At 37.5% G+C, this 253,074-nt stretch overlaps 8 protein-coding genes across 12 annotated transcripts; 2 read left to right on the top strand and 6 right to left on the bottom strand.

Moving 5' to 3' along the window:
• Positions 1-1,417: 1,417 nt before the first annotated feature.
• btg3 (B-cell translocation gene 3) lies at positions 1,418-8,307 on the bottom strand. Its single transcript, XM_030154908.1, has 5 exons — positions 8,237-8,307; positions 7,139-7,341; positions 6,367-6,504; positions 5,024-5,216; positions 1,418-1,969 (listed from the first exon to the last, which is right to left on the bottom strand). The coding sequence occupies exons 2-5, from the start codon at positions 7,309-7,311 to the stop codon at positions 1,769-1,771; spliced, it is 705 nt and encodes a 234-aa protein (XP_030010768.1). The 5' UTR covers positions 7,312-7,341; positions 8,237-8,307; the 3' UTR covers positions 1,418-1,768.
• A 9,348-nt stretch (positions 8,308-17,655) lies between these two features.
• Positions 17,656-51,466, bottom strand: c14h21orf91 (chromosome 14 C21orf91 homolog). 2 transcript variants are annotated; one of them, XM_030155038.1, is made up of 5 exons: positions 51,372-51,466; positions 44,061-44,197; positions 27,420-27,908; positions 22,414-22,476; positions 17,656-18,725 (listed from the first exon to the last, which is right to left on the bottom strand). In XM_030155038.1, the coding sequence occupies exons 2-5, from the start codon at positions 44,185-44,187 to the stop codon at positions 18,547-18,549; spliced, it is 858 nt and encodes a 285-aa protein (XP_030010898.1). In that variant the 5' UTR covers positions 44,188-44,197; positions 51,372-51,466; the 3' UTR covers positions 17,656-18,546. The 2 variants fall into 2 exon arrangements, with proteins under 2 accessions (XP_030010898.1, XP_030010900.1); XM_030155040.1 differs by having other exon boundaries at positions 44,061-44,203; positions 51,378-51,466.
• A 21,690-nt stretch (positions 51,467-73,156) lies between these two features.
• On the bottom strand, positions 73,157-106,159 carry ripk4 (receptor-interacting serine-threonine kinase 4). The gene is made up of 8 exons (XM_030154544.1): positions 105,885-106,159; positions 89,840-90,131; positions 84,305-84,453; positions 84,129-84,178; positions 78,196-78,354; positions 77,920-78,035; positions 75,449-75,689; positions 73,157-74,593 (listed from the first exon to the last, which is right to left on the bottom strand). The coding sequence occupies exons 1-8, from the start codon at positions 106,064-106,066 to the stop codon at positions 73,347-73,349; spliced, it is 2,436 nt and encodes an 811-aa protein (XP_030010404.1). The 5' UTR covers positions 106,067-106,159; the 3' UTR covers positions 73,157-73,346.
• A 10,609-nt stretch (positions 106,160-116,768) lies between these two features.
• Positions 116,769-149,484, bottom strand: prdm15 (PR domain containing 15). 3 transcript variants are annotated; one of them, XM_030154542.1, is made up of 24 exons: positions 149,377-149,484; positions 148,850-148,898; positions 148,650-148,743; positions 145,439-145,592; positions 142,545-142,697; positions 137,106-137,208; positions 136,946-137,020; positions 135,860-136,054; positions 134,796-135,005; positions 133,857-133,951; positions 133,678-133,765; positions 133,405-133,572; positions 129,659-129,753; positions 129,436-129,567; positions 125,744-125,884; positions 124,076-124,239; positions 122,999-123,078; positions 122,797-122,916; positions 121,110-121,241; positions 120,910-120,993; positions 119,714-119,889; positions 119,531-119,611; positions 118,781-119,002; positions 116,769-117,700 (listed from the first exon to the last, which is right to left on the bottom strand). In XM_030154542.1, the coding sequence occupies exons 2-24, from the start codon at positions 148,881-148,883 to the stop codon at positions 117,161-117,163; spliced, it is 3,336 nt and encodes a 1,111-aa protein (XP_030010402.1). In that variant the 5' UTR covers positions 148,884-148,898; positions 149,377-149,484; the 3' UTR covers positions 116,769-117,160. The 3 variants fall into 3 exon arrangements, with proteins under 3 accessions (XP_030010402.1, XP_030010401.1, XP_030010400.1); XM_030154541.1 differs by having other exon boundaries at positions 136,952-137,020; positions 149,377-149,437; XM_030154540.1 differs by having other exon boundaries at positions 148,850-149,447.
• An 8,072-nt stretch (positions 149,485-157,556) lies between these two features.
• c2cd2 (C2 calcium dependent domain containing 2) lies at positions 157,557-190,838 on the bottom strand. Of its 2 annotated transcripts, XM_030154696.1 has the most exons (14): positions 189,972-190,838; positions 188,855-188,950; positions 186,696-186,815; positions 177,522-177,623; positions 176,183-176,299; positions 174,763-174,871; positions 170,790-170,898; positions 169,440-169,504; positions 167,377-167,492; positions 167,110-167,278; positions 164,862-165,103; positions 161,994-162,261; positions 159,661-159,697; positions 157,557-158,067 (listed from the first exon to the last, which is right to left on the bottom strand). In XM_030154696.1, exons 1-14 carry the CDS (start codon positions 190,257-190,259, stop codon positions 157,899-157,901), a joined length of 2,007 nt encoding a protein of 668 aa, XP_030010556.1. In that variant the 5' UTR covers positions 190,260-190,838; the 3' UTR covers positions 157,557-157,898. The 2 variants fall into 2 exon arrangements, with proteins under 2 accessions (XP_030010556.1, XP_030010555.1); XM_030154695.1 differs by lacking the exon at positions 159,661-159,697.
• A 611-nt stretch (positions 190,839-191,449) lies between these two features.
• atg101 (autophagy related 101) lies at positions 191,450-193,644 on the top strand. The gene is made up of 2 exons (XM_030154942.1): positions 191,450-192,126; positions 192,893-193,644. The coding sequence occupies exons 1-2, from the start codon at positions 191,875-191,877 to the stop codon at positions 193,295-193,297; spliced, it is 657 nt and encodes a 218-aa protein (XP_030010802.1). The 5' UTR covers positions 191,450-191,874; the 3' UTR covers positions 193,298-193,644.
• Positions 193,645-194,442: 798 nt separating this feature from the next.
• On the bottom strand, positions 194,443-206,587 carry zbtb21 (zinc finger and BTB domain containing 21). Its single transcript, XM_030154432.1, has 2 exons — positions 206,453-206,587; positions 194,443-199,505 (listed from the first exon to the last, which is right to left on the bottom strand). Exon 2 carries the CDS (start codon positions 199,501-199,503, stop codon positions 196,417-196,419), a length of 3,087 nt encoding a protein of 1,028 aa, XP_030010292.1. The 5' UTR covers positions 199,504-199,505; positions 206,453-206,587; the 3' UTR covers positions 194,443-196,416.
• Positions 206,588-218,918: 12,331 nt separating this feature from the next.
• Positions 218,919-249,960, top strand: LOC115432669 (uromodulin-like 1). Its single transcript, XM_030153577.1, has 17 exons — positions 218,919-219,177; positions 221,779-221,925; positions 224,327-224,451; positions 226,671-226,854; positions 229,091-229,231; positions 233,579-233,674; positions 233,761-233,856; positions 234,879-235,136; positions 235,250-235,362; positions 236,326-236,545; positions 237,564-237,701; positions 239,421-240,817; positions 245,159-245,313; positions 246,414-246,650; positions 247,447-247,603; positions 248,115-248,199; positions 249,773-249,960. Exons 1-17 carry the CDS (start codon positions 218,919-218,921, stop codon positions 249,958-249,960), a joined length of 3,996 nt encoding a protein of 1,331 aa, XP_030009437.1.
• Positions 249,961-253,074: the final 3,114 nt, after the last annotated feature.

Raw genomic sequence — 253,074 nt, 5'->3', positions numbered from 1 at the left:
AAATAATAAAAATAATAAAATAAATAAAAATATGTAATAAAAATAAAAATTGCTCGAGGAATAAATAGAATTTATACAAACTGAATAAGATTATACATTTGACTTTTTTTTTGTTTTGCTTTAGAATTTATAGTGTTTCTCAAATTGTCTACGTAATTGGAAAAAAGGGCTTTGAAAACAGTGATGTTTGGACGTTGATGTGCAAATTTAGAGCAATGAATGTGAAATTTGGCAAAAATAATCAAAAGGTTGATAACACTGGGTTACAAAAAAATGTTTTTTGCAAGTTGTCTAGGTTTTTTCAACTGAATTAGGACCATTTTGCACCGCTAAATCCAAAAATGACATCTGTTTTTCTCAATCAGGTCAGGTTTTGTTGCTAATTTGATTTTGAAAAATTTGATCTTCTCACAAAATATAATACCAAAATCAGATTGGTAAGAACACTTTATGAAACTTGTGACTTGATTCCTGTTAGGTACAATGGTGTATTCAGCGCAGATGGAGCAGAATACGTCAGGCTTATTTTTGCCAGATCTTCTAGTCGAAGCCATTTCATTCACCTGTAATATTAAAAAAAACATTCATCATAAACTGGCGAAAGTAAAATCTTCAGAACTCGTTTATTGCAAGAAATATGAAAGAATTTTGTATCATATGATGTGAAAATGCCCATAAATGTAAGCAAAAATGTTCAAAAGCCAATATGTAGCATAGTTCAGAAAGTTGACCTGATTGAGCAAAATGAATGTGATTTTTGGATTCAGCACCAAAATGATCCTAAATCAGCTCAAAAAACTGAAACAATACATTTGTTGTTAACCAGTGTTATATACCTGCAGATCTGAAAAATCTACTATTGATGGGCAGTTTTCTGAATGGAAGAAAGCTTAGCCTTGCAATCCTCAAATTCTGTTTGACACGGAGTATAATAGTATAATGACAATGACTGGTGCATTGTGGGTTTTTTTTTCTTATTTGTCGGTATAAATCTAACTCTGGCATGTGCTGTCTGAGGGGTTGGGGTGGGGGGGTCTTGTTTCTGTGTTTTATGTCTAAAAACAATAAAATGTGTTTACAAAAAAAAAAATTGAGCCGTTTTCAATTATAGGAATAATATTCAGTACTGCAGATCTTATTATGCATAAATATTGTTTTATTTACTTAATGACAATAAAATGCACATAATCCTCCTCAGCTGAGGTTGGAAAGAAAAACACAACATAATTTACGTCTGATGTGATAAATGAGGGTTTATGTTGCTAGCTCAAAGTCGTACAATGATGATGTCACTTTAACTTCACTTCCAACTCTAGTTTTTTTAGTATGTAACTGAACCATCTGCCTTCAGTGCAATAGTAGACATGACCAGACTTTAATTAACTGCGAGTCGAGTAAAACACCACAAAACAAAGTGTTCAAGATGCCTGGAAACTGTGTTTAATAAAACCCCATAAATTTAAGCCTATACATCTACACACTGAATAAATAAAATCATCACAAAGGACACAAAGTGGTCAACGTTAACATCCCATAGTAGAAAATACAGTACTTGTCCATAACTACAGGTGTAGTACTCCAACTTTAATATCTAAATGAATACAAGTGGTTTATTTCAACTATAACAAATGGTCTAAAGTGCAAAAGTTGGTTTTTCTCTTTATCAAAAACAATATTTAAAGTATAAAAGTTCTGTTTAAAAACATGGTTCAGTCATGTTAAGTGTTTTCTCCAGCTTTAATGTCCAGTGTGCCCATAGCCATGATTCTTAACTGTAACAGTGAGCCAGGTTGGGGGGCGCGTCCCAGTATCCGGGTCCTCGGCGGTACCCGGGGGGGACCCACAGGTGCCGCAAAGCGTGGTGGGGTTTGTTCCGAGGTCTGAAGCCGAACTGAGGTCTGGGAGAGGGGTGACCTTTGCCCTGGACCGGCCTCTTCGGATGCCACGATGGAGCGGACGGATTCATCATCTTTTAAAAAAAAAAAAACAATAGGAGGGAAAGACGGGGTTAAACCGAGGCAGATTCACATTCAGACGCAGGATGTTCAGACATACAATGTGTTCTGTATTTAGGTCATAAAGTATTTATGCATCCGGCACTGAAAATAATCCAAAATGAGATTAAAAGGTTGGAATTATTTACTGACCTATGAGATATGTACACTATATGGACAAAAGTATGTGGACACGTTGATTTCAGCTGTTTGTTTTCTACCGGGTCTGGGATTCAAAACAATAATGACCAATGTTATAATATAGTTTTATATTGGGATAAATATCATTGCATTGGTTAATTTGGTTCCAATTGTTATCTTTGTTTCCAAAATACCTCAGAGATGTCAAAATATAGTTTTATATCATGTTAAATATAAATAATTTTCTACCACAACTAAACATCTACTTTCTTCACATCTCCCATTAACCTTTAACGAAATATTGACGTTTTTATCTCAAATCATCATGAACAGGACATGTTACAGCTGTAGACATGAGGTGTCCCAATATTTATGTCCATATAGTTTATAAACGTCAATATTTCCTTGAAGTTTAATGGGAGATTTTTCTTCCCAAGTGAGATGTGAAGAGTGTAGAAGGTTAGCTGTGGTAGAAAATTATTATTTATTAGAGCTGCAACTGATTAATCGATTAGGTGCTTGAAGCGAATGCAAAAATTCATGACTCGATTAATGGACTCGAATTGACTGAAGGGAAATATTCTATTGCAGTTTTCCTGAATTGACGCTTCTTTGTGCGTCACAATAAGCATCCGTGTGAAACACAACAGTGGAACCAATGTTTAATAGCAGAGAAATGAAGGAAACAAAGCTTTGATTCAGGAGAACTGTGGTTGAATGATTTTTTTGGATCACTTTGAGTCGATTAATAGATTGCAGCTCTATTATTTATAGTCAGAACATGAAAAATAGTTCAGAAATATAGAGGTAGAACATTTAAACTCAGCCATGGATAAAAAAACAACAAAAAAACAATCAGTGTTGAGAGAAATTAAGTCAAAACAATCTTTGAGGCATTTTTGAAGCAAAGATAACAATTTAAACCGAACTAACCAATACAATGATATTTATCCCATAATATAAAACTATATTCTGACATTAGTCCTTCTTGTTTTGCATCCCAGACCCCTGTTAGAAAAGAAACACCTGAATTCAGTGTGTCCACATATTTTTGTCCATATCTTGTATCTGACATGCAGGTTCTAAAGGCTGTAAACTCATTGTTTATCCGACAATCAGCAACAAAAACAACACACTGCTGCTTCCACTTATCAGGACAACGCACAGAAGTAACAAAAAAAAAAAAAAAAAAAAATCCGACAAATATTTCCTTTTAATCAGCTGTTTTCTGCCATTAAATCTGTACAGATTTCAACCATCGCTGCCTCCTGAGCTCCGTTTCAGAGTTGAAGACATGCAGAATGTATGGTGTGTTTAAGGGTGTATTCACACCTGAAAAGTCCTTTGGTCCGCTTATTTGATTCGGATCAAATGCGGACTTTATTTTTTTCATTTGGGTCGGATCGCATTCACATTGCACTTTTTGCAAGTGGACCAAAATGCGTGAACAGAAGCACGCATGTGACGAACTGCGCTAGCATTGGACAGAAAAGTCGGGGGCGGGGTGAACCACAGACGGCCGGTGTTGATGAAAATAATCGTGGTGCTCCTACATACAGTTATTATTTTCGGAATATAAATTGTATTTTTACAGACACAAATTTTCGAAAATGATGTTAACACTCAAGAAAAGCTCAGTCAGAGCCAGTTTCATAATACGAGCATCTGACCAAATGTCAATGGCAGACTCAGTTTCCTCGTTGCTCCACGTCTGTCCACAGCTCATAGCTGCTGCTGTTCGCTCTGACCACCCGTAAACCTCGACTACTTCCAACGGCTACGGTGGCTCGTCAAGCACAAAAAGGCGCAAGATTCCTTGGTTCGGTTCAGTTCAAGGTCAGTTCTATTCACACCAGAAGTCAACCGGCCCAGTGTCCATTTGGAAGCTTGTTTGGTTTGAATCAGAGTTCGCATGTTTGTTTTCACACCTAAAAAAAAAGTCCGGACTTTCTGGGGAAACGAACTCTGGTCTGTTTTAAACAGACCAAACGTGGTAGGTGTGAATACACCCTAAGTGTAGGTCGTAAATTCACCAATCTACACACAATCAGTCACAGAGGTTATGTTTTTTTAAATCCATAGAAACCCATAATATGTAGTCCTGCATCTGCCATTCCTCTTCCTTCCTTTTTTTGTTCTTATTAACTTTTAATAAGATGCTAAAAAGAAAACAATGATTCTCAGATTTTGGTAAAACTTTGACACTACTTTAAGCAAACTCACACTGAGTCTCTTATTATTTTCAGATTGTTTTACTACAGCTTTTCCAAACATATCAGTCCCTGCAGAATATATGCAGCTAGTCATTAACCCTGAATACTAATAACAGGCTAATTAGGTTTGTAACCGTCTGAGCCCTTGGACATGTGCAGTTGACAACACCTGATGCAGTATTTATCTGGACTTTCACACCTAAATAAAAAATCATCTGTTAAATAAAAGAAGAGAAAATGAACTGACAGAAGATGAAAACTGCCATGGCAGAGAAAATACTGCTTCAAACAGAAATATGGTCCGACTATGTGATAAACAGTCGCCCAGAAAAACAACTAAAAATGTATTCTGTGAGTGAAGAAGTGAAGAGCAACACCACCTGAAGATACAGAAACAAGTACCGACAAAACAAACCTGCTCATTTTTTAATCATTTAACACTGAAAAGGCCAAACCAAGAACACAACAACATCCCATTCACTGAAAACAAACCAAACAATGTCTAGAATATTAAGACGCCACCCAAATGCAGCAGAAAAATAAAACTGGCCTGAGTTTCCAGGTGTAAAACTTAAAGATTTTATACAGACTATAAGAAAAAACAGTTGAGAAAATAAAAATTAAAGCCGTCAGTTGGCTCAGGATTTACTAAGGTGGTGATGAATATTAAAATACCTGTGAAGTGCAGGGACTGTTGGGGACGGTAACAGGAGAACACTGTGAACTCTCCTCATCGGAAGAAGAACCCGAGTGGTAGTCGGACGTCACCCTCTCCAGGGCACTGGTCACCTTCCTCGCAACGTCTTTATCCTCCTCATCGTCGGTGGAAAAGGTGGCGACGGAAAAGCACGGATTGTGTTCGGCATATCTGCGAAAGAAGACAGAGTAAAAGAGAAAAAACAATTAACACGAAGAACGACAGGAAAGCAGCAGAAAATGCACAAGTAAAAAGAGTCTGAGGGTAGTTTATGGGATGGAAAGGGGACAGATGATTGAATAATGGAGCGTTCATGAATAATATAAACCAACAGGAGGCAGAATCCGGAAACACCACAGTTAAAAGTGAACAAAGACGAGAAACACAAAAGATCTGGAAATAATTGGACCACTGAGACAATGAAGTGAAAAAATTTGTCATAAATCCAACTGGTCGTGTATTTGAAGACTGGTTTATCATTAGTCTACGTTAATTATTCTGGTTTACATTTACTGTCATACCAGAGCTGTTTAATAACATTTTGACGCTATCGTACCTGTACTGTATTCTACCTGTTTTAACATATCTCATCATTTATATCCATTTATTTTTATTCATTTTATTATATTTTGTATTTTTACCTATATCCTTTTACAGTACTTTGGATACTTTGGGTTGTTGTAAATGTGCTACAGAAATAAACCTAACCTTGACCTATTGTAAAAACAATAAAGTTCTATCTCATCTCTAAATGTGCCTTGTAAAAAGAGCAGGGTTTTGTTGTTTGAAACAGACATAAATCTGAAAATTACACATGAAATGTTACACTTAAAAACTTAAATTTGCACCTTCCTGTTTGATCGTCCAGATTTTTTTCCCAGTCTGTTTTTATACCTTTAAATTATTATGTATAGTGTGTTTGCGTTCTTTTTTTTTTTTCCATACTTGTATTCTATTTTTACTGTGTCATGCTGCTGGTACACTACAATTTCCCAGTTTGGGATCAATTAAATCAATCAATCCATCTATACTGAGAAATAAACCTAATTTTTATGAGCGACAAAGACCCAACTATTTCTGACAAGTAACATAAATTTAAGATAATTTAGAAACAGAATACCTGATGGACATTTAAAGGACTGTATTCTATTATTTACACGTCTATATTATAATATTCTCAATCGTTTAATACATGTTTTACATTGATATGATAATTTCCTTTCTATTATTGTCAGATACAATTCCATCAGTCTGTCTAGTTGTTAAGTTTAGTTTTTAATGCATTAAATAGTCAAAACCCTGCATTTGTTTGAAGCCTCACCTGCAGCAGACCTCCCCTGGATCCACCCACAGACTGAACTCCCGTGGCAGCCCCAGGTCGTCGTATCGGACGCTGCTCTCTCGACAGGCCCGAAGCAGCTCTGGATCCTGCCGGCAGAACCTGTTCACACGGATACACCTGGAAACCACAAAACATACGACAGATTTAAAAACATCTGTAAAACACCAGCAGGAACATAGACCTGATATGACCAAAAAGTACATCTGGACTTTATTCAGTCTTACTAATGGGCTAGGTCAAGGGCATCACAGATGGACAGCCCACCACTTTTCTAAGTATCACAATCTCACTGATATTTGATAAGAAGGAATTTCTCTGAACTGCAATGAATTCAATTCCTATTCAACATCCTGTAGGGTGGAGTCAATTCAAATTCATCCAGTGAACTGAATTAAATTCTGAAACTCTGAATTTTGTACAACCCTGATTCTCACTGACTATATTTAATAAAACTGTCTAGACCTGCAACCGATAAATCGACTCAAAGTGATCCAAAAAAATCATTCAACCACAATTCTCCTGAATCAAAGTTTTGTTTCCTTCATTTCTCTGCTGTTAAACACTGGTTCCACTGTTGTGTTTCACACAGACACTTACTGTGATGCACAAAGAAGCTTCAGTTCAGGAAAACTGCAATGGAATATTTCCCTTCAATCAATTTGAGTCAATTAATCGAATTGTGAATTTTTGCATTCGCTTCAAGTACCTAATTGATTAACTGGTTACAGCTCTAAAACTGTCATGATCATACCTGTATGCCTGGCCTTTGCTGGGGTTGTCTGGATACCAATGCCCCTTAAACTTCTCCTGCAGAGCAACTGCCAACCTCTCCACAAAAAGATCCACCTTTTCCGAGTCCAACTTGTCCCCCTTTTTGACCAGCCTTTTCAGAAAAAATACCACAGCTGCAATTTCTTTCCTCATGTTTCACCTGAGTTTCATTGCATTGATAGACTCTGTAAACGAAAAAAAGAGAGATTTCCGTTAGATAGACAGTGGGTGGAAAAACACGATTAAGCCTTTGAGGGGGTGATCATTATTTTGGCAGTTAAACCGTCTTCACACCCAGATGGCAGCATTTACGAGGGGAGTATTAACACTAATCTCATCATTTATTAAATAGCAGATAAATACCTCTATATGAAAGAAAATACAGGTTTTTAGAAGCCTGCTCAGGTCTATGTACACGATTAAGAAAGTCTAATTTACTCTGTTTGACAAAGGAAATACCCTAAATAATAATAATAATAATAATAATAATAATAATAATAATAATAATAGTGCTCCTTGTTTTTCTCATTCCATTCATTTTGAATTCATGTGTAGCAGCTGGCTGTGGGTTTAGAGACTATTTTAATTCAAAGTACTCGGCGTATACGTGAGAAAGGGAGGCAAACAGAGCCAACTCTTGGTTTTGTGTCTTTTCTGTGCTGTGGGGAAACGGTCTCCGGGGATTATCATGTTCCAGAAAGGCGGGCTGTGACGCACTAGTTCCGGTTAGCCACGCTCCACCGCACTCCGTTAACCACAGCACGTAGCAATTTATCTTAGCAAGTTAGGCTAACTTAATCAACACACAAACGTTAAACCACCAAAACACAATTAAAAACCGATATCTAAGCCGAGAATGGCGCTTAAACCACTGGATTTATCGGCTTTATTTTTCTAAAATATGACACTTTTTTCGCATCAACATCTAAGCTAACATCTGTCACGTTGCTAGCTAACATTACGACTGTCCCATAAATATCACCACACGGCACCGAAATTATTAACCTGTCTTAAGAGATGATTCTACGTCTATTTTCAGTGTGTTAAATAAGCAAGTATAAATAATAAAATAACTTACCGAACTTTCTGGTCCCATCAACCGTGAGAGCAAATAATGAATGGCAGTGCAGAGATGTTAGCTAACGGAAAAAGAGCTGAAATCCCACCCACCGACGGCCGTGATTGGCTGTAAGCAAAAAATATAGCGCATTCATTGGACAGGAACCTGCTCGTCAATGAGTGACTCATGCTGTCGTCACGGGTATGAGTCACTGCTGAAACATGTGGTGTTTGTTTGTTGGATTGCATCTGTTTATGAAATCTGCAAAGGACAAAGAGATAAAGGGACAGCTTTTCTCCCCATAAATATTTCATTTGGAACAATCAGGATATTAAGGTTAAGAACAAGTCCTTACACATTCAGAAATGGGTTGACAGAAACATTTTACTTGTTAGTCAGTTGCTTAATGATAATGGCCAGTTTTTTTTTTTTTTCTTATGAAGAGTTTTTATCTGTTTAGGATTTCCCTGTCACTCCAAAAGAATATGCCGTAGTTTTTGATGCAATACCAGGTGGAGTTAGAAGGTTATTGATGTCTGCTCCTAAAGGTAGAAGTTGTATTTTCCCCAAACTAAATCCTATATATATATATATATATATATATATATATATATATATATATATATATATATATATATATATATATACATTTATTTATTTATTTATTTATTTATATATAGGTAACATCTGTCCTTTATTGAGTGATAAAGCCACTAACCAATGTATTAGAGAAATTATTCAAAGAGATATTGTTTCCAAACCTGCAGCTGTTTTTTATTGGAATAATATTTACTATGACAGACTGGAAAAACACTTGGATCCTGTCAAAGAAATGTATTATTACTAATGAGGTACGTGAAGTTACTTTTAAATTGATCCATAGATGATATGCGGTGAAGACCTATCTGGTAAAATATAAAAATAATATTGATACTCTTTGTTCTTTTTGCAGCAACGCAGCAGAAACAATATATCATTTATTTTGGGATTGCACCGACACACATATTTTGGATTGATTTAAATAATTTTACAAACACAAAAATTGATTCTTCATGTAAATTGAACTTTCAACACATTTTATTTGGCCAATCACAAATTGATAAAATAACTCCAGAAAAAAGATATATTATCAACCTTTTGAATTTTTTTTTTTTTTAACCAAATTTCACATTCATTGCTCCAAGTTTGCACATCAACGTCCAAACATTACTGTTTTCAAAGCCCTTTTTTCCAATTATGTAGACAATTTAAAGAACAGCATAAATTCTAAAGCAAATAAAACAAAAAAAAAGTCAAGTGTATAATCTTATTTAATTTGTATAATTTCTATTTATACCTCAAGCAATTTTTATTTTTTTTATTATTTATTTATTTATTTATTTTTTCCTTTTACTTACATGTATTTCTATATATTTGTAATGTAAAATATTCTGTGAATCATGAAACTTTCTACCCTTGTTTGATGTATACTGTTATGTATATATACTGTTCAATGCTCACTGTTCAAAAAAAAAAAGAGCGATAAAGTGACTTTATATTATTATATCCTACATTAAAAAAAAACACATTTTATCAATAGAAAAGACGTAAAGCTGCACATAAATGGAAAAACTGTCTAAAACTAATCATTGTATCTTCATGATAATTGGCAGTAAATGATGAAAGTAGTCACAACATCGACACATTTGCATCATTTAACAAAAGTCTGCAATCCAGTTTTTGTTATGCATTGCAGCTAGTTACTGTTTTTCTATAAACTGAGAGTTTGTTAAGTTTATTTCAGACAAACATAATACAAAACATATTATATTATAGGTAGATTCTTTTTTTTGCCATCTTTTGTTCAGAATAACCACATAACACTTAAATAACCTGTGTTCCTCCTTGAATGCATCAGGTTTTAAGAGTGTGTCTCAGAATAAAAACGCTCACAGTCTTGTGTGATCGTGTTTCTATGGTTACCTAATAACAGACTCCACTTCCCAGAAGTGACTGCTCCTGTCAGTCACAGTGCTGTGGTTGTCCACAGGGGGGCGACAGCCCCCCATCTATCAGACAGAACAACCTGCCACTGCCACTGTGTGTTTGTTCCCAGGAAAGCCTTTATTTGTGCTTTGAAAAGTGAAAGTATGAGTTATTTCAAAATATTTTGGACTGTGAAGTTATTAAATAAAAGTAAAAGTAAAAGTAACAGCACAGTCAATGAGCTTTCACTGATTCATCACATGATAAACGTAGTTGGTCTGTGTTGTCCTCTACCTTCTGCTGTTGTTCTGACCATCGCTGGGATGTGCTGCCTTCACCATTAGTGCTGTTGTAGTTTTTTTTGTTTTTGTTTTTCTTACCATTGTTGGTCTGTAGTTATTGCTGTTCTTTACCACTTGTGGTTTTGCAGTTTTTTGTTTTTACCATTGTTAGTATGTAGTTACTCTCATGTAAGTTGATGGTTAACTGTTACCATGGTAACGCCACCAGAAACGTACTTTGTTTCTATTTTTTACACACATTTTGGTTCTAAAATGTAAATACTGTCAAATGAGTTCATTCTAATTTGGTTTAGGCCTGTTTTGTTCTATTTTGTTCATTGTTCTGGTTTGAAGTCAAAGGACAGGAGTGAGTGTTTAAAAGTTATTATGTTCAGTTATTTGAAGATGAGAATGGGGGTGGGATTAAATAAGTTTTTCTTCTTCCCACTCCTTTTTGAGTATAGATGAATGATTTTTTTTTTTTTTGAATTTGCATGTATTTTGTAAATGCTCAAAATAAACAAATGAAACGAAACAAAAACACATAATATGTTTTATTTATTTATTAAATATGTGTATATACATTTCACTGTTTCAGCTTGGAAGATCTGTTTTCTTCTGTGGCTTTTACTGACATTTCTTCCATTTCTTCCTGTAATAGGTTTTTTTTGGGAGAGTTATTCCCATATTTGGACAGAAGTTGTTATATTGTACCAGAAATGTATAATCTTTGGTTTTGCATATAAAATGTGATTTCACTCTAATCATTATTTATTTATCTGAACCAGGGCGGTCAAACCTATTTCACTTGAGGCCACATACCGCCCAGTATGATCTCAAGTGGCCAGAACAGTCAAATAACCTGTAAATAATGTCAACTCCAAACTTTCCTCTGTGAAAAAAGTCAAATTACATGATGAAAATGTTTACATTAACCAACTACGCTTTTTTAAAAAAAAGTGAATAACCATGAAGAACCTGAAATTTTCTAGGAGAAAAAGAACAATTTTAATAATGTTACGCCTCAACCTACAATTTACACACATTCATTACAACTTACACATCACAGTAGATTATACACAAAACATTTAGTATCAGGCAGAATATTGATACAATTACATTTATTTCTTTTAAGACATTTCAGGTTATTCATATTTTTTGGGAAAGGATAGTTACCTCCGCCAAGGAGGTTCTGTTTTTGCCAGGGTTTGTTTGTCTGTTTGTTTGTCTGTCCGTTAGTGTGCAACATAACTCAAAAAGTTCTGGACAGATTTGGATGAAATTTTCAGGGTTTGTTGGAAATGGGATAAGGAAGAAATGATTAAATTTTGGTGGTGATCGGGGGGGGGGGCACTGATCAGCCTTGGCGGAGGTCTGCGCTCTCCGAGTGCTTCTAGTTTGTAAATGTAAACAGTTTCATGTAATTTTACTATTTTGCACTAAAATACAGAGAAGTTTGAAGTTGTCATTATTTATGAGCTATTATGTTATTATTTTACTGGTCCGGCCCACTTGAGATCATACTGGTCTGAATGTAGAACCTGAATTAACCCTTATGCCCTCCTCAAACTCTGGTTACCTCAGTGGCAAAAATGTAAACACACACGAAAACTACTATTAAACCATCATACGTCAACATTTTTTCAGGTCTGCAGGTCTGAATTTGTTTAAGAGATTTATGAAAAAAAAACATTTGTAGGCAGATGCATGAAATTCTTGAATTTCATGCATCTGCATACAATGGGGAAATGGTCAAAACTGGTGGAACACTAAAAATGTCAAATATCACTAGTTTTCTTCTAAATAAAATGCTGACATTAGAAAAAGTACGGTTATAGTTTAATGGCAGTGAGATTCAAAAACGTGTTCTGATGGAAGTCCACGAGGGAAACCAGACGGAGTATCTGATACGACAGAAAAAGTACGAATGCAGTCAAATACATTTTGTGTCTAACCTTTAACATATCCAAGGCTCTAATCATAACCACCGTTTCATCTACCTACTATTTATTATATGGAAAATATTAACATTTTTTGTGTTTGTTTTTTTTTTTTTTTGTAATAAATCACTCAGAATTCGAATAATTAAACTGGAACCTGGAACTGGAACCTTTAAGCACCAAAGTCGTAATATTGCGACAAGCAGCAGAACTGAATGAAACAGCTTTCTGAAACCTTGCTCTCAAAATTGAATATTAAACCAAAAAAATCGGACCAATGGCCCTGTAGCTTACCGGCCAAATTCAAAGCTTTGGGAAATGTATCCAGATCCATTTATTCTCCCCCAGTTCTGTGCATTTATTCTATTACAGAAATAGTCCATGTTTTGCTCATATTCCAATCAGATCTGTAAAAAATTCAAATTCACACTTGATATCATTGATACTGATCAATCCACTTCCTATCTGTTATAATGGGAACATTTTTCAAAGTGGCACCAAATCCAGAATCAGATCCAGATCCAAATAATTTCAATACCTTGTGTTGACATCATCATACAGAAGCTGTAGACCAAGTCTGAAGTCAATCAGAACTGGAGTTTAGGAGAAGAAGACGATGGAAATGTTTTCCCCATTGAGCCCATGTTAAATTTTGCGTCAGTTCCAGATCCAGAAGAAGATCCTGATCAGCATGTGGACATTATGTTTGGGTCATCTCCCCATCAGGGCTGGACTGGAGACATTTACACTGGAGATCATTTAGATTTACTGAGTTATTGCATCCATCCACTTCCTATCTCTGATAATGGGGACATTTTTCAAAGTGGCACCAAATCCAGAATCAGATCCAAATAATTTCACTAACTTTTGTTGACATCATCATACAGAAGCTGTATACCAAGTCTGAAGTCAATCAGAACTGTAGTTTCAGAGAAGACGACGATTGAAATTTTTGTAACGGATGACAGACGCTGCATGACGACAGTAGCTAACAGTCTATTGTCTGGTAAGCTAAAAAAACTGGCACTTCAAGGGTTAATATCGACAGTCTAATTTTTATAATTCATAAAATCCTCCCACGGGCCGGATCGGACCCTTTGATGGGCCAGTTTTGGCCCACGGGCCGCATGTTTGACAACCCTGATCGTGCTCAGGTACAAAACATAAATGCAGACACAACCTGAGAAGAATAAAAATCACTGGATATAAAAGTTAGAAAAGTTCCCGAAGTTAAGGCGCAGACATGGACAATAAAGTGACTGTTTAAGTGTGACCCCTCCCATCAAATCATAAGGAAAATAACACCATATGAGACCATGTAGTAAAAATAATTTCAATTTATTGAAATAACAAAAAACAATACAAACTGTCACTTAAACACAAGTCACACAGGCTGTGTAAGGTCCATAAACACACAATAAATAGAACTGAAAATACCACAACACAAAAGCAGCCTCCACCGACGCCACAGCAGCTGTTTGAAGAGCGCCGTCAAGGAGCGTAACAGGTTATTACATCTCCGGCAAAAGAGAGAGGACGATAAAATAAAAATGTTTTCGTCGTTTGTTTCCGCTGTAAATAAAAGCGACAGAATTCAGAAGTCCAACACAATCAAACACTGAGCTCAGACTAAATGAAGGTTTGCATGACGGACCGTTCATGGAAACACTCAAAGCACTCGAACGCACCCAAACACACGGGTATTCAGAAAGGAAAGGTTCAAATGGAGTCAAAAGCGTCAACCCTAAAGGGGTCAAATACATGGAATCTCTTACAAAGAGAGACTAACAACGCTGAGAGTCTGTACGAACATCTGCTGGATGAACCACCGGCTCGTTCCCAGTTCATCGGACTGGTGTGACTGTGAACTCGACTCGTTATAAGGCTTCTGTCTGGGTCTCGTTCTTGCATAGGGTTCCTGTGGAGTAATAATAATAATAATAATCAGCTCATATTCACACTGTTGTTTCCTGTGTCCTTCTGCTTCGGAGGCACAGGAAACCACATGACCGCGCTTGTATTGCTGTGACATCATCGCCGCTCTCACACAAACGGCGACGGGAGCGTTTGAAATGAATGAATACTGAACGAAAATGAACACAAATCCCAAACGTACGACCGATGATTGGTTTTCAAAACAGACGTGGGTCGGCAACCTTTACTATTTAAAAAGACATTTTAGGACAGAAATAGAAAAAAAAAAAACTGTCTGGAGTCCAAACACACTCTTATATGTTTTACCTCACAGTGGTGACTGTTTAAAACGCTCTTCAGGAGAAGTTGGTTCAGAATAAAGTTGAGAGTAAGTGTGGATGCTTTTACAAAACTACACCAAATCAAACAGAGACATTATTGTGTTGTGCATCCACAGCTGACTGGTTTGTGAAGGCCAACGTGGAGAGAACATTAGAAGACCTTCAGTGTCATAAATGCACTGTGCAGTATACTAACCAGCAGTTTGTGGAAAGTATTAATTAGTCCGACAGCCTGAAGGTCCGACAGACTACTGGTATCAGCTGGCGTCCGTCCGTCCATCAACGACTTTTCAAGAAACTTCTTCTCCAAAACCATCGGCCACAATCAGTTCAAATCCACAGCGATGGTTCTTTAGGGTAAGGTCTACCAAGTTTAGTCAAAGAACTGAGGAAATAATGATTTTGGAATTTTTTAGGATTTTTCTAATTTGGAAAAAATCCCCGTTGGTTTATAATGGGAGACATTTCAAACTGCTAGAACTTCAAAACAGCTGACGATATTGAAATAATTACTATTTGCAATAGATAGTAGAGCTGCAACCGATTAATGGACTCAAAGTGATCCAAAAAAATCATTCAGCCACAATTCTCCTGATTCAGATCTTTGTTTCCTTCATTTCTCTGCTGTTAAACATTGGTTCCACTGTTGTGTTTCACACGGACGCTTATTGTGACGCACAAAGAAGCTTCCATTCAGGAAAACTGCAACAGAATATTTCCCTTCCGTCAATTTGTGTCAGTTAATCGAATCGGGAACTTTTGCATTTGTTTCAAGCACCTAATCGATTAATCGGTTGCAGCTCTAATAGACAGGAAGTCATATATGGACTTTCATTTGGTGCCATGACCTTTGACCTTGAATGATCTTGAAAGGTCAAACCCCGGGTCATATATGTCCAGATTTCTAGAAACTTCTTCTCCAAAACCATCAGCCACAATCAGCTGAAATCCACAGCAGAGGTTCTTTGGGGTCAGGTCTACCAAGTTTGTTAAAGAACTGAGAAATATTGATTTTTGCATTTTTTATGAATTTTTGAAATTTAACCCTTTCATGCATACTGGTCACTACAGCGGACAGTTATTCGACAGCTGTTCTTTTGTATATCCATGTTTTATGTTGTTTTAGTTCCGTATCAGTTGACACAGTGGACACTTATGCACCATCCCATAATACACTGACATTCAGACCATTACTGTAACTTTGCTGTTCTAGATGAACCTGATCTGCACTGACACGTTTGAGTGGAAATCAACTGCTAATTGTTGTTAGACTGTAATTAACTATTTCCCTAATCAAAAAGTTGGGCTTTTTTTGCATATTATCTCCATGAAGTGGGTAAGAACTAATATTAGAGTACGGTAAAACGTGAGCTGCATGGAAAATGTTTTCATTTCATAGTTTTCAAACAGTACATCACTTTTCAATGATCGGTTTTAATCTCTGCTTCAAATATTAAACTCATGGCGTGGACATTTTTGTAACTCCATGAAAAATAGCTTCATAAAAAATTTCCATCACATTTTTTTTAATGCCTAAAGAGGAATAAAAACAGGAAAAAATTTTTACTAAGGTTCTCAAAATTCATCCATGAAAGGGTTAAAAATCACCACTGGTTTATAACTTCATAACAGTTCATATAATTACTATTGACAACAGATAGGAAGTCACGTGGGCTTTCATTTAGTGCCATGACCTTTGACCTTGAGTGACCAGTCAAACCAATGTCAATTAATACCTTTAAATGTACCGTTGGACGAACAGGACCCTGGATCCTACAGGATTCTGGCTGACGGCTTTAGAGAAGATTCTTGAAAAATTGTTTCGGGACGGACAAAAAACTGACACCAACAGTCCATCGCGCGTTTGGAGCCGTTAGACTAAAAAGTAGACGACTTTCAAAGCTACTTTGTCTAGTCTTTGATTCATTTGGAGTACGGTCTACATTTGGACAGACTTGTCAGAATGACATCATGGTTGAGACAATAATAGCAAAATGCATTTAAAAACATTGTTAAAAGTATTATTCATTTCCATATGTTTTTTTTTGTTTTTTGACAGAGCCACATGGAGCTGAACGTGGCCCCAGAGCCACAGGCTGCCCACCCCTGTCTGAAGAACACAAATGTTAAAAACAACTAAGCTACGTTTTCCATCTGTTTTGGTGCGAGTCAGGCAGCCAAACGCATGTGAAAAACAGAATACAGACTTTGGTTTGGCAGCTGGATTCACTTTCTCTCATTAATTAAGCCTTTTTTTTTCCTTAAAGCTTGTGCTCGACGGCTATAAAACTAATCATTTGTGCTAAACTTTATCAGCGACAGCAAATATTGAAATGAACAGATTGAAGAGGTAAAAATGAGGAAACCCAGAGGTGGGATCAGAGGGTGTGTCGTAGATGAAAAAGTCCTTTTGTTTCCACCCGCTCATTCACTGCTACAAACACAACCTGTGGGACTCGTACGGTCTTGCATTCATTTTCCCGTCCTGATATTCGTGTGTCGAGGTCATGCTTCAGGCTGTTCATGGGTGTGGCCATATTTTCGTGCGGCTGAGATTATTTCCACTGAAAACTGGTGACACTTTTTTTGCATTTTCTTTTACATGAAGATGAATTAAACTCTGGCTATGGTCAGACAGCTGGTCTTAACGCACAATTTGGATTTTTTGGTGAAATCCGATTTTTTTTGTGTGCTTGTTCCAATTACACATTAAATGCGACTTCTATCAGTTTTGAGTCTGAACTGAATGCGACCCTGAAGTGACCCGCATGTGCAAAAGAGGTCCTGATGTAACACGTGACCACGCAGGCATGCACTGTGTTTACAGAAATAAATATGTTTTTCCCGCCGTTCCTCCTCCTGGGACGCAGAATTGTCGCATTTCAATGACATGAAGGTCGGATAAATGCGACCTGGTAGTTCAGACTGAAGTCACATTGCAAAATATCAGACACGTATCAGATTTAGGACCACATATGAAAGTGGTCTGGGTCGGATTTGTGCTGTTCAAACTGTCTTTAACAGATCGGATACAGGTCTCGTATGGGCAAAAACATCGGATTTGGGCCACATTTGCCTGCGGTCTGAACGGAGCCTCAGACTGAACATTAAAACACAATTATTTACCTCATGATCGTGTCTGTTTACGTGCTTGTTTTCTGTGCGATCGCATCATCAATATGCAGCCGCGCAAAAGCTCATCTCGGTTTTAAAACTACTGCTGGCAGCGCCTGGCGGAATCACAATGACGGACAATTTCCAACTCATCCGCATCAAATATGCACAAATACCCGAGCCTCGCTGTAAAATAATAATCACGTCTGTGTTCGCTCCCCCCTCCTTACAGAGCACCAGTCAATTAAATATTTAGGACAATGAGCAGTTCTTCTCCCCTTATTTCAACACCCACATCTGATAAAACCAGCAGACAAAACAACTTGAAATGTAAAACTAAAAGTGAAAAAAATGAAAAATAAAAGAGGGAAACCCGTCAGTCGACGCTAATGTAAAACCTCTGGACTGTCTTTGTTTGTTTGCATGAAGCTGAACACAGGTGTTGAAGACGAAGATCCATCGACACCAGAGCAGAAAAACCAAAACATCCACAGTCCAGATCCACGTCCGCGGTGGAAACGCTGTGGCCCAATTCGCCGGTTATTAACATGCATCCCGGGTCGTCCGTCTGAAATCGAGTCACATCCCAGACCCACTGCAAACCGCCATTAAGTCTTGCATCATCACTGCAACCACAAGAACGGACGCCGTGTCAAACCGGCCCTTCATGCCGCTCTAATGCAAAGCCGACAGCTCAGTGCCGCCGCAGTCAAAGTCACTCCGTGTGTTCACCACCTTCCTTTGGGCCCAAAAATGAAGCGCCGTCCTCCGCCTCAGTCCACGGGGCCAACGCCGCCGCCGCTGTTCGCCTTCACGCCGGCCCTGCTGATGTGCAGCCACGGCAGCTTGGCACAGTTCTTAAACAGCTGCTCGATGGCGATGTGGCGAACGTGGAGCTCCGACGCCAGCGAGTCCTTTTCCTGCACGGCCTCGGTCAGCTCCTCGAACACCTCTGGAGAAAGAAGAAGAAAAAGAAAAACAGCGATCAGTGCTTGGAATCCACCAACGAGGTCAACGTACACGCAGACAAACAACTGGAGGAAACAAACAATATGTGGCGACTGAAAGAGCATCACCTGAGGATAACCACAAAAACAGGAGCAGTGTTCCTGTATGCCAGCAACATGTTCTGTCAAGAATCAGTACCAGCTGAATGTGTGAGGTTGTCAGGTTCTGTCTCTGTTCCAGTCCTGTGGTCCTGATGCAGGAGATCAAACTGACAATAGAAGTGGGCGGTACTTTCACTGGAGGAAAACTCAACTAATTCAAAGTCCATATATGACTTCTATCAGCGATCAACAGGAACTAGATTGATTTCAGTAACCATTTACATGTTATAAACCATCAAAATATAGACCATTATAATTAAAGGCAAATATTGAATATGTTGAATAATTTGTCAAAAATTTGAAAATCTAAATTTCTCAAAACTGTGAACAAAATTTGTACACATTGTCCCAAGGAGAATACATTAAACTTTAGAAATGAATCCAACCAGTAGTTTCAGAGAAGACTGTTGAAATGTAGACACTGGAGTTTGACCATTAAAGGTCACTCAAGGTCAAAGGTCATGGACCCAAATGTAAGTCCATATATAACTTCCTATTAGTGCTCAATAGTAACTGTATTGATATCTCTAACCATTTCCATGTTATAAGTTACATATAAAATCTGAAATGAATCTGACCAGTAGTTTCGTTACAAAAGCTGTTTGAAGAAATGAATAAAGACGACGAAGATGCTGCCGGACACAGCGTCTTAACTCATGGCCTATCGGCCGGTGAGATAAATAACCTCAACAGACCATTTATGGACAGGAAACATCCAATGGACCGAGTTGATTATAAAACCTTCTCCCTAAATAATTCATGATGAGTAATAACCGAACCCATCTGCCCTGTTGAACCGACGCGCCCTGAAGTGGAGGCTTTCACGGCTGTTAGACGCCACTTCACAGAACCAGACCTGACATTAACTGTCATTTCCCCCTTGAAACCGACCGAAGCATCAATTTGGATCATGAACACTAAAACGAAGATGAGGATATGAAGCACGTTCGATAAAATGAAGAGGGGTTTTAAAGGCACCGGGGCTGTGGGAGGAGTCACAATGTTATTGGAAAAAGGGCGTTTGTTCATTTCATTTCCAATAAAAAAATAAAAGTAATCACGAGTAATATTATGTCTGGAGCGTCTCTGAACCACATTTATGTTCCACAGTTATTCTTAATAGTTTCCTAAATTTGACAGCTGTCGTTTTAACAGTGTATGCCGTACATCGTCAGATTCTTTAATTCCACCTAATTTGTGTTAATTTTCCTCCTCTTCACCAAGTTCTAAAGCTTATACCTGAAAAACCACAAGGACAAAATTAATCAATGACACCTCATTTAAAGGTAATAACCTCTAGTTTCAGAACATTTCCTTTTTTAGTTTGTGGATAAAACACAACCTCCACTACATGAATAGAATTACTGATGGAATGGACCAGTCATGTGACCAGTCATGTGACCAGTCATGTGACCTCATGACACCAAACGGGTAAGAAGTCCCATTAGTTTTGATCACTATCCAGGTGATTCTTTCACTAATTATATCCCTGAAACCACCACTGCCGCTCGATCTCCTTGGTGTTTTGGTGATAACTAGGACAGATTTGGTTGGGTTTCTTCTCCCTTGATAACCAACATAGTGGACCCCTAGTGGAAGAACCTTAACGACTTCAGCTTCTCTATGAGTTTTATAAGTCATCCACATGGGGGCACTTTAGTTGAAAATCTGTTTTCTGGACATAAATCAAGCAATAATAGGCTGATTGAGATTCATTTTGGTACATACTGATCATCTTACAAATGTCCATGTTCTGTCTACCATCCAGAGTTCATATGAGGTCATTTTCATTCACTAGGTGGAGTTTTATGGAAAAAACTGGGTCTCTGAGTATTATTCTGCCACTATCATGTCGATGTAGCTAAAATTGAGTTCATATCGACTGTCTACAGCAGGGGTGGCAAACTCATTTTAGTTCAGTTCCACATTCAGCCTAATATGATCTGAAGTGGGCCGGACCAGTAAAACAATATAAATAATAGGAGAAGAACTTATAAATAATGTCAACTCCAAAGATTTTTTCTATGTTTTTGAGTGAAAAAAGTCAAATTCCGTAATGAAAATGTTTACATCTATGAACTGGACTTGAACATAACATGAACAAATGTGAACCTGAAAATTCTTTAGAAAAATAAGTGCAATTTGAACAATATTACGCCTTACTTTATCATTTATACATATGCATCACAACTTATAGGTCACAGTGGATTTACAAATACACAAAACATTTAATAAGAGGCAGAATATTGTTAAAATTTCACACACTTCTCTTAAGAAATTTCAGGTTATTCATATTCTTTTGTAAAAGGCTAGTCTGTAAATGTCAACATTTTTGTGTAATTTTATTTTTTTTTACACTTACAACAAAGAGAAACATTTGTAGTTTTCATTATTTATAGGTTATTATGATAGTATTTGACTGGTCTGACCCACTTGAGATTGAAGTGACCTAAAATGATTCTAACATCCTTGATTATTAATATCTTCAGTGTAATTTCTGCATTTCACAAACTCATCCCAAGGGCCAGATTGGACCCTTTGGTGGGCCGGTTTGGGCCCCCAGGCCGCATGTTTGACATCTGTGTTCTACAGGGATATACCCTTGGTGTCGGCCCCCAACAGCATAAGCCTCGTTATATTTTGACTTCAGGAATACTGTTAAATAAAACTAGAGACTCATTTGGGGAGAATCTAAGCTTTCTAATAAGGCACAACATGAATATATTGATAAATGTTTTATTGTAGTAAATGGTGACAAACTGACAACTGGACCTGGTTTGAATGGTTAAACGTGGGAATAAACAGTATTAAACCTATTTTAGGAGCATCTGAAGAAGGTTTTACTGCAGGTTGCACCAAACGAATGGAGTGGAAACAAAGATTCTCTCCAGTAGAGGTGGAATAGTTGAATTCAGGAATACTGTTTCTTTCCAAATTAGGGGAAAAACTTCACATTTAGAACAAGTGAACATGGTCACTGTTTATGTAATGGTATGTTTACCTCCTGCTGTCTGGATCACACTTGGCCATAATGTGATTTCAGTAACATTTTAACTGTTCAGTCTAAACATCCATGGCCATTGTATTCCACATAGTGCTGAAACTCATGTGGAATGCGTCATCCAGTGCATCGGTTGTCGACAGACAAGAATTCTCCGCTTAAATGAGCTCATGTTGTGTGCCTGGTTTTGCTGTTCGTACCCTCCAAACAACAGGCCTGAGTGATGAGACTGGAGCGAACAGACAGGCTGAGTATGCATGAGCGAACACTACACACAGCACTGGACTGAGCGGCGCTCGCAGGTCACATGGAAGGAGAATGTGTTGGCTGGAAGAGCCTTCCAGTCCGTGTTAGCCCCCGCTTTACTGAGCCTCATGTTGTGAATCAGTGTCTGGATCAGACTCGCTGGGTAAAGTCTAATGAGCAGCGCTTACGCAACCTTTTCCCCGCGGGAACAGAGTCGTATGCGTGGATTCATTTGTGAAGAAACGCTATTAAAACACAGTTTATGTGAAAGATAAACCACTTACTCTGAATCTGCATCAGCAGTTGGCTGTTCAGCTGATGAAGCTCATCCATGCTCATTTTGGCCACTGAGAAGAAAAAAAAAAACAACAGCTCTAATGAGAGGATGTGGCAGAATATGAGATAACAGACACAGCATCATTAGGCCCAAGTTCTGAATACTCTCATGTCATCAGTTTGGTTTCATGTTCCTCAGTTTTAGGGTTAAATATTCAGTTACATGAATCTGAAAGATAAAAAACTGTTGTTAAAGCTTTTGGCAGCAAGTAAAAAGACTATCAGTAGAAAATGGTTAAAGCCTGAAGCACCCACAACAGAAGAATGGATGGACATCAAACAGGACATTTACATTCTGGAGAAGCTGACATTTTGTTTTAAGGGTCAAAAAGAATCTTTTTCACTATTTGGTCAAAATGGACAAACTGTTAAATTTGTAATGGATGTGGAATGAATACATCGGTGATGTGAATACTTCTACAAGAGAAACATTTGTGTTTAGATTAACGTCAACATACACACCTTAAAGTGTCTTATCTTATTGATGAAGTAATGGAGAAAGCCCTCTCCTCCAGCCCACTTTTCTTTCTTTCTTTCTTTCTTTCAATTTATTTGTTTTATATATGACAAAAATCTTGGATTAGCAACATTTTTCCATTTGACATGTAGAAATTGAACTGTACCCATAAGGGATGTTTTGTAACAAGTGCTTTTCCGAATAAAGAATTAAAAAAATAAATAAATAAAAAAATCAGTTATATGAAAAGAAATGTGTTATTTGACTGAGGGGGAACTTTGAAGGGTTTATAAGTAGAGCCAAAAAAAAAGAAAGACTCCATCCATCCATTAATTGCATATTATTGGTTCTATTAATTATAAAGTTATAATCTGCTCATATTTCAGCTTCAATAAAAAAAAAAAAAGTCACAAGAACTTAACTTTAATTTGCAATTCGATCTGAATTCTTACAACTCTACTTTTTCGTAAATATATATATAGTTGTTAGAGCTTCATCAGTTATTTGTATTATTATCATTATTTTATACTGTTTGTCTTCTTGCACTTTAGTTCGTTGCTGCCTTGACCAGTGAATTTCCCTGTTGTGGGATCGATAAAGTCTCTAATCTCTAAATAATGCGTCTTGTCTTGATCTGATGATATGAGATTAACAGTGTTAATGTTAAAAGGCGGCGGCATCAAACATATGGCCTGTGACCCAAAACCGGCCCGCCAAAGGGTCCAATCCGGACCGTGGGATGAATTTGTGAAATGCAAAAAAAACACTGAACATTTTAACGGTCCAGAGTGTCAAACTCATTTAAGTTCAGGGGCCACATACAGACCAGTAAAATCCGAATATCATAATAACCTATAACTAATGAGAACTCCAAATTTTTCACTTTTAGTGTAAAAAAAGTAAAATTACATGAAAATTTTTACATGTATAAACTATCCTGAACAAATATGAACAACCTGAAATGTTCTGTGTATTTGTAGATCCACTGTGATCTGTAAGTTATAATGAACATGTGACAATGAGGCATAATATTATTAAAATTCTACTGGTTTTTCAGAGGAAATTTCAGGTTGTTCATGGAGGCTCAGGTTGTTCACGTGTTTTGTTTAAGAATAGGTTGTAAAAGTAAACATTTTCATGTAATTTTACTTTTCTGTACAAAACCAATGAGAAAAATTTGGAGTTGTCATTAATTATATGTTATTATTTTACTGGTCCGACTCACTTAAGGTCAAATTGGGCTGAATGTGGAACCTCAACTAAAATGAGTTCAACACCCTGCTGTACGTTTTAACATGTTATTCACATTTATTATGTAGATGTAAAAATTTTTATCATGTAATCTTACTTTTTTTTTTATTATTTTACTGGTCCGACCCACTTGAGATCATATTAGGTTGTATTCTGGCCCCTGAACTAAAATGACTAGAATGAATCTAACAGCCTTGGTGTCAGGTTTCATTCATTACCTGTAAAATATGTCCTATGTTTGAACGACTTGTTTTTGTTAAATCACACACATATTCAGTCCGTCTGTGTCCATCTGTCTGTCCATCTTCAGTGGTGTAAACCTATACCTGTGAAGTGTCTGTCATCTTCACTATAAGCGCCCGAGGCTTAAAATGTGCCGTTTTAAAGTCTCTCTCATATTCCGGCTGAATCTGTAGTCATAAGCAGCTTTAGCGGTGGATGTGAAAGAGCCAAGGACATATTTTGAGGTTAGAGGAAAATTAACTTCTCTCTGGAGAGATCCCAGGAAAGAGGAGTATGAAGGACAGAGCCGGTAAGAATGAATTACTGCTCTTGCATCACTGTTTTGTCTGCTGCCTTTTAATGAATAATTGCTTTGAGGTTAGAGGAACTCTCTAGACGCCAGAGATCTCAATGAACGAGGAAAGGGAGAGTAGAGAGGAGGCACGGAGAGGGCAGCGCTGCCTTCAGAGGACCAACCGTCTGCTACGATTTGGAAGAAATAATAAACATGATACTGCAGAATGTTTGGGTATTTTCCATGAAGTAACTAAATGTCCAGTTGGATGTCAGGCTACAAGTGATTAGGAGTTCCTTCCTGTTTTAACATGTAAACCTGTAAACCATGTAAAAGAAAAACAGCCTAAGATCAATCAAAACAGGCCGGCGGGGGGGTGGGGGGTGGTGGAGGGTATTGTCTCTGGTCATATGAGTTGCCGTTTGTGATTAAATAAATAGCAGCATTGACTAAACCTCCCTCGACTGACACACATTTTAAAAGATCATTTATTTACCAGTGAAGAGGAAATGTCCACGGGGTTGTTTGCAGTATTGATGTCACTGGGCTAAAGGTCTATTCACTTTATTTACAGATACTTCGGGGGAGGGGTGTCGAACTCATTCAACCCAATGTGGTCTCCAGTGGGTCAGACCAGTAAAATAAAAACAAAGCAGCCAACAAATAACGACAATTCGGAATAAAAATAGAACAGATTTTGGGTTTTAAATTACAACAACCCACTCTTCCACTTTTGTTAGGAGATCTTCCTGACGATTTGACAATAAATGACAAATACCTCCTAAAAATTTTTGGTGCTGCAGCAAAAAAACAAAAAAAAAAAACAATCAATCGAAAATGGCTTCAACTGGAGCCACCGGTGCTAGAGGACTGGACGAAAACAGTAGATGAAATTCGCAAAATGGAGAGATTAACATGTATGCTAAGGCTGCAAACTGAACTTTACATGAGAAGGTGGAACAAATGGATTAGTTTCTTTAAAGACAATTAATGTGTGGTTTACCTCATAGTCCTCAGAGTGTTGTGTGAATTGCTGCTCTAAAAATTTGATTGTGTAATTTCATTGCTGTTTTGTAACCGTAGCCATTATTATCCTTGCTGTTGGATTGTAACTAGTGTCTATTGCCGACTGTTGTTTGTTATGTTTTGTGTGACAAAATGATAAATAACCAATAACAACTAAGTGTAAAAAAAACAAAACAAAACAAAAAAAACAACAACTCCAAATTTTCTGTGTTGTAGTTGAAAAAAGGAAAATTAAATTATGAAAATGTTTCCATCTATGAAGTATCCTTTCATAAAAAATGTGAATATACCCTTAACAACCTGAAATTTCTTAAACAAGTGCAATTTTAACAATATTAGGCCTCAACTTATCATTTACACATGTGCATTACAACCTACAGATCACAGTGGATCTACAAATAAGAATAGTTTGGAGTTTGAAAGCTAAAATGAGTTTGACTGTTCATATCTTCAGTGTAATTTTTGCATTTCAAATATTCCCCCCATGGGGCGGACTGGACCCTTTGATGGGCCGATTTTTGCCCTATGTTTGACACCGTGAGGTAGACCACTTAAAGTAAAATTTAGAGTTTCTGCTGTAAGGTTTTGGTTCTTCTGCTTCAACCTGCAGGAGTTTGTCTACTGCACTTTTTCAGTCACTCAGACAAACATTGAATTAAATAACACTAAATCATCTGCATCGTATTGGGCCGCAATCCTGGTTTCACATAGATGCAACGGTGCAAAAACAATGGATATTATGAGATGAGTAAAAGCATTTTTGGGAAAGTAATGATGCATATCCTGCGCACTGTCTAATCAAAGAAACTGTTTAAGATGCACTATGTGGACAAAAGTATGTGGACAGTATGTGGTTGAATTCAGGTGTTTCTTTTCTAACAGGGGTCTAGGATAGAAAACAATAATGACTAATGACGTAATATAGTTTCATATTGGGATAAATATCATTGCATTGGTTAATTTGGTTCCAATTGTAATCTTTGTTTCCAAAATACCTCAGAGATGGTTTTTACTTAATTTCTCTCAACATTACCCCCCCGACTATGATTTTAAATGTTCTGTCTTTAAATTTCTAAACTATTTTTTGTGGTCTAACTGTACATAATTTTCTACCACAACTAACCATCTACTTTCTTCACATCTCACTGAGGAAGAAAAAGCTAACTTTAAGGAAATATTGATGTTTATAAACTATATGGACATAAATATTGGGACACATTATGTCTACAACTGTAAGATGTCCTGTTCATGATGATCTTACATAAACACCTGAATTTGACGTGTCCGAATACTTAGGTCCATATAGTGTACTTCTGACCCTATCGATATCAACAGTTCAATCTTATTTAAAAAAAACTAGAGCTGAAAAGATTGATCGATTAGGTGCTTGAAGCGAATGCAAAAATTCCCGATTCGATTAATCGACTTGAATTGATGGAAGGGAAATATTCCATTGGAGTTTTCCTGAACGAAAGCTTCTTTGTGCGTCACAATAAACGTCCATGTGAAACACAACAGTGGAACCAATGTTTAACAGCAGAGAAATGAAGGAAACAAAGCTTTGATTCAGGAGAATTGTGGTTGAATGATTTTTTTTTTTTGGATCACTGAGTCGATTAATCATTTCAGCTCTAGAAAAAACACAGTTTAAGTTCACTCTACAGTCTGGTCTCAGTAAAATTAAATGAAGTAAAGGTATGTACATTCGTCTCTGCTGTGTCCATGGCATCTGTGCGGCGTCAGTCCTCCTCCTCCACATGTTGCGTTGCGGTTGTGTAGACCTTTCCTGCCGCCGTCGGCCCACACGTCATCCGGCGCCGCCTGGAGTAGCCCCAGCTCCTCGGCGGTGTGGCGCTCCAGCATGCCCATGCCCTTGGCGGTATCCCAGCGGGGGGCGTAGCGGGGCACCTGGGCGTCCGACTGGGGCAGCAGCTTGCGGTCGCTCTGGGGGCCGTAGCAGAGCAGCTTGGCCCCCCGTCTGCCGGCGCCAGCCGAGGACACCGAGTCTTTGTTCTGGGCGTACTGGATGATGCGGTTCAGCTTCTGGCTGAGGGCCAGCTTCATGCCCTCGTAGGCACTTCGGGACACCTTGGAACGTGACAGCTTCTGGTTGGCGATGAGGTGGCATTTCTCAAAGCAGTCTCTGTGGCCCCGCAGGGACTTTGAGTGCAACAAGGTAGAAGGGGGGACGCCTGGAAGGACAGAACCAGGCTGTTACACTCAAATTCAACATCAAACAGATAATAATGATATAATACAAGCAGTAATGTCTGGTCATTTTACTGCAGAAATGTTACACATCAGAGTTTTCTTTATATTATAAAGCCTTGTTGAAGTCATTTTGGACACAACTTGAACTTTCACTGAATATATCTAAATTAAAATGAGGAGCGCATCAAAACAAACTAAAATAACTTTGGACAGATTTTTTGGATGCAGTCGTCCCCTGGTTGGTATTCTTCAGAAAGATTGTTTTTAAGCTTTTGGATGTTATTTGTTTACCGTCTGGTCCAGCTTCTCAAAATTTTGGACACAAATATGGTACTAACATTGTTAAAAAAATGAGCTTACATTATATAAAATATTTCTTTTTTACTAAAAAACAATTGTTGGCAAAAGGATTGTAAAACCTCCATGAAGTCTCCTACAAACCTATTAAAAATACTGTATTATTCCAACATTAAGTGAAAACAAATGTCTTGAGGAGGAAAACGTACAAACTCTCATTCCTCCCACTGTGTCCACAACACAAACACCCCAAAGAAACAGCAGGAAAAAACACTCTTTAAAGCACAACCAACAGGCTACAACCACAGAACTAAAACATTACTGGGTTTAAGTATAATATCCAGTATGTTCAGGGTTGACCGACTCCAAAAATAAGTAAGAGCCAAAAATAAAGCTATGATATCATCAGCTGGTGACTAAAGCAGTACTAACCCACTGAACCTTTAGGGACTAATTGTAAAACAGTATGAACGAAAGCTCAAACTGACAGATTGACCCGGTGTGATCTTTATGAAAGCTGCTTAGTGTGCAGTGGATTAGCCAGAAGAGCATTGAGAAAGCACGGATAATAGATGAGCACAGTCTCAATGCAAACACATAAAACAGGTTTGCAAAAATACAGGAAAAGTAATTCTATGATGTGAAGAATTAAATTTAGACTGACCTGTTTTCACATACAGGGGTCGGTGACTAGAACTGAAAAGCTGCAGTTTTAGAAAGTCAACCGACTAAAAACAGACCGAGGAAACAGACCGAGCCTTCACATATAAAAGGAAAAAAACTACTTTAATATGAGAGCAGTTGTGTAATGCTCTATAATTAACTCGACCACATTCCTTGGAAGTAGTTTTAAGGAAGGCTGCCTCCGGATCCAGTCGAAGCAGGTCACAGCTGAGCCAATTTAGCAAACAGGGAGGAAATTAACACTAAGTAAATGGACCAAAATTAAACAACCTTGACACAAAATGGGCCAGCGCCGTCTTTTTCTGCAGGGTTGGTAAACACATGAACGCTGAAGGTGACAGGAAGTAGAAACTAAAACCAGTTTGGGTGTTTGAGAGGACGAGGCGAGCATGCGGTCGACTTCTTCTTTTTCTTCCTACGTTTCTTTGCAGACTGATACGTGTCGGAGCCTGAGCAGAGGGGATTAGTCACGGTGGACCATATAGGCAGATTTAAGCGCTCGCTGAGGTTGGTTTACCTTGCGTGCCTGTGTTAGAGTCATTACCAGCAGACAGACACACAAAGGAAACCACAGGTCATCACAAACGCTGCGTGTACACGGCGTTTGTTCAAAATAGTGCTGGAAAGTCCTGAGTAACACATGAAATACTGATACTGAACTCTGTTTCCTGAACCGGGTCAGAGAAAACCTGTGCTAATTAAATTTAGGTCAAATATAATTAAAGTAATAAATGTGTCGACTGGAAAACAGGCATTTTCATTCAGTAGCAAGATGAGATAAAAAAGAAGAAAAGCTGTTTACGGGTAAGCCAACAGAACAGCAGTTTGGAGGGTAACAGCTCTGAGTACAGGCATTCCGTTCCCTTCCAGCATCAAAGACAGACCAGCACACACCAGTATTCACTGTCAAGTACATGAAGACGCCTACAGACTAAGACTTCAAACCTTACTGCAACGGTTTCATCTAGCGCTAGGGTGTCAAAGATACTGCCCATGGGCTGAAACCAGCCCGCCAAAGGGTCCACTGTGGCCCATAGGATGAATTTATGAAATGCAAAAGTAAAATTTCACTTAAGATATTAAGCGATTAAGGCACTCCAAATCATTTTAATTTAGGGGTCACAAACAGACCAATCTCAAGTGGGTCGGACCAGTAAAATACTCTCCAACTACTATTGTTACACAAGATCTAACAAATATATATGCTAATAATTCTTATTTTTAGCTGATTATACACTAATGACACACATAATTATGACTATGATATTCCTTATGTGCCACTAGAGCCTCCTAAAACTCCTTAAATCTTACACACTAGACCCGGGGTGTCAAACATAAGGCCCATGGGCCAAAACCGGCCTGCAAAAGGGTTCAATCTGGTCCATGGGATGAATTTGTGAAATGAAAAAATTACACTGAATTTTAACAATCAAGGATAGTTAGTTCAAGTTCCACATTCAGACCAGTTCAAGTGGGCCAGAGCAGTAAAATACTATCATAATAACCTATAAATAATGACAACTACAAATTCTTCTCTTTGTTGTAGAGCAAACAAGTTAAATTGCATGAAAAAGTTACATTTACAAACTACTGTTTCACAAAAAATGTGAATAACTTCAACAAATATGAAGAATCTGAAATGCCTTAAGAAAAGTAAGGGTAATTTTAACAATATTATACATGTTACTACATATTTTGTGCATTTGCAGATCGACTGTGATCTGTAAGTTGTAATACACGTGAAAATGATGTAAATGAGGCAGAATATTGTTAAAATTGCACTTATTTTTCTTAAGAAATGTAAGGTTGTAGTAGACCTGAACATTTTCAGAATGTTATTTTTTACTTTTTCCACTCTAAAACACTGTGAAATGTTTGGGGTTGTCATTATTTGTAGGTTATTATGATAGTATTTTACTGGTCCAGCCCATTTGAGACCATATTAGGCTAAATGTGAGCCCTGAGCTAAAATGAGTTTGAAATCCCTGATGTAGACTATGATAAAACCTACTGAACCCTGGTCTACAGTTCATCAGAATGCACCATCCATCTGCTCTGTTATGAGGGTAAACAATGAAGTGAAGCTCAGAATATGAGAATATGAACCTGGCTCAGAAAAACAAGACAGTCTTGGAATGCCAATTTTGCAAAGAAACCTCGAGGTTAGTGTTTTCAGTGAGTAATTTCAAGGTGCATTCCTGTTGGCTGTTAAGTAGACGTAGGTCATCCACCATGAATTTCAGACACTGTCAGAGTTTTGTCTCAGACCTTTTCTCTGGTACTACGTAGACCCTGATAATGGTCGTCTTTTAGCCTCTTGATACAGGACCGCCATTTTAGAAAAAAAACAAAAGATATGGCTACATATTCTGACCCTTCATCAGCCTTCATCAGTCTCTAAATGCGCAATAAGTCATGCAATAGTCTTCCTTGCAAAAACAATGCAACATTTATTCAATATTTAACATAAATGCACTATTTTTTAATACACTTGAGTTCATAGATGTACATACTGTTACACTGCAAAGATCAAAATCTTATCAAGTGTTTTTTTTCTTATTTCTAGTCAAAATATCTCATCACTCTTAAAATAAGACATAATCACCTAAAGAGTAACTTTTCAGAGAGATATAAGAACGGATTTTTAGACAATAGATCTTGAAAATCTTATTTCAAGAAATCTTACCAAGATAATTACCCCCACCAAGGAGGTTATGTTTTTGTTGGCGTTGGTTTGTCTGTCTGTCTGTGTGCAAGATAAGTCAAAAAGTTAAGGATGGATTTGGATGAAATTTTCAGGAAATGTTGATTCTGGTACAAGGAACAAATGATTAAATTTTGGTGGTGATGAGGGGGGACACTGATCTGCCTTGGCAGAGGTCTGCGCTCTCTTTTCTAGAAAAGCACTCATAGAGTGCAGACCTCCGTCAAGGTAGATCAGTCCCCCCCACCCCCAATCACCACCAAAATTTAATCATTTGTTCCTTGTACCAGTATCAACATTTCCTGAAATTTTCATCCAAATACATCCATAACTTTTTGAGTTATCTTGCACAGTTGTATTCTATTTTGCTTTTTATGTAATTCTATACTTTATTTTCTTATCTTGTTTTTAGTTTTTGTAATTTTATATTGGTTCTATTCTTATTTTCTGAAGTTTTTTTTTTTTTTTTATTAATACTGTTGCACTGACTGGAGTAGCACAAAATGACAATAACTATTCAATTCAATTCAATTCTATTCTATAGCACAACAGGCTGACTGAAAAAGAGCGGAAAAAGCCATTCCCTTTAATATCCAGGCCATTCACGTGATAGATTTACATGTGATATTTTAGTTATTTCCCTCCTGGAGTTTTGAGAAGCCGGTTTACGCCTGCAGGATAAAAGCAAACAGCCCATACCTAATGGACGAGGAAGCACTAATGGACCTAATATGCCTCAGTACATAGGACGCTTTAACACATTGAGCGACTGTGAGCTTGGAAATCTATTCTGGGGTTCTGCATATTTGTTCTGGCCAACGGTGTCCATGAAGGCAGACGTTTGGGTTGGATTAGTCAGAGTATTGGAGGTATGTGAGCTGCGTACTGCCTATTGAACGGCCTTTAAATATGCAGACGCTTTACTAATAGCTGCAGGAGCTTTCTGTCTATCAAACGTCCACGTTATAATCCGATCAGTCTCAGTCTTTAAACTACCACAAAAAACACACACTGACGACCACTTCACCAGCAGGAAAATCATTGGCCCGCAACCAGGGCAGCGCACGACCAGCCAAAGACCTCACTCCGGCTAAGCAGCTTAGCACTACTGTCTTTCATGGGTGAAAACATAAGCACAGACACACAGACTATTCATCAGAGGTGAATCAACGTTGTTCTGCTGTGACAGTCAGTGACATTAAGCAGAAAAAAAAAACACTGAAGAGGAAAAAGGCCTTTTCTGGTCTTCAGCGAATGAGTCAAGGTTATTTTCTGATTCAGAGAAACAACAAAGACAAAGCACAAAAACACAATGTAAAAGGAACTGTACTGAACAATAGTTGTACAAAAAATGACGCAAAGAAGAAGGTAATGGAGCACTAGCTTGACTGACAGTGGTATTGGTTTATTCTTTAGCTCTGGATCTGAAGCTCTGAAGGATTTACTGCAACATTATCAGTATGTTCCATAATGTGTTCAGCTCCAATCAGAGGTGAAAATACCAGAACTCATTTCACTACAAGTTTTCGTACCGTTTTACTGACTAGACAATGGGAATCTTTTGGACAGCGCCGATGTTTCTAAATTGTTTGCTGACTAAACACATTTTGCTGGTGACCTAAACTACAATGCACATCAAAATTTTTGTCAAACTTTTGTTATTACGGGGTGACACGGTGGTGCAGTGGTTAGCGCTGTTGCCACCACCCAAAGACATGCACTAGTAGGTTAACTGGTCAACCTAAAATTGTCCAAAGGTGTGAATGTGAGAGTGGTTGGTTGTTCGTCTCTATATGTCGGCCCTGCGATAAACTGGCGACTCTTCCAGGGTGAACCCCGCCTTCACCCATAGGTACCTGGGATAAACTCCAACACCCCCTAGTGAGGTTAAAGTGGGTTCAGAAGATGACTGACTGACTTTTGTTATTACTTTGTGTTATCCCTAAAATATTGCTTGTTTTTTATTTGTTGTTATCACTGATCTTTTAACCCGTTTTTCATCATGGTGGGTCCTGCTGACCTCTTGGCCCTTGCAAAAGAGATCTCAAAGGGATTTCATCTGGTTAAATAATGATTAAATAAAAATAAAAAAGTCATTTTCCGTTAGTGAAAGTAGTTTCTTCTCCTATTTTCACACTTGTAAAGCTGTAAACAGCCCTGACATTTAAGAAAAAACCGTGCATAAGCAGTCTGTTTAAAAGTAAGTTAATGAAAGGTTTTGTTATCTGATGGTTCCCAGTCCAACCCATGTCCCTCCCTGGTAACCGGAATTCAGAAGAAGAAAGGCTCCTGTTGAGATGATGACATCGACGTAACCGTGGAAACGACCCAAACATGACATTCACTGGTTTGATCGAACCCTGCTGTCTACTTGAACATAGCTTTGCGTGTTTTTGGTTGCTGTGATGAAAACAGAACTCAGTGTGAAGTTTCAGTATTTACTACGCTGTTTACGTCCTCTGTGCACGGCTGCAAACCTGAAGCCGACTGTGCAGAATGAGGACATCCAATCCTCGACACACTTGAGCAGAGCTGACGGGGACAAGTGGGACAGAGGTCACGGGCGCTGAGGTGTCAAACAGAGCTGCATGGCGCTGCCTAATATAATGTGCTGTCAGCTGCTGCTCGGGCCAACAGAGAGCTCAGATGAACGACTGTCGACTCCACTCTGTGAACTCACGCCACCTGTTAATCCCTACAGACGTTCTGCAGCGGCAGTGAGACAAGACGCCATTACACAGCTGCATGAAGCCACATCAAACTGAAACACTAGAGCAGATATTAACATCTGCATTAGTATGAAACTGAGTGGAAAGACGAAGGTTAAGAGTTGAACATGCAGAACATGGAATTTCAGCTGCAAAAACCAGAAGCAGACCTTCATTTACCAACTTCTGGGCCAGTTTGTACAGAAAAAGTCCAACTTGTGACATAATAATGATAATGATAAACTTAATTTGCCTCTATATGTCCAGGTCGTAATTGAAAATGACAATCAGTTCTCAACTAATTTACCTGGTTTAATAAAGGTTAAATTAAAAAAAAAAAAAAAAAGTTCAAAATAAAGTAAGAAGAAGCTGAGCTTATCTTGTCCTAACCCAAATTTACATGACTAATGAATACAGTCCATAAAAAGAATAGATTAGTTATTAAATTACTGAAAAAGAGAACAAATTGACATTCCATCAGTAACTATGACTGTTGTACTCCTGTTCATTAGTATGACATCTCTGGAAAACAAGGTTTTTATACATCTTCTAAAATTCTGTGATCTTTTCACACTGTTTGATATTTTTGATGTTTGAACATGAGATACAAATCTTTTTAAGATTTGTTCTTGTGAAACGTTGTTTCATATTTTTCATATATTTATCTGTGAATAATTTCTGTATGTTACTTAGAAGTCATTAACTTCTTGCTTTGTAGAATATTTGTGCGGTTTTAAATTCCACCAGATCCCTTAATTTGAATGTATGTATGTGAGAGTAAGAATAGTTTATTGGTATTGGTATAATGGAACATAACAGGATATTTTGGCACGTCTTTCTTCTCGGTCTGACATTACTACACCCAGTGTTTCAATACAACACGGTGGCTCTAGAGGGATATCACCATCTCCAGAACAGACATGTGCTTTCACCACAAACATGAGGTGAAAACTAATTAACTTGAGAGCTGCGGTCCACCAAGAGCTATAATTTGCATTGTTGGACTGATGTGGATCATAAACTAACAAAAAGAGCTTACTGTAAAAAAAACTGTGATGAACTGAAATAAAAGCAGCCTATTAAACTCGGCCTTAAATCATGACGGTACTAAAAGAGGTTCAGCAAAGTACACCACAGGGTCTCTTATCACAAACGCACAAACACGCAGCATTTAGAGGCCGTAACATACAGACGCCAGGCCTCTGTACACACTCCAGGGTGAAGAGTTCATACACAATGAATAGGCTGTTTATAGGAGCCTATAACAATAGCCCCCGTCGAGCAGTAACCAGAATCCGCCGCAACTGCATCATTCCAGCCTTCAGCTGCAAGAACTGTTTTTTTAGGGTATGTTAGAAAGAAACCCAGCTGGTTATATTACTGGGCATCAGCAGAAACACATTACGCATTATGTAAGCAGATTAAGACATGGTGCTGGGGTTTAGCACAACTTGGCAGCTCTGAAGGCATCTAGCCTGAAAGAGGCAATGACACCTAAAGACCTATACAGGAAACTGCATTATGTGGGCAGCATCGAGTCTGAAAAGCACAAGATGAATGTTACACTAGCCAATTTTACACTGAGATCCCAGAAAAAAGTTAACATATGTGATCCCACTTTTTTGCCACCATTGATTTCCACAGCCAAGCCAAAGGAGTAACAGAGGTGAGACAGGCTGGACTTTTACACAGCGGACGTGTGTTCCGGAATCAAAGGGGCAGTGACGCAGCGCAGTGTGATGTATAACTTGCGCATTGGATATAACCCGAGCATAGCAGTGTTTCTAACCTCTCCAGAGTCTTTATTTATTTTACAAATTTATTACAAACAGTTATTAAAATCAACAACTGATCAACAAAATCCATTTTGTAATAGGACAGCCTAGAACAGTGTTTTTCAACCTTGGGGTCGGGACCCCATGTGGGGTCGCTTGGAAGCACTGTGGTTCTGTTTATCTGTCAAATGTTCATTGTGGTCGGTTTAAGATGCTGCAGCTCTTCTATAATTCATAGTTTGAGTTCTTGTTTGTTCAGTATTAATTGTCAACCTTGTAAATCCAAGCTGGACTGACTGTACATATCCTGGCCAAGGAAAATCAAATTCTCACTTTGTGCAGTAATCTACACCTGGATTTACTGCCTCCGTCCATAATAATAGGCATTTTATAGACTAAATGTCATCTAAAATTATAACAAACTATTACATGATCAAAAACAAATTAATTTTAGCAAAAAAAAAGAAGTCTCCAGTTTGAATGTCTGGGGTCACCAGAAATTTGTCATGTTAAAATGGGATCATAATCCAAAAAGGTTGGGAACCACTGCCCTAGAACCAGTCCTCAGCTTAAAATGGGGGCTTTTTAACATGTAATAAGAGACACATTTTCTCCTCTTTCACCGTTCCACAAATGTTAGCATGGGTAGAGTCCTCCGCCCAAAGCGACAACAGCTGGCAGATCTTGACATCTCCCCAGTTTGACTTTTTTCTGGTTGTGTCGATATGTTTGTTTACTGTATACGGCCCACGCTCATTTTTAAATCCCCCCAGCGCAGGGGTCACATGTCATCAAAACGTCACACCTTGGTTGCAGAATGAAAGGTGTTCCTTTTTCATAGCGTTCCAGAATCATGACTGCTGTGGAAAAGGGGCTGGTGTTAGATCTGTGATGTGTTTGAGGTCTGTCATATTGGGTCGGTAAACTGTATGATACATGTCCAAACAGGCTGACAAATATACAAAACTTCTGCGGATACAAACAGTTTGTTACTGCAGGTGCACCACTGTAACACTACGTTCTGCAGGTCTTAATGCTCAATTCCAATTTTTGACTGAAATCTGTGTTTTTGTGGTTGTTCATATTATAATTCCAATGCAATGCCATCAGACTCAGGTGTGAACAGTCTAAGGTCCTGCCTTCTCCAGTACAGAATTATGACGTCTATGGCATTTCAATGAAAAAAGTCAGATGAAATGCGATATGACCATTCAGACTGAAGTCACACTGAGCCTGTTTACATACACAGGATAAACAGGATAATCAGATATGTTTTATCAGACAATGGCAGTAATCTGATTATGAGAAATCAGATTAACACACCTGGATTTCTCCCCAATACTTCGATGTCATCCTGCATGTATACAGGTTAATCTGATTTATTTCATTCTTTTATGTCTGTGAATGTGTAAAAACAATTAAAATCATAGAGAACAGAAGTTATGTAGTCAAACATGAGTGGAAAACAACAGGAAGTTTAAGTTTATGTACTCTGAGAGAAATCTGATAATGGACTAAACTAGGATTTGTCAGTTATCGCATTTCTTAAGAGGATGTAAATGTGTTAGATCTGATTATTACAATTATCTGATTACTCCCAGTCATCAGACTTTTATGGCCATGTAAATAGGCTTATTGTAAAACATCAGATATGCATCAGATTTAGGATCAGATCTGAAAGTAGCCTGGGTCTGATTTGAAAGAAATCAGATTTGTGCTGTTCAGACTGTCATAAATAAATCAGATATGGGTCAAAAATGGACAAAAAAATATTAGTACTGTTGTCATACTGAGGTACATATACAAATGTACATAAAGTGCCGATCGGGCCCACTATGGGTGGTTCTGGGTCAGACTGTGTTCACTCCCGTCTCTGTGATACTGTGTTGATGCTTGAGGCTGTGCAGTCATGTGTAGTACACAGCTCTGACAGAGCAGCAAGAAAAAAGAAAGGAAAACATCTGAAAGGACAAAACTTCCTCACACAGAGGCCGAGTACAAGTCTCTGATGGAACCAGTAAACACAGGCCAAAGCAGTTTCCTCAGGAAACAACCACTCGGACACAGAACAAAACCTGCACTTCCTAAACACTCAACCTTCTTCCGACTGTGTTTGGAGTTTGTTGGATCGGCAATCAAAGCCTAAACCTGCATCTGAAACTGAAACACGACTCTGTATACGTCAAACATAGACCTGTATCTCACAGCTGTGTAACTGGTGGAATGTGGAGGTCTGTAAAGTTCTTAACATCTGTAGTTTTCATCGTCTCTGTGTGGTATGTACTGACTTTCACTCTGAACACTGTGTTTCAACAGTAAATGTGGAAACAGACATGTCTTAACTTGAACATTTCGTGCAAACCTCCAGTCGCTGCAGTAGTTTTACAGTCAGCAGCATCTCTGAGATAAGTATCTGTCTGAACTGGAAACCAACTGTACCAATGGGTTTGAGTACTATGAACCTGAACATGTACATGATGCGAGTCAAATGTGGTCAAATGACTTGATTTTGTCAGATATTAATGCATGACAGTGCAAAAAAAAGTCATGTTTCTCAGTGAACTCTATTGTTGATTTGGATCCAGAGCAGCTAATTCAAAACCGGTTCTTAAACCTGTCACTGAGTGAATGAAACAGGATTTATATTATTACAGTTGGTCTGATTTACTGTAGGCATTTTCTATCAATGAGTAAGCTGTTTCTTAGACATCTGCGGGATATAGATATAGCTTATTTACACATGAAATAATATCAAGAAACACAAAGCTGTATCTATTCTGTGTTTGAAGAAAAGAGCAAAAAGCCTCTGGTTCTGTTTCTTCTGATATGTAAACTCACCCCTTCCATGGGATGATAGTGTTTTAACAGAGACTCAGTATGTGTCATATTTTCAGTACAAACTGTCCTCAGGTGGTGATTAAGGTTCCTCCTCTGCTTCGTTACTGATGAACGGTGCATAAAGACTGATTACTGTGTTCATTATGTGGACGTGAGCGGTCCGTCGGCTCGCCGCTCAGCCAGGCCGCATGCAGCCCGCCGAGGCCCCTCCCACCCATGAAACTCTCCATCAGATACACGTGTACGTCTGCAAATGCGTCTCAGACCCAGCTGTTACATAACTTCACCTCCACGCACAAGCCACGGTGAAAACTGTAACCGAAGAAGACAGATCACGGTGTCGATAGTAAGGCAGCGTTGTCTTAATCTGACAAAACCAGCACCAGGGACCTGAACTCTGACCGGTCTATGAACCAATCAGATCCTGCATCATTTCTGGTCTGAACAGTGATGTGATCTGCTTTTAACTGGGCTTATAATAGCCTGTCGTGCTGATTTTCACTTAGATTTTGTGGCTGTTTAATATTTTAAACCAAATTTCCAGAGGCTTTAAATGCACTATATGCCATTTCTGTATCTGTTTTCCTTGCATCAGGTTAAACATTTAATAATATGCATTTACATTATTTTACCCTAATCAAACAGCCATCAGTGAGTTAAAAATTTATGTTAGTAAAAGAGTCACGGCACCACTAACAAATGAAACAGGACATAACATTGAACATTGAATAAAACAACAGATTTATGTGCCTTTGTAGATTTTGGAAACATTTGAAATTATCTAAACAACTTAAAATATACATGTTTGGAAATCATTAGTAGGCTTTTTTCATATAATGCAACACTTAATCGTAATGTAACTGATGTGATCACAGCAGCTCTTAAACATAAGTTTGGTGATGCCAATCAAAGATGCATGATAAAATCTAACAAATTATAGTCAATAAGTTATGTATAAACTAGTGCTGTCAAACGATTAAAATTTTATTCAGATTAATCACAAGGTTGCTGTACATAAATTTCAATTAATCACAATTAAATGTCATTCATTTTCAATCTATATTAATTACATTTCATTTTGGATGGGCAAACAGACTCAAGAAAGAAGGGAATACATATGCACTCAACCTGTTTACAAAACACCTTCAACAGTTTCAACAAAACTGCTTGAAACAACTGTTCTGTTCCATCTTGGTTCTTATTGTCCTCATATTTCCATCCAGAGGGCCAATGTGTTGTTTAGCGTCTTCTAACTTTATGGGTCAGTTCTGCTGCCTGTCACTACTGGATCAACTGACCATCTGCGCATGTGCGACGCTAACTCTACTTGGACAAACTGACCCAAATGTGTTGACAGAGACGTTCAGAGTCATTCTGCGCTCCAGAAGGGTTAACTGCATTAAAATCTTTACTCAGATTAATCATGATGATGAATTAATCGACATTAACACGTTAATTTTGACAGCCCTAGTATAAATGCCAAAATATATACTGGAGTATGAGCATTTCCAAATAGTATACTAGATGACCAAAATTATTACTTAAGAAACTGATATTTTCCATAAGAAAATGTCATTTGACTCCATCTAATCACTTCCAAAGTCATACAACACAGGTGTAGTATCTTTAGATATTTGAATGCAGAAATGTGGGTTTTATTCCAGCATTAAAGCTGCGTATAATGTTGTTCACTTATTTGTCATCAAATCTGTAAAACTCGAGTGATAGCCTAAGTATCATGACTCCATTAGCCTTTCAGTGATTACTCATCTGAATCACTCCCCTCACGGTGAACAACTTCTAAGTGTACTCCATCACAAGTGGTCTGTTTGTTTACATACCAAATCAATATATCACTCGGGCCTTTTTTGGAAATTTTGTTTCGCGAAGTGCATTGTGGGAATGGGGATTCCAGGCTGCCGCAATATGGCCATAGTAGCAACAAACACAGAAAAGGCTTCATTGCTTCTTGCTGCTGCGGCTGCGTGGAATTCCGAAAAGGCCCGAGTGGTTTCGGTTTAGTATGTGAACAAACAGACAGCTTGTGATGGAGTATACTTCTAAGTTGTTCACCATGAGGGAAGTGATCCGTGATTCATTCAACGGATTCATGATACTGAGGCGATCACTTGGGTTTTACAGATTTAATAAAAAAATTGGTGACAAAAGTCATACGCAGCTTTAAATATAATGTATAATTAGGTTTCTAGGATGACGACCTATGCGAAGCTGCATCCTGGAACTATGTTTATTTCTCTGCTCAAACAGGATTTAATGAGCATACAAACGTTTACGAACAAAACTTTCAGCTTTGTGTGAGCGCTTGTCTCAGACTGAAGCAGAAGAGCCTTTTTTTTTTACAGAAAACAAAGAGCAGAGAAATTAATCAATATCCTGCACGCCTCGTTCTCTTACTCCGAAACAGAACAGACCTATAAATCTTTCATGCATATGTATTTCCTGTGCTGCCAGCGGAATGATAGACCTCTGTGGGAGCTCTTAGTCAGCTACATGATGCTGTTTTACAAGTCATACACAATTACTGTGTGCAGATAAACAGACACTTTTCTCCGCAGCAGAAAAGACTCTTTGTGGATGTACGTGATGAGAGCCAACAGACAGGCGGATCCCATCCCCTCGGAGTTTTCCATTCTTCTTCAAATAGGCCACTCATTAATTACGAGATGAAAAAAGCTTCAAACACATGCTCTTGAGCTGGAGTGGCACATCAAACAGGACCGTCTCAGCGGCCGCTCGATGGACGCCTTTGCATCCACAGGCCCATTAACCGCCACATATTGTATCTCACACAGTGTTGTCTAGAGAGGATAAAAGACGTTTTCTGTCGAAGCAGGGAAAAGACGCATCATTCATCCTGAACAGTACTGAGGCTCTGCTGCAGCTGATGGTGTAAGGGCAGATTTACTGTGACAGACAGTGATCAAAACAAACCAAAAAAAATTCCAGATGTTTTAGTTTTAGTGGCGTTGAATCGGTGTAAGAGTCTTTTTGATGGTTGGTCACTAGAGCTGATCTACTCAAATTAATCCGCTTCGATAAAACAACCACAGTCAGATGCTGAAAATGGAATGAAGATTACGACTTAAAGAGAGTAAGAGTGGTTGTGTAGAAGTTCCAAAGCTCTAGTATGGAGAGTTCACTCTGTGGTTCAAAAACAGTCATTTTACATATCAGAAAACAACAAATATACACCACAACATCAAGTAGTTACATACAATGAGCTGCATTAACAATTAATTTACATGCACAAAAAGACAATATTCATTAAACTGTTTGCATTGCTAATAAAAATGAATATCACGCCAGTACTCCTCTTTAGACGCTATTGTTCATTCATAAAGCTCCACTTCTTTGACAGCCTTTCTTGTAGTCGACACTGTGTTGTACTTATTTAAGAGCCTAATAACTGCAAAACAGTCTTTCATAATTAAAGGGTGATTAATTGCTTTAACGGGGTGCTATAGTACTTGAAGGAGTAAGCGTAACTGACAGCTAATATAGGGCTTTTTGTCTGGGGTTCTGAAGTGCAACATTACTTTTCAATAAATAATCTGTAATTTCTCATACATGATTAAAGTTAATGTCACCTTACATCATTACCCCCGTAGTGAAATTCAGTCTTTGTGTTTTATCCATTAGCATTAGCACATTAGTAGCAGTGAGCTGCCATTGAAGGTGGTTGGAGACTCCAGAACTAGGCCATGTGAGGACCCCAATTAAGGACAATTAACCTACGTATACATGTTTTTAATAGTGAGGGAAACCAAAGAGCAGGTAAACTCAACACAGAACAGCCTCAGTCTGACTGGGAACCATCAGTTTTCCATAAGTAACTCCAACAGTTAGATCTGGGAATTCTCATTTTGTTTAGAGACATCCACAATAGCTGGGTTTCCATTACCCTCAGAAATGCACAAAATGTAAATTGAGCAATAGAAAACTGGCAATAGAAATACCGAAATGTCGTAAAAACTGTCCAAGATTGCAAAAAAGTTTTTACGCTCTGATGAGGTCGCTTTTGAGACGTTTTGATATAGAAGTATAGCACAAAAGTGTAATGGAAACACATTTTGACCCATCTGGTCCCGGTGGTTTTGCTCAGGCCAAACGTGTCCCCTATGACCCTGTACTCAGAACAGGTCGTTCTAGTTTGTACAGGCCAATAGACACTGGCTTTAGTGGAGGGACTGCTTCCCAAGGGCAAGACAAGTCGGGTGACACCAGAGGTTCAATAATATCACAGTTCATTAAATGTTACCTGGGTCATTGGGAAATTGCGGATCCACAACTCATTGGTGAATTTCTGATGTACAACTCTCTCCCAGAAATCCATTGTGCATAGCCGCTGCCATAAATAAGGACTTTGCCTTGGGACGATTATACGTTCCCTTCTTCTTTAGCTGACGACAGTCAGTGCAAAAGCAGTAGATGAACTGACACTACAGTGGCAACACCGTGAGGGTTTGGCATCAAACTACGAGAATTACGACATGTCGCGAGATGGGACATTGGTAGAATCACGCATGAGAAGCCAAACACTCTTCAATGGGAATTGTAGAAATATCGCTTTTATTTGGCAGAAAACTGTAATGGAAACCCAGCTAGTGAGGTTTACATTAATCTGGTTTAGGTGGTTTTCAGTACCTAAGCTGAGAAGTAGAGAAAACCCTGTTACATTGTCAAAAACTGTGGGAAAATAACTGCTGCCAATTAAAAATCTCACCTAGAATTAAGAGATTTATGTGATGTATTTATTGAATGATTTACTAATTTAGATATTATACTATTGTGGCTCCGATCTTCTGTTTAACAGCTGTCTAGCGTCTAAAAAGGTCTAAAATAGATCTTATAACAGCGGTGAGGTTATACCGACCAGTTAATCAGCCTTTTCCTGTTAGAGACTGTGGGTATTACAGCACATTAACCTTGAAAAATCCACTCATCATGTGTGACAGCAGACATGCTTCTCCTTCAGACAGGAATACGAAATGAAGCCTAACTGAACATATTCTGGGAATAATAGTGGAATGCTGTTTTTAGGATTAATTTGTTCCCTCTTTATCTCGGACTTCAGACAGCCGGTGAAGCCCAGTTTCTGTTTCTTACCTTCAATGCTGAGTTCAAAGCAAACATGGCAGAAAGATAAGGTCCCCGTTTCCGTTTCGAGTTTACAGACGCTGCAGATGTTGTCGTCGTTCAGATCAATGTTCACAAACTGCTCTTCTTCGTCCATGATGGTTCTTCTGTGGAGAAAAAAAGACCGTAAAAAGAGCACATGGCTTGAAACCAGAAGCCTGAGAGCTGTTTCCTACTAATTAGGTCACATTATGGAATATACTAATTAATAATGCAGTTTTTGGTGATCTCAGCGACGGGAGGATTTTCAGCTCGAATTTGGTGAAGGAGGCAGAGGATGTAAACACCGGCCTGCATTTTGTTTACACCAGATAAAAAGAAGACAGATAGCAGCAGCTGTGGGTTAGAGCTGACACAGCAGATGAAACCTGGTCTTCGGGTGTGAAGAAGGTCAGACCGACACCTCAACACCCTTATGCTGGGTCCGTTTGATGTCATCCCAAACATCCACAACAGTCCAAGCAATGATTCTGAAACAGTTGTTATGTCGATGTAAATGAATTCCCACAAGTCAAAATCAACGAACAGAAACAAACCTTTAAACCAGGGCCGTCAAACTCATTTTAGTTTAGGGGGCAAATTCAGCCAAATATGATTTTAAGTGGGTCAGACCTGTAAAATAATAACATCCAAACCTATGAATAATGACAACTCTGAATTTTTCTCTATGTTTTAGAGTGATAAAAGTAAAATCACATTATGAAAATATTTACATTGACAAACTAAACTCTTAAAAATGTGATTAACATGAACAACCATGAATAACCTGTCATTTTTAAAGAAAATTAAGTGCAATTTTAACAATATTCTGCTTCAGTTTATCGTTTACACATGTGCATTAGAACTTACAGATCACAGTGGATCTACAAATACACAAAACATTTAGTAACAGGCAGAATACTGTGATAATTACACAGATTTTTATTAAACCATTTCAAGTTTTCATGCTTTTTCATGAAAAGATTGTCAGTAAATGTAAATGTTTCTATGTAATTTTGACTTTTTTTACACTAAAACAAAGAGAAATATTAGAAGTTAGTTTAGTTTATAGGTTATTATAATAGTATTTAATAGTATTTTACTGGTGTGACCCACTTTAAATCAGATTTCACAAATTCATAAGCCAGCTTGGACCCTTTGCAGGGTCGGTTTTGGTCTGCGGGCCATATGTTTGACACCCCTGCTTTAAACCCTCAAACAGAATCCGCTGTTGAACTCCAATAGAAACAGAGTTAAAACCAGTCGGACCAAAGCTGCAAATATCACTTCTTTATCTGGATTAATTTTCATCAGTTTCTCGTTTTCTTCTGCCGTTGCTCCGCTTAACCCTCTAGAGAGAAAGAAAATTCTACTTGGCTTCTAAAACACCACACACCATTCAAGCTTCGGGTCATATTTGCACCGTCAGTAGTTAATATGCTGCTCATTCTCGTTTCAGATTACATTAACAGAGGCTGTGAAATGATTCAACATGCTGTAAAACCAGCCATTACTGCTGTTCTGTGATGTGATCCAGTCTTAACACAACCACCATTGTTCTATAGACTTTAGCAGGGATTGTCTAAACTGAAATAAGAAACCAAACATGACTCAGGATGTAATTTTTGTCAGAACAATAATAAAAATGCAGAAGTAGATGATGTAATGAAATACTGTGGGACTGTGATGAGGTAGAAATAAGATTTAAAGCCGAGATAATGTAATATAGTTTAATGACATGTTTAATATTATGGGTATTGCTTTATTCTAATGAAAGATCTGCAGGTAATGTAACTTCTTAAAATTAGTGAAAGTGATACGACACCACTGACTGGCGATAAGATGATACAGACTATTATGGCTGCACAATTTAGTGAAAACATAATGTAATTGTTTTTGACAATATTGTGATGACTTATCATGACTTATTGTGATGGTTATCAAGTTAAATACAGATTGGAACTGGAAATATTAACAAACCATGTGTTGAGTGTTAAATTTATGTACAACTTTTGCTAATCAATAATCATTTCAGACTTTAAGAAAAAAAAAGTTTAAATTCTCTTATTGCAGCTTCTTAATGTGATCATTTTCTTACAGCTTTCCTCTTCTGTGACAGTAAAATAATTATCTTTGGGTTGTGGATCAAACAAGACAATAGAGGACAACATCTTTTATATGATGTTCTAACATTTCATAAACTACAAATGAGAAAATAATCAATAGTATAATCAGCAGAGAAAATGAGATCATAAATTACTGCCCCAATGCAGATTAATGATGACATGGAATTATGGATGCACTAATATTTTAGCCAGACATCGGTACTGGACAATATTTGCTGATATAAGCCGATATCAACATTGTCATCAGATGTTTTTTCACTGATGGCAGTGTCAGATATTTATTTGTCGTGTTATATAAAGTTTTTTCATAAATGTGTGTGATTAAGTCTGTTTTCACTCAGACATAATGTGATGAAGAACTGAAAGACTGTAAAATAATTATTTTAGGGTCGGATCAAGGGAGAGTGAACATGTGCTAATGCTAATGCTAATGGTTTTCCTCCTGTTAAAGACACCGAACCAGTAAACATTCAGTCTGTGTTCACTGAAGTTGAGACCCCAGCACCATCCTCCTCAACTAAAACCAGTCTACTGAAGTTAACAAGGGCTGAGTTAAAAATGTACTGCAGAAATTCAGATGTTTATAAGGTTAAAATCATGAGACTGAACATGAACAATTCAAAAACTGTGTGAGCCGATCACATGCTGTCAGAGAAACGTCTGAAACATGAAGCAGAGTTGGAAGAGTGATGCTTGTTCATTATTTTATCAAAATTATGACCAACGTATATTTGTAATTGTTACATTTACTTTTTATATATAATAAATAAAAGTGATCAAGGATTTATTCAGTATTTAAGTCCTCCATTAAATGTTGGCTATTCGGCCCGTTGCTTCGTAACTCAGTGTTTTTGACCTAATTCATAAGGTTAATCAATATTTTGCTACAAAAACGGTCAGTCTTATAGATAAACATGTTTATCTAAAATGCCAATGTCCATTTAGAACAATAGTTGAACAGGAACAGCATGTTATCCACTTCTGTGTAAATCTACTTTTTTAGTGGGTATGTGACTGAGCACGTTTTCTTTTTTTTTTGTCAGTTTCACATAATAAAGCTAACTCAAGCAAATTATCATACATACCATTTTTAAGTACTTGTTAATACCTACACAGAAATCTAAAATAAACTTATTTTTGTCATTTTGTTAAAGTTACAGGTCATTGAACTTTGCGCCTATGTGACCGCTTGATGTGACCCTTTAATACTTTGTGAAGGGGATAAATAACAAAAAAAAAAGAAACAAAGTGGTGGCAACCAAAATGTAATGTTAAAGAAGACTTTTCCAACCAGCACAACCCAACATTATATAAAGAAGAAATGCAATACCTTTTTTAGAAACCTAGTGCTTTCTATTTTGCATGTTTTACTCAGTATCCTTCTCTGTTCAGTGTCCCTGCATCCAAAACCTTCAGATTACATAACGCCACTAACTGACATCCCAGGTCAATTAACTGTGCAGTCTACCATGGACTCACTGTTAGCACACGATTTAAAGAGGTAAATGTTAAAGCTTATGTTACATGTCTCAGCTTTAACAGGTTTTCAAATGTGTAAAATCACTGACCTGGAATAAAGCTTGAAAGAACAGAGAGAAGAAACTAAATGAAAGAAAGTCATGTTTTTCTTCAGTGAGTGTTTGTATTTTCTGTGACCTTCGTGCTTTGTACAATAGAAGGATGAACGTTCATACACTGACTATATCGTCCTTGAGGTCTGAGGCCACGTACCAGTTATTTTTCTCTTTGAGGTCCACATTTTTTTCAGTTGTGCTGCACTTGAATCCCTTTGATACAGACGTTTCCATTAGACAGGTAAGAAAAACTCCACCAAACCTGAGGAGACTTCCTTTTTTTCTTTGCAGCCAAAGGTCTTAAAGCAGAAGTATCATGTATGTGGAAACCATATCAGCACTGAGTTCTAATATTATTCACTTACTCAATCATTTGCTATGACTATCAGTTCTTTTTAAGTAATTTTCTGATAACAGCTTCTTACATTTTTATATTTTCTGGTTTCTTTGATCCTCTGTGGAAGAAATTTGAATACATTTGGGTCGTGGCTCAAAGAAGGACATTTAGCACCGCCATATCAGACTATGGGAAATACTGATCTTTGATTTTTCACCATTTTCTGGCATTTTAGGCACATGCACCCATAAATCAGCATGAATCTCTGTGATAGTTAATAAAAAGTCATTAATATGATAATAAGCCTTCCTGTGATAGGAATATTTATCTCAATACACATTTTCTTGAGTCTTTTGGGTTTATTTTGTTCATATTCTCAGTTTAAACACTTACAAAAAGGTTCCATATTTTGTCATTTTAATTTGCTTATGTATATTTTGATGTTGACAAATATTTAATTATCAATGAATGTTCTACCATTAGATTTTGGAAAAGTTCCTGTTTGTTTTGTTATGTCCTGATCATAGACAAGATTTCAGTAGCACAAATAACTGTTTTAGATTTTTTTTCTTCTCAAGCTCTTCCTTGTTTTGTTTTGACTTAATGTAGAAAAACTTTCATCTTGCTCCATCTTTTTTGAATAATTAGTTCCTACACCTTTCACATAGGACCAAAAACCAGTCTTTAAACTAGGGATAAAACAATACTTTGGCATTTATTATGATAACTAGACCTATCTATATTAAAAGATGAAAAAATGTTCAATATAACAAACTGATGATATATTTCAACCATAACTTACAGTAATCTACAAGCCACCAAACCAAAAAACTGGAAACAAATAACTACATTAGTTACATAAAGCACCGACTTAATCACATCTTAAGTTTAACTGAGGTGACCTTTTTGACCAAGTCTTACAAGTTCAATAATTTTTATTATCGCCGGGGGGGGGGGTACATTGTGTGCAGCCAACTTTCAGTACAATAGTACAAAACCAATAAATAACTAAGATAAATACAAACTTGATATGAGCAGGAACACAGGGAGTCTGCCTTGATAAAATGTGGCCAGATGGAAACAAAATAAACTCACTGTTGGGTAGAAGACGCAGGTCAACAAAGATCAAAACCCAACCTTCTAAAAATGAGATCAAGCAATGACATGCCTGCAGTTTAACCACAAATATTTACAGTGCTTCTATATCTATATCTATTTCTAACAGGCAATGATCAACACCAGTAAATAATAGGAGTGTAAGAACATATTGGTTCTGTAATATATCGTGATATTTCATTTCATGATACTGTATCAATATTAAAAAGTACTATACCAATATTTTTAGGTATTTATTTAAATGGGTATTTTGCTCCGCTGTTTATACTAAAAAGGTAGTATTGTGATATTGCAGGTCATGCATCATGTATTTTTTTTTAATGGACAACACTGTTTTGTTAAATACTGGTTATTTCAATCATCCCAAAAGCACTTTTTCCTGTCTGAAAGAGGCAGATGTTAGTTCCTTTGTTGGGATCGCACAAAAATAATGTTATGCTGTTGGATGTTCAGTGACTGACCTCTATACATTAACTTCACAGCTAATAGAATATGAACATCTGAGCAGGATCTGAAACTAAAACATCATTTTATGTATTTATTTATTTATTATTATTATTATTATTTATAACAAAATTTCGCTTTTACAGAGGAAAGTTTTGTGATATCGTATTAAATCCTGTTCTGATCAAATAAAAATGTGTTTAGTATTTGCACATATTTCTAGTATTATTAATTTTTTCCAGGAAATAATATCTTATGCCGCGTTTCCACTACGTGGACCCAGCTCGGCTCGACTTGGTATTCCTGGAGAGCGTTTCCATTACAAGATACTACCGACTTTACAGTACCTGGTCATCATAGTGATGCAGCGTGTTACTTCCGTGTTGTCTGTTCAGAGAGTTGCTGATAAACTCGCTCGTTGCGTGTTGTCTTGTCTGAATTGTTACATCGGCCACCTAAGACTGAATCTCCTCGACCGACCACAGTGTAGTTTTGGGCTGTTATCATGTAGATTAATGTACCGCTATATTTACGTCAACTTCCGCATCTGTTTTTTGTAAAATGGTGGGTCACAGAGACAACTGTCTGACCAATCAGTGGTCTGCAGTGTGTACACGTCACGTTTTAGTATCTGGTCCCCAGTCCTGGAACCTCGGCGGAGGTGATACCAAAAAAAGTAGTATCAGGTACCAGATTCCAGGTCCTTTTTCATATTGGAAATGCAAAAAAGGCCAAGCCGAGTCGAGCCGAGTCGAATTGAGTCAAGCCGACACCACGAAGTGGAAACGGGGCATTAGAAGAAGAAACAAAACACACAAAAACTATTGCCTTTTAACAGTATCATGATATATTGTGCTATATCGCGATAAATCGCATCGTGGTCCTAATATTGTGATTTGTATCGTATCGCCAGATTCTTGCCAATACACAGCCCTAGTAAATAACAGCCTGATCATTTCACCAAAACTAACACCTATGATCAGTTCAATCCAACTTAGAAGTACAGTAGTTAAACTTAGGACAGCTGTAGGTTATATGCTTTGTTTTAACTCTAAAAGTTGCTTTTACAATGTCTGAGGGTCAACAGGTTTTCAGGAGGTCAGATACATGTGTGAAATGCCACAGATAGTGTTAAAGGAGCCACAGGTCATAAACACTACAGTCAAATGGTGACCTGGGTTACTTTTAAAAACCAAAAAAACAAAACAAAAAACACTTCAATAGGAAGACATAATGGTAAGACATGTTGAAACGTATGTTAAGTTCTGTTAAATATCTACATGTGTGTTCTTGATGTGAATATAACCACACCAGAGCAGGTCTAACAAACACTGTGTAGTCTTCAGTACATTAGGTTCACATCCTGTAGCTAGTCATAGCTATAACGGACATCACAACTTTTCACCGCGTTACATTCAGACATTTAACGTTCATATTTACGACTCATTCTTGGTTTATAAGAGGTGTACAAGTCAATACGTATGTACTTTGTTCGCCTGGGCTCAAACAGTTCCCAGTCTGGCTAAAAAAATACCCGTTAGAAGCCCTTTGCTAACCCGAAGTTAAGCTAGCAGGTCGCGGGCATCCTCAGCCCGCTCCGGCTGAGTCGTGACCGTTATCTGACGCTCACAAACGGAGAAAAATCAAGCGGAATCGGGCTGGCAGCGAGATTCTACCGTTCTGGGTTTGTGTAGCAGGTGTTTACCTTTTGTAGTGGACTGTCTTCGGGTAGGTATTCCTCCTGTGTGGACGCCGTGGCTCTGCTTCGCTCCAGTCCGTGTACAAACATCAGAGCATCGCGGCGAATCTACAGCAGCTCCGGGAACCGCTGTCGCCTCTCCGCGGAACGTACCAACGAGTTGTACGGGGGGGGGGGATCGAAAAGAAGTAGTTTTAATTTTGTCAATTTTATCGCAGTAACATACAAAAATAACAAATACTGACAACTTATAGACATCACCAAAACACTTTCGAGTATATATGAGGATTCTTTTGGTTATTTGAGCCGTATTTTCCCCGATAGCCGTTCGCTCACCCCTATTGTTAAAATACATAAACCGCACTAGCGTAATGAAAACATTTGCAAACAGCAGGGAACAAGTTGGTGTTTTTACATTTCATAAAAAGAAACGTGAAGACAAACGTCCTCTTTTCTGCCTTTTTACACGATTTCAATAAAAGGCCGTAGAATCCGGAATTCCTGATGATGTTTAAATCACTTCCACTTTTTGTTTGTTGTGTTTCTGTTTTGGCTGCACGTGGGAAACTCCCGCGAACGACGGGATTTCCATGAACAGCATGGACTATGTTTAGAAAAGTTATGTCATTGGATTGGGATTAAATGACCTACAGGTTTAACACCTTTATTGTTTGTTAACTTCGCTTTGGAGTGGGGTTTAGATGCAGGCGCGCATGTGGTCCCCAACCCCCACCTCTGGTCCCGAACAGGAGGATGGTCCTAAACCAGATTAACATGTAAATACTGTTTTTTTTTCTTCCCTCCCCAGTATACATTTACTATGTCTGCTCTCAGACAGGATCTGATTTTGGTTTAGATGGTTTGACAACAACTCTACTTACCTCAAATGATAGGTCAAACAGTAAAGAAGTGGAGGAAGTGGTTTCACCTGGTTTTTTTGGGTTTTTTTTTGTTACTGACATTTTAATTTGATGTCTCTTTCCTTTCATCACAGCTGCATTAGTGATAGTTTCTTTTTGTTTTCTTTTTAATCATAATGAAACGAGAATAAAGTTAGGTTTTTTTAAACTGTAATTCTGTATTTGCCTGTATAATTCATCAATCTTTTGTAAGAGTTATGTTTTTTCAAAGCTTTTTCATTATTATTATCATGATAATTATTGGTGGTCGTAGTAATAGTAATATTCAGACCCTTTCTTTAGATACAAATACTGCCACCACCGAGTTAACTACAAGTATTAGCAACAAGGATCTGTTAACATACAATATTTAAAGATTCATAAAACATGAAAATAAAAGGTAATCATTGCCCAGCTAATCATTCTGTCAGTGTATTAATATTCTTGTAATAATAGATTATTACTGCAGTATTAATGTTTGAATTACTTTGTAAACTGTTGGTAGTTTAATCAGAAAAGTATCCTTTTCATGGGTGAAATGTGTTGCCTTTAGATTTATTGTTCTGTGTTTGTTCAGCATATTGTTTACTGCTTTGCTGGGGGTTTTCTTGTGTGTTTTCATTTTCTGTTTTGCAAATGACAGGTTGTAGACTTTCTATTTCATCCATTCTTAGGATGTGTTATTATGCTGAGTAGTGTAGACTGACAGCTTGTCAATATATCCATTTCACCTGTGTTTCAGCTTTATGGCAGCTGAACCAGGTCAGAGGTCAGAGTTGTGGCAGTGGTGTTTCGTCATAGCCATCATGTGTTTGTAGCAACATCACAGTCCTGTATTTATGTGTATGTGTCTCTAAAAGTCACATTTACATGAGCTCAGGCCTGTTTTTGTGGAATACAAAAGAGTTTATGTCTAAAGTCAATATAATTGGAGCTGTATGGTTTTCACTGGAGAGGAAGGGGATGGAAAAGCTTTGATCCTGAAGCTATGTAAAGCTGACAGACAAGAGTGGAGTTGAATAAAAGTCTCATATTATGAAAAGACTAGTTATATTCCACAGTCTTTCAAGCTTATCGTCAAACAATAAGGATACTATACATAAAATACCAGCAAAAAGCATCTCAGTTACAGTCCTGCGACCCAAACCATCATTATTATGTGACTCCTCTGCTGGAAACAGAAAAAAAAAGAGGAATCTTTGATTCACTGATGCCTCGGGGATATAATTAGAGATATGGACCTCACTGCAGTAGAATGTGTGTCATGTGCTGTTTTAGATCAGAGATTCTAGGAAATATTAACACAAATGCATAGATAGATAGATAGATAGATAGATAGATAGATAGATAGATAGATAGATAGATAGATAGATAGATAGATAGACTGTTGATGCCTCTGCTTTCAGCTTTTTTACGAGACTTAATAAAGAGCGCCATCTGCTGGACAAACATCTGACACTTCACTCCATTTAAAACCAGAAAAGATTCACAGTAGTCACAGCCCTAATGTGAATGTAGTAAAAACAAATCCAGTTTATGTGGCAAAAGGAAGAACTTCATCATTTTTAGAATTTTTCTTGGTAGTTCTTTTTGGTTCAACTGGACTGGTTTAGCTCTTCTTGAACCAGCTGAACCGAGAAGAAGAACCAAGAAGAACAATGACATGGGCAAATGAGAACCTACACAGACATCATTTGTAGAAATACTGCGTACATTTAGAAAGTATAACAGTATTTTATACACACACACACACACACACACACACACACACACACACACACAGAGCAAAAAATATACAGTTAAGGTTCAGTTTGTTAATTTGTTTCGTAGCTGTTCATCAACTTAATGTATTTACATCAAAATTCACCAGAGAACCTGCAAATAAAACCTGAAGATGTGATTTTTCTTTTTCAAAGCCTGTGAATAATCATTTCTGCAGACAGCATATTATTTACTTGTACTAAAAGTGTGTGTGCAGATCAACCTCTATTTGTCATAATGAGGAGTCGGTTTATTGCAAAGCTTGACTCATAAATGAATGCCAAGGCTGATGTCAGCGGGGCAGATCCCAACAGGTCCCTGAGCAGATCCACTTCCAAACAGGAGGGACTCTGTTGACACAGTGACAGAGCTCAGACGTAACCTTTCCTCTTCTACCTGGACTTCAGCCTCTTCACATTCATGGAAACAATAAACTTTTACCACTCTGCTCTCCACACAGTGTAGGTCTGTAGACACAAACTAGATCAAACCTCATTTATGACCAAAGCTACTGTAGTTTGGCAGTAAAAAGAAAGTTAGATTTAGATGCTGTGTTACATTGTCTATCCTTGTTTTTGCATTGAAGAATCATTTTTGGTCTGAGGATGATAAATTTTTTTTGTCAATTTTTGCTGTTTAAAGACGATGCTTTGTGATTCCCATCGTCTGATTTCTTGTTTTTTAATGCACAGTCCTTTATAAAAGTCCTGTTCCAACATTCTGTTTGTAGGTTTATTAAAGTTCTAATGTCTAATATGCATTTGTCTCTGTATTTATATCCAATCCGATATATGTGAAGTATGAACAGCAGGAAAAACTACAGTTTCAGGTTAAAAACAGCCTCTATGAACCAAAGTGGTCGTATTTAGTGTGACCTCCCTTTTACACTTAACATGTCTTTAAACTTTTCAGAAAATATGAGATTTATTGCTTTAATTTACGAATGCTTTACTCCAGGTTTCATTCAACACATGTCAGATGTTTCTATTTGTTTGTGGTGTTACTTGACATGGGGTCAGAGGTCACATTAAATAGTGACTTTAACCTTTACAACACATTTAGTTCATTTTTTTGTGAGTCTTTTAAGGCTGTGACCATATTTCCCGTATTTTCTTGTAGTATCTGAAGAAAAGAGAATGAAAAATAAATACGTACAATCATTTCTTCCACAAAACAATAATGATATAGGTGGAATAAGACTTCAGGACAGTACTGTGGATCAAATAATATGTATTCAATGTGTCAAACAAACACAGTAGAACACCATAGATCCATCCTAAACTGACAAACACTGTGACACATAAAGAAAAAAATACACAAAAAGAAAAAAAAGCAATCACATTAATGAATATTTGTCCACAAACATGACTCGTATAAATATCTGACAGAAGGTAAATGATAAACATAGCAGATAAAAATAATAATTCAACCAACCAGAAAGTCAGAGGTTTTGCAGACAGAGTGCAGAGGCTTCCTACATATTTTCAGACAGATGTGGACTGAATTCAGGACATGGAGTCTGTGATTATGAAACCACACTGTTCCGCTGAAAAAACCCAAAAAACACACAGACTTCAAGGAAAAGATGTCGACTCAGTGGCAAGAAATGTCACATATTTGCTTTTAAATGAATGGAATCAATGGTACCTTCACATATACAGATCAGACCAGTGGGTACCAGTGCACCCCCAGACCATCACAGATACAGGCGTTGTCTTCATTGCATTATTTATGTATTAACAACTGTTCAAAGAATGCAAACCTCCGCCAAGCACCCCGAACAGTGTGCATGTGTGGATCGACTATTTCTTTTTAAATTAAACAGTAGAGCACAGCAGAAAAAGTACAGCAGAAAAAGTTGAAGCTTGGTACCAGTCATGTGCATGTCAAATTATTTTCAATTCACATCAATATTTGTAGAGTTCTAATTTTAGATGTGTGGTAAATGGGATTTTCAATGTTAAATGTAAATGTCCACAGAGTCCACATTCCACAGTGGATGTGGACAATTTAGTTCCAGATACAACATATTGTTCTAAGCTACAGGTGGATCAAATTGGAGGCTAATCGGAATCGTTTTGAATTTTTTATGAATTTTCAAAAACTGCTCAATGATGAGAGATAGGAAAATTGTAGATGTTGTGACCTTGCTGTGAACTTGAACTTTGGCCTACTTGGCCCAAAATTGAATGGGTTGGTCCCAGGGCCTAGGCCTATCTGTGGGGAAGATTTGGGAAAGATGGTTGGAATAATTTTCCCGTAAATTTGCTAACAAACAAACAAACAAACAAACACGAAAACAAACAATCACACAAAGCAAAGTCATCACAATACCTCCTGGTGGAGGTAATTATAGATTTTAAGAGCTGAAAGAGAGCCAGCTCAAACCTGGACTCAGATTTTATTTTACAAGTTGAATATAAAGATGTGTATAAATGAAAAACAGGCTTGAATTTGACACCAGTGCAACCCCAGACCATCACAGTCTGGATGTTCTGTTTCATCTGTGACAAGTCTTAGCTGAAACCAGATGAATCATGGTCTCATCTGGCCTTTGGTCTTTGGTCTGAGATGATCCTGGGTCCAGAGAATGTCATTGTGTTGTTACATCTTCCTCCTTGTGTGATACAGGTTCAGGTTTCTTTTCCATGTGCAGTGATGGACTGAGTTCAATGACCAAACGCCTCCTGAGCCCATATACTGTATTATTTTTCATCATGGTACCATGACGGTTTCTCATACATTGTCAAATCAATGAGAGCTTTAAGGTCATACATACATAAACTATAACAACAGTTTCTGTCCTTCACATGTTTTTGGTTTCATGGTAAAGGAGTGATATTTGGCTTTTTTAAAATGGAATTATGCATTTTCACACATTTGCCTGTGGTCTACATAAACTGTAAATGCTCTGCTTGGGTCTGAATTCTTCATTCATTCAACTCCACAGGTCCATCTTCAACACTATTCCTGAGTAATGACACCACAAAGGTTGTTTTGAGCACTGCCCCTTTAACCCTGTAAAGCCTGAACCATTAAATCATTGACAGAAAATTCCAGTTCTTTGAAAAACCCAAACATTTTGAGTTTGACTTTATGAGTTTCAGGTTTTTTTTTTTAATCATATTTGATCCATTGGGTCTCAATGCTCAAATATTATTATTTTTTAACAAACAAAAGCACAATATAACAAAAATATGTCTAACAAACTGGCAGTTCCCTTTCCAAATTGGTAAAGTTCTGCCTCCTGACAATATTGTAGTGTCACTGGAAAGGCCTCTGGTTCATTCATTCATTCGTTTGTTTATTTCAAGCATTCACAGAATACATGCAAATTCAAAGTTCCAAATAAATAAATAAATGATTCATTTATACCCGAAAAGGAGTGGGAAGAAGAAAAACTTATTTAATCCCACCCCCATTCTCATCTTCAAATAAATGAACATAATAACTTTGAAACACTCACTCCTGTCCTTTGACTTCGAGCCAGAACAATGAACAAAATAGAACAAAATAGGCCTAAACCAAATTAGAATAAACTCATTTGACAGTATTTACATTGCACAACCAAAATGTGTGTGAAAAATAGAAACAAAGTACATTCCTGGTGGTGTTACCATGGTAACAGTTAATAGTCAACTTACATGAGAATAACTACATACCAACCATGGTAAAAACAAAAAACTACAATACCACAATTGGTAAAGAACAGCAATAACTACAGACCAACAATGGTAAGAAAAAAACCAAAAAACTACAATAGCACTAATGGTAAAGGGCAGCACATCCCAGCGATGGGCAGAACAACAGCAGAAGGTAATGGACAACACAGACCGACTAGATGAGGAACAACAAGCACACATGAACATTTAAGACACAGTATTTATGGAACATCAGTTTTCAGACCCTCCATCTACTAGGACCAGACCATATTTTTGTATAACAGTTTAAATCGGTGCATATTTTGGCGTTGCTTGTGTTGGATGTCCAGACTGTTCCACAGTTTCACTCCACATACAGACACACAAAAGCATTTATGAGTGGTTCGAAATCTGGGTAATACGAAATCTCCAAAACCTCTCAAATTATGAGTACTCTCCCGAATTGTGAAGTTTTTTTGTATATTACTTGGTAGTAATTTGTTGAATGCTTTAAATAAGATTATTGCTGTAGAATATTTTACAAGATCATGGATTTTTGATAGTTTTGACTGAATAAAGAGATTATGAGTGTGTTCTAGAAATCCAACTTTATGTATGATCTGCACTGCTCATTTCTGTACTAGGACCGTAATGGATTTATGGTGCCTGGTGAACAAAGTCCTCCCCCTGGTGGATTATCTGTGTATTGCATGTATCTAATTGTATGCATCAGGTTTTTCAAGAAAAAAAAATGTCACACTGATCATGTAGAGGGCTTCAAAACTCATGTATCAAATACGATATGTTCGGCATTATAGGGTTAAATGCACATGACCCCCCCACCCCCTCCAGGTTGTTGACTGTGCTGCTCTGTCCCGTTCAGCCACTTGTGTTTATTAATACAACCAACAACTGAACATTTTAAGTAATGGGCTCAAAGTTTAGACATATTTTCAGTTTTTACTGCAACTGCTGCTGCTGACAAACAATTATGGCGTACGCAGTCAAATGTTCATCAGAAGTCTTCACCTTATATGTGCAAATGTTGTGATGTAATTAGTTCTAGACATAACAAATTAAGCAGGAATTGAAACAGGTTGTAGAAATCCACTTGATTTTTTGATTTGTGCCGGAATGAATCTAAAGGTAGTTTTGCAGCACCTGGAGGGTTGAAATTCAAACTGTATGAACTATTAGGGTCCAAATACACAAATAAATGAACCAAAGACTGATAAAAGTGGGTTTAGATGAATATGAGCCCTTTAAGACAAATTCCTTGTGAGCCAACTGATGATTCTCTCCTGAAATCATCAAAAATCATCACAGCCCATCTTTGTAAAGACTAAACATTTGGTAGATGCTCCTCTTATGTCCAGTCATGATCTCTGCACCTGTTACCATTAACCTCCTAAGTATAAACTTGTAATTTCTGGCTTATTTTGTCTTTTAATTCTTCTGAATTTGCTTCAAGCATAAAATCAGATTTTCTGGCTAATATGTACAAAATGCATTTAACCCCAAACAGCCACCGGTGACACAAACTACTGATCTGAACTGTTTAATACCTGCTGATCCACTAATCCTATCAATACATGTCAATAATTGGTGTAAAATACAGTTCTTCATCTTTTCATGGTCATCAGATATGACCCATTTGGACGTTCAGAGGCTCTGTGGTTACCATGGAAACATCGTCATCTTCTACAACATCGATTCACCAGAAAAACCCATGGACAGTGGATGGACACACTGGGGTTTCCAGTCAGTTAGCAATATCTTTGCAGAAAAAGTCATTTTTTCTTTATTTTTCTCTGTTTTGATATAATTAGCTTTGAATTTACTCTGAGTTTTGATGAACATCTACATGATCTGTGAATTAAATACAGGACAATACATGATGTACACCAAAAAAATGCCAAATACAGAGGATAATATTATGAAAAAAATTGGTGATAAATCAGTTAAAAAAAGGTAAAAATAGAGAAAAAAATCATGTGGGAACTGCTTTAAAAGTAGCACTGGGTCTTTATGTGTTAATGTGCCAGTTAAACAAACCACATAAACCCACAGAACTTTGCTGCGTTCCAGAAAATGAACCTATTTTTGTGTTACGAGGTTTGCATGTTACTGTTTTTTGCTGCTGGATGGTTTATGACGTTAATAACTCAAAAATGCTTTCTTCTCCTTAATGAACTAGCTCATGTCGATCACTTTCTGAGTTTTTATTAGAGTATATTTGCCCTTTACTTAGTCTGTCATAAATCTTCTAATTCACTTCTGATTACACCCACATCTATGTTTTTACCCAGAGGCAGTTGGTGCATGTTGCAGCTCGCCTCACATCTTCAGAGACGAGGTCTCAAATCTTGTTCAGCTAGTTCAGTGAGGTTAAAATAAGAGAAGAGACAAAAAATAGAAGGAGAAAAACAGCCTTCAGCGCTCTGTATGTTCTATTCTCTCCAAAATCCAACCACAGATTGCAGAACAGATGCCGTTACTGTTTGGCTCCAAATTTTCTCTTCTAATAATTAACCACCATATGCTGCAGTGTCTCTAAAGTTATAAAAAGTTAGTATCTTTCTGCGGAATATATTAGAGAATTACAACCTGTAAATCATGGGTGTCAAACTCATTTTAGTTCAGAGGTCACATTCAGCCAAATCTGGTCTGAAGTGGGTGGGACCAGTAAAATAATAACATAATTATATAGAAATAATGTCAACTCCAAACTTTCCTTACATGATGAAAATGTTTACATCTACACTGTAAAAAATGACTGTAGAATTAACTCCAAAAAGTTGTAAAATTGCAATATGAAAACACTGTAAGTGACAATACAATATAAAGTTGGTTATTTGAAAAGACTTTTGTGTTAACGATTAAATCAAATATAGCTGTAGTTTTTACAGGAAGAGTATGTGAACAAAACCAGATTAGTATGTAGAAATTATGTATTTCTATTGTTTTTAGAAAATAAAACTGTAAATTGAAAAACAATGTAGTGCCGTTTAAATTGCAAAGACCATAATGTTGAAATAATTGCATATTTGCTTTTTTTTTTTTTTTTTTTTTAATAAAAGGTTATAAAAAAGTAAACATTTAACAATTTTACATTATAAACTTGTAAATGAATGGGCTGGTAGAGTTGGTAGAGCGGCTCTTCCAATAACCAAAGGGTTGGTGGTTCAAATCCTGTTTCTGACTGTCCATATGTCCAAGTGTCCATGGAAGACACTGAACCTTAAATTGTTCCCAGTTGGACCTGGTGGTTTTGGAAAGTGCTTTGGACACCATGAAGGTGGAGAAAATGAGCTAAATAAGTGCAGTCCATTTACCATTTAAATCTACATGTTTAAAATGTTAAATCAACATGTTACTCAGTAAATATGCTTACAGTTGGATGTGTTTTTTACAGTGTTGTTCTGGTAACCACAGCTGCCAGTTTTTTTCCATAAAAACAAATGTTTTTTTTTTTTTTTTACAGTGTACAAACTATCCTTTAAAACAATGTGAATAACATGAACAACCTAATTTTAACAATATTCTGCCTCAGTTTATCATTTACATGTGCATTAAACTCACAGATCACAGTGGATCTACAAATACACAAAACATTTAATAACAGACAGAATATTATTACAATTACACTTCTCTTAAGACATTTCAAGTTGTTTAGGTTATTCACGTTTTTTTTGTGAAATGATAGTTTATTTTAGTGTAAATACAGGAGAATCACATGAAATTATTTACGTTTACAAAAGGAAAAATGTGTGTTAAGTTGTGAGTATTTATAGGTTTTTATGATGGTATTTTACTGATCTGACCCTTTTGAGATTGAATTGGTCTGAATGTGGAGCCTGAACTAAAATGATTAATATCTTCACTGTCATTTTTGCATTTCACAAACTCGTTCCACGGGCTGGATTGGACCCTGTGGCGGGCCACATTTAGCCCCCGGGCTGCATGTTTGACACCCCTGCTGTAAGTCATTAACCCATAAAGACCCAAACATCCACCATCGAACAAAACCATCTACTGATCTAAACTGTTTAATACCTGCTGATCCACTAGTCCTATCAATGCATGTAAATAACTGGTGTAAAATACAGTTTGTCATCTTTTCATGGTCATCAGATATGACCATATTTGGACGCTCAGAGGCCCGTAGTTACTGTGGAAACACTGTCATCTTCTACAACACTGATTCACCAGTAAAACCCATGGAGTTGGATCAGTGGCAGTAGATGGACACACTGGGTTTATGTTCAATTATTGGTATGAAATTATTGCTGAAAAAGACACTTTTTCTTGAGTTTTCTCCGTTTCTGAAATAATAACCCTTAACTTTAATCTGAGCTTTGATGGACATATACTTCAGGAGTCACCAATCCTGGTCCTTGAAGGCCAGTATCCTGCATGTTTTAGATCAGGGCTCTCAAACTCATTTTCTTTCAGGTTCCACATTCAGCCTGATTTGATCTCAACTGGGCCAGACCCATAAAATAACAGCACAATAACCTAGAAATAATCACAACTCCAAATTTTTGTCTTTGTTTTAGTGCAAACAACACTAATAAATTATGAAAACACTTTTGTAAACTCTCTGAACAAAAAAGAGGTGAATAACCTGAAAAAACTAAAATTTATCAAGAAATATTACGCCTTAGTTTATCATTTATACATGTGAATCACAACTTGGAGATCACAATGGATCTAAAAATACACAAAACATTTAAAAACAGGGAAAATATTATTAAAATTAATTAATTAAAATTTACAGTTTTCATTATTTATAGGTTGTTATGATAGTATTTTACTGTGTGATCCACTTTAGATTGAATTGACCTAAAAAGAATTTAACATTCTTGATTGTTAATATCTTCAGTGGAAGTTTTACATTTCACAAATTCCTCCCAGGGGCCAGATTGAACCCTTTGGTGGGCTGGATTTGGTCCCCGGGCCGCATGTTTGACACCTGTGCTTGAGACGTTTCAGGTTGTTCATATTTGTTCAGGTTATTCACATTTTATTGTTACAGGATAGTTTGTAAATGTAAATATTTTCATAATTTAATGTTATTTTTTGCACTAAAACAACGACAAAAATTTGAAGTTGTCATTATTTATAGACATAATGTAATTTTTTTTTTCATGTCAAACTGGTTGTCGGTTCTTCTGCTGTTATTATTTGACTGTAGATCAGATTGGTCTGTATGTGGAACCGACACTGAAATGAGTTCCACAGCCTTGACTGGGGAATTTTTGCACTTTGCTAATTCATCCCACGGGCCGGATTGGAACCTTTGGCGGGCCGCTTTTGGCCCCCGGGCCGCATGTTTGACACCCCTGTTTTAGATATTTCCCTCTTCCAGTCCACCTGACGGTCTTTATCAGGCTTCTGCAGAGCTTGACGATAGGTTTATTATTTGAATCAAGTGTGTTGGAAGAGGGATCCATCTAAAACATGCAGGATACCGGCCCTCGAGGACCAGGATTGGTGACCCCTGATCTACCTGATCAGTAAATTAAATACAGGGTGTCCCATAAGTCTCCATACAAAGGAAAAATAAACGTTTCTTGACATAAACCATTTTTATTTATATAATATGCTCTATATGACTGCCATTTTGTCGGGAACAAATTGATCCAAAACACTTCCTGTTTTTTTGAACTTGACAATAAGTTTGGCCACAGTGTTGTGTGTGATACTCGTCCCATGTTTTCTGTTAAATGCGTTTGCAACCATACGACTGCTTGCTGAACCGGCCATCAGGATGATTTCAATTCGTTGCTCTTTATTCAAATGCATTCTTTGGGTTATCTGAAATATAAAGAAATACATGTTAGAACTATATACAGGGTGGGGAAGCAAAATATACAATGAACATTTAGTTGTTTTTTCTCAGCAGGCACTACGTCAGTTGTTTTGAAATCAAACATATATTGACGTCATAATCATACCTAACACTATTATCCATACCTTTTCAGAAACTTTTGCTCATATGAGTAATCAGGAAAGCAAACGTCAAAGAGTGTGTGATTTGCTGAATGCACTCGTCACACCAAAGGAGATTTCAAAAATAGTTGAAGTGTCCATGAAGACTGTTTATAATGGAAAGAAGAGAATGACTATGAGCAAAACTATTACCAGAAAGTCTGGAAGTGGAGGAAGCAACAAAAAACGTACCAAAGCTTTTATTAAAGCTCTCAAATCCAAAATCCTAAAGGATCCAAACAAATCCATGAGAAAAATGGCAGTTGAACATGAGGTAGACAACAAGACCATTAGAAATGCAGTAAAATCTGATTTGAAGATTTAAATTCTCATGACTTTCAATAAACTAATTGGTCATACACTGTCTTTCAATCCCTGCCTCAAAATATTGTAAATTTTGCTTCCCCACCCTGTATGTATGGAATGTATTATGTCTCCTATGTATGGAGACTTATGGGACACCCTGTATACAAAAACATCTGACTGTCACTGAAAAAAAGCAAAATACAGAGAATAATATTATAATAAATAGTGATAAATTACTTAAGAAAGGTTAAATAAGGAGAAACGTTCATTTGGGAACTGTGATCAATGTCTTCATGGGTTAATCAGACTTTATTTATCACTGAATCCTGATCTGAGCTTTGCATCACTCCAGCGAACGTCTCAAGGTTCCGAAGGTTTTGTTATTCACAGCGAGGCATGACTCAGCAAACTGAAAAGTCCGGATCATCGCCAGACAAAAGAGCAACCAGACATTTAGTCTGACAAAAAGGAAGGTTTACAGTCTTTGAGTCACTCACTGATCTGAAATATGAGGCTGACAGGATGATCCCTGTCAACAGCTGAGTCCAAACCGATTATGACGACCTGTCAGAAGCGGATCAGAGCCTTCATATTTAATATCATTCAACAGAGTTTCATTCAGATGATGCTGATAAGATCATAAGGGATTAGAGTGTCTCATAATACCCAGAATGAAGTTATTAAAAGTCAAACAAAGACACAAATTCCTTCTGTGGTCACAAAAACTATTCATTTTTCGTGTCTGATTGCACATGTTGTTTGTTTGCATGTGACTGGTTTTATGTCTGAGTTGACAGCTTTTGCTCTGTTAATAACCTTTGCATAAGTTAAGCTGCAACTGGATGTTAAATAAATATTTGATGAACTAAAATAACAACAGCAGGTAAAATCAGACTTGTTTTCGTTTCCCTCTGGTGTTAATGATCCGTGTTGTAAAAGAATAAACTGACTGTGCACAACATGAGGCCTTTAATAAACACTGGTTTTATAATCAGATATTTGATGCAGATATGACCCTTTTCAGCTTCTATAAAAACTGAGAAAACAGTAAAACTGAATAGGAACTCAACTAACACTATATCGTCAAAATAAAAGTAACACTAAAATGCACACATATGCAGCTGTAACTAAAAACCTAAGAGACAAACTGAGTAATTAAATAAGATTAAGATGAAATAAAGTAAGATTCTATTCAATAAAATGTAATAATAAACATTTAATCAGTACAGAACTTCAGATTTCTACACAAACTAGACTTGTTTAAGAGTTTATTACAGGCTTTTTTTTCTTTTTTTTTTAACTTTACACATAATTATGTCCTCTGTTGTATAATTACTTCTCTTAACTTTATGTCATTTGTTAAATCCTGCCACTGCGTCCTCATGTGTGAAATATGTTGGATTGAATTCAAACTTTCCTTTATTTGTTTAGCGTTGCCTAAACACTGCAGACGGTACACAGACCTGACTGAAAGGCTGAATTATTTAAAGGTATAAACTTAAAGTGGAGGGAACGCTTCTCCGGCCGCTGCTTTGCATAATCCTGTCTGGATCTGAACTGGATTCTGTTTCCCAAGTCCCTGTGACTAAGACGAGGAGGAGGGACGAGGCTAAAAGGACTTCATTCATGAGTGTTTGGTGAGCACGGTGAACTTTGACCTGAGGAGAACTCAGCGGCTGATGTAATGACTCACACAAAGTCCAGGATTATTCAGCTGTTCAGGAGTTAAACATGAACACCGGATGGATTTGTCAAACATCAGAACAGACTCCATGAACCTGCAAAAATGACACTGAAGATATTAACAGGTGTCCAACAAGGTTCGAATAGTTTTGGATTTTTCATTATAAGTTAGTTTGATTTAGTTTTGGCTTTTTTTTCCTCTAATTCAGTTCGTTTTAATTAGTTTTTAGAGCAGGTTTGCTAGTTTTTATTAGTTTCGTTATTTTCTAAATGCTTAGTTTTAGTTAAATTTTAGTTTTTTTATATCTTTTCTCTTCTTCTCTGTGGTCGTATTCAAATAAATCCCAGACAGGACTCTGCTGCTTTCTCCCAACTTTAGTCTCCATGTTTCCAGGTAGAGTGGGGACCAGAAGACGACTGGAAACCACAAGTGAACACAAGTGACGGACCCTTAAATATCATACGGTGCCAGCAGCTAAAATTGCTTGAGGGAAATAAATCAATTTTATATCAATCCGACATTGACAAAGACGAAAACAAAGGGAATTTTATCCATAATTTTTTATACGTTATAGCTAGTTTTGTAAACGCACAATACAGTTTCAGTTAGTTATCATTTTTTTCTTTTAATTCTAGTTTTATTTAGTTCGGTTAACGCAAATGTTTTTACAATTGTTGTTTTCGTCATTTTGTTAGTTTTCGTTGACGATAATAACCTTGGTGTCCAACTGGTTTTAGTTCAGGTTCCACATACAGACCAGTATGATCTGAAGTGAGAGTAAAACAGTAATAATTATAACATGATTACCTACAATAATGATGATTACAAATTTCTTTCTTGGTTTAACCCTTTCATGCATAGTGGTCACTACAGTGGACAGCTGTTCAAAGCTGTTCTCTTGTATATTCATGGATTTTATTGTTTTAGTTCCATATCAGCCAACACAGTGAACGCTTGTGCATCATCCCATACACTGACATTCATACTGTTACTGTTACTGTAACTTTGCTGTTCTAGATAAACCTGATCTGCACTTATATGTTTGAGTGTAAATCAGTTGCTTGTTATTGTTAATAGATTGTAATTAACCATTTTTCTTGAACAAAAAGTTTTGGTTTTTTTTTGCATATTATCTCCATAAAGTGAGTAATAACTAATATTAGAGTATGTTCAAATGTGACAAAATATCAGATTAGCAGCATTGAAATAATTTATTTATTAGTTTTCACTCAGTATATCAGTAAATACATGCTTCTTTGCTTCAAAAATGAAATGCATAGTGTGCAGCTGAGTGGATATTCTGGCAACTCCATGAAAAATCAGTTCATGAAAATTTTTTCAATTGCATTGTTTTTTTCAGGCCTAAAGAGGAATATAAACACACGGGGGAAAAAAATCTTGATTAGGGTCAAAACACAGTATTCCAAATCTCTCTGAGGGGACATTTTAGAGACAATTTGACCCACATTTTTACTTCTAAATTAATTTTTGCTTTAGTCGGACCATAAGGGATTATCCAAAACAAGGACCTACTTCATATTGAAATAAATGTTGGAATGGCAATCAATTAAAGTTCGCTCTCTGACTGGACATTACCGTGTTTTGACCCATTAAGGTTCTCATAATTCCTGTTTGAAAGGGTTAATTTGAAAAAATAATATTACATTATAAAAAATATTCACATGTACAAACTATCCTTTAGCAATAAAATGTGAATAAATGAACAAATATGAACAACATGAAATGTCTAAAGAAAATCAAGTGCAATTTTACCAATATTCTGTCTGTTACTAAATGTTTTGTGCATTTGTAGATCTACTGTGATCTGTAAGTTGTGTTAATAATAAGCTGAGATGCACTGTTGTAGAAATTATTCTTAATTTAGTTCCAAACTTCAAAGTTTTGACAACTGTTACAATTGCACTTATTCTTCTTACAAAATTTCCTTTTTTTTCTGGTTATTCACATCTTGTTTGTGAAAGGATCATTTATAAATGGAAATATTTCCATAACTTAATGTTTTTTTATTGCATTAAAACACAGTGAAAACCTTTTACTTGTCATTATTTCTAGGTTATTATGTTATTATTTTACCCACCTAACCCATTTGAGGTCAAATTGGGCTGAATGTGGAACCTGAACTAAAGTGAGTTTGACTCCCTTGATCTACAAAAACCCGAGTGTATTTTGGAAATATCTGATGTTTGCTGAGTGTAGTTTTAACTGTAAACCTGTCCTGCTGCTTGTGTTTGTCTTGTCTACAAGTCCAACACCTTTTATTTTATTTGCTCTGTCCCAGCGGTTGGAAACTCTCCAAAACATCCTGTGATACCTGAACTTTGACCTGTTGGGACATTCAATAGCAGTACAGCCTATATTTCTATATTTTAAGTCTAAAGATTTTTTTTTTATTGTCATTCCATCTTTAAGGTACGAAAAAAGAAATGCCATACTTAGGTCTCAGTCAAAATAAATGAAAGTAAGACAGTGTAAACAGTATGAAATGATATAAATATCCACCATCTGCATTCAATAAATACATAAAATATGTAATCATAATAAACACGCATAGAAGTGCAGCAGAAAACATGGAAAAAATGCACACTTTGGCACAGTTTAGTTTGAATAAAATCTGTCTAAATCAGGGTTGTGAAATATGTGGTCTGTGGGTAAAACTGTCCCTCTGAGTCAACTACACTGAAGATATGAACAGTCAAGGGAGTAGAGGGGCCATTGGACTGATATACACATATACACACACATATATTTATATCCTCCTGACACCCAGCAATGCATTTTTGTCCTCTGGAGTGGACAACAGTTTCACAGCTTTACTTTAAAATAACAAATTACATAATGTCCACTGAAAAGGACTATATATATATATATATATATATATATATATATATATATATATATATATATATATATATATATATATATATATATATATATATATATATATATATTTATTTATTTATATATTTATATATATATATACATATATACACATATATACATATATATATATATATATATATAGATAGATAGATAGATAGATAGATAGATAGATAGATAGATAGATAGATAGATAGAGATAGAGACAGAGATACATAGATAAATGTACATATACTTTCTGACAATGTTTGCTAAGTTAACTGAGTCACTGAATTATCTCGTAGAAGACTGAACCGCACACAGTTTTACAACAACAGAATTATAGCCTAGAGAAATAAAAAACGTGTAATATCTGAAGTGAGGGTAAAAGGTGAACCTATGACCCAGTGGATCAAACACAACTGACATCAGGTAGAGGCTGTAATTGTGTAATAACGGCACGTTTTCCTTCCCGTAGACGATCATATCACCAGGCAACAAGTGTCATAAAAGGCTGTGTGCACACAAACACACACACACACACACACACACACACACACACACACACACACACACACACACAAAGAGCTTCAGATTACAGACGTTTGCCCAGTCATTTTCTGGGTCTCTGCAAACATGAGCTATGAAAACAGGACCATTCCAAACAGCAGCCACCCGCACTGGGTTACTCAGGTTACGAAGAGCCGAGCCCCGCAGGCGTCAGGGATGGCATGTTGGTTTTAGAGAGTGATGAAAACTTAAAGTGGTCTGAGGAATTAGCCAACAGGCTGGAAGTGCAGGTAGAAAATCATCGCCCCCTTCTATCCCATCCATCATGTGGCAGCCTGTGATCCCCCTCAGGGATGGTTCCCATGGTCGGTGCCAACCTGAGCATGCTCTGTGGGCTCCGGAGGACAGACATAATAATGATAATAGAACAAGAGTGGAGCCTGCAGATGCAGACATGCCAGCTCTGCCTCGATAGGTCCTCTACGCATGCAGGTGCAGCCGCAGAACGAGCTAAATCACTGACACTGACACTGAAATGAGGTGCTTTGTCCATCAAGCCTGTAGTCACATAAAACATCAGCCCCAACGGAAAGAAAAAAACTGTTGAGTAATAAAGTCTGATCTGAGTATCAGTGATTTGTGGCTCTGGAAAGAATAGAGAAGATGTTTTTTTTGTTTTTCTACAAAATACTGTTGTAATTTCTCATAACTTACAAATAAAATACTGACATTTACAGCATTTATTCACAGAAAATTACGTGTAGTGGTTTCATCTCGAGTAACGCAAAGGAAACCAGTTAATTTATTGTCTTATATCATGTTTTACTGCAGTACAAGTTTAACACACAAAGACCCAAACCATCTACTGATGTAAACTGTGTAATACCTGTTGATCCACTAATCCTATCAATACACGTAAATAACTGAAGTAAAATAAGGTTATTCATCTTTTCATGGTCATCAGATATGACCCATTTGGATGTTCAGAGGCTCCGTAGTCACCGTGGAAACACCGTCTTCTTCTACAACATTGATTCACCAGTAAAACCCATGGAGTTGGATCAATGACAGTGGATGGACACACTGGGAATATATTATATCATAAATGAAATGAACAAGAACAGATACATATTTAGAAAATAATAAATTATGTGAAAAAAGATGCAAAAAATTTACTAAAATTAATAAAATAAGCAACAAAATGAACAAAAACAGCCAAAGTGATTAATAAAATGAACAAAAAAGAATAAGAAATCAACAAAATAATAAGCAACATGAACAAAGTAAGCCACAAACTGCACAAAATGAAAGAAAAACAACGAAAATGTGGGGGAAAAAGTAAATAAAGTAAGTAAAATAAGTAAGTAAATAACAAGTAAAATAAATAAATGAATAAAAATGAACAGAATAAGGTTGTAGACGCTTGGTTTATGTTCAGTTCATGATATATTTTACTGAAAAAGTTACTTTTGCTCAGTTTTCTCTGTTTCTCACTTAATAACCCTCAACACTAATCAGAGCTTCTATAAACATCTACATGATCAGTGAAATAATTTGGGGAAAATACGAGATTTTCACTGAAATCTTTTTTTTTTAAATACAGAGAAAATAATAAATGGTGATAAACCACTTGAGAAAGAAAAGATGAAATAGAGAGAAAAATGGGAACTGCTATAAAAGTAGCACTGGGTCTTGTAGCCGTGGCCTAGAAGACTTGTGGCCAAAGGGTTGCTGGTGCGATTCCCTGAGCTGACAGAAAGTTGTCAGCTGATGTGCCCTTGAGCAAGGCGCTTAACTCCCCCATTTGCTCCCTGGGCAGTTGAAATGTCCACTGCTCCCAGTCTGGTATGTTCTCATGATGGGTTCAGTGCAAAAGGTCAATTTCAGTGTGTGGCGCTCGTCTACCTGTGTGATCTGCATATATACTGACAAATAAAGAGTCAGGTCCAATCCTAATTCACCCCTTACCCCTCCCCCTTACCCCTTACCCCTCCCCCTTACCCCTTACCCCTCCCCCTTGGCCCTTGCATTTGGCACTACCCCTTGAAATGGAGTTGCAGGGGGCAGGGGTTGAAACAGTCCCCTAGACAACCCTTCCAGACCTGTTACGTCATCAGCAGTCATCGATGTCGCTATAAAAAGATGCGATAACTTTGTTTCCGAAAGAATTCCCCATGCCATCAGCAGCTGTATAAACCGCAGAAATGCGATCTATAACACATTGAAAAGGCGTTAAATGGTCAATCAAATGACTAAGTTATTTACGAAGAAAACATGTACACTGGTGTTGCTTTCATCACGCTGCTGTGCTATTAGGGATGGGAATCCATAAGAATTTAATGATTCCATCATCGATTTTGCTTATTGATCGGATTTCTCATCAATTCTCTTACCGATTCTCATTGGGTGAGGGAATAAAAGAGTACAAACGGGTGTGTTTGCATTAACTGTCTTTTATATTTTCATCTGCACAGAAAATATAACAGATACAGTATGTACAAATAGTAATAACAGATGACGCCGGGCCAGGTTTGGGGGGGGGGGGTACAGTGAAACTCCAGACTCTTTACTAATTCCTCTATTGCTGCATTTCCACTACGTGGAACCGGTTCAATTCTGCTCGTCTCCCGTTGTTGTGCACCTCATTTCCTTTCCCCTACACTCAGAAACTTGTATTTGAGGGGGTACGACGTTTGTTTCCCACACCAGAACCGTAAATGGGTCCAGATGACGTCCTGGTGTTCACTCTGCCGCTAGATTCACAAGCACCGCTGAGTATCGAATCAAATGAATCACATGTGGACAAATGTTTGAACAGATTGGAGGGATTCCACCCTTTAGAAGAAATGGAAGCTTTGACAGAGTTCAACTGGACCTGGTGTGGTCTGTTCAGACCTGGTGTGGTCTGTTCGGACCTGGTGTGGTCTGTTTAGACCTGGTGTGGTCTGTTTGGACCTGGTGCGGTCTGTTTGGACCTGGTGCGGTCTGTTTAGACCTGGTGCGGTCTGTTTGGACCTGGTGCGGTCTGTTTGGACCTGGTGCGGTCTGTTTAGACCTGGTGCGGTCTGTTTAGACCTGGTGCGGTCTGTTTGGACCTGGTGTCATCTTTATAGACCGTTTCTCCCTCAACACCATGTTGTCGAATGTATCTGAACATTAACCTCCTGCATCACATCTTCAAAAAGTTCAAAAGCTCAAACAAAACGTTGATTTGGTTTTTCAGAGGTTTTTAATGGTGCAGCACTGATGTGTAACAGATACAAAACACTGGTTCTGGTTTTCATGTATTCAGGGTTTTATCGTTTTGTAAAAAATGTTTATGCTCCATGAGAGAACGTGCAGTCAGACCAGTTTCAGGGTGCTTTATTAAAACATCAAAGGAGCAAAAGTCAAAGGTTTCCTGATTCTCTTACATAAAATATGCTTGTTATAAAAACAAAAATGTCCTTAAGTAAAAAAGTACACAAAATTCTAAATATATGAACACAACAGAGGATATGACACCCTGTACTTTGTATTTACAGTGTACATATTTACATCAAACTCTTTTTTTAAGTTCCTACGTTGCTGAAACGGCTCAAAAATACAACAAAAATCCACAAATCGGAGACGCAGACGGAGCTTAAAGGTGCTGGAGACTTTCATGACCAGTTTTTCATTAAATCTGTCCATCCTCAGTCATATCCTCAGTATCATGAATCTGTTCATCTGTCTGTCATTACTCACCTGAATCTCTTCCATTACAGTGAAGTTTTTTTAGTTCCATCCACCAGAAACAAAACGTGTGTTTACAAACAGAGCCGGGAGGGAACTCCGGCATCTTCGGAATTTTGTCATGGCGTGCATTGTGGGAAAGGAGGTTTGTGCAGTCAGTGCGACCATATGATATTATATGGATGAAACAAACATGCGGAAACAGCTGAAATGCGGAAACGGCTGGAGGAATATGCAGAGAGAGAAGGGAGCTCCTGCTGTTTCTGCGTCATGTCTTTAGTAGCTGCCGCTGTCAGGTGGCTGCGTGAGCTTCCGTTTCCCACAATGCACATTGTGACAAAATTCTGTAGATGCCCAAGTGACCTACTGTAATGTAAACACACGTTTTGTTTCTGGTGGATGGCATGAAGAAACTGTTCACCATAATGCAAGAGATTCAGGTGAGTAATGACAGACAGACTTACAGATTCATGATACTGAGGGTATGACTGAGGTTTGACAGATCTGAGGAAAAACTGGTGATGAAAGTCTTCTGTTCCTTTAAACGTGACATCGGACATGTTTCTGGACAGTCTGTAGCAGCGTGCTGTCGCTGTTAGCACGGAGCTGAGGCCAGTGCTGAGCCGCTGGGCTGTGGACTGTCTTTGTCGTTGTGTTCCGTTAGTTTGAGGATGACGACCTTCCTCTGAAGCTGCTTCGCCACTGGTGGGGGGGCGGGCCTTGCGTTTTCAGGTGAGTTCTCAGAGACTAAGTCCTGACAGTCTTGTGGGACCAACATGGTGACGATGTTGGAGTATCCGCCCTGGAGCGCCAGGTGCAGCGGGCTGAGGCCCTGCTCGTCCGTCTGACTGCCGCCGTCCGGGCAGTGGTGGAGCAGCTCCTTCAGGACTTCGCAGTGCCCACCCTCTGCCGCCAAGTGGCAGGGCGTGCGGAGGGCGTGGCTGGGTCTGGAGGCGTCAGCGCCCTCTTCTATCAGCATCTTGACCGTGGCCAGGTGACCTCGCTGAGCCGCCAGGTGCAGAGGGGTGAGTCCGTGGGCATTGAAGGCGTGGATATCCGCCTTGTGTTTGATCAGGAGGCGGGATGTGCTGGTGTGGCCGGTCTCCGCCGCCACGTGCAGAGGCGTATTAAACCCCGCGGATGTCGTGTGAACATCAGCCCCCAGTTCGATGAGGATGCGTGCGACTCGGTACTGCCCCCTCTGGGATGCGAGATGCAGCGGCGTGCGGCCGTCTGTGGTCTGCCCGTCCACGTTGGCGCCGGCCTGCTTCACCAGCAGCTTGACGATGCCCAGGTGACCCTGCCAGGCGGCGAAGTGCAGCGCCGTCCAGTTGTCCTTCCCCTTGACGCGAACGTCGGCACCACGGCTCAGCAAAACCCTGATGACGTTCTCCTGGCCGTGTTGGCAGGCGACGTGGGCCGGCGTGCGCCCCTGGCCGTCGGTCTCATTAATGGCCGCCCCCCGGTCCAGCAGCAGCCGCGTGATGGCCTCGTCGCCGTTCTGCGCCGCCCAGTGGAGGGCGGTGTACTGGTCCTCATCCTTGGCGTTGACGTTGGTGCTGCGGCGGCCCAGCAGCAGCTCCGCCAATGGCTTCAGGTGTTTCTCCGTGGCCAGGTGCAGCGGCGTGGACCCGCGGGCGTTGGCCAGGTTGGGGTTGGCGTTGTTCAGGAGCAGGAACTTCACAGCCTCCTCGTTGCTCAGGGCGATGGCGTGGTGGAGCAGGCTGCCACCGCCGTCCAATAGGAGGTCGACGTCCTGGGGCTGGAGGATCTTCATGAGCTTGGCTGTGTCTTTGGTCCGGATCGCCTCACACAGCTTCCTCTTCTGGACTTCAGCAGAATCTGAGGAGACACGAGGAAGAGCAGGAGTCAGTTTAAGAACAAATCCGGCCCACCAAAGGGTTCAATCCGACCCATGGGATGAATTTGTTAAATGCAAAAATTACACTCAAGATATTAACAATCCTTTTAGTTCAGGTTCCACATCAGAACAATTCAATCTCAAGTGGGCAGGACCAGTCAAATACTATCATAATAACATAGAAATAATGTCAGCTTCATGTGTTTCTCAATGTAAATGTAAATATTTTCATGTATTTACACTAAAACAAAGTATAATTTTGCAAAAAATGTGAATAACCTGTAATGTCTTAAGAGAAGTAAATACAATTTTAACACTATTCTGCCAGTTACTCAGTGTTTTGTGTGTCTGTAGATCCACTGTGATCTGTAAGTTCTAATGTACATGTGTAAATGATAAACTGAGGCAGAATATTGTTAAAATTACACTTATTTTCTCAGTTTGTTCATGTTATTCACATCTTTTGAAAGGATAGTTTGTAGATGCAAACTTTTTCAGAATGTAAATTAACTTTTTCGCTCTAAAACAGAGAAAAGTTTGGAGTTGACATTATTTATATATTCTTATGTTATTATTTTACTGGTTAAGGCCCACGGCAGATCAAATTTAGCTGAACCTGGCTTGTGAACTAAAATGAGTTTGACAGTCCTGGTCTGGTGCATATTGTACAAATTGCTGTTCTTTTCCTACTACTGTTTATGAAACCTGAATGGAGCAACTGTAACATACCCTTCACCCCCTGGGATTAATAAAGGAAAAAAATAATAATAAAATGAGTCCAAATTAAGCTGAAATCAGTGAATAAACAGTAGAATAAGAAGAAAATGAGTCGTTACCGCATGTGTTTTCCTTCTCAAACGACAGAGTGATGGAGTCCTGGGAGGAAAAGGCTGAATCTGCAGATGAAATGCCCGACAGCCTCTTGCACGTGTTCTCTTTGCTGTGACAACCCTCCTCCTTCACTCGATCAAAACTCCTGGATATCCCAGAATCCACCTGGCTCAGCAGCTCCGACAGGCTGTAATCTTTCTCCGGCAACACGGCCGACTTTGGGCGCACCGGTTTGTTGTCTTTAACCTGTGGTCACACATGCCAGATAAACATATTTGGACAAGCTGTTCTCCGTGTACATTCCATTACTGTAACACATCGGCATGTCTTTAACCTGAGCCACTTAGGAGACGTTTTACCTGTTGACATTCAGATAACTTAATGAACTTGAGTTTGATACGATCAGAGGCACTTGAACCCGTTTAGAGGTTCATACTTGTGCTTATCTTCAGTCCATACAGGTGGAAAATGTAGAATAAACACCTGTCACATCTCATGAACCATATATTTGTTTCAAGTCACGTACACGAAGAATGAACAAGGCGGAAATCACATGCAGGACGCAGCTGAAACAATCCCATCTGGCCACATTCCTTTGACGTGATGCAACTGTTTGTCAGGATCAAATATTTACACGACATAAAACTTTTAAAGTCATAAACGTGTCTACCTCTGAGACAGACCTCCCATTGTCTGGGGATTAGTTATGCATTAAAAGAATGTTATGTGATGGGGAAGATCCAGACACACAGAGCTGAGGGAAGGAATAGGGAGACAGGATATCCATCCATCTATGGCTGCATTTATCCGGCATTAACCCTTTAACCCCTGACGTGTCTGTGGTGAGCGTTCTGAATGTATTATTCATTTGAAATATTCATAAAAGTTCAATCATTTGCTCAATAAAAAAATATTCAAAATCTGCTGATAGAATAGACCTTGTGTTTTCCACAGACATCTGAGCATGCTCAGTTCACCCCCCGCCACCTGTGGAATGGGGGGTAAAACACAGAGCAGTTTTTTTTTTTTTACACAGTTTTGCCTGTTATTTTTTAGTTTTTACTGTTGTTGCAAAAAATAAAATTCAATTATGAAAATATCTATATTTACAAACTATCCTTTCACAATAAAATGTGAATAACCTGAAAAAAATACAAACAACCTGAAATGTCTAAAGAAAATTAAACGCAATTTTAACAATGTTACTAAATGTTCGGTGCCTTTGCTGTGTTTCAGTTCTATGCAGCTAAAGTCTGGAACAGTTTTCCTGATGATGTGAGACAGACCTTTACTGTGACAGTGTTTCAGTCCAGGCTGAAAACGGCTGTTCAACTGTGCATAGAACAACTGAAAGGGTTCTATCTGCACTCTGACCTTTTACTTTGTTTTAATTGATTATTATTTATGTTTTATTGATTATGTTTTAATTATAACTGTGTGTTTTTAAATCTGTCTCTTTTCCATTTTTGTAAAGCACTGTGAATTGCCCTGTGTATGAATTGTGCTAGACTAATAAGTCTGCCTTGCCTTTGTAGTTGAGGCATAATATTGTTAAAATTGCGCTTATTTTTCTTTATAAATTTCAGTTTTTTCCAACTTATTCACATCATTTTGTTTGGATGGTTTGTAAATGTAAATATGAATCTATGTATGTGTAAGTGTTAGATTTTTTCACTACAACATAGAGAACAATTTGGAGTTGTCATTATTTATAGGTTATTATGGTGTGGTTTTTACTGGTCCAACCTACTGCAGATGAAACTGGGCTGAATGTGGAACCTGAACTCAAATGAGTTTGATCCCTGGTTTAACCCATAAAGACCCAAACATCCACCATCAACCAAAACCTACTGATCTGAACTGTTTATTACCTGTTGATCCACTAATCCTATCAATATATGTAAATATTTGGTGCAAAATACAGTTTGTCATCTTTTCATGGTCGTCAGATATGACCCATTTGGACGTTCAGAGGCTCCGTAGTTACCATGGAAACACCATCATCTTCAACATTGATTCACCAGTAAAACCCATGGAGTTGAATCAATGACAGTGAATGGACACACTGGGTTTATGTTCAGTTAATGATATATTTGATGTAAATGTCACTTTTTCTTCAGTCTTCTCTATTTTTATACAATAATCCTCAACTTTACTCTGAGCTTTTATGAAGATCTACATGACGACTAAATTAAATGTTGGAAAATACTGGATTTTCACTGAAAAAAATGCAAAATAAAGAGGATAATATTATAATAAATGGTGATAAACCACATAAGGACTTTTAAATATAGAGAAAAATTCATCTGGGAACTGACACAAATGTCACACTGGGTCTACTGGTTTAAATGGATGACACTGCCATCGTATACTGTAAACCACTCAAACACTTCCAGGGCTTCATCCAAGATTAGTTTGTGAGATAAAGCCGTTCCTTTTGTCACGTACAGTCAGTAAGTACACATTAGACCTGTACCTCGTCAGGGGGGAGTCCATTAGGGGACGTGGGCTCTGGCTCCGATGTCGATAAGGTGGGGGTCTTGGGCTCCTCCTGGGGTTTAGAGCACAACTCCTCAGCTTCAGATGTGATTTCTGTCAAGACAAAAGATCAGAGTCAGGTTTCAGTGAAAGCACAGAACAGATTAGAAGAAACAAAAGAGAAGAAAAGTCCGAGCAGAGGATCAGAGGGAGTTCTCCATCATGTCTTATCTGGTGAAAACCCGCTGTCATTAAGTGTGACGGTTAAACCCACCCTGGAAGCTGGGTCTGGCGTTGGGGTTGGTGGCCCAGCAGCGCTGCATGAGGCCCAGGAAGCCGGTACAGGCGGAAGGCCGACACCGAGGCACCGCCGCCAGGTCTGGACGCACGCCCTTCACCACCTTCACCATGATCTGAAGGATGTTATTGTCACCTAAGAAGAAGACGCATGCACACGGTTAGAACAGGAGTTTATTTGGTTCTGACCTTTTATTTCTGATTCTGGTTTAGGCAGATTGTCTTGGTTAGTTGTTATGTCCAGAAAATGCATAGTTTTTATTAGCTTCCCTGTTCATTTTTATTTTTTTAAACAATATAAGGTGTATTTCAGATTCAAAAAGACCAATAACAGCTCAACAAAACCCAAAATGTATTAATTTATGACAGAATCACAACTATCCAACAATAAAAGACATGTCAGACAGTGTTTGTGCTGATAAATAGAGGAGTTCATCCAATACTCATACTCACTTGTACATTCTATTCTATTCTATTCTATTGATCCCACAACCAGGAAATTCACTGGCAACAACAGAATAAAATGAAAGAAAAAATGTGCACACACAAAGACAAACAATATAAAAAAACAAGAAAAGCACTTGGAGAGTGCAGACCTCCGCCAAGACAGATCTGCCCCCCCACCCGGATCACCACCAAAATTTAATCATTTCTTCCTTGTGCCAGTATCAACATTTCCTGAAAATTTCATGAAAGTCTATAACTTTTTGAGATATCTTGCTAACAAGCAAACAAACAAACAAACACGCACGCACACAAAGCAAAGTGATCACTCTGGCGGAGGTAATAATAGTAGTAACAAAACCCTAGAGACTATATACCTATTCTATTCCATTCTATTAAATTCAATCAATCAAATTTTATTCATATAGCGCCAAATCATAACAAAAGTTATCTCATGACACTTTACATATCGAGTTGGTCAAAACCAGACTCTATTCTATTCTATTCTATTCTATTCTATTCTATTCTATTCTATTCTATAAGATGAGAGTAAAGAATATGCTAGTTAATTTTGCACACTTAGAGTCTACTTTCAGTCTTGTTTTTCTCGTATTTGAGTTATTTTTACATAATAATAACCTTGGTTCCACCTCCATAACTCTTATGATGATGTAACCTCCTGTGAATGTTCAGTGACATACACTCCAGAGGCAGTACAGATATGGACATTTGTCATTTATGCATTTCTTTATCACTATCTGTCTGCAAACTCAGATAAAGGAGTTCATTCTGTTCATTTTGTTTTTGAGTCCTGCCTGAGTGTGTTTGTATCTGATCACAGGAGTGGATGATTCACAACCAACAGGCTGGAGGACGGGCTGCTAACAGGGCCGGGCCTCTGGATGAACGGAGGCGGTGCCAGCGCCGCCCTGGCCGCCCTCATCCCGGTCCGACTCTTTAACAGATTCCTTCAAGTGTTGCTACCTGATACGCCTGGGAAAAACACAGCGGCCCTGTCCACCTGCCTGCGCTGGAATTCACCGAGTAAACACCAGTGCAACGACACCTGTACCACACAGCGCAGGCCGCCGGCGCTCACCTGAGCTCACGTGTGCATGAATTATGAAGGAGGACGACTGATTTTCATGAATACAGACACTGCAGGGGTGGTAGTGTTTAACCCACACAGACCCAAATATACACCAGAGACCAAAAGCATCTACTGAGCTAAAATGTTTTTTTTTTGTAACAACTTTATTTATCATTTTTCCAGAACAATTACATCCTTAAGGCATGTCTTATATTATTCCTTCTGGTAGGAAGGAATAATATAAGGAGAAACTCACTGAATCAAATAGTCAGATGGTCCAGTCGCCTCATTGGTGAGTCCCAGTCTTGTCCCGCCTCCCTGTCCACTAAACAGGTACACAGGACGGATGCATCAGTTCTTAACAATGACTCCCATCCTTTACCAGGCGAATTTCAGCTCCTTTCCTCTGGACGGAGGTTCTTAGTCCCAGGTTCAGGACACAGCGTTTATAAAAACAGCTGTTCCTGTCGCCGTCACTGAGCTCAATAAGAAATAGTGACATTGCACTTTACTAACTTATTTAGTTATTTATTCCATTTCTTTGCTCTATTTATTATTATTGTGACTTCAATTTTTTTAATTTTTTAATTTTATGTTCTTGTTCTGGTTTTTATCCCGGATTGTTTTTATCTTTTCTGGTTTTTATTGTGTTTTATTGCATCTTGTTTGTATTTATTTGATTTTATCTATTTTATTTACTTCTCCATGCTGCTATACCGATGAATGGTGGAACACTGAGCACTTTTTGTCCTGTCTGTAAGCGTGATCAAGTGCCTGTCTTACATGTTTAATGTATGTGTTGTTGTAATGCCAAGGCAATCACCTAGACTGCAAAACAAATCTACCTACGGGTATAAATAAAGTAACCTTGACCTTGGTTTGATTTGGGCTTGCCTATTTTGGGCCATTTAGGGCCCATACATCCGCCCAGAACTTTGCCAAATGGCATGCCAGTTTTGGGCCAGATTTAAGCCATAATGATTTTGCTCTCTGGGTGGGTTTATGTTCACGTAACCCACAGGTGTCAAACATGTGGCCCGGGGTCAAAACCGGCCCACCAAAGGGTCCAATCTGGCCCTTGGGATGAGTTTGTGAAATGCAGAAATTACACTGACGATATTAACAATCAAGGATGTTAGAATCATTTTAGGTCACTTCAATCTCAAGTGGGTCAGACCAGTCAAATACTATCATAATAACCTATAAATAATAAAAACTATAAATTTTTCTCTTTGTTGTAAGTGTAAAAAAAAGTAGAATTACACAAAAATGTTTACATTTATGGACTAGCCTTTTACAAAAAATATGAATAACCTGAAATTTCTTAAGAGAGGACTGTGGAATTGTACCAGTATTCTGCCTGTTACTAAATGTTTTGTGTATTTGTAAATCCACTGTGATCTGTAAGTTGTGATGGATATGTATAAATGTTAAAGTAAGGCGTAATATTGTTCATATTGCACTGATTTTTCTTAAGAATTTTCAGGTTCATATTTGTTCATGTTATGTTCAAGTACGGTTCGTAGATGTAAACATTTTCATTATGGAATTTGACTTTTTTCACTCAAAAATGTAGAAAAAAACTTTGGAGTTGACATTATTTATAAGTTCTTCTCCTATTATTTATATTATTTTACTGGTCCGGTCCAACTCAGATCATATTAGGCTGAATGTGGAACTGAACTAAAATGAGTTTGACAGCCCTGAGTTAACCCATAAAGACCCAAATATACACCAGAGACCAAAAGCATCTACTGATCTAAAATGTTTAATGACTTCTGATCCACTAAACCTATCAATATATTGAAATAATTGGTGTGAAATACAGTTTGTCATCTTTTCATGGTCATCAGATATGACCCATTTGGATGTTCAGAGGCTCTGTAGTTACCATGGAAACACTGTCATCTTCTACAACACTGACTCACCAGTAAAACCCATAGAGCTGGATCAGTGACAGTGGATGGACACACTGGGTTTATGTTCAGTTAATGATATTTTACTGAAAAAAAATCCATTCTTCTTCAGTTGTCTCTATTTCTGATTTAATAACCCTCAACTTTAATCTGAGTTTTTATGAACATTTACATGATCAGTCTGCTGAGACTCTGCTGAGAGTCTGAGTTCTTTTAAGTCCAGGTTACAGACTCACCTGTTCACTGCTGCCTTTGACTAAAAGGCTTTTGACTTTTTAAATTTTAAATTCTCTTTTGAAACTCTGCACTGCAACTCTTACTTTAATATGTGTGTGTTTTTATTTTTTATTTTTATTTTATGTGTTCTTTTCTTACTTGCTGTTTTTAATCACCTTTTACATGTTTCTTTTATAATGTTTTAAATGTGTTTCTTTTTATTTCAATGTCCTGTGTGAAGCACCTTGAATTGCCTTGTTGCTGAAATGTGCTAAACAAATAAACTTGCCTTGCCTTGCTTTGATCAGTAAAATGAATATAGGAAAATAGCTGATTTTCACTGGAAAAATGCAAAATACAGATGATAATATTATAATAAATGGTGATAACTCACTTAAGAAAAGTTATAACAAAAGTTATTAAAAATATTTTGGAACTGCCACATAAGCAGCATTAGGTCTTTATGGGTTAAAAGTACAAGTAAAACTAGAAGTGACAAAACAATGAAAAAAAACCAAAACAAAACAAACCTTTTTAATATATAGTATCTGCTCCTCTATGATTTCAAGGCTTAAAATCTACCCCATGAGGCCAGTTTTTGTCAAATCACAGGTGCTTTCAGACAGGTGGGCTGGTTCAACATGTGATTGACAGCTGTAGTTACCAATTAAGTGCCTCCGTTTTTAAATTGCTGTTGACCTCTACTAAATTAACACTTTAAAAACGGTCAAACTTTTCTGTTATTACTAAATTATAGTTTGTTTTAATTTATTGTTACTAGCTGTCTTTTAAAACCTGTATTCTTTCATGACAGGTGCTGCTGACTAGGTGCTTGTTCAGGTCCTCATGTAAAAGAGATCGCAATCTCAGTGGGATTCTATCTGCTTAAATAAAGGTTTAATTAAAAAAAAAAAAAGAAAGAAAAAAAATCACAGCTGAAGCATGAAGCAACATCATCATGTTCATGTATTTTTATATTTAGCCTTTAGATTTGGACTGAGAGGAAAGAGTTGCATAAGGAAGGAGAGTATTAACAAATCCAGCCGTTTTTTTCCTTCCAAATCCCGACTTCTGCAGCTTTAAGCAGAATAAAACTGAAGATGATGGTTTTCAAAACTAAGTAGAATTTACAGATGAAGAAGATGGCAAAATGATTCCTTTGAAGACGGAAGATGAGACACTGAAAATCTAATTTAATTTCTAAATTTTTGATTCTGATGTTCAGTCTTTGTTTTTCAGCTTCTATAAATAAGGTTTTCTTCAGAACATGATCAATAATATCAAAACTCAATCCAGTCCAAATAAAAAAGAAAGAAAGATAATGATCGTTTCTCTCATTCACTGTAACTGCCTGGTTTTGACTAATAAATAAATACTTACAAACAGCATGTATTGTATGTAATAATATCATGTAACAGACCTTCACACAAGCAAAAAAACATTTAAAAAAGTGTTTGAAATAGAGTTAAAGTCACCACTTAAAGTTTAATAGAAGCTCAAATCTTTGGGTAACACTGGTCAACAACAAATGTATTGTTTCAGTTGTTTGAGCTGATTTAGGATCATTTTGGTGCTGAATCCAAAAATCACATTCATTTTGCTCAATCAGGTCAACTTTCTGAACTATGCTACATATTGGCTTTTGAACATTTTTGCTTACATTTATGGGCATTTTCACATCATATGATACAAAATTCTTTCATTTTTCTTGCAATAAACGAGTTCTGAAGATTTTACTTTTGCCAATTTCTGATGAATGTTTTTTTTAATATTACAGGTGAATGAAATGGCTTCGACTAGAAGATCTGGCAAAAATAAGCCTGACGTATTCTGCTCCATCTGCGGTGAATACACCATTGTACCTAACAGGAATCAAGTGATCAAATGATTTATTTTCTCTTAAAACCTATTTTGGGTGAGAACTATATAAAAAAAATCAACTGATAAAGTCACAAAAATGTCATCAATTTTGTGAGAAGATCAAATTTTTCAAAATCAAATTAGCAAAAAAAACCTGACCTGATTGAGACAAACAGATGTCATTTTTGGATTTAGCGGTGCAAAATGGTCCGAATTCAGTTGAAAAAACCGAGACAACTTGGAAAAAACATTTTTTTGTAACCCAGTGTAATAATTCTGACTCATCTTCCATGTTTTTATGTGGAGATTTTCTATTTTACTTTGAATTTTTTCCACAAATCGACTGATGTGATCATCAGTTGAAACGGGCTCTGGGAGTCTCACCTTGGTATGGTTTCTTCTGTGTGAGGATCCCCCAGATGACGATGGAGAAACTGAAAAAGAGGCAAAAAATGAGAAGAAATGAGCACGTGTTCCTGCTTTAGATCATGTGTTTGTGTCTGATGTGGACAGGATGTGACAACCCAAACCCAGATGATGCGTCTCCATCCAGTCAGTACCTGTAGACGTCGTGTTTGGTGTCCGACACTCTGTCCTTCTCGATGATGCTCTCCGGAGGCAGGTAGGCGATGGTTCCGCAGAATCCGTCCCTACTGATGTCGTCGGCTCGTGACAGGCCGTTCCAGCGGGCCAGGCCGAAATCAGAAATCTGCAGTAAACAGAGAAGAGACCACCGATAAGACCCTGACCGCAAAAAGGCTCATTATGAGCTCTGGAAATCTGAGACTGTGGCTCTTTTCAAAACATGGCTGACAGACCTGACCTCTGTGCTTCACATGGACAAGGTCAGATACAACAGGAGTAACAATTTAACCTAGGGGTGTCAAACATGTGGCCCCGGGGCCAAATGTGGCCCGCCAAAGGGTCCAGTTCAGCCCCTGGGATGTTTTTGCCAAGTGCAAAAATTCCAGTTTTGAATTGAATTGAGCAAAAAAAGATTTAGCTTAATAAAGTTAGGTCGCTGTTGTCAGTGTTGGGTACGTGTTTTCAAATACTGAATTACAAATGGATAAGGTGATATCGGGTCGGCGGCTTTCATTTTATGTGTCATTTTATGTTTACTTTTAATTGCAATATTTCATTTTTACTTGGAATAAATTGGGAACAGAAATAATTGTATCTTTCTTCCCTCCTGCAGACGCTGGGACTATAGTACAATATATGTAACACTCGTAGGAGGCAGTTAAAAATCAACACTCTTTGGAGTAATTTATTTATCAACATGTAGTGATAAGTAGGTTTAACACTGGAAAAGTTATTTCTTAACACTTAACTCTTCAGTGTTGAATGTGAATAACACTATGGGTGTTACTTCTCACATAGTGTAAAACTTGACTGACACTAATTAGTGTAGTGTAAAATATTAACTCGTACTAGAGTAAAGTTGACTCTGGAAATGTAACTCTATGTTCAGTGTAAATTTTACACTTTGCAGATAGGGACCATATGTTCACTGAGGTAGTGTTAAAATGAACTCTAAGTGTCATGTAAACACTGGCGATATCACTGTGTACATTTCTTTTCTCCTTTGTATTTCTGTATAAGCTACGTGACTGTTCTGAAAAACAATAAAACATATTGAGCATAAGACTCTGACGACTCCCAGAATCCCCTCTGCCTCCTGTCCTCGTGACAGCCATGATGACTAACTCCAGCCGGGCGCTGTGACAGGCAGCTCAGCTCTTATTATGTGCACTGTGTGGAATGATGAGGGCCAGGGCCGTGTCCCAGCATGCACAGGGAGGAGAGGCCCTTCACACCCACACAGATGCACACAAGGAGCTTTAATAGGAGCTGCACCGGTCCTGTCGAGGCAGGCCCGCCGAGGTGTTTACATCCACATATTAAAGCGCAGAATGAACCGTTCCCACCCATGGATTCAGCAACAGTCAAGGATCAAACACCTGCGAGAGCACGACAACCTTTAAAAAAAAAAAAAAAAAAAAACACCAGTGTCGAGTCTGTCAGGTTCTGTTGTGTGTCTGAGTCCTGTGGTCTGGACGCAGGAAATCAACCTCCCAATAGAAGTTTAGTTCAGTTTAGTATATCGTGTATAATTCCAATTAATTACACTGTAAAAAAAATGTGTAATTGAACAGAATTTTCACTGTTTATTTGACAGATTTTTCCAGTTTTTTTAAGATACAGGAAAATATCAATGAAATGACAAAAACAGACTGATTTTACATGTCAAATGGAAAATAACACGAAAAAACTGTAACTGTGAAAAACCATAAAATTTACATTTTTTTAAAAGATTTTTTTTCTTTTTTCACAGAAAAATACAGTTAAAATACATTTGCAAATGTATCGTAATTTCACAAATATTTATTTTTTATTTATGAGATTAAACTGTTAATTTAAAGTTTAATACTGTAAAAAAAAATAATGAAACAAGATAAAATTACTGACAATTAACGGTAACAGAAGTATTAGTTCTGTCAGTTGAACCAGACTTGTTTGTTAATTGACAAATATCTTGTGTAATTACAGGAGGTTTCACAACAAAAATGTTGAATAAATGTATTTTTGTGAATGTAGAACATGTATAAGCACTGATAAACTGTCCAAATACAGTTTTTATCAGTGGATTGGACAACTGAGTCTCATTGAAAATTATTTATATATATATATTTATAGGGAATTTGATTGTTTTAAAACATGTAAATATTCTTTATCAAACATTAAAAAGTAAAAAAAAAAAAGCAAAATCTCATGTAATTAGGGCAAAAAACTGTATCTTAATTATGGAAAATTACCGTATTTTTATGAGATGGTTATTTTCCGTTATGTTACAACATTTTTTTGGCACCCCTGCTGCTGGAATAATACTGTTTTTTTTACTTTTTTTTTTTTTTTTTTTTAACAGTGTGCCTGTATCAATAACAGTAAAAAGGGCAGCTTTAGCGAACATGCCTTGTATTCTGCTGTAGTCCTCAGCCTGATCACAATAGGCACCCAAAAAACACAATATATTACAGCCCATTAATTAAAAAGAGAGAGTTAAGACAGCAGTGGGTGGTACTTTCACTGGAGGAAAACTCTACTAATTTAGTCAAAGTCCATATTTGACTTCTATCAGTGATCAATAGGAACTGTATTGATATCTGTCACCATTTACATGTTATAAACCATCAACATATGGACCATTAGAAGTAAAGGCTCAATTTTAATACTTGAAAACTTTGTCAAAAATTCAAAAAGCTAAATTTTTCCAAATCGTGAACAAACTTTGTAGACATTGTTCCAAGAAAGGTATGTGTAGAATGTAAAAGGAATCCAACCAGAGGTTTTTGGGGAAGAAGAATGTTGAAATCTAGAAACTGATCACCTTGAGTTTGACCATTCAAGGTCAAAGGTCACGGTATGAAATGAAAGTCCATATACGACTTCCTATCAGTGCTCAATAGTAATTATATTGATATCTGCAACCATTTACATGTTATAAACCATCAAAATATGGAACATTATAAGGCACATTTTCAATCTTTCAAAAATGTGTCAAAAATTCCATAATCTAAATTTCTCAAAACTGTGTTCAGACTCTGTAGACGTTATCCCAAAGAAGACACACATAAAATATGAACTGAATCCAACCAGTAGTTTCGGAGAAGAAATCCACACATTGGTGACCTTGAGTTTGACCCTTCAAGGTCACTCAAGGTCAAAGGTCATGGAACTAAATGAAAGTCCATATATGACTTCTATCAGTGCTCATTAGTAACTATATTAATATCTCTGACCATTTCTGGGTTATAAACCATCAAAATATAGACCATTGTAAATATAGGCACATTTTTAATATTTAAAAAATTTGTCAAAAATTCAAAAATCAACATTGCGAAAACTCTGAAAACACCTGCAAACTGGAAGGAGCCCAACACCTGGAACTGTCTGCCAGTAATAACACATTACACCGTCTTCGGCTCTGTTAATACCTGATTTGAGGAGATTCTGTTCATCCTAAAGCCTCGTCCTGTCAGGTTTTTTCTGCATAAGATGAGGCTTAAATACAACATGTGCCGACAGGTGTTTTCATTTTGTTCCTGTCACTCAGTTCAGGCTGGAAGCCGTTCTTAGAGGTAAGAACAGAGTGAGAGTTTTGACACTTTCATCAGTTTTTATTTTCATTTACACTTTACATTTGGTTAGAGGTAGTTTCCAGAGACGTAAATGGGATCATTTCAAGGATTTGACAGGTGTCTATAGGTGTTAGTGATAGTTTTCAATAATCATCAGAAGCTTGGTTTGTAGAAGCTAAAAGAGATACACTGACTTCAAACAAAACACTGATCATTATCCTATTTCTGGAGTTATCAGATTATTCCAGTGATCGTATAAACCAGCTCTGGAAATCTGAGACTGTGGCTCTTTTCAAAACATGGCTGACAGACCTGACCTCTGTGCTTCACATGGACAAGGTCAGATACAACAGGAGTAATAATTTAACCCAGGGGTGTCAAACATGCGGCCCACCAAAGGGTCCAGTTTGGCCCCTGGGATGTTTTTTCCAAGTGCAAAAATTCCACAGTCTTGAATTGAATTAAGCAAAAAATTTAGTTAAAAAAAAAAAATCTTCAATTAAGTAAAAAAAATCTCATATTAAGCAAAAAATCTTGAATTAAGCAAAAAAAAAAAAAAAATAGAATCAACAACTTAATTTTTTTCTTTGTTTTAGTGCAAAAAATAACATTAAATTATGAAAATATTTACATTTACAAACTATCCTGTAACACTAAAATGTGAATAATCTGAACAAATATGAACAACCTGAAATGTCTAAAGAAAATTCAGCCCAATTTGAACTCTTGTCTTCCTGTTCCTCAGTGTTTAGTGTCTTTGTAGATCTGATCCAGAATGCACATGGACTAATGAGAAGTGGAGGAATAATACTGTTAAAATTGCACTGTATTTTCTTACATTTTGTCATTTAAATTTCAGGTTTTTCGGGGTTTTTTTTGGATAGTTTATAAAAGTAAGTATTTTCATAATTTAATGGATTTTTTTTTATATTAAAACAAAGACAAAAATTTGGAGTTGTCATTATCTATATCTTATTATGTTATTATTTTTCTGGTCCGGCCCACTGCAGATAAAATTTAGCTGAATATGGAACTGAACTAAAATGAGTTTGACAGCCCTGGTATAAACAATATAATCTGATTTGTTTTATCAGATAACAGCAGTAATCTGATTATAGAAATCAGATTAAAACACCTGGATTTTTCCCCAGTATTCTGAAGTCTTCACTCATGTATTCAGGTTACTCTCATTTATTTAGTTCTTTACATCTGCTCATGTGTAAATGTAAGTGACATTTTCTCTGAACTGCATGTAAACATATCAGATCTGATTACTCCCAGTTATCAGATTTCTATGGTCATGTTAATGGGCTTAATGATAAAAATGCTGATTTTAGTTACAACTTCTTTTTTTTTTAAATTCTCTTTGATTTTTTGTAGTTTTATTTAGTTTTCATGCTTTTTAAACAGTGAATTAAATAACTTTCTAAATAATAATAATAATAATAATCATAATAATAATGTTAATCATAATAATCATAAACATAAACATAATAGTAATAATTCCAGGTGAGGACTACCTTGATAATCACTTCAGGCAGAAAGTTGTTCTTAAATGTAAATTCTGACATTTTCCCCAGATTTTGTTTTATTTAGGCTTTAAATTTGGGTTTAGATCCTTAATTTTGAGGATTTGATAGGTTTGTGTTTAGTTTTAGAGTCTGTTTTCAACAGTTATGTGAACAGCCTTAATTTCTAGAAGCTAAAAACGAGGAAGGATAAATGAATGACATCAAATATGTTTAATAAAACCACCAAATCATCTTTAGTTTTGGTGTTTTTCATCAGGAGAACATGTTACAGCAACCACAGTCCTACTGAAGAGTTGACTTTACCTGCAATTTTATTTGATGTTGAATTATTTATTGCAGTTTTATTTCATTTTAATACTTTTTGAGTCTGTTTCCTTTTCCTGACCTCCACTAACTCCCACTGAGGACCACCCTGACCTACCTTGACGTGGTAGTGGGCGTCCAGCAGGATGTTGGCCGGCTTCAGGTCCAGGTGCAGCAGAGGCGGGTTCATGCAGTGCAGGAAGTTCATCCCGACCGCCGTCTCGTGGATGATGCGGAAGCGGAGTTCCCACGGCAACGGCTCGGTCGCCAACAGGGTCTCCAAGGATCCGGTCTCCATGTACTCCATGACCAGGCCCTGGGGGTCCTCACAGATCCCATAAACAGGGAGGATGTACCTGAACTTGGCTGCCTCCATCTTCTTGGCCTCCTCCAGCAGCTCCGAACGCTCCCTGTGGTTAGAAAAAAATAGGACCAAATTTTCAATAATTCAAAGAATTCAGAGAAGAATTCAAAGAAGATGAAAATTGCTCGAAACTGAACATTTGTAGACATCGTCCCAAGGAAGCTACATGTAAAATTTAAAATGAATCTGACCAGTAGTTTCAGATCGTTGAAATGTTGTTATTGTTGACCTTTGAGTTTGACCCTTCAAGGTCACTCGAGGTCAAAGGTCATGGACCCAAATGAAAGTCCATATATGACCTATAAACCAACAAAATATGGAGCATTATAAAGTGAAGGCACATTTTTAATATTCCAGAACTTTGTCAAAAATCCAAAAAGCTAAATTTTCCCAAATTGTGACCAAAATGTGTAGACATTGTCCATAGAACGGTATGTAAAGAATGTAAAAGGAATCCAACCAGAGGTTTTTGGGGAAGAAGAATGTTGAAATCTAGAACCTGATCACCTTGAGTTTGACCATTCAAGGTCAAAGGTCACGGTATCAAATGAAAGTCCATATACGACTTCCTATCAGTGCTCAATAGTAACTGTACTGAGATCTGTAACCATTTACATGTTATAAACCATCAAAATATGAACCATTATAAGGCACATTTTCAATCTTTCAAAAATTTGTCAAAAATTCAAAAATCTAAATTTCTCAAAACTGTGTTCAGACTCTGTAGACATTGTCCCAAGGAAGACACACATAAAATATGAAATTAATCTAACCAGTAGTTTTGGAGAAGATTGTTGAAATCCACATGGTGACCTTGAGTTTGACCCTTCAAGGTCACTCAAGGTCAAAGGTCATGGAACCAAATGAAAGCCCATATATGACTTCTATCAGTGCTCAATAGTAACTATACTGATAGCTCTAACCATTTCTGTGTAATAAACCATCAAGATATGGCCTATTATACGTAAAGGGAAATTTTTCACATTTCAAAAATCTAAATTTCTGAAAACTGTGACCACACTTTGTAGACATTATCCCAAAGAAGATACATGTAAAACTGAAATGAATACAACCAGTAGTTTAGTCGGTTAGATTATATTTGAAGAAATTATTAACGAAGATAAACATCGATGAAGACGAAGATGAAGGACCCAGCGCCTTCCCAGCAGCTCATGTCCTACGAACCGTGAACAAATACAAAGAAGAAGGTGTGGATGAAGCAACGAGTGAGTCACATGCTTCCTCAGAAGAGATGAGGTCATGAGAAGTTGAGCAAATTATAATGAAGTGCAGCTGGAATGAGACGTCTGAAGGCATTTCCATAATCTACTCGTTAAAACCTCGTCCTCCCAAGCGTTTGTTCGATGTGATCTTTCATTTACACCGAGTCCAACCAAGAACTTCTCACATTCATCTGTTGTTTTTCTGCGCTTTAGTCAATCATGATCTAATATGCAAATCTTCCAGGTGTGATGTGGAAACCTGAGGCTGTTTAAGTGTAAAACTGGAGCTTTTCAGGAACCAGGAAAAATAAAAATCAACTTCACTTTATTTGCATAGTTAGAAAGTCTACATTTTTCAGCGACAGCGAAGGAGATGATGATATTTTAACCCATAAAGACCCAAACATCTGCTGATCTAAACTGTTTAATACCTGTCGATCCACTAATCCTATCAATACATGGAAATATTTGGTGTAAAATACAGTTTTTCATCTTTTCATGGTCATCAGATATGACCCATTTGGACGTTCAGAGGCTCCATAGTTACCATGGAAACACTGTCATATCCGACAGCACTGGTTCACCAGTAAAACCCATGGAGTTGCATCAATGACAGTGGATGGAAATGCTTATTTTTTATTTTTTAAGGTCACTTTTTCTTCAGGTTTCTCTGCAATATTACTTGAATTAACTATTACTTTACCCAATCAGTAACTTAAATATAAGGAAATACCTAAAACATGCAAAATACAGATTATTATATTATCATAAATGCTGATAACTCACTTGGAAAGGTTCAATGTGGAGAGCAATTCACTTTTTTTCATGCTGCAACAAATGACAGTGGTTGTACACACTTGTTTTATGTTCAGTTAATGATATACCGAACCTTTGTCTATTACTGCTCCAACCCTCTGGAACTCTCTCCCACCTCCTATCCAACACTGCTCCAACCTCAACACCTTCAAATCCCTTTTAAAAACTCACTTATTTAAGATTGCTTTTAATGTTTAACTGTTTTATATTTATATACCTGCTTTCTGCACCTGCTTTTATCTGTTTTTAATGTGTTTGATTTCTGTTTTTATCTGCTGTATGTAAAGTGTCTGAGGTCCATGAAAAGCACTATACAAATAAAATGTATTATTATTATTATTATTATTATTATTATTATTATTATTATATATTGTAGTGAAAAACTCACTTTTTCTTCAGTTTTCTCAGTTTTTGATATATTAACCCTTTCATGCACAAATTATGAGAACCTTAATCAAGATTAATTTCTCTTTAAACATGAAAAAAAATATGTGATTGAAAAATTTCTTATATTAAAAATTTAAAAAATAAATAAATAAATAGATAAAACAAATAAAAAGTAGGAAATAAATAAATAAATAAATAAATAAAAATAAATAAAAAAGTAAAAAAAGATATGATAATAATAATAATAATAATAATAATAATAATCAGCTGGACACCTTGCGTTTAATTTTTGAAGCAAAGAAATATGTATTTACTGATAAACTGTGGGAAAACTATGAGGAGGGGGCTTGTGATTCTGGGGGTTTATGCTCAGGGGAGATCTACACAAGGTTACCAATTCATGTCAGAAAAGATATGTAGTGTCTTAAAACTATAATAAAGATATGTGAAAAAAAAAAAAATCCATAAATATACAAGAGAACAGCTGTAGAACAGCTGTCCACTGTAGTGACCAGTATACATGAAAGGGTTAACCTTTGAATTCACTCTGAACTTTTATAAACCTCTGTATGATCAGCAAAACAAATGTAAGAAAATACTGGATTTTCACTTAAAAATGCAAAATACAGAGGATAATATTATTATAAATGGTAATAAATCACTTGAGAAAGGTTAAAAATGGGAGAAAAATTCATTTGGGAACTGACACTAAAGTAGCTCTGGGTCTTTATGGGTTAACTTCGGCTACGTTCAGACTGCAGACAAATGTGGCCCAAACCTGATTTTTTTTTGCCCATATGAACCTGTACCTGATCTGTTAAAGACAGTTTAAACAGCACTAATCTGATTTTTTCAAATCCGACCCAGGCCACTTTCATATGTGGTCCTAAATCCGATACGCATCTGATATTTTACAATGTGACTTCAGTCTGAACGGCCAGGTCGCATTTATCCGACCTTTACGTCACTGAAATGCGACAAACATCACAATTCTGCGTCCAAGGAGGAGGAGCGGTGGGAAAAACATTTACTTTCATAAACACAGTGCATGTCTGTGTGGTCACGTATTATGTCAGGACCTCTTTTGCGCATGTGGGTCACTTCAGGGTCGCATTCAGTTCAGACTCAAAACTGAGAGAAGTCGCATTTAATGTGTAATACGAACACACACACACACAAAAAAAATCGAATTTCACCAAAAAATCTGAATTGTGCATTAAGACCTGCTGTCTGAACGGAGCCTTATTTTCTGCTTCTGGATAAAAACATATGTAAGACTGTGTGTGTGTGTGTGTGTGTGTGTGTGTGTGTGTGGAAAGAAGCCAGCTGATGACGTTGGCGGACTCCATTTTCTGGAGCCGGTATGTGTGATGACTTCAAGGATTTTCCTGGAAAGTCTACGTGGTACACATCATGTACAGGCAGGAAACAATGACAGATGTTTGGAAATGTCCAAAGTCAACGACCAGCCCACAGAACACCACGCCATCATCTGTGAGTCTCACACACTCAGCCTTTGGAAATCTATCATTTCATTTCATCTTCCACCTCCACTAACATGGGTCTTTTCAGACTGCCACTATTAGAGGCCTAGGTGTCCTCATGTTTTCTGTGCAATAAAAGTGTCAGAAATTCCTTTTTTGAGTCTGATCTCATAAAATGGCGTCTGTCACACCAGTTCTTACGGTATTTGGCGTGCCAAACATCGGCATTTTCGATCTTTCGCGTGTTATTCAACGGCATTTGATCGCATGTAAATTTATGCCTAGATCTTCAGTTCACATAACCCGAACTTTAACCCTAGCCCTCAGTGCGCTGGATTTGACGCAGCGTGAACATAGACGTGGAAAGCTTAGAATGTGTACAGATAACTCGCCTATTAAAAGTGGTGTCTATATTTAGTCATGATCAAGGTTATTATCGTTAACGAAAACTAACGAAATGATGAAAACTAGAATTGTAAAAACATTTTTGTTAACTGAAATAAATAAAAACTAGAATTAAAGGAAAAAAAACATAACTAACTGAAACTGTATTGTGTGTTTACAAAACTAACTAAAACGGAGAAAAATTATGGATAAAATTCCCTTCGTTTTCGTCTTTGTCAATGTCGGATTGATATAAAATTGATTTATTTCCTTCAAGCAATTTTCTCTGCTGGCAACGTATGATATTTGACGGTCCGTCACTTGTGTTCACTTGTGGTTTCCAGTCGTCTTCTGGTCCCCACTCTACCTGGAAACATGGAGACTAAAGCAGCAGAGTCCTGTCTGGGACTGATTTGAATACGACCACAGAGAAGAAGAGAAAAGATATAAAAAAAAACTACAACTAAACTAAAACTAAGCATTTAGAAAATAACGAAAACTAATAAAAACTAGCAAACCTGCTCTAAAAATGATTATTTTTGAAGTGCATGTAAACACATGAGATCTGATTTTTAGAATTATCTAATTACTGCAGTTATCAGATTCTTCTGGTTGTGTAAACGGGTTCAGTTATAAAAAGCTGATTTTACCTCCAATTACATTTTTTGTGTTACATTATTTATCGTAGTTTTACTGTCGTTTTGTTTCTGTGTGTCTTTGTTTGTTTGTTGTTTACACTCTAGCAGCAAAACTATTGGTTGAATTCAGACCAAACCGGGTTTATAGATTACCAGTGACCCAGAACAGATGTGATTACATTTTGGGAAAAGTAGGTCAAAGTTTAAATTTTTTATGAATTTTTTAAAATCTTCTTTCTTCTCCCATTTGCTTATAATGAGCACAATTCCAAATGTTTATAAAAACATCCATTTTGTTTCTGTTTACTTCAAACTTGGCACATATGTAGAAGCAGTTGATCTGCTGACATCAGCACATGCACAGACATGATGACATCAGCTGGATCGATGCCATAATAAGCTACAGTATGTGCGAGGGGGCGGGGTTTGTTGTACCTGGCACCACTTGTTTCTTTTTTTTTTGCTTTTCACCAGTGATTTAAATATTTTCTTTACAATAATAGTTGTAATGTTTCCTTTTCCTGATCTCCAATAACCACATTAACGTTCAGTTCAGGCTGAAAGTTCTTCGAGGTAAGAACAGAATAGGAGTTTTGACATAATCATCAGGTTTTTGTTTTAATTTAGGCTTCAATTTGGTTTTAGATCATTAATTTTGAGGATTTGACAGGTTTTTGTTTAGTTTTAGTCTCAGTTTTCGACAATTATGTGTACAGCCTTAGTTTATAGAAGCTAAAACCGAAGAGGAATGAATGAATGACATCAAATATGTTGAATAAATCCACCAAATTATCTTTATTTTGGATTCTTTTCATGAGGAGAACATGTTAGAGCAGGGCTGTCAAACTCATGTTAGTTCAGTTCCACATTCAGCTAAATCTGATCTGCAGTGGGCCCAACCAGTAAAATAATAACAGAATAATATAGAAATAATGTCAACTCCAAAAATTTCTCTACGTTTTAGAGCAAAAAAAGTAAACTGACAATATGAAAAAGTTTACATCTGCAAACTATCCTTTCAAACGATGTGAATAACATGAACCAACTGAAAAAATAAGTGTAATTTTAACAATATTCTGCCTCAGTTTATCATTTACACATGTATATTATAACTTACAAATACACAAAATATTTAGTAACAGGCAGAATCTTGTTAAAATTGTACTTACTTCTCTTAAGACACCGGTGTCAAACATGTGGCCCGGGGGCCAAATCCGGCCCACAAGATGAATTTATGAAATGCAAAAATTACACTGAATATATGAACAATCAGTGGTGTCCAAATCATTTTAATTCAGGTTCCACATACAGACACATACAGTCCAATTAGATTTGAAGTGGATCAGAACCAGTAAAATATGATCAGAATAAACTATAAATAATGACAACCCCACATTTTTCTTTATTTTTTTGATGTAAAAAAGTAAAATTACATGAAAATGTTTCCATTACCAAACTATACTTTTACAAAAAATGTGAATAACCTGAACAAATATGAACAAACAGAAATGTCTGAAGAAAAGTAAATGCAGTTTGACCAATATTCTGCCTGTTACTAAATGTTTTGTGCGACTGTAACGCACATGTGTAAATGATAAACTGATAAACTGAGGCAGAATATTGTTCAAATTGACAAAAGACAATTCAAATAGTTCATGTTATTCAGATTTTTAAGGAAACTTTGCAGATGTAAACCTGATCAGAATAGAATTTTTCTTTTTTCACAGTTATTATTTCACTGGTCTGACCCACTGCAGATCAAACTGGGCTGAATGTGGAACTGAACTAACAGGAGTTTGACAGCCCTGACTTAAGATATTTCAGGTTGTTTATATTTGCTCAGGTTATTCATATTTTTTGCAAAATTATTCTTTGTTTTAGTGTAAATATATGAAAATATTTACATTCACCAAGAGAAAAAATTGGAGTTGTCAGTATTTCTATGTTATTATGATCGTATTTGACTGGTCCTGCCCACTGCAGATTGAAATGGTCTGAATGCGGAACCTGAACTAAAAGGATTGTTTATATCTTTGTGTAATTTTTGTATTTCACAAATTCATCCCACGGGCCGGACTGGACCCTTTGGTGGGCCGGTTTTGGCCCCCGGGCCGCATGTTTGACACCTGTGTGTTAGAGCAACCACAGCGCTAATAAGAGTTTTTGGATTACCGTATTTCTGAAGCGCATGTAAACGCATCAGATCTGATTATTACCGTCTGATTTCTCCCTGTTATCAGATTTTCCTGGTGGTGTAAACAGGTTCAGTGCGTCTAAAACCTAAACCCACCAGTGGTTCAGCTGTGGAGCCTACACATCAGACCTACTGAACGCACACAAACATTCCTCAGAGCCTCTGCACACTCAGTTACTCATTCACTAAAGCCAGCTGAGCTTCTGTCCGGTGGCGTTTTCAGTCCTGGAGGACATTCCAGTCCAACCTGGAATGCATCAAACACCGCTCTTGTTCTCTGTTGCTCAACCTTTGCTCGACTCCCTTTATCAGGCCCTGCTGACATACCTCAAACAGAACTGCTCAGGTCATTCAGGCCCACTTATCTCTATTAAAGGTGGGTCTAAAAATGCGACCTCTTAATGAGGACAGATGAGAGCAGATAAATCCATTATGCACGCTCTCACAGGAATGCACTTGAACGCCTCATGTAGGTGAGCAGGACTGGGAATTCAGTTTTGCACAATAAGATGAAAACACATGCACGTAGACGCTGCACAGAAGGGCCTGTTGTGTGCACTTTGGCTCGGGTTTCTTTATGTTCTAGAGCAGAGGTGGTAAACATAAGGCCTGTGGGCCAAAACGGGCCGCCAAAGGGTCTGAGCCAGGGCTGTCAAACTCATTTTAGTTCAGTTCCATATTCAGTTAAATTTGATCTGCAGTGGGCCGGACCAGAAAACTAATAACAGAATAACCTATAAATAATGACAACTCCAAATGTTTGTCTTTGTTTTAGTGTAAAAAAAAACAAACATTAAAATATGAAATACTTACTTTTATAAACTATCCAAAAAAAACAAAACAAAAAAAAACCCTGAAAAAACTGAAATTTAAATTAAAAACATAAGAAAATTTAGTGCAATTTTAACAGTCTTCTGCCTCCACTTCTCATTAGTCCATGTGCATTCTGGATCAGATCTGCAAAGACACTAAACACTGAGGAACAGGAAGAAAAGAGTTCAAACTGGGCTGAATTTAATACAGACATTTCAGGTTGTTCATATTTGTTCAGGTTATTCACATTTTAGTGTTACAGGATAGTCTGTAAATGTCAATATTTTCATAATTTGTTATTTTTTTGCACTGAAACCAAGAAAAAAAATTTAAGTTGTTAATTCTAGATTTTTTTTGGCATAATTCAAGATTTTTTTTACTTAATTGAAGATTTTTATTTTTTTTTTACTTAATTGAAGATTTTTTTTGGCTTAATTCAAGATTTTTTGCTAAATTTGAGATTTTTTTTTTTGGTTTAATTAAGGATTTTTTTACTTAATTGAAGATTTTTTTTTTTTTTGGCTTAATTCAAGTTTTTTTTGCTAAATTTGAGATTTTTTTTGGCTTAATTGAAGATTTTTTCCTTAATTCAAGCTAAATTTTTTTTTTTGCTTAATTCAATTCAAGACTGTGGAATTTTTGCACTTGGCAAAAACATTCCAGGGGCCGAACTGGACCCTTTGGCGGGCCGCATTTGGCCCCTGGGCCGCATGTTTGACACCCCTGGTCCAGTCCGGCCCATGGGATGAATTTGTGAAATGCAAAAATTACACTAAAGATATAAACAATCCTTTTAGTTCAGGTTCCACATTCAGACCAGTTCAATCTCCAGTGGGCAGGACCAGGAAAATACTATCATAATAACATAGAAATAATGACAACTCCAAATGTTTCTCTTTGTAACTGTAAATATTTTCATGTATTTACACTAAAAACAAAGTATAATTTCGCAAAAAATGTGAATAACCTGAACAAATATGAACAACCTGAAATGTCTTAACAGAAGTAAGTATAATTTTAACACTATTCTGCCAGTTACTCAGTGTTTTGTGTGTTTGTAGATCCACTGTGATCTGTAAGTTCTAATGTACATGTGGAAATGATAAACTGAGGCAGAATATTGTTAAAATTACACTGATTTTTTTCAGTTTGTTCATGTTATTCACATCTTTTGAAAGGATAGTTTGTTGGGGTGTGTATTGGTAAGAATTTGGTGATACAATAAAGATCAGAATCCTAGGATCACGATACGATATATCACGATATATCATGATACTGTTAAAAAGGGAAATTTTTGTTTGTTTCTTTTTTTTTTTAAGATTATTTCCTGGAAGAATTGAATTACAACAGAAATATGTACAAATACTAAACACATTTTTATTTGATCACAACAGGATCTGATGCTATATCGCAAAATGTTTCTAATTCTCCTCGTTTCCAAAGGAACGAACATCTGCCTCTCAGAAAGTAAAAAGTGCTTCGCATAACCACTATTTAATAAAACAGTGTTAAATAATAATAAATAAGATATAAACAATAAAGAAAAACAAAAAACAAAAATGAACCTCTGCCATATCTGCATTTGAATAAACACCTAAAAATATCACTACAGTACTTTTTAACATCAATACAGTATTGTGAAATGAAATATTGCGATATATTGCAGAACCGATATTTTCTAACACTCCTAATAGTTTGTAGATGTAAACCTTTTCAGAATGCAATTTTTTTTTTCACTCTAAAACATAGAGAAAAGTTTGGAGTTGACATTATTTCTATATTATTCTGTTATTATTTTGCTGGGTGGGTCCACTGCAGATCAGATTTAGCTGAATGTGGAACTGAACTAACATGAGTTTGACAGAACTGATTAAAGGTGTCAGACTCAGGGCTTTAAAGTGCTTTATAAATAAACTTGGGTTGGACTGTGCTGTTATTTTCCTGGTCCACTTCAGGTCCTACTGGTCTGCATGTGGAAGCTGAACTGGAACACCTCTGCCAGGCCTGTTCTACAGGAGGAGGTGCATTTGGGCACTAGTCGGACAAACCTTCCTGTGCTCCTCAGCAGCTCCTCAAACACCAAACAATGTGGTCTGTGCAGCCGTGGAGGCCCAGTTCGACCGGTTCCACCACTTCTGTTATTGTGGGTGCACAGCAGCAGCAGCCACACAAAGGTGCCTTTGAGTCCTCCAACTCAGCGAGCGAGTGCGCGGGGTCAGCGAACGCACCGTCAAATTACAGTTTATGTACATTGCAGATGTTTGGAGATGATAACAGCGTCAGTTCAGGTTCAGCAGGAGTTTTGAGCTGCGCCACAGGTTCCAAGAGAAAACACTGCAATACCAACTTCCTGTTTGTTCGTGTTTTGGCGACAGTGAGCGGTGGAAAAATCTGAATCTGACCTGACACATGCTGCAAATATGAGTTTAATTAGTGAGTCTGACCGGACAGGTGCACTTCTGATGATCAGCTCCAACTGTTTATCAATTACACTGGTCAACAACAAATGTATTGTTTCAGTTTTTTGAGCTGATTTAGGATCATTTTGGTGCTGAATCCAAAAATCACATTCATTTTGCTCAATCAGGTCAACTTTCTGAACTCTGCTACATATTGGCTTTTGAACATTTGTGCTTACATTTATGGACATTTTCACATCATATGATACAAAATTCTTTCATATTTCTTGCAATAAACGAGTTCTGAAGATTTTACTTTTGCCAATTTATGATGAATGTTTTTTTTAATATTACAGGTGAATGAAATGGCTTCGACTAGAAGATCTGGCAAAAATAAGCCTGATGTATTCTGCTCCATCTGCGGTGAATACACCATTGTACCTAACAGGAATCAAGTAACAAGTTTCATAAAGTGTGCTTACCAATCTGATTTTGGTATTAATTATTATATGTTGTGAGAAGATCAAATTTTTCAAAATCAAATTAACAAAAACACCTGACCTAATTGAGAAAAACAGATGTCATTTTTGGATTTAGCGGTGCAAAATGGTCCGAATTCAGTTGAAAAAACCGAGACAACTTGCAAAAACCATTTTTGTGTAACCCAGTGCTATAAGCTCAAATACTTCCTCTCTGAAGGCGTTTGAGCTCCTGAACGTACAACAGTGACACAGTGATGCGAGTGTGAGCAGCAGAGGACAGTGGAAACTTCCATTCACAGGCATGTAGACGCTCCAGTAAACAGATACAGCTGTACCTGCGGCTACTTGCACAACAAAACAGCATTTAACAGCCTTCAAATGGAATGATTCACTCCATGGGGATGAGGAGTTTGTCCACACAAGTGACTGGAAATTGGTTTTTAATGATTGACAATGTACTTTCTGACCCCGTGTGTCATTAAAATCTGCAGACGAACCCTGTTTGACCAAACTCTGAACTCGAATAGTTTTGGATTTTTCATTATAGTTTAGTTTTATTTAGTTTTGACTTTTTTTTTCTCTAATTCAGTTCATTTTCATTTGTTTTTAGAGCAGGTTTGCTAGTTTTTATTAGCTTTTGTTATTTTCTAAATGCTTAGTTTTGTTTCATTTTAGTTTTCTTCTCTCTTTTCTCTTCTTCTCTGTCGTCGTATTCAAATAAATCCCAGACAGGACTCTGCTGATGCACTTGTTATTTTACTTCCTCCTTCGACCGTCTGTTCCAAGGTTCTAATAGTTTTGAAGAGTACACTCAATACTCTGTAAAAGAGTTAGAAGTGATAGCTTTTACCTCCCTGACTGCTAAACGCCACCTCCTCCTTAATTGGAAATCTACAATAGCCCCCTCCAGTACACAATGGATTAATGAGGTTACGTCTTTTTTAAAAGTAGAGAAAATTAGATATTCGAAGCGAGGGAACTTGAACCAATTCTATAATAAACGGCAAGTGTTAATGGATTTTTTTGAGACAATGTAATTCCCTTCCCCCTCCCTTTTTTTTTTTTTTTTTTTTAATTTATTTATTAATTATTCATTTATTTTCTCATGTTTATGTCATTAGTTTAATTATATTATTCATACTATGTCTTAGTTTTCTTTTCATTGTATTGTTCATCTGGTTTCATTGTTATTTGTCACAAAAAAAAAAAAAAAAAAAAAAAAGCAAATTCAAAAGTAATGATGTTTACAAACCTGGTTAATGTTGACTTCAGTGCGCCATGATGTTGGCATGTACTTTTTGTTTTCTTGTATGCATACCAATAAAAAATATGAAACCAAAAAAAAAAAAAAAGTTTGAATTTTTCATTCTAGTTGAGTTTTATTTAGTTTTGACTTTTTTTTTTTTTTTTCTCTCTAATTCAGTTCATTTTAATTACTTTTTAGAGCAGGTTTGCTAGTTTTTATTAGTTTTTGTTATTTTCTAAATGCTTCGTTTTAGTTTTAGTTTCATCATATCTTTTCTCTTCTTCTCTGTGGTCGTATTCTAATAAATCCCAGACAGGACTCTGCTGCTTTAGTCTCCATGTTTCCAGGTAGAGTGGGGACCAGAAGACGACTGGAAACCACAAGTGAACACAAGTGACGGACCCTTAAATATCATATGGTGTCAGCAGAGAAAATTGCTTGAGGGAAATAAATGGATTTCAAATTAATCAGACATGATCATATTGTTGGGTGTAATTCAGTTACTGCATTATGTATTAGTTGTGGTTCGAAGCTAAAATTAGGAAAATAGTATAGTTTGATTCTTGTATCAAGTTAGTGACAAAGGCGTAAAAGCACTGAAGGGTTGGATTAAATCTGTTTCTACTTCTTCCTACTCCTTCTCGACCATGCAATATTCAGACGTGTATGAGCTGAAGATCGATTCTGTCCATTTAAATGTTTGATTTTGTTTTGTTTTATTTTGTTTCCTTGCATGTTCAAAATAAATAAATAAATCACATCAAATCAAATCTGACATTGACAAAAACGAAGGGAATTTTATCCATAATTTTTATCCGTTTTACTTAGTTTTGTAACCACACAACACAGTTTGAGTTAGTTATTGTTTTTTTCTTTTAACCCTTTCATGCATTCTACTGCTGTACTTTTGTATATTCATGGTTTTGTTGTTTTAGTTCCATATCAGCCAACATGCATCATAACATACACTGCAATTCAGACCATTACTGTAACTTTGCTGTTCTTGATAAACCTGATCTGCTCTAACATGTTTGAGTGTAAATCAAATACTAGTTATTGTTACTAGACTGCAATTAACAGTTTTGTTTTGGGGTTTTTTTTACACAAAAGTTTTTTTTTTTTTTTTTTTGCATATTATGTCCATGAAGTGAGTAGTGACTAGTATTAGAATATGTTAAAATGTGAGAAAACATCAAATTAGCAGCATCAAAAATGTGTTTATTTGATAGATTTCACACAGTATATTAGTAAATACATGTTTCTTTGCTTCAAAAATTAAATGCATGGTGTCCAGCTGCAACTGAAAAAAAAAGAAAGAAAAATTGCTTCATAAAAAGCTTTTCAATTGCATTGTTTTTTTTTTTAATGCCTAAAGAGGAATAAAAACACTCTTGTTTAAGGCTCCCATAATTCATGCATGAAAGGGTTAATTATAGTTTTTATTTATTTCAGTTAACGAAAATGTTTTTACAATTCTAGTTTTGGTCATGTGGTTAGTTTTCCATAATAACCTTGCTCTGAACCTACTGAACTAAGACACACTCAGTCTAGGTTCATTTTAGTGTTGTCTTTACAGTTTTATGGTCAGATCTGACATGTTCATCCTGTTTACGTGATCCTCTTTATGTCTTTACTTCCTCTGTGCTCAGGTCTGCTTTGTAAAGCGTTTCATTTGTGTATTTAGTGTCTATTATTACTGTTGTTGAAGTGGTTTAAGTGGACTTTTCTTTACTCGAATTGAAGTTATGGGCAGAAAGCCAAGAGTGGGGTTGTTTCCATGAAAGACTGGTGGTGGAAGGTGATCAGGGAAGTTCTGTGACACGAGAGGTGGATTCTTTTAAGGAGGTTAGGAAATAGTTGTGTAATTCTGTTTGTGTGGGATGAGACGGAAATGAACTAAAAGGTGAGAATAGAAAGTAAAGAGGAAGGCTGTTTTATCCAGATTTAACCCTCAAAGACCTAAAGCATCTACTGATCTAAACTGTTTAATATCTGTTCATCCACTAATCCTATCAATACATGGAAATAAATAGTGTAAAATATAGTTTGTCATCTTTTCATGGTCATCAGATGTGACCCATGTGGACGTTCAGAGGCTCCGTAGTGATCAATGGCAGTGGATGGACACACTGGGTTTGTATTAAATATTAAATAAAATGAACAAAAACAAATGAAATATTTAGAAAATAGCAAATAATGTGAAAAATATGAAAAAAAAAAAAAAAAAGGACTAAAATGAAGTAAAACAAATAAATAAATAAAATATGCAGCAAAATAAACAAAAACAGGCAAAGTGATCAATAAAATGAACCAAAATGAAAAAGAAATTCAATAAAACAATAATCAGTGTGAACAAAATAAGCCAAAAACTGAATAAAATGAAAGAAAAACAACAAAAATGTAGAAAAATAAACAAAATAAGTAAATAAAGTAAATAAACTAAATAAGTAAATATCAAGTCAAATGAATAAAAATGACCAAAATAAGGTTGTAGACACTCGGTTTATGCTCAGTTAATGATAGATTTTACTGAAAAACTCTTTCTTTGCTTCTGATGTAAAACCCCTCAACATTAATATGAGCGTTTATGAACATCTACATGATCAGTCAATTTAATTTGAGGAAAATACCAGATTTTCACTGAGAAAAAAAACCAAAACAAAATACAGAGGAAAGAAAAATAAACAAAATAAGGAAAATAAGTAAGTAAATAACAAGTCAAATGAATAAAAATGACCAAAATAAGGTTGTATACACTTGGTTTATGTTCAGTTAATGATAGATTTAACTGAAAAACTCACTTTTTCTTCAGTTTTTTTTTAATTCACTATGAATATCTATATGGTCATGAAATCAAATGAAGGAAAACACCTTATTTTTACACATCTCACTGGTGTCACACAGACTCTAAAGCCCCTTTAGATGAATCTGTGATCTACAAAACTGACTTTTAGAGCTGCAACCGATTAATCGATTAGGTGCTCGAAGCGAATGCAAAAATTCACAGTGTGATTCACAGTGTGATTAATCGACTCCAATTGACTGAAGGGAAATATTCTATTACAGTTTTCCTGAACTGAAGCTTCTTTGTGCGTCACAATAAGCGTCCGTGTGAAACACAACAGTGGAACCAATGTTGAACAGCAGAGAAATGAAGGAAAAAAACAAAGCTTTGATTCAGGAGAACTGTGGTTGAATGATTTTTTTTTTTAATCACTTTGAGTCGATTAATCGGTTGCAGCTCTACTGACGTTTCTCTTTCCTTGATCAGATGCCTCTGCTTTGGTGAAACACACGCAGACTCTGAGGATGATTCACTGTGATGCAAAATGTCACAGAGCGTTGTGTAATCCCAGCGCCTGGAGGACAGACCACCTGAACGCTCAGTGAGTCAGCCCCTGCTTTAGGCGGCTGTGGACTGGAGGAATCAGACATCAGAGCTGGGCTTTTCTCTTCTATGTTTGGGTCTGTTTGCTTTGACCCACAGCACCGTGGACTTGTGGTTTTTTCTCTGAACCCTGCAGCAGAACTGAAGCTGACACTGCCTGAACATGTCAGAAGGTCTGGTTTTGCAGCTGAGATGAAATGAAGCTCATGAAGGGATTAATGTGAGAGCAGAGCGAGGACAAACACACCAGAAACAGCCAGTACACAAGTTCTGCACAGATGAAACACAGATGAAACACAGATGAAACAGTCAGATACAGCCATGTGTCCAGGCGGGCGTACTCACTTGTCATCCACATGAAGGCAGGGGGGGCATTTCATAGCCAGCCATGTTTTCCACTGTTTGTGCCGGACCTTGTAGACCTGTCCAAAACCACCTGAGCCTATCTTCTCCCAGCTCACAAACTCAGAAGAGTCAAAGGTCCTTAAAAGCCCCATAATCCCATGGGGGGAGTCGGGGACGTCCATGTCCGAGCTCAGACGGCGAGCAGAGGTTAAAGTCCACAGAGCTGAGGAGGGAACACACACCCACCCAAACCCACTCACACACACACACTTCCACTGACCTGCTGCTTATGAGCGCTTCCTTGTTTTTTTCTCCCTCTTGTGAAGCTCTCATAAGCCCCTCCCTCTGTTCAGGTGGAAAGGGGGCGGGGGCTGCTGCTGTGACATCACTTCCTGCTTTGGAAACAGGGAAGAGACACACGTGTGACTGCTGGTGGGAGGGTTTGGTTTTATTTTAATGATAAATGATTAGAAAGTACAAATGTCATCTTTACAATATAGAGGAATGTTGAACAAACACGTTTGAAAATAAACTTTAGAAATATATCAGCTTTATTGTTGTTTTTGCCATATGTCCAGCACATCCAGAAGACTGAAGCCCTTGGTGCAACAGGAAGATAATAAAAAAGATATAAAAACTATAAACAATGCCGATTTGAAGAGACAGTTACTAACAATAAAGTACAAAAACAGAAGTACAGAAGAGTACTGCATTCACACACAAAAATAAATTACCTCATTAATTCGGAAAAACAGAGCAGAGTTTTATTTTTTGTGTGGATGCAATATGTTTCCATACAGATGTTCAAGAATTTCACATTTTGAGAACGTTTTATAGAAGTAAAAAATAATGAGAAATGTAGGCCATAAAATGGAAATATGAAAGAAAGAAAATAAAAGGACAAATTAAAGGAAAATAAAAGAAAGAGAGGGAATATATATATATATATATATATATATATGTGTGTGTGTGTGTGTGTGTGTGTGTGTGTGTGTGTGTGTATAAATATATATATATATATGTGTGTGTGTGTGTGTGTGTGTGTGTGTAATTTGTCATTCTCGATTTATTAGGGTTGAAGGAGAAGTTCAAGGTTTTTATTTTTAGTTATTTTTTTTAAATACAGATGTGTGTTTTTTGTATTTTATTGACTGTAACTGAGTACAGATGTGTGTATTTTGTGTTTTTAATTACTCTAACTCATTACAGATGTGTGTATTTTGTGTTTTCAGTGACTGTAACTGAGTACAGATGTGTGTTTTTTGTGTTTTCAGTGACTGTAACTGAGTACAGATGTGTGTATTTTGTGTTTTCAGTGACTGTAACTGAGTACAGATGTGTGTATTTTGTATTTTATTGACTGTAACTGAGTACAGATGTGTGTTTTTTGTATTTTATTGACTGTAACTGAGTACAGATGTGTGTTTTTTGTATTTTATTGACTGTAACTGAGTACAGATGTGTGTTTTTTGTGTTTTCAGTGACTGTAACTGAGTACAGATGTGTGTTTTTTGTGTTTTCAGTGACTGTAACTGAGTACAGATGTGTGTATTTTGTGTTTTCAGTGACTGTAACTGAGTACAGATGTGTGTATTTTGTATTTTCAGTGACTGTAACTGAGTACAGATGTGTGTATTTTGTATTTTATTGACTGTAACTGAGTACAGATGTGTGTTTTTTGTATTTTATTGACTGTAACTGAGTACAGATGTGTGTTTTTTGTGTTTTCAGTGACTGTAACTGAGTACAGATGTGTGTTTTTTGTGTTTTCAGTGACTGTAACTGAGTACAGATGTGTGTATTTTGTATTTTCAGTGACTGTAACTGAGTACAGATGTGTGTATTTTGTATTTTCAGTGACTGTAACTGAGTACAGATGTGTGTATTTTGTATTTTCAGTGACTGTAACTGAGTACAGATGTGTGTATTTTGTATTTTCAGTGACTGTAACTGAGTACAGATGTGTGTATTTTGTATTTTCAGTGACTGTAACTGAGTACAGATGTGTGTTTTTTGTGTTTTCAGTGACTGTAACTGAGTACAGATGTGTGTATTTTGTATTTTCAGTGACTGTAACTGAGTACAGATGTGTGTATTTTGTATTTTCAGTGACTGTAACTGAGTACAGATGTGTGTATTTTGTATTTTCAGTGACTGTAACTGAGTACAGATGTGTGTTTTTTGTATTTTCAGTGACTGTAACTGAGTACAGATGTGTGTTTTTTGTGTTTTCAGTGACTGTAACTGAGTACAGATGTGTGTTTTTTGTATTTTATTGACTGTAACTGAGTACAGATGTGTGTATTTTGTATTTTCAGTGACTGTAACTGAGTACAGATTGTGTATTTTTCCTCCTAAATGTCTGCGTTGCCTTCACTCCATTGTTGTCCACATGCCCTGGAGTCTGCAGATTTCTCCTGTTTCTGCCAACGACAACAGAACCTAACCCCGGTAATGATCTGGAGCCCAGGAATGTGTCGCTTCATGGACGTGTATTGTCACATCGTGGCGCTGCTCCAGATGAAGCCCCTCAGGTCAACGAGGGGACGAGGAGCCACAATAGAAGGTTATACGATACAGAGACGACGTGGGAACGTGTGGATTCATCTGAAACACATCGATGTGGACAAACATCAACTGGAGACGGAAAAGTGTCAGCCAGTGTTTAAGTAGTTTTAGTTCAGGACTGTACTGAACTACAGACTACATGTACTCTACTGGAGTATTTCAGCTTCATACTTTTACTCTGGGTTTACTCTGTGCAGTTTAAGTTGTACAGTGTTGTTTATTGTGTTCAATCTAATGACGCCATGTTTTGTTTTCATGTATATGAACAACTTTTCATGTTTTCTTGCAATCTGTTTTATTTCTAGGAACTAAAGTAGGATTATTTTGTTTGTTTTGGAGCATATTACAGATAAACTGAACTGAACTGTATCCAGTGTACGATGTTTTTTGTCGTCATTGTCAATTCATTTTTCTTCTTCTTCTTCTTCTTGTTCTTGTTCTTCTTCTTCTTCTTCTTCTTCTTATTATTATTATTATTACTTAATACTTATATTACTTATTATATATTGTTGTTATGACTAGTATTACTGTTGTCTCTTTATTATCTATCTATCTATCTATCTATCTATCTATCTATCTATCTATCTATCTATCTATCTATCTATACATACATACATACATACATACATACATACATACATACATACATATTTGCACATTATTATATAATATTATTACTTCTTTATTATTTATTATCTACTAGTATTTTCCAATATGTAATTGCCTATTTTTTTCTCTACTCTTTTTATGGTTTTTACTGTTTTTCTTGTAATATTTCTTATACATACATTGTGTACATTCGATGTTGTGCTGCTTTTGGAACCTTCATTTCCTGAGAGATCAATGAAGTTCTATCTAATAATAATAAATAAAACCTCTATAATCTACTCCGCTATATCTCCGATAGTTTTCTTTTTCAGCTTTACTTATTTTTCATCCTCCTTGTGTCCAGTGAAAATCTCACCAAAAGTGTTTTTTTGGCTCATATTTGTGATAAACTGAAGGTTAAAACTGAGAAACATTGAAACAATTCTATTAACTGAAGTTTTGCATCATGAAAATCATTTTTAAAATGCCTACATTGCTGCCTGTACAGAGCCTTAATTAGTCAAATACAGCCTGTTTGTTGTCAAATATTCATTGTTAGTACTTTCTCTTGGTATTTATGGCTGATACTGCTTTATTTTACTTTTTATTTTTTATTTTTAACAAATAATGTACATATTTACATGTGCTGCTTTTGTCTTATTGTTGTTTATTGATCTTTTATACATACAGTTAATAGTTTTATTAAAGAAACTATTGTTAAATCGTGTCTTGTGTTTTTTTTTTTTTTATCTCTTTATTGCTATATTTTCCAGTTGCATTGATGGATGAAATGGTCTTTTATGATGTGCCTGTACTCTGCGTGATAGGTGTTTTGGCATCAGTGTGTAAAAATATCCATAATTACCCTAAAGGGATACAGTAAGTAACCTGGTCTGAGGAGAAACTGGAACTCTTCCTCCTTCTCCGGACTCTGTTTTCAGGCCGTTGAAAATCAATCCCATGATGCAAACAGGAAGGGGTTAAATATGTGATTGACAGCTGTAATTATTGAGGCAATGCAAGTTCATTTATAGGGAAAATATATAGAAATAAAAGTCAAACTGCTTCAACAGTAAAAGATGAGAATATTAACTTACACACTGTCCATAAAGTTGCAATATTTTCATTTTCAGACACATTCCTGTTTTTATTTCTGTTCACTCACCTTTGACCACATGTAGTGATTACATAATGAGCCGCACTTTCAGTTTATCTACCAAGAACAAATCAAATTGTCATAATTATTTCATGAAAAAAGGGAAAAATATTTGATTCTAGCTTTATGAGAGTGGAGGGAAGTAAAATCATAGAAGAAAAGAATAAATTAATTCCATAAAATCTGTACTGAAATGATTATAGCTGTCTTGTTAAAGTGACTCTTTAATTGATTCTTTTTTTTTCATTTCATTGTGTCTGTCTATATTGGACTGTGACTCTGGAGTAAAGTTGAATTGAAATGATTAAAAGTACATAAACTTCTTCAGACTTACATTAGCCCTATCAGCCCGCCGGTGGGCCTAAAAAATTATATTAATATTCATCTACTATAAAAATATAATAAATCAGGACAATGAATGTTTTTTTCGACTTTTGCTCAAAGTTTAGACCCTAATGTTAATAAAAGTACATCAAAAGTATATTTTAGTGCAAACTTTAATGTTCAAACATGATTTTTAATCTTTGTGGGATGAAATATACGCTATTAAAAATCTCTGACACGAACAATTAATTTATGCATATCATCGTCAATCCAGCCCAAAAAAAACAGGCGAGGATAAAAAATTCTAATTTCTCTTTTAGTTTGTTCCAGTTTACTCAGGCAGAGTAATAGATACAATATTTTAGACAATGAGACTAGATTCTGTGAGGTCTGTAAATGTCCACAGACACCAAGAACATCCATATGAACCTTATTATTGTGAAGGAATTCTTCATTTACTTTGGGTTTGTCTGTTTAGGCGTTTTTCCCCTGAAAATATGGTCAGGGTTAAACAGGTTAATTAATTACATTATATGCGTATATCTGATGGGTTAATATTGGGTTTTTCTTATATTTTACAGCCTTGTTATTTATTTATTCATTTATTTCCTGCTGTTTTACTTCAGTAGATGATGCCATTCTTCTTTTGTTGTGTTGATGTTTTATGACGTCGGCTCCATTTTCACTCTGGTGTTAAATGGGAATGAGTGTTTTAGAAGATGCAGTGTTTTCTTTCAGGTGTTGATGAGATGATGTCATCATTTGACTCCGCCCTCTCACTGATCGAATCATAAATAAAGTTGAAGGACGAGGCGTCGGCGCGAAGAACAAACTTGTCGTCAGATCTGAAGGTTTGGTCAAAAAACATGTTATTAATGAAGAGCCTGGTTTCATTTCACACCCTGTGGAGACGAGGACCCCCCATCCCACCCCACCCCCAGCATACACAACACAGGGGTGTGAATGTGGGGTGGGGCTGGGCTGGGGCCCTGTGGAACCCCTCAGCCCTCATCCTCATCAGAATAAGAACAGACACTGATTTATGGCAGGGCTGTCAAACTCATGTTAGTTCAGTTTGATCTGCAGGGGGCCGGACCAGTGGAATAATAATAGTGAAAAAAGTTGAATTCTTCTTTTTTTTTTTTTACTTTTTATTTATTCCACCAATATAAAACACATGAAGACGTACAAAAATCACACCAACCTCAGTCTACAAATCACTCGATCCATGTCACATTACTTTCATTTGTAACTACTTCTACTCCACCTTTTACACACAGGTTAAAAACATGTCAAGGTCATACAGTATATAACACTGGGTTACAAACAAATGTTTTTTGCAAGTTGTCTAGGTTTTTTCAACTGAATTAGGACCATTTTGCAGCGCTAAATCCAAAAATGACATCTGTTTTTCTCAATCAGGTCAGGTTTTTTTGATAATTTGATTTTGAAAAATTTGATCTTCTCACAAAATTGATTACATTTTTGTGACTTTATCAGTTGATTTTTGATATAGTTCTCACCCAAAATAGGTTTTAAGAGAAAAAAAAATCATTTGATCACTTGATTCCTGTTAGGTACAATGGTGTATTCACCGCAGATGGAGCAGAATACGTCAGGCTTATTTTTGCCAGATCTTCTAGTCGAAGCCGTTTCATTCACCTGTAATATTAAAAAAAACATTCATCATAAACTGGCAAAAGTCAAATCTTCAGAACTCGTTTATTGCAAGAAATATGAAAGAATTTTGTATCATATGATGTGAAAATGCCCATAAATGTAAGCAAAAATGTTCAAAAGCCAATATGTAGCATAGTTCAGAAAGTTGACCTGATTGAGTAAAATGAATGTGATTTTTGGATTCAGCACCAAAATGATCCTAAATCAGCTCAAAAAACTGAAACAATACATTTGTTGTTGACCAGTGTCATTTACACAAATACCAACAACATTCCTGAAATCTGACTTCCAATACTCCACCAGCACAGATAAGTGTATGTGCAAAACCAAAACAGGTGCTACTGAGGAAAAGAAAAAGAAGAAAATAACTGAGCGACCAGAAAGCAACATGTGTAAGTAAAAAAAAACAGAGCAATATTAAAAACAAAAACAGGTATTTAGAGCTCTTGTATCGCTTGAATTATTGGTTTCCATCTTCTCTCAAATGTTTCTAGTTTCAGTTGTAATCCTGCAGTAGTTTTTTCCATAATAACCTTTTTTACTATCATCTATCCATTGCGTTCTGTTGGGGGGGTGTGGCTTCAGCCAGTTAACTGTGATCATTTTCTTTGCTATTATGAGTCAGACTTTCACTAAAAAGCTACAATCTCTGTCTAGTAGATCTTCAGGTAACAGGGCTGAAAGATATATTGTTATCATATCTATATCGAGATATGAACATTCAAGATATTAACCCTTTCATGCACGAATTATGAGAACCTTAATCAAAATTTTTTCCTGAGTGTTTTTATTCCTCTTTAGGCATGAAGAAAACAATGCGATTGAAAATTTTCTTCTGAAAAATAAATACTAAATAAATAAATAAACAAATAAATATTATTTTAAAAATTAAAAAAAAAAAAAAATACATGCAAAAAATAATAATGAAAAAAAAAAATTCTTTTGAACCTATTTTTCATGAAGTTGCAAAAATGTGCACTTAGCTGGACACCACGTTTAATTTTTGACACAGAAACATGTATTTACTGATAAACTGTGTGAAAACTATGGGGAGGGTTTGTGATTCTGGGGGTTTATGCGCAGGAGAGATCTACATAATGTTACCAATTCATTTCAGAAAAGATATGTAGTGTCTTAAAACTTTAATAAAGATATGTGTTAAAAAAACAAAACAAAACAATGAAAAGAACCACAAAACCCATGAATATACAAGAGAACAGCTGCAGAAGAGCTGTCCACTGGAGTGACCACTGTGCATGAAAGGGTTAATATCGAAAAAGCAACGATATAAACAATATAGATTTCCCCCGCGCTCGCCCTGCGTGTACAGCTCTGGAAGTCACAACTAATTTCATTTTTATTTATTTATTCGTACTTTATGTTAATGTTGATGACCGGCAGTGAGTTCTTATAAATAAAACTGCACTTTCCACATTCTTTTGTGTTAGGATGTTTGTATTTTTCTGAAAAATGCCTGGTTTTCACTGAACCCGTTGTCATATCGTATCGATATCGAGATATCTGGCATGAATACCGAGATATGAACTTTTGTCCATATGGTTCAGCCCTATCAGGTAAAATTCAGAGTATATACAGGGTTAAGTCCAGATGGAGGTCAACACCCAAAAATCTTTTATTTCTGTTTTCACACACCTCCAAAAATCTTTGATCTGTGGGCGATCCCAAAATATATGAGTGACGTCACCCACTGTTCCACAACTCCTCCAACAGAAATCTAATGTTTGACTACATTTTGCAGTGACAAATGGAGAGTTAAAGGAACGCAGCTTTACTTTCCATTCAAACTCCCTCCATGTCGGACTGTTAGTTTGTGTCCAGATTTGAACGTTTCTTCCCAATCATCATTTGTTATTAATACATTTGCTTCCAGTTCCCATCTCTCTTGAACATCCATATTATTGTCATTGGATTGAAAAGAGTAAAATTCTATTCTGATCAGGTTTACATCTACAAAGTTTCCTTAAAAATCTGAATAACATGAACAACTTGAATTGTCTTCAGAAAAACAAATGCGATTTTAACAATGTTCTGCCTCGGTTTATCAGTTTATCATTTACACATGTGCGTCACAATCACACAAAACATTTAGTAAAAGGCAGAATATTGGTCAAATTACATTTATTTCTCTTCACCCCTTTAGCCCTTGAGAAAAAATTATATTAATATTCGTCTGCTATAAAAATATAATAAATCAGGACAATGGATGTTTTTTTCAACTTTTGCTCAAAGTTTAGACCCTAATGTTAATAAAAGTACATCAAAAGTGTATTTTAGTGCAAACTTTAATGTTCAAACATGATTTTTAATCTTCGTGGGGTCAAATATACGCTATTAAAAATCTCTGACACGAACAATTAATTTATGCAGATCATCGTCAATCCAGCCAAAAAAAAACAGACGAGGATAAAAAATTCTAATTTCTCTTTTAGTTTGTTCCAGTTTACTCAGGCAGAGTAATAGATACAATATTTTAGACAATGGGACTAGATTCTGTGAGGTCTGTAAATGTCCACAGACACCAAGAACATCCATATGAACCTTATTATTGTGAAGGAATTCTTCATTTACTTTGGGTATGTCTGTTTAGGCGTTTTTCCCCTGAAAATACGGTCAGACATTTCCGTTTGTTCATATTTGTTCAGGTTATTCACATTTTTTGTAAAAGTATAGTTTGGTAATGTAAACATCTTCATGTAATTTTACTTTTTTTACACCAAAAAAACAGAGAATTTGGACTTGTCATTATTTATAGTTTATTCTGATAATATTTTACTGGTTCTGACCCACTTCAAACCTAATTGGACTGTATGTGTCTGTACGTGGAACCTGAATTAAAATGATTTAGACACCATTGATAGTTAATATCTTCAGTGTAATTTTTACATTTCACAAATTCATTCATTCGGATTAGACCCTTTGGTGGGCCAGATTTGGCTCCGGGACGCACCTGTGATTTATGGTGTTTAAACTGACTCTATTGACGATGATGATGATGATGATGATGATGAACTGATACTGGGTCTGGATCAACGGGACTTCATCCTTACACTGTTATATTTAAAGCAGCATTTAACAGAATAAAAGAAACCTGAGTGACTGAAATTTGAATGCACCAAATGTCGCCATCTAGTGGACATTTGGAATAAAAACATTGACCTCTGCTCTGAAACTAAAACTGCATCAAACATGTCTTTAGTGAATCTGGAAAAAGAGTTCAAATCTGATCATTAATGTCTAAATCTGTTTATGTGATTCCACTGATTGGGATCAGGTTGTGTGTTCAGTTTCAGTGTCTTTGCAACAATGTAAGAAAAGAGAAATCCTTTAAAAACCTGTAAAATACAGTTCAGACCAGTCATCAACTACTGCACACACTGGAATAAACCGTAAACATATTTACGGTTTATTCCAGTGTGCAGCATTTGTTTTTTCATGGTTAATGTAGCTTTAATACTGCTGCTTATTATTACTATATTAAACACTTTATGAAACACTCAGCTGATTTAAATCCAGGTTACAGACCCACCTGTTCTCAGCTGCATTTGAAGAGTTTGTATTCTTTTAAGCTCAAGGTTTTTATGTTTTATCTGCTTATCTGTTTAATCTATTTATCTGATTTGGTTTGTTTTTTTTCATACCTTTATTTTTTTATTTCTTCTGCTGTAATGCTTTTGTTTTATATAAAGTACTTTGAATTGTCTTGTACATGAAATATGCTGTAGAAATAAACCTGCCTAATTGTCATAGGTAGTTCTGCTACTAAACTATATTTATTTATTTAATATATGTAGCTATACATACATACACACATACATGCAGTGCATTTTATAACAGAATTCCTTATGTATTGATTATTACTACTTTATTATTTCCACCAGTACTTTCTTTTGTGCAGTTGCCTGTTTTTCACTATTTTTGTAGTTATTGTTATTACCCCCCCCCCCAAGGGGAGACGAGGGGTATTGTTTTTGGTTCGGTTTGATTAACACTTGAGCTGCAGAAGTATTGGTTGAATTCACACCAGATTGGGTTTACACTGTCCCACTGACCCAGAACAGATGTGATTACATTTTGGGAAAAAAAGGTCCAAGTTCAAAAAATTTTTTACTGAATTTTTTAACCCCCCCCCCATTTATTTATAATGGCTGAAGTGTGTCTAAGCCGACATCAGCACACGCAGACATGATGACATCAGCTGGATCGATGCCAAAATAAGCTACGATACAAGTTGTAGGGCTGGGGTTTGACGTGCCTGGTACCACTCATTACAATGTTCTTTTTGTCAGATTTCTTACATGTGTTCAGTCAGTGTTGTGCTGATACTGGAAGCTTAGTTTCCAAGGATCAATAAAGTTCTATCTAATCTAATAACATGATTATGTAGATCGATTACAAAAATGACCTGTGATTAGACTTTTATCAGTGAACTGTTCATGGTGTGACTGTTGTCTTTATTGTCATGAATGAGACAAATCAGACATTTTCATCCAAGTCACAAAAATTCATACGAAAAAAAACAACACAACAGATTTTCAGGAGGTATTTTGTTTAAAAATAGTACAAAAATCTTTCTGTACGTTTTCCAGACACATGGACATTAATTACACTGACCACATTCAAAAATAACATTTCATTAGTGACTCTGCCGAACGTCGGCGTTTTTCACCGAACGTCTTCAGTTTGGTCTGTTTTCGTTCCGAGCGGCAGGTTGACGTTGAACACATGCAGGTTTAAAGGCTGATAAGGCATCTGGATGTGATGAGTGGCTTTGGTTTTGGACCAGTCGTTAAAACAGATCTGGGATCAGGTGTTTCAGTTCATGTCGTGTTTTATAAAAATGCGATAAAATCTGCTCTGATTGTGTCGTGGGTTCGGAGGCATCTGGGTGACGTTCACAGTCTGTAGTTTGATTCCAACGCGGCGACCGGCGCCAGCGTCTCTAGTATCCGAACATCTGCTGGGCGGCGCCGCTCTGCGTCTGAGCGCCGGGCGTCTGGTTCGGCCCGGACCGACCCGGCTCCTGGTTCTGGGCCTCAGGGGTCTCGGGCGGGGCCCCCTCCACCACCACGGGCGCCACCTGGGAGCCCTCGGCCGTCGGGACGGGCCTCCACGCCAGGGTGGGCGCCTCCAGCTGGTGGCCCATGGGGTTGACCAGCGTGGTCAGGTTGATGAAGTGGGCGACGGACTGCGGCCCCGCCCCCCCGCCGCCGCCCGGACCCACCGTCTCCGGGACGAGCTCGGCGGGCCGGTTGTGGAGCATGGCCGAGCCGCTGACCGTGTCGAAGGTCACGGTGAGGATGGGGTTGTCCAGCGTCAGGGGGCGGTCCCCGGCGGTCAGGTGACCCACGGCCACCGGCTGCAGGCTGGTGAACTGGGTGGGGGCGGGGCTAGTGATGGGCGTCACCGTGATGTTGGTCAGTCCCACAGAGCTGTTGGGGGAGGCGGCGGTGGTGGCGTTGGGGTCGGCGAGGACCACCACCTCAAAAACAGAGATTTACACGTTAATGTGGTTCTGATCAAAAAAGAAAAAAAAACAGAAAAATGATGAAAATGGACGAAAATGAGACAGAATTAAGCAGGTTTCAGTTGGATGTATTATACAATAATTATTTAATCACATTATCACAGGTATGTGAGTGATACCACAAAATAACTCTGGTGTTCTTTCTGTAAAATCATTTCCCTCAGTCATACAATCATCCCCAATTATGTGCAATAATCCTGTTCTTGTAATAACAATGCAATATTTATTTAATATTTATCCAAATAAAAATGCATTATATTCATTCAGATATACATACTGTTAATATTGTGTCTATTCATATTTCAGGTCTATTTTTATAGTCTATTCTTATTTTACTGTTTTTATAAAATTTTATATTCTATTTTCTTGTTTTACTTTTTAGTTTTTGTAATTTTATATTTGCTCGATTCCCATCTTCTGATGTATTTGTTTTTTATAACCGCCAAGGAGGTTCTGTTTTTGTCAGCGTTGGTTCGTCTGTCTGTTTGTGTGCAAGATAACTCAAAAAGTTATGGATGGATTTGGATGAAAATTTCAGGAAATGTTGACACTGGCACAAGGAACAAATTATTACATTTTGGTGGTGATGGGGGTTGGGGGGGGGGGGGGGGGGGGGGCTGCACTGATCTGCCTTGGTGGAGGTCTGCGTTCCCTGAGTGCTTTTTCTAGTTCATATAGTTGCACTGACTGGAGCAGCACACAATGACAATAAAGGCTATTCTATGGATCCTCAACCCCTTTAAATTTTTTATATAAATAAATACACACACACACACACACACACACTTGTCAAAAAAAGTAATTGTGGTAAAAAAAAACAAAAAAAAAACGGGTGACGATATACTGTTGTTTATTTACCAAACCTCATGTAACTGTAGTGAGTGTATAAGTAATCAGAGTGTACACTGGGGGCATCCATGAAGGAACCTGACTCTGACTCTTCCTCCTGAGCCTGGCTGTTCTGCTTCCATCCCGTCCTGACTCTGTTTCTGACTCGGTGTGAACTGAAATGTCTCTTTGCGTCCTGCTCTCTACCTGCTGGATGCTCTGAACGGCTGAACTCGTCTCGGTCTCGTCACCGACGATGACGGCGTTGAACTCCGCCATGGACTCGTGTCTGGGTTCGCTGAAGTCGACATATTCGTCAGATTCCGACAGTTCGGGCTCCGCCGCCGCCCTCTGCTTCCTCTTGGTTTGACGAGCGGGTCGACCCGTCCTCTCCTGAGACATGGTGTCCTTGTCCAGAGTCAGAGTCGGCTGAAGACGGAGACACGACGAGTCAATACAACAGAACGTCTGGTGTGTTTATATGAGGTCAGGAAACTGTCAAACATTCATGTGCATAAGACAGATATGGGTGCATATTAGCCAAAGAAAAAATTTGGAGTTGTCATTAATTATAGGCAGAATGTTATATTGTTTTCACATTAAACCAAGAAGAACATTTGTTGTCATTATTTATATATTATATTATTTTACTTAGATCATATTAGTCTGTATGTGAAACCTAAACTAAAATGAGTTTGATACCCTTGACTGTTAATATCTTCACTAATATTTTTGTACTTTTATCTTGTGGGCCTGATTAGAACCTTTGATGGACCAGTTTTGGCCCGCGAGCCGTATGTTTGACACCCGTGCCTTAAATCATACATTAATTGTGCAGCTGCTTCTTCATTTAAACCTTCATTTAAGCACAAAATCCCTGTTCACATTCTTAGATAAAACCTTTGTGGATCCAGTGATTTAGGGCTGGTTCTGGAGGTGAAGGCGGTTTCATCTGACCTGAACGATGCTGATGGACGAGTCATTGATGGTGGAAGTTTCCTGAAGGTCGTCGAACTCGTCGATTCTCACAGAAACGACCTGAGAAACAAACAGACGCCGGAGTCACCTTGTGTTTTTCCTGACTCGTTTCCTGGTGTATTACAGACCGGTCCGGACGTCAGAACCCCGGTCTGGACTCACCTCAGGGTGTTTTCGCCTCAGGTGTCGGTTCATGGAGGCCCGGGTGGACACTTTGGTCCCACAGAGGTGACAGGACTGAGCCTCCACCTTCTCATGGGTCAGGTGGACGTGTTTCTGCAGCATGTACTCTGTCAGGTACTTCTTATCACAGGTGGAGCACGTCCACGTCTTCCCCACTGTGGGGACACGGAGAGGACAGGGTGAGGACAGGGTGAGGACAAAGGAGAGGATGGGGTGAGGACAAAGGAGAGGACAGGGTGAGGACACGGAGAGGATGGGGTGAGGACAGGGTGAGGACACAGAGAGGACACGGTGAGGACACAAAGAAGACAGGGTGAGGACAAAGGAGAGGACAGGGTGAGGACACAAAGAAGACAGGGTGAGGACACAGAGAGGACAGGGTGAGGACAGGGAGAAGACAGGGTGAGGACACAGAGAGGACACGGTGAGGACACAAAGAAGACAGGGTGAGGACACAAAGAAGACAGGGTGAGGACACAAAGAAGACAGGGTGAGGACACAGAGAGGACACAGTGAGGACACAAAGAAGACAGGGTGAGGACACAGAGAGGACACAGTGAGGACACGGAGAAGACAGGGTGAGGACAAAGGAGAGGACAGGGTGAGGACACAGAGAGGACACGGTGAGGACACGGAGAAGACAGGGTGAGGACAAAGGAGAGGACAGGGTGAGGACACAAAGAAGACAGGGTGAGGACACAGAGAGGACAGGGTGAGGACAGGGAGAAGACAGGGTGAGGACAAAGGAGAGGACAGGGTGAGGACACAAAGAAGACAGGGTGAGGACACAGAGAGGACACGGTGAGGACACAAAGAAGACAGGGTGAGGACACAGAGAGGACACAGTGAGGACAGGGAGAAGACAGGGTGAGGACAAAGGAGAGGACAGCGTGAGGACACAAAGAAGACAGGGTGAGGACACAGAGAGGACACAGTGAGGACACGGAGAAGACAGGGTGAGGACAAAGGAGAGGACAGGGTGAGGACACAGAGAGGACAGGGTGAGGACAGGGAGAAGACAGGGTGAGGACAGGGTGAGGACAGGGAGAAGACAGGGTGAGGACAGGGAGAAGACAGGGTGAGGACAGGGTGAGGACACAAGGAGGACATAATGAAGCCATGAGGAGGACATGTTGAGGACAGGGGTTGGACCACAGTGTGATGGACATACTTACCCGTGTGGATGAGTTTGTGCGTCTCTAACGTCGTCCTCTCGCTGAACGTCTTCCCACACAGTTCACACATGAAGTCTTTAATACCTGCACACAAACACACACTGCTGTCACGTCTGTCCTCAGTTGTCCTCCAGAGTGTCCAACAGGACGAACCTTCCCGCTGGCTGACGAGGCTCTGGTTCGCTGCTGAATCTACTCACCCGTGTGCCTCTTGTAGTGTTTGAGCATGTTGACCTTCTGGGCGAACTTGCGGTTACATTCCTTACACTCGTACTCTTTGATGCCTTTGTGCAGCTTCATGTGATGCCTCAGAGCGTGTTTGGTCTTCATGCCTATGCACGAACACCGAAAGAAACAACCGTGAGTCGAGTTAGGCTGAAACGAATGATGGAAGAGACGCAAAAAAGAAGAAAAAGAAACTGACTTAGGCCTGAGACGGACGACTTTATGGATATATATGTGTGTGTGTGTGCGTGTGTGTGTGTATTATAATATTGGAACATAATTACTTATTTTTACTAGTTTGTTATTTGTTGTTTCTACTAGTACTTTCTCATGTGCAGTTGTCAGTGTTTGTGCTGCTACTGGAACCTCAGTTTCCTGACAGCTCTGCCCAAGGGATCAATAAACTTCAGTCTAATCTAATCTAATCTAATCTAATCTAAAATTCCATTTTCATTCATAAACCAGTAACATAAAAGTTCTTTGTGAAATTAGTAAATAAAAAATTGCCTGTTATTGCAGAGTAAATTCCAAACATAGGTGGGAGAGGTAAGCTTCAGATGGGTTTTAGTTTAGTTTGTTTCAGACACAAACATAATACAAAACATAGGGGGGGAAAAAAACTAAAGAAAAATAAAAAATAGAATAATAGAAAAAAGAACAACTGTTGTGCCTGTGTTTTAATACTGAAGCTGGATATTTTACATCAAAGGGGTCAAACTCATTTTAGTTCAGGGGCCCTGTCCTCCCAATGTGAGATGAAGTGGACCAGACTAGTATAATAATAACACAATAATGTACAGAGAAAATGTAAACTCTGAACTTTACTATGTTTTAGAGTGAAAAAAGTAAAACTACACTACAAAAATATTTACATTGACAAAAAATCCTTTAACATGAACTACCATGAAAAAAAAAAATCTTCCGTAAAATAAGTGCAATTTTAACTATATTCTGCCTCAGTTTATCATTTACACATGTACGTTACAACTTACAGATCACAGTGGATCTACACAAAACATTTAATAACAGAGAATATTGATAAAATTACAACTATTTATATTAAAACTTGTCAGACATCTAATCAATCTGCTCTAATCTAATGTAATCTAAAAATAGACATCAGGAATGAGCTGATCAGTCACATGACTTTTATGTTTAAATTACTGAAGGCGTTTCCTTTTTTTTTTTCAAAAATCAACAATATTTACCTCCGCCAAGGAGGTTATGTTTTTGCCAGGGTTTGTTTGTTTGTCTGTCTGTCTGTTTGTCTGTCCGTTAGTGTGCAACATAACTCAAAAAGTTATGGACAGATTTTGATGAAATGTTCACGGTTTGTTGGAAATGGGATAAGGAAGAAATGATTAAATTTTGGTGGTGATCAGGGGTGGGGGGGCCCACGGGGGGGCCCATTTCCAACAAACCCTGAAAATTCCATCAAAATCTGTCCATAACTTTTTGAGTTATGTTGCACACTAACGGACAGACAGACAAACAAACAAACCCTGGCAAAAACATAACCTCCTTGGCGTGGGGGGGCCCACGGGGGGGGCCACTGATCAGCCTTGGCGGAGGTCTGCGCTCTCCGAGTGCTTCTAGTTTTTTCTGTTTCTGCCTAGATTTCCCTAATTCGATGCATCTGATCGTGTCTCGTGACGACCTGACCTTTCCCACATTCCGCACACAGGAAGTCCCGGATGTCGTCGTGGACCCTGAGGTGCTCCTTCAACATGTCCTTCCTGGCGAATGATTTTCCACATTTATCACAGCAGTGACTTTTAACCCCTGGAAGATCAGACACACAACAGTCAGCTCCAGACTCTGTGACCTTTGACCCAGATACAGATGTTCTACACGGGTTCCTCACCGGTGTGGATGATCTTGTGTCTTTCCAGGTTCCCGATGCTGTTGAAGATCCGACCACAGATTTCACATGGATGGATGTACCTTCAGCAGAGAACAGCAGGTTAGGAACCACGGAAATCAACTCAACCTGGACTAAGACCAACATTAGAACAGACCTAGATTTATGTTGTTTTTGCAATTAAAGTGACAGAAACCATCTTTTTTGGCAATTCTTTTTTCAGGAAGAAATTAACTTTGAATATCTGGCCATTAATTATCATTATTATATGTAACAAATGTTTAAAAGTGTGTTACAGTAAAAAATATTTATTAAGAAAAGCAACTATAAATGTGCAGAACTAAACTTTATGAGTTCATAGAAATAAACTTTCAACTATTTTCCATGTGTTCAAAATTTTTTGCTTGTCTAGCTCATTGTGTGTCCATGTTCTTATTTTTGGTTCTTTCTCGTCATTTTGATCCTGTGTGACAGTCTGTTCACTTTCTGTCTAGTTGTAGACACAGCCCCTCATTTCACTGACAAAAACATCCATCATCTGATTCAAATACACACACTGCATCTGTGTATGCCCTGGATAGATCTGTATATAGATGTACATATATGTATAAATATGAATGAATTCATAGAATATTTACAGCTAAAATGCAACTATCAATGAACTATATAAACCACAAAAATACAGATAAAAACAGTGGAAAAAAACAAACAGCAAAACTCACCAGACACCTGTTAAAACACACTAGAACACTTAAAAAACAGAACTATCACTATTATATACAATTATTTACAAGAGTTCAGCACTAAAACCCAGTTAAAACATTGTTGAAAGTATAAAAAATCTTCCTTCTCTCTCTCACCGACTGCACTCTGCTGCTCTCTGCTCCGCCCACTTCCACCCCTCCCCCTCAGCCAATGCAGACCTCTACCCTGACTTTTGTCAATGGCGATTCAAATATGGTTCAGAAGTTACAGTAATCTGAATGACAGCAGATGCAAAAAAGTGTCACCGGTGACACTGTCGTCCCTAAAGGGTTAATTCCTGGTCTTGTTGGACCGGGTGGTTTTTGAGCGTCTTACTTCTGCACAGCGGGGTCGGGCAGCTGCTCGCGGTGGATGACCAGGTGAGCGTTGTAGGTGGCCTTCAGGGCGAAGCGGCGGTTGCAGATTCCACATCCGTATCCTCGCTCTTTGTGCTGCTCCATGATGTGTTTCAGATACTCCTTCCCTTTGGCGAAGGACAGCTGAAGACAAACCCACAATCTCATGTTTTATCCATTTGTCGTTCAAAGTAATGACTGTTTTTTAAATCAGTTGGTTAATTTCTTGTACTGTTTATTCTTCTTTTTATTATTTTTACTGCACTATCTATCTATCTATCTATAGAGTATGCATATACACATATACAAACATACATACTAGAGCCTGACCGATACGGGATTTTTGGGGCCGATACCGATATTGGGGGCTAAAAAAAAGCCGATATCCAATATATTGGCCGATATATGAAATAAGAACATTGACCTACACAGGATATAATCTTATTTTAGATAATTGTGGACAGGTGGATTAACAGTTGCATAAATATTTGTTTATGTCACAAATATAATTTACAGCGGTCCAGCCTTGTCAGAACGGGGGTTAGCGGTCCATGATTCCGTGATTGTGTGAGTGTGGGGGGTAATAGCATGATTGTCTGAGCAGAAGTGAAAGTGAAACTGACAGGCTTTCCTGTTCCTCTAACTCTCTGGGGAGCACACACACACACACACACACACACACACACACACACACACACACACACACACACACACACACACAGGAGCAGCGAGCGACAGAATCTCTGCAGCAAAAAAGTTCATAAATCAGTTACATATTGGCCAATGTTGATTAATCGATGATAAGCTATAATTGGCCCGATTAATCAGCCAGCCGATCTAATACATGCTGTGCAGACATAATTACTTATTGAATTACTTACTAATTACTTATTGAATATATATTCTTATATTATAACTACTTTATTATTTCTTTATACCGGTACTTTCTAATGTGCAATTGCCTGTTTGTCACTTCTGTTTTTACAGTAATTGTTATAACTGTTATATCTTTTCTTTGTCTTAGTTTGTTTTTGTTTTTTGTCTTTTTAATTATTTTTATCATATTATTTCTTTTTATTTAAAAAGATAAAATCCCACTTTTACAAGGGTGACCTAGCCAACAGGTCAAGCAGCCCACACCATACCATAATGAAACATTACATGTGCGCACTCGAAAACCCTCGGTCTGACTTACCAGGCGCACTACTGCCCCCAGTGGCCTGACTTATCAGTGCATGCCAATGTTTTTGGACAGAGGGACGCACAACCAACCAACTGATGAAAACACCCTGCAGCCAGTGAGGCCGAGGGTAAAAACAGGTTAAAGGGTTGGTGATAAAAAATAAAAAGTAGCAAATATTTAGTAATAAAACAAAATAATAATAATGTAACAATTATATGTGTACATTCAGTGTTGCACTGAAACTGGAACCTTAATTTCCCGATGGCTCTGCCCAAGGGATTGAATAAAGTTTAATCTAATCTAACGTTATATTTACCTGAGATTCTACATTTTTATATTTATATTCTCTGCAGACGTGTCCAACCCCAGTTTATTAAACCCATGTGAAATACCCTCATTAGACTCCAAACCCTCGTTCTGTCGCAGCCTTTATAATTTAAGGTGCAGGCGCCGTTCGTTCCTTACTTGACATTTCTTGCAGTTGTATTTGTGACGCTCGGGATCGTCGTCATCCTCCTCGTCGTCCGTGTCGTCGCTGTCGCCGGCTGAAATGCCAATCTTCTTGATGAAGTCCTCTCTCTCCTGCTCGTCCATTAAGGCGATGTCCTGGAATGAAAATAACCTCCTGGAATCAGTCAACGCGACGGCGGTTAAAGGACAAATCAAACCCCCCGTTAGTGACACGTTATGACAGGAGGCGCCGTTTAATGGCCACCATGTCATATCTGCGCTTCACCTGCCGACATCCTGCCTCTAATGGAAGAAAAATGACACAACCCCAGTGAACTTACATTCTATGACACTGAAGCTCCATTTCAGGAGGAAAACACTTCCCAAATGCCAAATAAAGACAAAAATAGCTTGTTTTATTTTATTTGCATGGAAATATCACATTGTCCATATCACCTGAGCTATAAAAGAATATCTAAAGGGTCTATATGTGGAATTCCTGCCCGAAAACATTAAAAAATGACCTGAAATTTTCATTGTTAGTGTTTAGAATAAAGAGCTGTGAAGTTCTGCCAATGTATTGGATTGTAGAGATATGAACGGAGTTTATTTCCAGCGCTGGGCCGGGGCATTTATGTGACCACTAAAGGGAGAAATGAGTCACTCAAAACCAAGTTGAGGATGAGAACCTTTAAGAAACAACTGTCAGAGTCCAAGAAAAGAAATAATAAAAACAGAAGCATTGGCTGTTCTAACTGGACTCAGCTGTAAATGTCAAGAATGGAGTTTGATGCTGAAATGTCAGTGTTTCTTCTACATGTGTGAGTTTGATTCTGAGGCTTATGAAGGTATTAAGTTATTATGGGATGTTATTATCTTTGCTAAGTTGCCATTTGTTGATCCATAGTTCAGATTAGGGCTGCACGATATTGGAGAAAATTGCGGTATGAAAAACTACTCAGGAGGATATAACAGCTGTGGCGCAGATGTAAACGGTCAAACTAATTAGCTGTTTCCTCTCGTTGTGGCGACAGGTGGGAGACACTACTGATATAGAACACGTGTTTCAATATTATCCTTTTTGTAGCCAAAATAATTCTAGATAATTGACGTTTGATTGACTGATTGATTGATGTATTTATTTCGAACATGAATGTCAAACAGAAGAAAATAAATAAACAAAACACTTAAACATAAGTCATATAATACATATTCGAAAAGGAGTGAGAAGAAGTACAGCTAATAAACTCCACCCCTTCTCCTTATATAATTAATAACAATAAAAACCTTCCTTGTCTAATCATATCTATACACTATGCCATAATATGACTGATACTAGTAAATAATTAGGTTTCTGGCTTTATATTATTATGAACAAATATAATATGATTTACATAAACACATAATACAATAACACATATATGTACATACATATTCATACACAGATCTATACACACATATACACTTACATACACACACACACACACACACACCTATACATACATTTACACACACTTACCACATACTTGTACATCCTTATATCCCCCAGTGATCCCCCTCCCCTCCCTCATCCCTGTACCTCTGAAAAATTGTGTCTTTGTACCTCTTTTTAAATTCTTTCATGCTTGGACATTCTTTAACTCTATATTAAATCTGTTCCACAGTCTCACCCCGCTGACAGAAACACTAAAACCCTTCCTAGTCGTGCGTATTAAGTGAATTTTAAAGTTAATTTTCCCCCTTAAATCATACCCCCCCTCATGAATACTGAATAATTTCTGTATATTTGTTGGTAAAAGATTATTTTTAGCTTTGGACATTATTTGAGCTGTTTGATCATCCATAATGTCTGTGAACTGGAGTAATTTTGACTAAGAATAATGAGTTTGTGTGTTCCTGGTAGCCAACATTATGAATGATCTGAATTGCTCTTTTCTGAATAATAGTTAGTGGCTGTAGTGAGCTCTTGTAGTTGTTGCCCCAGATCTCAACTCAGTCCTGTAAATAAACTAGGAAACTAGGGAACAGTATAGAGTGTGAAGTGACTTGTGATCCAAAACCTTCTTTGCTTTTCGTTTTGGCCCCAAGTCTTCGTTTATGATCATTTTCTCTTGTTCGTTGCTCATTTTTCAAAATTGTTCCCAGCGACTCACTCCAAACTGATTAAGAACGTTTGTGGTTGGTGGATCGCTGTGTGCAGTGTGTCAGGTACCCTTGGAGATAGTTGAGAACACACTGAGTTTATTTGCTTCATACATTGCAGGACCTGCGATGTGACTGTTGCCCACACGTACATTGCGATGACGATGCTCAAATGATATATTGTGCGGCTCTAGTTCAGACTAAACTGTGAGTCCTGACCCTGTTTGTTGGATGCAATCAGATCTTTAGTTCCTCTACTGACAACACAAACCAAACAGAAAACGGGTGATTTGTGGTTTTACTGTGGCTTTTTTCAGTCTAAAATTAGAGCTAAGCTAATAGAGCTAAGCTAACAGTTATAATGTCCAATTCATGTCCTCCAGGGCCAGTATCCTGCATGTTTTCCCTCTTCCAGCACATCTGGTTCAATTACAGATCAGCTCATCATCAGCTCCATAGAAGTCTGATAATGATGTAATGGCTTCCAGGTGTGATGGAAGAGGGAAATATGTAAAACATGCAGGATACCGGCCCTGGAGGACCGGATTTGGACACCCCTGAGTAAACTATCAGCTGCTGCAGCACATAAACATTATAAGACAGTTATTTTCAGCGACCATAAAATTAAGCGACTACAAGTTTTAGTTTGAAGAAGAAAACTTGATGATACCATAAGACAGATGTGTGGAAACAATTTGAACTTATTTTACCTTTCCGTTTAAACCATCTTAGTTTGGTTTTACTATACTTTAATCTAGTTTAACCAGCTTTAAGTCTGGTTTAACCATCAAATTGTCTGGTTTTTAGACTTGGTTTACCATATTTTAGTCTGTTTTAACATGTTTTACTTTAGTTCTACCGTCTTTTATACTGATTTAACCGTCTAGTCTGTTAAACCCATCTCTTAGTTTGGTTTCACCATGCTTTAATCTAGTTTACCATCTTTAAGTCTGGTTTAACCATCAAGCAGTTTGGTTTTACAATCTTTTAGACTTGTTTTCCAAATTTTAGTCTGTTTTAACATCTTTTACTTTAGTTCTACCGTCTTTTATACTGATTTAACCAACGTCTAGTCTGTTAAAATCTTCTCTTAGTTTGGTTTTATTATACTTTAATCTAGTTTAACTACCTTTAAGTCTGGTTTAACCATCAAACAGTTTGGTTTTACAGTCTTTTAGACTTGTTTTATTTATTTATTATTGTCTGTTTTAACATCTTTTGCTTTAGTTCTACCGTCTTTTACACTGATTTAACCAACGTCTAGTCTGTTAAACCCATCTCTTAGTTTGGTTTTACTATACTTTATTCCAGTTTAACCATCCTTCAGTTGGGTTTAACGTCTTTTAGTTTATTATCCTTTAGTTCATTTTATCCACTGTTTACTTTGACTGTCTTTTATACTGGTTTTACTAATGAGTTTTATCGTTTATTCAGTGACTGATTCAGTCTGTGGATACATGCTGTTTATTCGTTGGTGGTTTTGGTTCGAAGTGTGTTCTGGGACCAGACTGACCCCTGCTGGTCAGAGTCTGGAATATATCGCATTATAAAAGCCGTTTCCTCACCTTGAAGTGAACGTGAATGTGATCCCGAAGGACGTCTACGCGGAAGAACTTGCGTCCACAGATCTCACAGGTGTACTTCTTATCTCCATGAGTCAACAGGTGTTTGTTCATGTTACTCCTGCAGGAAAACACCTGAGGACAAACACAGAAAACCCATCGGTGAGTCACCCCTCGCATCTACAGTCAGATGTGTTTCACGTCGTTCGTTGTGTGGACTGTTCACCTTCCCACAGATCGGACACGGTGACGGCTCCTTCCTGTACTTAGTTCCTTCTTCTCCGTTGGCCTCCAGCTCCTCTCGCTTCATGTGCTTTGGTCCTGGAGAGATTTAATATGGGTTCAGTTTGGCAAAGAGTCCAACAGAACAAACAGGAGAATGGAATCTGTAAATGTGGATAATCAGGTTTAACACCTTTTCAAGACCAGTTGACCCCAATTAAATCCTATTTAATGCAAAAACAGGTAGAAAGTATAGACTTTGGTGAAGGTCCTGACATTTTTTTCAGCAGTTCCATGCAGCTGCATTATGGCCACAGCAGCAACAAACATGGAAACGGCTTCAATGCCTCATACTACTGCAGCTGTGTGGAATTCCGAAAAAACACGAATGACAGTTTCATTTCAGTTTGGTTCGTAAACAAATGGAGTTCACTTCAAAGTTGTTCACCATAAGGGGAGTGACTCAGGTGTGTGATCACAGAAAGACTAATGGATTCCTGATACTTAGGCTATCACTTGGGTTTTACAGATCTGATGAAAAATTGGTGACGAGCATCATTCGCAGCTTTAAATACTGACTTTGACCTGTACCAGACATTTACTTCTGATTTCTTTAGTGTCTAAATACTGTCCACATACGACCTGCATATTTGTTGCGTTTAATAAAGAAACACAGACAAAACATGTTTAACTCTGTAAAACCAACATGTAAAGGCCTCAGACTTCTGCACATGTGGATGTCCTTTTTGTATATTTCTATGTAAACTCTGAATCCCACACTTATGATACATGTCCTTGCTGTTTTTGGACGGTGCTGACAGTCTGAGTAGTTTTTAGTGTTATGTGAGGTTTGTGTGTCTCCTCGTTGTCTGCTGGAACCTCACTGGTTTCCTCTGTGCAGACGTGGACAGTGGTTTTTTCCCAGAATGCCATAGAGAGTTGGATAAAATAAGCAAAAGGATCAAAAACTTTATGCACCTTATATATACATACAGTACAGGCCAAAAGTTTGGACACACCTTCTCATTCTTCGCATTTTCTTTATTTTCATGACTATTTTCATTGTAGATTCTCACTGAAGGCATCAAAACTATGAATGAACACATGTGGAATTATGTACTTAACAAAAAAGTGTGAAATAACTGAAAACATCTCTTATATTCTAGTTTCTTCAAAGTATCCACCCTTAGCTCTGATGACTGTTTTGCACACTCTTGGCATTCTCTTGATGAGCTTCCAGAGGTAGTCTCCTGAAATGGTTTCCTAACAGTCTTGAAGAAGTTCCCACAGATGCTTAGCACTTGTTGGCCCTTTTGCCTTCACTCTGCGGTCCAGCTCACCCCAAACCATCTCGATTGGGTTCAGGTCCGGTGACTGTGGAGGCCAGGTCATCTGGCGCAGCACTCCATCACTCTCCTTCTTGGTCAAATATCCCTCACACAGCCTGGAGGTGTGTTTGGGGTCATTGTCCTGTTGAAACATAAATGATGGTCCAACTAAACGCAGACCGGATGGAATGGCATGTCACTTCAGGATGCTGTGGTAGCCATGCTGATTCAGGTTGCCTTCAATCTTGAATAAATCCCCAACAGCGTCACCAGCAAAGCACCCCCACACCATCACACCTCCCCCTCCATGCTTCACGGTGGGAACCAGGCATGTAGCATCCATCCGTTCACCTTTTCTGCGTCGCACAAAGACACGGCGGTTGGATCCAAAGATCTCAAATTTGGACTCATCAGACCAAAGCACAGATTTCCACTGGTCTAATGTCCATTCCTTGGGTTTCTTGGCCCAAATAAATCTCTTGTGTTTGTTGCCTCTCCTGAGCAGTGGTTTCCTAGCAGCTATTTGACCATGAAGGCCTGATTCACGCAGTCTCCTCTTAACAGTTGTTGTAGAGATGTGTCTGCTGCTAGAGCTCTGTGTGGTATTCATCTGGTCTCTAATCTGAGCTGCTGTTAATTTGCGATTTCTGAGGCTGGTGACTCAGATGAACTTATCTTCAGCATCAGAGGTGACTCTTGGTCTTCCTTTCCTGGGGCGGTCCTCATGTGAGCCAGTTTCGTTGGAGCGCTTGATGGTTTTTGCGACTGCACTTGGGGACACATTCAAAGTTTTTGAAATTTTCTAGACTGACTGACCTTCATTTCTTAAAGTAATGATGGCCACTCGTTTGTCTTTACTTAGCTGATTGGTTCTCGCCATAATATGCATTCTAATAGTTGTCCAATAGGGCTGTCAGCTGTGCATCAACCTGACTTCTGCACAACACAACTGATGGTCCCAACCCCATCAATAAGGCAAGAAATTCCACTAAGTAACCCTGACAAGGCACAGCTATGAAGTGGAAACCATTTCAGGTGACTACCTCTGGAAGCTCATCAAGAGAATGCCAAGGGTGTGCAAGGCAGTCATCAGAGCTAAGGGTGGATACTTTGAAGAAACTAGAATATAAGAGATGTTTTCAGTTATTTCACACTTTTTTGTTAAGTACATAATTCCACATGTGTTCATTCATAGTTTTGATGCCTTCAGTGAGAATCTACAATGAAAATAGTCATGAAAATAAAGAAAATGCAAAGAATGAGAAGGTGTGTCCAAACTTTTGGCCTGTACTGTATATCACACTGTTCATCTCTGACAATCGTTCAAATTAAAAAAAAATCGGACCAATGGCCCTGTATCTTACCGGCCAAATTCAAAGCTTTGGGAAATGTATCCAGATGCCATTTATTCTCACCCAGTTCTGTGTATTTATTCTATTACAGAAATAGTCCATGTTTTGGTCATATTTCAATCAGATCTGTAAAAAATTCAAATTCCAACTTGATATCATTGATACTGATTTATTGGATCAATCCACTTCCTATCTGTTATAATGGGGAAATTTTTCAAAGTTACACCAAATCCAGAATCAGATCCGGATCGAAATAATTTCAGTCCCTTGTGTTGACATCATCATACAGAAGCTGTATACCAAGTTTGAAGTCAATCAGAACTGGAGTTTCATAGAAGACAATTGAAATGTTTTCCCCATAAGAGCCCATGTTAAATTTTGCGTCAGTTCCAGATCCAGAAGAAGATCCTGATCAGCATGTGGACATTACGTTTTGGTCATCTCCCCATCAGGGCTGGACTGGAGACATTTACACTGGATATTATTTATATTTACTGAGTTATTGCATCCATCCACTTCCTATCTCTGATAATGGGGAAATGTTTCAAAGTGGCACCAAATCCAGAATCAGATCCGGATCCAAATAATTTCACTAACCTTTGTTGACATCATCATAAAGAAGCTGTATACCAAGTTTGAAGTCAATCAGAATTGTAGTTTCGGAGAAGAAGACGATATAAAGTTCTGTAATGGACGACAGATGCCGCCGCCGCCAGACGCCACATGACGACACTAACTTATGGCCTGTCGGCTGGTAAGCTAAAATCCATTTCTGAGGCATTTTAGAAGCAAAGATAACAATTTAAACCAAACTAACCAATGCAATGATATTTAACCCAAAATAAAACTATAGTCTGACATTAGTCCTTATTGTTTTGTATCCCAGACTCCTGTTAGAAAAGAAACACCTGGATTCAACGTGTCCACATACTTTTGTCCATATAGTGTATTTTCCCCCCACTGTTAATTTTCAACACTTGTGAAGACTGGAATGGAGCTGTTTTTAGTCCTAAACTCAGATGACTGGATCTACTGTTCCTGTTACAGCCTTAAACCTGAGGTGAACCCACCCACGCCGTGTCTCCTGTGATGCTCCTGCATTACGTCTTTGCGGTAAAACATCTTGTTGCAGATTTCGCAGGAGTACAGCTTCTCGCCGTGCTTCTTCTTGTGCTTGGAGAGGTTACTGTTGGTGGAGAAGAACCGCGAGCAGATGTCGCACTGGAACGTCTTGTCATCTGGAGTCAAAAATAAACAAATTAATTAAAAACAAGAGGTAAATGACATGAAAAGAGCCAATGGGAGGAAAAAGTCAAACGCTGTGTGTAACCGTGGTTACCTACCCGTCCTGCAGTTGTGAAACTTTAAGGCATTTTCCAGGCGAAAGGATTTCTCACACGTGTTGCATTTATATTTATACTCCAGATCAGGCTGAAAGGAAATAAAGACACTTATTCACAGTGACCAGATGATTAAAGCTCAATAAATAGCCTTGAATTAACAGCGACACAGTGTTACTCACCATGTTCTTGCTGTGCTTGTAGGAGATGTGCTGCTTTAGACTTTCTTTGCGGCTGAACAACTTGTCACATTCATCACATTTGAACAATTTATCACCTGAGATTAAAAAAAAACAAACAAACAGGAAATAAATTTATTATTAACCTTTGTTTAACCAGGACAAAAAGACTGAGATAAAAAAAAAACTCTTTTTGCAGAGTGTCCTGGCCAAGACGACAGCAGCAGACACTACAGATAATAGAGATTTCATGCACACATCGACACTAAAAATGGAAAGTGTTGAAGAATTAAACATAATGTAGATAAAGCAGATGTCAGCATTTGAACCGAAAAAGTGTTCATATTGAGATTACTTTAAGAAAGATTTGGGGTTGTTTCAGTTATATACAATATATGCCTTATGCTTTATGTCACAGTGATGTATAACAATTGCCTCTATATATGTGCCAAGTCTGAAGTAAATTGAAACAAAATTGATGTTTTTATAGACATTCGAAATTTCAGCCATTATATGTCAATGGGAAAAAACACAAGATTTTAAAAATGCATAAAAAATGTGAACTTTGACCTACTTTTCCCAAAATGTAATGATATCTATTCCAGATCACTGGCAATCTATACACCCAATTTGGTCTGAATGCAACCAAGAGTTTTGCTGCTAAAGTGTTAACAAACAAAGAAACAAACCGAACCAAAAACAATACCCTTTGCCTCCCTTTTTTTTCCTTTCTTTTTTTTTTTTTGGGGGGGGGGGGGGGGGGGGGGGGGTTAATAACTACTTACTACAGCTGTCAGACAAATGTAATGGAGAAAAATAATGATATCTGGCTCTGAGGTGTCGTAGAGTAAAGGCTGTATAATAGGAAATACTAAATACTAAAAGTACAGGTACGTCCTCTGTCATCAGCCCTGATGTGAAGCTGGGGTTGAGTGTTCGTACCGTGGGATCTGATGTGTCTGTTGAGGTTGCTGCTGTTCTGGAAGACCTTGTTGCAGAGGGAGCAGCGGTAAACCCTCTTGTGCTCTCGGGCTTTGTGTCTCTTCAGTTCGGGTCCGTCTGCAGCGTTGGACAGGACACCGCGACTGACCGCCACCACCATGTCCTCGGACGCCACCAGGTCTGAGGTCTCCACCAAAGGCTTCGCATCCGCTACAGAGTCAAACACAGAACGGTGAAGTCAGGAGGAGATGCACTGTATGGACAAAAGTATGTGGACACATTGAATTCAGGTGTTTGTTTTCTAACAGGGGTCTGGGATACAAAACAATAACAACTAATGTCAGAATATAGTTTTATATTGGGATAAATATTGCATTGGTTAGTTTGGTTTAAATTGTCATCTTTGTCTCCAAAATGCCTCAGAGATGGCATTTACTTAATTTCTCTCAACATTGATTTTGTTTTTTATCCATGACTACAATTTTAAAAGTTCTACCTCTAAATTTCTAAAAGATTTTTCCTGCTCTGACTGTAAATAATACTTTTCTACCACAACTAACCATCTACTTTCTTCACATCTCATTAAGGAAGAAAAATCTGCCATTAAACCTAAAGGAAATATTGATGTTTATAAACTATTTGGCCATAAATATTGAGACACATCATGTCTACAGCTGTAACATGTCCTGTTCATGATGATTTGAGATAAAAACAACAATATTTCCTTAAAGTTTAATGGGGGATTTTTCTGCCTCAGTGAGATGTGAAGAAAGTAGATGTTAGTTGTGGTAGAAAATTATTATTTACAGTTAGAGCAAGAAAAATATTTTAGAAATTTAGAGGTAGAACATTTAAAATCAGCCATGGATGGAAAAAAAAAAAAAAAAATCAGTGTTGGGAGAAATGAAATGAAAACTTGATTCTTTTTCTGAACTGCATTAATTTCACTCCTGATAAACGTCCCATTTTACAAAAAAGTCTAAACCAAACACTAAACTAAACTTTTAAAAGTTGAAAATAAACATCACAAATAATAAACTGAGCTAATGTCGCTGTTGTCTGACCTCTGCTTTTACTGGCGGCGGTGGCTGGACGCCGCCCCTTCGCCCTCCGTCCTCGGACCTGGCTTCGCTTCGGGCAGAGCGGCGCCAGATCGACCTCCTCTTCCGGGCCGATCAGACCCTCCTCCGGGGGCAGGAGGGGGTCGAGAGGAAGCGTTGTCAGGGTCTTCACCTCGGAGATGTGGCAGATCATGTCGTCTGAGATCAGAGTCAGAGATGTGAAGGTTATGCAATGTGGGAAAAAGAGGCCCAGTGTCCCTGCATGTCAGCGTCATGTTCTCAAGGGTCAAGGGTCAAGATCCGGTTTATTTCTATTGCACATTTACAAAAACGCAAAGTGTCCAAAGTGCTGTACGTGGATATAGGTAAAAATGCAAAATATGACAAAACTAGGGATGCGAATTATCGATTAGTCCATTAATCATTAGTTGGTTGACCTTATTGATCAATTAACGATTAATTGATAAGCGGCGATTTTCCTGAGAACCTGAATTTCTCTTTCAATATGGTCTATGCCAGGGGTGTCGAACTCATTTTGTTTCAGGTTCCACATTCAGCCCAATTTGACCTCCAGTGGGCCGGACCAGTCAGATAATAGCATAATAGCCGAGAAATAATGACAACTCCAAATTTTTATATATAAAAAAAAAAAAACTAAACAAAACATTAAATTATGAAAACATTAACATTCTACAATTCTTTTTTTTTTTACAGTTTTTACAATTCTGTTTTTACAATTCTAGTTTTCGTCATTTCGTTGGTTTTCGTTAACGATAATAACCTTGGTTTACAGGATATGATCTGATGCAACATGAGAAAATATCTGAATGATCTGACATGGACTGAAACAGGACAATACCCAAACTAACTCAACCCTCTGATCATGATGGGAGAACACTGTGACTCATTGACCCACTTCTTTATCGTTGTATTTTAAGTTTTGGTACTGCCCTGTCTGTGCTTGTTCACGTCTTGTTTCGTATGTCTTTACTTTTTTGTTTTATTGTCTGTTTGTTAGAAAATGTAAAATCTGTTAAAAATAAAGTATTAAAAAAAAAGAACCTGTTTTTATTGTTTAAATCAACCTACTCGTACCGTTTTCTTCCAATACTGAGGATCCGAGTTTCTCTGAAGCCTCCAACTTCGCAGATGCACAAATCAGATCTGAACGACAGAAAGAAAACTGTGTAAGTGAAACCCGTGTACGACGCTGCAGGTTTAAGACTTTATTCACGGAGGCGGGGTCAACCTGGGGGCGGCGGCTGAAGCGGAGGTTTGAGCATCGGCTTCTCCATCTTCTTGGCGTAGAAGGCGCCGTACCAGACCCTGAGCTCAGTCCCTGGTAGAACATCCTGAAGAAACCGAAAGAAAAACACCTCTGAAACATCAACCAGGTAAAACCAAGACTTTTAGGTCGTTTTTATCAGAAGGAATCCTATTATTTCATGTCCACAGGAAATAAAAATGAATGATGTGTAATGACAAATCCAAAGTTTTCTGTTTGCTTTAGTGGAAAAAAATAAGTTATGAATAACTTAACTTAGAAATTAGGAAAATATTTACATTTACAAAGTATCCTTTCAGGAAAAAATGTGAATAATCTGGAAAAAAACCGAAAAATAAGTACAATTTTAATAATATTATGCCTGAATTTATCATTTATACACGTACATTACAGATTGGATCAACAAAAGGCATAAAACATTTAGTAACAGGCAGAATATTATTAAAGTTACACAGAATTTCTTTAGACATTTGAAGTTGTTCATATCTGTTCAGGTTATTCACACTTTATTGTTGAAGGATTGTTTGTAAATGTAGATATTTTCATAGTGTAATGTTATTTTTTCACATTAAACCAAAAAGGAAATCTGGAGTTGTTGTTATTTATAGGCATAATGTCATTATTTTCACATTAAACCAAGACGTACATTTGGAGTCATTATTTATAGGTTATTATTTTACTTATTATATCATGTTGTTCTGTATGTGAAACCTGAAATAAAACCAGTTCAACATCCTTGATTGTTAATGTCTTTAGTGTAATTCTTGTACATCCCATGGGCTGAATTGGACCCTTTGGTGGGCCGGTTTTAGCCCCATGTTTGACACCCCTGATATTAGGGCTGTGCAATTAATCGAAATTCAATTACAATTTCGATTATTACACTCAACGATTACAAAAATTATGTAATCGAGTGAAAACGATTATTAATTTTGAGTTGTTTTAATTCACGCGCACGCAAGCTACCATGAGCTACTGGGCCCCGCCCCCCTCTCAGCTCCAGTTGCCAGCTAGCCGGCAGGTCCACCCCACCAGGATAGTTGTACCCAGCGGTCTGGAAAAATGGCAGGAGAATCACAGCAGAAGCGCTTGGTAAACAAAAAAGGCAAGTCAACTTCAACTGTATGGAATCACTTTGGGCTTGATGAAGAAGACGAAGAGCAAAAACACATCACGTGTAAAAAGTGTTTCGTAGTTGTGTCCGCACCGACCGCTAACACAACAAACCTTTAAACCATCTAAAGTTGAACCACCGCCACCTTACACTGTGCAAGCGTTGTGCAGTGTGGAACACTGCGTAGGCTATAACCAGGAGGTTATGGAAGGTTTTGTTGCTTTGCTGGCTGTTCAATGATTTCTGCATGAAACTCCTGCATTTTGGCAAACTGTGCTTTGATTTTTGGAATATATTGTTCCTTTACTCAGAGTAGGATTTTCAGTATTTACTTAATGTTGTGTATTGTTGGATGCGTGGTGTAACACTGTGGCTTAATGTTGGTTTTCTGTGTGGTGTATGGTTGTTGTGTTTTAGTGCACGTGTGTATTCTATAGATGGCTGATGTTTACAGAAGGCCTGAACTGAAACCTCACGGCACGCCACTGAATATATGGATATAATTTACCATGTTTCATACATTGAACATACTTGAGTTTATAATTTGCACTTTACATGATTTTTTTTTTATTGCTACAGTTCTACAGCAGTTTAATTACACTGCACTATTTGTTTACAAAAGGAAACATACTTGAATTTACAGTATACTTATTTGCATTCAAAGATTATTTTGTTTCGTACACAAGTGAACATACTTTGTTTTAGTGTTTAAAAGCTTTATGTTTAAATAGTATATTTTACATTGTTTTGCAAGAAAAAAAATAAACAACTTTAAGGTTAACAAATAATCGTTTTTAATAATCGTGATTTCAATTATTGCTAAAATAATCGTGATTATTGTTTTTTTCCTATAATCAACCAGCCCCACCTGATATAGAGACTCAGAGTTGGTGACGCTCCTGATATGATCAGAACAGAACAGTCATGTACGGCAATTCTGTGTTTGGTGCAGAGTCAGAATTTAGTCTGATATGTGAGGATTTTTAAGTTGCTTAGGAAATCTGACATATGAATTTAGGGTAGGTGAAGGAGGGGGTAAGGGGGTGGGAGATTATATATGTGTGTCCTGGTTAACCCCGAGGCCAGGACGTTAACATAATGTCTGTCACAGGGAAATAATCCCACATGTTGTTTTCCTGTACTGGTTCCTGTCTGTGGTGTAAACTCTACGTGACGAGAAAACGCACTTTTGCGTTTTTTAACCCTTTAGACCAGGGGTGTCCAAACCCGGTCCTGGAGGGCCGGTATCCTGCATGTTTTAGATATCTCCCTCTTCCAGCACACCTGGTTTAATTAAAGATCAGCTCATCATCAACCTCTGCAGAAGCCTGATAACGATGTAATGACTTCCAGGTGTGATGGAAGAGGGAAATATCTAAAACAGGGGTCACCAGTCCTGGTCCTGGAGGGCTGGCATCCTGCATGTTTCAGATGTGTCCCTCTTCCAACACACCTGGTTCTACTGATAAGCCTATCATCCAGCTCTGCAGAAGCCTGATAACGACTGTCAGGCAGACTGGAAGAAGGAAATACCTAAAACATGCAGGATAGTAGCCCTGGAGGACATGATTTGGACACCTGTACTTTAGACGGTGATGCCTGAGCGGAGCATTTTTAAGACTTCCACTCTGGAAGGTGGTTTCACTTTTTTGCATTTTCAACCCCCAAAAACACCGTTGCCGTCTAAATCAGGGGTGTCGCACTCATTTTCTTCCAGGGCCACATTCAGCCCAATTTAATCTGAAGTGGGCCGAACCAGTAAAATGACAGCCAATAAATAATGACAACTCCAAACTATTTTAGTGCAAAAAATAACATTCAATTATGCCAACATTTACATTTACAAACTACCCAAACAAAAAGGATGTGAATAACCTGAAAAAAAAATGAAATTTGTTCATAAATATAAGTACAATTTCATCAATACTGTGCTTCAACTTATCATTTATACACATGCATTACAGAGCCGATCTACAAAGGCACAAAACTTTTAGTAACAGGCAGAATATTGTTAAAATTGCACTTAATTTTCTTTAGACATTTCAGGTTGCTCATATTTATTCAGGTTATTCACATTTTATTGTTAAAGGATAGTTTGTTAATGTAAACATTTTCATAATTTAATGTTTTTGTGCTAAATCAAAGAGAAAAAAATTGGTGTTGTCATTATTTATAGGTTATTATGATATTATTTTTGAGTTTGATGCCCTAACTTGCACTTTGCAAATTCATCCCGCGGGCCGGATTGGAACCTTTAGCGGGCCGGTTTTGGCCCTCGGGCCGCATGTTTGACACCTGTGGTCTAAATAAAAGGCCCATCTGATGAAATATTTTGTCACTTTCACCTGAGAGCATTGTTGTGTAAACTGGGCCTTAATCTTCAACATCATCATCTTCATAATCTCATCATGTTCAGGCATCGATTTTGTTATTTTAAACCAGCAGTATCGTATTTTCCGGACTATTGGCCACACCCACCCCGTCTCCAACGTCTCACCATAGATTCATTGATGCCAGGCTTACATGCAGCAGCTCTATTTCCTTCTTTGAAAACGTAAATTAACTGCATCATTTTTGAGCCACAGGTTCACAACAGGTGGAAAAAAGTAGCGGCTTATAGACCGGAAATTACAGTAGATGCTCTCTTCCCCACAAGAGACGATAAGAAACAGAAACATTTCTATCCTACCATCTCTGGAAGTTGATATTTTCCAATGAGGAGACGTTAGGGTTCAACGAGTTAAATATTAGACTATTTTTTTAGACCATTATGAATGGGACTTATCTTTTTTTAAAGCTTTCGTTGAACTCAGCACAAACAGGGCCTCGCTTTTTTATTTGACTTTTTCTTAAATCAGACAAAACACACCAAACAGGGGTTGGATCCTTGACATCAAGTAAAAACAGGAAGAAAAAGGAAGAAATGTGTTCTCTCTTAATGAAAACCTGCTGATTCTGGTCACATTTAACGTATGAATGAGTGAAAAACATGAAGGTTTTTGCAGTTTCTGACTCATCTCATTCACATCTTTATTAAAGGATGATGAATAAAACCTAAATGTGAGACTTAAGTTGGTTTAACCTCATAAAATTTAAACTGACTTCACAATTCAGACAAGGCAAGTGACTATATTTGGTCATTTCCACATGCATTTTTTAATTTTTTTTTTTTTTTAAATTATACCAGGAAAAAAGATCCCATTGAGATTAAGAACCTCTTTTCCAAAGGAGTCCTGGCCAAGACAGTGACAGCAACAGTTCCAGTGAGGACAGTGGGTCAACAATCTGAGGTCCACTGTGGTCTCCAGGGTCTGTCAGGTCCACTGTGGTCTCCAGGGTCTGTCAGGTCCACCTCTGCATGAACAGTGAGTGGACCTGCTTTGTTTGGTACCATGAAGTAATGGTACTAATGTAAGGAATGATGTTCAAAGGGTTCATGTGGATGTGGACAGGGGTCTGGAGCAGCACTGATGTTGGTCTAATGTTCGAAATTACATGTTCCTTTCACCTTACATGTGTTTTTCTTGTATTTTTTATATTTCCTTCTTGGATTTAATACATTTTTTGTCACTTATGAGTAAGGAACCAAATATGGTAACTTCATTAACCTTGATTTTCTACATATAAGTTTGTTTTTTTTTTAATTTTCACAAAAGTAATACAGTCTTATGTCTTCAAATAACACACTAAGGTTAAAATTTTGAATTTCAGAGTATTTCTATGAGTGCCCTACAAAGGGTTAAGGCCAGATTACATAATATTTAACACATTAAGACCTAAAGTATATTGGCTTTTGCACTTTCTAACAGAACTATGGAATCCTTACCATTTTTTTTCCCCATTGTTGACTATTTTTTTTTCTTAATCAATGTATTATCTGATCAATTAATTGTCATAAAATGCTAATCACTGATGCTATTACATCCTCAAATACCTTGTTTTGATCCACAACCAAATTATATTCAATATACTGTCGCAGAGTTGGATGAAAATGGAAAACAATTCAAATGTTAAAGCACAAATCAGAGGATTTTAAACACTTATTCTTTTAGAAATTCCTCGAACTGATTGATTATCTAAATAGACATTGATTAATCTACTATTTAACAGATTCTGGATGTCTTACTGGTCCACGTTGGTTTTATTCTGTAGTTTTGTTGCTCCGTCATCCATAAAATTCATCACGACCAATACAGTTTTTTGTGAGACTCTATTGTTGAATTATTTAAGGTCTAAACTGCAGGTTATGAGGTGTTTTCGGCGCCTGATGAACCCGGATCAGCAGGTACCTGGGACGTGTTGAAGTACACCTCGTCGTCCTGCTGATACGCCGTCAGGTTCTGGTGGTTGTGGTCTGTGGCGGGTCGGACCAGCATCATCCAGTTACAGTCCTCCTCACTGCTGGTGTCGAAACACACAACTATACCGTCCCTCTGGAAGATCTGCAAAGAAGAACACCAAGGATTTATTATTATTATTATTATTATTATTATTATTATTAGGGCTGTCAAAATTAAAGATTAACACGGATTAATCCATCATCATGATTAATCTGATTAAAAATTTTAACGCAATTAACCCATCTGCAGCACAGAATGACTCTGAACGTCTCTGCCAACGCATTTGGGTCAGTTTGTCCAAGCAGAGTTACTGTTGCACATGAACAAATGAGCAGTTGATCCGGTAGTGACAGGCAGCAGAACCAACCCATAAAAATGGAAGACACTAAACAGCATGTCGGCCCTCTGGATGGAAATATGAAAAAACAAAAAAAACAAACAAACCCCAAAACAGAACAGTCAACCCACATAAAGTATTACACACTCTGCAGGAAGGAGTTTTCTTTTCACCGAAGCACTTTCAGCTTCAAATACCACATTAACACCAAGCATATGTTAGTCTGGGATTCTGCTAGCACTTCGGCTAATGCAGGGGTTCCAGCCTTTTTTGACTCATGACCCCATTTTAACATCACTAATTTCTGGCAACCCCAGACATTCAAAACAGAGATTTTTTTTTTTTGTGCTAAAATTAATTTGTTTTTGATCATGTAATAATTTGTTGCAAATAAACGTTAATTTTAGACACATTTAGTCTATATAATGTATATTATTGTGGACAGAGGCAGTAAATCCAGGTGTAGATTACTGCACAAAGGGAGACTTTTATTTTCCTTGGTCAGGATCTGTCCAGTCAGTCCAGCTGTGATTTACAAGGAGGACAATTAATACTGAACAAAAAAAGAACTGAAACTATGAATAATGAAAGAGCTGCAGCATCTGAAACTGACCACAGTGAACATTTGACAGATAAACAGAACCACAGTGCTGCAGTTTCACACTCAGTTTGTCCTTTATGGATTGTGACTGTCTCTCTCAACTCACCATATATTTTTTATTAGTAAATTTTTATTTTTGTTTTTATCAATTACTAGAAATTTCAGGCGACCCCATTTGAATTCCAGGCGACCCCACGTGGGGTCCCAACCCCAAGGTTGAAAAACACTGAGCTAATGCGTCACCCAGTTTAAGACAAACAGGTTAAGCGCATATCTATTCCCTTCTTTCTTGAGTCTGTTCGCTCATGCAAAATGAAACGCAATTAATATAGATTAAAAATTTATATTTAATCGTGATCGAAATTAATCCACAGCAACTCTGTGATTAATCAGATTCAAATTTTAATCATTTGTCAGCACTGATTATTATTATCATTATATATAATAAATCCTTAAAACTGTGTTCTAGCAAAACAAAACAAAAAACAGACTTGAATTTTTATCATATTGATAAATTAAATGGGATTTTTTTCTGAGCTTATAGAAACTTTCAACTATTTCACATGAGCTCATACATTTTAGTCTGTCTAATCAGGGGTATTCAAATGTGGTCCTCGAGGGCTGGTATCCTGCATGTTTTACATATTTCTCTCTTCCAGCACACCTGGTTCAATTAAACATCAGCTCATCACCCAGTTCCGCAGAAGCCTGATAACAGTGTAATGGCTTCCAGGTGTGATGGAAGAGGGAAATATGGAAAACACGCAGATTTGGACAACCCTAGTCTAGATCATTCTGTGTCCATGTTCTTCTTATTTTCAGTCATTTCTTTCCTGTGTGATAGTCTGTGTTCACTTTCTGTCCAGTTGTAGACACAGCCCCTCATTCCACTGACAAAAACATCCATCATCTGATCCAAATACACACACTGCATCTGTTTCTGCCCTGGTTAGTTCTGCATAGAGATTGACACACACATATTTACAGCTAAAATACTACTATCAATGCACTATACAAACTGGAAACATACAACAAAAACGTGGCAAAACACACTAGTAGAACAGTCCAGAACAGCACTATCACTATTATTTACAAAAATTCACCTTGCTTTTCTTCCCCAAGAAAACCTCGCTAAAACGCTGCTGCTCTATGCTCCGCCCACTTCCACCCCTCCCCCTCAGCCAATGCCCTAATGTGTTTTTGTCAATTTTTTTCCATTTTTCCATATTGCAAATGGTTCAGGAGTTACAGCAGTGTTTTTCAACCTTGGGGTCGCCTAGAATTTCTAGTAATTGATTAAAAAAAAAAAAAAAAGACTTAGTATTAAAAACTATGTTGAGTTGAGAGACAATCACAATCCATAAAAGACAAACTGTGAGTGTGAAACTGCAGCACTGTGGTTCTGTTTCTGTGTCAAATGTTCATTGTGGTCAGTTTCAGATGCTGCAGCTCTTTCATAATTCATAGTTTCAGTTCTTGTTTGTTCAGTATTAATTGTCCTCCGTGTAAATCACAGCTGGACTGACTGGACAGATCCTGACCAAGGAAAATCCAGTTCTCCCTTTGTGCAGTAATCTACACCTGGATTTACTGCCTCTGTCCACAATAATAGACATTATATAGACTAAATGTCATCTAAAATTAATGTTTATTTGCAACATAGTATAGCAAACTATTACATGATCAAAAACAAATTAATTTTAGCCAAAAAAAAAAGAAAGGCTCTGTTTTGAAAGTCTGGGTTCGCCAGAAATTTGTGATGTTAAAATGGGGTCACGAGGCTAAAAAGGTTGGAAACCACTGAGTTACAGTGATTTAAATGACGGTGGATGCAGAATTGTGGCGCTAGAGACACAGTCATGACCAGAGGGAGTTTGTACAGTTTTTAAGACTCATCAGCTGAACCTTGAGAGGAAACGCTCCTTCTCGTTCCAGATGGGCGACCCTCTTCGCCTCAAACGGGCCGAACCGGGTCCTCTTGACCAGCCGGCGCAGGACGTAGACCCCCTCCACCCCTGAGGACACCTCCCTGATCTCCAGACTGTTGGGTAGAGAAGACCTGATTGAAGGAAAACAGTCAGATGTCAGTTGTGTTTTTCAGACGTGGATGGTGTTCACCTAATACAGACACTGGTGCATTTACATTTAAAACATGGAAGTGTCTGAAGATACAAATTTAACACGAGTGGGATGAGAAGTGGGAGAAATAAAATTCCAGGAAGTCGCCATCTGTGGTGGTTCCTCACATGGGATATTTACATGACACTCAACCCAATATGATCTCAAATGGGTCGGATCAATAAAATAATAGAATAATAACTTAGAACTAATGACAACTCCAAATTTTCCCTTTGTTTTAGTGCAAAAAAAGCAAAATTACAGTATGAAAATATTTATATTTACAAACTATCCCTACACAAAAATTGTAAAAAAAAAAACCCTGAAATTTCTTCCAAAAAATGCTTGGATTTTTAACAATATTCTGCCTTATTTTATCAAGTATATATACTATGCTATACTATACTATAAATACTCACAACTTGAAATTTTTCTGTTTGTAAATGTAAACATTTTCATGTAATTTTCTTGTATTCACAATAAAACGAACTATCATTTCCCAAAAAAATGTAAATAATCTGAACAAATATCAACAACCTGAAACGTTTTAATGTTTAATGTTTTTAATAATATTCTGCCTGTTATTAAATACTTCGTGTGTTTGTAGATCCACTGTGATCTGTAAGTTGTGATGTACATAAGTAGAAGATAAACTGAAGCAGAATATTATTAAAATTACATTTATTTTTCTTAAGAAATTATTGTTTGTTCATGTTATTCACACTGTTTTAAAAACAGCTTACAGATGTAAACATTTTCATCAAGTGAGGAAAGTTTGGAGTCGAGTATTTATATTTCAGTATGTTATTATTTTACTGGTCCCGCCCACTGCAGACCAGATTTGGCTGAATTTGGCCCCTGAACTAAAATAAGTTTGACACCCACGACTTAACCCATAAAGACCCAAATATCCACCTGTGACCAAAGACATCTACTGATGTGTTTAATACCTGTTGATCCACTAATCCTATCAATACATGGAAATAATGGATGAAAAATACAGTTCTTCATCTTTTCATGGTCATCAGATATGACCCATTTGGATGTTCAGAAGCGCCGTAGTTACCGTGGAAACACCGTCATCTTCTACAACACTGGTTCACCAGTAAAACCCATGGAGTTGGATCAGTGACAGTGGATGGACACACTGGGTTTATGTTCAATTATTGATATCTTCACTAAAAAAGTCCCTTTTTCTTGAGTTTTCTCTGTTTCTGATATAATAACACTCAACTTTAATCTGATCTTTTATGAACATCCACATGATCAGTGAATTAAATAAAGGAAAATACTTGATTTTCACTGAAAAACCACAAATTGTAGAGGATAATATTATAATAAATAGTGATAAATCACATAAGAAAAGTTACATATAGAGAAAATATTATTTTGGAACTGCCACATAAGTAGCACTGGGTCTTAAACCACTGGTTCCCAACCTGTTTTGGTTCATGACCCCATTTTAATATCACAAATTTCTGGTGACCCCAGACATTCAAAATGAAGACTTTTTTTTTTTTGCTAAAATTAATTTGTTTTGATCATGTAATAGTTTGCTATACTATGTTGCAAATAAACATTACTTTTAGAGGACATTTAGTCTATATAATGTATATTATTATGGACAGAGGCAGATTACTGCACAAAGGGAGAATTTAATTTTCCTTGGTCAGGATATGTACAGTCAGTGCAGCTGTGATTTACAAGGAGGACAATTAACCCTTTCATGCATACTGGTCACTCCAGTGGACAGCTATTCTACAGCTGTTCTCTTGTATATTCATGGGCTTTGTTGTTTTGTTTTTTTTACACATATCTTTATTAAAGTTTTAAGACACTACATATCTTTTCTGACATGAATTGGTAACATTATGTAGATCTCTCCTGAGCATAAACCCCCAGAATCACAAGCCCTCCCCATAGTTTTCACACAGTTTATCAATAAATACGTTTCTGTGCATCAAAAATTAAACATGTGGTGTCCAGCTGAGTGGACATTTTTGCAACTTCATGAAAAATAGGTTCATAAGTTTTTGTTTTTTTTTTAATGTGTTTTTAAATTTTTAAATTATTTAATTTATTTATTTATTTTTCAGAAGAAATTTTTCAATCGCATTGTTTTTTTTTCATGCCTAAAGAGGAATAAAAACACTAAGGAAAAATTTTTATTAAAGTTCTCATAATTTGTGCATGAAAGGGTTAATACTGAACAAACAAGAACTGAAACTATGAATTATGAAAGAGCTGCAGCACCTGAAACTGACCACAATGAACATTTGACAGATAAACTGAACCACAGTGCTGCAGGTTCACACTCACAGTTTGTCTTTTATGGATTGTGACTGTCTCTGTCAACTCACCATATATTTTTTATAGGTAAGTTTTTATTTTTATTTTTATCAATTACTAGAAATTCCAGGCGACCCCACATGGGGTCCTGACCCCAGGGCTGAAAACCACTGTCTTAAACTGCTTCTGCTATTTCTCTTCTGTGAGTGTTTTTCATCTGCTGGTTCTCCTGTGTGCTTCTCTAACCCTCTCACCACCCATTCCCACTAGGGCTGAAAAATATATCGTTATCGTATCGATATCGAGATATGAACATTCAAGATATTAATATCGAAAAGGCAACGATATAAACGATGTAGATTTCCCCTGTGCTCACCCTGCATGTACAGCTCTGGAAGTCACAACAAATTTCATTTATTCGTACTTTATGTTAATGTTGATGACTGGCAGTGAGTTCTTATACATAAAACTGCACTTTCCACATTCTTTTGTATTAGGATGTTTGTATTTTTCTGAAAAATGCTTGGTTTTCACCGAACCCGTAGTCATATCGTATCGTATCGATATCGAGATATCTGGCATGAAAATCGAGATATGAAATTTTGTCCATATGGTTCAGCCCTAATTCCCACCCACACAGACTCATCTACTGGTCTTGGTCTGCTCTCGTGGTCCGGTCTGTGAAGTTCTGGGGTTCTGATGGACTCACCGGGCCCTGCTGAGGACAAACGAGTCCTGGACGGTCACCAACGGTCCCAGTTCTGGACACTCGGAGTCATGGTACTGACCACAGTCCTCACACCCTGAAACACACACACACACACACACACACACGACACCTGTCAGTACACCTGGGCTGGGCTCCAGTCCCAGCTCACCTGGACCCAGTGTGCTGTGGTCCATACTCACAGATGAACTCCTCTGCAGTGTGCTCTGCCATCATGTCCAAACCTACAAACTGAACACAGCTCACTGTATCACATGTGACTGAAAACAACAACAGCAGAGCAGCTTCTGCACAGCAGTCTGCTCAAACACAAACACATGAGGATGGGGGCACAGGACTGAAGTTCACGGTCCACACTCAGGTCATGTTGGACTAACGGCACCGGGAGCCGGATCTGTTCACGGTAACGTATGCAGTCCGGGACCGACACGGGATCCGGGATTTGAGTCGATCCCAAACACTAGCCGGGTTTTAACTCCGATCTGCGGCTCGTCTGTGCTCAGATGTAACAAAGAACAGGCGGCATGGCGGATGGACCGGAGACGCAGACCGCCAAACCGGAGTCGGTGCCGTTCAACGCCGAGCCCCGGGCCGGAGAGGCGGTAAACGGAAGCCCGGGCCGAGGCGGGGGAAGCGGCTGCACCTCGGCTAACGACCCGCGGGGCCGCTTCCGACAAAACGGACGTGTGTTTGCGGAAAAACGTGTTACCTTTTCTGCAAAAGACCCTTCATTTAGCGAGTCCTGACTCCGGGTTCCAATCCGCTCCAGAAACGGCGCAAGACCGGAAACCAGCGGTGCATTATGGGAGTTGTAGTCGGTGGGTCCGAGGAGCGGTAAATACTGTACGTCTGTTTAAAAGGATGATTATTAATGTGGAAGTAAATCTGTCTGATCAGACTTTGAATGATAAAAGCCACTGAATTTCTAGCACGGATTTTTTTTTGCGCTGAGATTAAGTATCTGAATTTTTTGTCTCTGAATTCAACAATGTTCATGAATTTGGAATAACAAAAAATCCAGAAACTGAATTTCAGCGCAAAAAAAAAAAAAAAAAAAAAAAAAAAATCAGATACAAAAATTCAGATTTTTAATTTCAGAGCAAAAAAAAATTCAGATACATAATTTCAGTGCAAAAAAATTCAGTGGCTTTTATAATTCAAAATCTGATGAGACAGATTTACTTCCATATACTATCCCTCTGGTATCCCGTCCAGCAAGGCCCTTACTAAGCACCAAGTGTGCCTTTTTGGCACACTTATGGAATAATGTAAAAAAAAAAAAAAAAAAAAAATCATACAGTTTGTTTTTTATTCTTTTACACTTTTTTCTATTTCATCAACTTGAGCCGTAAATAAAAATATCAAATACTCAATAATTGTCACATTTTTTTTAACCCTTTAAATGCTGTGTTTGTAATGGAAACAAACCATTTGTTTTTTGGATGCAAAAAACACACAAAAAAAATTTTTTTTCAATTTACTACATAAAAAGTGGATCACATATTATTTTATTTTTTGCATCCTGGCATGTGTCAGTGATTAACAGCAACATTGGTTAATTTGCATTATTATTTTTGGCACTAGGTCAAATGTTCAAAAATACAGCATCTGTCACCAAGTGTGCGCAAAATGCACACCTATAAATCAAACTATTAAATATTATATATTGATTTATTTTTCTGCTCTAATTTGATTTTATTTTTGTAACTCAAGGTCAGTTCTAATCATACAGATCAAATAGTCATTCATTTTAGATTTTTTTAACCCTTTAAATGATCTCTTTTCATCATGATGTCACTACATTTTTTGATGCAAAAAACAAAAATTGTTTTTTTTTTCTTTCTCAAAATACTACATAAAAATTGGATCACATATTATTTGATTTTTGCAGCCTGGCATGTGTCAATGATTAACAGCAACATTATCAACGTTAATAACTTAATGTAGACCCTCACCTTTCAAATGAAGCCCAGATCTCAGTAAAAGCAGGATTTATGCCTTAAAGGCTTTGGATCAAAAACTGTGGATATAAAGGAAGAAACAGTGCGTTTAATGCACACTTGGCAGACAGATGCTAGTCTGGTCATTTTCTTTTGTTTACAATGTGCACATTTTAGTTGGTGGACAGAATTTTAAAGATCATGCACAAATGAACAATTTTTGAATTCTAACCTTATTTAAATTGTGAAAAATAATATGAAGTTTTTTAAAACAAAGTGCAAAGTGTGCCTAAAAAGCACACCTGGATACCGCAGGGTTAAGTCCAGTCAGACTGATTGCTTGATTTTTCTTTCTGTTTCAATATTTTCATTACATTTCAAATGTCTTAATTTTTTTTGTTTATTTTGTTTCAGATAGTTGTAATAGTTGTGTTTAACCACTCCACCATGTCTCCAAATGTATTTCTATATTACTCTGCTGTAATATTTTTGCCATTCTTGTTATGTAAATTTGCTTTGTGCCAATAAAGAAAGAAACAAGAAAGAAAGCAAGAAAGAAAGAAAGAAAGGATAATATTAATGTACAGAAACAACAAGTGTAGACAAAAATAGAAGAGTCAACAATAGAAAAGATATGAATTTGATCTTTATTATTTGAATATTAAATTCTACTTGCCTGACCACATGCTGGTGAAGTGGTGGTTGAATGTGGAAATTTTTAACCCAGTCCAGAGAAAAAAAAAAGAACAACTGGTGAGGGTTCAAATTTACAAAAAGTTCAAAAACTCATTTCTGTAAAGAGAATTTGGAGCATTGGTATTTTGAGAGGATCCATGAAATGAATACACACATTCTTTTAGGTTATTTTGTTCTGTACTGATTAGTTTTATCTGTCATTTGGTTTCATTTGTGGCCAAATTTGTTTGGAACTGAAAATAAGAGTTCACAATATAAAAGACAGTATAATTCACAATAAAGAAACTAAACTATAAAGAACTTGAATAAGTGTAATTCCAGGTCTATTAACCATACAGCTGACTTTAATCATGTCGGTTTCTGATCCACTAGTATGAAGATAATTTAATGTCTTTATTATTAAAGCAAAGGGAAAAAGGCAAACAAAAAATACAGTTTTGAAACAAAAAAAAATCAAGATTTGAAAAGAAAAATTAAGGTTTCAAAATTTTTAGGCTTCACAAAATCGATTGTGTTCTCATTTTCTTTCATTTCAAATCTGAAACTTCTGCTTGCAGGTGAAAATATTTTGTCATTTTAAAAGTTTTGTTTGTAAGTCCAAAGGTTTTGCACCTCTAAAAAATTTTTGCTTGAAAGTTCAACTGAACACGATGGGCGGGATCTGCACGAGCAGAAGGGTGGGTTTCTATTGGCAGCTTTTAAAATGACAAAACATTTTGATGTGCAAGCAGAAGTTTAAGATTTAAAATGAAAGAAAACCAGAACATAATCAATTTTGTTACACTTAAAAATGTTGAAACCTTCATTTTTGTTTACAAATCTTGATTTTTTTGTTTCAAAACTATATTTTTTGTTTGCCTTTTTTCCCTTTGCTTTAAAAATAAAGACACAAAATTATCTTCAAACACTTGCTCAAATGTCAGAAACTAAACAAATATTAATGTTGATTGTATTATTGTACATTTTTAACATGACAATCAATGTTCATTTTCCTAAAACTATGTATAATTTTCCACCAAATGATGTTAATTATAGAGCTAATAATATTCCTTGAAAATAAATAAACATGGACTTTTTTTGTTAAATATTTTACAAGAATGTGACCGTACAGTATAATTACCACACTTCATCCTGTGCATATGACAATAAAACCTCTTGAAATATTTTAGTAGAATAATAGAAACACTTTGAAAAGTTTAACTTGAGATTTAGTTTTCTGAGTAAATATAAACCAGTACATTAACATAACCTCACTTTAATTCTACATATTTCTTTAAGGACATGAGATGGGCCTGTGTAACTTTGTTTTAGAATGAATTTAAAATCAATAATTTATCTGTAAAGTGTAAATTTTGAGATGATTTACCATTAAAGTTAAATAATTAAAAACTGTTAAACCCAATGTACAGCAGTTTGATGAATGATGATAGAATTTGTTGTATCGGTTGAAAAGTAAAGGAATTCAAAGCCAGAACACTGAGAGAACAACCATATTCATCCAGTCAGTATTTACTGCTGGAAATGAAATGACTTGTTTCTTGGAAAAATGACTGACACTCTGTGACACTGTGGTCTGTATTTTGCTGCTGTTAACAGTGAAATCTCCCCATGGTGAGATCAATTAAGTCTTTTTTATCTTAAGTCAGTGCCCATAAAAAAACTAAAACTGGCAGTTTATTCATCACATGATATACACTTTATATAGATTCACTATGTGGACAAAAGTATGTGGACATGTAGAATTCAGGTGTTTCTTTTCTAACAGGGGTCTGGGATACAAAACAATAATGACAAATATAGTTTTATATTAGGATGAATATCATTGCATTGGTTAGTTTGGTTTAAATGATCGTGCTTCCAGAATGCCTCAGAGATGGTTTTTATTTAATTTCTCACAACACTGATATTTTTTTTTAATCTGTGACTATGGTTTTAAATATTCTATCGCTAAATTTCTAAAATACTTTTCCTGCTCTGACTGTAAATAACAATTTTCTATCACAACTAACCATCTACTTTCTTCACATTTCCCTGAGGAAGAAAAATCTATCATCAAACTTTAAGGAAATATTGATGTTTAATTCAAATTCTGTATTTATATAAATACCAAATTTCTTATTTTTCTCTTTATATTTTCATGTTTTGACTTGTGTTTTTTCTCTTTTTTTCTCTACACTTGCTTGTATTTTTGCTTCTGCTAACTGTGAAATTTCCCCACAGTGGGAAAAATGAAGTCTTATCTAAACAATATGGACAAAAGTATTGGGACACATCATGTCTACAGCTGTAAGATGTCCTGTTCATGATGATTTGACATAAACATCAATACTTCCTTAAAGCCCAGACCCCTGTTAGAAAAGAAACACTTCAACATGTCCCAGTACTTTTGGACATATAGTGCAGGAGTGTAACACTCACTTTAGTTCAGTTCCACATTCACCCCAATTTGATCTCCAGTGGGCTGAACCAGTAAAATAATAACAGCGAAAAAAGTAAAATTACATCATGATAATGTTTACATCTACAACTTTCCTTAAAAATCTAAATAACGTGAACAACCTGAAATGTCTTCAGAGAAACAAGTGCAATTTTAACAACATTCTGCCTCAGTTTATCACTCACACGTGCATTACAACTTACATTACAATTACAAATACACAAAACATTTAGTAACATGTATAATACTGATAAAAATGCATTTACTTTTCTCAATACATTTCACGTTGTTCATGTTTGTTCAGGTTATTTGCATTTTTTGTAAACGTGTAGTTTGTTAATATAAACATTTTCATGTAATTTTACTTTTTTACACTAAAACAAAGATAAAATCTGCAGTTGTCATTATTTATAGGTTATTATGATAGTAGTTTTCTGGTCTGACCCAACTGAGATCTAATTGGACAGTATGTGTCTGTAGGTGGAACCTGAAGTAAAATGATTTTGACACCATTGATAGTTAATATCTTCAGTGTAATTTTTGCATTTCACAAATTCCTACCCTTCAGTGGGCTGGATTTGGCCCCCGGGCCGCATGTTTGACACCTGTGATATAGTGTATGATTAAAACTAAAACAACCTGTTTTCTCCTGCTGCTTCTCAGAGTTAAAGGTTAAGAGTTAATAAGAGGAAATCAGAAATGAGCCCAGACTCCAGAGTCATCACGTCTCCTTTAATTCTCAGATAGTCTAATGTAAACACTCTGTTAACAGATATGTTATGTGCATAGGCTTCTCAAATATGGACATACGTAGGTGATGGTGCGGTGACACGGCGGCCGTTCAGATGCTGAAAGGACATAGTCAGAGTAATCGTAAGGCGATCTGCTTGTGTCACTGTCACCCTACCGCTACTGCTCTCAACGCATCTGTAAAGACAGCAGTTAACTCCATGGACACAAACGTCTTAAACAAGCTGCTTAGAAAAACAAAATACAATCATTAGCTGGATAAAAAAAAGAAGCAGCCAAGTTATTTGGTTGCTCTCAATGTGTTCACGCGGTTTCCTATTCTGACGTTCGAAGCTACATCTTTGAAAAATGAGAGAAAAATGAGAGGATGAGCGTCCCGTTGTGAGGATTCACATGAGCGTGGTTTGGTTAGTGCGAACTGCAGCGGATACGGCCGAGCGTTACGTCACAGTCCCTGGATTAAAGTTCAATCGTTTCCCTTTTGACACATGAACGACCTGCTGATAACAGTAGTGTACGGGAGGAAGACAATCGAGGAAGTTGCATATCATCTGAAAACACCAGATAACAGAAAAAAAACAACAACAGATGAGCAACAGTGTCATTACTATCATGTGGAACATGATAAAGGGTTGGATTAAGGGTTTAAATGAGGCTCTTATAATAAGTATTTTATATACATATAGTTATTCTAATTTGTACCATCACTTAACTTATCCTCTCATGGCTTTTTGTGCACAACTTCCCTTTTTTTTTTTTATATGTGTTGGTTTGAATGTTTCTCTGTTAATGACACAACTGCATTTTCTCCAAAAATTGCTGCATAAATAAAGTTGACTTTAACACTCCAGTATCTTGTAATCTGTGCAGTGATGTAGTAATGTTAATACATGTCATACAGATTGTTTGTTTTTACATTTCTTTTGTGTTTCATCAACTTGACCCATAAACAAAACTAAATAATCAATAACTGTCATATTTTTTAACTGGTTAAATGCCACATTTGCAATGAAAACAAACTAGATTTTTGTTGCAAAAAAGCACATAAAAAACTTTTTTTTTTTTTTTAATATACTACATATAAGTTGGATTATTTATTTTTTTATTTTTTCATCTTGGCATATGTCAATTGATCACAAACACTGTTTAATATGGGTTATTATTTTTTATGCTACATCAAATGTTAAATGCTAAAATGTGTCAATGTGCATTTTTTACTCACTTGGGAGAGTTACATAATGCGGCGCTACACTGCTGAGTCATGTGGCTCTGAACATACATGTATATGTAGATATAATGGCTTCAGTTCTCGTCATAAACGACTGTTTGACAGAAAGTTAAGGCAATTTAAATGTTCAGTAAGTACATGTTATAAATTCTGTCCATTCTTGTATATTATGACTAAAATATTGTGTAGTTTGTCTAACTTTAGTTTCAGGAGGTTAATAAATAAAGCTGATAATAATAATAATAATAATAATAATAATAATAATAATACACTGACTATGAATAGTCTATAATCTAGCTGTTTATTCTTCTGTACGACACTGTTTTAATTGTACAGCTGTTTTTATGTTTTTAATCTATTCTTGTGTTTTTCTTTTATTTTTGGTTTTTCCTCATAAGTCGCTTTGGAAAAAAGCGTCCATCAAATGCATAAATGTAAATGAATAAGTGCCTCATACAAACCTAACTCAAATCCAACCCTTTAACCGTGTTTTGTTGTATAATAAGATGAGCTCCTGACTGTAATGACTGTTTTTGTCGTGTTTTTACAGCGTTCATATGTACGTCACATACAGCTGCTGCACTGATTATCTCTCTGTGAATAAAACGACATGGGATCTAAATGAAATGATGAAAACAAAAAAATCCATTGCTTAATATAAATACAAATTCTCTCCAAAGTCAAGATAATATTAGTGTCAAAAAAGTAGTCTCATTACTTTTACTTTCACCGGCCATGCAATCATATCCCTTTGTGAACGATCTCGACATGAATCAGAACAACAGAAGAGGCTCCGTCGGTAGAGTAGCTCCCGTCATTGCACTGGAAATAAAGGTACTAAAACTGTGCAAATCATACAAACACCACTCTGCTCTTCATCTTTGGTCCTGTTGGTCCACTGTAGACGACCTACAGTTTACAGCAGGGATAGATTCGCCGCCGCCACCGTTAGCGAGGGGCGAGGTGATGAGTCACGGCCCGCTACAGTCTGTTCTGTCAGTAACAAGGCCACGAAAGCACTTACAGATTTCAGAAGGTTGCATAAAATCAAGTAAAAGAAACATGCAAATTAATATCCTCTGAAATGCCAGGAGAGTTAAGACGCTCGCTGTCAGCGGAACGACGGCTTCTCATTGGAAGAACGAGGCGACGGAGAGGACGTTTACCCTCTGCATGAGTTTCCCATTCACGATGCCAGAGCCCCAGGAGGAGGAGGAGGAGGAGGAGGAAGAGGAGGAGGAGGAGGAGAAAGAAGAGGAGGAAGACAAGGAAGGGGAGGAGGAGGACAAGGAAGAGGAGAAAGAGGAAGGGGAGGAGGAGAAGGAGGAGAAAGAGAAGGAGGAGGAAGAAGAAGAAGTGGAGGAGGAAGAGGAGGAGGACAAGGAAGAGGTGGAGAAAGAAGAGGAGGAGGAAGGGGGGGAGGAGGAGAAGGAGGAGAAAGAGAAGGAGGAGGAAGAAGAAGAAGAGGAGGAGGAAGAGGAGGAGGACAAGGAAGAGGTGGAGAAAGAAGAGGAGGAGGAAGGGGGGGAGGAGGAGAAGGAGGAGAAAGAGAAGGAGGAGGAAGAAGAGGAGGAGGACAAGGAAGAGGAGGAGAAAGAAGAGGAGGAGGATGGGGGGGAGGAGGAGAAGGAGGAGAAAGAGAAGGAGGAGGAAGAAGAAGAGGAAGAGGAGGGGGAGCTAGGAGGAGGAGCAGGAGGAGGAAGAAAAAGACAAGGAGGAAGAAGAGGAGAAAGACAAGGAAGAGGAGGAGGAGAAGGGGGGTAGAAGAGGAAGAGGAGAAGGAAGAGGAGGAGGGGGTAGAACAAGAGGAGGAGGATTAGGAGAAGGGGGGCAGAAGAGGAGGAGAAGGGGGGTAGAACAAGAGGAGGAGGAGGAGGAGGAGAAGGGGGGTAGAAGAAGAGGAGGAGGAGAAGGGGGTGGAAGAGGAGGAGGAGAAGGAGAAGAAGGAGGAGGAGGACGAGGTTAGCTCAGAGGTTTGCCAGTGCAAGTTGGAGGAGGTGTTACTGATGGTAGTGGATGTGGGTGGAGCTTAAGGGGGGAGGTGTTGATGGTAGTGGACCTGGGAGGGGCCTAAGGGGAGGAGGTGTTGATGGTAGTGGACCTGGGCGGGGCTTAAGCGGAGGCGGGGTCACGCGTGCGGTTCCCCTGTGGAGGTAGCGCCGTTGGCTTTGCTCTTGGTTTTACTCTTGCGGTGGAGCATGCGGCTGAGCGTGGCGGTCCGACTGGCCCGGTCCACCGCCGACGAGGACTCCAGGTAAACCAGGTCGTTGTGGGACTGGCTCATCCCCGGGTCTTTGCGCTGGTGACGGCGTCGGAAGAAAAGCTTCGCACTCTTCTGGAGGAAGCTGCCTGTAACGAAGAAGCAGACGACAGGAAGTGAACGACGACGACGATTATGTGAAAGTGATGACACTGGGGGTGGAGCTAAACCACAGGCAGAGCTACGGTTTATAAACCAGCTGGTGATTATTGGTTATTGACGAGTTAACTGGCTTTAATTTCAGTCCAATCTGACTCGTAGATCAATGTCCATCAAATGAATCCATCTGTTTTAGGTTAATGCAGTGGTTTCCAACCTTTTTCGGCTCCTGACCCCATTTTAACATCACAAACTTCAGGCGACCCCAGACCTTCAAAACGGACACATTTTATTTGCTAAAATTAATTTGTTTTTTATCATGTAACAGTTTGCTGTACTATGCTGCAAATAAACTTTAATTTTAGGCAACATTTAGACTATATAATTTAAATTTTTATTATTAAGTTTTAATTTTTAAAATTTTTTTAAATAAATTATTAGAAATTTCAGGCGACCCCAGACATTCAAAACGGAGACAATTTATTTGCTAAAATTAATTTGTTTTTGATAATGTAATAGTTTGCTACACTATGTTGTAAATAAGTGTTCATTTTAGACAACATTTAGACTAAATAATGTAAATTTTTAATAGTAAGTTTTCATTTTTAAATTATTTTTTTAATAAATTATAAGAAATTTCAGGCGAACCCAGACATTCAAAACAGAGACATTTTATTTGCTAAAATTAATTTGTTTTTGATCATGTTATAGTTTGCTGTAATGTGTTGCAAATAAACATTAATTTTAGACAACATTTAGACTAAATAATGTAAATTTTATTTGTAAGTTTTAATTTTTTAAAATAAATTACTAGCGGCATTGTACCCATGGTGCCATACCGCCCTCCTGTGGTGCAACAGCAGCATTGCGCCCAAACGTCCTCCCGTGTCCCGTGCTGCAACATCGATGGGACGGACATCGATGTTGTCGGACACAGGGCGGGGCCGAAACGTGCATTATACAGTAGGATTAGAAATTTCAGGCGACCCCAGACATTCAAAACGGAGACATTTTTTTGGATTAAAATTAATTTGTTTTTGATCACGTAATAGTTTGGTATAAGATGTTGCAAATAAATGTTAATTTTAGGCAACATTTAGGCTATATAATGTAAATTTTTATTAGTAGGCTTTAATTTTTTATCAATTACTAGAAATTTCAGGCGACCCCATTTGAATTCTAGGCGACCCCACGTGGGGTCTCGACCCCAAGGTTGAAAAACACTGGGTTAATGGCATCTTTAAAATATTAAATGGTGTTTTAATTAATACCTTAGTGACCATAAACATTATTAGTAGAGGATTAATTAGTTAAAGCTCTATTAGTTACTGTGTTAAGGCATTACCTCATGTAAATTCATCTATCCTTATAGTAAAATGTTACCGTATTGGGCTGTTTGATGTTCCCATGTTGCATCATACTTCAAATAACAGTTTATCACCACCAGATCTAAAACACGTCTAACAAATCTACACTAGTGCACTGAACTACGTGACCTGTTGACACTGCAGAGTTATTAACTACATCTATCAGACACTATCAGAGCCTGAGGGCTTCTACAGGTCACCCATGAACAGACTTACTCATCTGGACTTAACGTGTTCTTAGCACTGTTTTCCTCTAAGGTGGCAGTGATGAAAAAGGAAAAGATGAAGTAGGAAGGAGAGAAAAAGAAGACAAAAGCAGACGATATCACTGAGGAGAAACAGGTAAACAGCACACGGAGACAGATAAGTGATATGTGTGTTCACTATATGGACAAAAGTATGTGGACACGTTGAATTCAGGTCTTTCTTTTCTAACAGGGGTCTGGGATACAAAACAATAACGACAACTGTCAGAATAATAATAATAATAATAATACATCAGTTTTATATAGCGCTTTTCTAAGTACTCAAAGACGCTTTACAAAAAACAACCAAGGGACAAACATACATCCAACGGGTAAACAGATACAAAGTTAATGCTAAATGGTAATCGAAGAACAAATACAGAGACAAATATTGATTAAAGAAAAACACACAAAAGAAGGTATGTGAGAGTGGAGGAGGTTGAGCGGGCGGTCAGTTTTCGAATGATGATCTGAAGAGGTGGGATTTGAGTTGGCTTTTGAATGAGGTGACTGTGTCAGAGTTCCGGATGTGAATGGGTAGAGAGTTCCAGAGGGTGGGGGCGGCGATGGCAAAAGCCCTGTCACCCAGGGTACGGAACTTAGTCTTGGTGATGGGGGTGAGAAGGTTAGCACCTGCAGAGCGGAGGCGGCAAGTAGGGGAGTGGCGCTGAAGTAAATCAGTCAGGTAAGGGGGGGCAAGGTTGTGTAGGGCTTTGTAGGTGATGAGGAGGATCTTGAAGTTAATGCATTGTTGAACAGCGTCTCATTGTATATGAATATATTTTATATTATGGGATAAATATCATTGCATTGGTTAGTTTGGTTTAAATTGTTAACTTTGCTTCCAAAATGCCCCAGAGATGATTTTTACTTCATTTTTCTCAACACTGATTTTGTTATTTTTTTATCCATGACTAAGATTTTAAATGTTCTACCACTAAATTTCTAAAATATTTTTCATGCTCTGACTGTAAATAATAATTTTCTACCACAAGTAACCATCTACTTTCTTCACATCTCACTGAGGAAGAAAAATCTACCATTAAACTTTAAGGAAATGTTGATGTTTATGAAATATATGGACAAAAATACTGGGACTATTCACTCTGCTGATTATTTTGTTTCATTTGTTGATTGTTTTGTTCAATTTTGATCATTTCAGTGATTATTTTGTTCATTTTGTAGATTATTTAATTGATTTTTGATGATTTTGTCAGATACTTTGTTCAATTTGTGGATTGTTTTGTTCAGTTTTGTTCATTTTGAAGATCATTTTGTTGATTTTTTTGTTCAATTTGTATATTGTTTTGTTCAACTTTGATCATTTTGTTGATTATTTTGTTCATTTTGTTGACTATTTTGTTCAATTTTGATCATTTTGTAGATTATTTTGTTCATTTTGTAGATTATTTTGTTGATTTTTTTGGTTATTTTATTCAGTTTGTTGATTGTTTTGTTCAATTTTGATCATTTTGTAGATTATTTTGTTCATTTTGTAGATTATTTTGTTGATTTTGTTGGTTATTTTGTTCAATTTGTTGATTATTTTGTTCATTTTGTAGATTATTTAGTTGATTATTTTGTTTAACTTGTTAACTGTTTTGTTCAATTTTGATCATTTTGTAGATCATTTTGTTGATTTTGTGGATCATTTTGTTGATTATTTTGTTCAATTTGTTGATTGTTTTGTTCAATTTTTTTTCATTTTGTAGATTTTGTTGATTTTGTAGATTATTTTGTTGATTTTTGTTGGTTTTGTTCAATTTGTTGATTTTGTTCAACTTTGATCATTTTGTTGATTATTTTGTTCATTTTGAAGATTATTTTGTTGATTTTGTTGATTATTTTGTTCAATTTGTTGATTGTTTTGTTCAATTTTTTTCATTTTGTTGATTATTTTGTATCTCAAATCATCATGAACATGACATCTTATTCTTATTCTCTTATTAATATTTTAGAAATTTAGAGGTAGAGCATTTAAAATCATAGCCATGGCTTAAAAAAAAAAAACAATGTTGAGAGAAATTAATTAAAAACCATCTCTGAGGCATTTTAGAAGCAAAGATAACAATTTAAACCAAACTAACCAATGCAATGATATTTACCCCAATATAAAACTATATTCTGACATTAGTCATTATTGTTTTGTATCCCAGACCCCTGTTGGAAAACAAACACCTGAATTCAACCTGTCCACATACTTTTGTCCAAAAAGTGCATGTGTGTATATTTCAGAGGATTTGGAACGTCACCTTCTTCTTCTTAAATATCAGGTGTTGACAGTACTCGTGTCGTCATTCTCACCTCTGCTCTTTTTGCAGCTGGCCTCAGACACACACATGGACAGCGAGGCGTGGTCTAGCTCCTCCCCCGTGTTGCCGTCCCAGTCGTCCGGGGGCCGTCCCATGCCGCTGGGACCCTCCTGGGGCTCGGAGTGGTCCGGGGGGCTGATGGTCCCTGACGCGATCGCCGTGGTAACGTCCTGAGTAGAGCTGCCCTCTGACATGGAGGCGTCCATCGCCGCCGCGTAGCCCGCCATCATCGCGAGCTCATCATCCTGAGACAACGGCGTCTGGAAAGTCAAACACAGCGCTGTTTTAAAGAGGTTTCTGCTCAAGCGGTTTACATTCTGCACGTATTCATCCCTTTGTTCACATAAAACCATCATCTAAAAGTCATGAACGATCAGAGTCAAAGCTCTGAGGACCCGCGTTCTTCTCTCAAGGAGATTTTCCACTGTGGGTTTCATAGTATCTGACATTAAGTGCACTTCAGCAGAAACAATAAATCACTTCCTGCTACAGACAAGGTTTCCAGAGTGAGATTCTCCCATTTCACAGCCACAGCGATCCTGGAAATTTACCACTACAAGTCTCCTATAGTGTAGGTTCAGTCCTTCAGCTCAGTCTGAGAAATACATGAAACACACTCATACGGTCCAGTGTAAAAGTCTTATTCCACCTTTATCTTTGTTGCTTTTTCAGAGTTGAAATGATCAGACATATTTATTTCATACGATTCTGTTGGGTTTCTGTAAATTGGCTTAGAGTCTGGTTTTGGCCAGCTCTATATATAAAGTGTCATGAGATAACTTTTGTTGTGATCTGGCGCTATATAAATAAAATTTTGATTAATTGATTGATTGGTTTTCCCCTGTAAGTCGCTTTGGAAAAAAGCGTCTGCCAAATGCATAAATGTAAATAAATGTAAAATTTCTCATTCTCTTTTCTTCAGATACAAGAAAATACAGGAAATATGTGCACAGCCTTAAAGACACAAAAAACCCCTGAACTAAATGGGTCACTGTTTAGTTTGACCGCTGACCCCATGACAAGCAGCACAAAAATGAGAAACATCTGACATGAGTTGAATCAAACCTGGATTATTTTGTTCATTTTGATGATTTGATCATTTTGGTATGTTTTACTCATTTTGTTGATTGTTTTGTTCATTTTTTTTTCTATTTTTTGTTAATTTTCTTAATTTGTCTATTTTTCCTTCTGTCCATTTTTGCTTCATGTTGATTTTTTTTTTTTTTTTTTCAATTTGTCATTTCGCTTATTTTTGATCAGTTTGTTCCTGGTATAAACGATCATTAAAATTGAAGTCATAAATCTCATATTGTCTGAACAAAAGAGTTAAAGTCACGTTAAGTGCAAAGGGCGGTCACACTAAATATACGGCCAGTGTGGTTTATAGAAGCTGTTTTTTCCCAGAAACCCAAGTTTTCCCTGTTGTTCATACTTCACATGTACCAGATTGGATCTAAATAGGCAAGGCAGGTTTATTTCTATAGCACATTTCATGTACAAGACAATTCAAAGTGCTTTACATAAAACATTAAAAGTATTACAGCAGAAGGTGTGAGAAAAACAAACAAACAAAAATCAGATAAATAGATAAAACAGATAAAACAGACAAGCAGATAAAACAGATAAAAACTTTTAGCTTAAAAGGAACAGTGCAGATCTTAAGTGATAAACCAAAACTCTATTCAAATGCAGCTGAGAACAGGTGGGTCTTTAACCTGGATTTAAATAAACTGAGTGTTTCAGCTGATCTGAGGTTTTCTGGGAGTTTGTTCCAAACATGTGGAACATAGAAGCTGAACGTAGCTTCTCCGTGTCTGGTTCTGACTCTGGGAACTGACAGCAGACAGGATCCAGATGACCTGAGGGGTCTGGTGGGTTCATACTGGGTCAGGAGGTCACTGATGGATTTAGGTCCTAAACCATTCAGAGCTTTATAGACCAGCGACAGAACTTTAACCTGTTAAACCCTGACCATATTTTCAGGGGAAAAACGCCTAAAGAGACATACCCAAAGTAAATGAAGAATGACTTCACAATAATAAGGTTCATATGGATGTTCTTGGTGTCTGTGGACATTTAGAGACCTTACAGAATCTATTCCCATTGTCTAAAATATTGTATCTATTACTATGCCTGAGTAAACTGCAACAAACTAAAAGAGAAATTGGAATTTTTTATCCTCGCCTGTTTTTTTTCGGCTGGATTGACGATGATATTCAGAAATTAATTGTTCGTGTCAGAGATTTTTTAATAGCGTATATTTGACCCCACAAAGATTAAAAATCATGTTTGAACATTAAAGTTTGCACTAAAATACACTTTTGATGTACTTTTATTAACATTAGGGTCTAAACTTTGAGCAAAAGTTGAAAAAAACATTCATTGTCCTGATTTATTATATTTTTATAGTAGACGAATATTAATATAAGTTTTTAGGCCTGCCAGCGGGCTGATAGAGCTAAAGGGGTTAAAGTCTATCCTCTGACGGACAGGCAGCCAGTGGAAGGACCTCAGAGTTGGACTAATGTGGTCCGCTTTCTGGTCTTAAATAGAGTCAAACACATATGTATGGACTTTAATAAACCAACAAACACAACGTTAAACCAGGACTTTTACACAGGACTGGCTGTAGCTCAACTGTACCTATAAGAGGTTTTATTGAAGGTAAAACTGCTCACATTACATTTAATATAATTTAAGCAGAAAAACCTTTATTGTGATCATAACTATTACTTGTTTACTGTCACTGTATTGGCCTCATCAGACCATCCCACACGACACTGATTTTGTTTCCGGCAAACCTAATTCACTTTGCATCGGATTGTTAATTTAGCGTAAGGGGAACATTCATTTCTCTTACTTTAGCGATGCCAGAGATGATGATGGTGCTCTTCTTCACCGGGGACTTGAGTTTCTGTTTGGCCGACTGGTGGAGTTGTCGGATGGCGGCCTCGGCCACTGGGTCGGTGCCGTTCAGCATCAGCAGTTCGGTATCCGACGACGACAAGGCTTTGCTGACGGTGTTTCCCAACGTGGACGAGTGTTCTGAAACACGGCGCTCTGACAGTTTGGGTTTGTTGACCGTGGCCTTCTGGACTGGATCTGAGAGACAAAAATGGACCGAATGGACGGTTTATGGGACTGCAGCACATGAGGGAATGTGTGAAATCGCCCTTTTAGTTCAGGTTCCACATTCAGCCCAGTGTGATCTCAAGCAGGTCAGACCAGTAAAATAATAACATAATAACCTGGAACTAATAACTTCACGTGTCTTTGTTATAGTGGAAAAAACAGTAAAAAAAACAGCCTATAATTAAAAACTCCAAACTTTTCTCTACGTTCTGGAGTGAAAATAGTCAAATCACACAATGAAAATGTTTACATCTACAAACTATCCTTAAAAAACTAAGAATAACATGAACAACCTGAAATTTCTTAAGAAAATAAATGCAATTTTAACAATATTTTGCCTCAGTTTATCATTTACACATGTGCAATAGAACTTACAGATCACAGTGGATCTACAAATACATAAAACATTTAGTACCAGGCAGAATATCAGTAAAATTCACACTTATTTTCTTAAGATACTTCAGGTTGTTCATAGTTGTTTAGATTTTTCCCATTTTCTGTGAAAGGATAGGTTGTAAATGTAAACATTTTTATCATGTAACTTTACTACTTTCACACAAAAACAAAAAAAGAGAAAAATTTAGAGTTGTCTTATTTTACAGGTTATTATGCTATGATTTTACTTGACATCAAATTGTTCTGTATGTGACGGCTGAGTGTGTCCCTTCAGTGTCATTTTTACATTTCACATATTCATCCTGTGGGCCAGATTGGGCCCTTTAGCGGGCCGGTTTTGGCCCACAGGCCGTATGTTTGACTCCCCTATACAAACATATTCCTCAGGTTGAAGGTTCTATAGAATTGCTCTGTTTAGAAACTTTAATCACGTGGCAGCAAATAAGACACTGTGTTTATGACTGTGTTGTTTATGACTGTGTGTTTGTGTGACTTGGTTGATTTTCTGTGAAATGTTTGATGGTGTTTAACGTCTGACTGAGGTTTATACGTACAGCTGTAGTTTCACAGTCATCTTACAGCTTCTTTCATGTTTGCTATAAACATCTTGACTGATGTGTATGTGTGATAGGAGCTCATTTCAGTTATTTATTTGTCCTTGAGCTCTCACAGGGTTTTCTGGGACAAAAGCTGCAAAGGAAAGTAAAGTAAATTTGTGTTCTAATTAAAGATGACAGCTCAAGACAGAGAAGAATTCTGGAAACTCAGTCTGCAGCTTGTGTGGCTGGTTTTACTGCACGTCATGCACACACAGTGAAGTCCTGTGTATAATGTAAAACTGTCAGTGGTTTGAAAGATACAATATATGGACAAAAGTATGTGGACACGTTGAATTCAGGTGAGTCTTTTCTAACAGGGGTCTGGGATACAAAACAATAATGACAAATGTCAGAATATAGTTTTATATTGGGATAAATATCATTGCATTGGTTCATTTGGTTTAAATTGCTATCTGTGCTTCTAAAATGCCTCAGAGATGGTTTTTACTTCATTTCTCTCAACATTTTTTTTGATTGACTATGATTTTGAATGTTCTACCTCTAAATTTCTAAAATATTTCCTTAAAAATTGCAATATTTCCTTTAAGTTTAATGGGAATTTTTTCTTCCTCAGTGAGATGTGAAGAAAGTAAATGGTTAGTTGTGGTAGAAAATTAATATTTACAGTCGGAGCATGAACAATATTTTAGAAATTTAGAAGTACAACATTTAAAATCATAGTCATGGATAAAAAAAACAAACAAACAAACAAAAAAAAATAGTCAAATCCATCTCAGACATTTTGGAAACAAAGATAATGATTTAAACCAAACTAATCAATGCAATGATATTTATTCCAATATAAAACTATATTCTGACATTAGTCATTATTGTTTTGTATCCCAGACCCCTGTTAGAAAAGAAACACCTGAATTCAATGTGTCCACATACTTTTGTCCATATAGTGTAACCTACACAGACTGTAACTCTTTGTACTGACTCGTATTTGGTGAAATGTGTGATTGTCTGTTCATAACGGACCTATGTTGAGTCCCAGAGGCAGCGGTCGGCCCGGTTTGCTCTTCACTGCTGTGATGGTGGTGACCACGGTGCCACAGGGCATCACTGTCCGGTCCATCTCCACCCTCTTAGTGGAGGCCGGGGTGGGCGGGTGCCAGGACCTCACTTCACTGGGCTCCAGGTAAGTAAACTGAGGAACACACACTCACAGTTAACCCGGTCTGTCTCTCATGTTAAAAGATGAACTGATAATAACACGTCACTGTGAAACATCAGATGTTGACTTACATCAGTAGTTAGTGATCCAGTCACTACATCTTTGGTCATGAGTGCAAATGTTTGCTGTCCTTTGGGCTGTTTCTTTACAAGATCAAAAGGCACTGACACCTGACCTAGTAAAGAGTCTGACGAAGACATAAAAAAATAAGTAAATCAAGTAGAGAACCAAACCAGAGCCAACGCTATGAAGTACAATTAGAGGAGTAGAACTACAGTGTTGCAATGATTATTCACTTTTTACTGCAGACTATGAACAGGTTGGATGAAGCCACACTTAAGACATCTGGCCAAATTTAAGGCCTTACATACATGTAAATTACAGTCCAATGGTTCCCACAGTTATCACACACTAACATGCACAAAAAATATACTAAAATGCACCAAAATATACAAAAATATGCAAATTCTACAATTGGTGCATCTGCAGGTTTTTAAATTTATGACTTAAGACATTCTTCTCTGTGTCTTTGGTCAAATTTAAGGCCTTACACACATATAAATAACAGTCCAGTGGGCCTAACAATTATTATGCACTAATATGCACATAAAATATATTAAACTACACTAAAATATAAAAGAATTACTCTAAAATACACTAAAATGCACTAAAAATACAGTAAAATATACAAAAATATGCTAGATTACAGTAAAATACATTTATTATACCATCAGTGTATCTGCAGGTTTTTAAATTTCTGACTTTTTAAGACATTCTTTTCTTTGGACTTTGGCCAAATTTCAGTCCTTCCTTTCACACACACAACAGTCCAAAAGCCCTCACAGTTATTATGCACCAGCAGGCACAAAAAGTATAGTAATAAGTACTAAAATATACAAAAATATGCTAGAATACAGTAAAATACACAAAAGATAGTCAATTATACAATCAATGTACCTGCAAGTTTTTAAATGTATGACTTTTTAAAATGTTTTTCTCATTTTTGGTCCAATCTCAGTCCTTCCCTTCACTTAAATAACATAAAATCAGGCCTCATAGTTATTATACATCACTATCCACAAAAAATGTACGAATATGCATTGAAATATCCAAAAAAATATTCGAAAATGTACTAAAATACTAAACAAAATATGCTAGAACACAGGGAAATACACTAATTATACAATCAGGGGAATCTGCAGGACTTTTTAAAGACATTTTTCTCGTCGTCTTAAGTTTTGAGACGACTGTCAATGGGATTGTTAAGAGCTTTGAGTGTCAGAGCTAAGGACTCATAATCAATTTTAAGGAGAATTAAGGCCTTAATTGAGGACCCGCAGACATCCTCTACTGGGGTAAATGTGTGGTTTGTTCCAGACAACGCATCTAAACATATAAAAGCATCTGCTACTGTCTGCTCAGTTCTCTTGGTTGCTCTTTGGAGATTTTGTGGAAGTTGGAACAGACGGTAAGAGGTTCTTCCCATTAACCAGGCCAGAGCGTTAAGAGGCTGTCTAAGACCTTTGACTTTCACTAATGAGCCTCAAAATGAGAAACTCTCAGTGGAGGGAGGCGCTTCTCCTTGTTCTAAAGACCTCTGTACGATATGATCCTAAAACAGAGGCTAAATCCATGTCAGCCTTGACACTAAGCCTACTTACCAAAGTTAATTATGTTTTTATATCCTTTCTTTACTTGCGCCCAAGACCTTTAACAGAGTCAGAGTTGAGCTGCTAAATGCCATAAAAATACACCTAAATGCATTAATTTAACGGAAAGAACAGTTGTAATTCTAGTCACATGTACTTGTGCCTTAATAACAGACAATGACACAGATAAGACTATGAGCTGTGTTGCTTTTAGTCCATATTATATTCTTAAATTCCTCATATTGTTAAGTGTTTTGGATTATATTTTGTTCTTGTGAGAAACGGGCAGCTCTAGACGCCGTTTGTGATTGGTTGAAAACCCGAGTTGACTTAACGAGTTAATAACCAAAGTCATGACACCACTTATGCATGACTGGAGCTGTTGAACTTATTTAACCTGCTAATGAACAGATACACAGTGTATGTTGGACTTGGCAGAACAGGTCACGCCTCATAAACAAACAGCTCTTTTCACAAAGTCTTACTCTCTTGAGGTTGTCCGTCATTCATCAGCTGAATGCTGAGCTCTTTTGATCGTCCGTTCAGTTCACTGGTGACACAAACAAACACAAGACAATTAACCCTTAAACACCCAAACATCTACAGATCACCAAAAGCATCCACTGACATATATGTTTAACACCAGCTGATCCATTAATCCTATCAATTCATATAAATAATTGGTGTAAAATACAGTTTGTCATATTTTCATGGTCATCAGATATGACCCATTTGGATGTTCAGAGGCTCTGCGGTTACCATGGAAACCCCATCATCCTCTATAATATTGATTCACCAGCAAAACCCATAGAGTTGGATCAATGACAGTGGATGGAGATGCTTGGTTTTATATATATTAATAAATAAAATGAACAAAAATGAATTTAAAAAAAACATACAAAATAACAAGTAATGTTGAAAAAATAAGCAAAAAATGTACTGAAATAAAGTAAAAAAGGATAAAATAAGCAGCAAAATTAACAAAAACAGCCAAAGTAATGAATAAAATTAACAAAGGCAGATAAGAAAATTTACTAAATAATAAATAAAATGTGGAAAATAGCAAAAAAAAGAACAAAATGAAAGAAGAAGTTTAACCATTGATTCACCAGTAAAACCCATGGAGTTTGATAAATGACAGTGGATGGAGACACTTGGTTTTATATATTAATAAATAAAATAACAATAAATAAATAAATAAATAAAAATACAGAATAATAAATAATGTAGAAAAAATAAGCTAAAAAAATTTACTAAAATAAAGAAAAAAGGATAAAATAAGCAACAAAATGAACAAAAACAGTCAAAGTAATGAATAAAATGAATAAAGGCGGATAAGAAAAATGACGAAATAGTAAATAATATGGGGAAAATAAGGAAAAAAATAAACAAAATGAATACAAAATCTAAACCCTGATTCACCAGTAAAACCCATGTAATTTGATAAATGACAGTGAATGGAGACACTTGGTTTACCTTCAGTTAATGATAGATTTTACTAAAAAAGTCACTTTTTCTTCAGTTTTCTCTGTTTTTGATAAAACAACCTTTGAATTTAACCGGAGTTTCCATGAACATTTACATGATCTATGAATTAATTACAGGAAAATACCTGATTTATACTGAAAAATGTAAAATACAGCAGATAATATTATAATAAATGGTTATAAATCACTTAAGAAATGTTAAATGAAGAGAAAAATGCATATGGAAACTGCCCCAAAAGTAGCACTGGGTCTTTTTAAGGAATAAGTACAAAAACACAATCCACATGTTGACAGAATGTGCATGTGTCAAACGTTGGCTCATGTGGTGGTTTAGTGCAGAGGACGTACAAGATGAACGGCTGGTCCCAGGCAGGTGTGGTTGTGTTCTTCAAGACTGAGGTGTTGAACCTCTGCGGAGGGTCGTCCAACTGCAGCGCACACAGAGGGCTGACGCTGCCTGAGGACGGAGGACAAAACCAGTTAGTGTCCATCAAGAGCCGATATTAAATCCACCAGTCAACAGTGTTTTGAACGTGGATCATGTGACTCCTACTTCCTCCTATAACCTATTTATTAAACGACTAATGTTAGTTTGTCAGTGCTACGCAGCCTTCTCAGATCACTGGGGTTGCTCAGGTGGAGACCCCACTCTGATCCACCAGCAGGACCAGTTAGACCAGTATGTCCTGTGGTTCTGCCTGATCACCAGATATACACTATATGGACAAAAGTATTGGGACACATCATGTCTACAGCTGTGAGATGTCCTGTTCATTCATGATGGTTTGAGATAAAAATGTCAATATTTCCGTGTGACTTGTGTGGTCCTCTGTGTCTTTTATTGATTTATTTACTTTTATGGATTTTAGTACTTTTTACCAATTTGATTTTGTGTTATTTAGAGCACTCCTGTAGTTTTATGCACTTATTTATTGTTTTTAGTATTTCTCTTAATTGTTTTATTGTTTGTATGATGTGTGACACTTTGGAAACATTCTTGTTATTTAAATGTGCTATATAAATAAAGTGGACTGGATTGGATTTCCTTAAAATCTAATGGGAGATTTTTCTTCACGGTGCTTGGTCTTTATCCAAATAAAAATTCCAGACTTTTATAAGACTTTTTCCAAAGTGCTATCCCCCCCCCCCCCCCAACACCTTGACTTTATGTACTTTATACTTGCGTTCTTACTTTTTTGGTTGAAACTGTACCTGCTGTGTGTGGTAGAAAAGTTCATTTTAATAAATGTATGAATGAATGAATGAATATATAATTCGCAGTAAATTATGTTTTACTGACAAAACATTTTGAAAACATAAGAAAATCACAAAAGTGGATATTATATCAAGTTTTTTTATATACTTTCCTCATGTATTTCTTATCTAACAAGATTATGTACCTTTGAGCATTCTCTAAAATTCAACTATGAGAAAAACTTTTTTCCATACTTAATTAGACTTTCACACAAAATTCCAGACTTTTCAAGGTCTGAAAAACAGCGTATCAGAATTCCATAATTTTTAAGACTTTCAGGACATGCACAAGCACCCTGTTTCTTCCTAAGTGAGATGTGAGGAAAGTAGATGGTTAGTTGTGGTAGAAAATGATTATTTACAGTCAGAGCACAAACAATATTTTAGAGATTTAGAGGTAGAACATTGAAAATCATAGTCATGGATAAAAAAAAAAAAAAATCAATGCTGAGAGAAATTAAGTAAAAACCATCTCTGAGGCCTTTAGGAAGCAAAGATAATTTAAACCAAACCAATGCAACACAATGATATTTATCCCAATACAAAACTATATTCTGACATTAGTCAGTATTGTTTTGTATCCCAGACCCCTGTTAGAAAAGAAACACCTGAATTCAACTTGTCCACATACTTCTGTCCATATAGTGTAGATGTCATAACTGATACAGATAATATTATTTTGAGATCTAAAATTATGAGGTCCAGGTGTTGTAATTATGAGATAGTGGATCTTATTGTGAAATGCACTTCTGTAGAAAGCACATTAAGGGAAACCTTAATTTTCAAAGGTGCAGAAGTGCATAAAATAAAATAAATACAGATAGAGCCAGTTACTTGTGCACTGGATCTCTAAAGCGATAATTTGTGTGTCTGTGAGGGTTTTTTATACGCAAAACAAGAGTGAAGAAAGGTACATAAATCTGATTTAATGGTGCACTTAAGCTAATCTTTATCTGACACAAGCCTGGATGCGCCAACGAGAAAGCCCTGAGTTCCAATAAAAACACAGGGTCCTTAAAGGCATCACAGAGCGGTCCCGCAGCCCCGGAAGCGTCCTCAGTAACGCTGACAGTGTAAGTGCTCTCCACTAAACTAAATTAGATAGAAGATGCGCAGAGCGTCATGTCATTTATCTCCTGCCCGGTATTTAAAGATGAGGTGATCATTTGTCTTCTAGGCTGCTGCGAGAAACGAGCGCATTGACAGGATTCTGGAGAAGCCGCTGACTCACAATAAAGGAATGAGTCACAGTAGAAAAAAAAAAAAAAAAACAACACCACCAAAACAAAGCTGCTGTGGGTGTGTGAGTGATGACTTCAGCTGCCTCGTGTAGACTCAAACAACAGCGGCAGGGTTTAACATGCGCACCGGGTGTGTTTTCACTAACATTCCACCCTGAGTTCTTGGTAAAAGTCACCTGGGAAATGACACTAATGTCTGGGGAAGGACCAGACTGGACACGCAGACTAAAAAAAACCCAAATCAGCATCGGTGTCTGTCAGATCCACCCTGATTCATCTGGGTTTGAACTCAAACATCTTAACATTCTTTCTCTGCTAATGTGAATACTTGGCTCTGATTGGTCACCATTCTACAGTATTTCTGTATTTATAACTGCTATTATGCCATTATCATTCATTGCACACACAATTCATATGTGTCATCCACCTGTATAATATATTCATTTAAATTGTAAAGTATGTTAATATCCTTTCTATCTGTGTATTATGCCATTATCCCCCTGTATAATATATTAATTTAAATTGTAAAGTATGTTAATATCACTTTAATCTGTAAATTATGACATTATCCACCTGTATAATATATTAATTTAAATTGTAAAGTATGTTAATATCACTTCAATCTGTATATTATGCCATTATCCCCCTTTATAATATGCCCATAATCTGTATATTATGTCTGCACCACTCAAATATATCAACTTATTAAGTCTATTAACACCTTAATATTGTTTATTGTAATCTGTTTAATAATCTGTATATAATAATAATAATAATAATAATAATAATAATAATAATAATAATCTGCATAGTATATTTACAGCACCCAACAATTTATCCTGTATATTTACGTACATACTATTCATCTACTGATTGCATTCTGGTTCAATTAGAGATAACTGCATTTTGTTACCTTGTACTTGTACATGTGTAATGACAATAAAGCCAAAATGAATCGAATCGAAAATCATAGATCATGGAGGTCATTTATAAACCAATAACATATTTGTTCTTTGTGAAATTAGTAAAAATTGCCTGTTATTTTTGCAGTAAAATCCAAATGTAGGTCAGAGACGTGTGCTTTAGATGGGTTTTAATACTGAACCTGGATATTTTACATTAGGGGTGTAATACTCATTTTAGTTCAGGGGCTCAATATGATCCCAATGTGATCTGAAGTGGGCGGGACCGATAAAATAATAACATAAGAATGTATAAATAATGTCTCCAAAACTCCAAGCTTTTATCTGTGTTTTAGAGAGAAAAGTAAAACTACACTAAGAAAATGTTTACATTTACAAACTTTAACATGAACAACCATGAAAGAACTGAAACTTCTTAAGTAAAATAAATGCAATTTTACTAATATTCTGCTTCAGTTTATCATTTACACATGTGTATTACAACTTCAAGATGACCGTGGATCTACAAATACACAAAACATTTAGTAACAGGCAGAATATTGTTAAAATAACACTTATTTCTCTTAAGACATTTCAGGTTGTTCATATTTGTTCAGCTTATTCACATTTTTTTATTAAAGGATAGGATAGTTTGTAAATGTCAAAATTTTCATGTAATTTTACTTTTTTACACTAAAACAAAGAAAATTTTGTAGTTGTCATTATTTCTAGGTTATTATGATAGTATTTTACTGGTCTGACTCACTTGAGATTGAATTGGGCTGAATGTGGAGCCTGAAATACAATGATTGTTAATATTTTCAGTTCAATTTTTTTGAGTTTCACTGAATTCATCCCATGGGTCGGTTTTGGCCTGGTATGTTTGACACCTGTGTTTTACATGATCAGAGAAACATGTCCGACCTGCAGCATCTTCCTCCTGATTGAGAGTCACACGGATGTTTTTCACCAGCAGCTTCCAGTCGTGGGCGCGGGGGGGTTTAGGGGGGGACACCACTTTGTTGTGGAGATCCTGTCATAGAAAGCAGAGCATGAAAGTGAGTGAATTCATGTAAAAGTAACTACTGTATGTATTTTTGTCTACTTTTACTGTGTCTGTTGTTGTTTACCCTGATATGTGAAAAAACAACCTCTGAGCTGCAATTAAGTTTGGATAATTATGTCATTTTAATCCAACTTCTCACAAATATTCCACAGAAACACCTTCTACGGTGACATAATGTTGTAAAGACATCGTGGTTGCGTCCTGCGCTTAAATCCAACCAAGGTAAGTGTGATTTGCTTAACCTATAAAGACCCAAATATCCACCAGTGACCAAAAGCATCTACTGATCTAAACTGTTTAATACCTGTTGATCCACTAATCCTAGCCATACATGTAAATAATTGGTGTAAAATGCAGTTTGTCGTCTTTTCACGGTCATCAGATATGACCCATTTGGATGTTCAGAAGCTCCGTAGTTACCGTGGAAACACCGCCATCTTCTACAACATTGATTCACCAGTAAAACCCATGGAGTTGGATCAATGACAGTGGATGGACACACTGGGTTTATGTTCAGTTAATGAGAGATTTTACTGAAAAAGTAACTTTTTCTTCAGTTTTCTCTGTTTTTGATATAATAACCCTCAACTTAACTCTGAGCTTTTATGAACATCTACTTGATCAGTGAATTAAATATTGGAAAATAGATTATTTACCCTGAAAAAATGGAAAATATCGTTAAATAAAATGGCATCTTTTCTGCTCTTCAGCCTGTTTTTACTCTGACAAAGATACATGAAAACAACTCTTTTGACTAAACGTGGTCTGGCTTGTTATTTGCATTGAATTTTCCTGGTGATCAGGTTTAATTTGCATCAGAAAAGCTTTTACTTCACACACCTGCATTTTTAACATTAGGAGACGAATAAGCGCCTGATTGAAATCCTTGTAGTTCTATTAGAACATGACTATCAGGTTAATTAATGCAAAATAAAGAGAATAATGTTATAATAAATGGTGATAAATCACTTCAGAAAAGTTAAATAGAGACAAATTCATTTGGGAACTGACACAAACGTAGCACTGGGTCTTTAAGGGTTAAACTTTAAGTAATAATATCCATTTTATCTTTGCTTTTCAGTGACAACATCTGAGTGTCTTTCATCAATCAAGAGAAATTTCATTCTCTGTTTCCTTGTGACACTTCAGATTTAATACACAGAAAAGTCAAGCAGCGGTGCACACTCAATGACCATGCAGAACACACTTAATGTATGCTTGACTGTCCATCATAAGTGACATTTATAAAGACATGATGAGCCAAAGGCAGCTCCTCACCTTGACCTCTGAGGCCTGAGCGGGCCGGCAGCTCAGCAGCACAGACGGTCGCGTCGCACACATCAGCCTCTTCAGCTGCTCCTTCACCGCCGCTAGACTCAAAGTGTTGGCATTGTCCTGACACAGAGAGAAGAAGACACGGCATAAACGGGGGTTTCCCCACTGCTATAAGACACCATCAAATAAGTCAAGAATCAAAACAGGCTACATGACATAACAGATCGAATGACTGCACTTTTGTCTCCAGAAGCACATCAGTAATTTTAGTTTTGGATGCTTTTCTAGATATTTGTTCTGATATACAATAATAAAAATTATCCACAACTACGTCATTTTATTGAAAAATTCCATCTTCTTCCTGTGAGGTGAAACCACCTCTACATATAAATTTTCGTAAAACACATTATTAGCCGCTGTAAGCTAACAGCTAAACAGTTGAACTAATGCTGCCTTCACATGCTATCAGGAAAATGATCCTTTCCACTTATGAATTCCAAATTACAAGAGCACGTTGTGTTCAAGTGCTTTTGTTGATGTAGTGAAATGAAAAATGGCTAACACACAGTTTATCGTGACCTGTTACTTGGGTAAAAGTTTTGGACGTGTTAATTCATCTGCTACAGCATTAAAAAAATAAATAAATTCTGCAAATTGTGAGTACTATAAATGTGCAAAATCATCAGCTAACAGCAGCAGAACGTTAATAAAAGCACTGTTTATCATTCACCATGAATCCCTCATAGCCACCATGATGAAAAGTTCAAAGGTTATTTTCATCTCAGCAGCTCATGGATCAAACATTTTTTTCCTGTGGTCTGGATGCAGGAGATCAACCTCCCAATAGAAGTGGGTGGTACTTTCACTGGAGGAGAACTCAACTAATTACATCCAAGTCCATATATGACTTCCTATCAGTGATCAATAGGAACTATATTGATATCTGTAACCCTTCACATGTTATAAACCATCAAAATATGGACCATTATAAGGAAAGGTGCATTTCTAATATTTCATAAATTCCAAAAAAAAAAAAAAAAAAAAAAAATCTAAATTTCTGAAAACTGTGAAAAAATTTTGTAGGCATTGTTGCAAGGAAGATACATAATTTTTTTTAAATGAATTTAACCAGTAGTTTAACTGGAGAAGATCTTTGAAGAAATTGCCAACAAAGACACAGCGCCTTCACAGCAGCTTCAAATGGTCCATCGGCCAGTGAGATAAAAATGGCCATTAACTGTCTGAAAATGACAGCAGGTCCAGTCTACTGTCCGTCATATAATCCACGCTTCAATGGACATACACATCAGGTACGTTTCTACACCCGAGGACAGGACGTTACCTGGGGAAACCTGCGCGTCACCTGCAGCTCTCCAGTGTCCAGGTGGGAAACTCTCCAGTCCACCTTCACCTCGTCTTCAGCCTCCTCCATCTGAAGTTCAAGCTGAAGAAAACCAAAACATGACATCAGTTCACATTCCACAAAATATACATAAAAGACTCACAAATACTGTAGAAAAAGCAAGTCAAACATCTTAGAATAGAAAAGAAAAGAAAATAATTATTGTCAGTGTGTTCAATGAAATAAGGACTGTTACTCCAGTCAGTGCAACAATATTAATAAAAAAAAACAATATGTCAGTAAATAAGAATAGTGCAAATATAAAATTACAGAAAACTAAAAAGTAAAATAAGAAAATAGAATATAACATTTAAATAATGTAAAATAAGAATAGAACTAAAAGTAAAATAAAATATGGTAAAAATAGACATACAATATGCTAATAAACACAATATTAACAGTATTAACAGTACGTATATTTATGAAAGTCTATAAAAACAGTGCATTTATGTTTAAATATTGAATAAATATTGCATTGTTATTACAAGAACAGAGAATTATTGCACGACTTATTGCACATAATTCACATTATACTGGGTTATTACACATTACTGGATGTGATTGCACGATCTCTGTTTTTTAATAAACAGCCATGCTTTAACATTTATTACTGATCCCATAGTTGACTAGAAGCACTCGGAGAGCACAGACCTCCGCCAAGGCTGATCAGTGGGCCCCCCCGTGGGCCCCCCCACCCCCGATCACCACCAAAATTTAATCATTTCTTCCTTATCCCATTTCCAACAAACCCTGAAAATTTCATCAAAATCTGTCCATAACTTTTTGAGTTATGTTGCACACTAACGGACAGACAAACAGACAGAAAAACAAACCCTGGCAAAAACATAACCTCCTTGGCGGAGGTAAAAATAATTAATGACAGAGTGCTGTGGCAATATACTTGCCCACAGTCTCACATTCCAGAAATTGAAGTGATGCAACAGGGTCAAACCAAGGGAAACTGACCATGTGCTGATGCTAATGCTAATGGTTTTCCTCCTGTTAAAGACACCGAACCAGTAAACATTCAGTCTGTGTTCGCTGAAGTTGAGACACCAGCACCATCCTCCTCAACCAAAACCAGTCTATTGAAGTTAACAAGGGCTGAGTCCAAGAATGTGCTGCAGAAATTCAGATGTTTATAAGGTTAAAATCATGAGACTGAACATGAACAATTCAAAAACTGTGTGAGCCGATCACATGCTGTCTGAGAAACATTTGAAAAGATCAGTAATGCTGCCAGAGAAACGTCTGAAACATGAAACAGAGTTGGAAGAGTGATGCTTTTTTTACTGTATATTGTTCCTTATTTTATCAAAATTATGACCAAAGCATATTTGTTATTGTTATATTTACTTTTTATATATAACAAATAAAAGTGATCAAGGATTTGTGAATTTTTATTCAGTATTTAAGTCCTCCATTAAATGTTGGCTATTAGGCCTGTGGCTACGTAACTGAGTGTTTTCACTTTAATTCATAAGGTTAATGAATATTTTGCTAAAAAATCACCAGTGTTATAGATAAACATGTTTATCTAAAATACCAATGTCTATTTAGAGCAATAGTTGAACAGGAACAGCATGTTATCCACTTCTGCATAAACCCTAAAAAGCAGATGTACTTTTTCAGCGGCTACGGGACTGAACATGTTTTTTTTTTTGTAATTTACACATAATAAAGCTAACTCAGGCAAATTACCATTTTTAAGCACTTGTTAATACCTACACAGAAAGATAAAAGAAACTTATTTGTGTCATTTTGTTAAAAAGTTACAGGTCATTCAACAGCAACTTAGCACCTATGTGACCACTTGATCTGACCCAAACACAAAAACTACAACACTGTTCTGTGTAACACTATCCTTAACCCTCTGAGCAGCGAAGACGCCTGAAGCCTGGACGTTTTAACTGTCAGCTGGAGGTTTACAATCTGTCCTGACTTTTACACACTCAGATACAGTAATAATAATAATGATCTTATCTTCTTATGGGAAGAGCCTAAACCCTAAAAGTGTGGGGAAAACCGGGAATTTGCACAATATTCTCATAAATTCTCTGTTACAACGAGTTAGAGTTGAGAAGAGAATTATTTATTTCCTCATACGTAGAAGAGTAAGTAATTCATCTGTTATAGACTCTGACCTTAATACAGCTATACAAAACAGATATCATCAATGCTTATTTCCTGGAAAAGAAAATGCAGTCTCCCTCAGTCTCCACTTTCAAAACAAAACTGAAAGCGTGTTTTTTTTTCTCCAACACTAGTTTTACAGTCCGGTATTTTTCCTGCAGCCTCTGGATCTCTGTGATAAGTAAGTCTGAGCAACAGATCAGATGATGTGAAACTATGAGCAGGCTGACGACACTTTTAATGTTAATTATTAGTGCTGCAACAACGAATCGATTAAATCGATCCAAATTGATTCTTAAAAGAGTTGTCAACGAATTTGGCAGTCGATTCGTTAGCTCTTCAGCATGTAGCAGAGGAAAACACAGAGGAGCATGGCTGAGGCTTTGGATGCCAGGCAGCCCCATTTGGCCGAAATGCAGTGTACCATTTATGTAACAAAACTGTAATATGGAGAGGAAAATGGCCAAATTCCAACGGCACAGTACATTTCGGGCAAATGGGGCTGCTGTGGCCACTGGGAACATAATGTAAACCTAGCTTAAGATAGCCTACATGTCGTCATTACTTTAGCCCGCTAGCTAGTTATACACTATCATATAATTATAACATTTTCATCCACCTGCGTTTATCAGGCTACCATATTAACGTTACCCATCATTGACTGGAACTAATACATACAACACTAGTTTGATAGCCTATAACTGAAGCTGGTTGAAGACTATAGCTTGCTAGTCTCTAGCCATAACAAGTCTAGGTAGCGGGCTAATGCTTGCTAACCTTGGGTGCCTTAAAGGGGGGGTAAACATGACAAATTCATGGCGCCCAGCATTCCCAGGGGGCCCAGTGAATATAGGTTAGAAGTTGTGAAAATTTCGTGTAAGCTCTGGAGTAAAAGAGAGGCAAAGAAGCCAGGAGTTGGACTTCCAAAGTTACATTTCACTCTCAGTTTTACGCCAGTTACAGTAGTTGCGGCACTTAATGGAACACAACCCCATGTATATCCCCCCCCCCCCCCTTTTCTTTTGTGTTTATCCAATGAATCGATTAATTAACATAACATATAGTGGATGATGAAACAAGAGCATGAGCTTAACAGTCAAACTACATTTCTGCACCTGTACTTGGACTTTCACTCTGTGTTCTAATAGACTAGTGGTGTTTTTATCAAAATATATAAACTACTTGTTACTCTTGTGTGAGCTGCTCAGTAGTGCGGTGTAGGGCTGCAACGACCAGTGGATGAAAAAATTTGTCAACAGCTAATCTAGTAGTCCACAGGTCGTTAGTGATGTCATGTACTTTTGTTTGAGGAAAAATGTTTATTTTATTGCTGATTGCAGCTCTTGAGTATTTAGTTATTTAACAAACTCTGTTAGGAAATGTAATTGTTATGCACAAAATGCACTTTTGTTTAAGGGAAAAAAGTATTTTCTTGCTGCTGCATAATTTGTTGAATGTTGAATATTGAATTGAATATCTGTTCTACAGACTTTGTTATGCATTCTAATGGTTTCAAATGTTCTTGTTAAAAGGAAAGAAAAAGTAATTCATGCCTTTTTTTTTTGGAGTTCATAATGTGACTAGTCGACTATTGAAATAGTCATTAGTTGCAGCCCTACTCCAGTGTGAGACAGGAAGGAGGCCACGCCCCTCAAACACAGACCCCCCCCCCCCCCACACACACACACACACACATAAACCCAACACAGATCTGTTGTCTGGAATGAAAACTGCAAAAATGCATCACACACACAACTGTCTTAATCAGAAACAGAAAATGTAAGAAAAATTTGCAAGCTGTAGCAGTAACAAATAGGATCTCTATTCTGAATCACCCTGAGGAAAACCTATAACATCTGAGCTTATCAATATCTGTGTTTGTCCGTCCCTGGTATCGTTTCATTTTCACTTTCACAAACAGAAGCTAGGAACAGAGTGTGTTTACAACACAAAGCAAACATCTACAAAGCCTCACTCCATCCAAACAGCTGAGGTTTACTTAGAGAAGGTCAAGGTGTACATCAACAGCCAACCCAGGGAGGGAGATGGAAAGATCCAGAAAACAGACTGGGCCATCCTGTCCCAGCATGCCTGGATTCCAGAGAGCAGCACAGCCGCCTCTGTGATGCCAAACAAAGGCTTTATCACACAGCCATTACAAAGCCCAGATGGATTTGGTTTCACAGCTCGCACTGATAAGTCACACAAACAGATCAGTTCAGACACAAATTAAACCAGATTTTAACTGGAAAACAACACAGAACTCCAAATCATTTCAGCTCAGGTTTCACATTCAGTCCAGAGTGGGTCAGACCAGTAAAATACGATCATAATAACCTATAAATAATGACAACTACAAACTTTTCTCTATGTTTTAAAGTGAAAGAAGAATTACATTATGAAAATATCTACATCTACAAACAATCCTTTTTAAAAAAAAAAATATTAATAACATGAACAACCTGAAACTTCTTAAGAAAAATATGTGAAATTTTAATAACATTATGAGTTTATCATTTACAAATGTGCATTACAACTTACAGATCACAGTGGATCTACAAATACACAAAACATTAAGTAATTTTGAGAAATTTGAGAAACACGAACACAATTAACAAAAAATAAATGCCAAAAAAAAAAAAACATGATCAAATTAAGCAATAACAGGAACAAAACATGCACAAAAATGAACAAAAACTTGAGAAACATTAACAAAATTGTGTTAAAATTGTTGAGTTCCCTTAAGACATTTCAGGTTATTTATATTTTTTGTGAAAAGATAGTTCGTAAATGTAAACATTGTCATAACTTTCCTTTTTTTGCACTAAAACAAAGAAAAAATTTGTAGTTGTCATTATTTATAGGTTATTATGATAGTATTTTACTGGTATGACCTCCTTTAGATTATATTTGTCTGTAAATGATTTTAACATCCTTGATCGTTAACATTTTCAGTGTAATTTTTGCATTTCACAGTCACCCCATGGGCTGGACTGGACCCTTTGGTGGCCGCTTTTGGCCCACAGGCCGTATGTTTGACCTCCCTGATCTATACAAACTTCAACAGACTTGAACAGGTCCATTAGATTACTTTTACTGTTTACTTCATAACCTCTGACCAACTACAACTAAACACAAGAGCCTTTTGTGTTGTTAGTTCTGACATGTGTTTGCTGTTGGTCTTAAAAAAACAGGCGTTTCAGACGAACCCTTCAGTCCATAAATGACATAAACTCATGTGACGTGCGTCGACAGGTCATGTGTCAGAGCCAAATGTTGAAAGTAGACCGAGAGGCGAATGGGGAACTGGATCTCCTATTGTGTCCGTACAGTACAATGTCCAAGCCCGGGTCTTCCTCATCCACATAACGTTCACTCGTACCTCGACGGGCCGGGACCGTTCTAGCCTCTGTTTCAGCCGAAAGCTAACAAACACTCCCGCGGACAGACGGAGATGGTTGAAAAGGCTTTTGGACTTTTCTAGACTAAGCCAAACACAGCGAGCGTGAAAAAGAGACAAGAGACTTCCTTTATGTCCCTGCAACAACAACTGATCCACAACCAAAACAAAACGCTTCCACTCTAATCCTAACTTTAGCCCTGGATCCATTCACTCAGGTTGTATTTATCACACAATGAGCTCAGGAGGGCACACAAGTACCTTAATGTCTAAAAATAGATTTAATACAGTTGGGTTACCTGGCATAGCTGCTTCAACCCATATATCCACAAACATGTAATACACTTTAACACTTGGGTGTCAAACATACGTCCTGTGAGCCACAACCAGCCCGCCCAAGGGTCCAATCTGGCCTGTGGGATAAACTTTGTGAAATGCAATTAATACACTAAAGATATTAACAGTTATTTTAGTTCAGGTTCCACATTCAGCCCAGTTCAACCTAAAGAGGGTCAGACCAGTAAAATGCCATCATAATAACCTATAAATAATGACAACTACAAATGCTTCTCTGTTTCAGTGTAATAAAAGTACATTTACATGAAATGTTTACATTTACAAACTATCCTTTCACAAAAAATAAGAATGACCTGAACAAATATGAAGAACATGCAATGTCTTACGAGAAGTAAGTGCAATTTTAACAGTATTCTGTCTGTTACTACATGTTTTGTGCATTTTTGGATCCACTGTGATCTGTAAGTTGTAATGTACATGTGTAAAGGACAACCTGAGGTATAATACTGTTAAAACTGCACTCATTTTTCTTATTAAGTTTCAGTTTTTTCATGGTTCATGTTAAAGGATTGTTTGTAAATGTAAACTGAACATTAATTCACATTGCTGTAAATGCCTAAGAGCTATTTTTCAACTGCAGTTCCTGGACAGATGTTAAATTGTCACCCTATAAGGTAGCACAAGGTTATAAACAAACAATTAAATAAAAAACAAAACAAAACAAAACACACACATATATATATATATATATATACACATACATACATACATATATATATATATATATATATATATATATATACACATACATACATATATATATACACATACATACATACATATATATATATATATATATATATATACACATACATACATACATATATATATACACATACATACATATATATATATATATATATATATATATATATATATATATATATATATATTTATTTATTTATTTATTCTTTCTTTTTTTTTTTTATTTAAAATACCTAAACACAAACGAGTACAAGATGAGTGTTGCAATACATACATTATACATCAGACAAAGAGAGTACAAAGAGAGAAAAAATTGTTACATTTTTTTTAAAAGTTAAAACATACTTTGCACTTAGGTCTATGTTTTCACTCCAAAATATAGAGAAAAGTTTGAAGTTGATATTATTTCTATATTATTATGTTATTATTTTACTGGTCCGGCCGACTTCAGATCATATTGGGAGGATGTGGCTCCTGAACTAAAATGAGTTTGACACCTAAGACAAGATTCAGAGCTTATGTCAGTTTAATAAACAAAAGCTGTAATGAATCCCCACACGTCACCTTTGGCTGCATTTCACAAGGGAAGGGCGCTGTCAGAGGCTGAGACGGATTCATGGTAATACTAAAACGAGTGCAGACAGAGTTCAGAATGAAAAAATGAACAAATCGCTGGAGTTCCAGGTAAATGCACGTAGCCATTAGTTATTTGTGCCAATGTTTGAGTGATTCATTTCTGCTGAATGAAGACAAAGTGGGCCATCCTAACGGGAAACGGGCCTGACAGTGATTTTAATGAGGTCTTCGGGACATTTACCAGAAACACAACGATACTCCGACCGTCTAATCGAATGCCGCCGCTGCCAGCAGTGAGGCAGCACATCATGTTCAATAAAATCTACCGCTGAAATAAACCACAATGACTTCCAGAGGATGCAAGTCTTTTTCTGAAGCCTCAAGGGTGAAGGGATATTCCACATAAATAAATAAATAAAAAACAGATCAGTCCTGTCAGATGTATCCATCAAGCCGACCTCTCACGATAATGAAAGCGACTGTTGCACAAATAACTGCAATTAATGATTTGTTTTCCTAGTTCATTTTCTGAAACTGGTACAAAATAAGACAAATCAATTATTGATTTAGAAACACATGATTCAACTAATGAAGACAAAGAGCCTTTCATCAGCATTGAACACAGGACGCACATAAATTAAAAATGCATTTCCGTCTTTGCTTTTAGGCTTCGTAAAAAAAAAAAAAAAAAAAAAAATAGCACAGCGCGAATCTGACATAAATTAAATACACAAGGTCTATTAGTGAAATATACAATGAAATGACTGTTAATGGCAGCTACTAATAGAAGCAAAAAGCCTTGAGCTGAAGAGGAAACAATTAAATGATGAATGAAAGAGTGTCACTCAAAGGTCAAACTGTGGAAAACGATGAGGAAATAAGACATTTGTCAGTTTCATTGACTTGTTTTTACACACATTAGTGAAGATGAGTGTTACTGTTATGCAAAGTAATTGAAGTTGAAGTAAGAGGGGGATTCTGTGGTATTTGTGACAGGACTGTGGTGAGCTTTTATGACTCTGGTGGAGTCATCTGCTCATTTTCCCAAAGAGGAAAGCACAACAGTTAAACAGTATCTTTCAGCTGGAACTGTAACAGACATCCGCCTCTTTTCACTTCAACTTCTGTCCCATTCCCAGACATGGACTCTGATAATGTACGCTGCTGAACACAGATAAACTCAAGCCACATTTTATATTTAACCCTTAGATGCATACGTGGGTCAAAATGATGAGGTTTTTTTCTAGCAATATTGTTGTAATGAAAAGTTCTGACTTCATATTCCACGTATTTCTCAAAGAACATGTTATTGACACCGTGCCATTTTAATTTTTAACTTATCTTTAAGAGATTTTATGAAATTGTAGTTTTTGTGATGACCCGCATTCATTTTCAAGGAATTTCATCTGAACCTTTCATTCATTCTACAGCAAAACCAAAGGACTTACTCACTAAATGGATGCTGACATTGTTCTATTGCTGTTATATACTATAGATGGGATTCTTTGCTTTTCAAATGTTCAAAGTATTAAAAAACACATTTTAAAATTGTTAAAAATGTTAAAAAATGAAATATGAAAAAATTATTTCAAACATTAAATGATTCTTTTTTGGACCAAAATACAATACAAATGACTATTTTTAACAAGACAAAATGACAAAAGTGGCATAAAACCACACTGATTTTAATGCAGGCCATTTTTGACTCATTTATGGAAGAGTGGAGGGTCCAGACACTCGTGCATTTAAGGGTTAGCTGACTTACTTGTGCTTCTTTAGACCACTGAAGGAATTCTCTGATGTTTAATGTGCTTAGAAACTAATTTACAAACACATAGTTTCACCCAGATGTCAATAGATTTTTGATGAGACACTAAAGTTTGACATCATACATGCATTCTACTATTTCGTGGTATTTTTCTCTCGGCTGTAACGGCGTTTACCTGCAGCGCCAGTGCCTCGATACACACTGTGTATTTACATGGATGAGCTGAGCCCACGTCTGTTTGAGCTGCACGGAGACAGAACTGAAGCTTTTCCCCCACCATCCTGCAGGAAGCAGCCTATTGAGAGAAGAAAGACATGCATTATTCTGATGGAAATGTCCTGAGCAGAGCATTTGAATACAACTCACATGAGAACCAGTCAAATAAGAAAGAAGAGAGTTCAAGGTTGGGAGACATGACGGCGTGATGGTAGAAATGTGTCAAATAGAGACTGTTTCCAATATGAGTCTTCCTGCTGTACGTTCAGAACAGGCTTTGGGAAACAGGGATGGATCCTAGTGAGATCTTGTGAATCGTAACTTTTAAACCAGTAATATATGAAAATTAATGCACTGATCTGAAACCTCAAAGCAGTGGTGACAAACATATCGGCGAGCCAAAACCGGCCCTCCTTTGGGTTCAGTCTAGAGCTGCAACCGATTCATCAGTTAGGTGCTTGAAACGAATGCAAAAATTCACGATTCGATTAATCGACTGAAATTGATTGAAGGGAAATATTCTATTGCAGTTTTCCTGAACTGAAGCTTCTTTGTGCGTCACAATAAGCGTCCGTGTGAAACACAACAGTGGAACCAATGTTTAACAGCAGAGAAATGAAGGAAACAAAGCTTAGATTCAGGAGAATTTTGGTTGAAATATTTTTTTGGATCACTTTGAGTCGATTAACCGGTTGCAGCTCTAGTTCAATCCAGCCCACAGGATGAATTTACAAAGTGCAAAGATTACACAGAAGGCATTAACAGTCAAAGGTGTCACTGAGTTTAACAAGTTGTTTTGATCATAAACTTAAATGCTATTTTTTTTTCAGTTCCAGATGCCTGTTACTAAATGTTTTGTGTATTTGTAGATCCACTGTGATCTGTAAGTTGTAGAATACGCATGTGTAAATGATATACTGAGGCATAATATTGTTAAACTTCTGCTTACTTTATTAAGAAATTTCAGGTTGTTCAGGTTATTCATATTTTTTTAAGGATAGTTTGTAAATATAAACATTTTCATACTGTAATTTAACTTATTTTGGACTAAAACAAAGAGAAAACTTAGGAGTTGTCATTATTTATAAGTTATTATGCTAATATTTTACTGGTTTGGCCTACTTAAAGATTTAATCGGGCTGTATGTGGCCCCTGAACTAAAATGAGTTTGACACCACAGCCTTAAAGGTTCGTTTGTTTTTCGGAGTCTTTTGTTTTCAACTCATGTGAGTGTTTTTGCTGATATGAATTGTCAGACAAAAGAAGAAATAAATACAGTCCCGTGATTGTAAACCATATCGCAACTAAATTTAGGTAAAAATGACTGAATTACGATACATTATAGTAACAGTGACATAAAACAACATATTAATGATAGAGAATAGTCTGTACTCATGTGTATAGTGATTAATGTATATCATGTGCAATCTGATGCAATAAACCCACTGCACAAACATACTGAGAATTTTTTTTTTATCATGACCCCGATGAAGACCACAAACCAAAACATGCACTAACATTAAAGCTGTCCTAAACACTACACCTGACGCTGCAGTTCTGACCTCATTACATGTTTACAATGATGTAGTGAAAGATGATTTTTATTTTAGTTAATCTTATTTATTTACAGATTCGGTTGCAGACTGTTTGTATGGGTGTCTAGTTGGTACTAAATCACTGTGACAGGAATCCTAAACATAGGTACTAGTGAGCGGCTCTCTCCCTGCTCCTCCTTAACACTCAGATTGACAGCTATGTAAGCTTCTTAAATCGAACACACACACAGGGCTTGTGGGTAAAAATAGGCCTCTCTCCGCATTCAGCCACGGTGCACCTGGTATTTCGGTCCATATCATGATCATAACAAAGAAAGGGCTGAGTTCGCATTTGGAGCCCAGCAAAGCCGACACTACAACCAACACAACCAGGAATTTGTCCCTATCTGACCCCTATAAAAATGAAAGCAGGGAGGTGGTGGAGCAGCGCTGGTCAGAAGATCCCTCTCCACCAAATTAGGAGGGACAACCTTTGTAAACAATTTACATTTACAACGAAACTGGAAAAAAAACACACAGAAAGTAGAAAATAGAGGGTGACAAACAGACTTGAGGGTTGTACCTTGTGTTTGATAGACTTGTGAAAACTGGTCACTTCGCTGACCACAAGATCTGATGCTTTGAGATCATCCTCTTCAAAAGTCAGCAAAACAGGACCCTGAAGGAAGGAGACGTGTACACATTTAACATCAAAAACACCTCCGAGGAACATGAACAAGGAACACGAAGCTGGTGCAACTTCTTGAGCAATAAGCCCAGCTATCCTGTCTGACTTTGGCAGTGGTGAAGCATCTGTTCTGACATGATCTTTTTGAGTGGAAAAGGGGATGTGGTATTTACAAGAAGGTGCAAATTCTTCTCTCATGACAGTGCACTTACAAAGAAGTGATAATCGTTACGATGATGATGCTGTGAGTCTGTTTCAATGCATCATTTGAATGACTGTGTACAATCATCAGTGACGTTTTCATTGCTGCCCTGAACGCTTCATCAGTTGTTGTTTACGATACTTTGAATAAATTTACAATAGAAATGCACTGAGTTATCTAAGAAATGCACTGGGTGGGTGTGAATCCTCAGTCATTCGAGTTGGTATAACACTCATGAACAGAAATCAGGGTTGATTTAAGCCAGTTTTTGCATACAAGGACTTTGCTTTGGTCTGTTGGTGCAACAATAACAGAAGGTTTTACAGCAGATAACAGTCTGTCTATTGTCTTGAGGTAATTAACATTCCCTCCGAGATGTGGTAGCAGTTTTAAAAGGCAGTGAAAGTGGACAAAAAAGTGAAAGCATCAGTGAATAAATACTTCACAAGATAACTGCACAATGTGACAATAGCCATGCATCAGTGCAGACTCTAAGAGGATGCAATTGAACAAACAGGAGTAAAAAAAAAAACTGTAATTGAGTTCACTGAATAAAGTAGATAACAGTCAAACAAACACCAAAACAGGGTACTGCTGCAGTAGGAAAGGCTCTGAGTGTTTATTCCAGATGTCAATCATGTCATCTTATGTCAAACACAAGGTGGGATTAATGTGTCTTCACTATCCCGGGCTGCGAGTCTGAATGCATGACTCTAGTGACTTCTATGAGCCCTGTCACATCCTATCCGTCCTTTTATTGAAGTCACCTGCCCCAGTGTGAAGTGTTGCCTGGGTGGTCATGAGACTTACCCCGCACTTCCTCGATTCGTCATTCAAAGCCCTGCACCAGGCTCCTCTCCACTGATTTTTCCAGTTTTTCAGTGACAGCGCCCATCCCAACAGAGCGGCGGCTTCCTCCTTCTCCGCATTGTCCTCTGCTGCTGCTGCTCTCGGTTTTATCCTAACACCCCCTTGTTGGAAATACTGTACGAAATACAGTATGAGAGTCACCAGGGATGCGATGAACAGTGTGACCATGCATAGCCACTGCGGATCCTCCAAACCAAAATATGAGGGCGAACTTTCCAAGTCGGACATTCTTTGCAAATGAAAACGATTTCCACAGCTTAACACGCCTCCACTGAGACAATATTTGGCATGCTCATAGTATTTATTCAGTCACAATCAATGGAGGCAATCTCTCATATCTGATAGGTGGACAGACTTCAGCCCTAAAGACAAATGCAGCTTATTGTTGGTCATGTTTCCCTACTATATCAAAGTCACACAAAAGTCCCAAACAGTGCAGGCTGGTGATATGCATCTAAAACATGATCAAATTGCACATTTTAGTCACAGGTTTCACACAAACCTGCACCTTAGCGCACTCCCCTCCTCTCAATGGATATGGATATGGTTGTTAGCTTACTTAGCTAATCTACGCTACGCTTCGCTTAACTAGCTATTCGTCATTATCCGCGGAGCCGCTAAAGTTGAAAAAATATATAGTTCCATTATTTCCAGATTCGCTCCGCCGGTCGATAAACAGATACCGAACAAGAAACCCGGGAAGACATCCTGAAGCGAGCACCGGAGCCCCTGCCGCAGGACTTGGTTTGGGACTCGGTCTGACTGTACAAAGTTGCAGTTTGTTAGAAACGGATATGTGGCAAACTGTAAATCCCAGAATGCACAGCGGCAAAAGGCACATCAGTCGCTTCGGTCCGTTGCTGCGATACGTGAACGTGTCCGCCATGTTGGACCGGTCAGCGCGGGCTTGTTTATATGTACGAGTAAACTGGAAATTCAATGTATTTTTCAGAATTAAATACGTTATGTTTTATGTTAATGCGTGTGATTCATATGGAACAAAAAGTTTCTTAGACCTTCTTGCATAATCATATTAAGCACAAACAAGTCAATATTCTATTCTATTCTATTTTTCTTATTTAAAATATGTGTATAGCATACAGGGTTTTATTACTTCATTACTATGATTTTTTTGGTAATATTTATTTTTTGTGTATGCACATTTTCTTACACATTATCCTGTTGCTGCCTTTACCAGTGTAGAATCAATTCAGTTCCATCGTATCTTTATATTAAACCAAGTCGTTTCAATTGGATTTGCAAACGTAAACGTGCTTTTAATTCAGAAAAACGCAGCTTATATCCTTTGCTTGTGTGTTTACAAGTCAGTTTTGACCTGTCCAATATGGCGGCGACGTTGAACGAGACTCAACACCTAATGCGGCGTCTACTTATCATGTCTAAAATGTAATCGCAATTGATATATGTCAAAACCCGCATTTTATTTTATGTCTTTTCTGAACTGTTTTAGTGAATTATAAACTCTCCCGAATCATTGCAAAATATACGGTTATAAACGCACAAGCGGGTATTTTGACCTTCGCGACTTGCCCTAGACTCCTCTGTTGTTGACATCATAATTGCTCTAGCTCAGTTTGTAGCATACATTTAGCTAGCAGGGCCACACTATAATGTTCCCGTATTTAACAGAGACAGAATAGAGATATTCTAATATAAATATAAAACACAGATTGTATTTTAACACTCGTTCACACCGTGCCGGATAGGCTCCGCCCACCGGTAGAGGTAAACAAACTGTGTCTTCGTCCCTGTTTACAGTAGCCACCATTACTCAGTTACAGGCTCTGAGAGGTGAATAGAAATATAGAGTTGTACTTTCGAGATGAATTGCCGATCAGAGGTTCTGGAGGTGACCGTGGAGGCCCGGCAGGTGGAGGAGGCGATGTTGGCTTTGCTACACACCATTTTATTACACCGCAGCACCGGGAAATTTCACTACAAAAAGGAGGGCACCTACTCTATCGGGACCGTGGGGACACAAGACATCGACTGCGACTTTATCGATTTCACCTTTGTCAGAGTTTCATCAGAAGAGCTGGACAGAGTGATTAGGAAAGCTGTGTCAGAGTTTAAGGTAAATGGTGGAGTCTTTTTTGGTGATAAAGCCCTGGTAGGCCTGTAACTCATGTGATCTGATGGTCTCATTTGTGCTTTTGAGGCTTTTCTCTCTCACCTTTAACTACTTTATTCCTATTTCTTCATTAGTTTCTTAGTTTTGATCCCCATTAGCTGCTGCACACCACGGCAGCTACTCTTCCTGGGGTCATTAACAACATAAAAACAAAGCAGCACAATTTCCCACAACTCGCTCCACGAAACAAGATGTACACAACACGAAAACCAAAATTCAGCACCAAGCACACAATGCAGAACAGTTACAACAACAGTAGTAGTACCACCACCACCAACAACAGAGTTAATAAATAAAATAAAACCCAAGAAACAAAAATAAAAACAATAACAGCTACAACACAACAAACTAAGAGCAGAGAATCTAGATGACGTCACTACAGGATGTGCAATAGCTCAGACAGTTATTCTTGGGTAAATATGAAAATTCTTAACATTTCAGAAAAACCAACTGCTTGAATTTCTGAAATTAAAAATTGTGGCAGTGTATTCCATGCCACCATTGCCCTGTATTTCACACTTCCCTGTATTTGATCCATCCTACAGGCCTATTGGGGTCTGACTGCCAGTAGTACTTGTTTCTGAAGGCTAGTAGGCTATGTTATCTGTTTTTGCGATTTAACTTTTTCTTGTTTTTATTGTTATATACTCTTCTGCAAACACATTTACCCTAGGATGCTAATAAAGGAACCTTGAACCTTTTGTTGCAGGATGCATTGAGCAACTCTGGCAGCGACGGTATGGGCCAGATCTCCTTGGAGTTCTTCCAGAAGAAGAAGTCCAGATGGCCTTTTTCAGACGAGTGCATCCCCTGGGAGGTGTGGAGCATCAAGGTGAACGTGGTGAACCTGGCCAACGAGCAGGAGAGGCAGATCTGCAGGGAGAAAGTGGGCGAGAAGCTGGGGGAGAAGGTCATCAACGTGGTCGAGGTCATAAACCGCCACGAATACCTGCCAAAGATGCCTACCCAGTCTGAGGTGGACAATGTGTTTGACACCAGCCTTAAAGATGTGCAGCCGTATCTTTACAAAATCGCCTACCAGATCACAGATTCCCTGGGGACGTCTGTGAGCACCACCATGAGGAGGCTGATCAAAGACACGCTGGCGTTGTGAGGAGGCCTTAACACACAGATGATGTACATATTCACATACAGTCACACCTGACACATCCTGCTGTGCACATGATTAGTCTGCTTGTACAATACTTCTGTTGCAATCAGTCTCTATGGAAACACCTTATCAGTCCCTCTCTCTTAGTTTCTGCATTCCACTCAAGATTCCTGATTATGTGCCGTTCATTTTTCTTCTAAGAGAGTGTTGCCATTATCAAGCAACGTGGCAATAACACAGTAGCAAATGTTTTGTTTAATTCTGTGAAAAAATGGGTTGCTAATAACATCAAATCTGTAAAATACTGTACATTTTTCTCAATAAATGTTGTAAAATATACTTAAACAGCAGCGTTATTGAATTGTAGCTCTGTTAAGACGGTTAGTGCTTCTATAAACCTGCCCTCCATCAGTACATCTGGTGACAAACTCATCAGATTTATTCACATATGATAAAAAACATCAAAAAAGTTTGGGAACCGGCTTCCTCGTCTGTGCGAAAACTTCCTCTCTTTTATACGTTTTCACAGAGAATGTGACCTTAGACTTCGGGATGACAGGATTTCCAGTTTGCCTTTTTCCAAATTAAAGCCAACGCTTCCTAAGTTCACTCCCTAGTTTCCAACAAGAAGTGCTGAAAAACATCACAGAGTGCCAACAGGATCACATATGACATTATGTGTTATTACATAGCTTTGCTCCCAGTAGATTATAGAAGACATCTATATTTCTCCTCAGTTACACAGGATAAACTAAACATAGGTTGTTAATTATCAGTTTGTTATGTATAAAATGAAAAGTTGCTCAGTAACATGTTTTACAGTGGTTTAAAAACTATTCAGGGTAGTGTTTGTCAAACCAGAGTGAGGGATTACTAATGGAGGGATTTAGGGATAAATGACCCAAAATGTCCTCTATTGTTTCTGGTACAGGTCATTACAGTCATCTTTATTAACACAGGTGCTTCACTGTAACATTTACTGCTGTGGAGATTCTGCAGATAGGCATTTTTGTATCTTAATTACTTTAAAAAGTGCAGAAAGTTAAAGTCTAACTTCATTTGGTTAGACATTAACATTACATTTAGCTGAGTTGAGGGCGATAAAGGCCTGGAAAACCTGTTAAAACAACACAACAGAACATACATACTGTATATATACTCCATTGTTACTCTTTATTACAGAAAAGAAGCACAAAACTGTAGAAAAGTCTAAACACAAAACAGCTGCAAATCTCCAAAAGCAACAATAATGCAACCAATGCTAATACAAATATTTATTATTGCAGTGAGAGCACAGTAATACTAAAAAGATAAACTTCTTTTTACTAACAAAATCGGTACAAAATCGAGAATACAAACACTTCCATATACACAATTCTAATTATTTCTGTGAAACTCTGATCAAGGCTTTATCACAAGAAAATAAGAGCACTATTATCAATACAGAATTTCTGAATTCAACATCACAATGCAGCTCGCATTTCTTATTAAAAGTCATTCCTGTCGTGTGGAGCACTCTTTGAAATCTCCCAAATAGTAGCAGTAATAATTTATAACAAAAAAAAAACACCTCTTCGTATCAATTTCTACTCCATCAAGCCAAAGCAGAAGTATACAGTATACTCGTACAAGAATACAAATGTTTAACAACTGGAATACAATCAAAACACAATCTTTAATATTAAATCTCCAGGAAGCAGGAAAGCTCCGTCACCGTCTGCTAATCGAAGGTTGTGAGAAGGTTCCACTCGCCTTCACCTCCTGTAAATGCCTGAGTCGAAAGTCATCGGAAACTCCTTTGTGCTTTAATGTAAAATAATATTGTCGACGTATTTTTAAAGTTGCATAAGGCCATTAAAGCAGCGTAAAGCTTACCTACTGTGGTGAACTGACAAAAGTGTCTCAGCGAATAAATATTTATTAAAATGGGCGTTTTACTGCGATGGGTCAACTGAAATTGTGACACTTTTTTAAATATTTCCTGCTGGGCGATTTTGTGCTGATTAACCTAAAACCCAGGATAAATCTTTTAGATTAATTTCCACGAGCTCATTTATTTTAGGATTCCAGCATCATGCATGTACATTTGTAGTTATTCTGAGGGTAAAAACAGGAAATTTCTCAAAAAAATGATTGCTTTCTGTGATTCATTTATATATATGTAATTTATATATGTACATACATGAAAGAATCACCAGAAACATAAATGAAAACATAAACTGTAATTCCTGAATAAGAGCTATAAGCAGTAAACAAGGGTTTAAATAGTCAGAAATACATAAATTCTGTTTGTCCTCTTAACATAAATCTGGTTTTGGTGACATATTTTGCCTCCACTTTTCCAGGCAAATCCAAATACAGTAAAACAAACAAGGTGTGTATGATGTGTAATGTGTTGCAACTTTTTTCATTAGACTGGATCAGCTCAAACTAAACAACCGCAAAGGCAAAATAAAACTAACATGAAAGACACAAAAATAAAAATCTATAGGAATGCAAAGTAAAGGGCAACTTGATTTGTTTCACCTCAAACCTCTGCTAAACTAAATAATCCAAGCGAAAAACTTTGGACTTAATCTCTGTAACAGGATTCAACTGTCCAACAAAGTGCATATTGAATACATTTTTGAGGCCACCGATATTAGTCCGTGTGATTTTGTTCACAACGAAGAGATAACTCTGATACAAAAAGCACTTCACCAATCTGGAAATCAGCTGCAGCCTCCGAAAATTTAAAGCACGTTTTCTATACTCTGAGGAAATAATGTACAGGATTGAACTTTTTTTTTTTTAAATCTGGAAAAAACAAAACAAAACCGGACTATCAGACTGTTCCGTTTTGTTTTTGTGAAAAACACCTACAGAGATAAATACGATTAGACAACTGAAAGAGCTTCCAAATAGATAAATGCTTAGAGCCAAATTTGGAAGAAAAATAAACAATTTATAATTATGTCGAACGGAGAAACCTAGCACTTGATTGCACATTCACTTGTTTTTTTTTTTTTACACCTTTAATTAAAGAACATGGCCACTTCAATATAGGACATTGGAGGCAAGCTAATAAGATATACATTCAGAGTGTTCCTTTGTCGGCTGAGGTGTATGATTCTCGTAGACGTTCACATGTGGCTGTGACTCTGCTCGTGGCTCCAGAGGCTGAACGCCGTCTTGAAGGTCCGGTGGCAGAGTTTGCACATGTACTGCCTCTTGAACGTCAGGGCGGACAGCGACGGCGCGTGGTAGAACAGCGTGTCCGGTTCCTGAGGACCACTGGGGTTCTCCATGCTGTTGGACCTGGACAGGGGGCTGCGACTGCTGGGCTGCTGCTGCTGCTGCTGCTGCTGCTCCGCCTCCGCCCTCCTGGCCTTGGTTACTGATGATCCACATGGCTCCGGGCTGCTGGACTCCTCGGCGATGATGGCTGCAGCGACTGGCACCGGCTGGGTGGATTTGAGCACCGAGGCCTGGGGGGGAGGAGGCCTTTCAGAGTTCTGAGGGGTCATGGGAGGGGACGGGGACAGAGGGGAGGGGTGTCGGTCTATCTCTTTGGCTCCGGGTTCGCCAGCGGTCGACATGTGGGACTGGAAGTGGCTCCAAAGGCGGAAGTTGGTCCTGAAGGCTTTGTTGCAGATGTGACAGATGAAGGGTTTGATGTGACACAGCAGCTCCTGGTGGCGTTCTAGGTCTTTGCGAGAGCTGAAGAGATTTCCACACTTCTCACATGGCCAGACTCCGGCCTCCTCCGACCCGGCTTTGGCAGCATCTGTGTTGTCCCTCTCGCTCACGGCCTCCTCTACCGGCTCCTCTTTCACCACCAGTTTGCCTTGATGGCCCATGCTCAAGTCCTCAGGCACATATGAGGAGGAGTCTTCCGAGTCGTACATGGCCGGACCTGAGGAATCACTGTAACTTATGTTCTCTCTTGTGCTGCCCGTGGCCAGAGGCTCGTCGCTGTAATGCTCCTCCCTGAGCATTTCCGACACCTCCTCGTTGTTCTCCAGCTGCTTTAGGTGAAGCTGGTCTTTAACAGTCATCATGTTGTGGTTGTGCACCTCCACCTGGTGGCGCCATATGCTGAAGGAGGACTTGAAGGTTCGCATGCATTCCAGGCACGTCAGTTTCTTGTATTTGCAGTGCGCCTCGTGGTCTTTCTTGACGGCTGGGCTGGAGAATCGAAGGCCGCAGTACGGACATACGGTGGCGTGTCGACAGCCTCGCTCATGGTCGCCTTGTTCAAACAGCGAGGACAGTTTCATGTTACAGAGTCTACAGGAGTAAACCCCGGTGTCACTGCTTTTCTCCTCGACAACCTCATCTTGTTCCTGATAAATGTTCTCCCTTGCCGTGTCCTGGTCGTTTTTTTCAGTAGGATGTGTCCGTAAATGCTGTCGGTACTGAGACTGGAACACAAATACTTTCCCACAATAAGGACAAATGAAGTTGGGCCTCGATCTCTTCTTGGTGAGCGTAGATGACTGCAAACCCTGTTTATTCCTCTTCAACTTCCACAGCAAAGCTTTCTTTATCTCCCTCTCCCGTACAATGTCTATTAACTTCTTCTGAAACTTCTCGTCCAGCACAGAGGAGCTGGAAGAGGCAGGGTTTTGTACGACGCCGTGCTGCGTCTGACAGTGAGTCCATACTTTGAAGTTGGTATGGAAACGCTTGTGGCAGATGTCACAAGCGTACGGCTTTTCAGGGTTGTGATACATGTTAACATGGCGATGTAGGCCAGCACTGGACCTGAAGACCTTCAAACAGTTCCAGCATTTAAAGATTTTGTTCTGAGGTGGCTCCTCACTGTTCTCATTAGGTTCAGTCCTGGCACTTTGAGGTACTGATTCGGACTCGTTCTCATCAGGTCGGAGACTGTGCTCTTTAAATATTTTACTCTTCTTAAACGGGTACCGTCTGTTATCTGGCCTGTCCTTTCTTTTTCCGAGAGGACTGAAGTCAGGCCGGGCACCTTGTTCATAATTTGCTTGCAAGTCTTTGAGGCTAACGGGCAAAGTGTCTCCGACCGTGATGCGAATAATCTCCATGGGGTCGGCGAGTGGACTGCTGGGCTCGGCTTTCACGCTCACCTCCCGTTCTGCCTGAGTTTCCTTTTCATACCTGCTGGGGAACCTTGACCTGAGAACCAGAGGAGACGTTCGTTTTGAGCTGCCGTTGTGAACAGGCGTTTCTGGCCCCGACGCCTTCGATGCCATTTTAACAACAGACTGTTCACGGTTTTGGAGCTCCTTAAGCTCCAATGTGGGCGAGAAGACAGGAACAGGACTGTCCATTGATAGGGATCTTCGGAGGAGGCTTTTGATGAGCGGTCCGCTCCTGTCGATGGTCTGGCTTTGCTCTCGTGTCTGACCCTGATAGGGCGCTTTGGTCTGATAGCGAGGCTCCCGCTCCTCGTTCTCCTCTTTGACGTCCTGCTCTGCGTCCGGCTGAACCCTGATGTGTTGAACCTCGGCGTCACTGAACGACACAGACGTGGTCAGCTGAGGCCGGACAGACGCCATGTGCGATGAATTCCCTTTCAATATGGAGGTGTATGGATAGGTGGACTTCCTCTCGGAGACGACATTCTGCTCTGATGACTTGGTGGTGATGGACTCAGAGTTCACCATTGACTCATATGAGTTTTGTCCTGACGGAGGCTGAGTCGACTCTCTGACAGAGTGGGGAGACGCTGACCTCTCCGATGTTTTTCTCAGATGACTTGAGCGAGAGGGGAGGGTTGTGTCATTCCTAACCCTGCGCACAATGACGCTCCTTGTCTGGACGTCGTTCTCGTCGCCCTCTGAGAATGAAAGCCGTTTTCTGGACACGCAGTAGGATGCATGAGGCCGCGCTGAGACGATGTTGGTGAGGAAGGGGATTCCTAGGCTGTAGCCCAGCTCCTGGATTGCCGCCAGGCTGCCTTTGTCGACAAACAGCGAGGAGGAGTAAATGTAATTCAGGACTATCTCGAAGGCGTCCGGCTCACAGAAGTCCAGATTGACGACTTTGAGCGACTCCGAGTCCATCCGTGTGAACAGGGACTGGAAATACTCGCTGCTGGCAGCCAGGACACTCTTATGGGCCTGATATTTCTGGTCCGCCACAACCAGGGTTACGTCGCACATCTGGCCCCGCAGACGCTGCTCGTTCAGGGCCCCCAACACCGACAGGGCATGGGAGGGATTACTGTAATGCACGAGGCTCTCCATGGCTGAAAGACAACAGCAGAAACAGGGTATTTTTAATCAGAAATGCAAACACAAACATGATCAGTACTGTTGGTTTGTTGAAGCGTTTTCAAAGTAGCCTCTGAAAACACTACAACAAATGACCCACAACAAACACACACGAATCTGGAGTTTGGATACACACATAAAACCAGAATGGTATGATCATTTAAAAGAAAAGTGTTAAAGATGCAAACTTCAGAGGTCACTGTGTTTCATCCATGATGCTTGTCAGCTGTTACTGTACCCACTAGTCTTAATATTTTATGATCATTTCATGGTTTGGATTTATTTCATTTACTGGTTTCACATGTATTTGTTGTGACATATGAGTGAATATTTATGTGTGCTTAGATAAATTAGACACATCCTAATTAGTTTTTTTTTTTATTGTTGATTACGTAGTAAGGTGCAGAATCTTGAATATTACTTAAGAAAACATGCATTTGTTCCAGATAGAATGGAAAATAGAAAGATAACCACAATAACATTCTTAGTGTATCGCATTTCAAGATATGTACAACATCGATTGAAATAGTTAAAACTTAAGATAGTCAATAATGCTAAAAGTATGCATGCATGACTCTGTATTGCACACCCATGAATATAAAAAGGAACATTTCAGACTTCTACAATGACAAATGGTGATGGGAAAGTGAAAATGCATGTGTGGATATCTGAATCTGAAGATTTGATTATAAGATAAATTAGGAGATATCTGGCATTATATCTTTAACGTGTGATGAATTTTGTTGATGCAACACTGTAAAAAAAATAGTGAATCAACTCAGTGTTTCAGCTAAAATACCTGAATTATAAAATCTTTATGAAAAATTACAGGTATAAATGTTTTAGTTAAATCAATATTCCTGCATAATTTCACCCTTTTATCATAACTTCTCTATTTGACAGGTCGGAGCTGCCCCCTGATGGAATAGCTCTGCTCAAAAATCATTCCACACTTCCAGTTGTGATGGAGCAGGTTGCATTCGTTTCACTGCTTTTGATTTTTTTCATGAGTCCAACAGTAAAAAAACAAAAACAAAAACAACACACTCAGCCGTTGTATGAGCGTTACATCATGTTCGTGGTCAGATGATCTGATAATCAATGACCCCGATCGACACAGGAAGTCTAAAGAGTCTGCCTTTATGTTACAGGTTTTCCAGTTCCTCTCCAAACCAGGCGCTGTATCATAAGTTTCCTATCATCTGAGATAAAGACCACTTCCTCTGAGGTTAAAATAATCAGGCTTCAGAAAGCAAAACGTGAACAGAGGTAGGAAAGAGAACACCAGCGCCATGTGGCAGCCAATACAGCAAATACTGTCTAATTGTGTGCACGTCTATTTTTAGATCATTTCCTGCTGACTAAATTAAAAACAAGAAATTATTAACACATGCTTAACCAGAGGCTGAAACCACTTGTTGGATGGAAAGTAGAACTGTTCATCATTTCAGTTTCACTTTCACATAAAAACCATATACTTTCTGTGTATTTGTGAAGAAAACATGAGTATTTGTATATGTTGAATTGTTCTTTAAATGTTATGATGCTGCTCTGTGTTCATCTGTTTGTCTGTTTAATATTTAAGATCAGGAAAATATCTATCTATCTATCTATCTATCTATCTATCTATCTATCTATCTATCTATCTATCTATCTATCTATCTATCTATCTATCTATCTATCTATCTATCTATCTATCTATCTATCTATCTATCTATCTATCTATAACTCAAAGAAACCTGAAATTGCAGCTTTTAATCTATGTATTAACTGGACTCATTTGTGGTGCACATAATTGTATTTATTTTGTTTTGAAGCTTATTTTAGAAGTTGCATTTGCACTGCTGTGAAATCAGTCTGACCACAAGCTTAAAAACGTCTCATAATTCCTCAAGTAAAAGCCCCTTTTTCAACATTATATTCATACTTTTCTAAAGATCCTCTAAAACACTTCATAACCAACAGGTTTCCAGATCATTATGACACTTTTTATAGCAAATTTTCTGAATGAAAAGCAAAAAAAAAATTAATAATGGAATTTATTGTCATGCGAGGAAAATTCTAATCATTTTTTTCATCACATCTACATTTGTTGCTTTGCAGATTTCAGGTCTATACTGATTTTATTGTTGGAAACAGTATTTCCTTGTATGTAAAAATGAAAATAAACCAGTACGACTTTCATTCATTCACAAAACATTTAAGGATTACTAGAACATGTCCCTTATCAGTGAGTGTATTAGTTTTACTTCTCTCCTACAACTTATGACCTTTGACCTGTGTCTTTTTAAAAATAAATATTGTAGTTTATGTTGTAATGATTTACTTGAATAATATAAAAGCTCAACAGCCCCCTGACATACTCATAACACTGAAGAAAAACCTGCAAATGGAATTTTCTACATGAAATTATCGTTAAAATTCTTAAATGGTGGCATTTCATGTTTATAGAAGGGTTTTATTTTACTGTTTATGCTTTCATTACTTCAGACTTTTTGGAAATTTTTAGTAAATCACATTTGGTTCAGCAGTGTATGAATAATCAGCTCTGATCAGGAGGTTGTGTCACACTCTGACTCGACTCTCCATCTGTCTGTCTATGTGTCTGTCTGTCTGTCCGTCTGTCTGTCTGTACTGATTTTCTTAAAACACGGTGGGGGGTTCGGATCAAGTACAAACCCCTACGTTCACGTGGAAATCCCCAGACTGACTGAGAACTAATAATAGAAACAGTCAAATCTGAACAAAACTAAAGTGTTCTGGTTGTGATTTTTCAGTGTGAGTTCATGACGCTAATACTTACTACAGGTGACTTCACTGCTGCTGGAAAATCCCCCAAACTTCCATATGTGAACATTGAAATTCTTAAAAATCCAGATCTGATTCTAATTAACCACATACTTCTACAGAGTCAAAGTCTGCTCACATGGTAGATAATCTTCTAAAAATATGCCTTGACTTTACAGATTTCTTTCACATTTTAACTTTGGATTATTGTAATTTCAATTAGGTTTTTACCTGGTTAAATAAAGGATAAATAAAGGATATATATTGTCAGTTTAACCACTTAATCTGCACCAAAGGATATTTCAGAAAGTCTTATATTTGTGTCAGTAGAAAGTGGTAAAATTCTGACGTTTACAGAAAACAGTAGCTCAAAGATGCAGATTTTTTACAGTTAGTTTGATATTTAGTTCAACATTTAATGATTCATCACTTTGAAGTTATGGTCAGTGGTTTAGATTTATTTATTACCATGATTTAGGTGTTCAGCGCTATGGTTTCTAATGAACTCTAATTTCAGACGTGCATAATCCGTTTTCAGTTTCAGATTTTTTGGACATAAAGGTGGAATGATATCAGCTTTTTCCTCATCTATACTCTGATTATTATCACTTCAGAAATATCTGTACACTGTTAAAATCCACGCTCAGCCGCTCGAGCTCTAGACCTGTTTTCCGGAATGAAAAATTAGCCTAAATCTGGAGCAAAGCGGCATAAATTTAGTACGAAAAGTAATAAGATGCTTGGAGGTACTTAGTTGTGATGATGATAATAGGATCTGGTTGCTTTAGTTTTTGCCTCTAAAATGTTGTGGCGTAAAAGAATAAAACACTGTTGAAATAAGTTGTGGTTAATTTATTGTTCGTTTCAATGCTTTGGGAAGTTTTTGGATGGATTGTGTTTGGATGTTCAGTTATAAAAGCACATGACTTTGAATGACGGGGCAGTTAGAGGGGCCAGACCCTATGGTGTGTGTGTGGGGGGGGGGGGGGGGGGGGGGGCTGTTTGGTCTTACTCCCTGTAGATCCATCCTAAATAACCATCAAGTACTGCAGCTTTATGGCACAACAGATAAAAATAAAATATATCTGATATTATTGTGCATTCCTGGTTGTAAATAAGATTAAAAATGATTAATAAACCTCATAATTTCAGAATTTGTAACCACTTCCAGTTTTAATTAACATTAATCTTTTTATTTGACTTCATTTTTTCTGAAGGAAATACAGAAATCCACTGTCCTCACAGGCAGCTGAACAGGAATTATGGGTTTTTTTGCACAGCGATGCTAAAAACTCTCAACTACTGCAGCTTTAATATATAATAATGAATAATAAATATCTGATATTAATACCTGAGGTGAATCCCTGGTTATAAATAATATTTTTTAACTTTCTTTGAACCACTTCCCTCAGGCAGGAGGCTACAATCCATTCGGACCAGAACCTAAAACCACAGGAACAGCTTCTTCCCCTCTGCCGTTAAACTCCAGAACTCTTAATACTAAATACACTGCATTGGCATTTTATCCACCTGCTGACTGCACTGATAAGTACTTGCACTATCTGCACAGAACCATAACTGGTACCATTATAGTCTCACACAAACCCACTGGTTTATGTCCACACTGTGAACTTTAACGTACTTGTTTATTCTCTTACTTCTTTATTTACTTTATTCTATTTTATTTTCTACTGCATGCTTCTTACTTACACCAGTATGCACCAGACCACTGAAGCACATTCCTAGTAATATGAACCCTGCTTACTTACATGGCAATAAACACAATTCTGATCTAAAAATCATCAATAAATGCCACTGATCCAGAATATTGGAACCACTTTCAGTTTTAATAAATAATCATCATGTTTTTTGTTTTGTTTTTAATTTTATGTTTTCTAAAGCATAAAAACAGGAAATGTTGCAGAAACCTGACATTTGTATTACAATATGCTGAAAGGAAATTGGGAATGACATGATCAAGGACTGCAGCTTTAGTATAATGATATATAACATGATAAATAATTAATATCTCATACTGATGTCCAACTGGTATATCTCTCCATCCCTCTTTGTAAATAATATTAAAAGTGATCAATAAACCCCACTGTTCCAAAAACTTGGGACCACTTTCAGTTTTAATGAATAATTGCTTTTGTTTTTATTTTATTTTTTCTAAGGCCTGATATCTAGTGTTCACTCAGACAGTTGAGTCAAGTGTAGATTTAATTAACGTTTAATAACATTAAAAATGATCAATAAACTTCACTGTTCCAGAGTGTTGTAACTACTTTTAGTTTGAATCAATATTTTTCATGGTTTTTCCATTTTATGTCTCCATGGTTCAGGTAAAATAACACATAATATTGTGTGATATTAGAGGTTTTTCGACATAATTATTGCTCCCTCAGATAGAATAGCGTGCGTTTCGGCTAAAATTTACTTAGGGGGTCAAATGAGTGGCCATTTTTGTCAAAAAAAAAAAAAAAAAAAGTTGCAAGAAATGCATAGAACTGTGTGTAAATAATGCTAATCCATTTGTGCACAGACTACTGATATTCTTTGACAGTGGAAGCTCTATTTTCATAAATATTGGATTTGGAATAGCACGTGTATGTGAAAACTTTCGCTGGTGGACGGACGTGACATTACCCATGATGCTCTGGTCAGTACCAGTACTTTATTAGGAATACACTTATAGACTTACTATTGCTAATTCTCCTCTTCTTCATAAATGTTAGTATTGTGGATCTAAAACAATCCCAGCTGACACAAAAACACTAAATGTGTCAGTGGACGGATGTGACATGGTTGTTGTGGATCCCATCATACTGATGCTCTGCAGCCATGTCAGCGTTTACACTAATGATCCCTGTGCAAAAACTAGGAGCACTATTATTTATTGGATAGTTTACCATCATACTAAAGAGGAAAGAACAATATAGAACTGTTATTTCTTTATAAAAATTCTTATTATTAGAAAACTGTTGATGTAAACAGTGCTGTGTGCCATTCTTCATGTATGTATTGGTGGAACAGAAGCAGGATGGATCAGCACCATACTCCAGACTGAACCTGTACAAATAAAACATGTGATATGGAGGAGAGAATCTGGGAAGAAAAACTGGGGAATCTAAAAGAAGAGAAGATTTGTTTTTCAGCTCAATTCAGTTCAAATAGAACTTGTCCATTTGTGACATGAAAATATAGCATTAATTGTGCTGAAATTGGACATTTTTGAGCTGAAAACATAGTTCATATGAGCATCAACATGAACAGAACTGAAATCCTGTACGTTTGCAGAACTGTCATTTACCAACACAGAGTTCCTTTGGATTCACTCAGGTTGATTTCTTATGCACAAAGAAGAGCTCTAAGAACATGTTAGCCTTTGTATTTATTCTAAATGGAGAAGTGGTTGTCTGAGCAGTGTTCATGGGTTACATGTGGTGCTGGTGGATCCGGTTCTGGTCAGATCCACAGGTCTGTTCTTGTTGATGTGCTTTTACGTCATGTGATCAGGTTTATTTTGAAAACATTGAGCGGAAACGTGTCGTTCCTCTGGTTCAACCTGGGGTTTAGAAACGGTGTGAAGCTTCATTCATTGACTTCAAAACCACTGGACCGGGTCGGACCGGACCAGGTGACACGGCCCCGGTCCGCGGTGGGGTATCAGGAAATGGGACGTGGCTCAGTTAGTCCGGACACAGAACTTCTCCCACGGCTTGACCCGGTCCTGGTCCTGGTCCCGGTCCCGGTCCGGGTCCACACAGGTGAAACCGGTCCACTGTAACCCACTCTAGTGTCTGTTGAACCGTTCGGGGAAAAGTTGTGCGTGGCCCGGGAGCGTTTCAATGGACTCCCCCCGGAATGAAAACACAACCAGACCCGGACCCGGACCGGATTAAGTCCCGGACAGACGGTTTAATTCAGCGGAGACACGCGTGAACCCGGGGTGACACGGCACGGCCCCCAAACAGGTCTAGTCTGGACGGTTTTCCAGCCGCTCAATCCCCCTTTGGAGTTACGTCAGGGAGGGAGAGGAAAGGCGCCTCCGTCCGCAGCCCTCCGCCCGGCCCCGGTCCCCCCCACCCGGCCCCTCTCGGCTCGGTTCGGCCCCCGGACCCGGTCCACTTACCGTGGCCGTCGTGTGTCCTCCGCAGAGCCCGGACTTTGTTCAGTGTTGTGTAGATTTGTTCGCGCTGGTCGTGATTCCATCCATCTTGAATTTGACGTCATCCCACACCAGGGATGAAGTCATCGCAAAGAACGCTCGTCACGTGCGCTGCGTTCTTATTGGCTACGGGGGGTCACATGGCGGGGCTCGCGGAAGACCCTACGGAGGCTGATTTAAAGGGACAGTGCATGTTTTTCAGAGCTGGAGGTGGTCTGTTTACATCTCATTTATGCAGAAAACCACACACATTTCTTGGTTTTTTTTGGTACAGTTTGTCTGTATTTTGAATGTTTTATTTCAGACACATAAAAAACGAAATACAAACATCTACAAAAGCAAATGACTGAGGCAAATTATCAACATAAGACAACTAAACCAAAATTGGAATTTAAATTGGATTCAAACTAAAAACAAAAAACAAAAAAACTAGTCACTTTCCCATTGGACATATGCTCAAAACTTTACCGATAATTACTAAATGTCGATAAAAAAGAAGTGCGTAATGTTGGCTTTTCCATTAAATCACAAATTCAATGATTTGTTTATTACCTCCACAAAGGAGGTTATGTTATTGCCAGTGTTGGTTTGTCTGTTTGTTTGTGTGCAAGATAACTCAAAAAGTTGTGGACAGATTTGGATGAAAATTTCAGTAAATGTTGATACTGGCACAAGGAACAAATTATTCAATTTTGGTGGTGATTGGCGGGGGGGGGGGGGGACACTGATCTGCCTTGGCGGAGATCTGCGCTCTTGGAGTGCTTTTCCAGTTGATTATGGTGAGAAGTCATTCCATAAACATGCTGACCAACATAAATATCTGTTGTTTTGAATCTAGAATGCTCGTTACCTCTCTATTACGTACTAAATTCAAAAATGATTGGGTTTCCTTGTGTATCCACACATACTGTGCTATGTTTGTTTTAAAACTCTTCTTCTTCGATTGTTGTAACATCCATCAGCATCCATTTTTTTGTTCATGTGACTCTAGTTGCGCAAAAACATCTTTCCATTGCAGGTTTGTGTGATATACCAGTTTCGCTACACCTGAAAAACCACCCCTTGCAAGTGCAAAAACTTTTCATTGAAAAATGGGAGTTTTGGTGAAATTAACGTTTTATCATTAGGCAAATTTTTATGCGCAAGTTATATTCACGCAATTTGAGGGCAAATGGAATAGTAACTACTCTCATTAAAAAAACATAACATTAGAAAAAAATGGACAATATTTCACAAATGCGGCTAGGGTATATAAACTTATGATGCCTCGTTCACAGTTATATTTTTGTGGATGGTTGCCCCTCTCGTGCACATGTACTGTAAGTGGTGTTTTAGGCCATAAACGACAATGTTCGAAACCATTGTCCAAAGTGTATATTTTCTAAACTGTGGTTTGTGTGTATCTGTGTGTTCATGGAAAACAGAGACTGGTAATCTATGGCATCTCACCCCATTTTTTTCATGTCTGTTATGTGTTTGTATAATGAAGCTGCACCTGAAACATCAAATCCAGGTGTATAAACCAGTGTATGACCTGCAGTAGATCAATGTCAGTACCGGTACCTTTGGGAGACAGACCGAACTGGACTGGACTGGACTGGACCAGACCGGCGTTACGGACAAATCCACATCTTTGAAAAAATGCACCTCTACAATGACAGCCAACACTTGAAGTAACACAAGTTTACAACTGAACTACACCTTCACGACAGATTAAAGCCTCTGAGTCTGTTAGTCTTATCCACTGTGTCCACAGGTTGGACAACGACAACGATGGGCGGGACCAGATGATGGACACATTTGGTGTCAGTTTTAGCACCGTGGTGTGGACAGAGATATTTAGTAAAACAAGTCATTTGGACAGAATTAACCCCATAACACCAAGGAATTTGTTCACCAGAGGCCTTTCCAGTGACACTATAAGACTGACATTAATGAAGGAGGCAGAACTTTGCCAATTTTGAAAAGGAATTATCAATTTGTTAGACATGTTTGTGTTATATTATGATTTTGTTTGTTGAAAAATAACAATATTGCATTGAGCATTGAGACCCGTTGTATCAAATATGATACAAAATTGAAACTCATACATGGAAATTGATATTTGAAAAAATAAAAAATAAAAAATTGGGGGTTGTTCAGAAGGACCGATAAAGGTTCCAGTTTCAAAGAACTGGAATTTTCTGTCAATAATTTAATGGTTCAGACTTTACAGCACAGGGGTCAAACATGCGGCCCGTGGGCCAACACCGGCCCTCCAAAAGTTCCAATCCAGGCTGCAGCATGATTTTATGGAGCGCAAAAATTACACTGAAGATATTAACAGTCAAGGGTGTTGAACAGGTTTGAGCCCAATGTGATCTGCAGTAAAATAATAGTCTAATAACCCTTACAATAAAATCTGTACAACCTGAAAATTAAGTACAGTTTGAACAATAACGTTGTGTGGATTTGTAGATCCGATTTGTAAGCTGTGTTAATAAGTTGACAGATAATATTGTAGACATTCTTATTTTAGTTACACATTCCAGACTTCAAAATTTCAACAATATTGTGTTTGTGTAACATTGTGTGTAATGCACATGTACAAGTAATAAGTTGCGGCATAATATTGTTAAAATTTAGCTTATTTTTCTGAAGAAATTACTTTTTTGTGTGGTTATTCACATCTTTTTGGTGAAAAGATAGTTTGTAAATGTAAATATTTTCATAATTTAATGTTTTTTATTGCACTAAAATGAAGAGAAAAACTTGGAGTTGTCATTATTTATAGGTTTTTACGTTATTATTTTAATGGTTTGGCCCACTTCAGGTCGAATTTGGCTGAATGTGGCTCCTGAACTAAAATGAGTTTGACACTCGTGCTTTACAGGGTTAAAAAAAAAAAAAGACTGACTGTGAAAAACTGTAAATATAATGACTACAGACATGAAAGTTATGAAGATGATGTCGTCATCTTCTCCTGATCTGTTCATTGTTGTTGAACATGAACAAGGTGGAAGATATGAACAGAACGCCCAGTTTTGGCACACTTCAGTGTAACACATGCAACAAGAGATGCAGTCCACTGAGCTGTTTCACACTAAACTATCTTTACTATTTTTGCACATACTGTGAGTTTCTAGACTAATAATGTTATCTAAATTGGAAAACATCATGTTTATAACTACTGCATTATCTATACAGGATCAAACATTAACTTGTGTCTCACGATTGACTGCTGTTACTATTTTTACCTTTGTTAGGTCCATTTTTCTGAGTCTGAGTCAGAACGAACTTCCTCCTCACCTTTAGTTAAACCACAAACAGACCTCAGATCATGACCTGCTCTCCTTTTTACAGTGGGTGACGCTGTGTCTTCTGTTTAACTGACTGTTACCATGGTAACAAAGGTCTCACTTATAATTTGTCAGTTAATGCTCCTGGTTTGTTCATTTTTACATCTTTATTAGAAGGTTAGTCCGTCTGTTTGTCACCATTTCTCAAACAGTTTGACAGAATAAATCAAAAGTCGTACAAATATTCACTTGAACATGAGGATGTAATGATTTGATACAAATGAAAGATCAAGGCCATGTTTTTGTTTTTTTTTTGTTGTTTTTTTTACTTTAGTTTATTTAACAAGGACAATGCACAAAAAACATACAGTCCTGTGTAAAAGTCTATATGTGAAGTATAAACAGCAGGAAAAAGCAGTAAAGTAATAACACAACAATGTATAAATAACGTTAACGCCAAGGTTTTTTCTATGTTTCAGGGTGAAAAAAGTAAAATTACAGGAAGAAAATGTTTACATGTACGAACAGTCCTTTGACAAAAACTGTGAATAAGCAGAACATCCATGAAAAACTTGAAATGTAAGAAAAATAAGTGGAATTTTAACAATATTCTGTCTCAGTTTATCATTTACACATGTACATTAAAACTTACAGATTACAGAGGATCCACAAACACACAAAACATTTAGTAACAGGAATCTGGAACTGAAAAATGTCGCATTGAACCTGAAGATCAATACACAATGTGAAGACTCAGCGACTCTTGGCTGGAAATGTCGTCAGTGGAATTTCACAAATTCATCATATTGGTCTGTTTGGAGGGAATAGAATAGAATAGAATAGAATAGAATAGAATAGAATAAAGAAGAATAGAATAGAATACCTTTAGAATAGAATAGAATAGAATAGAATAGAATAGAATAGAATAGAATAGAATACCTTCAGAATAGAATAGAATAGAACAGAATAAAATAGAATACCTTTAGAATAGAATAGAATAACTTTAGAAAGAAAAGAATAGAATAGAATAAAACAAAATAGAAGAGAATAAAGAAGAATAGAATACCTTCAGAATAGAATAGAATAGAATCGATGAATAAATGTTTTAAAATGCATAATTCCAGTTAAAAAAGCCAAATATCTCTCCTTTAAAGTACTTTACAAGGTAACGTTGGTGCATCTAATCTAAAATGATCTGTTTCATAGACTATGTTTTAAATGTTAATTTATGGTAAAAAAAAAAAAAAAAAAAAGGCAAAAAGGCAAAAAAAAAAAAGCCTATTTACTGTAGTAAAGTATTGTGTACATAAAGTCAATACAATTATATCTATATGAAATCCATGTTGTAATCATGTGTAATATATACTGTAAAGCTTCATTGTTAAACACATATTAATTACATATCATGAATTTCTTTGAATTTCATGGAATTCCAATTCTCCTTCCTGTAGTTTGAATTTGAATCGCAGTGCCGTGTCCTGTTTGCAATCTTAAGTCAAATTCAACAACTGAAATGGAATTCAGGGGTCTTTCTCAATTCAATTTGGAATTTTGTCCAACCCTACGGTCCACAGGAAAAGAATGAAAAGACAGATACAGAACAAGAGCAACCTGGAATGCTACAAAAACTCTTGTTCTTCGCTTGCACCACAGTTGCCCTGATCAGCAGGAAGTAGAATTCTGTGACGATTGCGTATATTTCCGGTCAAAAATCCTGAAGTTGTGAAAAAAGTCTATAGTAGTGTTTGCTTTAGTCCAGTGTTTTTCAACCTTGGGGTCGGGACCCCACGTGGGGTCACCTGAAATTCAAATGGGGTCGCCTGAAATTTATAGTAATTGATTAAAAAAAAAAAAAAAAAGTACTAATAAAAAATATATGTTGAGTTGACAGAGACCATCCCAATTCATCAAAGACAAACTGTGGTTGTGAAACTGCAGCACTGTGGTTCTGTTTATCTGTCAAATGTTCATTGTGGTCAGTTTCAGATGCTGCAGCTCTTTCATAATTCATAGTTTCAGTTCTTGTTTGTTCAGTATTAATTGCCCTCCTTGTAAATCACAGCTGGACTGACTGGACAGATCCTGACCAAGGAAAATCACATTCTCCCTTTGTGCAGTAATCTACACCTGGATTTACTGCCTCTGTCCACAATAATATACATTATATAGACTAAATGTGTCTAAAATTAAGGTTTATTTGAAACATAATCCAGCAAACTATTACATGATCAAAAAAAATTAATTTTAGCAAAAAAAAAAAAAAAAAAGTCTCCATTTTGAATGTCTGGGGTCGCCAGAAATTTGTGATGTGAGAATGTTATGGGTGGCCATGGCTCAGATGGTAGAGCGGGTCGTCCAATTATCAAAGGGTTGGTGGTTTGAATCCCGCTCTGTCCCAGTCATGAGCTGTTGTGTCCTTGGGCAAGACACTTCACCCTCCTTGCCTCCAGTGCTGCTACTCACGCTGGAGTATGAATGTTTGGTGGTTGGAGGGGCCGTAGGCATGAACTGTCAGATGTAGTTTAGCACCACCAGAGGGAGAATGTGAGAGCGAATGAATAACGGATCCACTGTACGCGCTGTGAGTATGTGTTCATAGAAAAGCACTGTATGATGAAATTCTTTATTCAGTCATCACATAATAACCAGCGTCAACAACAGCACTTCAGACATTACAAACATTAGAACAGGTTATGACTGAACAGGCCCAGGCAGAAGCAGAATGCTTCTATTAATGTCTGTCCTACAGAACAAATTCAGCTACGCAGCATCCAATATAGGAAAAAGACAAAAACAAAAAACAAAAAAAAACCAATGTATCCAAGCAAACAAACAAGCAAAACATAAAAAGGTGAAAACATACCAGAGAAATAGAAAACTTAACCACCAAATTAATGGTAATTTAATGTAGACTCAAAAATAATTTACCTATTACTTGTTAGAGCTTAACAGTTGTATCCTTCAAAAATTGCCTTATGTACCATTTTTTTAAATATCAAAAATGGGCTACACATTCTTAAATCCATGCTGGCCTCATTCCATAGTTTAACTCCAACAACGGATATACATCTGCTTTTTGTCTCTTTTTTAGCTTTTTGTACAACAAATTTACAAACATCTCGCAAATCCTATTTAGACTCGTGTTGAGAAGAACCTTCGTACACAGACAGGGAGTCACTTTAATTTGGCTTTATACATTATTTGCATTATTTTATAGTAAACCAAATCATTACATTTCATAATATGGGATTTTATAAACAGTTCATTAGTATGTTTGTAGTACCTGGCCTTATTAATAATACATACAGCTCGTTTTTGTAGGAAGACTATAGTATTTACAGTTGTTTTATATGTCGAGCCCCACACTCCCACACAATATGACATAAAAGGAAGTAGAAGTGAACAATAAATTATATGGAGTGCCTTGTGGTTGAGTAGATTTCTGGACTTATACAAGATTGCCATTGGTTTTGCGATCTTTCCTTTTATATATCTAATATGTGGTTTCCATGTTCATTTGTGGTCAATAACAACCCCTAAACATTTTGTATCAAACACTCTTTCAATTTCAGCATCGCATATTTTTAATGTAAGATCCCCATCAACTTCTTTTCGATTTCCAAAAGCCATAAATTTATTTTTTTTAATGTTAAGTGGCAATCTATTAACATCAAACCAAGTTTTAAGAATTTCTAAATCCCTTTCAACCATGGACAAAAGTTCCTTTAAAAATCTAATCCGTTATTATTATTATTATTATTATTATTATTATTATTATTATTATTATTATTATTAAAATGGGGTCACAAGCCAAAAAAGGTTGGAAACCACTTCTTTAGTAACAGTTAAGTTTACACATGACGGCACATGCCCTGCAGCCCCAGTGAAACTAATTATACCCATGATGGAGTGGAAGTCACTCTAACGTGGTGGTGGTTCAGCCGGGACCTGTTGCTATGTTTCCTAGAACCGGCACCTGGAAACAAGGGTCGCACCGGCAGCAAAGATGCTACAGCCACTGCCGTTTTGTTCTTTATGTGTCACAAAATCAAGCTCTATTGACTTGGAGTGTTTTTTTTTTTGGTTTTTATTCTTTCCGCAGCTCTGCTTTCCAGCCACATGCTTCACTGCAGCATCACCACTTAATAACTGAGGTGAATTTAATCAGCCACATTTTCACACCTCATTATGAAAGAAGAAGCATCATTAAATTAATCACCACATTACTAAAAAGGGAAATTGTACATGAATAGATTTAAAAGCATCCACTGCAGGGCTATTTTGTTCTGACTATGAGTAATACAGTAGACTCACATTCATATCAAAGTGGTGACAGGGTCTGGATTGATACTTTTTTTTTTTTTTTTTTTTTAAGAACATGTCTGTAACAGCCAGAGAAAGCTCCCCGTTGCTCCGTCTATAATGAGAATAAGATGTGGAGAAAATGGCAGAGAAATTCTCACTCCTCCTGACTTGACATTAATGGCTGCCACAGGCTGTTAATGCCACCAGTGAAGCCGGCACTGCCATGGTTACCTGTGTAGAAACCTGCTCATTAGGGACTGGGACTCCTCCCATCGCCCTTCTCTGTGTCGTCGTCTGCCATCATAAACATGTTTACTCACTCTGACACCACAGAGCACTGAAGAAAATGAAACACAGGACTTTTAAGGAATAAAAAACAAAACAAAACAGGCTTTAGTTGCATTAAATGTGTGAAAAAAATGAGTTTAAGTGTGTTGAACCTTCAACTGTTTCTGTTTGGTCTGTATCCAGAAAAACACAAGTTCAGCAAAAGTCAGAGAATATTCAGTGACCTCAGTATTTCACTGCCACGGGAAAAGACTCAAAGACCAACTGTGACTCACCAAGCCTTCCTCTTGAAAGAACAGCATATACACTGAAATTTAACATAAAAAAAAGAAGTTTGAAAGGATATGGTAATCTTTCATGGATTATGTTCAAAACTTATACATGATGGTTGAAAAAGAGGAAGATGGATGTTTATGGACCATGTAGTTCCCATACCTGTGAGTTATTTGGTTTTTTTTGCTTTTTTCTAATTTATTTTAATTTTACTTTTATTCTTCTTGGTAGTTCTTCTCAGTTCAGCTGGTTTAGCTAAACCGAGAAGAACTACCAAAAAGAAGGATGACCTGGGCAAATGAGAACCTACACAGACAATTTTAATTTTAATTTTAATTTAAATTATTTGTTCATTTTTATGTCATTTTTTAAAATTTCATTTATTTATTATTTACTTATTAGTTTTTATTTTTACTTTTATTTTTACCTGCATTTTTATTTGTACTTAGATGTAAAAAATTTTCTTTCTTTCTTTCTTTCTTTCTTTCTTCCTTTCTTTCATTATTTTTTATTTTTATGCAATATCTATCTATCTATCTATCTATCTATCTATCTATCTATCTATCTATCTATCTATCTATCTATCTATCTATCTATCTATCTATCTATCTATCTATCTATCTATCTATCTATCTATCTATCTATCTATCTATCTATCATGTATCCCCCCTCAGTCAGATGATTCTTTTCTTTAAAACTTTATATTTTATTTCCCAGTACACCATGTACTTCTTCTAACAGATAATCTACTGTTTTTAAATAATGTCAGACAGAATGTATGTTGTTGTTATTCTTTTTTAATCTGTAAAACTTAAAGTAATAAATCGATAAACTTGTGTGAGTCTGGTCCAGATCTCCACAGATCCTCACCTCAGCGTCTCCAAACACCTGGAGTATAATGACACAAAGGCTCCACATGTTCAGCTGGAGCTGCTATGAACACCAGCTCCATCAGGGACTGGTTTGGTGATGATGGGAGGAGGAGGATGCAGCCACAGAGGGTTTGTTCTTTGGATACACCTCCGACCATGAGTTGGCATCATTTCAGTGAAAAACATGCACCTAAAATGGAGCCGTTAAACTTTCGGGGTTGAAACTGCGATCAGTAAAAATGAAGTGTGTGTTCTCGGTGGCGGGGGTCGTGACCCTGACGGCGCTCTGCTGGGGACAGAGTTATTTAAATAAAGGTAAGTTAATCTATATAAGATGTGATGTAACTGTGCATGTGGGCTGTTCCTGCTGTGGCTTTAACCCTTTCATGCACAGTGGTCACTATAGTGGACAGATATTCTCCAGCTGGGTTTAGTTGTTTTCATTCCATATCCTCCTGAGACCCAGCAATGCATTTTTGTCCTCTGTAGGGGACTAAAGTTTGACAGTTTAAAAAAAAAAAAACAAAAAAAAAACCTGTTCATTGCAAAGGACAATCCATTAAAAAATTTTAAAAATGAAAATAATTTAAAAAATGTATCAGAAAAAACTGTTGCTTTATGCAGTTTCCAATCCAGATGACTGTTTAATGTAAAAAAGCTAAAGAGTTTCACTTTCCTGGATCTCAGGAGGATATCATCCAACACCATGGACGCTCATGCATCATCTACACTGACATTCAGACCATTAAATGGAACTTTGCTGTTCTTGATAAACCTGATCTGCACAAACATTTTTGAATGTAAATCAACTGCTAATTTTCTCAAACAAAAGTTTGTTTGGTTTTTTTTATGTATTATCTCCATTACTAGTATTAGAATATGACAAAATGTGAGAAAACATCAGATTAGCTGCATTAAAAATGTGTTTATTTCATAGTTTTCACACAGTATATCACTTAATGATGATGGGTTTTAAATAGATGTTTCTTTGCTTCAAAAATTGAACGCATGCCGTCCAGCTGAGTGGACATTTTTGTAACTCCATGAAAAGTAGTTTCATAAAAAAAAAACTCAATCGCACTGTTTTTTTCATGCCTAAAGAAGAATAAAAACACTCAGGAAACAAATCTTGATGAAGGTTCTCATAATTCATGCATGAAAGGGTTAATTCACAGTGTTGAGACGCTTATTCACATGTGACAGAAACTATTTCAGTTACATGTTGTTGTATTTTTAACATTTTTTTCAGCTGCATTAACCCATAAAGACCCAGTGTTACTTCAGTGGCTGTTCCCAATTTTTTTTTTTTTTTTTTTTTTCATTTTTAACCTTTTTTAAGTGATTTATCATAATCTATTCTAATATTATGCTTTCTATTTTTGCATTTTTAAGTGAAAGTCAGTTATTTTCCTATATTTAATTTACTGATCATGTAAATGTGAACGTAAAACAAGCGTTTCCATCCACTGTCATTGATCCAACCCCATGGGTTTTACTGGTGTACCAATGTTGTAGAACACAGGTGTCAAACATGCGGCCCAGGGGCCAAATCTGGCCCACCAAGGGGTCCAGTCCGGCCCCTGGGATGAATTTGTGAAATGCAAAAATAAGATATTAACAATCCTTTTAGTTCAGGTTCCACATTCAGACCAGATTTCTGTTGTAAATGTAAATATTTTCATGTTGTCACAACCCGGCTCTTAGGTTGTGGCAAAATGGAGACGAACGAGGTGGTAAAAATATAACAGGGGTTTATTAAGTAAAGTATTAACTAACAATAACCAAAAATACAACGAGCAACAAAAGCGTCGGTCGAGAGGAGGATGAGGACCAGGGCAGAGCAGAACCAAGACCAGACTGGACCAGAGCCGAGCAGATCGAGAGAGAGAGAGAGAGAGAGAGAGAGAGAGAGAGAGAGAGAGAGAGAGAAGCATCCATGTTGAGCGGCTTAAACAGGCCTGTCACAGGTGCAATCGATCAGGACGTCTCCATCTGAAAAAAAGAAAACTGACAGCGCCCCTAGTGCCCAAAAGGTGCGGGGCCGTCACAATGTATTTACACTAAAACAAAGTATAATTTCGCAAAAAAATGTGAATAACCTGAACAAAAATGAACAACCTGAAATGTCTTAAGAGAAGTCAGTACAATTTGAACAATATTCTGCCTGTTATTAAATGTTTTGTGTGTTTGTAGATCCACTGTGATCTGTAAGTTCTAATGTACATGTGGAAATGATAAACTGAGGCAGAATATCATTAAAATTACACTTATTTTTTCAGTTTGTTCATGTTATCCACATCTTTTGAAAGGACAGTTTGTAGATGTAAACCTTTTCATCATGTAAATTTACTTTTTTCGCTCTAAAACATAGAGAAAAGTTTGGAGTTGACATTATTTCTATATTATTCTGTTATTATTTTCCTGGTTGGGCCCACTGCAGATCAGATTTAGCTGAATGTGGAACTGAACTAACATGAGTTTGACAGCCCTGTTGTAGAAGATAATGGTGTTTCCATGGTAACTACAGAGCCTCTGAACATCCAAATGGGTCATATCTGATGACCATGAAAAATGAAAAACTGCATTTTACAGCAGATATTAAACATTTTAGATCAGCAGATGATTTTGGCTGTTGGATGTTTGGGTCTTTATGGGTTGAAGTTGAAAAGTGCTTGAATTTCCAACTCAACACTATTTGTATTAACTGACAGTATTTGTCATATTTCAGCAGCTTATGATCAAATTTCACACAGGATTTTGTAAAATATATATTATATAAATACATATACCTCAATTTCAATGCAAAGGTTAAAGGGTGAAAATGTCAATGATTTGGATTTTTTGGGGATTATTTTATTCATTTTGTTTGTTTTTTTGTTTGTTGTTATTCATTTTAGTTTATTTTATTCATTTTTTGATTAATTTCATTTTTTTGTCATTTTGTTCATTGTTTTGTTAATTTTAGCTGATAATTTTTTTCATTTTGGTGATTTTATCCAGCTCATTTTTGCTTTGTGTTGATTATTTTTTCTTTTTTTTTTTTGTTTTGCTTATTTTTATTGAATGGAACCTGGTTAATTTGTTCATTTTTACTCATTTTGTTGATTATTTTATTCATTTTGGGATTAATTAGTCCATCTTTGTTCGTTTGTTTGGATTTTTTGGGGTTATTTTGTTCGTTTTGTTTGTTTTTTTCTTCGTTGTTACTCATTTTAGTTTAATCTATTCATTTTGTTTTTTTATTTGTTGTTACTCATTTTAGTTTATTTTATTCATTTTGTGATTAATCTATTAATTTTGTTTGTTGTTTTATTTAGTTATTTAGTTCTTTTTGCATTATTTCATGTGACCTCTGACCCCTCTGACATGTGTTGAATGGAACCTGGTGTAAAACATCAGAAATTGAAAGCATAAATGACCCTTTTGACTCCAGGTTCGGTCCTGTCGTCCTCCGGTTACCACCTCTGTACTCGTAATGAGACGAGGCAGGTGACGTACCTGGTGGAGTACACGGTTCCCTACACTGTGACCAAACCCTGTGGTTGGATTTTCTGGAGGACGTGTCGGGTCACGCTGTACAAACCCATGCAGAAAACTGAGAACAAGACGATGACGGAGCAGGTGAGGCGATGCTGCGATGACTACGTCCCGGTCGGCCATTACTGCGCCCTGTGTGAGTATCTGAACACAACAACACATGTTGTATGTGTGTGAGAGACTTCAACTGTGTTCCCACTGTAGTTTTTTTTTTTTTTTAAGTGATAATGTGGCTTCACACATTCACAAAAAGCAATTTAGGACAAAACTTTAGCTTTTTTTTTTTTTTTTTATCACAATTCAAACATTAAAGGGTGAAAAAGTCAGTGATATTTAACCCTTTCATGCACACTGGTCACTCCAGTGGACAGCTCTGCTACAGCTGTTCTCTTGTATATTCATGGATTTTGTTGTTCTTTTCTTTTTTTTTGTTTGTTACGCATTTCTTTGTTAAAGTTTTTAGACACTACATATCTTTTCTGACATGAATTGGTAACATTATGTAGATCTCTCCTGAGCATAAACCCCCAGAATCACAAGCCCTCCCCACAGTTTTCACACAATTTATCAGTAAATACACGTTTCTGTGCGACAAAAATTAAACGTGTGGTGTCCAGCTGAGTGGACATTTTTGCAACTTCATGAAAAATAGGCTAATAAGAATTTTTTTTTTCTTTTTTTATGTATTTGTTTTTTAAAAAAAATAAATTAATTTTATTTATTTATTTATTTTAAATTTATTTTTCAGAAGAAAATTTTTAATTGCATTCTTTTTTTCATGCCTAAAGAGGCATAAAAACATTCAGGAAAAGATTTTGAGTAAGATTCTCATAATTCGTGCATGAAAGGGTTAACAGATTATTCAAGTGAACTGTTGAATCTGAAACATATGAATGTATTTGACATCTATTTTTTTTACCCTTTCATGCATACTGGTCACTCCAGTGGACAGTTCTTCTCCAGCTGTTCTCTTATATATTCATGGGTTTTGTTGTTTTAGTTGCATATCTGCCAACACAGTGGACACTTATGCATCATTTCATACACTGCAAAAAGTTACTGTAACTTTGCTGTTCTTGATGAACCTGATCTGCAATAACAGGTTTGAGTATAAATCAACTGCTAGTTGTGATTAGACTGTAATTAGGCAAGGCAACTTTATTTGTATAGCACATTTCAGCAACAAGGCAATTCAAGGTGCTTCACACAGGACATTGAAATACAACGACAGGGAAAAAGAAACACATTTAAAATATTATAAAAGAAACATGTAAAAGGTGATTAAAAACAGCAAGTAAGAAAACAACACATAAAACCCCAAAATATAAAAACACACACATATTAAAGTAAGAGTTGCAGTGCAGAGTTTCGAAAGAGAATTTAAAATTTAAAAAGTCAAAAGCCTTTTAGTCAATTAACAGTTTTCTTAATTTTTTTTTTTTTTGCATATTATGTCCATGAAGTGAGTAATAACTAGTATTAGAGTATGTTAAAATGTGAGAAAAAGCAGATTAGCAGCATGATAAATGTTTTTATTTCATAGTTTTCACACAGTATATCACTTTCTGGTATTGCGTTTTAAATACATGTTTCTTTGCTTCAAAAATTAAACACACGGTGTCCAGTTGAGTGGACATTTTTATAACACCATAAAAAATAGGTTAATTAAAAAAATGTCAATCATATTATTTTCTTTATGCTTAAAGAGGAATAAAAATACTGAGGAAAGAAATCTTGACTAAGGTTTTCGTAATTCCTGCATCAAAGGGTTAAATTTAACCAGGTGAAAAGTACCTGGTCAACAGCAGAGTAGACATAGTTACAACAAATCAAGACAACAAATTTAAAAATGACATACATTACAAATAAATAAATAAATAAAAATAATATCAGTCATATACAACAAAAGCCAACGTAAATAAAGAGTTCAGGATGGATTTAAGTGTAAATTTAGAATCTTTCACATCAACCAAGAGGATTATTTTCCATTTTCCATCCTTTAAAACAGACTTAAATTCCTTAAAATTCTGTCTGTTTATCTGAAATGAATATATTCACGTTCCTTTGTAAACAATGACATTTTATATGTAAGTGTGTGTGTTCATCATACTTCTTATGCTCATTCATTGAATTTTTTCCCTCATTCATTTGTATTTTTATACAAATAAAAACAAAATGAATAAATTGTATTTTTATGTTTGTGTGAGATTTCAAGTGTCTATTCCCATTGTTTGTTTGTTTGCTTGTTTGTTTTGTTCCTTCCTATGTTCCTTTTTCTGCCTAAGTCAAATTTTTGCCCAGATTGTGACATCTATAGAAGATAAATCAGAAGTGTTTATAGAGTAAATTTGTGCAGATATCACAATTTGGCCAAAAATGTGACATTAGCAGTTTTGCTATGAGGCTAACGATCTGCTGTTCCTTTGTAAACAATGACATTTTCTGTGGAAGTGTGTGCATTCGTCATGTTTTTTTTTTGCGCATTTATTTCATTTTTCTATTAATTTGTATTAACAAAAATGAATGAATTATATTTTTATGTTTGTGTTCACACTGGGTTTTTTGTGTTTTTTTTTATGTAATGCTGTGACTTCACACGTCGTGCACCAGCAGCCGGCGTGGCCTTTCGTCGCTCAGTTCTTTGCACAGAACACCAGATGGAAGCACACAAGCTGCACTGCTACAAATATCTGCCTGCTAATATATGGCTGTAACATGTTATTTCCTCTGAATGAAGCTGTAAACAGGAGTAGGGAGGTTACTGCCAAACCGGGAAACTGTCCAACTGAGCATGGATTCAGTCCCGGATCTGAGCTCTGTGAGTGGGACGTCGACTGCCTGGGATGGAAGAAATGCTGCAGCTCCGTCTGCACACATCCCACAAGTTAGTATTCCACCACAGGATTTATTTATTAACCCTTAAAGCAGGGCCATCGAACTCATTTTGGTTCAGGGGCCATATTTCACCCAATTTGATCTCAAGCGGGCCAGACCGGTAAAATAATGACTTAATAACCTATAAATAATGACAAATCCAATTTTTTCTTTCTTTTAGTACAAAAACCCCTTGCGCCCCAGCACACTAAGCACCTAGCAACTAAGAAAGGCACTGGTAAAAGATTATATGTGTATTTGTATGTGTGTATATGTATAAACGTATATATGTGTATATGGATGAATGAGTGTGTGTGTGTGAATAGATATATAAATATAGAGGAGTAATGTAAAAGGAAGAGGGACATATATTATTAATAATATTGTAGGGAGAGGGGGTGGGATTAAATAAGTTGCACTTCTTCCCACCCCTTTTCGGGCATGTAAATGGAATTATTGTGTTTTTCCTCTGACTAAGATTGTTATGATTCTTGAAATTTGTATTATTATGTATGCTTTGCAAGTGCATATATGTTAAATTTCATTACATGTTCGGGATAAATCACTAAATCACTAAAAATCACAATCACTAAAACCCCCAATTAAATTATGAAAATATCTACATTTTACAAAAAAAGATGTGAATAACCTAAAAAAGCAGAAATTTCATTTGAAAAATTAGTGCAATTTGAACAATAATATGCCTCGACTTATTTCTACATGTACATTTACACACAATGTTCCATAAACATTTGGTAACAGGCAGAAGATTGTTACAATTTTGGAGTTTGAAACGAAAATTTGAACAATTTCTCCAATATTCCATCTGTTATTATTATGAACACAACTCCAGTTCACAGTGGATCCAGAAATGCACCAAACATTTAGTAACAGGCAGAATATTGTTCAAATTGCACATTTCGGGTCGTTCATCTTTGCTTTTATTTATGTATTTATTTGTGTTTTATTGTGACAGAATAGTTTTGTACATGTAAATATTTTCACAGTGTAATGTGATTTTTTTCACTTAAATTTTTCCCACATTATTTATGGGTGATTGTGTTCTTATTTTTACTGTAGATCACATTGGTCTGTATGTGGAACCTGAACCAAAAGGATTTGGACAACCTGGACTGTTTAGGTTCATTTTTGTACTTTCATCCTGCAGGGCCGGAATGGAACCTTTGGCGGGCCAGATTTGGCCCCCGGGCCGCATGTTTGACACCTGTGCCTTAAAGAGTTGAATACTTTTTGTAGTGACTTGATGCATTGAAAACGAAAAAACTGATGCAAAAAAGCAGCCATCACTGCTCAGAAAATAAGTCAAAATACTAAAATACAACAGCACGACACAAGTCTGAGGCAATAAAAGCAAAATTCAGCAACTCACGATCTTCCTTGGGCAGGTTTTTCCCTTGTCTTAAACCTTAAAAAACTCCAACTATTTTTCTTCTGACCTCCTTTCTCTATATTTGAACTTTTCTTCAGTGATTTATCAGAATTTATTATCATATTATCCTCTGCATTCTGCATTGTTCAACATAAATCATGTATTTTACTCTTTTTAATTAACTGATCATGTAGATGTTCATAAAAGCTCAGAGTAAATTCAGACATGAGTATATTGAAACTAGATATTTCAGCAACATTTAACTCATCAAAAAATTAAGTCATAACTGAGCTGATCAATAATCAATAATAATATGATAATGTTGGAGGACCAGGTCACACTGACTATTCAGTATAGATCTGCAGAAAATGGAAATAATCAAGTAGAGTATATATAGAATAGAATAGAATAGAATAGAATAGAATAGAATAGAATATTTGCTTTTCCGGTTGGTGCACATTAGAATGAATGAAAAAAGTACATTAAACAGATGTGGAAAAATCTGTTCCATGAAGAAGAAGAAAAAATTTTGTGATTTGACAAAAAAACTCCAGGTTTGTTTAATTAGTTTAAAGGATATTCTCCCAAAAATGTTCCTCATGACTGTGCATTTTAATAAATCCCAGTCTGTTTTTTTATGGTTTTTCTGTCCATAATAAGAGTAGAACAAGATATTTCAGCAAAATTCAGCTCATCAAAAACTCTACTTAAAACCATGATTAAACTGATCAATAATCAATAATAATATAATAATGTTGGAGGACCAGGTCACACTGACTTAAGTATAAATCTGCAGAAAATGGAAATAATCAAGTACAGTATATATAGAATAGAATAGAATAGAATAGAATAGAATAGAATAGAACAGAACTTTATTGTCACTGTTACAGTAATAATGAAAATCGGTTTAGTATCGCTGTAAAACAGACTGTAGAAAAAGACTGTACTGACTTCTGGTTATTTTCATGGTTCTATTTTCTTTCTCACCTGCATAAACTCACTCTTTTCATTAAACTTTCAGGTATGAACTTTTCCATCGATGGACGACATCGTTTCAATGCAACAGTGACGGTGAAGACGGATTATCAGCAGATGATGCAGAAGGATGAAGGCCTTTTAAACCACACCAGATTATTACACTCAATGGTATATCTTTGCTTCCAAAGGCTTTTGACCGTGTCCCCTGGGGCGTCCTGTGGGGGGTGCTCCAGGGGTACGGGGTGGATGGTAATAAGTCGGACCTGTTCCTGGTGAGGGTTGGACTCCACCAGGGCTGCCCTTTGGCACAGGTTCTGTTCATAACTTTATGGACTGAATTTGTAGGCGCAGCGGAGTGGGGGAGGGGGTCAAGTTAGGTGGGGGGAGGATCTTGTGTCTTGTTGTGTCTGATACGGATTGTTTTTATCTCAAATCATCATGAACGGGACATCTTACAGCTGTAGACATGATGTGTCCCAATACTTTTGTCCATATAGTTTATAAACATCAATATTTCCTTAAAGTTTAATGGGAGATTTTTCTTCCTCAGTGAGATGTGAAGAAAGTAGATGGTTAGTTGTGGTAGAAAATGATTATTTACAGTCAGAGCAGGAAAAATATTTTTAGAAATTTAGAGCAGAGTTTCTCAAACTGTGGGGCGGGACCCCCAGGGGAGGCGCCAGGACTTGCCAGGGGGTCATGGGGTCACTCCTGGGTGTTTTTTTTTTCTTCAGGTTAGAACATGTAGCAGGTGGAACTAATGTTTTAGCGCTGGAGCACCCTGGACTCATTTTAGGGATGCACAACAAACAAATCTACTACCATGGTGATCTGTCACTGGACCAGACAAAGAGTTTAGGACAAGGATTAGACTGCAATGTTTGTGTTTTTGCAGTTTATACAGTTTGCACTTTAACCCTTTCATGCATGAATTATGAGAACCTTCATCAAGATTTGTTTCCTGAGTGTTTTTATTCTTCTTTAGGCATGAAAAAAACAGTGCGATTGAGTTTTTTTTATGAAACTACTTTTCATGGAGTTACAAAAATGTCCACTCAGCTGGACGGCATGCGTTCAATTTTTGAAGCAAAGAAACATCTATTTAAAACCCATCATCATTAAGTGATATACTGTGTGAAAACTATGAAATAAAAACATTTTAATGCAGCTAATCTGATGTTTTCTCACATTTTGTCATATTCTAATACTAGTTATGGAGATAATATGCAAAAAAAAAAAAAAAAAACTTTGTGTTTGAGAAAATTAGCAGTTGATTTACATTCAAAAATGTTTGTGCAGATCAGGTTTATCAAGAACAGCAAAGTTCCATTTAATGGTCTGAATGTCAGTGTAGATGATGCATGAGCGTCCATGGTGTTGGATGATATCCTCCTGAGATCCAGGAAAGTGAAACTCTTTAGCTTTTTTACATTAAACAGTCATCTGGATTGGAAACTGCATAAAGCAACAGTTTTTTCAGATACATTTTTAAAATTATTTTCATTTTTTAAAATTTTTAATGGATTGTCCTTTGCAAAGAACAGCTTTTTTTTTTTTTTTTTTTTGATTAAAACTGTCAAACTTTAGACCCCTACAGAGGACAAAAATGCATTGCTGGGTCTCAGGAGGACATGGAATTAAAACTAAACCCATGAATGTACAAGAGAACAGCTGGAGAATATCTGTCCACTATAGTGACCACTGTGCATGAAAGGGTTAATGTTCTGACATGTGCAGTGTAAGTGGGCTCACTGCAGCCACTGATATTGTTCAAATCTTTGTTACCAAAATCAGTTTGTTGTTCTAAAAAAAGTTACTTTATTGTCATAGTTGTAGATAATTGCACATTTCCTATTTTTAGTTGGAAAACTATAGCCTCAGGGAGCAGTCTGGTTGAGTTTATTTGTATTATTCAAGCAAAAAAATTAAGTTATTTTTAATTTGCACAACAAATTATTCAAGGAAAAGCAAAAAGTATTTTTACAATACTGATGTTTCTTTCAATAAAAGTTGTAATTGCACCACTGTTGCAACGTTGTTGGGGTGAGGGGGGGCCTGGAGATTTTTCGTCCTCCAAAATGACTGAGAACCACTGGTTTAGAGGAAGAACATTTAAAATCATAGTCGTAGATGAAAAAAAAAAAGAAATGTTGAGCGAAGCCAAGGAAGAACCATTTCTGATGCATTTCAGAAACAAAGATCACAATTTCAACCAAACTAACCGATGCAATGATATTTATTCCAATATAAAACTACATTCTGACATTAGTTATTGTTTTGTATCCCAGTTCCCTGTTAGAAAAGAAACAGCTGAATTCAACGTGTCCACATACTTTTGTCCATATAGTGTCCTTCCACTCATGTCCTGTTGTTTTTTTTAACCACAGGTGACTGGAGCTCTGCAGGCCGCCGTCTCCGTCTACTACCTGGATTCGTGGAGCGTTCAGCCCTTCACCACCACCACCTCCCTCCTGGTGGACTGCAGCTCCACCCTGTCGCTGCTGAACGTCACATCTGAGCTGCATCTGCTGCTCAAACACATACAGGAAGTGTCGTCTGTAACCGTGGAAGGTGAGGGTTATTTTCTCCTCACAGACATGACATTCTTGCCGAGTTTTCAGTGTGATTCATGTTGCAGAGAACACAGTGTTCGGGAAAAAATGACTCAGTCGCACCACAGTTTCCTTCTCCCACCACTTCTATTTGAGTGACAGTCATCTGTGGGATGTTTCCTGCAATAGCGGAAAATAACACACACACGCCGCGCACACCCACACACACAAATACACACACGCACACACACACACAAATACAGACACGCACGCACACACACACACACACACACACAAATACACACACACACACACACTTTAATCATGAATCAGTCATGTGTGCCACATTCACACAGAAACAAAAGTCACAGTAACAGCGTCTCAGTCGTCAAACAAACGGCTGTGACGAGGTTTTGTCAGACATTCATGTTGCTGTGGACGCACATGGAAGTCAGCCGGTGGAGTTTACATGTGCACAGAGGACAGAAGAGGATTACAGACGGACTTCTGCGCATCTGAAACAGCATTTAACTTCATAATGTTCATGAAACATGCAGAAGTCCTGCTGTTTTTATGCACTTTTAACTGTAATATAGAATAGAATAGAATAGAATAGAACACATCACAATAGAACAGAATAGAACAGAATAAAATAGAACTGAACACATCACAACAGATAGAATAGAACAGAATAGAACAGAACACATCACAATAGAATAGAATAGAACAGAATAGAACACATCACAATAGAATAGAATAGAACAGAACAGAATAGAATAGAATAGAACAGAACAGAATGGAATAGAACAGAACACATCACAACAGATAGAATAGAATAGAATAGAATAGAATAGAATAGAATAGAATAGAATAGAATAGAATAGGTCTTTTTTGTCACTGCTATAGGGACAATGAAAATCAGTTTAGCTGCAAACACTTGAAATGCAAAAAGACTCAATAAAAATGACTGTATAAAGTGTTCAGAGACTATATAGACTGCATAAGAACATCAAAATAAAAAGCCAACTCTATACTACACATAGAAGAATTATTTACAACATATAATGGGTATATACAGGTAACACAGAATACATACAGGGCATATATTTCCTTAATGAGCAACAGAAATCAGCAGAATCAGGACGTAGCTGTGTCCTAATGCTGCTGTCAGATGTGTAAATGTGTTGAGTTCAAGTGCTTTTGCTGTCATAGTGACATGAAAAATGGCTGACACAGTTGATTGGGACCTGTTATTTGGATAAAACAGCTTTGGACGTGTTAATGCATGCTGCTGATAGGAGCATGAACGCACACAGAACTGGTTTTTACGGCTTTTGGACACAGTCTGATCACAGCATCCGACATCTGTTAGACAACAGTGGACTCCCACAGAAGAACCAGGACAACTCAGAGAAAACAAAAAAACAACAGACTGGAATTCCCTAAAGTGCATGGTCATGAGTCCTTTACACTGAAACAAACTTGGATTTTTTAAAAAAATTTTTTTTTTGTCAAATCGCAGCATCTTGTTTCTTCTACTTCATGGAACAGAACCAACAGATTTGTCCACATCTGTTTAATCTATATTTATTGTTATTATTACTATTTTAAATATACTTTTTTCTGTTCCTATTTCACTTCTGTAAAATTTTGTATTCTATTTTTCTTATGTTATTTTAAGTTTTTGTAATTTTTAATTCATTCTGTTCTCTTTTTTTTAATGCATTGAGTTTTTTTTATTCATATTGTTGCACTGACGGGAAAAGCAAATATTCTATTCTATTCTATTCTATTCTATTCTATTCTATTCTATTCTATTCTATTCTATTCTATATATACTTTACTTGATTATTTCCATTTTCTGCAGATTTATACTTAATAGTCAGTGTCACCTGGTCCTCCAACATTATCATATTATTATTGATCTGTTTAATCATGGTTATAAGTTGATTTTTTTGATGAGCTGAATTTTGCTGAAATATCTTCTTCTACTCTTATTATGGACAGAAAAAACATTAAAAAAACAGACTGGGATTTATTAAAATGCAGAGTCATGAGTAACATTTTCGGGAGAATATCCTTTAAACTAATTAAACAAACCTGGAGTTTTTTGTCAAATCACAACATTTCTTCTTCTTCATGGAACAGATTTTTCCACATCTGTTTAATGTACTTTTTGCATTCAATCTAACGTGCTTTTCCTCCTCTGGTGCACGCAGTAACCATTAATCACCTCCTACCTCCTGTTTTTGCAGATATAAATGAGTGCGCCCACCCCCCCCTCCACCACTGCCCCCCCTATGCAGACTGCACCAACACAGTGGGCTCCTTCAGATGCACCTGCCCCCCGGGGTTCACCGACAGCGACCCCAGCGACGCCGGGGTCAACTGTACAGGTCAGGTTCAGTAGATTCTGTTTCACAGAAGTGATTTAATGAGGATACAAAACACCCAGGAAACAAAAGTCAGAGTCACAGGGATAATCCTCCCCAACACTGACATGTAAAAAGAGGAAACAAAACTCTAAACACAGCAGGAAAAGTTCACTTCAACAGCAACAGGAAAACAGGCCGGTGTCTTAGAAACAAACAGTGAATGAAACACAGACTAAAAATGAAACTGATGCAACATGAGCCAAAGAAGACGCACTTTTATCATTTACTACGGCTGTAAAACATTCACTAAAAACCCTGAAGGACCTGTTGCATGTTCTGCATTTAGAGCCAGTAAATATATGTAGTTTAATCTTTTTTTATTTTGTCTGTTTAGTCCTGAGTTTAAGACTGTTTTGTACTTTTATGGATTGTAGATTGAGGATTGTGCAATATCATATTTATTCAAATTTATTACGAATTTTCAGAATGCTGCACCTAAAAACACAAATATACATGGTGCTTCTATGACACTGGTCCCTAAAAACAGGACATGGGGGCTAAAAATTCAGACCAGATGTAGACGAATGCAAGTTTGGAAGCACTCTGGGGTCTATTTTAAAAATGAATATTTACTGAGATGAAAGTGGTGCAGTGGTTAGCACTCGTGCCTCACAGACAGAAGGTCCTGGGTTCGATTCCAACACCAGTCGACAGGGGGTGGGACCTTTCTGTGTGGAGTTTGCATGTTCTCCCCGTGTCTGCGTGGGTTCTCTCCAGGTACTCTGGCTCCTCCCACCATCCAAACACATGCACTGATAGGTTCATTGGTTAATCTAAATTGCCCATAGGTGTGATTGTTTGTCTCTATATGTTCAGTCTGTGATGAACTGGTCACATGTCCAGGCTGAACCCCGCCTTCACCCCTATGTAGCTGGGATAGGCTCCAAGAGACCCCCATGACCCTAGTGAGGATAAAGCGGGTTCAGAAAATGAATGAATGAATGAAAGAGGAGCTATTTTTCAGATAAAACAAGTTTATATTTTTAAAATATTATTCTTTATATAAAAATCCACATGTAACACGATAAAAAGGACACAAAAATTAAGCGCTACTATTTTTTAAAAATATTTTTACTCTCTCATAGGTTTCACAAAAATGGCCACTGTTGCAAAATCACGTGATTTATATGCACTAGTGGCATTGTACCCATGGTGCCATTGTACGATAGCATGATAAGTAGAACTTGTCTGCCACCACTGTCCATTTGTAAACTACCATTTAATCCTGTATTGTGCAGGTAATAATTTGAGGGAAGAGCATGTATACCTTCATTCACCTTCACCAGCACTGGTATACCTTCATCTGTAAGGCCATACTTGGACTACTGCCTTCCTATATCTGTGGTTTGATTATGAGAACAAGTGTTGATTCTTACTGTCTGCGATCGAACCAGCATTTGTTCCTCTGTGTGCCATTTGCCCGTACGGAGCTGGGAAAAAGGGCATTTGTGTACTCTACTCCGTCCTCATGGAATATGTTGCTAAAAGACTGGAAACTGTCTGAATGGATCTCCCTGAATGCTTTTAAAACCAAACTCAAAGTGCTGGAGAAGAGCTCAGTGACTTGCAGGTGTTTTTCATCGGTTGACTTGTCCTGTAAATTATTGTTTGTTGTGACTGTATGAGGTAACTGTATGTTGTAACTATGTGTTGTGTTTCATGCTGTCTCTTGGCCAGGACTCCCTTGAAAAAGAGGTTCTTAATCTCAGTGGGATCCTTTTCCTGGTTAAATAAAGGTTCAATAAATAAATTTAAAAAACTGTATTTGTTTGGCCTGTCCAGTATGATTAAATTCATCCAGCGGTAGTGAACTGCAGCCTTCACACTGTAGTGTTGTCTGCTAGCAGTAGAAATGTCATGAACGGCAGCAGAACCACTTCCAAAAATGGAGTATGGCCATAGCGATAAAGAATTCAAAGTAGAGAGAGGCTAAAATCTCCCAGCATACCTCACAACATTTGAATACGGACATAAAACTGTGCCTAGTAGATAGTCAGGGAATGTTTCTATTCATTTGGTGAGTTTGGCGGAGATCGGACCTGTGAAGGCTGAGGAAAACCCGTACAAACGCCCTCCTGTGCTGCAACATTGATCGATCGGATACAGAACGTGCATCACATAGTAGGATTCAAATAGGCAGGTTCCGCACGTAACGCAAGTGGACACGATGGGTTACACACAAAACCTGGATTGAGACTGAGATTCATGAAAAACCCACGTCTGGATTACAAAAACCACTAGGATCCTCAAATTCAACACAGTGTCTTTATTTGTAGTGGTATATAAGACCATTTCCAGCCATGTTTTTCAGATCTAATGCACTGACACCTGGGTAGCTTTTCCTGTCCCAATTTGGGTCCTATTTTTGGCTCCAATATTTTATTAAAAATTCATTAATTTTGGGATGGCTCAGAACAAGAGTATAATTTTTTTTTTGCATTTATCTGAGGTACATCCTGGGGGGAAATATGTCTAAATTTCTCTTTTATTATTGAATCTAAAAAGCTGGAAAAGTGCCAGATACTAAAATGTACCCAGTGTCATAGAAGCACTCACATGTAAACCACTGCACATCAGCTTCTAAAGGCGGCCTTACACTGTGCGAGTTTAGAGACGATTTCTCACTCGTGCGACTCTTTCTGGGATCGGGCCCGATGTGCCTCTAATCGTGTGTTGTGCTTCGTGCAGTGTACATGGGGTAAAGAGAAGCGATTAGCACCTCACGACCACCTCACGACCAGCAATCGTGTGTTCGCAAGGAAAACGGAGCTGTTTGAAATCCTGCTCGCTCCTCGTGAGTGTATCGTACTGTCAAAGCAGTGCCACGAGCCCATGGGCCTCAAATTCTCACACTGTGCATGCGCGAACGCAGACAGTAGCGTACAAGCTAACAGTAGCTGGCTGTTGTCCTAGTGCAGTAGCTGTTGCAGCTTACCTCTAGTTCTCTTCGCTGTAGGATGACAGCCCATACTGTCCACGTCTGGACAACCAATGCCTGCACCAAACACATCGTTGTCTTTTCTTCTTTTTTGATTCCTCACAGATAATGGCACATATTACCAAAGCAGCTCGTTGGTTTTTGTTTAGCACTACCATTTCATGACTCACGCCAATACACAATCGTCTATGCACTTTTACGGATTCCTTGGTATTTTAACGTTGTATTTCCGGATACAAAACTCAAACGTGTCGTGCGTCCTGTGGTGTATGGTCCTACAGTGTGAGCAGTCAGGTCGCATACGACCGTCGGTCCGTGCAGTGTGAGAACAGGAATCGTGAGCCTGACTGTACGACTGATTTGCACAGTTTGAGATGGAGCTGCGTGCAACGATCGAAATAATCGCACAGTGTATGGCTGCCTTAAGTTTAGCACTAAGAACATATACACAGACCTGGCATCCAGCAAATTCAGTAACAGCATCATTTTCCTTCAGTTGAACAAAAATAAAAATCTAAACTGCACTTATATTACCTATTTATTCTTATTGTATTTGTACTTTTTTAAAGGAAGTGCATTGCATTCACTTTCAAGGTGAGAGAGAAACAGTATCTGAATTCTCTGAATGTCCTCTGCACCTAGTGAATCGTCAAAAAAAAAAAAAAAAATCTTTGAATCTTCAACAGATTCAGATGGCTTTAATTTGACCTAAAACAGCCTCAATGTACAAACCATTTGTGCTGAGGCATAAAAATAAATGGGATAAGCAGGTTTGTTGTTACTGTTCAATGTCCAGTCAGGTTAAATTTGACCCAAACAGTTTATTCAGATGAATTATTTCCCTTTACAGTAGGGTTTTCCTCTTTTTTCCATTTCATTTCATTAATCTTCTATCCACATGCATTTAATAAAACAACATATGGAAGACATTAAGTGCAAATACTTGATAAGTGAGTCTGGAAGTTTGATGTATGGTAAAAAAAAAAGAAAAAAAAAAGAAAAAAAAAAGAAAAACCATGAAATTTGAATGCAACAATTCTCTCAGCATCAATGTAATAAAAACGAGATTCTTTTACCACCAATAAATGTTAAAGGTTAACTTGTCTCTGCATTTTAGCCATAATACACAAACTACCTAGCATTAGCATTAACATTAGCACACACGTATAATAAGGACACATAATTGACTAAAATAGGTCAGAAACATCAAAAATACCGTGTTTGTCCTGGAGACGGTTTTAATTATAAGTATTTAGTAGCTAATATTTTATGTAAATCTCCAATTTAAAAACAAAACCTTGCTCATCACTGAGCTGAACCTGTTTCTGTCAAAAATAAAGCCATGATGAGTATTTTTTCTTCTTTTCCAGCTGACGGTGTGAGTTTAAACATCACCGGAGCTCCCCCCCGTCCTCCCATAAACACCACCAACGCTCCAGTTTCCAACAGCACACCAGACCCTGAAGGTAACACCACCACAGGGCTCTCCAGCTCCACCGAGACCATGAACACATCTCTGAGTAACACAACCTCGTCTTCTATCATTCATTAGATGAATCTGGATCTGGATTTGGATCTGGTTCTGGTTCTGGCGTTTACACCACCGTGACCTTGGCCTCGGAGTCGACTCTGACCTCGACCACATGTTGTAAGAAACCTTTTTGGTTTTAAAGTGAAGGTCAATGTCATGTTTGACCTTCTCTGTTCATAGAGTTTTATAACATCCAGTAACTGAAAAGAATGACTTAAAAACAATACAACAGATTAATCAGATAAAATAAAGAATCTGGTTAAAGTACATCTGTGTCTGTGCCTCATCCACCCTCATCGACCTTTTCTTGTGTGTTTTCTTTTTCTGTATTCGTCTCTTTGTGTATTTGTTCTTTGACTGCCATTTAGTATTAACTCCATACCCGTTTGATGTGTGTTCGTCTCTTGGTTATTTATTGTAAAGCGTTTTTGTTTACTTAGAAAGCGTTGTGTAAAACCGATATATTATTACCTCCTCCAGGAGGTATTGTGATCACTTTGCTTTGTGTGTTTGTTTGTTTGTTTGTTTGTCAGCAACGTCAGGGGGAAACTCTTCCACCCATCTTTCCCAAATCTTCCTCACAGATAGGCCTAGGCCCTGGGACCAACCCAGTACATTTTGGTCCAAGTAGGCCAAAGTTCAAGGTCACAGCAAGGTCACAACATCTACAATTTTCCATCTGTCATCACTGAGCAATTTTCCAAAATTCATCAAAAATTCAAAACGACTCCGATTAGCCTCCAATTGGATCCACCTGTAGCTTAGAACAATATCTTGTATCTGGAACTAAATTGTCCACATCCACTGTGGAATGTGGACTCTGTGGACATTTACATTCAACATTGAAAATCCCATTTATGACACATTTTTCATTATAACTCAACAAATATTGATTGGAATTGAATATAATTTGACAGACATATGACTGGTACCAAGCTGCAACTTTTTCTGCTGTATGGAACAACCTGGAAACTGTTGAATTTAAACAGAAATAGTCGATCCACACATGCACACCGTTTGGGGTGCTTGGCGGAGGTTTGTGTTCTCTGAACACTTCTTCTTCTTATTATTATTATTATTATCGTAGAAATATGTCTAAAACTAAAAATAATCCTATCCCCGCCTCCTCTACGATTTAGCCCCGCCCACCATCAGCAGCTTCAGGTCATCCAACGTCACCGGGACGTCCTTCTGCATCACCTGGTCCAGTTGGTCTCACGGAAACCAGACCTACCGCGTCGAGGTGTTGAAGGGGTCAGAGGTCATTTATCAGAACGACACAGGTCAGACCCTGGTGGCGGTGGGCGGGCTCAAACCTGGGGTTCTTTATGACGTCACCATTACGACGATGGCGTGTGGAGGACAAGGAGACACCCACCACCTGTCAATCAAAACTGGTAAGAACTTCAGGGATGATAACAGTGACACCACTGTCCCTGATGTACGATGAAAGAACGGGTCCTTTTTTAACCTGATGTGTTTACCGTTACCATGACGATTTTCTTTGCAGATGCTCAGACTCTGGACGCCACGGCTCGACTCACAAACGTCCAGTTCAGCGCAGACCTGCAGAACAGCAGCAGCCAGACCTACAAGAACCTGAGCCAGAGCATCACACAGGAGGTGAGGCTTCACAGTGGGAGTCCATCTGATACCAGGAGAATGAAGATGTGAAGTTCAGGCTTTAACTGAGCAGGTCATGTGTTCATTCACATTTAACATGAACCACATGCACAAACCCCAGCAGACTCCCACACAGGAGACCAGCGTCTATGGTGGTTTTGTTTTTTCTCTTTTGTCTTTCTTATTTTCACCCTCTCCCAACTATTTTTCCAAACCCTAATTACAGTGTAACAGTGGTATTGGCTCTAGTCAATGGATGGTTGGAAGGAAGGAAGGAAGGAACAGATGTATGGCTGGACCGACGGATGGATGGAGGGTTGGATGGATGGATGGATGGATGGATGAAAAGAAGGAAGAAAGGGAGGAAAGAAGGAAGGAACAGATGGATGGATGAAAGGAAGGATAGATGGTTGGATGATTGAAAGGAAGGAAGGAAAGAAAGAAGGAACAGATGGATGGATGGATGGATGGATGGATGGATCCTCTCCATCTCTGAGCTCTCCATTCCTGTCTGAACTCTAGTGTCGGTCTGATCTGTTGATTTCACCTCCTGGTGAACCTTCACTCGTTCATTTCACCTCCTGGTGAACCTTCACTCGTTCATTTCATCTCCTGGTGAACCTTCACTCGTTCATTTCATCTCCTGGTGAACCTTCACTCGTTCATTTCACCTCCTGGTGAACCTTCACTCGTTCATTTCATCTCCTGGTGAACCTTCACTCGTTCATTTCATCTCCTGGTGAACCTTCACTCGTTCATTTCACCTCCTGGTGAACCTTCACTCGTTCATTTCATCTCCTGGTGAACCTTCACTCGTTCATTTCATCTCCTGGTGAACCTTCACTCGTTCATTTCATCTCCTGGTGAACCTTCACTCGTTCATTTCACCTCCTGGTGAACCTTCACTCGTTCATTTCATCTCCTGGTGAACCTTCACTCGTTCGTCCTCTCTTTTGCTCACAGATCTACCAGTCTCTGTCCTTGGTGCTGAAGGCTCTAGTGGACTCGGGCCGGGTCAGAGTCGTGGTCACGGGCTTTTCTCCGGGCAGCGTCGTCGTCAACTTCAGCATCGTCTTCACCCCGAGTCAAAGCCAAGACATCGGTAACGTGTCGGAGGCTGTGATGGACTCCCTGAAGAACAGCTCCAAGTACAGCGTGGACGAAAACAACACAAGCATTAACGGTAACGTTTTTTTATTACTGCAAATTACAGAATAATCTCATTTGCACTTTTTTTTTTTTTTTTTTACAGATATTCAAGATTTTGAGCTTTACTGTTTGGGATTTACAGTGTTTTAAGGAGGATCTAATCACATAAATGCAGTTTAATATTCAGTCATAGGTTTCCAATCACTAAAAAAATAAATCATTGTGTTTTCACTGTGCCACCTTTTAAAATTATTTTTATATCTAAGAATATAAAGTTATTATCTCCTCCACAAAGCAACACTAGTAGAATTTATGTTCTTAATGACCACCATAGTCCAGCATTAAGGTAATACTTCATCAACAAACATGATGAAAAACTACAGTTTGTGTTCATAAAATCATGATCGATAACACATATAAAAGCTACATGTGATTGGTTAAATTGCTGCAGCCGTTAAGTTTTGTTGTGATTGATTTCATCCAGTTAATTTCATGCACAGGTGATTGCTGACATTTTTATCCTCCTGAGACCCAAGAAATGTCAACAAAGTACCAGGTTTTTTTTGTTTTTTATTCAATTAGTGCCTATATTGGAAACATCCTGATGCAACAGTTTTTTCAGATGCAGTTTTTAAAATTTTTATGGAATGTCCTCTGTGGTGGACAGTTTTCTTTTCTTTTTTTTGTATAAAGTTGTGAAACTCTTGTCCACAAATGTGGACAGAAAACCCACAGCTGGGTCTGAGGAGGTCAAGTAACGTATTTTATTGTTGCTGTTCATCTTCTATTTGTTGTGCATATCCTGGACATGCATATTTTTTGATTTATTACTAAATCACTGGGGTAAACTTCACATAATGAGCTGTTATGAAATAAGGACTACAAATATTGTTTCCTTTCTGAAAATATACTTGGAAAAGAATAGATTTTAAATGGTATTTAGGTCTGGTTGTCATTTAGAAAAGGGGATACAAACAAGAACTCTGCAGTATGAACTTCCAGAGCTGTGTACGTCGGACCTTTTTCACATCAGTGCTTTTTATTCTCTGTAGATTTTGATGAATGTGCTTCAGGGCAAAACGACTGCTCCCAGTGGGCGACATGTACCAACACCTGGGCCTCGTACAGCTGTGTATGTAACCAAGGATACGTGGATAACAACCCAGACAGACCTGGACGAGCCTGTCAAGGTCAGAGGTCGCATACTTATGAAGTTTAATCTGGTGTTTCCGTTTAATTAGAGATAGTTCTGCAGGTGTTTTTTCTAGTAAGCTTTGGTTAACCCTCTGGTATCCGGGTGCGCCTTTTAGGCACACTTTGCACTTCATTTTAAAAAACTTCAAATTATTTTTCACAATTTAAATAAGGTTAGAATTCAAAAGTTGTTCATTTTTGCATGATCTTTAAAATTCTGGCCAACAACTGAAATGTGCACATTGTAAACAAAAGAAAATGACCAGACTAGCATCTGTCTGCACAGTGTGCCTAAAACGCACTGTTTCTAACATTTGATCTGTATGATTAGGGCTGAGCTGCATTTACAAAAATAAAATCAAATTAGAGCAGAAAAATAAATAAATATATAATATTTAATAGTTTGATTTATAGGTGTGCATTTTACGCACACTTGGTGACAGATGCTAGTATTTTTGTACATTTGAACTAGCGCCAAAAATAATAATGCAAATTAATCAATGTTGCTGTTAATCACTGACACATGCCAGGATGAAAAAAATCAAATAATATGTGATCCATTTTTTATGTAGTATATTGAAAAAAAATTTTGTGTGTGTGTTTTTTACATCCAAAAAATGGTTTGTTTCCATTACAAACACGGCATTTAAAGGGTTAAAAAATGTAACAATTATTGAGTATTTGGTATTTTTTATTTACGGCTCAAGTTGATGAAATAGAAAAAAGTGTAAAAGAATTAAAAACAAACTGTATGAACTTTTTTTTTTACATTATTCCACAAGTGTGCCAAAAAGGCACACTTGGCCCTTCATAAGGGCCTTGCTGGACGGGATACCAGAGGGTTAATAGGCGCTGAAAAAGGCTATGATTAAAACAGCTGTGTTGAACATACGGCCCGAGGTCCAAAATCAGGCCGCCAAATGGTCCAATCCGGCCCCTGGGATAAATTTGTGAAATGCAAAAAAATACACTAAAGATATTAACAATCAGTGTTGCTAAAATTATTTTAGTTCAGGTTCCACATACAGACCAATATAATTTAAAGTGGATCAGACCAATAAAATACTATTATAATAACCTGTAAATAAAGACAACTCCAAATTTTGGTGTAAAACAGTAAAATTACATGAAAATGAAACATGTACAAACTATTATTTCACCAAAAATTTAATAACATGAACAAACATGAACAACCTGAAATGACTTCAGAGAAATAAATGCAATTTGACCAATATTTTGCCCGTTATTAAATGTTTTGTGTCTTTGTAGATCCAGTATGATCTGTAGGTTTTAATGTACGTGTGTAAATGATAAACTGAGGCAGAATATTGTTCAAATTTCACTTTATTTTTGTTCAGGCTGTTGGTTGTTGTTTGTGTTATACCTATTTTTTTTAAAATAATAGTTGTACACGAAAACATTTTCATAATATAATTTTACTTTCTTCACTCTCAAACACCAAGAAAAGTTTGTAGTTGTCCTTAATTCTAGGTTATTATGTTATTTTTTTACTGGTCAGACCCATTTGAGATCATATTGAGCTCAACATGGTCCCTGAACGACTAACCCTGTTTGAAACATTTGAGAAAATTCAACTACTTTTCCTGGCAGTTTTAGGTTAGTCTTAGTCTAAGTCTGGTTTAGGTTGGGTATAACCTTCAGAACAACAACACAATTACATGCAACACTGAATCTCATTGTCTTCACTTGTGCAGAAGTTGCTACGACAACAATGGAGACGACCACACAACCCATGACAAGCACAGTGTCCACAGTTAGCTTTGCCCCTTCCTCTGGATCACACGTTAATCCAATGTTAAGTGAATCTACCACAGTCGCATCTCCACCTTCCACAACCACAACCCTGTCCACTTCTATGGCTTCTACGATTCCTACAACTACAGCCTCGACAACAACAACGACAACCATAGCTACAACCTCAACCACCACCACAACTGCAACAATGACCTCGGCTATGACTTTAACAACCACTGACGAAACAACAACTGCAACTTCGACTACTGCTGCATTGACAACCACTGACGAAACAACAACCACAACTTCGACTACTGCTGCATTGACAACCACTGACGAAACAACAACCGCAACTTCGACTACTGCTGCATTGACAACCACTGACGAAACCACAACTGCAACTTCGACTACTGCTGCATTGACAACCACTGACGAAACCACAACCACAACTTCGACTACTGCTGCATTGACAACCACTGACGAAACCACAACCACAACTTTGACTACTGCTGCATTGACAACCACTGACGAAACAACAACCGCAACTTCGACTACTGCTGCATTGACAACCACTGACGAAACCACAACCACAACTTTGACTACTGCTGCATTGACAACCACTGACGAAACCACAACTTTGACTACTGCTGCATTGACAACCACTGACGAAACAACAACCACAACTTTGACTACTGCTGCATTGACAACCACTGACGAAACAACAACCACAACTTTGACTGCTGCTGCACTGACAACCACTACTGCTTCTCCAACAACCACAACTACAGCCCCGACAACCAAAACTCCAGCTTTGACCACCACCACAACTGCAATAACGCCACCAACAACCACATCTATCGCCTCAACACCTACCACTACTGCCCCAACAACAACTCCAGGTTCTCCAACAACCACAACTACCACCACCACTCCTGTCACTCCAGACTCCCCAACGGCCCCTACCACAACCATCTCTGTGACCTCGACAAACCCCGATGCCTCAACAATCACAACCACAACCTCTGCTACCCTGACAACCACTACCACCACCACCACAACCGCAACAATGACCCCAACAACCGCATCCACTACCGTAACACCGACCACCGTTACCGCCTCTGGACCTTCGTCACCCACCGTGGGAACCATCCCCAACGTCTCAGCGTTACAGGCGATCTCAGTGAAGTGCAGCGTCGCCGCCATCACTGTAACCGTCGAAAAGAGTTTCCTGCAGATCAGTCAGATCATGGAGAGCGCCCTCTACCTGGGACTGGAGGAATGTGGGGTCAACTGGGAAAATTCCAGTCATGTCCAGCTGACAGTGGCGTGGAACGAGTGTGACGTTATTCTGGTGCATGTGAGTTTTAAGTTACGCTACACATTAGCCCCTTTTCCTCTGCTGTTGTTTCCACCAAAAAAAACCTTCCCTCCATCTGAAACTTTCCTCAAAAAAGTAGAGGGGTAGGACTTTTCAGATTCCCTGAGATTCTTGAGGGGTGGGGCTTTGATCTGAAGAATGCTGATTGGTGGAACACACTCGCAGTGTTTCACACTTTCATGTACACCAGTGTGCATCTGTGTTTTTTTGTGAACATCCTCTTTTTTGTCTAATTTTGTCCTTTTTGTCTATTGCGTCTTTTTGCATTTTTTTCTGTTTGTTCTATTTCGTCTATTTTGTCTTTTTGCATTTTTTTGTCTTTTGTTCTATTGTGTCTTTTGCAATTTTTTGCCATATTGTGTCTTTTTTCTTATTGCATCTTTTTTTTTGTCTTTTTGCTGTTTTTTTTTCGCTTTTTGTTTTATTGCGTCTTTTTTGTCTTCTTGTCTTTTTTACTTTTTTTTTGCATTTTTTGCCTTATTGCATCTTTTTTGACTTATTGCATCTTTTTGTCTTTTTACCTTTTTTCTTTTTGTTCTATTGTGTCTTTTTCGCATTTTTTTCTTTATTGCGATTTTTTTCTTATTGCGTCTTTTTTGTCTTATTGCATTTTTTGTCTTTTTTTCTTATTGTTTAATTGTCTTTTTTGCATTTTTTTTCTTTATTGCAATTTTTTCTTATTACGTCTTTTTGTTTTTTTTCTTTTTGTTCTATTGCATCTTTTTTGTCTTTTTTCACAATTTTTGCCTTATTGCATCTTTCTTTATTGCATCTTTTTGTCTTTTTGCTTTTTTTCTTTTCGTTCTATTGCGTCTTTTTCGCACTTTTTTCTTTATTGCAAATTTTTTCTTTTGGCTTTTTTTGTCTTATTGCATCTTTTTGTCTTTTTTTTCCTTTGTTCTATTGCGCCTTTTTTGTCTTTTTTTTGCATTTTTTGCCTTATTGCATCTTTTTTCTTATTGCGTCTTTTGTGTCTTATTGCATCTTTTTACCTTTTCTAAAATTTTTGTTCTATTGCGTCTTTTTCTTCATTGCATATTTTTTCTTATTGCGTCTTTTTCTTCTACTGTGTCTTTTTTAAGCTTTTGTGTGTTTTTCCTCTTTTTGTGTCTTTCATCTTGATCCATCGTTTTAGCTCTTTTTATCGTTTTAAGGAATTCTTGGGGGCGGGGCTGTGTGTTGGAGAACGTTAATTGGTAGAACACATTTGCGGTGGTCCATATTTCTGTTCACCCTCCAAGTCTAATTCAGTGGCATCTGCATTTTTTCTATGAATATCATCTTTTTTGTCTTGTGTCTTTTTCATCTTTTTCATCTTGTTGCAGAATTCTTGAGGCTTTGTGGAATTTTACTTTTATCACTCTAAAACACAGAGAAAAGTTTGGAGTTGTCATTATTTATGGATTTTTATGTTATTATTTTACTGGTCCGACCCACTTAGACAGATAGTATTGGGCTGAAATTGACCCCTGGACTAAAATCAGTTTGACCCCCCCTGATCTAAACTCAAAACTATAAATCTTTACTCCTCATGAATGAGTTCTGAGTCAGATTTCACTTAATTATTAGTTACAAAGACTAAGAAAATCCTTCATGTACAGTAGTTTCCTTCCTTTATATCCATAAGCAACAATTTGGATGTCATTGAGACAAACTGTTTTAAATATCTTGTTTTAATATCTTTTAAGTATTTACAAAAGATGTACATTATAGATATAATCATAATAGAATAAGAAGTCATCTTTAAAACAGCACAGTGAAGTAATGACGCTGTGGACAGGGGTTGGTATGGAAATAGAAGGGAACGTTACCAGCCTGCTGTTGCCATGGTTACCTGAAGTCACAACACACCATTTCTGATAGTTTTCCCCATGTTTTGACAGTAAATTTGCTTCTGTTTTCTCTTTACTTTTAACTGCAAAATATATAGAGAGGATCATCGAACTGAAGAGAAAGAAAACAGAAGAAGGGTCAAGTTATGCACTGATAAACGTGATTGTAAGAGACGGTGTGCGTCTAATGTATGTTGATTCGGACTGCTCTTCAACTGAGTCTTCCTCGGTCAGAAGGAACAGACAAACTCCAAAGGTACAGTTCTGAGGTTTAATGAGGCTGAGGAAATGGGAGCAGGTACATGGGAAGCAGTGGCGGCTGCTCGTCTTTCAGACAGGGGAAGCTCACTGTCGGCTTACATCAAAAAAAATAAAAAATTGTCAAGTTATTTAAAAATACATTTGTTCCTCCGTTCCTTTTTCAGAAAATGCTCAGTGTCCTTATCGTACCAGTAGGCGTCTTTTCCAGGACTGGACCAGTGTCCTCTGAATGTCCAGCAGAGCTGGTCTGCTCAGACGGCCTTGGCCCAGTGCATTGTGGGTGTCAGACTTCAGCCTTTTTAAACTACAGATGCTCCTTTCACTGCGACCGAGCCGACAGTATGAGTGATTTAACTATCTACAAAACCATATTAAACTCGAACAAGAAATGATTAAATTATGGAACTGAAACAAGAAAACGCTGAAATTATGTTAAATTGAAACAAGGAAGTCCAATGAGTGTGTTTTATTTACAGTGCAAGAAATGAACCAGTAATTTCGTAGTGGTTTCTCTGATTTCACAGCAGAATGTGTGACGGTATTAAACTGAACTGTGTCAGTGAAGGAGCAGATCTGAAAACAGCTGTCAATCAAACGGGATTCAGCCTTTCGACCGATCCTCCAATCAGCACATGGGATTCTGGTGTCCGGCCCGGCCGAGCTCCGCCCACAGCTCCATTCACCCCCAGAGACGCCCGGCGTCCGGGGGCGGGACAACATCGTGGCATTTATCCAATTACCGTCCAGTTTAGAGTCAGTTTAAACCAGTTCCACTCAGTCCCATTGAAGCCCAGAGACGGACACAGTCTGTGGACAAATGCACTGAGCAGAGACGGAGGAGAAAACAGACACGGGAACGGAGGAGAAGTGAACAACAGCCAGTCTGATGACCTGTGATAAAGCTGATTCTGAACAAACTCGTCTGTGAGATGAACGTGTTCGAACACATCTGTAGTCAATAAAATGTCAACACAACCGAACAGATTTAACCATTTAATTTACGTAACATTAGGGGAAGCTGAGCTTCCACTGCAGTCTGTGAGAAATCACCTCTGATGGGAAGTGATGCTGGTACAGGTATTGGTTGACTGACTGAGTTGGTGGATATGTGTGTGTGGATGCGTGTGTGGGTGTCTAAGTGTGTGAGTGTGGTTATCTGCAACAGACAAGAAACAGAGGAACTGTATCAGTAACAAAGCGCTATCCACACCACACTGGACTGCAGAAAAGACCTGCAGTAACACAGTGAATCCCATAGAGGGCACTCTAACACCAATTACGGTCACAGGCGTAAACGCCGTAATTGACTAAAGGTAAAAAGGATGCCACAACGAGCTAAAGAAACAGTGAATAAAAACAAATACTGGTCAGTAATAGGTTACTGACAGATTATAGTCATCCACTAGCTACTATGGAGCGCACGAGGAGCACAGCGGTGGGCCTTAGCCGTAGCATTAGCAAAATGAAACCACAGGTACAACTATTTCACTGTTAAAACCCCGAAATAACACACCTGAATGCAAAACATTCTACTTACATCTGCAGGACGCACACGGTTCTTCTACACACAGCATTAGCAGGATTATGACAGGATGTCCATTTCTGCTCCGTGGATGCTGCTGTCCTGCCGAACCAAATGAAAAGTAGCGTACACAGCCACGAGTGAGCAGAACTACAAGTCAAACAGATGCATCATGGGTAACGTAGTCCTCCATCAGGGACTGGACTTTTAACAGTGATTAGATTAGATTAGATTAGACTGAACTTTATTTATCTTTATTGATGAGGAAAATAATAATGATTATAAAGACAGTAGTAAATACAGGTAACTACACATCAGAAATATAATAATAATTATAACAATAATAATAATAATAATAATAATAATAATAATAATAATAATAATAATGGATTTGATTTCTATAGCACTTTTCAAGGCACCCAAAGCGCTTTACATAAATTTAAGTGGGTTATATAGTTTTAAAAATATGAGTGTGAATAAGAAGGAAGAACTTTTGTGTTTGTGTTTGTGGTGAAATGATGGAATGGTATGAATATGGTGTTAAAACAATGTCCAAATATAGTTCAGTGTAAACAGAAATGGTTTTCTTAAGAAATGGGACCAAAATGTCTGATGGAAAATCTTCAGTAATTTTCAGATCCCAGGTCGTTGTTCTGTCTTGTATCAGTGTGAATAACCAGTGTTTGGTCTGGGTCCCTGTTGCAGAATGACAGTCACTACACGGCCTCTGTGACCCTGTTCAGCACCGGGACCTCCGACACCTCCGACCCCGGTCCGGTGGAGCGGATCCGGCTTCAGGTTCCCATCATGTGCACGTACATGAAGAGTGTGCTCATCTCCTCCGACTTCGGCTCCATGGGGTCAGCTCACCTTTCCTTTAACTCCCACTGGCCTGGCGCTGCAACATTCCCCTAACTTTCACTTATATTTTCTCTTAAATATATGAAAAAATAAGAGACATCAACTCAGGATGCACCAAACGTTCATACCGTCCAGATCTGCTCATACGTAGATGAGATGAATGTTGAACCTCCGTTGGCTGTTTGTGGGATGGGCGTGGCCTATTAGCACATGTGACCACACCCACTACACACCATAAAAGGGCAGGTGTTGTGCTGTGAGCAAATGATGGGCTTCTGGTCAACAATTTTTAGATGAGATGAGATTAGATTAGGTTGAATTGGATTATATTATTTTAGATTAGATTAGATTATTTTAGATTACTTTATATTAGATTAGATTAAATTAGGTTATATTGGACTAGATGATTTTAGATTTGATTAGATTAGGTTATATTAGATATGATTATTTTAGATTAGATTAGGTTAAATTGGATTAGATTATTTTAGATTAGATTAGATTAGGTTAAATTGAATTATATTATATTATATTATTTTGGATTATATTATTTTAGATTACTTTAGATTAGATTAGATATTTACTAAATGTTGAAAAAACAGAAGTGCGTAATTTCGTTTTTTCCATTAAATCACTTTAAATTGATTTGTTTATTTATTATGGTGAGATGCCATGAGAAGTCGTTCCATGAACATGGTGACGAACATAAATATTTGTTGTTTTTTATCTAGAATGCTCGTTACCCCTCTGTCCCGTATGAAATTCAAAAATAACGTCTTTCCTCATGTGTCCACACATACCGCACCATGTTTGTTTTTAAACTCTTCTTCTTTGAGTGTTGTAACATCTGTCAAAATCTTTGGGGTTTTTTGTTCATGTGACTCTAGTTGTGCAAAAAGGTCTTTCCATTGCAGTTTTGTGCGATATACCAGTTTCGCTACGCTATTGTTGTTTTTTCCGTTAGGCCAATTTTTATGCGCAAGTTATATTTGTGCAATTTGAGGATCAGTGTTAAAGCGACAACTGAAATGGAATCAGACAGAGGGAACGTGTCCTGAACTTCAGACACATGAACTGAATGTGATCGTGTGTTTTGTCGCAGGTACGACATGATCGAGGACGTGATCGCGGGCTCGGGTCTGTTCCAGGTGTCGGTCCAGCTGATGAACGGGACGGCGCCGCTGCCCCAGAACCACAGCCTGTCCAGAGACGAGGCCGTGGTGCTGGTGGTCAGCCTCAACACCACGGCCGACCACGTCAAAGTCATCATCAGCAAGTGCTGGGCCACGCCCACCCCAAGCCCCTCCCTCCTCTACAGCCACACCTTCCTGGAGAACAGGTCACATGGATTCACCTTCTTCTTCTTCTTCTTCTTCTTCTTCTTCTTCTTCTCCTTCAAATCTTCCTTATGTTCCTCCTCCTCTACTTTCGTTCCTTCTTCTCCTCCTTTTTCTCCTTCTGATTCTCAACATCCTCCTCCTTCTTCTCCTTCTCCTTTTTGTTTTCTTTGTCTTCCTTCTCTTCTTCTCCACCTCCCTCTTGTTCTGTGTCCTCCTCTTCTCTCTTCTTCTCATGTTTATCCTTCTTGTTCTCCACCTTCCTCACTTCTTCCTCCTCCTTATACTTCTCCTTTTTGTTCTGTTTTTCCTTCTCCTCCTTGTTTTCCTTGTCTTAATCCTCCTCCTCCTTCTCCTCCTCCTCCTCTCTCTTCTTCCCCTCCTTCTTCTTCTTCTTTATCTCCTCCTCCTCCTTCTTCTTCTTCTTCTTCTTCTTCTTCTTCTCCTCCTTCTCTTTCTTCTTCCCCTCCTTCTTCTCCTCCTTCTCCTTCTTCTTCTCCTCCTCCTTCTTCTCCTTCTTCTTCTTCTTCTCCTCCTCTTTCTTCTTCCCCTCCTTCTTCTCCTCCTCCTCCTCCTCTTTCTTCTTCCCCTCCTTCTTCTTCTCCTCCTCCTTCCTCTTCTCCTCCTCCTCCTCCTCTTTCTTCTTCTCTTTCTCCTCCTCCTCCTCTTTCTTCTTCCCATCCTTCTTCTTCTCCTCCTCCTTCCTCTTCTTCTTCGTCTCCTCCTCCTTCTTCTCAGTTGTACTTCTTTCCACTAAAACCCCACATTTCTTTTTTCTTCTTGTTCTTTCCTCCTCAGATGTTCCCTGAACACTTTCACTAAAGTCTTGACCAATGGGAACTCCAGTGTCTCCAGTGTTTCTGTCCAGATCTTCTCCTTTGTCGACCTGAACATGATTTACCTTCACTGTCAGGTGGAAATCTGTGTGGAAACTGGATCCTCCTCCTGCGTTCCCGTGAGCTCAGAATACCGTCCACTTTTAGTTCCTTTAGGATAGTTTGGTCTGGGTTTTATTTTGAGGAACTGAATGACTGTGAAGAGTTTAATATTTAGGTTTAGATTTTCAGGTTTTGGAAAGAAAGGGAGGACAATCTGAATCTGAAAGAAACTGAAAATTTTATCTGATCTTATTTTATCTCATCTCGTCTCGTCTTATTTTATTTTATTTTATCTTAAAGTATCTTATCTTATCTTTTTTTTTATCCCATCTCATCTTGTCTTGTCTTATCTTATCTTGCCTCATCTTGTCTTTTCTTATCTTATTTTATCTTTTCTTTTCTTTTCTTTTCTTCCCTCATCTTGTATTTTCTTATATTATCTTATTTTGTCTTATCCTATCTTATTTTCTTATGTTACCTCATCTTGTCTTATCTTATTTTTAACTTATCTTATTTTAACTTATCTCATCTCATCCTGTCTTATCTTATTTTTATCTTATCTAAGATCTTCTTCTTCTCTTCTTTCAGGACTGTTTTCAGAGAACGACTCGCTCTGGAAAAACCATCGCCAGAGCTTTTGCTTCTTCTGGACCTCTGCTCAGATTGGACGATGGTGCGTTCTCTCACCTTAACTGTGAAATATTCCAGTCTGAACATGTGTTCACTTAGAGCTGATGTATTTTCAGCCTCTGCAGGGTCTGAATTAGAGTCAGAAATGGGATTTAATTCCAGCTGATGTGATAATGACCCTCCAGTCTGCAGCAGTAACGTGGACAGTTTTAGACGTGAAAAAGCTTTTCAGCCTCCGATAAAAGCCTGAGAGTTTTAATGAGTCATTTGGTGGTCGAATTAAGTGTGTACGCCGGTGAATCTATTAAAGTAAAGTGAAAGTAGGTGGAATTAACCCTTTCATGCAAGAATTATGACAAAAGTATCTAGATTTTTTTAGACTGATTTTAATTCTCAAATTTAGGCTAAAGTTAAAATGCATTCAGATTTTTTATTTATTTATTTTTAATATGGTTTTATTAAGAAGATATTTAACCTCCTGAGACCCAGGAAAGTACAAGTTTAGGCTTTTTAAATTAAATAATTGCCTATATTGGAAACATCAAGATGCAACAGTTTCTTCATATGTATTTCTTAAAAATTTATGGAATGTCCTTTGCGGTGGACTTTTTTTTTTTTTTTTGTATATAGCTGTGAAACTCATGTCCACAAACATGGACAGTAAACCCAGAGCTGAGTCTGAGGAGGTTAACTTTATGACATCACCGATCAGTCCAAATTCTGAAACTACACTGTAAAAAAAAAAAAAAAAAATCAGTCAAAAAAAAATGGTATTAGTTCAGCAGCAGGGGTGCTGAAAAAAATACTGTAAAGTAACGGAAAATAACCATCTCATAAAAATACGGTAATTTTCCATAATTCAAATACAGTTTTTTGCCCTAACTTTACATGAGATTATGCATGTTTTTTTACTTTTAATGTTTAATAAAGAATATTTTCTCTTCTTTCTCCTCCTCCTCCTTCTCTTCCTCCTCCTCCTCCTCCTCCTCCTCTCTCCTCCTCTTCCCCCTCTTCCTTCTCCTCCTCTCTCTCCTCCTCCTCTCTCTCCTCTTCTTCCACCACTCTCTCCTCCTCCTTCTCCTCTTGCTCTCCTCCTCCTTCTCCTCTTGCTCTCCTCCTCTCTTCCTCCTCTTCTTCCTCCTCCTCCTCCTCTCTCTCCTCCTCTCTCCTCCTCCTCCTTCTCCTCTTGCTCTCCTCCTCCTCTTCTTCCTCCTCCTCCTCTCTCTCCTCCTCTCTCTCCTCCTCCTCCTCCTTCTCCTCTTGCTCTCCTCTCTCTTCCTCCTCTTCTTCCTCCTCCTCCTCTCTCTCCTCCTCTCTCTCCTCCTCCTCCTCCTCCTCCTTCTCCTCTTGCTCTCCTCTCTCTTCCTCCTCCTCTCTCTCCTCCTCCTCCTTCTCCTCTTGCTCTCCTTTCTCTTCCTCCTCTTCTTCCTCCTCCTCCTCTCTCTCCTCCTCCTCCTCCTCCTTCTCCTCTTGCTCTCCTCTCTCTTCCTCCTTTTCTTCCTCCTCCTCCTCTCTCTCCTCCTCCTTCTCCTCTTGCTCTCCTCTCTCTTCCTCCTCCTCCTCCTCTGTCTCCTCCTCCTCCTCCTCTGTCTCCTCCTCCTCCTCTCCTCCTTCAGAGGCCCTGGAGGAGGGCTTCAACACCCTCCACATCGTGGGTCTGTCCTGTCTGGGGGTCGGCCTGACGCTCCTCTTCATCGTCGGCTTCGTCTGCCTCTTCTACTGTCAGAGGAACCGAATCGGACACTACAACTTCAACATCAAACCCAAGGAGGAGAACTTCACCTACCTTCACTTCAACACCTAGAGCTGCACAAACAGACGCAGAAAACACCTCGTCCTCTGCCTCTGGGTGGCGCTGTGCTCATATTAGTCCACAGTCACATGTCTCTGTGCAAACTATTTGACATGAATCTGCTCCTTACGACCCTCCCTGCCGACGTTATGATCTTAAAATAATGATCAGATTAGTGCAGCAAACTGTCAAATGTAAAGATTAAATATTTTATGAATGTCTTAAAATTAAAGCTTATAAATAATGGGGAAGAGTTGTTATTTCTGCTGCATCCTCAAGAGCTGGAGTTACATCTGAAGACATGAGAAAGAGTACATACATCCTGTTTAACCCTTCATGCATAATGATCACTACAGTGGACAGCTGTTCAAAGCTGGTCTCTTGCATATTTATGTTTTTTGTTGTTTTGGTTCCATATCAGCCAACACAGCGGACACTTACGCATCATCCCATACACTGTAATTCATACCATTACTGTAAATCTGGATAAACCTAATCTGCAGTAACATGTTTGAGTTTTTAAAAAATCGCTAATTGTTATTAGACTGTAATTAATTGTTTTGCATTTTTTTTAAACAAAAAGTTTTTTTTGCATACTATCTCCATGCAGGTATGTTAAAATGTGAGAAAACATAAGATTAGCAGCATTAAACATGTTTTTATTTCATAGTTTTCATGCAGTATTTCAGTAAATACATGTTTCTTTGCTTCTAAAATTGAATGAATGGTGTCCAGCTGAGTGGAAATTTTTTTAACTCCATGAAAACTAGGTTCATTAAAATTTTTCTTTTTTTTTGTCATGTCTAAAGAGGAATAAAAACACTCAGGAAAAAAAAAAAAGATTTAGGTTCTCATAATTCATGCATGAAAGGGTTAACTACCCACAATCCTCTGCATGAGTCTTTACAAAATGCTATTAATGAAAACGAAGCTGACCACAACCTAAAATAAATCCTTGAAGAAGAAGAAGAAGAAGAAATATCACCAAATATCAACCTGATGTATAACTTACATGTAGATGATAATACTCAATATTATCCAGAGAAAGAAGTTAAATGCAGGTTCTACTGAGATTTGAACTCAGATCACTGAATTCAGAGTCCACAGCACTAACCATTACAACATGGAACCACTGGAAGAAGATGTACTAGGCTGTGTTCAAAGACCTGTAAATGCTGGGAAACACCAGTATTCATTTGGACTTTTTACACATTTGAGTAGTTTCAAAAACATATATGAAAAAAACATTTGTCACAGATGAAACCTTACCCACATGTGTTTCAGGTCTCATTTTTTCTCCAATTACGTTAAGGTCCCAACAAGATTTGAACTCAGATCACCGGAGTGCAAACCATTACAACATGGAACCAGTGCACTTAAAGGCATCGTGCTATGTTCAAAGACTTTTGAGATGCCATGTGTTGTGTTCAAAGAGTTGAACCTTTCATGTTTAACAGGAAAGTTTCATGACCCTGATATGATTTGAACACACAACCTTCTGATCTGGAGTCAGACGCGCTACCTTTGCACCACAAGGTTTTATTTAGTTCAGACTACATGTGCTAATTCCTCTTCTCACCAAATATCAACCTGATGTATAACTTACATATAGATGCAGTGACGTAATACTCAGTACAATCCAGAGAAAGAAGTTAAATCCAAGTCTTGCTGAGATTTGAACTCAGATCACTGGATTCAGTGTCCACAGTGCTAACCATTACAGCAGGGGTGTCCAAACTTTTTTTAAAGAGGGCCAGATCTGATAATGTGGAGATTGCCAGGGGCCAGTGGTCCCTTCGGACGTTTTTTAAACAGTAAAAATTACATATAACCGCGATAATTTTAAAAACAACTTTATTTTCATTATCAAAATATTATTTTTTTTAAATGGCAATGTAACCAAATCTGAGCCACTCAGGTGTGAACAAATTTAAAAAAAAAAAAAAAAAAAAAAACATTTCTGCCTTCCTTTCACATCTGGAGTCAGATAACGTAGAACAAACCGTGTGGAGTATCTTAAACGTCCAAGAAGTTGATAAAAAATCTTAACCCCACATTCATTTTAAACATGACTTATATGAGTAATTATTACTCATATATTACTCAGTAATGCAAAGTCTGTTAACATTTAAGATGAAAACATATGACTCTTACTCTTGTCTTTCACAAAATCATTCAGAAAGTAATATTTTGTGTCACATCTACAAGTACATAACACCAGCAGTTAGAGGCAACTAACCTGGCAACTTGGTATCCTGCCCTGGTGGTGAATTCATTGAACTCAGGTTCACATGAAGAGTCACTGTTGTGAGTTTAAAGCAGCTGGAATTTGCTTCACTTTTTCAGAACGCTCATTCCCTGCTAGCTTGTCGTATGCGTTAGCATTTTTTGTCTGCTAGTGTGTCTTTACGTTGAATTCCTTAAACAAGGCAACAGTCTCTTGACAAATTAGGCAAACACAATCACCTCGATTTTCAGTGAAAAAAAAATTGTAATTCCCATCTCTCCTGGAAGCGGCGGCCCTCACTGTCAACTTTCGTTTTTTTTATTTACAGGCGCCGTGGTTAGAAATTAGCGAAAAGGGTTCACGGCAAAGTCACAGAGCCAGATAGAGTTATAGTGGTGCTGCCACCATGAGATGAAAGGAGGAACTGCATTTGGAACCTTTTATGATTCATGTACTCTGTTCAACAGTCCAAGTGGGCCATAAATAATACATTATAAAACCGAAGCTGTGGGCCATAGAAAATCTGACCGCGGGCCGTGATTGGCCCCCGGGCCGGACTTTGGACATGCCTTCATTACACCATGGAACCATCAAGCTGTGTTCAAAGACCTGTAAACTGTAGGAAACACCAGTTTTCCCTTTCATGTTTCCAATTCTGCTTTCCTTCTCAGACAAATAGAACTGATGAAGGGTCTTGGATGAGATGAAACATTTTCAAGAACAAAGCCAGTCCAGTTGAACTATGTCTGGTGTTACAGGTGAAATATATGGATTTGATTTTTATGTGGAGCCCAAAAATACCCTTAAATCAGTGGTTTCCAACCTTTTTTGGCTTGTGACCCCATTCTAACATCACAAATATCTGGTGACCCCAGACACTGAAAACTTTTTTGTTTTTT

The sequence above is a fragment of the Sphaeramia orbicularis genome, chromosome 14 (assembly GCF_902148855.1).
Source record: "Sphaeramia orbicularis chromosome 14, fSphaOr1.1, whole genome shotgun sequence".
Classification (NCBI taxonomy): Eukaryota; Metazoa; Chordata; class Actinopteri; order Kurtiformes; family Apogonidae; genus Sphaeramia; species Sphaeramia orbicularis.
This window is presented reverse-complemented; position numbering and strand designations above follow the sequence as displayed.

Bases quoted from the DNA above. Each gene is read 5' to 3' on its own strand.
- btg3 (XM_030154908.1), bottom strand. From the start codon at position 7,311: ATGAGGAAAGAAATTGCAGCTGTGGTATTTTTTCTGAAAAGGCTGGTC. The intron at 5,217-6,366 runs GTGAGGCTTCAA...CTTCTTTCGCAG, and splicing joins CCAGGGGAGGTCTGCTGCAG to ATATGCCGAACACAATCCGT. The intron at 1,970-5,023 runs GTATTTTAATAT...TTTTTTTAAAAG, and splicing joins ACAGTCCCTGCACTTCACAG to ATGATGAATCCGTCCGCTCC.
- c14h21orf91 (XM_030155038.1), bottom strand. From the start codon at position 44,187: ATGGACGAAGAAGAGCAGTTTGTGAACATTGATCTGAACGACGACAAC. The intron at 27,909-44,060 runs GTAAGAAACAGA...CTGTCCTTCCAG, and splicing joins CTTTGAACTCAGCATTGAAG to GCGTCCCCCCTTCTACCTTG. The intron at 22,477-27,419 runs GTACATACCTTT...TTTTCTTCTCAG, and splicing joins TGGACACAGCAGAGACGAAT to TGGCCAAAATGAGCATGGAT.
- ripk4 (XM_030154544.1), bottom strand. From the start codon at position 106,066: ATGGACGTCCCCGACTCCCCCCATGGGATTATGGGGCTTTTAAGGACC. The intron at 84,454-89,839 runs GTAGGTCAGGGT...TGTTTACTGCAG, and splicing joins ACGCCCACTACCACGTCAAG to ATTTCTGATTTCGGCCTGGC. The intron at 74,594-75,448 runs GTAACGACTCAT...GTGTCTCCTCAG, and splicing joins TGAGAAGGAAAACACATGCG to ATTCTGCTGAAGTCCAGAAG.
- prdm15 (XM_030154542.1), bottom strand. From the start codon at position 148,883: ATGATGGCAGAGCACACTGCAGAGGAGTTCATCT. The intron at 133,573-133,677 runs GTAGGTAACCAC...TTTTGACTCCAG, and splicing joins GTTTCACAACTGCAGGACGG to ATGACAAGACGTTCCAGTGC. The intron at 124,240-125,743 runs GTAAGGAACGAA...GTTTGTCTTCAG, and splicing joins ACAACTGCAAGAAATGTCAA to CTGTCCTTCGCCAAAGGGAA.
- c2cd2 (XM_030154695.1), bottom strand. From the start codon at position 190,259: ATGTCCGACTTGGAAAGTTCGCCCTCATATTTTGGTTTGGAGGATCCG. The intron at 188,951-189,971 runs GTAAGTCTCATG...TCCTTCCTTCAG, and splicing joins ACGAATCGAGGAAGTGCGGG to GGTCCTGTTTTGCTGACTTT. The intron at 186,816-188,854 runs GTACAACCCTCA...TTCTCTCAATAG, and splicing joins ACAAGTCTATCAAACACAAG to GCTGCTTCCTGCAGGATGGT.
- atg101 (XM_030154942.1), top strand. From the start codon at position 191,875: ATGAATTGCCGATCAGAGGTTCTGGAGGTGACCGTGGAGGCCCGGCAG. The intron at 192,127-192,892 runs GTAAATGGTGGA...CTTTTGTTGCAG, and splicing joins AAGCTGTGTCAGAGTTTAAG to GATGCATTGAGCAACTCTGG.
- zbtb21 (XM_030154432.1), bottom strand. From the start codon at position 199,503: ATGGAGAGCCTCGTGCATTACAGTAATCCCTCCCATGCCCTGTCGGTG.
- LOC115432669 (XM_030153577.1), top strand. From the start codon at position 218,919: ATGACCCTTTTGACTCCAGGTTCGGTCCTGTCGTCCTCCGGTTACCAC. The intron at 221,926-224,326 runs GTTAGTATTCCA...TTAAACTTTCAG, and splicing joins CGTCTGCACACATCCCACAA to GTATGAACTTTTCCATCGAT. The intron at 235,137-235,249 runs GTAAGAACTTCA...TTTTCTTTGCAG, and splicing joins CCACCTGTCAATCAAAACTG to ATGCTCAGACTCTGGACGCC.